Source organism: Triturus cristatus, chromosome 6 (assembly GCF_964204655.1).
Source record: "Triturus cristatus chromosome 6, aTriCri1.1, whole genome shotgun sequence".
In the NCBI taxonomy this organism is placed as follows: Eukaryota; Metazoa; Chordata; class Amphibia; order Caudata; family Salamandridae; genus Triturus; species Triturus cristatus.
In genome coordinates, this window is record NC_140589.1 from 1877798069 (window position 1) to 1878086426 (window position 288358).

Here is a 288358-nt window from a genome sequence, read left to right on the forward strand (position 1 = left end):
TTGCTAAAGCTGTCGCTGCCACTGATTTCAGGCATGCAGGCAAAGCCTGAGCTACGGGATCTAATGTACTGGAAAAGTAAGCACATGGCTTGCATGATCCTGCTTGATCCTGAGTGAGTACTGACAAGGCAGTACCTTCGCGTTCTGTAACAAAGAGTGTAAAAGGTTTGCTATAACATGGTGTTGCTAAAACAGGTGCTTGACATAAAGCTTCCTTTAGGCTTTCAAAAGCTTGTGTATGTTCCTGAGTCCAAGGGAGAACAGTCGATGTGGCTGCCTCCTGTGTGGTTAACTGAATGAGTGGTTTTGCTAAAAATGCGTACTGAGGGATCCACTGCCTACAATATGAAGTGAGGCCTATGAAAGCCCGCACCTCCTTTTGTGTCTGGGGTATTGACATGTTAGCAATTAACTGGATGCGATCTGGTGTAAGCTGCCTTCCCTCCTTGGACAGCGAGTGACCAAGATAAATAACTCGCTGAACACAGAATTGCAGCTTAGAAGGGGACACCTTGTGCCCCTTGTCGGCTAGGAAATGTAAAACTGTCAGAGAAGCTTTTTCACATTCTGGCTCGCTTCTCGCGGTGATCAGCAGATCATCGACATATTGAAGCAGTGCTGTATTGACTGGCATGTGGATACTGTCAAGTTCTCGTTTCAGTGCTTGGCTGTAGATGCTGGGGCTTTCTGTAAATCCTTGAGGAGCGCGTGAGAATTTAAAGCTGCGCCCATTTAAACTGAATCCGAACAAGTATTGGCTTTCCGGATCTATTGGGACGCTGAAAAAGGCATTCTTGAGATCAATTACAGTAAAAAATGTTGCTTCGGAATCAATTGCTGTCAATAATGATGATATATCAGGGACCACAGGGAATTGTGGTACAATACACTTGTTTAGTTCACGCAAATCAATAACCAATCGGTATACTGGCGGAGCAGTAGGATCAGTTCGTTTAAGAATCGGAATTATCGGTGAATTACATACATTGGAGTCTGTTTCTACAACTACTCCCTGGGCAATTAGCTCATCAATGATTTTCAACAAAGCCACTACAGCATCATGCGGTAACTTGTATTGTCGCATTCGTGGTAGTACCACTCCTGTTTTCAATGTAACTCGATAGGGTGTAATGTTCATGCAGCCAACATCCGTAGGGCCTTGTGCCCATAGATGTACTGGTAAAGTCTGTAGTCGGGGATCCATGTCTCTAGACACATAGTGACCTTTAAAATCACGCAAAAACAACCTTACTCCTTCCGGAGAACAACATATTATGGCTCCTAGTGCTTTCAGAGTTTTAATTCCTAACAGATTTTCTGGGCATGATTTAGTAAGCAATAAATCTGTAGTTCGTGTCAAAGGTCCTATCGTAAGTGGTAGAGGCTGTGATACTTCATTAACAATAGGTTTTCCCGAAAAACCAAGGGAAACATTTTGAGAGCCTGAGAGGGGTGCCCCTGGAACTTCACTACGTTTTATGGTTGTTCGACTTGCCCCTGTATCGAGTAAGAATTTTCTATCTTGACCTAATAATTCACTATGTACATAAGGTCCTTCTTGATCTACCGGAATCTCGATAAGCGGTAAGTCAACTTCCCTCTCTAGGCTGGTTCATGCGTAACGCTGATACTCAGGGTATTCATACTGTGCAGTCTGATACATTTGTCGTGTTGTGGTTTGTGTGGCAGTAGCAGGCAACGGTGGTGCAGCTGGCACAAACTGTATGGGTTGCTGTGAGGCTGGCATAGACTGTTGCTGAACTGGCATGGACTGTCCATGCTGCATAGCTCCTTGTTCATTCTGATCTTGTCTAACTAATCGTGGTCTCTCTTTTGCAATACCTGTAGCTATATTACGTTTCAGGACTTGACAATCATGTACATAATGGCCTAGTTGTTTACAGTAATTGCAGGTTCCCTTTACAGGAACTGCAGAATCACCAGAATGTGTCACACCCTTTTTGTGACCATCTGCTGGTACTGTCTGAGAAACTAGCATTTTCATTTTTGTATCCTTCATGCGTTTATGCTCGTGTTCTTGTTCATCCCTAATTCTATTGTGATGATACTGTAACATTTGTAGCATTTGCGACGGAGTGTTACTTTGCCAGGTACTCTCGAATTTCAATATTCTATTCTTCACTGGAGGCAATGCATTTTCCACTAATTTTGTCACGAATAAATGTGGATATGAGTCACTACTTGCTTTTATACCACTATTTATACCAAAACATTTTTCAAATCGAGCATAATAATCGCTTGTGTCTTCATCTTGCTTTTGTTTACAGGCTGTGATTGCACCCCAATCTTCCTTTTTTGTAGTTAATAAACGTGGCAGTACCTGTACTAGTAAACCTGGTAATAGTTTAACTTTATCCCCGAGCCCTGAACCTGCAGCTCGGCCCCTTTCTTCCTCTGCTAATGCTGTCCAGTCTATCTTTTGGTCTCCCACTTCCCACTCTTTTTCTTTCAGTTTTTCATATATGCCAGCAGGCAAAAGCACCTTTAATATCGTCATAATATCAGGAAAGGTGTACTCTCCCATCAGTAACATGTCTTTAATTTCTCGGTGGAAACCCGCTGGGTCTTTGTCATGACTAAGTACTACTTTTTTCATTTCTAATAATTCCATTTTTGATATGGGTGTGTAAACAAATACACGGTGAAACTCATTGTCTTCGCCTTTTATTGGGTGCACTTCTCGTAGGGGGTTTTGTCTATCCATATAGTACGGCGCTCTTTCTCTGTGGGGCAGCGAGAGAGAATCCGGACTTACAAAAAGGACATACTGCTTACGTGACACTAATATCTCTTTAATTAGCTTGTTACTAGAACCTCTCCATCTGTTCGTGAGTAGTTCTGTTAATATATCAGGTAAAGGACCAGGGTCAGCATGTTGGCTCTTATATAATATGAGGAGTTGCTGAATCATATATATTCCAGCTAAACGTTGTTCATCTGTACTGAGGTTAAAAAACGTGTGTGCTACGGTCTCATCACCGTATTTTTCAGGACTGTCAATCCAGTGAACGGCTGATCTGGCTAATTCTTGCTCATCCATGGAATCGAGGAAGTGGTAACCTCTTCGTTCTCGTAGTATTTTATCTGCGGCTTGAAACAAATGTTCAGGAGACTTCAGATTTATTACAGGCGTCGGATACGTTCTGCTATTATTTGGACATACAGAGTGTATGGGATCAGAAAAACATCTAGTATTTTCACAGTATCTTCCTTTGCCTACATAGGCTATTGTCTCTGACTGTCTTGCGGAATTCCCTGATTCGGACACTTCATCTTGCTCAAACTCGTCTGTTCCCAATCTTTCTTCATGAATACGCTCTATTTCTTTACGGATTTTTCGGCACATGGCTATTATACAATTTTGCTTATCGTGTCTCCCTTCTGATATATTCTGACTCCATCTTGTAAGAATAAGCATTGCATTCGGGTCTACCCCCGGACGATCTTGATTTCTGATTACACAGTTTATGAGGAAACGTAACAGTTCCCCCTGTATCTCTACTTTCTGGAATTCCATAGCTCTGTTAATACATCCTGGATCTCGTCCTGTTTGAACAAAATGATATATGTTATCTAGATGCGTAGTCATCCCTGGTAACCTTGCTAAATACTCTGCGGCTCGCCTGATACGTAATGATGCCAGGACCATTTCGTCCTCTTTACCAACCACCGGGTCATATCTACAATTTACAAGGAGTTCCTTAAGCGTACGTTCATTTACGAACTTAGGTGTACGTGAATGTGCTGACTCTTGAAAAACAAGTTTATTTATTCTAGGTGGTGTGAAGGTACTGCTAGCACCTCCCGTGGCCCTATCTGGGGCGTCGGGTGTGAATGGGTTCGTCGAACGTGACACAGCAACTATGGGTGTTGATACCCCTGTAGAGTCGACTGCGGAGACAGATGCGGAAACAGATGTGCTTGCCGAAGCTTGCGTCGGGACTTGCTGTTGCACGGGGACAGATACCTGATCCTGACGTTGAACCCCTCCGCCAGACGGTCTATGTGGTGTGGCGTTAGCATACTCGGGAGCTGCGTCATCTAGATATGAGGAAAGAAAAACATCTTCTGCGGTTCTGGGATGTCCCTTTGGATGTACCTTAATTGGAAATAATGGGGGTGGCAAGTCTTTTGGCACCTCCGTAACAGCCTTAGGTAGTCCTTCGGCTAGAAGGGGATACATACCATTCATAAGAGCATTTCTTTGTCTATTCACTTGTTCTGATTTCACTCGGATACCTTCCTCAATTAATAGATTTTCTTGAACTTTATTTGAACTTTCTTTACTCCTCTCTTCTTGTCTACGTGCTTTTTCTGTTCGTCTATGAGATTCTTTACGCCATAACTCAACAGCGTCTTTCTGTGACTGTCTGACCTTTCTTTTCCATAACTCTTCCTCCACTTTCATGATGCACTCTGCATCCCAGGTTCCCGCTATGGGCCACCTTTGACTTTCCGGTAATCCTTTGGTATAATCTACCCATAGATCAAGAAACAATATGGCATCTAAGCCATGCTTATGGTACATGAAATGTCCTGGAGTGTCTCTAGGAGGAATAGGAACTGCTTCTTCAAGCACCCCTTTTCTGGTAGTAATCTGTCTTAACTTCGAGAAGAACGGCATATTGACAACTGATCTGATACTTACTCTTGAACTTGTTTAATACGAGAAACACAATAATGAACAGTGAACAATGAACAGTCATTCATACCACAATATGCAAGACATTTCTGAATACTTTAAACATTAAACATTAAACATTATAACAATGATCGACAATGATGACAGTCTGCCTAACTAATCACCACGCTGAATTCTTGACAATAACTGAATACTTCGGAATACTTGATATACTGCTAAACAGTACATATACACTGCTAAACAGTGCAGACCGGATTTGTGTACCCAAATCCGTCTTGACCGGCACAACCTATGTGCGCGTCAACACGCCTCCCCGGCGATGGTACTCACCGAGTAGCTCCTTGAAACGGAAGGCCTCAGAGAATGGACAGGACTCGATAACTGCGGACATCGGACCCTCTGGACGTCGGGATTTCGGAAAACCTGGTGGGCCTCTGTATACCTCGGATCTTGCTCTCTCAGCTAGGCTCTGGTCGGGATACTTCGCACTTCTCACCGCCTCGTCTGGGTTGATCGCAGCCTCAGTCGCCCCCGCTTGACCGGAGGGAGCTTACAGGAAATCCTGCTGGTACGCGTTTATGGTCCGTCCAGCTGTGGCAGGAGACCGGGCCTGCAACGCACCGCCGGCGCGTGAGATGAGAAAGTGTCCCTGTTCGGGCGCCATTATGTGGTAAATAAAATAAATATTACCGGACTGAATTTCATACGGAATCTTAAAATAAAGTAAATAGCTCAAAATAACAAGAGGCAGAATCCGTGGTATAAGAGGTTTTCTAATGGGCTTTATTCCATTCAAAATGGCCGACTCGAGTCGCGGCCCTCAGGTTCCGTCACCACGAGGGTTCAGGAAGTGAAGTACAATAATTTATTAACAGACATGTATTTTTATAATAAGTACATTACAATGAAACGAATGTAGAAGGCGTAACATTTGATAAGAAAAGTGACAAAACAGTGACATAATCGAAACTAGGCGTAATAAGGAATAAAAGAAACATGATTGGTTAGAATTATCAGACATAGGTGGATCTATAAGATAATACTTGGCATAGATGCGCGCGCGGCAGCATGACGTGTAATTGACGTGCAACTAGGGGGTGAAGGGGACTTGACATTTAGCTCTACATGTGGAGACGAGAAGTCTGGGGCCAAGTCAACCTAATCCCAAATCATATCTAACATCCTATGTTTAAAGAACTATGTTATCCACAAGGAAGGACTCTCGGACAGAATCTATTCTATACTGACTGTGTACGTGTACAAGCGTCTAAGTGTCTATATGAGATGCGAGGGGCAGAAAACTTTCCATGGCAACAGGGCTATGAATCACTTGCAGGAGGACGGAAAGGCTGAGTCCCTTGCTTGTGAGCTAAAGGAAATGTTTACCTAAATCACTGGACAGGAATGCATCGGCTGGAGAGCAAAATAGATAATTCGAAGGTGAAATACAACTTCTTGGCAGACAGGCGAAAACTGGCCGAGGCAGGCACCGTTAGCTGCACAGGGAGTAGGACAAAGTTCATGGATACAGATGCGAGCTCAAGCTGGAGCTGTCAGAGACAGAGAGCAGGAAAAAGGCTTGAGGACAGAATCGGGCCTACTTGCCTGAACTGTAAAAATGGAGTAACTTAGCCATATAAAGTCGGTGGCCTTTCATACTTAGGAATCGAATATCCAGCCCATTGATGGCGGATCTGACAGAGAACATGTTGACGGTAGACACACATATGTTTGCGTCTTAGAAACTGGAACTGGAGGGAACATACATGTACTTGTAACATGCATATAGAACCGTTGGGGTCCAAGATAGGGGACATAACTGATCAGGAAAATCCACATTTCCACAAATGCACCGCCTTTATGCCATCAGATGCGTCACGCATCTGTTTATCCTTGCGCCATGATGCTCTGCACTGTAAATGCGGTGCATATGTGGTGGCGCAAGGGTAAACTTGTGTGACGCATCTTCCTGGCGCATCCCTGCTGATTTGCAGGGATGCGCCAGGAAACATAAATCTGCCCCTATATTTCTGTCTAGTTTTGGATGACAATAGTGTCAACAATATTTTTTCTCCAATATTTTGTAGTTGCCATTATAACTATAGGAGAATTATATTATGGTAACTTTTTGTCAACAATATTGTGATTACCTTAATATTGTGCCAGTGATCCCTCTGCACACCACCAGTCCCTGAGATGCCAAATTATGATTACACCCATTTTTAGAAATAGGGTTGCTGGTTGAGTAGAGTGAAACCATACTCAAGTAGAAACCACAATACTTATCAGGGCGATTTTGCATGCATACCTCAAATTAACCTGTTCTCTACACTGACAACTTCTCAGGGACCATTCAGGCTTAACTTATAGAAAATGTGTAAATCAAACAGTAATAAAATGAAAACACCACACAAGAAAAATTCCACATCAAATTAGAAAATTAGAGCACATTTAAAAAAAAAAAAAATAGACCAAAACGACAAAAATGCAACCAATAGAACCGAACAAATGCAGATTTAAGGAATTAAGTGAAAATAGTGCCAAAAAGCACCAGCTGAGCATATCTGGTTGTGCCGGGCCATGACAAAGCTACAAGTTCAGGATGACTGCGATGGCACACAGGCTGCCTACAAGGAGCAAATTAGACCCACTGAACAAGCATACCTTAAATCTTGATTGCGGAGAATTGCGAGGTCCTGTGTCAAGGATGCCTTGTGCAGCAGAGGCAATGCAAGGTCTGGGTTGGAGATGTGGCTTGCAGCATTTGTTCTGGAGTATTGTAAGGCTGCAGTGCTAGGGCTTAGTTCATCATCAAGGAGGCTGTCTATGAGACAAGATTACAAAGACAAGAGCTGTATCAATGATGCATTGCAGAACAGCTGGTTCCAAAATAAGTGGGAGGTTTGCAATGCAAAGTCCTGCATTGTCATTGAGCCTGCCATCAACTAAAGGCTTGCAATGCCAAATCCTGCAGGAGCGGTTTAAATAAGATGGTGGGCTCCAATATCTATGTGGAGTCCTTGTGCAGAGTCCTCAACCAGTACCATAGGCTCCTGAGAACTGTGTAAACCCTTGGCAGGATTCTTTTATGACAAGATCTGACCCATATCAGAGAAATTCAAACTTCAACCCCCCACTTCCATCAGAATCAGGCTACGTACACCCACAAACACAAACCCCAAATACCTAGTCACCTGTTGGGACTGTCTCACAACTCAGAGCAAGATGATTGGTGACAAGCTCAAGAAAGCCCTGAACACCTCCATCATCACTGCCTCCTTCTATCAGGTCTTAAGTGAGGCCCACCTGAAAAGACCATCAGATGACCCAGCAGATCCAAAATAATTATTGGCCCATCTCCCTACCCCCCTTTCCGGCGAATGTTCTCAAAAAGGCAACCAACCAGCAACTCACTGAACAACTGGAACACTACAACCTCCTGGACCCCTCTCAACCTGGATTCTGAGCCAACGTCAGCACCAGGACAGCCCTCCTGGAATGTGGTAAAATATCACCCTCATCCACCTGGACCTGTCAGCTGCATTCAACAACATTTTCCAACACATCTTGATCAACAAACTTAACCAAATTGGATTCCCTGGAGACACCCTCAAATTAATAATTAAATTAATTCCTTGTATTAAGAATCTTCCTGATAATTTTCAGGGGTTTAAGATTAGAAGAGATAACTGAGCTAATATATTTATTAAATTTCAACTTATCAACTATAAGTATTCCTAGGTTTTTCACTTTTTTAACCGGAATAGGGAGTGTTCCTAGCTCAGATGGCCAACAAGGCGGGCTCCAGAAATGTGGTCTATTACTGACAAGAATGACCTCTGTTTTTCTCAGAGTTCAATTTAAGGCAGGGGTTGCCCATCCAGTTGCTAACAGCTGTCATGCAGTTATGAAGCTGGGAGATCGTGATATTTATTTTGTCGGAGGCCAACACCTCAATTTGCATATCATCTGCATAAGAAGTGGGGGAAAACCTAAAAGATCCAATCAGGGAAGCCTGCTTGGTGACATAAATATTGAAGAGTAACGGGCTCAATGTAGATCCCTGAGGGACCCCACGAGGACAAGAGAAAGACCTAGATGAAAAATTTAACAGCATGACTGAGTGTTCTTTGCCCATCAAAAAATACGGAAGCAAAGCGAGAGCTTTATTGATAATGCCAAGATTTTTGAGAAGAGCGATCAGAGTGGCAGGATAAACCTTCGGGAAGGCCGCCAACACTTGATTCAATATCCCATCTGGGGTGCACCCAGAAATGACACTTTAGGAAACAAAGGTAAATGATGCAGGTCTACACATACTGTGGTTCACTCAGATGCACACTTAGGGGTAAAATCAGGGATCAGAAGACTCCAATCTACACAATTGTGCATTGACATAGTGGTGTGTCCATCACAGTTTTAGGTCTGAACACTCCACCATTCACTCAGATGCCAACTCAGAGCTATACTTACAGATCAGAACATTCTTACAGATGCAATAGCATAATAATTCAGTGCAGCATCCAGCACACATTCAGGAGTGCACACACTAATACTCACTGAGATTCAAAAGATTTGCACACAGCTACGACAGCAACCATACAGATAAACTGGGCGGTTTTTAACACAGATCTAGGTCTGTGCATATTGCCCCTAAACCACGGATGAACTCAGGTTTTGTAACATGCCAAGAGAGACAAAGGGTCAGTGTGGCAGTGAAGTGTTCAGCACAAGTCTACGTCTCTACACACTACCACCCACTCAAAAATGCCCACTCTGGTCTTCAAATACAAAATAGAGAGAAACACTCAAGATTTAGCATAGTCCTTGGTTACTCCATCCAGATGCAATTCACTGCTCATGATTTGTTGGCAACATAATAATTCTTGTTCAGTCCATCAAATAAGTGACAGTCACCATCTGATGCTAAAAATAATCTGACTTTATTCTTAAATTATCGAATTATCTTGTTTCAATGAATGTGGTAGCCCAGCCAATGTGCTTCATTCTTTAGAAAAGAGGTCATACTGGCTGCAGAGAAACACAAATCAGTAGTGGTTAATAAAGGAACTAAAGTGTACTGTGATAATGCATATTTACACTGCCGTCAACATCTGTTTCAGGATATGCAATGTTACAACGCATGCGATACATCGCATTCCATTAAAACTAGGCCTGGGAGGTAAATTCAGTTCCACTCACGTAATTTGCGGAATTTGGGTAATTTAGTGTTCCGCAGAGAACGCGAAGATACCAAAAATTCCGCGATCCGCAGAATTTTTTATTGTTCGCACGTTTAAAAGGCTTGTTCGTAAGATATTTCTCTCCGAGCACACAAACAACGTTCGTGAACAGGAAAAAAGCATCGAGAACGGGCGGAACAAGCAATTCCAGGTGTTCGCTGAACTTTTGCAAGCTCGCGGAGATTTTTTACCACTTCACGGAGCTTTGCGTAATTCCGCCCTCCCATAATTAAAACATATGTACTTACAAAATATTAAGAGCCCAATTAAGATGTTGGTAGGTGAGCATCAGACCGCTTGTTGGAGGCTCATTGAATGACATCATAGGTTTAAAGTCCGACTGCCTAATTATTGTGTAGGTGGTCAGAGTTTAAACAGGCCGGTCAGACCGACTGGCTTCTAATTGGCTTAAGGAGCCTGTCCACCAGTCGTAGGACACACATAATCCCCTATGGACGGGGGCGGAGCTAGCCACGCCCGAAGATGGCCATGCTGTAAGTGAGCTCCTTTGGTTGTTTTCTATCCTTTCAATATCTTGCGAATATACCCTGCAAACTGCTGTAAAACACGTAAATACCTGTATCGGAAGAATGCAGCGTACTGCTGACCCAGTTACAGCTGCTGCACCTGCCCCCAAAGTGGAAAAATTGCCTGAGACTGCGGCAGTGGGATGCCGTGCTGGTGCGTGCACAGGCCCATTGATCTGCTTTGACTACACCGAGGGGGAAGGAGAAGCGGTGCCCGGCCTGCGGAAGACGACCAGGGACACCTCCAGAGTGCTGGGGACAACTGCTGTGATCCCTGCTTCGCCTGCCGTCGTCCGTCGTAGTGCTGAGTCTGTGAAGGTGCCGGGGGAGCAGCAGATAGGCCCCGACCCTGCTGCCTCAGTGAGTGGGTGGGCCTTGCCACGGGCCCACGGCGCCGTGGTTTGGCAGCGCAGGAGCACAGCTGGGAAGCCTGTGAATATTAGAGGACCCCCGCATTAAAAAGGTGCAGCTGAAATTGGCTCCAATTATGGTGAGGCAGAAATACTGAGGAAGCGTTGGCGCGCGGCAAGGGATCCGAGACTGACACTAACGCAATATCCAAGGCCTGGGGGCTGCTGGCGGGGGTTGGGCAGCCGGTAGGGGCATGGGCTGCAGGTTGACTCCGGACCCCTCTGAAGCCGGTAAGTGAAGGGCACAGTCAACCACCAAACCAATGTGGGAACACGGCGTGGGTGCCCCAGAATGCCAGACCAGACCGGATCCTTTGAATAGCGAGAGGAGGCCCCAGACGCTGCCTGTGACCCCGGTGCGGTTGTCCTCCCTACCTGCTATGCTTTGCCGAACCTCACGGCTGAGGCCTGCTATTGAGACGATTCCCTCGACTGTGTAATGGCATGATGCAGCACGTCACCTTGTTGGTGCCTAGTGGACTGCAGGGTGCAGTTTGGCGATCCTCTTCTCCGCAGAAGCGCCATTGGTGGTGCTGTAAGACCTGTGCACTGCGAACATTGGCAACCGTTGAAACTTGAAGATCTCCTTTGGCACACAGGCTGCAAGAATCGTCAACCTCCACACAGTGTGAACACAACACAGATCAAGAGACACCGGAGATTTCAATACACACATGGTGGAATTATAACGGTTCTACACACTGCGACTGACTTTTGCTGTATAGTGAGCCCTACAACCTCTCACTAATAAGTCCTGAAAGTGGTCAGTCTATAGTACTCAGCTGTGGAGATGGGTGGACTGGGGTTCAGGCCCACAAGCTGTGCCACCCTTCTTCATTGACGCCCAGGGCGCCGCTGGCACTGTGGTGTGAACTGGGCGGCGGTGCTGAACCGCTGTGCCTCTCGAGGATGGGGAAACCAGACAGAAATCAGCCTAAACTTCACCTTGAACAAAAGAAGGCAGCTGAACAGGGCGCGGATGGTCAGCCTCCCTTCCCAGGCACCGGTGGCGGTGACGCACTCAGAGACTCCAGTGGATTTTCAATCCATGTTCACGACAAACCAGTCCACCCTAACTAACATTGATGGGAAGATTGACATTTTAACCAACGAAGTAGATCGCATGTCTGAACGCCTAGATCGAAACACAGAAAGAATAGACATCGCATATCAAACGCGGAAGATACACACCATCAGTTCAAGACCAAACAAGAGAAAATCGACAAGACCTCAGCAACGCTCATAGCAAAGTCAGAAGATTTGGAAGCGAGATCTTGCCGAAAACATCTGCGCTTCATGGGGATTGCAGAATCCACAAACCTGGGAAACATGGAGCGCTACAGTGAAAACCTCCTGGTCACTGTCCTGGGAAGGGCAATGTTCTCAGAAGTGTTTATCGTTGAACGAGCGCACCGAACCCTGGCACCTCCACCTACTCCTGGGGCGCGACCACGCCCGATCATTGCGAAAATATTGAACTATAGGGACAGGGATGTGGTACTTCAGAAAGCCAGAGAACTGGGTAGCCTGAGACATGAAGGGATGGACATCTCCATCTGCCCGGACTTCACACCACAAGTACAAGAAGCACAAAAAGTTCTTGGCGGTGAAGAAAAAGCTGCGGGACCTCAACATTCCATACACAATGATTTATTAGGCCAGGCTGAAGGTACCAGAAGGCAGCAAGAGAACGGTCTACAATGAACCCAAAGAAGTGCTCAAATTTCTGCAACAAAAAGGCACACAAGCATCGCGCAGAAAATCACCCAGAGGCGAACAGGAGGGGAACGGAGGGGTGCTTCAGACATTGAATAAAAAACGGCCCTCCCTAGCCTAACCGCGATGTCAGAGCAGCACACAATGGTGCTTTGGGCGACACTCACTATGGACACAGATAAGTGGAACACATGGCTGGGTGGTTGAATGGTGGATGTGTAGAACAATGTGTAAAACATACAGGGTTGTGCTACAGGTGTATCAACTGGGGATTATGTTAAAAAATCCTGAATGCATGGTTCTTCGTACATAGCAGATTATGCCGATCATTTTAATTTTGCTCCTCTACAGGGGATCAGATAGGCGACCCCCCATGTGACTTCGTCACTGGGGAACCCGGCTGATGGCTCCTGCTGCCCTGTGTGCACCACACCATGTAGTGAAGACAGGGTTCTGCCTGCACACATTGCTATGTTAGAATAAGCGTTTTAGAAGTTAAACGCCATATTGCCACTTTGCCGCTTTTGCACATGTTACTACAGGTACCTGTTATTATAAGTGAAACTGCTTGCTTGCTTTTTCTTCTAATGAGAACGGTCTGTTTTTCACATCCCTAGGCTTACACTGCTACCTTAGTCTGAACACTGTGTGCAGAAGCCTTCAAGGTCAAATACCAAATGTATGCTGTTGAATTCAGGTTGATCTGCCCACGCTCTAGACACAACAAGCACACAGCTGCAAATATCTGAAACTCGGGTGCCTTTAGTATAACTGCATAATGTGGAATGTTAGAGGGCTCAAAACGGCGAAAAAAATTATGCAAGTGTTTGCCTATTTAGATCGCCACAATTTCCAGGTTGCTCTCCTCCAGGAGACGCATTTGACATCAATGTCCGAGACTAATGTCGCTCTTAAATGGGCCGGATACAAGCTAGCCTCATTGTATTCCTCCTACGCTAGGGGGGGTGCTCATCCTTTTTAAAAGAGGGCTTTCCTTCACACCTATAAAAACTAACATGGACAGGGAAGGACAGTGCGCAATGGTACATGGTAAACTAGGAGTCTCCGTGGTCACATTTCTTAATGTTTATGGGCCAGTAGTAGTTGAACCTGAATCCTTTACGCATCTATACACTATTAGGCATGACTGGCCAGAAACAGCTATCATGTGAGGTGGAGATTTCAACACATATTTAGATCCTCAAATGGATAAATCTAGCCCGCAGGACCTACAAACACTCAAAATTAAACACAGTATTAACGGTGCCATGATCGAGTTTGGTTTAGTGGATGTGCGGGGACGGTGCAACGTCACGGTGAGGGAGGGTACGCACGCTATGCCTGCACACAACAGTTGGTCCCGGTTGGACTACTGGCTCCTTAGTGAGGGGACCTACGACTGGGTTTTAGATGTTAGTGTGCTCCCACGTACACTGTCAGATCACAATCCTGTACTGCTTGCTCTTGAGATCCCGGCTAATATTCACTGCCTCTATTCATGGCAGTTTCGCTCAGAGGCCCTGCTGGATCCCGTGTACAATGCCACTATACGGACAGCCATAGAACAATTCTTTGACCTAAACACGAGCACAGTTGAGAATGCGTCTACTCTGTGGGAGGCCTTTAAAGTGACCATAAGGGGGGTGTGCATCAGCATGTCAGCTGGGATTTTAAAAGACATTCGTGCTCAACTTGCAAAGACCGAACGGAGCTAACGGCGCTAGATCGCAAATATACTACCGCACCCTGCCCACAAATTTTACATTGGATTCACAAGGCACTTCTGGAATATCACAATCTGGCAGAGTCCGAGAATCGGTATGGATCTCGCAGACATGTGGCGCAGGCATATGGGGAAGGGGGATGTCCGGGCCATCACCTAGCTGCCAAAATTAAATCCTGCACTGTCTTTCACCATGTCACCCAAATCACAGACAGCCTGGAAACGAACCACTATGCCCCCATGGACATAGTGGATCAATTCCGCAGATTCTACCCAGATCTATACATGTCGCGTTGATCTGCGGATGAACATGAGTTAAATGCCTATCTATCTGATATAGCATGTGCTTGGCTCGCTGATAGCCACCGAGAATATTTAGACCAGCCGATTGACAAAACGGACATTAGAGCGACAATACGTGAACTATGCAATCAGAAAGCACCGGGCTCAGATGGGCTTCCTGTCGAATTTTACAAATAATATATTGATTTACTTTTGCCCCCCTTGCCGAAGCGCACGAGTCAAGCATATCGCCACCATCCCTTCGTGAAGCGCTAATCATTGCATTAGACAGGGCCCGGACCTGTGCGAATCATACTGACCCCTATCGCTCATCAATCTAGACGCCAAGATTCTGGCAAAAGTACTGGCTACCAGATTGCAGCCATTGATGCCTAAATTGGTCCTGCCGGGCAAATCTGGCTTTATACCTGATCGCTCGACGTCTCCCAACCTTAGGACAATATTTGCCATGTTTCATGTATTGGACCTCGCATTACAAGCTGCCGTGGTCATGCTAGACATGGTAAAGGCATTCGACTCCATAGAGTGAAGCTACATGTTTAATGTATTGCGACAAATGGAATTTCCACCGCGGTTCCTCAGCTGGGTGCATCTATTATATAATGACCCGTCTGCATTGGTACGCATCGGGGGACTGAACTCACAACCTGTTCAGATACAGAGAGGCACCCGTCAGGGATGCCTATTCTCCCCATTACTGTTTGCACTGGTACTCAAGCCTCTGGCCTGTATTATTCGGCGGCGCCACAGGGAGACGGCCCTTAATTTTCTTCACCGTCCGGTCGGCATCTCACTGTACGTGAATGACATGCTGTTATTCATAATAGAACCAACACTACACCTGACGAGGGTTTTGAGGGAATATATTCGTTTTGGTCTATTCTCAAGACTACAAATCAACTGGGACAAGTCGATAATGATACCGCTGACACCCAAAACGACTGTACTGCATATGGAATATGCCCTGGTATGGACGACGGAACCTGTAAAATACCTGGGTATCTGGATGCATCGCGACCCCGACATTGTCATTAGAGACAATTATGGCAGAGCACACGACTCCATAGAACAACAGGTAGATAGATGGAATATGCTGCCCCTCTCCCTAGCGGATCGAATTGCGATCATTTTAAAATGGTCATACTTCTGCATTTATTATACCTCTTCTGCAACATCCCAATTAAGCTAACATAACACTACTTCAGCATGATAGTCTCTGGAGGGCGGCAGGCCAGGGTGAGCTGGGACACACTAACGCTGGACTACTGCAAGGGCAGATTTAGCACTCTGGACCTCTATATCTCAATATGCGCATAGGTTTGGCCACACGCATACACCCGGCATGTCGCAGTAGAACATGGTGATGCTCATCCGGTCCCACTGGCTGGCATTCTCACGCACACCCACAGAGGCACTCCCAATACTGAAATTAATACGTTGGACACGACCATCGCTGCATGGCAGGCTATAGGTGCTATCACAAACAAGCTCCACGTATAGGCGCCGGCACTCCCCATCGCGCATCACTTGGCATTGTCTGTGACACAGGAAGAAGGACTACTCAGGACGCTGAGGGAGGTGGGCATAGCAGCCATGCCAGATTTCCCGAGTGGCATTTCCTCACCATAGAAGACTTAGACTACATTACTAACCCTTCATTACTGTTCAACTTTATAATCCATAGATTGTGGCAGGCTATTAGAGCCCACTATCGCACCTACCCGGCAGAGCCTCCAATACTGCACACACTTCAAATGCTGCTAGTGCCACCATCAAGGCGTAAATTAGTGACAAAGCTATATAGAGAGATACGGAGTGAGAAAGTCCCTAAACCGGATAAAAGCCTAGCCCGCTGGAATGCCAGTCTAACCTCACCACTACTAGACACGAGTTGGGAACTCATTTGTAAACTGACCAGTACCCTTACACCCAACGGTAACCTGCGCATAATACATTTTAAGTATATACACCAGACTTACCACACCCCAATCAAGCTACATAAGTGTGGTCTCAGGGAAACAAGTAATTGCAAACAGTGTAATCAGACACATGCTGACTTCATGCATCTTGCGTGGGAATGTAGGTGGGTGCAGTTATTTTGGGGGGCGGTACTGGAGTGTATACAGGAAATGATGTGGACTCTTTTACAATGTACACCATCAATTTGTTTGCTATGTTATTTTGCTCTTTTAAAAGGCACAACGGGCAGGTTTGTGTGCATTGCACTGTTAATGGCTAAACGCCGAGTCGCTATACACTGGGAGAGCAAGGTGGCCCCAAAGACTGAGAGCTGGATCAAAGACTTGGTCTATTGCAGGGACAACCTGACGGTGTACGCGGAGGAACTGCCCTCCATATTCAGACCCAGGTACATATGGGAACCTCTACGCCAATATCGGCAAAAACAGTCCTCTACTGACTCACAAGACTAAAAAGAGATGTTATCACTGCCACAGGATCTCATATGTCGGCGATTATAAGTTGTAACTGATATGAACCTTATTAGACAACTGATTATGTAACGGATGATCACGGTATTGTTATAAGTTTTGTTATTGTTGCACTGCCTTGTAAGGCAGAAGAACTATAGTTATTTTTAAACTATTAATAAAACGATTTAACAACAAAATAAAAATAAAAATAATCCCCTATGGACGGTGTTCCGCCATGGGGATTATGATGTTGGTTTCTGACAGGCTTTTCATGTCAGGCTTTCTGACACTGAAAGCCTGTCGGAAAGTGACTTTGGGGGCCCCCATACCTCAGCAGGCTCCAGTTAATCCCTGTACCTTGAGGTGCCTGCCACGTGATGCAGGGATCAATAGACCCTCCCATTTCTCTATGGGAGCTTGTGCTGCAGCTGCTTTCCGACTACAGCATATTCTCCCATGGGAACTTGTGACCGCGCCATGTCTGGTCCCATTGGTAATTGTGGTGTCGGGACCGCCAACCGGAAATAGGTCAGTCCCAAGACCGTGGTGGTGTCTGTCGGAGGAACTTCTGACCGACATTGTAATGAGCCGCTTAGTCACTTGTTGGAAAACTAATAATAATATCCCTCTGGCTATTAATCATTCACAAGATCTGTTGAAACCAAGTCAAACATAATACATATCCGTTCAGTATCATTCACACCAAAACTTGTAAATTCATAATCATTTTCCATTTCTTAACTCCCCACTTACATCAATTATGAATAATATAATTTGAGAAACACCAGCAATATTAACCATCTTGGTGTCAAATGAGTTCAAGTTCAAATTTATTATTTCAGTTAGTTAAAACCTAACCATTTTAAAACTATAAAACATTACGATTTATCAAAAACAATACATCCTGAGCGAAAGTGTAATCTTTCATTCTAGCTTGAGAATTGCCTGCTTTCTTGTATGGTATATCTTACAACCAATGAATAGTTTAAAACTGATGCAATATTTGTGCAACTACTCAAGACCAAAACAAACTTTGATATGACGTAAAGTTTGGCCCCATAAGATTGGTGTAATTCGTGGCAGTCAACTGGCAGCAATAACAATTAATTTGATCGATTGAAATCATCCCTGTGTTGTCGTAAAATTGAATATCCTAAGAAAGGTGCTAACAATCTTTTTACCTGCGATTTACATGTTTACTCATACAGCATATCTTCAACCCATAGATTATTTAAAGCTGGTGCAATAGGTGCAAAGATGCAAAAGCAATGTAGATTCATGTCCACTGCATATTCAAGCCAAGCAAATTTTGTCCATTTTTAGATTTAAGTCAGTAAACTGGGCACAGTAATAATGAGATTGAGCAACTGTTTTCATCCCTGAACAGTCATTTTTTTTTAATGGCTGTTATCCCTTACCCCTTTTCTGATGCTGAGTTCTTACAGTGTTCAGCTTATTTTTTATGATGGGGGCCATTGTCAGACATTTAACAAATTTTCAGCTCAACCGCTGGTCTCCAGAATTGAAGCCTGCTATTATGTATGGATGACTCTGAAGTTGACGCTTTTCTTTAGAAATTATAAATGAGGTTTGAGCAGGTTGGGACAGATGCACATCAAATGATGAGGGCCATTTTACTCCCTTTTGCAAAGTCTGCATCATGCCAGACCTGTATGTTTCTAATATCATGAGTTTGTGCTTGATACATGCTGAAAATGGAATTGCCAAGTAGGGTGCTGGTGACAGAGTAGCATAATATTTTATTATAATCCATGCATGAAAGTGTAAATTAAATTTTATTTTGACTTCAGGGCAAGACTGTAACTTTGTAGCCCTGTTGGTTTCCTTTTTGAAGACATAATACTGCATGCATGTAGCCCATAGTTTGGTTAGACACAATTGTTTGAGAGAAATATTCAGATATTTACAGTATTCAGACTGCTGATCACTTTGAAGGGCTGACCATAATGCATTGTTTAGTGTGAAATCTTGATCTCAACAGATCTTGTCCACCTTTTTATTGTTGTGGTTTATCTTCTGGCCAGATCATGCTTTATGAGGCCAAATTTGATCTGGATATGTGCTTTCAATGAGCCTTGGAGCAGGTAGAAAGCTTGTCTGAAGATGTGAATCATCATTTCATCCACTATTATAGCATCCTGTCCTCTCATCGCCACACTGGCATATGTGATGGTTGGTAGTAACTTGATGGAGACAATTGCTAAGAGTAGTTGAAATGATGGGCCATCCCACTTTTTGTTAAGATGAAATTACAACCCCCTTCTTCTCTATGTATTGTTTCTTCTGGAAGAAGCTTCCTTTTTCATGGAGCTTTTTGCTGGCAGAAGTTTCCTTTTAAATTCAGGCCCAAGCATTTATAATTGGATACTATCCCTAGTTGTAAATCATTGAAGACCATCGAGAAAGCCTGTCCTGGTCAATTACTGATGGACATGGTTTGGGTGTTTTTTTATCACGTTTACCTCCAGATAGTTAGTTCTAGCACACAGTGTAAGTCAATTGACTGATCGTTGTAAGCCCACTTTAACTAAATTAAAAAGCTCCTGAAAAGTCCTCCTGTGCCCTGGGAATACCCATTTTTTTGCTGACTGGTAATGGTGGTAACTGACTCCGACTGTCCCTGGGATCCACCTAACCAGGGCCAGATCTATTGTGAAAACACACACATATATTAGGGTACACTATATATTATGATACACATATAATTGGCATGGCCTACCCAATAAGTCCCTAGTACATGAAATACTTTATTGTTTGATTAATAAAAATCATTACAATGGTGGACAAGCTACCATAATAAAAACGTGTATCAAAAATAGTTATTAAAATATTTACATTTGTGCCATCTAGTACATAATAGGGCAGGAGATTCAAAACTACCTAGAAGTCCTTATATATAATAGGGCAACGCAGTTTAGAGGCTAGCAACCCCTTTTGCACGTGCATGTGTGCACTGCTGACAACTTGATGTCATTTTAAAAGCAACCCTGGTTTAAAATGTAAATTGTGCTAAAACACTACTTTGGTGGTAAGGGCAGTTAGAAATTGATAAACTACAATATTGTGACATATTAAATAACCCTAAGGTCTCCCCTAGGTGTCCCAGGTGTGGGGAGTCACGTCATTATCAGGAGAACCCTTATGATATAGGTTGTATATGCCCTGGGGATAGGAGAATTGCACATTTCCCTCCCCCCATTGTAGTAAAGTGCTTCCCCAAATCAAATTTTGAGCTACAAGCACTGTTAAGTGAGGATCTACACTATTTTTGCCTATTCAGGACCCCTAAAGTATCCCCTAGGTGTCCCACAGGTGTGGGGTCATGTAGCTATAACCGGGTTCTTAAAACTGATGTTTTATATGCCCTAATGTTGGAGAAACCACACCTTTCATTTTCCCCATTGTAGATCCCCAGCTACATAGGTTAACATGGCAATAGTTTATTAATGAATTACTAGGAACTCACAAAAATATAATTCAATGACTTTTGAGAATGGTATTGATAAGTCTAACACTATGCTATTGTTGAAATTATCCTGAAATATACCGAAAACAAGCTATAATAATTTGCAAGCCAACATTCAGCCTCCCTATGGTTTGACAGGTAGCTCCCTGGAAAGCAAGCTGACAAAACCTCACAAAACCGGACTGGTGAAGAGCATCGAGTGATCCCGGCAGAAAAAGCTCCAGAACAGTTTCTAAGTCCAAACGTAAAATGTCTACTGAGGCCTACCGCGAAAGGCATCCGAGCAGGACTCCATCATGGTTGGCTTGAAACTTTGACGTTGTCCCGGTCAAGTGTAACCAGATGTCCCAATGAGGTGTTGTAAGTTTCTATGTGCTATATAATTATAAATATCTAAAACTCATGTCGCTGGTTCCCTAATTTGGATTTGTTTAATTTTGGTGGCATATTAAATAAACAAATATTACTAATTTGTATTTATTGTAGCTGGATTTGTATTGTGTATTGTCTTAATTAATCACTGAATTGATGTTTTTAAATGCTTTATATCTGTCTCCTAAGTCAAGCCTCCCTGCTCGCAGCCAAACTACCAAAGTTTGAAAATTGGAATAATTTTTTGAGACCTAATGTGAGCCCTAGACTGTGTTAATGGTCTTATTGCCAGTGGTAGATGCACATTTACCACTACTAATAGCCCACTTACCAACAAAAGCACAATGTCATGTGCTTGTGGTAGATGGGTGAGACTGAGGGTTCGCAGCTGGGAAGGGTGGTAATGTTCACGATCCAGCACTGGTGATGTGTCTACATTAACATTTAAAATAATGGGATGCTAACACGCATCCCTGTTTTAATCCTTAATAAATTGTAATCTTCTTGGATATTCTACTGCCATTTCCAATTTTTATTTGAATTTAGGTCTCAGAGTATAGCAGTTGGATTGCTCGAAGCAACTTATCATGAAAACACCAGATATTTAGCATATTCCACAATAAAGCCCTATTTACACAGTGAAATGCTGCTTTATAATCTATGAATCAGAAGTGTAACTCTCTCCTGGTCCACTTTCATTTTTCATTAGTTGATCAAGAAGGTGGTTGCTAATATGTTTATTGTAGTGCCTATACCTTTTCTAAACTGGTCTGGTTTAGTGGGATCATGTTGTTTTTGTTTGACCAATCAGTTAAGTCACCCATAGCAAGGATGCATATTGTTTAACCTCCCAGTAAAGGATGGCTATGAGCCTGTTGTTAGCTGGATTTGCCTTGTCACTTCCTTTGAATATTGGGTTTATAATGGAGTCATGCCAACTTTCTGGTCCAGTGCCACTAAGCTGAACGTATTTGTGTGGCAAGTACCCCTGACCAGAAATCTATGTATTCTTTAAAGATGGCATGCGGCATACTATTTGGCCCTGGTGCACCTTTACAACTCCCCTTGAGCAGGACTTTTTTGACTGGTGATGGTGAATATAAATCTTCATCAGATACTGTTTCCATTACTAGTATCCTTCCTAGTTGATTGAACTCAAGGTATTTGTCTCTAAAGAATTATTGATTTATTGCAAATGTGCTTACAAGATGAGTCACCCACGATTGCTCTGCAATATCTGAGTTCTTTATAATTGTTGCTTTTATATTAAGATTGTTTATGGTTTTCCAGAATTTTCTTGGATTGCTTTGCTTGACATCAAATATTAAGGTGGTCCAGAAAACTTCCTTTGCAGATGTCTTGTCATCCAAATAGTTTTTTAATACTCTTTCTTTAGATGTTTCAAACATTCCCACCATGGAGAGAGGACTTTAGAGGGGCTGCTTTCAGTAGCCTGTCAATTTTCTTATGTTCCCTTTTTGACTTGATACAATAGGATGAGAGTCATGATGTCATCCGTTCCATATATTAATGACCTGATTATATAGACCACGCTATACTTTCAATGTAAGAGGGGCAGTATTCATAACCAATCTCTGACACGGGCAACTCCACTAATTGAACAATTGTGCCCAACTCTAAGTGTTCTGTAAACTTTAAATATTTGTCAACAGACCATACAAAGCTTCACATCATAAACAGAGACAAAAAAAGGTGTGAAAGGTCAGAAAGTACCACGCATAAATATCACCCAAGGAGCTAATAATTGGTACTCACCAGTTTGCTCACGTTGTCATCATTGATAACTTTCATGACCAGAACAGAAAAGGGGAAAATTGAAAGTTATTATGACCAATTTTTGAAGTTGTGTGAGAAGAAGGTGAAGGAAAATAAAAGTGTGGTAACAATGCTTGTGTCATCCATCAACCATCTAGACCCCATTACATTCAAATGGGGAAATTGCTTTTACAAGCTAAAATGAGTTGTGGCTCACTTGCAGTTGTACATACTTTATTGTACACAGTGATCACACTCATATTAAAAACACAGCATGTTTAGACCATTATAATTGGAACGGCCGACATGTTTTGTTGCCTAGTAAGTTTTGGCAACTTTGTCAGGGATCCGGGGCATATCTCCACCTTGCTGATACTTTAGGGACCATCTGTGGTGGTTGACAAACAGAAGGATAGTGCCAAACCTTACCAAAACATTTTCTCAGCAAAATGTATGCAGGTTTTGAAATAATAACCCGGTGGTTGCCAACTGAACGCCTGCCGGCAACACACTCAGGTACGGGTAACAAACACATTTTAGCCATGCTTCCCCATCAAGTAAGTAGCAGCCACCAGTAGTCGACCTGTGAATTATATACATGCACTGTTCAGCCATCACAAGTTTTACATTGCACCAATATCTCAACAATTATCTTGTGTTCAGCTGCTTCATGTCTGTAAATGTAAGCAGTTCGAGAGATCTATACATTATGTAGCTCAATAGCTATTCCGTCAGTTTCCACACTCTCTAAAAATTGTTAGAACATGCTCAAACCTACAAGATTGCGAGTACCAATCTATGGGCGAAATCCATACCCACTCACCGCTATGCTGGTCGTCTGACTCCAATCTTTTCCTGGGAGCCGAGAGAACTCGTGCGCCCAGTGAAGTACGCATGCCATGACCCGGAAGTGATGCAGAAGACCCGCTTTCAGCTCAGCCAATCGCAGGAGCCTAGGAGACTATTCATTAATGTCCCCCTTTGAATGTAGAAGGCAGGATTATAATCAGACCCATCTTAAATATATTACTCCTGGATTACGGTATTATAAATTTTTTAAATGTGAACCATACTAGTGGATGTTCCCAATATTTTCAATAAGTCAGAAATCATAAAACCCTCTGTGTTCAAAAGCCACACAGCCATGAGCACTGAATTAATCAGGTTTATTGCTCCCAGTGTCATAGTGGTCGGTAAGCTAAGATGCTCATGTATAAATATCAAGATATGTACAAATATATGTTGGGGAATACTTAAATCACAAGTGCACACACGAGAGTGCTGCATAGGTCATGTTTATTAATTGCAACAACATAGTGTTTGACAAGTAAAAACATTTAAGCATATATATGCAGATGTATGTACATATATATATAGTCACTGAAAACGTTATAGTCAGAAATTAGCATTTACAAAACCTTAGAAATCCACCGAAAAAACCATAGGTTTTACAGAAAGGACATTTCACTCGTACAAAACCAGTGAAATTCCTCCGTTAGAGTTAGTTTAGCTAACTATAACTCGCACCCCCGCAATGCTCTGCTGATGACGTCACATATTACATCACTCATGACATGGTCAGTGACATCACTGATGACATCACTGATGACATCTCAAATGACATCACTGATGACATCATCCAGTGACTGTGTGTTTCTGTAAAGTTTATATGTTTAATATATATAGGGAAAGGCATATTAAAGAATGAGTGGGTGTATAAGTGTCTGAATGGATGTTTTAGGAGGTGCGTGACTGACTCTATAAGTGAGTGATTAAACATATCTTACTGAATGCATGGGTTAACTAAACTGTGTGAATGTCTATATCCGTCTGTCTGTTGGTGTGTAACCGGCTATATGGGTTTGTGAATAGCTACATGAGTGTCTATATGTGTTATTGATTGGTTGTCTGAGTATCTGTGGCCCCCCTCCTCAGGCCTATTGGCCTATTATGGCCCCAGTGACCCCATCCCCCAGGGCCGGCCTGCCTTTTTAAAAAAAAATATTTGTAGGGGAGGGGGCTGCGTGGCCCCCCTTCAGGGCCGCTTCTGGCTCCAGGGACCCCATTCACCGGGGCTGGCCCTATCCGTTGGGGACTGTGGGGGGTCCCCAATCCCCCCACGGTCCCGCTTTCTCCCCGCATCCTGCGGGAGCCGGCATTGCTTTTCCACAAGGAGAGCTGCTGACATACAGCTCCCCTTATGGAAAAGCAATTCTGCTTTGCTTCATTGAAGCGAGAACAGGTTTCCCTGGGGTTTCCCTGGGGACCCCCACCCCTGTGGGTGGGGGTCTCCAGGGCCATCAAGGGCTCCAGGAGGGGGACCGCGCGGCCCCCCTCCCACCATTTGCAATGACCCAGGGGGTGGTGGTCCCCGGGACTTGGGGGTTTTGGATGCCCCCATGTAAGAAATCAAAGCCCCGGGGGTGGCGGTCCCCAGGGCTGCGGGAGGGCGGTGTGCCCCTCTGCACATCTTTGTGCAAAGCCCCAGGGGGTGGCAGTCCCCGGGGCAGTGTGTGGGGGATTGGGCGACCTGGCCCACCCAGGGCCTAATTAAACAAAGAATGGGAGCCCGCGCTTCGGGTTTTTTTTGGGGTCGAAATTCGCGCTGGGTACACGAATCTCACCATTTTTTTTAAAGGAAATGTTTTTTTTGGCCCTGGGGGTCCTTCTGGGACCCCCTGAGCAGGGCTAGGGGGTCCGGGTGTTTCTACCCTGCCCCCTTTTCCTGTTTTTCACATTTCTTTTTCTGTTTTCTTGTGCCTCTTGTGCTCATTAGATCACTGTAGTAAAGCTACTGCTCACCAGGGAAGTCTGCTGCTGGTATTCAAAGTGCATGCTTCAGTCTGCATGTCAGAACTTTTTAATGAAATAGAAGAGGATTTGAGAAGTCAAAATGTGCCCTAATTTTTCTTTCTGCAGCACTAATCATAATTTCTATGGCAAAATGAACCCCCTCATTTTGTTCCTTTGCAAATTAAATGTTTTAAGTGTTGCCACTTTATTCCAATCAAGATGGCTTCAGGTGTGCCATACTTTTGTCATAAGTAAGACTGTTAGCGCTCTAGTTGTTCTTTAAAACACTCTGGGATTTCTGTCATTGGGCTATACTTGGGCTACATCTCAGTGATATTTGTGCTACATTTGGGCTCTTTTGTCTCTGGTGGCCATCTTGGGAGACTTGTTATAAAGTTTCCTAATTTCCTCATTTACTACAGTCTCCTCAGTAGGCATACTGTCAGATTTTTACTTTGATTCAATGAAGAAGGCATTCAGATGTGTCACACATTTGCCATAAATTCAGAATGTTAGCACTCTAGTTGATCATGTTTCAGTCTGCATGTCAGAATTCTTTAATGAAATAGAAGAGGATTTGGGAAGTCTCTCAAAATGTGCCCTAATTTTTCTTTCTGCAGCACTAATCATACATTCTATGGCAAAATGAACCCCCTCATTGTGTTCCTTTTTAAATTAAATGTTTTAAGAGTTACCACTTTATTCCAATCAAGATGGCTTCAGGTGTGCCATACGTTTATCATAAGTAGGAGTGTTAGCGCTCTAGTTGTTCTTTGGAACACTCTGGGAAGCTGCAGTAGAACACAAAGGAATCAACTGACAGTCTCTGCCCTTGTTGGATGTACATGTTTTACTGAGAATGTCAGACTTCATTCTCACATGACTAAGAAAGATAATTTGAATTTACAGAAAATATGCTCTAAGTTTAGCTTATAGATCACCTTCCAAACCTCTGTGGGAAAAGCATGTGAAGATAGTTTTCTCTCAAACATGATTCATGATATCCCAGCAGAAGGCTTTTTCACATGGTGAAATCACCTTAGAACATACCACAATTTCTAAAATGAGCATTATACCATCAACAAATGATTTATAAATGAACTACTGAACGGATTTACACCATTTAGGCAAAAGGCACGACTCTGAACCAAGGTCTACCTTTCTGCCAAATTTGGTGAAATTCCGTTCAGCAGTTCATGCTGTAGCTGCGTCAACAGGTCCTATGGGAAATTGCATGGGGAAAAAGCGTTTTGGGACCCCCCTTTTTTCTCAGCCCCCGCTTGAAGAATCACCACGAAACTTTCAGGATAGGAGCGGAGCGGGCCAAAGGTTTGAAAAATTTGGCAAAGATTCGTCAACCGGCGCCAGACTTATTGGGAATAGAATGTTGCGGATTTCCTATGGAAAATAGGTCCTAACTATAACTACCTACTGGCGACTGCCAGTAGGTAAGATATATATATATATCTATATATATTTGTTAAATGACAACCAAATTACATGGGCCTGTGTCTATCCTTTGTCACCCATATATTGAACATCTGTTTACGTGCAGTACTTTCTGACCTTTCACACCTTTTTTGCCTCTGTTTATGATGTGAGGATTTGTATGGTGGGTTGACAAACCTTTAAAGTTTACAGAATACTTAGAGTTGGGCACACTTGTTCAATTAGTGGAGCTTGCCCATAGCAGAGATTGGTTATGATTATTGCCTCGCTTACATTGAAAGTATAGAGTGTTCTATATAATCAGGACATTAATATATGGTTCAGTGAGTAGAGGGCAACCTGGATATTTCCTCTCTGTTGCTCCTCTTTTTTGATGATGATTTCATTCTTTGCCTGGCTGGTGGACCAGATGTTATTCCTTGCAAAGCTGCTGGCCACTGATGTCACTGAGGAAACTTGAATTATTAAGGCAGGACCAAAGCCTAACCAAACATCAATTTGATTATCCATGTTATTTGTACTCTGAATCATTAAGTCTTTATACAGAGATTTGAGATTGACAATTGATTTGTTGAACCATTGCAAACGTTGTAATTTACTTGTGATTTGAAGCCATCGCCACCTGGAAGAAAAACAGCTGCCTGAAACTCAAATAAAGACAAAAGTTATCCTCCTTGGCTCCACCTCTTCCACATGGAACAGCTCTTGGTGGCCCTCTGCCTCGGAAACCCCCCTATCCATGAAACCTCAGCATCATACTAGACTCATCACTCACAATGAACTACCAGATCAATGCTGTATCATCGACCTGCTTCAACACCCTCTGCATGCTTTGAAAGACATTCAGATGGATTACAACCGATTCCAGAAAAACTGTCACACACGCATTCATCAGCAGCAGACTGAACTACTGAATAGTTCTTTATGCTTCAATCAACAAGAAACTCCTTTGCAAACTCCGGACTGTCTAGAACACCACAACCAGACTGATCCTCAAAATCCCCTGTCACAGTCATATCTGCCAACACCTCTGCAATCTCCACTGACTTCCATTCAAAAGGATAGTAATCTTCATACTCCTCACCCACCCATTCAATGCCTTTAATAACACCGGACTTGCATACTTGAACAGCTACCTCTCTTTCCACGTACCCAAAAGACACCTCCGATCAACCCAGCTCTCTCTTGCCACTCTCACACGTTTCGACAAAACCAGAGTTGGAGGAAAGTAATTCTCCTACCTTGCAGTCAAACCCTGGAACACCCTCCCTACCCCGGCACTCAAACAGAGCTGCCTTTCCTACCCACAGCTCCTTGAGTCCCTCACAGGTGAGTAGTTGCGCCTTACCAACCCTGATTGATTGATCAATTGATTTGTCACACCTGCTTCTAATGGGGCCCTTGTGTGTGTACTTGGGATTAGTCCTAGTGATAGAAACTGACACGAATAGTCACTATCTGTGTGTATTTTATAAAAAAAATGCTTGATCAATAGAATCAATGGTTTTGAGGCTATTGTATGGCCAATGACTGATCGTGAATTGGGACCATAAAAGGTGTAGTTTGCCTTCTGAAAATATTCTTTTTTGGACCTTCATTCCAATAAATTACTGAGCAATGGTGAACTTTTCTACAGTTAGAGCTTGAAGTTTTGCTGTTGAATTTGCCTGGGTTGAAACAATCCAGAATGTGTTATCATTGTTGAGTATATAGTCATCCTCTATGATGAGGATGGCATTTGAATTAAAGTATCCCATCAGTATATTATCCCAGGATGGGTTTCCTAGCTTCTAATTAGTCATGGTGCATGTTATTTTCTATTTTAGGGCTATTTTTTTCTGAACAGAATTTGATGATTTGGAGGAGAGGGTAAACATGGGTTAGTTCTTTCGTGATGCGATTTAGAAAGAGCAATACACAGACTGCTAGGCCCTCTTTCGATCTTCCCTAATATTGAGATTTTGTCTCCATAGTTTGATGTTGTAAATAAACTCCACAGAGATCAAACTCCGTCCAGGTTTCTTGAAGTGCAAATATGTCTATATTTGCCAAATTGTGCATAGGAGAGCCATCTTGGAGCAGCGATTTTGCCCCAACTCTGATCCAAGATAAACCATGCAGAGCATGTGCTCAGGTGTAGATTCATTTGAATGCAGGAATCATGTGGGGAGTAAGGTGTTGCAGGGATCAAGTGCCATTTGTAGGCTGCTTCGTTAAAGGGCATTTTTTAGGCCTTAAATCATGTATTTGACATGGGGAATTGCTTCTTGTACCCCGCAGGACTGATTGAACTGTGGTTACTGTAGTTTTCTGCTTCCTGTTTCTTCATAGCAATGGAAATGGGTATCCAGGAGGCTGGTATCCTTTGAGCATTATACCCCAGCTTTGGAAAACCCTGACAAGGGTGAAAAGCTTTGTTGCTATAGCATTGTATTTCAAGGTTGTTAATGTATGTTCTGGTTGTGAAGGACTGTTGTTTGCACGGTTGAACGGTTCCATCCTCAGCGACAGTAGTCGTGCGCTGAGGATGGAACAGGTCCATCCTCTGCACACGACCAGTAAATCTTTCTCCTGTTTACAGCAGAGGTATTCTCTTTTCTTTTTTTTTTAGCCTCTGGAGCAGGGAAAGAGTTTCTTTATACTTTCTCCGCTTATGGTGTTTGTGGGGATATCTCAGCCCCGAGCACCAAAGTAAAGGGAAGAGGTATTTTTGGAGGGTGGTCTCCAAAATGGATTCATCCCACTAAAAAACAAAGATTCATTTTTGTGGCAAGGAGTGACACTTTAGACAAGAGACGCACCTCATAATGGTAAAACACATTTTCAAATTTATGTGCCTGAGTGAAAGGGAAGCCGGAAGGAGCAACCAAATGGTAAAGGTATTCAGGAGGAGAAAGGAAAAAGAAAATGAACAAATGTCTTTTCCTCCTTGCCCTTCATCCTACTACCCCTCTCCTTTGTGTTCCGCTTCCATCGTGATCCCCTTCTGTCTTCCCCCTAAAATATTCTGTAGTCGCCCACGCACCTGGAAGAGCCATGACCCTTCAGGGGCCATGGCGGGACGTGTCCGCTTTGCCTGGAGTTGGTGGGGCACCGTCATCTGGTTCGCCTCACGGAGCACCTGCTCTCTTCTCCTTCTCTGCGTTCTCCTTCCTCGAAACAGGAATAGCCTCCTCTGTCAAATACATTTGTCCTCCTTGTGGTCCAAGATTCGGCATCTTCCGTCTTTCTTCTTCCTCTCTCCCCGACCATGCAGCTCCTCTCCTTGTCTTCCTTCCGCCTGTATCATATGACTCCCGACGTGGATTGGCTCAGCGCTGTCCTTAAAGGGACCAGACACACTCCTCTTGTCTTGTGATGTGGACAAAGGAATTTCAGTCATCCGACTCCACGTAGGCTGTAAATAAAGATGGCGAGAGATATAAGACGGAATGGGGTCTTGGCAGTCCGTCTCATGTATACCCACATCTCTGACAGGGGTTTCTTGACATACCCGAACCACAGTCTTTTCCTGTTCAGGGAAACAAAGATTACGTGAAAGGAAGTCTGCATTCTCATTGTGAGATCCTTTACAGTGCTTCACGTCAAAGGAATAGGTTTATAGAGATAGGAACCACCGCAAGATGCGTGTATTATTGCCTTTATTACTACTCATCTACAGCATGGAGCATGGCTGGTGTACAGTGTAAAAATTGATCCTTCTAAATAATAATGCAACTTATCAACTGCCCATTTAATGGCCAGGCATTCCTTTTCAATGTTAGAGTACTTTTTCTCTCTTGGGAACAGCTTACGACTAATGAAAAGCACAGGCTGTTCCATATTGTCTTCTGTGCATTGGGAAAGGACAGCCCAAGACCTGTTTCTGATGCGTCTGTTTGAAGTATAAATGGTTTCCTAAAGTTAGGTGACACTAGGATGGGACTACTGGTTAATGCCTTTTTTGATGCACAGAAGGCCCTTTTTTGCAGTTTGGGGAGTGTGCATCAGTTCTTTGTTCTTTATCTCTTTCTTTAGCAAATCTGTTAATGGTGCTGCTATCTCAGAATATTTAGGCATAAACCGGCGATTGAAGCCTATTAAACCTAGAAAAGACCTAATACCCTTTTTGGTAGAGGGGAAGGGGACTTCCTGCACTGCTTTAACTTTTTCCAACTTTTTCCAACCTGCATGTCAGAATTCTTTAATGAAATAGAAGAGGATTTGGGAAGTCTCTCAAAATGTGCCCTAATTTTTCTTTCTGCAGCACTAATCATACATTCTATGGCAAAATGAACCCCCTCATTGTGTTCCTTTTTAAATTAAATGTTTTAAGAGTTACCACTTTATTCCAATCAAGATGGCTTCAGGTGTGCCATACGTTTATCATAAGTAGGAGTGTTAGCGCTCTAGTTGTTCTTTGGAACACTCTGGGAAGCTGCAGTAGAACACAAAGGAATCAACTGACAGTCTCTGCCCTTGTTGGATGTACATGTTTTACTGAGAATGTCAGACTTCATTCTCACATGACTAAGAAAGATAATTTGAATTTACAGAAAATATGCTCAAAGTTTAGCTTATAGATCACCTTCCAAACCTCTGTGGGAAAAGCATGTGAAGATAGTTTTCTCTCAAACATGATTCATGATATCCCAGCAGAAGGCTTTTTCACATGGTGAAATCACCTTAGAACATACCACAATTTCTAAAATGAGCATTATACCATCAACAAATGATTTATAAAGGAACTACTGAACGGATTTACACCATTTAGGCAAAAGGCACGACTCTGAACCAAGGTCTACCTTTCTGCCAAATTTGGTGAAATTCCGTTCAGCAGTTCATGCTGTAGCTGCGTCAACAGGTCCTATGGGAAATTGCATGGGGAAAAAGCGTTTTGGGACCCCCCTTTTTTCTCAGCCCCCGCTTGAAGAATCACCACGAAACTTTCAGGATAGGAGCGGAGCGGAGCTGGCCAAAGGTTTGAAAAAATTGGCAAAGATTCGTCAACCGGCGCCAGACTTATTGGGAATAGAATGTTGCGGATTTCCTATGGAAAATAGGTCCTAACTATAACTACCTACTGGCGACTGCCAGTAGGTAAGATATATATATATCTATATATATTTGTTAAATGACAACCAAATTACATGGGCCTGTGTCTATCCTTTGTCACCCATATATTGAACATCTGTTTACGTGCAGTACTTTCTGACCTTTCACACCTTTTTTGCCTCTGTTTATGATGTGAGGATTTGTATGGTGGGTTGACAAACCTTTAAAGTTTACAGAATACTTAGAGTTGGGCACACTTGTTCAATTAGTGGAGCTTGCCCATAGCAGAGATTGGTTATGATTATTGCCTCTCTTACATTGAAAGTATAGAGTGTTCTATATAATCAGGACATTAATATATGGTTCAGTGAGTAGAGGGCAACCTGGATATTTCCTCTCTGTTGCTCCTCTTTTTTGATGATGATTTCATTCTTTGCCTGGCTGGTGGACCAGATGTTATTCCTTGCAAAGCTGCTGGCCACTGATGTCACTGAGGAAACTTGAATTATTAAGGCAGGACCAAAGCCTAACCAAACATCAATTTGATTATCCATGTTATTTGTACTCTGAATCATTAAGTCTTTATACAGAGATTTGAGATTGACAATTGATTTGTTGAACCATTGCAAACGTTGTAATTTACTTGTGATTTGAAGCCATTGCCACCTGGAAGAAAAACGGCTGCCTGAAACTCAACTAAAGACAAAAGTTATCCTCCTTGGCTCCACCTCTTCCACATGAAACAGCTCTTGGTGGCCCTCTGCCTCGGAAACCCCCCTATCCATGAAACCTCAGCATCATACTAGACTCATCACTCACAATGAACTACCAGATCAATGCTGTATCATCGACCTGCTTCAACACCCTCTGCATGCTTTGAAAGACATTCAGATGGATTACAACCGATTCCAGAAAAACTGTCACACACGCATTCATCAGCAGCAGACTGAACTACTGAAAAGTTCTTTATGCTTCAATCAACAAGAAACTCCTTTGCAAACTCCGGACTGTCTAGAACACCACAACCAGACTGATCCTCAAAATCCCCTGTCACAGTCATATCTGCCAACACCTCTGCAATCTCCACTGACTTCCATTCAAAAGGATAGTAATCTTCATACTCCTCACCCACCCATTCAATGCCTTTAATAACACCGGACTTGCATACTTGAACAGCTACCTCTCTTTCCACGTACCCAAAAGACACCTCCGATCAACCCAGCTCTCTCTTGCCACTCTCACACGTTTCGACAAAACCAGAGTTGGAGGAAAGTAATTCTCCTACCTTGCAGTCAAACCCTGGAACACCCTCTCTACGCCGGCACTCAAACAGAGCTGCCTTTCCTACCCACAGCTCCTTGAGTCCCTCACAGGTGAGTAGTTGCGCCTTACCAACCCTGATTGATTGATCAATTGATTTGTCACACCTGCTTCTAATGGGGCCCTTGTGTGTGTACTTGGGATTAGTCCTAGTGATAGAAACTGACACGAATAGTCACTATCTGTGTGTATTTTATAAAAAAAATGCTTGATCAATAGAATCAATGGTTTTGAGGCTATTGTATGGCCAATGACTGATCGTGAATTGGGACCATAAAAGGTGTAGTTTGCCTTCTGAAAATATTCTTTTTTGGACCTTCATTCCAATAAATTACTGAGCCATGGTGAACTTTTCTACAGTTAGAGCTTGAAGTTTTGCTGTTGAATTTGCCTGGGTTGAAACAATCCAGAATGTGTTATCATTGTTGAGTATATAGTCATCCTCTATGATGAGGATGGCATTTGAATTAAAGTATCCCATCAGTATATTATCCCAGGATGGGTTTCCTAGCTTCTAATTAGTCATGGTGCATGTTATTTTCTATTTTAGGGCTATTTTTTTCTGAACAGAATTTGATGATTTGGAGGAGAGGGTAAACATGGGTTAGTTCTTTCGTGATGCGATTTAGAAAGAGCAATACACAGACTGCTAGGCCCTCTTTCGATCTTCCCTAATATTGAGATTTTGTCTCCATAGTTTGATGTTGTAAATAAACTCCACAGAGATCAAACTCCGTCCAGGTTTCTTGAAGTGCAAATATGTCTATATTTGCCAAATTGTGCATAGGAGAGCCATCTTGGAGCAGCGATTTTGCCCCAACTCTGATCCAAGATAAACCATGCAGAGCATGTGCTCAGGTGTAGATTCATTTGAATGCAGGAATCATGTGGGGAGTAAGGTGTTGCAGGGATCAAGTGCCATTTGTAGGCTGCTTCGTTAAAGGGCATTTTTTAGGCCTTAAATCATGTATTTGACATGGGGAATTGCTTCTTGTACCCCGCAGGACTGATTGAACTGTGGTTACTGTAGTATTCTGCTTCCTGTTTCTTCATAGCAATGGAAATGGGTATCCAGGAGGCTGGTATCCTTTGAGCATTATACCCCAGCTTTGGAAAACCCTGACAAGGGTGAAAAGCTTTGTTGCTATAGCATTGTATTTCCAGGTTGTTAATGTATGTTCTGGTTGTGAAGACTGTTGTTTGCACGGTTGAACGGTTCCATCCTCAGCGACAGTAGTCGTGCGCTGAGGATGGAACAGGTCCATCCTCTGCACACGACCAGTAAATCTTTCTCCTGTTTACAGCAGAGGTATTCTCTTTTCTTTTTTTTTTAGCCTCTGGAGCAGGGAAAGAGTTTCTTTATACTTTCTCCGCTTATGGTGTTTGTGGGCATATCTCAGCCCGAGCACCAAAGTAAAGGGAAGAGGTATTTTTGGAGGGTGGTCTCCAAAATGGATTCATCCCACTAAAAAACAAAGATTCATTTTTGTGGCAAGGAGTGACACTTTAGACAAGAGACGCACCTCATAATGGTAAAACACATTTTCAAATTTATGTGCCTGAGTGAAAGGGAAGCCGGAAGGAGCAACCAAACGGTAAAGGTATTCAGGAGGAGAAAGGAAAAAGAAAATGAACAAATGTCTTTTCCTCCTTGCCCTTCATCCTACTACCCCTCTCCTTTGTGTTCCGCTTCCATCGTGATCCCCTTCTGTCTTCCCCCTAAAATATTCTGTAGTCGCCCACGCACCTGGAAGAGCCACGACCCTTCAGGGGCCATGGCGGGACGTGTCCGCTTTGCCTGGAGTTGGTGGGGCACCGTCATCTGGTTCGCCTCACGGAGCACCTGCTCTCTTCTCCTTCTCTGCGTTCTCCTTCCTCGAAACAGGAATAGCCTCCTCTGTCAAATACATTTGTCCTCCTTGTGGTCCAAGATTCGGCATCTTCCGTCTTTCTTCTTCCTCTCTCCCCGACCATGCAGCTCCTCTCCTTGTCTTCCTTCCGCCTGTATCATATGACTCCCGACGTGGATTGGCTCAGCGCTGTCCTTAAAGGGACCAGACACACTCCTCTTGTCTTGTGATGTGGACAAAGGAATTTCAGTCATCCGACTCCACGTAGGCTGTAAGTAAAGATGGCGAGAGATATAAGACGGAATGGGGTCTTGGCAGTCCGTCTCATGTATACCCACATCTCTGACAGGGGTTTCTTGACATACCCGAACGACAGTCTTTTCCTGTTCAGGGAAACAAAGATTACGTGAAAGGAAGTCTGCATTCTCATTGTGAGATCCTTTACAGTGCTTCACGTCAAAGGAATAGGTTTATAGAGATAGGAACCACCGCAAGATGCGTGTATTATTGCCTTTATTACTACTCATCTACAGCATGGAGCATGGCTGGTGTACAGTGTAAAAGTTGATCCTTCTAAATAATAATGCAACTTATCAACTGCCCATTTAATGGCCAGGCATTCCTTTTCAATGTTAGAGTACTTTTTCTCTCTTGGGAACAGCTTACGACTAATGAAAAGCACAGGCTGTTCCATATTGTCTTCTGTGCATTGGGAAAGGACAGCCCAAGACCTGTTTCTGATGCGTCTGTTTGAAGTATAAATGGTTTCCTAAAGTTAGGTGACACTAGGATGGGACTACTGGTTAATGCCTTTTTTGATGCACAGAAGGCCCTTTTTTTGCAGTTTGGGGAGTGTGCATCAGTTCTTTGTTCTTTATCTCTTTCTTTAGCAAATCTGTTAATGGTGCTGCTATCTCAGAATATTTAGGCATAAACCGGCGATTGAAGTCTATTAAACCTAGAAAAGACCTAATACCCTTTTTGGTAGAGGGGAAGGGGACTTCCTGCACTGCTTTAACTTTTTCCTGTTGGGCTGCAATGACCCCGTCCCCTAAGAGGTAACCTAGGTACTTCACTTTGGTAAAGCCTACTCTGGACATCTTAGAGTTGACATGTAGGCCTGCCATTTTGAGTGCTTGGAATATCTCTCCACAGTGGAAAAGATGTTGTTCCCAAGTAGGACTGAATATGATGATGTCATCAATATAAACTGAGGAATAGGCTTGGTGTCTTTGGAGTACCCCATTCATCAGACGTTAAAAAGTTGCGGGGGCCTCGTGCAACCCAAAGGGCAGGACTGTGAACTCGTATAAGCCAGTAGGGGTACTAAAGGCAGTTTTCTCTTGGTCTTCCTGTCTCAACGGAACTTGCCAGTATCCCTTAGTAAGGTTGAGTGTGGTTATATGTTGGGCGTTGCCTAACTTCTCTATCAATTCATCAACTCTGGGTAAGGGATACGAGTCAAATTGTGAGATGGTATAGACCGCTCTGAAGTCTATACAGAAACGGATAGCTCCATCTGGTTTTGGGTATGATGATTGGAGAGGATCAATTGCTATGGGATGGCTTAATGAGTCCTACCTTTACCATGTTTTCTATTTCTGTGGTGACATCAGCTCTCCTGGCTGCTGGAAATCTTGTAGGGATGTTGCTTCACTATTTTTCCCGGTGGGTTGGTGATGGCATGCTCGACTAGTGATGTTCTACCAGGACAATCAGAGAAGATGGAAGAGAAGGAATCTAGGAGTTTGAGGAGGGATTCCTTTTGGTCTTGGGTCAAATTCTCGTTCATGTTTATTTGGCTCATGGAGGAGGTGGAGGGAGGCGTCTCTGAGGAAGCTACCTGGACGGTTTGGGGAGGAGGCCCTAACCATTTCTTCAGGCAGTTTATATGATATATTTGGAACCTTGTTGGTGTCTCTTGCAACCGGTAGGTAGTACGATCTATTTTGTCTACGACTTCATAAGGTCCTTTCCACTCCGTTTGTTTGTGGGCCAAAGAGAATGGTATGAGCATGAGTGCCCAATCATGGATGTTTAATTGTCTCCACTTCATTCCTTTATTATAGTGATATTGTTGGCTTCTTTGAACTTGTTTTAGGTTAGCAGAAGCAAAGTCTCGTAATTTCTGGAGACGTGATCTTAATGCCTGAGTATACTCGAGGAGATTCTGAGTGTCTTCCTGAGTCTCTTTCTCCCACGCCTCCTTCATCATCTCCAATAGTGTTCTAGGCTGTCTTCCATAAAGAAGTTCAAATGTAGAGCAGCCCAAACTACTCTGAGCCTGACTACGAATAACAAAGAGAGCAAGAGGCAAGTGCATATCCCACACCTTGCCATCAGTAGATAACATTATTTTAAGAGTAAGCTTCAGGGTAGCATATACCTTTCACACAGACTGTCTGTTTGAGGGTGATATGCAGATGTTCATATTTGAGAAATATTCAAAGTTTTACAGACCTGTTTCATAAGGCGAGACACAAAAGGAGTCCCTTGGTCTGTTAATATTTCTTTAGGAAACCCTACCCTAGAAAACTATTCCAAAAAAGTCTCACTGATGGTTTTAGTATTAGGCGTTCATAAGGGAAATGCTTCTGGATATCTGGTTGCGTAATCGATTAGGACCAATATATATATGTATATAAAACCTTTTTTTGCTTTAGGGAGGGGTCCCACCAAATCCATGCCGATTCTCTCAAATGGTTTCCCAATGATAGGCAGGGGTTGTAGTGGAACGGGTTGTGTGTATATGGGTTTCTTTTTTGGAATAATTCGCACCCCCTACAATACTGGTTTATATTGGCGTATATGCCCGGCCAATAGAAATATCTTAACACCATCTGAGTGGTTTTTGCGGTGCCACTATGACCGGATAAAATATGTGAATGAGCAAAAAACATAATTTGCTCATGAAATCTTTGAGGGACTACCAGTTGGGGAGACTCCTCCTGTTTCCCTACCCAATATAGCATTTTTAATTCTTGATCAATAAAAGAGGGTAAGAGGGTGGCGCCATGGTGTCCCTGGCTTGTTGCCAGGCATTCTGGAGAGTGGGGTCTTGGTTTTGTGCGTATTGAAAGAATCTGTCGGGCGAGAAGAATGGAAGTGTGATTTGGGAACTTCTTCAAGGAGTTTTTAAGTAAGGTGTGAAACACAGGATTGTCTGTTCCCAAGAGTAACTGTTCTGTAAGGGTGTCCATTACCCCCACCTTAGCCTGCATAGTACGTCCACTGGGTAATGTAATAGGGACTTGGGCTATGGGATAGATACGGACATCTCCGTGTATAAGTGAGTGTGCGGCAACTGTAACTAGAAACCACAGCCTGCTGTCAAGGCTCGGCTACTTTCTAGTCCCTCCCAGGCACTTGAAACGGCTGTGACTGGTTGGTGTGATTGGAGAGGAGGAGCCCTGCCTGCCTGTCTGCCCGAGTTTGCCCATGGCTCTGTGGAGAAGCTGTGTCCGACCGGTACCGGAGCCGTGAATTTTTGAGCCGGAGTTGCCGGAGTTGGAGCCTGGGAGTTGGAGCCTGGGTTGAGCCTGGGTTGAGCCGAGTTGAGCCCGGAGCCATGGGCTGAGTAGAGCTGAGTTGAGCCGGTGTGGCGGTGCAGCGGGGGTGGCCGCCTACTTCCCGCTCCCTGCACCTCGTTTACTGCTGCATACTGCTCCTTGCTCACCGTTCCACCGCTCCCCGCCCTAACGGCTCTCACCTTTGCCGTCCGCTTTTCATCAGATGACAAGCGGAGCTGAGCTGGTGACTGGAGAGCAGGAGCTGAGCTGAGCCGAGTCGTACTGAGCTGAGCGGCGGCTCCCCCGATCCCCCAGCTGTGGTATCTACACTTCTCCACATCACCACAGAGGCAAACCCAAGGCAAGGTAACCTCAAGGCAAACACTCCAGAAAGGAGCGGGAAGGAGTGACAGAGAGGAGAGGAGTTGCATTCAGTGGTGAATAGAAGGGCCAGAAGGTGTAGACTGGTGCAGCGTGAGATGCAGAGAGAGGTGTTGGAGTCAGGACACTGGGCTGCTCCGCACAGGTAAAGAGAGCAAGCCATTCCATTGCGAGATGCTTCCCGATCCCGCTCCCCCTGCCTCCTGCCCCCTGCCCCCTGCCTCCTGCCTCCTCACCCCCTCGCATACACCAAGGAGGAACCGTGCCATTGTAAACCGGCAAAAGCTGCAAAAGCGGCAATATTGACAGTGACAGTAAAAGCAGAAAAAAGCAGACCCCAGAAAGCCTCCAGTCTCCAGTCTTTTTGCCCAAGGACCGGGCATTATTCGAACAGAATCAGATAAACGTACCTGACCTAGCCACCAGGGCTAACACCAGCTACAATATCAGCTTCAGCTTCAAGCCTCAGGCCACCACCTGGCCATCAGGACCACCAGAACCATCAATATTGCCGAACAAGGGAGGGATACCTGGACCTACTTGATATTCTGGGACCCCAGACTCCAGACCTCAGATCTTAGAGCCTAGAGCACGGTGCACAGAACAATCATGCGGATAAGGAATGCGGGTCTGACCCAGCCCCAGGTCAACTAACGCCCTCACAAATCTGCAAGACACCAAAAATCTAAGATGTTGTACTACTCTGGCAAAGGAAGTGCAAGATGCGGCTCGACCCCCGGGGATGGGCAACAATTGGGAGAGCAGCAATCTAACTCTCCTCCATCTTCAAGCACAAAGATCAGGAATACAAATTTAACTCAACCCTAAACCTGAGTGAACACACCGCAATTGGCAACACCAACAGTAACAGTCCTAAAGGCATTAACGATATTATAAACTACTTTCAACAATCGACCAAACTGGGCTGCCCTGGCAATCCTGTAAAAAGTGTTGACACACCTCGCTAAGTAACTGGCATCAAAATCACCGAAACCATTGCGAACATATCAGCATGTGCTAAAATACACAAAACCTTGAATCAAAGATCCCCGTTGACTGAACCGCTTTCTCCTGAAATTATTATAGTCAAGACTAACAGCGCTCTAGCAAAAGAAAACGTAATCGATCACGGCCCGCTTTGCCCTAACAACTCAGGAACCTGCACATCAGTGCCCACAAACTCAGACAGTGGACCCATGGAAGCTCTCCCCGCCACCTCCTCAGAGGAAAGTGAGGCAAGCGAGGAGTTTCCTCCCTTAACACGATACATTACGGATATCACGAACAGCTGCATTCTTTTGAAGCCCCAGCTGGACCCCCTGGCTTCCTCTTTCAAACCCATTGAGCCCGTTGATCCCAGGGGTGAGAACTTTTTACCTAAAGGGTGTTCTGACTCAAACCAAAGCCTACTAAGTGCAAATGAACCATGGTCGACCGACTCGCCCAAAACGGAAATGGAAACTGCCTCGGTGCCACAAAATTTGAAAATCATCTTGCACTGATCAACGAAGCTCTGATTTCAATGGCAAATGCAGCCATAATGCACACAGACAAATTAGACACTCAAATAAACATACAGCAATCAGTTGCTAGTCTGATCTCAGGATTGGACTTAAAACTGGAACTTTTAAACTCCTTGATACGCAGAGCCCAGGCAAACACAGATGTAAAGGTAAAACAAGATGGCTGCGGATGCTCCTCAATACTGCAAAAGCTCCCAGAAATAATGAGCACTTTAGTTTCGGACCTCAAGTGTGAGGTCAATAGGTGGACGAGCAACACATCACACCTCCCCCACCATAATCCAATTCAGAGTCCAAGCAGGAAGGCCACACAAACAAATATGATAAAAGACATATATGGGTCATCAGGGCCTATGGGAGACCAAACAAACATAATAGGAACAGAAGACCCGCGGCCTACATTGGCCCCAAAGCTAAGGCTACAAGACAATCAGGTTAGGCCAGAAAAAATGCAGGAAATTTCCAGGCATGATAGCAACAACCTTAAAAGTCCTTCTAGCGACAATGTCTTGGCCTTGAAATTCAATCCGCAGTCCAAATCAAAATCCTGTTTCATCCCTGATAACGGCCCTGGAAAATCAGACGATCCAATATCACCAACTTTAGAAATTCAACACTTGTCCAGGAAAAACAAGAAAAAGTTAAACAAAACAAAAAATGGCCAAAGCTACTCTAAAGGGGCCATCAAGCATTGGCTTGTGCCAGAAAAACAGGAAAACAGAGAACATAGCAAGGTGAACCAGGATGACCTTGGCACCCCACAAAAAACAATTGCCACTGATAAAAATAGATGCAAAAAGAACTATTGATGGATACAATGCAGGACAATGACATACATTCACCCCAGTACAGAGATCTGGGCCTAAATCCATTGTTTTTTTGCTCACCATGCCATTCCAGTTTGGACCCAGCCATATGCAAATCAGTCTTGACCCTGTGCCCAATGGGAACAGTCCAGCCCGAACTGCCAGGCCAGGTCCTCCCTGAACTGGAAACAAGCATCCCAGGACCGGTTTCGGGGTTTCACCCCTCGTCAGCCAGGATAGTTTGATTCCAGTGGACTGGAGAGCACGGGACTCACGTCTGAGCACACCCGTCCCACTTGGGCTGACACATGCAAAAAGAACTATTGATGGACAGAATGCAGAACAATGTCAGACATTCACCCCAGTACAGAGATCTGGGCCTAAATCCATCGTTTTTTTGCTCACCATGCCATTCCAGTTTAGACCCAGCCATATGCAAATCAGTCTTGACTCTGTGCCAAATGGGAGCAGTCCAGCCCGAACTGCCAGGCCAGGTCCTCCCTGAACTGGAAACAAGCATCCTAGGACCGGTTTCGTGGTTTCACCCCTCTTCAGCCAGGATAGGTTGATTCCAGTGGTATGGAAAGCACGAGACTCACGTCTGAGCATACCCGTCCTACTCGGGGTGACAAATTGAAAAAGAACTATTGATGGACAGAATGCAGAACAATGTCATACATTCACCCCAGTACAGAGATCTGGGCCTAAATCCATCATTTTTTTGCTCACCATGCCATTCCATTTTGGACCCAGCCATATGCAAATCAGTCTTGACTCTGTGCCCAATGGCAACAGTCCAGCCCGAACTGCCAGGCCAGGTCCTCCCTGAACTGGAAACAAGCATCCTAGGACCGGTTTCGTGGTTTCACCCCTCTTCAGCCAGGATAGGTTGATTCCAGTGGCATGAAAAGCACGAGACTCACGTCTGAGCATACCCGTCCTACTCGGGGTGACAAATTGAAAAAGAACTATTGATGGACAGAATGCAGAACAATGTCATACATTCACCCCAGTACAGAGATCTGGGCCTAAATCCATCGTTTTTTTGCTCACCATAGCATTCCTGTTTGGACCCAGCCATATGCAAATCAGTCTTGACTCTGTGCCCAATGGGAACAGTCCAGCCCGAACTGCCAGGCCAGGTCCTCCCTGAACTGGAAACAAGCATCCTAGGACCGGTTTTGGGGTTTCACCCCTCTTCAGCCAGGATAGCTTGATTCCAGTGGCATGAAGATCACGGGACTCACGTCTGAGCATACCCGTCCCACTTGGGGTGACAAATGCAAAAAGAACTATTGATGGACAGAATGCAGAACAATGTCATACATTCACCCCAGTACAGAGATCTGGGCCTAAATCCATAGTTTTTTTGTTCACCATGCCATTCCAGTTTGGACCCAGCCATATGCAAATCAGTTTTGACCCTGTGCCCAATGGGAACAGTCCAGCCCGAACTGCCAGGCCAGGTCCTCCCTAAGCTGGAAACAAGCATCCTAGGACCGGTTTCGGGGTTTCACCCCTCTTTAGCCAGGATAGCTTGATTCCAGTGACATGGAGAGCACGGGACTCATGTCTGAGCATACCCGTCCCACTCGGGGTGACAAGTGCAAAAAGAATTAATGATGGACAGAATGCAGAACTATGTCATACATTCACCCCAGTACAGAGATCTGGGCCTAAATCAATCGTTTTTCTGCTCACCATGCCATTCCAGTTTGGACCCAGCCATATGCAAATCAGTCTTGACCCTGTGCCCAATAGAAACAGTCCAGCCCGAATTGCCAGGCCAGGTCCTCCCTGAACTGGAAACAAGCATCCTAGGACTGGTTTCAGGGTTTCACCCCTCTTCATCCAGGATAGCTTGATTCAAGTGGCATGGAGAGCACGGGACTCACATCTAAGCATACCAGTCCCACTCGGGGTGACAAATTCAAAAAGAACTATTAATGGACAGAATGCAGAACAATGTCATACATTCAACCCAGTACAGAGATTCTAAGTTGGCAGGGTATGCCCAGACGTGGGTCCCTTGCTCAATTTGCCACTGGATTTAAAATAGCCTGGCAGACGAGGGTTATGAACCCGAAACCGGTCCCAGGATGATTGTTTCCGGTCCAGAGAAGACATGGCTTGGCAGTTCGGGCTGGACTGTTCTCATGAGGCACAGCGTCAGACTGATTTGCATATGGCCATGTCTGAACTGGGGTGGTGGAGTGAGCTAAAGAATGATGATGGATTAAACCCAGATCAGTTGACTGTGGGTGAGTGTTTGATTTGCTCTAACGCTTCGTCCATCATTCCCTTTGGTATCGCTTTGATCGCCCTAAGTTGGCAGGGTATGCCCAGACGTGGGTCCCGTGCTCACTTTGCCACTGGATTCAAGATAGCCTGGTTGACGAGGGTTATGAACCCGAAACCGGTCCCAGGAAGCTTGTTTCCGGTCCAGGGAAGACATGGCTTGGCAGTTCGGGCTTGACTGTTCCCATGAGGCACAGCGTCAGACTGATTTGCATATGGCCATGTCTGAACTGTGGTGGTGGAGTGAACTAAAGAATGATGATGGAATAAACCCAGATCAGTTGACTGGGGCGAGTGTTTGATTTTCTCTAACGCTCCGTCCATCATCTCCTGATCAAAATAGAGGCACACAATCTTATGGCACAATTACTAATGACATACATGCTCAGAGTCTCCAAGGTAACTCAAGTGGGAAACCGATTAAAATCCTGAGCACAACAGTACCAGTGCACAGTGACCACTTGATCAACACACATGGCCCACAGATTGAAGACACACACCAAGATATCACAAATAAACTTGCCCCCGCACAGCCAATAGCTCATAAGGAGCCCCGATTTGTAAATACACCTAACTATCAATGGGAGATGAAAACTGCTCAAGCAAGCACTAAGGACCCTCCTTCCCTCCCGAATCGCATCCCTACCCTCAAGAGTGACTCACAAACTTGGGCCCCAAGTACAAACCGGACCGAGGATGGAGCTGTCTCCCGCAAATATTCAACTCAGTATTCTATAGAGCCCTTAGATGCTACTAAGGCGTTTTTAAACCAAATCCACCCTCTCAAGGACGATGACACAGACTGAGAAAATCTGAAAATATTGTTATATCCCGAAAATACCTCGCTGGGAAATTGGGACATCCTCATCAAAGGAAACAATCTGAAGCTTTGTGAAAACATTCCCAGTTTGTAAAACATAAAAACAACTGATCTTGAGACGATGGCTTTTTCCGGCCCAGGGCCAAGTGAAACAAATGAATCAACTAAGATAACTTTCTCCAACCTGATCATGGCAGACGCTCTGAGAGGATCAAAAACGCAACTGGACAATTGGGGTATAATAATCAAGCCCCCACTTGCCACTAAATATCCAGAGATCCTGAAAATTAATGTGCCATGCGCTCCACAGGGAGAACAAGATTTGAATGGTCAGAAATGGATGAACAGGAAACACTCAGCTACTGGATCCATCTTACATGGCTCTATATGTGGCCCAAAAACAATTCTGCACGTTGAAGGAGGCAACCGCTCCTGTTCGACTAAGGGGAACAATGCCAAAGATTGGTCCTGGCTCCCACTGGCATAAATCTCTTGCTCCTAATATCTGTCCCTTACCAGGCAATCAGTCGACACCGCCAAAGATCAGCTACACTTAAAACTACGGCCCTGTCTCTCATAGAAGCCCCTCTGATAACAATCAAACGATCAATATCATGACTTGGAATGTTGCAGGGATACACAAAGTTTTGCAAAGTCCAGCTGCAATTACATTCCTTGCAGGAGCAGACATAATCTGCACCCAAGTAACATGGGCTACTTCATCTACACCAATAGGGGGACTACGCGGAATATTTCAAACCCGCAATAAAAGACAATATTTTCGGGAGACCATCAGGGGGCATCTCAACATATGTCAAGCATGCGCTGAAAGTACATTTCTCAGTAATAAAGAACACCTCAGATATGTTTTTGGCTGGAACTCTGAAAGGCTTGAACACAACAGATTTCCCAATTTCAATACTCTTAATCAATGTCTACTTTAATCGCCATGGGCCGGGTTCGAAGGACAAACTTAATCGGTTATTAAAGGAGATTGAAACTCTGCTATTGCAGCATGCAAACATGGACTCCATCATTCTTGGTGACTTTAACATGCACGACATAGGACTGAACGCACCTGAAAGCCACACCAACGGGGACAGCAGAAGATTCAACGCCCAAATGCGGGCATACAACCTTTAACCAGAAAAGTCACCTCAGGAGCATCAATAGCACCCACTTACAACAACCGGACCACAATAGATTGTATCTTACTAAGTGAGAGACTACAAAAACATATGTTAAATTATGCAGTTCAACCCCGGAATGAAAGTGACCATGCTGACCTTACCTTACAGTTATCCCTCACTGCGAACATCCGTTACACTCTTTGCTGCATCGGGGTCACAAAGGGGAAAGAGCTGCACAGACTCCTTAGAAGAATCAAATGGGGGCTGCTCCCAAGTCATAAGTTCACCTCGTGGAAATCAATGTGGAAAGGCCGTCAGACCGGTCTCAACGATAAGGGCCATATAGGGGAATGGGGTACACTTGCCTACAATTTAGCATCTCTGCTTCAGGGGAGCATTACACACAGAACAAATACAAACCCCGCATATAAACTGGGACACCAACCAGCAGTCAAGGACTGCACCAAACAACTAAATTCCAAAGTCAGGGCCTATCGGGCAACTAGGTCCGAGTCTGCTAAAAAGGAACTAAAACTAGCGGCCAAGAGCCACTCATTATTGGTTTGGCAGGTAAAACGCGAACTTACAGAGGCAAAATGGCTGAAGATATTTGAGTTGCTTGCACCTAGTAAATCCCAGGAATTTTGGAAATATTTAAACAAGATAATCCACAGGACCTCTAATAAAGAAAATCCACTTGATGCAAGCACTTGGACAGCCCATGTGAAAACCCTCTACACCGATGACTCGAATGCAAATTCAACAGAAAGAACAACAGCTCTTGGGGGGCAATCAAGAAAAATACAACAAAACTTATGGAACCTCGGGCCATTCATACCCCCCAGAAAAACAGGCAATTCGAACCATCTTGGAAAAAATCCGTCATAATGGAGCTCCTGCAACTAATGGCCTGCCTGGCTTCCTCTTCAGGGAGGACATTGACTTCAGGGCTGACAATTTGGCACAGCTGTATGCCGAGTGTAGGCTTTTGAAGGATGTCCCAGACTCCTGGAGGGGGTCACTGCTACATCTAATATACAAAAAAGGGCCAAGTACGGACCCTAGGAACTATCGTATGATTGCCTTATTGGACAATGAGGGCAAGGCTTATACAAGCACTCTTCTGGCGAACTAGTCAATTGGGTCAGCAAGGAAGATATTCTCCCCTTCTACCAAACCGGGTTCCGCTTAGGAGGTTCCACCTTAGACAACATCCTTGCCCTATCATACCTAGTACACCAAATGATGGCCGAAGGCACTCAACACCTTTTTGCGTGTTTCATCGACTCAACAGCAGCATTCGATGGGGTAGACCGCAACATCCTATGGAAGAAATTGTCACATTGGAACATTTTCCTGAAATTGTTACAAGCCATTAGATCGCTGTATTCGCAAACTTGGGTAAGAGTTGAACTCTCATGTGAATCCGCCATGGAAAAAATCACCACGGATCACGGGTTAAAGCAGGGCTGTGTCCTTGCCACAATGCTTTTTAATTTATATACATCAGATTTGGGCAGCGCTCTGCACGAAGCCACTCAAGCGACTCCTAGGATTGGACAGATCAAGATCAAGCCTATGCAACATGGTGACGAACTGGTCGTTTTCGACCACACCAAAATTGGCCTTCAAAAAGCTTTAACAGCACTGTCAGAGTACAACATTAAAAACAAGCTGGTTGCCAACCGAACAAAATCCAAGGTAGTGATCTTTGGACGCCATCCAAAAATTAAAATTGACAAAATGGAGTCTGGGCCCATTAACATTGAATAGCACACAATCGTACAACTATCTTTGGGTCTGGATCATTGAAAGTGGCGGCTCATAGGTCCACCACCATAAGATCCAGCAGAAAGGGAAAATGGTTACCTACGCCATCTGCAAACTCCATGCCGTCTTAGAAAGTCCAAGAACAACGGCCATTCAATGAGCCCTGAGGGCATAACTATTACCTTCCCTCAATTATACGATACAGGCGTTTCCAGGCAAATTTGTGCAGGACCTTGAAAAGATCAACTGTGCAGCTTACAAAAATGTATTTTGTCTACCAGCATGCACTAGGAATACTTTAATTCACCTGGAATTCAATCTTAACCGACAATCTTTGGAAGAGTTGGCGACTCTAGCGAAATACTTTTACCTAACAACTGTGGCACCAGAGCATACGATGAAGACCGTTCTAAACAAAATCTTTCAACAACCTGGCAATCCATGGTCAACTGACCTTGCTTCCGCCAAAGAACTTTTGAAACTAGCCACAGAGAATTGGGACCCCCAAAATAATTAAGTATACCACCATTAAAACATCAATAAAAAAGCAAAAAAGCTCATGCTCTTGTATAATGGACATCAAAGCTCTGACAGCTAGAGGTTTTCAAGAGACCCAAAGTTCCCCCCCATACATCACATGGCCTTAAACTACATCTTACACAGCCGGTGGGGAGGCAAGCCCTACATAGGATTCTTGCAGCTAGACTACATCCGCTTCCCCTAAAAGATCTGTATCCTTCGGTGAAAGTAAGACCGGCCATCACTGAGTGTCGACCCTGCTATTATAAGTGAGAATCGCTGGCTCATATCCTACTATGCTGTTTTGCTTTGTTGTCCGCCCGTCGAATCCATCTAAGGCCCATTCTCCTTCAACTGGCCACACGGACGGCAAATGAGGCTGTTCAACAGTTATACTTGCTGGACACTGTGAAGCACAAGTTTATCTATCATGCCCGCACAGCTCTTATGGACAGGTCAACTTTAGCTGTGCATGGGAATTACCTGGATGAGGGACCCACCCAGTCTGGCCTCCATTGAAAATGTGTTATGTTGCATCTAAAGGACCGTTATTAAGTCCATTGTATAGAACAAAAACACTGAAGGAGATTTTAGGAACAAGATGTGTGTATATATATATATATCTATTTGAATTATTTAACATTTTTATATTGGTCGTTTTTTTGTATTGTTTTTTATTAATCACACAAAATAAAGAATCATTAATTAATTCATTCATTCATTCATTCACATCTCCTTGTACACAACGGATAGGTATTTGTTGTCGCTTTGTACAACAGACTGCCTACAACCAGAGTCCAAAAGAGCCTTAATGTTGTTTCCGTTTAGTACAAGACTTACATAAAAACAGGAACCACATTCCTCTGTGTACAGGATGCTTTTGGGAACACAGATAACACCCATTGGCTCATCAGTGGTCTTCTTTTGGGGGCAGAACCTGGCTATATGGCCCCACTCCCCGCACTCATAGCATTGTGGGCTTTTGAATGGCGTGGTGTCACTTTTGGCAGTACTTCTTTCGCGGGTTCCCCAAAAGGCTTGGGTTTTTTTCAATTCGTCCACGTCCTGTACCAAGGCGTGTGTTTCTCTCAGACTCATACGACAATCGTTTTGGTTGGGCTCTTGCAAAGGATGTTGCCATGTCTACCGCTTGCTCAATGGAAAGATGGGTCTGTTGTGGCAGCCATCTTTGAGTGGCAGCTGGTAAGGCCTCCAGGAATTGTTCCAAGTAAATCAACGCCATTATATCTTCCTTCCTATTCTCATGGGGACTGAGCCACTTATCAGCAGCTGCCTTTAACCTAAGAACAAGGTCTTAGGGGTGTCTCCAAGGTGACCTTGTTCTTTCCTGAACCGTACCCTAAATGCTTCGGGATCCATCCCTAGGTGATCCAATTAATTTTTTATAACTGGTATTTCCTGTGGGATTTGCCACTTGGTAGGCTGCCTGAGCCTCCCCAGTTAGTAATGGCGCCAAAAAGAAGGCCATTTTACTTCAGGCCATCTGGCCCAGATGGGGCAATTACCCCCATTTTCCATCCCCAGTGGGGGCTGCCCAGCATGGCATGGCATGCGCCTACCCCCACAAAAATGGTGAAACAGTCTTTCTGCTCTCCTGTGGGCTAAAACATTTCATCTCAATGGCAAGCAGGAGGATACTTAATTGTTTGGGTGTTGCTTTTACAAATTAGGCCAGTGGAGTTTGGCTAACTCCCACTATCATCCCACTTGCAATCGTGAACTGTTGCACATTTTGAGTTTGGGTCGGCTGCCACCTATAAAACTCTACCAGACCCAGACAGTTCTGAAAACTAGACAGCTGGGTGAGTCCAGGGTGGTGTTCTTCGCATCTATCCCACACTATTTTTTACCCACAATACCCGGCAACCCTCAAGTATTGACTACAAACACACAATTTTATCACATTTCTGTGATGGAAACTTCCAGAATCCAAAGGAATCCACAAACTACTGACAACCAATATTGCCCTATTTCTGCAAAAAAAAATGTTTTGCCATTGAGTGGTTAGAGCTAGTGCCAGCGATTGGCTAATTTCTTAGTCCCCTCCCGAAGAATCCACAAACACTGGGTACCCTTAGAATCCCAAGGATGTTGGAAAAAAAGCACGTACATTCGTCAGGGATACCTTATGTGGTCAAAATGTTATGGAGGCCTAAGCGCAAACTACCCCAATAGCAAAAAAAGGCTTAACAAGGGGAAGTCCTAGCAGTTTCCTGCAGACAAAAGTATTTTGCTGTGTCTCTTGTTGGTGTTATCGTTAATCTGTCAGCATCAGAATTTTTTTATGGGCCGTTTTCTTTTCCTGCGATAGCATCCTTGCTCCCCTTTTTTGGTGGGCCTGTTGCTATTCTGATGCGGTGGGAGCTTTTTGAGGTACTTAATTTGCCCCATTTGCTGTACTAGGGATTTAATGAGATGATTCGATCACAGCCATTGGTTGCGGTGCATGTTAAATATGATTTCTCCCTATGCAAGTCTATATTTTCTTTTTCCTCAATGAGCAGATTGCCTTTTGCTTGAGGGAGGGCTGTGACAGAGTCAGTCAATTAAATGGGACGGTTATCTAACCTTGAGTCCGTATTAAATGAACTGTCTCCTACTCTGACACCCTGATCTGTGTGAACTCCAGGTGATTTTTCTCCACAGACCAAAAGAACATTTGTTGGGGTGTAAGTGACACATGTTTCTGGGCCCTTTGATTGTATTGATGCATAACTGTAATTACATGTGCTTGCTAATAAAATGTGCACCTTTCTATTCATTTGGCTTTTAGTGTTTTCATTTCACAGGGGCATTGTGTCAGAAGAGTCTCATTAAGCAGTGTCTGAGTTACTTGTGTCATCCAGGTGACCGACTGATACAATGGGATAAACACTGCCTGCAACTTCATTTTTGTTTTGCCCTAATATGGGGTAGATTCTTATGTGGCTGCTTCCCTAGTGTGTTGATTTTTGTATCTCACTTCCTAGCTCATTTCTGCTGCCATTTTGTTGGTTTAAGGGATAGGAATCCCTGCTCAATCATTGTTTGAACTTGCCCGAGCTTTGGTGGAGGTGGCTTGGTTCCCTTCTCATCTTCTATGCTTGTGGTTTTTAACTGTTCATGATTTGCTTCCGGTGATTCCTTATTGTTTTCTAATATGGTTTGACTGGCATTGACTGGGTTACTTCAGCAAGCTGTTGCTTCTGCTGTCAGAATAGTTGATAAAAATTCTGGGAAGGAGGACAATGGCCCACGTGTGCACTTTCTCAGCAAAGGGAAGTAAACTGCTTGTTACCGCAAACTTAAAGATGTTAGAGATTCCAATTTTAGATTTATGCCAGAGATGTGAGAGCCCATTAGGTTAATTAGAACAATCTGCACAACAGTTTCTTCAGACTGTAAATCTAGAACTTCAATTGACATTTGTAGCGTTGTTAATAGAGATTCCCATCAGCACGGGCGTAGTGTGTTTGTTTGCCTGTAGATATTGTGGGTGTGTTCCCTATTGTCGATGCAATCCCATGAGGGATAACTTGGGGGATCAGGGTGCTTTGCTGTTTTTTTGAGAATGTACTTTCCTTACCCTTGTCAATTTCTTGGAATGTTCTTTTATTTGTGTGAGCTTTTGGCAGACTTTCCTGAGGTAGACTTAGACTATATTTTTTATCATGTTTTTTGTTGCGTTGGCATTGTTTTGTAGCAATAATAAATGTTGCATTGTGAGCTCCCTTTTCTTGTTTGGTATTTGTTCTTTCTTTACCCAAGGTGTCTTGATTGAATTTGTACCTGGGGGAACCACTGAGCTCTGGTTGTCATCCAGGCTTAGCGTTTGAACTTCCAGAGCCTGCATGTGATACATAATATTTAAGATTGAAATTGAACAAGACAATGAAGCGGCCAGCCCAGTGTTGTCAAAGTGAGGACCACGATCTGTGCTACATTTCCCTCCTTGAATTGAGCAATCAACGCAGATTTCACGGGGGTAGATTGGGGTCTTTTCAAGGCATGGACCTGCACTACTATCTGAATAGTTTTTAAGTTGGATTAAACCATGGCGAAGCGGTCATTCCCATGGTTCCTGCTCTGTGACCCATTAACTGTTGTGGTGATTTTGCATTGGATACCATCATTATGCTTGGTTGTTCTGAGTTGCAGAATGAGTGAGTTTCAATTGTTTTATCTGATTTTTGTAGCGTTATGGGGATTGGCATCCCCGTTATTTCTTCAAGGTTAGCATAGGTTACTGCCATGACATCTTTCATCAAGGAGAACTGATTTTATTTTCCCAAATTAGCTCATTATTGAAGCTGGAGGAGGGGGGGCTCGCTAACCAAACTTTCATCTAATGATTTGATTTGCTTAGTACCTTTGTTCATTGTCCTCAGTGTGGAGCACTTCAGAGATTTATTTATTGATGGTCGATGGGATTTTTCTTACCTCCTGTTTGTAAGTTGTCCTTGTCATTTTTCCATTCTTTACTGTACATTGTTAGGCTTAGATCTCATTGCCTCATAATTGAACTTCTACTGCTGCATTCTCACCATCCCACCGCATACTGTTAGTCTGCTTGAGTTATAGCTGGGCGGGCATGAGCATTATCGTTTCCTGGATAGCTATGCTTCTGCAGGGCATGATAGTTCATGAATTCGCAATTGCAGCTCTGCATACAGTTAGTTTTGTTGCTATTATTACCAAATTTGCTTTATTTGTTTGAGCTGTTTGCTGGTGAGAAGTTTCTTAGTAAGCCTTGAGGCAGAATTGAACATGAACAAGGCACTAGTTGGTCAGACTTCTTCTGTAAAGCACAGGATGCGTTGATATGTAAAATCTACTCACCCCAGTAGAGATCAGGAAGCTGTAGAGCACCGAGCGAGTAGCAGGCAATCTAGTAGCTGAGAGGTAATGGTGTGTAGTGCTGCAAGGATGAGCTTACCCAACCTCAAGCCACACCATGACCTAGCCAGGCCACTTCCGCCGATTCAGGGCTCAACCAGCACAGCGGTGCCTAAACCACCCACAGTTTGGGTGGGCTTGGGTGCCTCGGACACCCCTCAGCTTAGCTTGGGCAGTATTTGAAACCTATGGTTTTTTAGTGAATATCAAATGTTTTTTAAATGCTAATTCCTAACTATAACGTCTGTAAAACCTATGGTTTTTTCAGTGAATTTCAAAGGTTTTTTAAATGTTAATTTCATATTTTAATAATTATAAAACGGATATTTTTTCTGTAATATTTTGGAACTCTATTATCCTTTTTTTGCAATTTTAAAAATTATGTAAAGTTTTCTATCTTCAAAAAAAATATTTATATATATTTTTTGGGGAGAAAACTGGAGTCCTGTACCGGAAGTGTACCAATCTCCATCAGCACGCGAATCCTATCCGCCATAGTGCTAAACTCATAAATGATGCGCATTTCGTATCTGACGGGTTTGTAGCACCGCGTCCCGCATAACATCATATACGTATGAGGTCGCATCAGCGGCTACTTTGGTATGCGACAGGTACGCAGTACCAAGCCGCACGTTATGTCATGTATGTATGGGGTCGCGCCCGCTGCGCGCTGCGTATGCGACGAGTGCACGCTGCCAGGCCCTGTGTTACGTAATAGACGTATGGCATCGCGCCAGGTATGCCATTCCCTCATTTTCTTTTATGTCTCAAAACTATATCTAAATATGTTTAAAGTGTATATGAGAGCAAGCGATAATCTAAAATATTCTAAACATTTATATATTTCTAATTGAAATAAACTTATATTATGGTAGATATATTTTCTCAAAATCGTGTCAAGTGCTGCCTCCTTGTGCGCTCAGTGCGCGATTGCCATGTGACCTTAAACAAAAGCATTTGATTGGTTCATAACATTTCCCATTGTAACAGTAGGAGGATCTCACACATTTTAGTAATTCTCTCTACAGCCTTTGATGAGAGACACCTCTTTTGCTTAGAGAGCTTTTTTGAAAAGTTTTTTGCTGTGTACACATATCTTATACTACACACAACATGCAAATAGTGGTATAAGAACCACAACTTAACTAGACACAAGGCCTAGAGCCTGTAGAATCACTGGGACCCCAAGGAACCACCCAAGGTAGTGACACAGGAGATCCACGGGGCCGTGTGCAGTGTATTAACACAGCCGCGTGCTTCAATGGGGAAAGTAGCGGTTTGATTTTTAAAGATTAGGGACACTTAGAAACGAGTCAGGACCAAACCCTTTTGGACTTAGGAAGTTCTAGGGCCAACACCCATGGGAGATCTGCAGTACTCGTGTTACCTCACCCAGGGAAGCTGGGTGCATAGGTGTCAAATGGTGTAGGGTTGCGCCGTTGATTTCAATGGGAGCTGGCAAAGAAGTGCTGCTGCCGGGAAGAATCAAAGTGTCCGAAGAGATCCAAGCATGGATCAAAGTTGAGAAGAACCTGAAAGAAGAGGGGACAGAGTCTGGGTCACTTGCGAGTGACCAGGAAGGCGATAGGCGGATGCCCACCGATGCTGGGTGATTTCAGATGAAGAATATGAAGCTTGACTCTTCAGCCACAAGGACGAGAAGGTGTTCAGGACAACCAGGAGCTGGATTTGAGGTGTCCCATGAAGGATGTCGAGTGTTGCAGCATCGGTAACCGGATTGGACACAATAACCCTTGGCAACATCAACCCATGCAGAAAGGAGAAAGATGCTTTGGTGCAGACCAGCAAGGTCTGAGGGACTCACCACTTGGTAGGGAGTCGGAGCAAGTCTGGAGCAACCAGGGAAGTCCAATGAAAATCAAAGTTACCCCCTCAGGAACCCACCAGTCAACGGACCAGGGATCGCAAAGGGACCTCAAGATGAAACACAAAATGGTGGCCCACGGGTCACTCAGGGTGACTAGGATGACAATCTTTGGGGGATTCTGTGCCTGCGGTAGGGGCTACAAGTGAGCCTAAGCACAAATTCATGAGACGTCGAGAAGTCAATGCATTTGCAAAAGTGCACGGAGCCCAAGAGTTCCAGTTCCACGCTACTCACAAGGGCTGTCAGTCTCAGCCTGCTGAGGACTCAAGTCGGCCTCTGAGATGTCTGGCAATCCTCTTCCTGGGCTGCAAATACTTCAGAGTCTGGCGGGAGCTTTGGAGATGCAGACCGGCAAAATGCTTCATTGGTGCCTGCCAAGCAGGTTGTAGAAATAAAACACTTTTTAGCGGTTCACTGATACACCTGGTCCTTTAAACCAACAAAGAAGAGATTGGCATGGAAGCTGTAATATCAAAGAGAAATATTTATTAACCTCACATGAGGGAGACTGCGTCATTCAGCACCCTCAGGCCACTGTAGGAGACAGTCTTAGGAGTACAGAGAACAGGGGCCTTATATATGCATCTGTTACATAGTCAGCATAAAACCAAGGAGAGGTCCTGGCACATACAAGAATACTATTAGACTAATATGGGTATACACCATTTTGCTTGCTCAACAAAGTGGGAGGGGAGACTAAACTGCATACATCAGTAAGAATAGCCTGACAGTTCTACACTAGGAGCAGGTGCATTCTGGCAGGTACAGGTCTTTCTGAGCATGTGCAAGGCTCTGGAAGAGGGAGAAAGCACATGGTGAGCACATGGCTAACTAAAATGGCTGCCAGGAAGAAAATGTCTTTTAGCTCATGCTAACAGCAATTCCCACAATCTTTAACAAGGTGAGTCACTCCTTGACCCCAAGGGAGATTTCTTCAGTCCTCTAGTCGTTAGTAGAGCGTCGAAGCTCCAGGATTCAGCTTCAGAGTTTAGTCGAGGAATATCTAAAGTTCTGGTGACAGAGGTTCCTAACTTATACCTAAGGAAGGCGTTGGACTAGCTCTGGGGACCCACCTATGGGAGGGTTTGGAAAGAGGGGTGGCTACACCCATTTCCTTTGTCCAGTTTCATGCCAGAGCAGGGGCTGGAAGCCTCTGAACCGGTTTGACCTGGACTATGCACAGGGACATCAAGTGTGCCCCCAGTGCAGGACCTCAAAGCACTCTGAGAGTGCTCCCACCCAGCCCCAACACACATAAGCCTGTCTGTGACAGGAAAACCTGTTGTCCAGGCCTTCCCTGTGGGAGTTTTGGTCAGCAGCAGGAGGCCAGGCCCGTGTCTGTGGCTACAGCATTCATTTTGTGATGCCAGGGCTCTATTAGATTTCTACTGGGTATACCAGTACTGCCATGTCTCTCCCTCTAGAAGGGTGGTATCATATCCTCACATTAAGAACGGATGTGGGGGTATGATTCCAAGGTGTTTGACACCAAACACAACATGTTTCCGTGCAGCCAGTCCAAAGTTAGCATTAACCGTTTTAGATATAATGCACTTAAGAAAATATGGTCAGGCTGCACCAGTGACAACCCCGGAGAAGAGATTCTGAAGGTTGCAGAGGGGCTCAGCTCATGCCTGGGCACCCTCTCACATATAACCAAGCACTCTGCCTTCAGGATTGATGAGGCCTGCCATAGGGGTGACTGATAGGTTATCATGTGCAGTGATAGGTGAGGTATAGTGAACCTATACCTCAGTAAGGGGCGCATACACCACCTTACCCAGGCTGCAGGGGTGGCACAATACATACTTCAGCCCCTGGTAGGCCTCTGGTGTACCTATGCCCTGGGTACATAGTATATCATATACTAGGGACTCACAATGGTACCCCAGAATCCAATCTGGAGTGTACCTACGGTACTTGCAATCAAATTAGAGAGGAAGCAGCTAGGCTGGGGCCCTGAATAGCAGGGTCCCAGCCAGACTAAAGTAAAAAAACAGTGAAACACTAGCAAAAAGTTGGGGTGAACATGTGAAGCAGATCTTACTCTCCTACACAACCCGCCCAAATGCAGGTACATTAAACTAACCTTGATCAGTTGAGTCTTCATGTTCTAAGTGGAAATATCTGGAGAGTCCATCTGCATTGGCATGGTTACTCCCAGGTCTATGTTCCACTGTATAGTCCGCCCCCTGTAGGGAAATGGACCACCTGAGAAGTTTGGGGTTTTCATCCTTCATCTGTTTTAGCCTTAAGAGGGGCTTATGATCTGTTTGAACAATGAAGTGAGTACCAAACATGTATGGCATCAAGTTCTTCAGAGCCCAAAGCACAGCAAAGCCTCCCTCTCAATGGCTGACCAACGTTTCTCTCTGGGGGTCAACATTGTGCTTATGAAAACTACTGGTTGATCCTGACTTTCATCATTCAACTGTGACAGTACAGCCCCTACCCCCAAGTCAGAAGCATCTGTTTGGACAATTAACTTTTTGGAGTAGTCAGGACTTTGCAGAATGGGAGCAGTGCACATGGCCTGCTTTAGGTCATCAAATGCCTTTTGACAGCTAACTGTCCACTGAACCTTTTTGAGCATTTTCTTAGAGGTTAAGTCATTCAGGGGTGTCACTATTGATCCATACCCCGTGATAAATCTTCTGTAATATCCAGTCAGGCCTAAGAAGGCTCTCACCTGAGGCTGGGTAGTGGGAGCAACCCAGTCCATTATGGTCTGGATTTTGCTTTGCAATGGTTGACCCTGGCCTCCACCTACAAGGTGGCCCAGGTATACAACCTGACTCTGCCCTATCTGGCACTTAGTAGACTTGATAGTTAAGCCTGCCTTTTGCAGGGCCTCCAAAGCATTCCTCAAGTGGACCAGGTGATCCTCCCAGGTGGAGCTAAAGACAGCAATATCATCTAGATATGATGAACTATAGTCTTCCAGCCCTGTAAGGGCTTGATTCACCAACCTTTGGAAAGAGGCAGGTGCATTCTTCAAACCAAAGGGCATTACCACAAATTGATAATGCCCACTAGGGGTAGAAAATGCTGTATTTGGCTTTGCATCATCAGCTAGTCTGATCTGCCAGGAGCCAGCTGTCAAGTCAAATGTGCTTAGAAACTTGGCTGAGGCCAAAGTATCTATCAGCTCAACTGCCCTGGGGATGGGATGGGTATCAGTCCTAGTGACTGCATTGAGACCCCTGTACTCCACACAAAACCTCATTTCTCTCTTGCCATCTTTGGTGTGAGGGTTAGGTACCAGGACTACTGGTCTAGCCCAAGGGCTATCTGAGGGTTAATTGATTCCCAAATCCAACATCGTTTGGACTTCTGTCCTTATACAGTCCCTGACATGGTCAGGTTGCCTGTAGATCTTATTCTTCACAGGCAGACTGTCCCCAGTGTCCACTTCATGAGTGCACCAGGTGGTCTGACTTCGAGTCGGAAAAAACATATATCTCTACTGGTTAAGAAGCTTTCTGCAGTCAGTTTGCTGCTGGACAGTGAGGCTGCCTGCCAAGTCTACACCATCTACTGATCCATCATCCAGGTTCTGAGAAAGAAGGTCAGGGAGGTGGTCACTCTCTTCTTCCTGTCCTTCATCAGTAGCCATGAGCAAACCCATGTCTGCCCTGTCAACATATGGTTTAAGTCTGTTCACATGAAGTACCCTGTGGGGACTCCTAAGGGTTCCAAGGTCTACCTAGTAGGTGACCTCCCCTTTCTGTTCAACAATGGTATGGGGGTCACTCCATTTGTCCTGGAGGGCTGCTGGCACCACAGGCTCCAACACACACACTTTCTGTCCTGGCGGATAAACAGTCAGTACAGCCTTTTGGTCATGCCAGGCCTTTTGTAATTCCTGGCTAGCCTCAAGGTTTTTAGTTGCCTTTTTCATATAGTCAGCCATCCTGGAGCGGAGACCAATTACATAGTCCACTATGTCCTGTTTAGGGGGTTTGAGAGGTAACTCCCATCCCTTCTTCACCAGACACAAAGGTCGCCTAACAGGATGGCCAAACAAAAGTTCAAAAAAGCTGTAACCAACCCCCTTTTGTGGCACCTTCCTGTAGGCAAACAAAAGGCAGGGCAAAAGGATGTCCCATCTGCGCCTAAGCTTTTCTGGGAGACCATTGATCATGCCCTTTAAGGTTTTGTTGAATTTTTCAATTAAACCATTGCATTTTGGGTGATAGGGTGTGGTGAATTTGTAATTCACTCCACACTCCTTCCACATAGCAGTTAAGTAACTTGACATTAAGTCTGCTTCTCTGTCAGATACTACCTCCTTAGGAAAGCCCACTCTTGAGAATACACACAAGAGAGCTCTTGCCACCACAGGTGCTGTAGTGGTCCGAAGTGGGATTGCCTCTGGGTACCTAGTGGCATGGCCTACCACCACCAGGATAAATCTGTGCCCAGATGCAGTTTGAGGATCCATGGGACCATAAATGTCAATCCCTACCCTCTCAAAGGGAACCCCCACCACAGGTAGTGGTATAAGGGGGGCCTTTGTGGTTCCACCTGCCTTGCCACTGGCTTGGCAGGTCACACAGGAGTGACAAAACTCCTTAGTGTCTTCAGACATGTGGGGCCAGTGAAAGTGATGGACAATTCTGTCCCAAGTCTTGTTCTGGCCCAGGTGTCCTGCTAGAGAAAAATCATGGGCTAGTGTCAAAAGAAAGCCCCTAAACTTCAGAGGTATAACCAACCTCATGGATGCACCAGGCTTGGGGTCTATACTCTCTGAGTAAAGGAGTCCATCATCCCAATACATTTTATGGGTGCCACTAGCATTCCCAGCAGCCTCATCAGCAGCTTGCTTTCTGAGAGGTTCAAGGGAGGGGCAGGTTTTCTGCTCCTGGCTCAGATCAGACCTGGAAGGGCCCCCTATCCCCAAGAGCTCAACCTGGTCAGGTTCAAGCTCCTCTGGGACAGTTCCTTCTTCAGGCTCTAGATCATCTCCCTCAGGAGGCTGATCTGTATTCTGAGTCAGGGGAGAAGGCACTGCCTTAACCCTACTGCTCCTCCTCTTGGGAGGCACCTGGTCCATTATTCCAGAATCCAGGGCCTGTCCAGTGTTAGACATTGTGGAGTGTGACCTAGTCACAACAAAGACACGAGCAGGGGTCCCTAACATTTCTGCATGTGTCCTGAGCTTCACTTCAGCCCAAGCTGAAGTTTCTAGATCATTGCCAAGCAAGCATTGGACTGGTAGGTCTGCACTTACCACAATCTTCTTAGGGCCAGTTACCCCTCCCCAGGAGAAGTTAACAACTGCCAGAGAATGGTCTGTTCTGACATTGCTAGCATTGGTCACTGGGTACATTTCACCAAGTATAATCTCCCCATGATCCACAAGATCTTTTGTCACCATTGTGACACTTGCTCCTGTGTCCCTGAATGCCAAAGCCTCTTTTCCATTTATCAAAGGCTGCTGTCTGTATTTGCCATAAGTTATTGGGACTCACAAAGGAGGACATATCCATTCCCCCATCACAGATCAGGACAACCTGAGTTGGAACTCTGACTAGGCCAGAGTCCATCTCAGAACTCAGGGTCAACCCAACTACACCCTTATTCTGAACATTACCACCACCACCAATTGTAGCAGTACTAGGAGGAACATTTGCCTTAGGGGCAATGGTGGCTGGAGTTGATTCTTTGGACTTGGTGCAGTCCAAAGTTAGCATTAACCATTTTAGATATAATGCACTTAAGAGTATATGGTCAGGCTGCACCACTGACAACCCCGGAGAAGAGATTCCGAAGAATGCAGAGGGGCTCAGCTCATTCCTGGACACCCTCTCACATATAACCAAGCACCCTGCCTTCAGGATTGATAAGGCCTGCCATAGGGGTGACTGATAGGTTATCATGTGCAGTGATAGGTGAGGTATAGTGAACCTATACCTCAGTAAGGGGTGCATGCACCACCTTACCCAGGCTGCAGTAGCAGACCTGTGGTGTCATTTTGAAGGGCTTTCCTGAGGTGGCACAATACATGATTCATCCCCTGGCAGGCCTCTGGGGTACCTATGCCTTGGGTACATAGTATACCATATACTGGGGACTCACAAGGGTACCCCAGAATCCAATCTGGGGTGTACCTAAAGTACTTGCAATCAAATTAGAGAGGCAGCAGCTAGGCTGGGGCCTTGAATAGCAGGGTCCCAGCCAGACTAAAGTAAAAAAACAGTGAAACACGAGCAAAATGTGGGGATAAACATGTGAAGCAGATCCTACTCTCCTACAGCCCCTCAAATGTACTATTGAATACACATGTGCCCTGCATTATGAGCAGAAAGAAATGCATACACTTTCTTGTACACAAATTTACAGCATATGCTGTTTGAAACATGGATATTCAAGTATTTGTATTTTTATTTTTGGGAAACATGTCACTAGGTAAAAGCAGTAACATACCTTCAGAAACTTGGTCAGACTTAGAGCAGTGGTATGGTTAGGATTGCTGTTTTATATTTAGTTGGCCTAACATTCTGAACAGTCGATGGATAGTGAACCTTTAAGAGAAAAGTGATGTTTAAGACATCTTGGGAGAAGAATTTTCGATTTGGCTACTTTGTATACATACGTGGAAAGGTACAGTCGAATTAGGACTTTTTCTCAACTTCTGTTGCTTCTTTCTGCACTACCCTTGCTTCTTGCTGCACCTTTCTTCCTCTATCTGGATGTCTCTTGACTCTTTCTTCATTTTTCGTGCTTCTTTCTTCACCTTTCTTCCTCTTTTTGCACCTCACTTCCCTCTTTCTGCACTTCTCTTGCTTCTTTCTGCACCTTTCTTTCTCTTTCTGTACATGCTTTACCTATGTAGGCACAGTTACAAATCAGCATTTTGAAAACCTTAGAAATTCACTGAAAAAGCCACAGGTTTTAGGGACATTATATTTAGGGATTAGCATTTAAAAAACCTTAGAAATTAAAATAAAAAATAAAAAAAGGTTGCAGGGACGTTATAGTTAAGGATATGCATTTTAAAAACCTTAGAAATTCATTGAAAAAACCACAGGTTTCAGGGACGTTATAGTCAGGCTGACATTTCACTCATAGAAAACCATAGAAATTTGGCCATAATAGTTAGCTGAGCTAACTATAACTTGAGCTCCCGCAATGCACTGCTGTTGACTTCATATATTGCATCACTCATGACATGGTCAGTGACATCACTGATGAAATCACAAATGACATCACTGATGACAATCCAGAACTTAATTGTGGACCAGCAGAGTAGCGTAATTGCTGCTTTTTATGAGTTGGAGGCCCACTAAGGCTAATGTACTATTGCTATTCCATGATGTTGTGCAGACTTTAATATAGAACTACTTGCTGAGCCCCTGCACTCCCGTAGTGCTGGTGTTCAAGACCCTCCTTTGTCTGCTTTCTGCCCCCTTCAGCCTCTCCTTCTGCTCCGTGTCACCCTCTTGTGTCTTTCTCTTTACCCTTGAGGCTTTTCTTTACTTTTTCTCTGCTTTCTGCTCCGTTTCACCTTTTATTCTCTTTGCTTTTCTTCAATTTTCCCTGCTTTCTGCTCTGTTTCACCCTTTATTGTTTTTGCACCCTTTCTCTTTATTTCAGTTTTCCTTGCTCTTTTGCTCTCCTTTCCCATGTTTTTCCTGCCGCTGCTGCCCCCGTGGACCCTCCACCCAGCGCTGCCCACAAGTTCTAGTTCCCCTCTCCATCCCTCCTCCCAGCTGTCCAGCCCTGTTCGACCCATACTTAATGGCAGCTGCTGTGGAGACAGGCGAGCAAGACCAATGACTCACTGTCAGTAAAACTACTTTCCCAACCTCGCAGCTCCACCATTAAGAGATGCCTTCTGTGAGCCCCTGCACTCCCTTAGTGCTGGTGTTCGAGGCCCTCCATTGTCTGCTTTCTGCCCCCTTCAGCCTCTCCTTCTGCTCCGTGTCATCCTCTAGCTTCTTCACCCTTTAGGCTTTTCTTTACTTTTTTCCTCTGCTTTCTGCTCTGTTTCACCCTTTATTCCCTTTGCTTTTCTTCACTTTTCTCTTCTTTCTGCTTCATTTAACCCTTTATTCTTCTTGCACTCTTTCTCTTTATTTCACTTTTCCTGGCTCTTTTGGCCTCTTTTCCCCCATTTTTACTGCTGCTGCTGCCCCCGCAGCCCCTCCCCTCCAGCGCAACCAGCCCGTTCCATTTCCCCTCCCCTCTCCCACCTTCCAGCTGTCCAGCCCTCCCTGACCCCTACTTAATGGCGGCCGCTGTGCAGCCAAGCCAAAGGCAAGCCGGTCTGCACCCGTCCGTGACTCAACCATGACCAGCGCCAGGAACCCTGGATCTCCGAACTGCCAATGTTACGACCCAGGGGCATTCCACTCACTCAACCCAGGCCACAACAAGAACTGCAAGCTAGCATCACCAGCCGACACACACGGACCCTTCACCTGTCACCGCTGCTGACACACTTGGAGCACCGCCAGGAACACTGACCCAGCACAAACCACCTGCAAGAACACACCCAAACTGAGGACCCTGCAATGCATCCTCCTCAACATCCTATCACTCCACAAACATGCCACCAAAATCTGAGACCTCCTCAACAGCACCACCCCAGACTTAGATTTCTTCACCAAAACCTGGACCAACACCACCTCAGGAGCAGATATCACCATCGCCTTTCCCTAGGATACAAGATCTCCAGGAAGGACCACCGAACCTGACCGGGAGGGGGAATTGCCATCGTCCACAAATCCACCGTCCACATGAGCATGCCCCCCAACGAGCCTACAGACCTGATGGAACAACTTCACTTCAAGATACTGGGCAGCCCTACCACCACCCTCCGGGGAACCCTCATCTATCGAACCCCTGGACCGGAAGGACCATTCGCCAACTCCATCATAGACATCATCTCCCCGCATGCCAACGCATCCACCAACAACCCCCTGCTGGGAGGCCTCAACTTCCACCTCGACAACCATCTGGACCCCAACACCACATCACTCCTGGACAACCTCCACAACATTGAACTCCGCCAGATCATGACTGAACCCACGCACACAGCAGAACACACCCTCAACCCCTCTCTTAACAACAGGAAACTCCATCACTTTCAGCCACACCATGAACTCCAATGGACAGACCACCGACAACCAGCTCACCTCCTCACTCAGCAGCTCCACCCCAACCATCGCAGAAGACGACGACCCCAACACCGCAGCCCGAACCCTGCACAGATGGATCTTTGACAGCGCCAAAACCATAGCCCCCCCTCAAGAAAAACAACACTCATGCCACGAAAGCCAGATGGTTTGCCACCGAACTTCAAGAGTCCGGATGCACGTGCCACTGCTTCAAAAAGGCCTAGAGGAACTCCTAATCCACAGAGGCCCACAATGACTTCAGAGCTGCCACCAACGCTCACCACCAACTCATCAGAAAAATGAGAAAAAAGTGATTGAAGACAGAATCTCCACACACACGCACATCAGCAAAGAACTCTTCAGCATCATCAAGGAGTTTGCCCAATTCACCAGCGAGTCTACTGACATCCCTCCTTCACAAGACCTCTGCAACAAACTGAGCACCTTCTTCCACCACAAAATCAAAGACATCTATGACAACTTCGACAGAGACAACCAACAATAAGAACCCTTACCAGCCACCTATGACACCCTGAAGCCAACGATTGACAAATGGATAGCCCTCACCACCGAAGACACACTGAAGACAATGAAGTCAATCCACTCTGTGGCCCTCTCGTACCCCTGCCCCACCACATCTTCAACAGCTCCACCACACCATCAACTGCTCCCTGACGAATGCCTTGTTCCTCGACAACTGGAAACACGCCGAGATCAACCCCCTCCTGAAGAAGTCCCTGGCAGACCTCTCCGACCTCAAGAACTACAGACCCATCTCCCTCCTCCTGTTCCCAGCAAAAATCATTGAGAAAGCCATTAACATCCAACTTGACACCTTCATTGAAGAGCACATCCTCGACTTCTCTCAATCCGGCTTTAGAAAAAAACACAGCACAGAAACCGCCCTCCTTGCCACAACAGACAAAATCCTCTCCCTACTGGACAGTAGCCCTCATCCTCCTCAACCTCCCAGCGGCGTTCGACACAGTCTCTCACCGCACCCTAATATGCAGACTCCACAACGCATGAATCCGGGACAAGGCCCTTGACTGGATCCACTGCTTCCTTTATGGCAGAACACGAGGGGTCAGACTCCCCCCTTTCTTCTGGGGTCCCACACTAACCACCTGCGGAGTGCCCCAGGGGTCCTCCCTCAGCCCCACACTCTTCAACGTCTACATGGCTCCGCTCGCCCCATCGTCAGAACCTATGGACTCAACATTGTGTCATACACAGACGACACCCAACTAGTCCTCTCCTTATCCAATGAACCCAACACCGCCAGACACAGCTTTCAAGAAGGCATGGAAGCCATCGCCAAATGGATGAAGAACAGCTGCCTACAACTCAACACAGACAGAACAGTAGTACTCATTGTGGCCCCAAACCCCGATGCCTGGAACGACACATGGTGGCCCCCTGCCCTCAGAAGCCCAGGCACCCCTACAGACCACGCACGCAACCTTGGAATCATCCTGGACTCTGAGCTCAAAATGGACTGCCAGATCAACTCCGTCGCATCCTCCTGCTTCCACACCCTCTGCCTCCTACGTAAGACCTTCAAATGGATCCCCCTCAAGCACAAAAAGACCATCACTAACGCCCTCGTCACCAGCAGGCTCAACTACGCCAACGCACTCTATGCCAGAATAAACAAAAACCTCACCTGCAAGTTACAAAATATCCAAAACGCCACCGCAAGACTGGTCCTCAACCTGCCAAGACACTGCCACATCTCCCAGCACCTGCACACAATCCACTGGTTCCCCTTCGAGGCTAGAATTACCTTCAAGATTCTCACCCAAGCACACAAGGCCCTCCACGACACCGGACCAGCATACGTGAACAACTGACTCAAATTCCACACACCCCAAATGACCCTACAATCAGCCCAGCTCTCCTACGCCATGGTCCCCCACACCAGAACGACCAGATCGGGAGTCCGCTCTTTCTCCTTTTTCATGGCCAGGGTCTGGAACTCCCTTCCGCCCCACTTCAGACAGACAACATCCCTCTCTATCTTTGCGAGAAACCTGAAGACCTGGCTCTTCGCAAGACCCCTCCTTGATGGACTGGAACCTGCACCCCCCCTCCAGTACCTTGAGACCCTTACGGGTGAGTAGTCGTGCTTAACAAACACCTAATTGATTGATTGATTGATTGATTTAGTGATTGTTCATTATCATGAGAAAACCTGACATAGAGCCGTACAATCTATAAACAATCAATTTTGGTCTTTTGTGTCATCTGAATAAAGTACCCAGTCTTACAATGATCACAATTTGTATGATGCATATAATCATAGTGTACTGTCATGGCACTGGTGCTCCTCCTTCATCAGGAGACAGATTCTCCAAACTTCCATTATGATCATGTGGTGGTAAAGTTACCTGATTGTCCAAGTTAAATATCCAGTGGAGAACACTAACTGGTCTATACTTTCTATAAAGAAGAGGCGGCTGTTGTATAAACTAGTCCGGATCTCCATGCTTTTAACTTCCTGCATGTGGCTACACTTCATTGATGGTTGCTCTCTGGGTACCATTCTGTGAGAGAGTAAACCAAAAAGGGTTAGAATTCGGTATGGTTGTGTCATCTTGTATATCAAACCATGGGTGACATTCTCAGCAACAGTGATAAAAAAAGTAAACAGAAGAACAAGGGATACGAAAATTAGTAAAGTTAAAAAGTTTGGTCCTATTACAGACAGAATTACGGAAACTCCTTGAAGGGAGTAAGGTTAAAAAGAATTCTCAGCGAGCTATAAATGTACATGTAATTCCTCATCGTTATTCATGCCAAGATGAATCTCGACTCTAGTCTGCGTAGTGCTTGTGTACAGTTTCCACCTCTAGGATTCTTGGGGGACACAATCAAGGCCAAAGTATTTTTTGTCAAAATTAATTTTTATTCAGCATCAAAAGCAGATACAACCACATGAATGCAGCAGGATGCACAGGACCCAGGGTCAAAACATTCAGCCAATTGTAGTCCAGTTCAAAATGTCTCTGATTCTACAACACCCGCCCTGCAACCAAAAGAGCAGATGTCTTTTGAAACTCTAGGAATAACCCCTAAAATGGGAAAGAAAATAAATATAAAAAGAGAACCCCTTCCCCATCCCTCCCTCCTCCCCATCCCTGGTGGTGGTGAAGCCGGAATATATCTGCAAGGTGTTCCATAGAGAGGATTCTCCATAGGCGGGCATGCCATACGGATATCGCTGCCTCAGTCGTCTTTTTCCCGGCCGCTGCAATCGCAAGCTTTGCAGCCCTCAGACAGGCCCACATAATGTCCTTGTCGCCTTTCATTTGGTGTTCCAGAGCAGGTTCCCTAATACCTAGTGGTGCCTCCTCTATGGTTGTCGGGATGGGATACCCCAACAGGTCTTTGACATGAGAGATGATTTCTTCCCAAAATGGAGGGATCCCAGGGCAGTTCCACGAGATGTGACAGAAATTCCCCAGCAACCCACAACCCTGCCAGCAGAGATCTGAGGTGTCAGGGAAGATCCGTTTGAGTTTAGTGGGGTAAAGTTACCAGTCCAGGAGGGTCTTGTAGTGTGCTTTCCTCAAGTGGTTGTGCTTAGGGATGTCTTCCCAGATGTGTTTCCATTCCTCTTCCAAAATCTGCCTTCCCAGCACTTGTTCCCAGAAGGACATGTAGCGTGCCCGGGGTGCGTTTAATGTGTCAAGTAGCATAGTGTAGAGCGAGGAGATTACCCCCTTCATGGATCCCACTTAGAGTACTAGTGTTTCCATAGCAGTGAGTTACCTGGTAGCAGCTTTGCTCACGTGTGGGAGAGTGACCCACTGTTTAACCTGGAGGTAGTGGTATTGCTCACTGTGGGCAACCTGGAAGTCTCTTTTGCAAATTTCAAATGTTAAAATGTCAAAGTTATGGAATAAGTCTATTAATTTTAAACAATCCCCTCCCTCTACCAGTCAAAGGGCCCCCTTGCACATTGCTTGTGGGAAGTCTGGATTAAAGTGGATTGGAGTGTATGGGGAAGGAAAAGAGGTTATCCCTCTCTCTTCATGATTTGATCCTATATTGTAAATGTGGTATGTGTTGGGGTGCTGAGGTATGCGTTCGCTGGCCTGGCTGACTTTGGTTTTCACAGGACATCCCAGATTGTGCGCCGCACAATTGCCCTGCCCATATGGAGACAATGCTTGTCGGACTCTCTGGTTGACCATTCTGTCACCACCTGCAGTTGTGCCGCCTGTTAGTATAGGTGGAAATCAGGTAGCGCCACCCCCCATCTTTCTTTGGGTGCCACAGGACATTTAAGAGTAGGCGCGCTCTCCCCCGCCAAAGGAATTTGTAGACAGACAAGCGCAAGTGGTCTAGAAGGTCGTGGTCGAGTGCAAATCTTGTTTCAGCTGCGCTTCTAAAGGAGGGTAATTGGCCTTGTAAAGGTCCCCAATTTTGGGTGTGAGATGAACGCTCAGGTATTGAAGGGAATGTTTGGTCCAGTGGAAAGACTTTTGACTCCCTAATCTTGTTGCTTCAGCATCAGAGAGGGTAGGATTCAGTATGGAGGATTTTCATAAATTAACTTTGAAGCCGGAGACCAGCTCCAAATTCCATAGTTCCTCCTGCACTGCTCGGAGCAAAGTGGCCAGCTCCAAGAGTGTGAGCAGGATATCATCCGCAAAGAGGGATGCTTTATAGTCTGTGCCTCCAAAGCGTATACCCCGGGTTCCCTCGTTGGCTCGGAATCATGCTGCTAGGGGTTCGATACTGAGTTCAAATAAAAGGGGTGAAAGCGGGCAGCCCCGCCGCATACCCCTGCTCAGGGAAAAGGGGAGGGATTTGTAACCGTTGACCAATACCCTTGATTGTGGAAGAGGAAAGTTGGCTCTGACCATGTTGATAAATCTCTCCCCGAAGCCAAACTTCCGCATATTTAGAAAAATAAATGACCAATCCACTCTGTCAAAGCCCTTTTCGGCATCAAGGCCCACTATGATTGCGGGTTATTTAAATTTAGACACTTTCTCTATAAGATGTATAGTGAGCCGAATGTTATCGTGGGTTTGCCAACCTTTTATAAAACCTGACTGATCAGGGTGGATTAGCGTGGGCATTAAGTCATCAAGTCTAGCAGCTAGAATCGTGGAGAAGAGATTTGCATCAAGGTTAAGGAGGGCTATGGGCCTATAAAACGCACAGACCTGAGTGTCCTTCCCAGGCTTCGGGATGACAAAGGTCACTGCCTCGGCCATGGAAGCTGAAACTCTAGTGTCCATCGCAATAAAGTTGAAGAGCTCGGTGAGATGTGGGGTTAGCTCGGATGCATATCATTTAGAAAACTGTGCCGTCATGCTGTCAGACCCCAGAGCTTTATGTAATTTAAGCTTAGCAATGGCCAGCCCAACCTCCTCTGATGTAATGGGAGCCTCCAATGGCTCCGCAGTCACCGGGGAGATGTGAGGAAGGTCCAAAGAGTCGAGGTATTGCTGTTAAAGAAGGGCATCGTGGTGAGTGCCTCGATAAAGTTGTCAATAGAATGCGCCGAAGATATTCGCTCTAATGTCGCCTGCGTGTGTAAGGAGACCCGCCGCATCCTTGATATCTCCAATAAACTCACGTTCCCTCTTCTCCCTTAACTGACGCGCTAACTTTGATCCCACTTTGTCGCCCTAGGAGTATGCTGTCTGACGCAATTCAAGCGGTGTGTATTCGGCTCTATTGTTGTAAATGGCCCGCAATTTACCCATTACTGCAATGAGTTGTCTCTGTAATGTCCTGGTAGGTGTTGCCTTTTCTTCTTCTAAAGCAGGGCGCGCCTTCACCCGTTGTTTATTTAGGACTGCATTAATCTGAATGCATTTACCCCATAAGACCGCTTTGAACGTGTCCCAGTTGTTTTGTGGAGTGGTGGCCGTCAGGGTATTGAGTGTTATGAATTCAGTGATAGCGGACCTCAATTCATCTCAAAGGGATTTATGTTGATGAACCAGAACCTTTTGGGCCTGGCGGCGCAGGGTACGCCTTAATCTTCTGGGTTCTCCTGCTCAGCTACACAGAGACACGGGACACTCTGTTAGGCGTTAGAAGATCAGGTTTATTAGCTGCAGCTAGTACAGTTATCCCAGAAGTACACAAGGTAGGTTCTCAGGAGACTGCCACTTCACTCTGTGGCGCACAATCTTATATACTATATAGGTAACATATATATTAACCAAATATACATCCAGAACACACAAGAAAGAGCCAATAAGGAAAGTTGGAAAACAGGACAGAACCAATAGGAGAGATTTGAAAACAAAAGTGTCAGATGACTCGAAGAAACCTCTCCTTCAACTATGTTTGTCACCCCTCCCTCAAACTAATTCATTAACGGATTCGTAACTAACTTGCAGGCAGCGAGATACGTTTGTGTGTGTTGGAGGACAGTTGTGAAACGAGAGAATGCTAGCAGGGGACAGTGAAGGCCAGACGATAAGATAAAGTCAGAGAAGAATAGTGTGAACCAACAGATAGTTGAGACGGGGATTAGGAAAATCAGACAGGGATTAGTGTACTCGGCCAAACCTAACACCAGCTTTGCAAAAAGAGGCAGAAGGCTAATTTTGACACGAAGCCTGCAGAAAGAGCAGAAAAAGACTTTGACCGTCGTGCTGCCTGAGTGAGGGCAACACAAGATGGCGGCGGAGCACAAAATGGTGGGTCGATACGATCACAATCGAAAATCGAAGTTCCTCAGACCCTCCTTTTGCCAGAACTCAGGCAAGATACTCAGGCTCATTTTAATCTGAGTCAATATCGATGGCCATAAGGTCATCGAGCTGTTGCTGTAGCATCATTCTGATATTCTCTGTTCTTTGTGACTTGGGTTTAGGGATGCACATAGTGGCACAGAGGTCGCAGATGGCGGGGCCACAGTGCATACAAAGGCAACAAGAGAATATGATGGCTAAAATTACTCCAAGAAACGTCAATATTTTCCAACCCCATCTGGACAGTAGTCCCCAAAACCACTCCAATAATGACCAATCTCCTTCGTCCTGATGAATCGACTCAGAGATCATGTGTAACTTAGAGATAGCTTGGTATACTGCCGGAGCGTCATTTGGTATGAAAATACAGCAACTTGACCCGATCAATTTGCCTACTCCACCACGATCTGCAAGAACAAAGTCTAAGGCAACTCGGTTTTGTAAAGTCATGAGACGATCGGCCTGTAGTTCTGCCGTGATATTGCTTAAGGCTCCTACAGTGATGTCTATGGTGGTTTCTATGGCACAAACCAATTGCCTTATATTTCTGCTGTTGGCCATCGGACCCCAAAAAGGAAGAAATCCTTTGAGGAAATCTCCTCCATCTTGTCCTGCTGTGTCCTTCGAATCAATAATCCCTCTGCCATATCTGTTTCGATGATGATTTGCGGAGGCGGTGTAGGTAGGGGGAAGAAGGAAAGCTATATAGCAAGTACCGGAGAACCCCGTTGGCAACCACGTATAAGCCCTATTATAACAAATTAAATATGTGCCTTGAGACGGCACTAGAGGAGGCGAGTTTTGAGAAGAGTAGACATATGTGTGAGAACAGCTATTTCTTTGTATAGTGTCAGCAGACTGACCATTTATCTTTAAACAGAAATTGCCATGATGTGGTATAGTCCAAATCGGTGAAGATTTTCCTTTTTTAACTTTATCACTAAGGCTAGAGACATATTGGGTGACGTTCCAGTTAGTGTACGCCTTTCTTTCGTCAATGGAGATCTTACTATTTTCCATGATGTTAGCCATAGCTACCATTCCCTTTATCAATGAACTATGACTAAAATCCGGATCACTAACACGTGAACTAACGGATCGTCTGAATTTGCTTTGATAAGCATAGGAGAAGATGACAAAATAAGCCCAAGCAGAACCTTCATAGGAGAACGGAAGGACTAAATACGGCATTCCTTTTTCTACGGTATGTGGCATGAGTCCACACACCCAACAGTCAGTTGTATTGATCACTAATTGATGTTGATGTAACAACTGGACAAAGGAATTGTTGTAATATTCAATTCTTCTAATGAGTTCATGTTGAGGAAGGGTATGAAATAGATGTGGAGAGACAGTAGAAGAAGACGAAGAGGTAGAAGGAGAGACAACTTTTTGCTGCAGGGTAATAGCAATCCAATTTATACATGCCAAAAGAATACATAATAATATAATAATACATAAAGCAATACCACAAAGACTATATATTTCTTTGCAATAACTCTTTTTATCTTTACCTTCTCTTTTGCCTAATGTAGTCTCCATGTTTCTAAGTTGATGCTCATGGCAATCTTCCTCAATCACTCAATTATGATTATCTGCCGTCCTATGACACTGCAAGTCCTGCAGGCCTATTGCCACTACTCAGGTCACAATCAAGACTCCTACCGTGACCCTGCAACCGGGACAGAGTACAACACAAGAGAGAAAGATTTTAAGTGTTCTTTGGTCTAGGTCTCAAATTATAGTGTTTTTTTCCAGGGGTGGTTTGGTCTTGGAACAATGTTCGTGGATTGGTCGTATTCAAGCGACGATGTGATGGTATTGCTTCCTGAAGAATGTCATCGTCCTCTTTCTCAGACAATGTTCCATTCAAGTGTGCATCACTAAAGGGTACAAATCGTGGAACTTTTTCACTTTCTGAGTCGCCAACATCTCTACGAACCCACTGATCAAAGTGTAGAGGCAAAGGCACTTTCTTACAATGCACACCGTGAATCCAATTTTTCTTTCCTTCGACTTTGACTGCTGTTCTCGTGGTTAAAAGTACTAAGCGAGGCTCCTTCCATCTGGGCTCCAAATTTTTCGTCCTTTGGAAATTCTTGGTACAGACCCAATCACCTGGTCGGATGGAATGACCGGGGTCTGTGGAAGCCTCCGGTAAAGCACTCTGAACCTGTTGATGGAGAACACGCAATTTAGTCGTAAGAACATGCAAGTAGTCAATCAACATTGGATATGGCAAGTCTGAGTATTTCTTAGGGCGCGGGACTCCCCATACATTAGCCGGGTGTCCAAAAACCACTTCGTAAGGACTACGTCCTAAACGAGAGTGTACTGCAGTTCTGGTGGCAGTAGAGCCAATGGTAAAGCATCGGGCCAATTGAGTCCTGTACTAGCCTGAACTTTCGCTAGTTTTAACTTTAAGGTTCCGTTGTAGCATTCTACTAAACCCGCTGACTGTGGATGATTTGCCGCATGGAACTTTTGCTTGATACCAAGACCTGCACAAACTTTTTGCATGACCTGGCCAACAAATTCGCTCCCATTGTCACTTCAGACAATGCGCGGCAAACCAAACCTGGGGAAGAATTCTTTTAGTAAAGCTTTAGCTGTGGATAAGGCTGTGTTGTCTTTTAAAGGGTATGCTTCTATCCATCTTGAAAAGGCGCATACTACCACCAGAACGTATTTAAGGTTGTTCCATCGCGCCATATGAATATAATCGATCTGCAACACCTCAAATGGATATGTTGGAGGAGCAAAGTGACCCGCTGGAGTTGGGGTTCCCTTTCCCAGGTTGTACACCAAACAAATAATGCAATGTTTCACTACATTGTCTGTGCATTTCAGGATCTCTTAATTTTGCCACACTGGAGCTAGAAGCGTGCATATACCTTTTGCACTTAAGTGGGCTGGACCATGCGCCATAGTAACCACTGGGAGTACATAGGCATCTGGTAACAGCCAACGTTGATGTTCTGATAATTCCACCCAACAACCCATTTCATCCAACATTCCTGTACTTTCTTGCCACTTGCTCAACTCTTTCTCTGTAGCCTCTTTCTGAATCGCTCTTACACTTTCCACTGTATCCTCATACATTCCTCTCTCTCTAACCCAATTTGGACCCGCCACAAACATTCGACTTGTTGCATCTCTCGCTGTCTTTTTCGCTACTTAATCTGCAAATGCATTTCCTCGACCAACATCATCTGTAATCTTTTTGTGCGCACTACACTTCACAATTGCTATTTGGGTGGGTAAGGCAAGTGATTCAAGAAGATCAGTCACTAACTGACCATGTTGTATTTTGGTGCCATGTGAAGTGAGGAAACCCCTTTCCTTCCAAAGACGCCCAAAATTAAACGCTACACCAAAGGCATACTTACTGTCGGTATACACGTTTACTCTTTTTCCTTTTGACAATACACATGCTCTTGTTAAAGCTATCAATTCTGCTACTTGAGCTGAATTGTGTCTGATACGTGCAGTTTCCACAACTGTATGCAAAGTAGTTACAGCATAGGCTGAAACTGTATCTCCATTGGGCATTTTAAAACAAGATCCATCTACCCATAGAGTTCCATCCGGATTCTCTAGCGGCGTATCTTTCAGATCAATTCTTCCTTTTGTCTCTTCCTCAGTACAAAAGAAGCAATCATGTTGCTCCTCAACCCTTTTCTCATCTGGAAGGGGCAACAGAGTGGATGGATTTAGGGTATTACATCGTTTGATGTGTACGTGACTAGACAAAAGCATCAGCTCGTATCCAGTTATATGAGCACTCGTTAAATGCTGCGTTTTCGTTCTGTTTAGTAAAGTATCCACTGCATGTGGTACCATGACAATGAGAGTATTATCTAGCACCACTCCAGCGGACTGTCGAATAGAAATTGCTGCTGCTGCTGCTGCTGCTGCTTTGAGGCAACTAGGTAATGCTTTAGCTACCGGATCTAACATAGCCGAAAAATAGGCACATGGCCGTTGTTTGTCTCCAAATTGCTGTGTTAAAACAGACAACGCACAACCCTCTCTCTCATGAACATAGAGTGTAAAAGGCTTACTGTAATCAGGGGTGCCTAGTACAGGAGCAGAACACAGAGCAGTACGTAAGTCAGTGAAACTCCTTTGACATTCGTCAGTCCAAGGAAGAGGCTGAGGCGTATCTTTCAAAGTGAGTGCCAACAAAGGCTTGGCCAACAGAGAGAAGTTAGGGATCCACTGCCTACAGTAGGAAGTAATACCTAGAAAGGCACGTACCTCCCTTTGTGTGGATGGCACAGACATTTGCGTAATCATCTGAATTCGTTCTGGTGTTAATCGTCGTCCCTCCTTTGATAGGAGATGACCCAAGTAGGTAACCTCTCGACGGACATATTGTAATTTGGAAGGTGAAACCTTATGATTCAGATTAAACAAATGGCGTAACAATGCAACAGTGACATTTTTGCAAATATCTTCTGAATCAGCAGCGATCAATAAGTCATCCATGTATTGCATAAGAGCAGCACCAGACGGAAAATGAAAAGTATCAAGATGACATTTTAAAGCTTGGCTGTAAATGGAAGGACTTTCACAATAGCCCTGAGGTGCGCGCTTAAACTGGAAGCTTCGGCCTCCAAGAGAGAAGCCAAAAATGTCCCTACTCTCTTCGGCAATGGGAATACTAAAGAAGGCCTTCTTTAGATCGATAACAGTGAACCAAGTCGCTGTGGAAGGTATCATTGTCAACAGAGCAGTGATATCTGGGACTGTTGCAGGGATTCTGCTTATGCACAGAACTATGCGAAGAACCCCAGGACCTCAGTGAATTGTGGTGTACCAGAAACTCACCTCAGAACCCAGAACCCAGTATCCGGCTAGCATAAGTGTCTCATTCGTTATCCGAGATTTGGCTCAGAGATCCCAATGAAAAGACAACCCAGAACAAGCTACTCAGTGTACTCTCAGGAATGGTGGGAATCGGAAATACCTGTTCGAATATTATTCGCACATCAGTCCACAACAAGAATCAACGGAGACACGGTGAAAATAAAAAGAGTTTATTTTTATAGACCACGTGTCCTAAGATGCAGTACTTTGGCTAATACAAGCAGACAAATGATTAAAATCAAAACCATCAGCATCGTTACAATACCATAGAATATAAAAGGGGTGATCATGTTATAATGACAGTGGATACTACCACCTTCCCTTTATTAAGAAGCTAATATTATTAATAGGCTAATAGAAGGTCTCTTAGGCTTGAATAGGGGACCCCATACCTCAAAGATCAGCTTAGTGAAATCACATCACAGGAGCATCAGGAGTCTTCTCGCAGGAAGGCTCGTCTTCGGTCTGAATATTAATTATGATGTCTGCAATATTAAAAGCACCAACTTTCAGGTATTTGCAACTGCTCGTGTGTTATGGCTAAATAGTGGGTCGATCAACCTAGAGTGGAAAACATGCATTGTGTAATAACCCAGACTGTTTGTCACACCATGTACAGACCAAGGTCGCTGCGCAGAGCTCGGGATGGTAACAACAGATTGCTCTCGTGTGAGGCAAGGCTCGAGTCAGCAGTTTGTTTTAAGGAATAACATGTAAACGCAGTGTCGTGCGCAAAAGCAGCAAGATGGCTTTCTAACATCTAACGTGGTTATGCTAACTTAACAATGTATGTACGTATTAAGGGAGTCCTCACTACATGCCCCCTTGATCGAAGCACTATTTAATAGGCTCGAAAAATAAAGAGCGCAGAGTTCAGTTTCGACAGAGCAGAACAAGGCGTATCCAATTTAAGCTTTCAGATCGTACAAAGTCTGAACAAAGGAGAAACGAAAAATGGGAAAAAAATCAAAAAACTCAAACGAATAACGGGAAGAGAAAAAATAAAAATAAATGCTGCGCCTGGTGTCCGTCCAAAGGCACAGTCAACATGGACGACACGACACTCAATCCATGAACGTATATGCAGCATACGTGGCAACTGCTTCCAACAAGAAATCGTTTGCAGAGCCAGTAAAAGTCTCAGCCATCCAATTAAGTAAAGAAAAGGAACATACGTGTTCTTCAATAAGCGGAGCCTCTAGCACAATCAGAGGGCAACCGAACTGTTCCTCCAGATAGCTCATAGCTAAGAAGTCGTAGGCAGCCCCTGCGATGTCCCAATTACCCAGGATACCATGCGCCGCACCACAGGCCATAATCCGGACACCAGAACAGGCAAACTCGTGAGACACTAAGGGCCTCATCAGTCGATCGAAATCCGGCACCGGAGACACCGTGTTGGTCAAGCACAAATCCAGAGGCCATTCAAAGGGACAATCTAGGCAGTGAAAGACAGGTTGCACGCAGGTGAAGTAGGAATACCTTAAGGATAATCCATATGCCAGGCTCAAAGTCGCCAACGGCAGAGTACCATAATAGTCAAGCATCCTGTCACGAAGAAGATGCAGACGGGACAGGCGCTCGTGTGGCACAGAAAGAGCAGCCATTCCGTAGTATGAAGAGTAAAAGCAGCACACCTGCCACCAGCGCCAGAATCAGCGGAACACCTCCAAAGATGCTCGAGAAAATAGAATGAAAAAATGCCGGTATCACACCAAAAATAGTTTGGAAAGAGGTCACGAGGCCTGAGCCCACAAGTTTAAAAAAATGAGCCAGGCCGGTCGTGGACGAGGCATTGAAAATTGTTTGGATCAAAGCTCCAAAATGCAGGGGGAGGTCAGTATTCAAAAGCGCCTGCACCTCAGTGCGCGTATTCGCCACGTGAAGGACAAATGTTTCACGAGAGGAAGTCAATGGCACCTCTTTTTGGGACAATAGAGCTCTTATTCTGCTCATCTTGTTGAACTCTGCTTTCAAGGTCCGAATCGAAGGCCAGATGGAAACATCCAGCCGCCCATGTGGGGGTGGAAAGAGAACATTATTGCAGCAGACAACCCTCTGCGATACAGTTACTATATATGGGATTCCCACTAACATCCCGCAGCAAGCTTCATTATTCAAAATTAAATAACTACCGTTTGCAAGCAGCGTGAAAGAAGGTGTAATCACAGGCACTGGGACACCTCATAGGACGCAGGCCAAATTCTGGGCTTGTACATTGCATGCACCGTGTAACTGAATGTGCCTACATACCAAGGAATGATCTGGTGTCGCGGTACATTCCTCACCCTTAGGATAAACCTCAGTATCGTCTCTAGTACATCTATACGTAAAGGGGAGGGACCAAACCTCATGTATGAAAGCGGTGCCCAGCTGTTCATTCCTACCCAGAGCATAATGTTTCATACAGGACGTAAACTTAAAAAGCGCGAACGGGAGAGTGATCAACCCGTGGATTAACCACGTGGCCGAATTTAGTTCCGCCACAGAGAAAGGTAACGGCTCCAATTTTTCAACATGTAACAATGAATATGTAGCATCCTTCATGGCATGAACCGCTGCTTCTCAGTAAGGTTAAAGGGAAGGAATAAAGATGTAGTATTCAAATAGTCCCAAGGGACCCTCCCTGCCTTTAACGTCTGCAATATCCATGCAAACTGCATAACAGAACGCAACTGGTTTTGACCATGATATAACACAGACATATCATCATGCACAATATCAACAACTGAAGAAACAATATTGTCTAAAGTATAAATTCGTGAAGGGAGAGTGTTAATGCTGTTATCTATAACGGCTAATACCTTTTCCATGTTTGCTTGGTCAATAGCTCTCAATCTGGAAGCCGCTTCAATTTGCGACAATTTCCACACTTCGTTGTAAATAGCATACGCCCACCTTTTGGTTCTGCCACCCACAGGACCTTTAACAAAATCATTCAAATCTATTTTGTCATGTAACTTTGATAAATGAACTTTGACAGATGCCAAGGTGGAATGTCGCAGCCAGGACTGACATAATTTCCCTACAGAATATGTAGTTAATGTGTGTGACGACTCAAACCTAGGGTCTACGCGTTCCTGGGTATACCCTGGTGTCAGTCCTAGAAAACGACGTTGACAGGTATCAGAACTGCTTTGCCAGATTAACCATCCCTCACTACTAAATTTCGAAATATTGAAAGATGTATTGGAAACCCATGACTGCAAAGCAGGAAGGGACAGATCTGTGTGGTTAGCCCAATTGGGGTAAGCGCCCAGATCCGGCACAGAAGGTGAATTTAGTTTTTTAGAAGTAGCCAATCCGAAACAGGTGGTTTGGAAGATGGTTGAATTCAAAAACAACATATGATTTGGTACTAGACAGGCACGGTGTAAAGCTTCAGTTCCCTGAACCTGCCACGGTTTGGAACCCCAAACCGACTTAAGATCAATAGTAGCCTTTTATAGATCATAACCCTTGATTGACAACTCATCCATAAAAGACTTAGAATAAAGTAATTTGGTGTGTGTTAGTCTTACCTTTGAGGCAGACTCAGGCATAACCTTAAAATAGAAGGACGCCGGGTCGGAAACACTGAAATCAGTAAAATAAGTATACTTCTCAACTAATGTAGGTGAACTGCCAAAAGAGGGTGTAGGACAGTGTTCCCATTGGGTAAAATTTACAAAATTCCGAAATGTATTTGCTTTGTGCAGGAAGTGATTTCCATAATGCTGAAAACAATACTGTTCCGCATAGTTAGCCGCATTTTCATATAAATCTTCAGCATCAAAAGCGGCATAATATTTCAAATCTGAAAACAGTGCTTCAATGGCGTGAACATCCCAATCATCAGAACGTATGTTCTGCTTAACTACATCACCCATAGAAACATGAAATACATTAGGTACATTAATGACCTCGGTAGGCCCATGAATTTTAAATTTAACAGCATCCCACGCGATTCCATCCAAGACGGGCCAGGCAGTAATATTCACAAAAGTCTGGTCCCTTTTCATGATGTGGGACGAGGAGTGGGGGGCCAAAGTTCCATTGATAAGTCTAATTGTAGATCTCTCCTTGAGATAGTGGCCATCCACGAGACGGAAAAACACTATTACGAATCCAATGGACATAAACAAAAAAACACTGAAAAGCAACAGCCAGATGTATGTCCAAGGGGCAACCAAAAAATGTCTTTTAAACCAACTAGCAAAAACAGCAATGCTCGAAGGGGGAGTGAGGGGCAATGAGTTAGTGTCAAAGGAGAAACTGGACTGGTCAAGCGCCGTAGATTGTAAAACGGGCGAGTGACCATTTGTAGGATAAGCATACTCAGTCTCGTCTGGCAGACCACCAGCCGGTGGTAGTAACAGGGGATCAGTAACTGACTGCATCTCGATGGCAACATCAGACAAGGTGTTAGAAGCAGGAACCAACACTGAATTTCTTTGCATCGTCTGGCATGAAACTGCTGGAGTCAGACTAAGAAGTATCGGCCACTCGCTGAAGTTTGACATTGTCAATAGAGATGTACCTGTTGTCTTTGCGACCAGGAAGTGGAGGTAAAATGACTGTTCTTGTACCCTGCACTCCAAGCACTGGAACTGGTGCACGATAAGAGGGGCCGAACTCCTTCTTGTTCTCCACCTTCTCACGGACCAGATTTCCAATTCGGGGTAGCCAGCCGACTACCGGAATCTGAACCTCAGCTTCAGATGTGGAGGGCAAGTGTTCCTTCGAAAGAGTGTCTCTGGCTTCTTGTAGAGTCTGCAAAACAGCACAGTGATCATCTACGTCAAAGGGTGTGGTCGACGCCGCCATGTCTAGACCATCAAGGTCTGGAACAAACATCCTGATTCCGAAGAGCATCATGTATGGGGTCCGCCCACCCAGAGACCTTCTAGGGAGATTATTAAGTGCACGTTGGACGTTATACAAATGGGCTAGCCAGTTCCGGCCTGTGCCTAAAACACGTGCTGTCAATGATTGCTTTAAGTCACGGTTCATTCGCTCCACCACACTATTACCCTCAGGTCGGTAGGGGGACGAAAATTTGACTTGGACCCCCATATTTCTCATAGCCTCCTTGTAAGCCTTAGAGGCGAACGCAGGGCCCTGATCATAATGGAAGGTACCACACGCAAAAGTTCCCACAAAGACACGCAAATCCCTGATGACAGTCCGTGAGTCAGCACTCCTTTGTGGCCATACCCAGAGAAAACGTGTGCACGAATCCACTGCAACCAAGACATACTTGTACGCAGTATCAGAAGAAACAGGACCACAGTGATCTAAATAAACACAACCAAATGGTTTATTAGATATGTACAACTGTGTCTGTGGTGGGCGCGCAGCAGAGGAAGGTTTAATCTGCTGACAAATGTCACAATCAAGTACATAAGCGCGCGCTTGTTGATATAAACCAAACCACCAGTAACGTTGTTGTAACAGAGATATAGTAGCGGACACACCGGCGTGGGCTGACGCCAACCCCTCATGTGCTGCCAATATCAGAGATGGTCTGCAGTCCGCGTTGGGAATAATTCTGTCACCAACGTCGTTAATCCTCACTAACGGGACGTTATCAGGACTTAAATGATAAAAATAACGAGAAGGAAAACCCTTCGGGTAATCACTTCCTTTCTCTGTAGCAGCAATAGCTGCCAAGATGTCATCATCAATCTTACTTTTGGATCTTGTAACTGCTGCCACTAAGTATGTAGCCACTGCGGTTTTTGCTGCCTCGTCAGCCAAGCTGTTACCAACAGCATGGACACCAAGTCGTTGGTGACCAAGAGTGTGAATAACATTCACAAGAGGGAGACGTTCATTAAAGTCTGCCACTCGAACCCAAAGCGTTTTATGCTTAATTGTGCTACCTTTGGTATCTCGATAATCATTTTGAGACCAGAAGTGTAAATTGTCATTGTAGGACTGGACACAATAAAAAGAGTCACTCACTATGAGAGTCGTGACTCGGGGATCAGCAAACTCCAGTGCAAGCACCAGAGCCCGAAGCTCCGCCAATTGCGCGGTACAATCACCCAATGACTGCGTACGCACTGCATCAAATTGGAATTCACCATTTACGAATGTACCTACGACAACTGCGCAAGCCGCAGAATAAGCGTGCTTTGATCCAATCGCGGGCTGCGCCGAGCCGTCAGTGTATATGACACAATGGTATTCTTCGAGCGGGCGCAAAGACAGAGGAGCCGGATGAACGAATTCATACTGCAAGTACTCTTGAGTCTGTAATGAGGCATCAAAGATATAAGTGACATCTGGCGACGTCAGAGTTGTGGCCCATTGTATCCACCGTGGATGCAAAGCTTTAGAATTAGGTACACTTGCTTTAGTCACCGCCTCTAGGGCAGGATACGGTGTGACAACCAGAATCTGTTTCCCATGCGACAGTGCGCGTTCCTTAAGGATCGCCATCTGTACAGCAGTCAGGACTTTCTCGACTGTGGAAAAACGTAATTAAGCAGAGGTGTACAAGTGTGATTTATACGCAATGGGGACCGTATCGCCCTCATTAAACGTCAAATACGTGAAACCCACGGCGCCCGGTACTATTCTTATTACCAGGTTAGTGCGGTTATCACGCGTCAGCAAGTACTGTGAAGCAAGAAGATCAGCCTGTAAAGACTGTAAAATAGCAGAGTGTTCTAGCTGCTAGACTTCGAAAAAGAAGGTTGTACCAAGGCGTATAACGGCTTGATACGCTGGGCATAATCAGGAATATACGTACGTCCGAAATTCAGAAAGCCCAGCAGAGATTGCAATTTTTTCAGCGTTGTAGGAGCACGCAAGCATGCGCATTTCTCCAGAAAGTGGGGAGCAAGTCCTTTCCCCTCATTGTTGAGCTCGTAGCCCAAAAACAACACCCTATATTCCGCGATGTGTGACTTCGCAAAATTGAATTTGTAGCCATAGTCAGCAAAACTCACTATAATATTGTCGACTCGAGACAGATGTGGCATCAGCTCATCATCCGTGAGGTAGATATCGTCAACATAGGAGTATGTGTCGGGTCTATTCTTTCTAAGAGAGAAACCACTCGAGCCGAGAAGACGCCAGGGCTATTTTTGTAGCCCATGGCCAATCTCGTAAACTGTTTTTGTTTGCCGCCCGAAGTAAGCGCCGTCCACTGGCTACTCAGTGTGGACAGGTTGTGGCTAAAAAAGCCATTGGAAATGTCAAGTGTCGTTTTAAATCTTTTACGCACGAGACTGTCGACAAGAGCCGAGCTGTGTGTATTTTGTACCGCGCAGGTCTGGCAATGGGAGTTTAGGTGCCGGTAATCCAAAACTAAACGGTACGAGCCGTCAGGCTTCGTTACAGTGAATAAAGGGTTATTCATAGGGGACACACAAGTTTCAATAACACTCTGATATTCCAATTGTTCAAGGATCGCCGCAACGTGGGGTCTAGCTTCACGACGCATGGGATATTGGGGTTGAGGCTGGGGCTTAGACCGCAATGGAATCTCATGGCAGGGGGACAACCGGTCCCATCCCACCTGAGTACGATACACCGCCGGCGCAAACGCCAGCGCCCACTCCTCAGCGTACACTTCAGCCTGGTCCTTAGGCACTGTGTGCGCAAAGGACGGGAGGATTACTTCCTCCCCTCTAGGAGCTTCTAAAATGAAGGCTGGGGGCCAATCTGCCTCCGCTAGGAGGATATCACAGGTGGTAGTCAGATTATCCCAAAAAATCCCCTTTATTGTACGTTGTATGTCACCCTCAATTAATAAGACTATTTCATAAAGTCTGTCAGGGGGAGCCACTCTGGTGTCAGCTGTTTCAACAGTAACCATAATATCAGTTGCTGTCGCCGCCAGAAATGGACGCAGAGCTTGACGGACTATGGTAATTTCCGCCGCGCTGTCCAGTAGCGTCAGCGCCGATGTCCGGTTCCGAAGCTGTGTCCGCACTATCTGAGGCATACCTCGCCGTCAGAGCAGCCACTTTCTTCTTCTGAAACGGGGGTCTTTGTCGTGCAAATTCGTCCTGCTTGCCTTTTCCTTCAGTCTGTCGGGGCTGTTCACGTGTTTGTGGAGCACCCCGACCATTGCCACCGCCTCCGCCACCGGATAGTGAAGCCGATGTTTCCTGTGGAGAACATTGTTTAGAAACCTGAAATCTATCAGGAGACTTAATAGTAGCACGATCACGTAGATCATAAGTGCGTTCACTACTTGACTGAACGGGAGAGGCAGGCCGAGAGCCCTGTTTCTGCTGCTGCTTTCCCTGTTGTTTCGACCGCCAATTCTGTTTTTGAAAGATTGGACGGTCATCCTTACCAGAGGCTTCCGCCTTACCCATCTGCTTAATATCGGGAACTTTGACCACAGGTTTAACTCCTAAAGAGCTACGACCCAAATCTCTGTACGCACACAAGATGATTTTTGCAAATTCCCGCGGCTTATCCTCTTCTTCAACTTTCTTCAGTTCATTACGGACCTGGAACTGCAACGCATCACCCTTAAGGTTACCCATTATCATGGTAGCCACCAGGTCAAACTGTCCGAGGAGCCGCATTCCTAATTCTATCGCAGACTCTGCACCGTGGTTCTCTTGAACATGTTTAATAACGGAGGGCAGCATCATCATAGACGGAGTGCCAAAGCACTGCGCGTACGTCGCTGCAAAGACCTTGCCCCAGTTTACACAATCATCCACATCGGGGACCAAGTCTTTAGGCAAACTAATGGTAAGGATCCTGTGTTTCTCCACAGGAGATGTATTCGGGTATACCGCTTCTATTTGGTCAAATTTTCAGCAAGCCAAAAGGGGAAATCATCCCTAGTTTGGGGGCGCTTGCCCATAACAGAATTGACCATAACAGGACTAATGACCACCGCGTGGCAGTCAGTAGGTTGTCCCGCAACAGCAGGCGCCCCCGCCTGCATATTGCGCGACACGTACTGTACTAACGCCCTATAGAGCGTAATTAAGGCAGTGTGCAGTACACGCAACTCAGCCACCGTCACCGTGAGGTAACGGGGATGAGGCGTAAATCCGGCTAGTACCGGCCAAGTGGCCCCGGCAATTGATAAAGGGCCCATTCTCAGCGGTATAACCACATGGGGAAGGGCGCCATTAAACCAAATAAGATGCTGCCAAGCAGATATTGGTATTTCTTGTGTCCTATACGGTACATAGTTCGCTGGCGGGGCAGTGGCAGTGTACGAATGAAAGGTATTATCATCCTCACTCACCGCCGGAATCGTCACCCAAGAGTAGAACAACTCAAACGGATAAGCCGCATCGGCTCCCACCACGAAGATGACGTTCATGCCAGTGTCCAGCACCCCATACTGCGTCAAATGACGTTTCAGAGCTGCACGGCTATGCGCCGCAATATCTACCGCCATAAGGACAAGCCACACTTAAAATAATCAGTAGCACAAGGGTTCAATAACCTTTTTAATGTTCAAGCTTGAAGGAACCTATATCAAAAGAACTAGGTAGGTTTTAAATCCGTCAGACTTGTTATCCGGAAACAAGAATGAGGGTGTCGTGGACTAATATAAGCACTACTAAGGCGTTTCAACCCATAGACCAAACGTTAGGTGCGCCATGTTGCAGGGATTCTGCTTATACACAGAACTATGCGAAGAACCCCAGGACCTCAGTGAATTGTGGTGTACCAGAAACTCACCTCAGAACCCAGAACCCAGTATCCGGCTAGCATAAGTGTCCCATTCGTTATCCGAGATTTGGCTCAGAAATCCCAATGAAAAGACAACCCAGAACAAGCTACTCAGTGTACTCTCAGGAATGGTGGGAATCGGAAATACCTGTTCGAATATTATTCTCACATCAGTCCACAACAAGAATCAACGGAGACACGGTGAAAATAAAAAGAGTTTATTTTTATAGACCACGTGTCCTAAGATGCAGTACTTTGGCTAATACAAGCAGACAAATGATTAAAATCAAAACCATCAGCATCGTTACAATACCATAGAATATAAAAGGGGTGATCATGTTATAATGACAGTGGATACTACCACCTTCCCTTTATTAAGAAGCTAATATTATTAATAGGCTAATAGAAGGTCTCTTAGGCTTGAACAGGGGACCCCATACCTCAAAGATCAGCTTAGTGAAATCACATCACAGGAGCATCAGGAGTCTTCTCGCAGGAAGGCTCGTCTTCGGTCTGAATATTAATTATGATGTCTGCAATATTAAAAGCACCAACTTTCAGGTATTTGCAGCTGCTCGTGTGTTATGGCTAAATAGTGGGTCGATCAACCTAGAGTGGAAAACATGCATTGTGTAATAACCCAGACTGTTTGTCACACCATGTACAGACCAAGGTCGCTGCGCAGAGCTCGGGATGGTAACAACAGATTGCTCTCGTGTGAGGCAAGGCACGAGTCAGCAGTTTGTTTTAAGGAATAACATGTAAACGCAGTGTCGTGCGCAAAAGCAGCAATATGGCTTTCTAACATCTAACGTGGTTATGCTAACTTAACAATGTATGTACGTATTAAGGGAGTCCTCACTACAGGACGACAGGATATTGTGGTTACAACAATTTTGTTTACCTCCCGTAGATCAATCACGAAACGATATACAGGTGGCTGAGAAGGATCAGTGCGTTTAAGAACAGGAAGAATAGGACTATTGCCTGTGTTACCTCTCGTTTTTTCAACCACACCCTTCTGAATCAAATCATGAATGATTTCCAAAAGCGCTTTTTCACCTTCAGTGGAAATTCTATACTGCGGAATACGTGGTAATTCAACATTGGGCTTAAGAGTGACAACATAAGGTGGAATTTCGAGACAGCCCACATCATTCGGACCCGTGGCCCAAAGCGTTGCTGGAAGAGTAAGCAATTCAGGGGGAAACTGATCTTTGGACAAATACATTGGAGAAGTCAATTTCTGTCCTAAAGTAAGATGTACACCAGAAGGAGAACAATATATCGTAGCATGCATTCTTTTCAATAGGTCCAAACCCAACAGATTCTCATCGCAACCATTCGTCAACAGAAGTGGAGCTTCCAAATCATAAGGGCCAATTGAGATAGGCAGAGGGCAAGAAACCGGATTACGAACAGGGGCACCAGAAAATCCTACAGAAACATTTGTTAAGCCAGACAAAGGTGCCCCAGGGAGTTTGGAATGAATGATAGAACTTCTCATCTCCCCAGTATCTAGAAGAAATGGCTCTAAAACACCCATTTTAGTGACGTTAACATAAGGACCACTCCGGTCTACTGGAACCGATACAACTCCCTTACTTTGTCCAAGTTGGCATGAAGACTTTCATTTCCGCTTTCAATATAATGGTCTTCATTGTAATACTGAGTAGACCTAACATTCTGCTGATCGAAGTAGTTCATGGAATTGGGAGAAGGAAGGGCACGCTGTTCTTGAGTCAGCACACCGCGACCTCTACCTCTGTTTGCTGACTGGAGGCCAGCACGACCTCGTGGAGCAGATGGTGCTCCATTGCGCTGCAATAAAACCGGACAACTATTCTTAAAATGACCTTCTTCTCTACAATAGGCACATTGATTAGGTCCTAACAAAGGTCGCGGAATATATGGCTCAGGTTTTTGATACAACCTCTGAAACTGCGAAGGCTGTTGAAACTGAGCCTGAACATAGCGAGGAGGATAAGCTTGTTGCAAGAGAACCTTCGTTTTTAATTCTTTCGTCTTTTTCTCTTGCTTTTCTTTCTCTTCTTTATCCCTGTTTTCATAATATTGTGCAGTAGCCAATATCTGGACAGAAGAAGAAACAGCCCATGAACTTTCAGAATCTTTCAATTTGTGTGACACCTCAGGAAGAAAATTAAATACGAATTTGTCCACAAATAATCGCTGACCACCCTCTGTAGCCATATCTTTACCACTGTGGTCAATAAATGTCTCCTCGAAACGAGTGAAGAAATCAGAGACACTTTCATCTTTCTTTTGTTTGCATGCCGCTAATTTATCCCAATTGACTCTCAATGCAGGCATCATCGTTTTCATTAGTGTGATAATCCTACCAGGGAGTTCTGAAATCAAAGCGTCAGGCTTTGCACCACCCAGTTGGTCTCTGTCTGTGGCAGTTATAACGTCCCAAGTAGCACCTAATTCCTGTGCGTGGTTCTCCTTACGAATCTTAGCCCATATTGTCTGTGGGACTACATTTCCCATCAACATATCGATATCAGCTAGGTTCATGATGCAAGCATCAACTGTCTGTGTTAATTCTTTATAATAACCCGCAGGGTTTTTACGAGGATCTGGTAGAGTCTGTTTTAGGGCCAAAACTTCAGATCTCTTCCAGGGGACATGTACCCATATATGCTGAAAATGAGCAGGAATAGCTGGATTAGCACCTGCTCCTGCAACCTCTTCCTTCCATACTGGAGGAACCTCTCTCATGGGGTAATTTTTCAGTGTCAGTTTAACCGACGGATCAGAATCAACGAAAGCCTGAGAGAACAATAAGGATCTATAAGAAATAAGTGTCCTTACAGCTTTCTCAACCTTAGAACCCACAACAAGTCCTTTATCAAAATCAGTCTGAACATTTAACAGACCCGGAGGAACCGAATTTAAATTCACATCCTCCCATTCTTTAATGAGAGTGTTGCACAATGCATTAAAAACATATCTTTGCGTGGGTGCATTCCATTGTGAGAAGGTAGGCATAACATCGAGCACACTATATTGGGGACCCTTTTTGATCCATTTTTGTGCGCGAGATTCCAATCTCTCTTGTTCTTCAGAATCTGGGAACTGACTACGAGATTGTCTTCGAGCAAAAGCCGGAGACACATTTAAAGCTTCAAAGAAAGGAGATAGAATACCAGTGACGGTATCCGTAAGACGCTTACGCACAGACGGAGAATTAGACATAAGAATAGGGGACAAGGTATTAAGCGAACTAATGGAAGGAGAACCGATAATTGCAGGAGGAGCAGAAGGCAAAGGAGATCGAAGATCAGGAGGTGAGGGCAAAGAAGTTGAAGTTAAAGGAAAAACTGGCAGAGGCGGTAAATACTGGAGGAGGCAAATGCGGAAGAGCCGGAACAGGCGGAGGTACTACTGGCAATTGAACAGACTGTAACAACTGGGGTGCATTAGTACCTTGTACATAGGGCGGAGGCAACCTCAATAAATGGGACATTAGGGGATCTTCTTCTATATCTTTCTTATTATCGGAAGGGGAAACAGGCAATACCGGATAGCATTTATCTATCGCCATGCGATGCTGTCTCTCTGAAATTTCAGTTGCATTATCAATTTCATCGTCCTTAAATTGTTGGGCAGCCTGTATAATTGTCATACCCTGTGCTTTTCTATCTCGTTTTGCTTGCTTAATTTCTTTCTGTTTGGCTTCCTTACGCCAAAGGCGGAAAGAGTCAAACATTGCCGGCCGGGCTTTTCTTTTAAATAGAACTGCTTCTAAATTATCTAGCACATCAGGCTCAAAGCTACCATTTTCTGGCCATTTTAGAACACCATCTTTCCTTGTGTATCGGGTCCATGCCTCGTTAAAGGCAATGGGGCCTATTCCATGTTTTGAATAGAGCTCATATGTGGGAGTTCCAACCGAAGAAATCGGACAAGAGTCCTCAAGCCGGGAATTCCTATTACAACCAACGCAACAAAGTTTTCCAAACTTAGTCAGACCAGGCATCTCGTGATTTCACCTGACTGTTCACAAACTTCAAGGGGGTAAAACTCAGTTTACGCAGCACAAATGCACTTACCCTCGGCTTCGGCTATTGCAATAGTCGAATCTAAGGACCAGAGGTACTAAGGAACAAAGGACAAAAATTGTGGGCGCGACCCACGAAAATATTTAACTAAGGACGTCTTCTTACACCAACAGAGGCCCGTCTATTGTCTCGCCTTACCATACATCACCAAATAAAGGGCCAAGGCAGGGCGGCAGTCAGGGCAGCAGTCGTCAGTAGCCGTCAGGAAGGAGTAACCACGCTGAAAAAGACCTTCGGACCACTTTCGACATACAGGGGTCGCTTAATGTGGCTCGCGAACCCTCCGGAATTTTCTTGCGAGGTTCCTCACGACCTTCGGGCAGAACCGGTACCACTGAAACCGCCCCACGTTGGGTGCCTGTTGAAGAACCAGAACCTTTTGGGCCTGGCGGCGCAGGGTACGCCTTAATCTTCTGGGTTCTCCTGCTCAGCTACACAGAGACCAGGGACACTCTGTTAGGCGTTAGAAGATCAGGTTTATTAGCTGCAGCTAGTACAGTTATCCCAGAAGTACACAAGGTAGGTTCTCAGGAGACTGCCACTTCACTCTGTGGTGCACAATCTTATATACTATATAGGTAACATATATATTAACCAAATATGCATCCAGAACACACAAGAAAGAACCAATAAGGAAAGTTGGAAAACAGGACAGAACCAATAGGAGAGATTTGAAAACAAAAGTGTCAGATGACTCGAAGAATCCTCTCCTCCAACTATGTTTGTCACCCCTCCCTCAAACTAATTCATTAACGGATTCGTAACTAACTTGTCGGTGGCGAGATACGTTTGTGTGTGTTGGAGCCAGGACAGTTGTGAAACAAGAGAATGCTAGCAGGGGACAGTGAAGGCCAGACAATAAGATAAAGTCAGAGAAGAATAGTGTGAACCAACAGATAGTTGAGACGGGGATTAGGAAAACCAGACAGGGATTAGTGTACTCGGCCAAACCGAACACCAGCTTTGCAAATAGAGGCAGAAGGCTAATTTTGACACGAAGCCTGCAGAAAGAGCAGTAAAAGACTTCGACCGTCGTGCTGCCTGAGTGAGGGCAACACAAGATGGCAGCGGAGCACAAAATGGTAGTCGATACGATCACAATAAAAAATCGAAGTTCCTCAATCTTGGAAAACTGAGGCCGGGAAGTACCACCTAGATGTGCCTGGCTTATTCCCTCCCCAAGCTAGGCTGATAGACACAAGACTATGATCTGAAATCGAAATCGGCAGGATCTGAGCAGCTTGGAGGGACCCTATATGCGCCTGGCTAAGAAAAACATACTCGTTCCTAGAGTAGGATTGGTGGACATGGGAAAAATAGGTGCAATCTTTGATGGTAGGATGTAATGTCCGCCATGCATCGCACAGGCCCAATGTGGGCAGTTTCAGTTTAACTCCTTTGAGAAAGCAGGTAAGGGACGCCCTGTGGGAGCGCAAACTATCTAAAGTGTCCTGCCATATCAGAATAAAGTCCACTAGAAGAATAACGGGGCCCTCCGTGAAGCTACCTAATAAGTCGAGGGTATTTGAGAGGATCGTCGTCTGCCCAGAAATGGGTGCATAGAGGGAGATAAAAGTGCAAAGAGTCCCCCTTATCCTCCCCTTCACCATTTTGACTCTCCCCTCCTGGTCGTTCTTAAAGGCCTAAGTATTTTTCCCTTCATCCAGTCACATCATGTGCCTCGTGAAAGTGTTTGGAAGTGCTGTAAGTGAAATCTTTGTTTGTAATTACCCTCCAGTGTTCCAAGATGTGTTTCTTAACTTGGAAGATTGTTGATCCAATGTACCACTTGCCACAAGGACAAGTGATAACATAGACCACAAATGTGGTGAGATAGTTTATGTTTTTAGAGATCTTCCATTGTCCATTGGTTCTTACCAGTTTGGCCTCTTTGACATTTTCACTGTGGCTGCATGCTTTGCACTTTCCCCATTTGTGGAAGCCTCCCCCTCTGTCTAACCAATTAGATTTTTGTGGTGTCAAATGGCTTTTGACAAGTTTATCTTTCAGGGATGCAGGTCTCCTATAGGTGATGGAAGGTACCTGATCTAATTTCATCTTCAAGATGGGATCTTGGGTTAAGATGTCCCACCGATTCTGTATGATCTTTCTTAGGTCAGTCAACTGGGTGCCAAAGTTTGTTATGAATCTTATAGGCCCGTCATGGTCCTGACAATCTCTTTTGGGTTTGGGTGGTTAGAAAAGTGTCTAATTTCTATCAATGGCATCTGCTTTAATAGCTCCCTGTTGTAATGTCTTATGTGTTTATCCTCTTGCCTGAATTCTTTGTATCATCTCATTCTTGTTTTTCTCATAACCCTCACAGGAGCTGCAATTTCTTTTTGCTCGGAAAGTTCACTGAACAGTATACTCCACCTAAAACTCAGGGAATGACAACTAGTTGCATGTAGAACTGAGTTCCCTGCGGTTGCTTTCTGGTATAAATTAGTGGACAGTGCTCCTTTCTATACACTCAATCTCAAATCAAGAAAGTTGACTGTTTCCTGACTGTGTTGCTTCGAAAACTTTAACTGTACATTATTAGTATTCAGTTCAGTTCAGTTCAAAATCGCACCACTGTAGTCTCCAAATATACCACCATGAACAGAGAATATAAAATATCATCAGACAACACTGGCCTATACTGAAATTAGAACTAGATTTCAATTACATATTTAACCATGAATCCATCTTTGCCTACACCCGTGGACGCAACCTTGGTGAAATCATCAAACAACCCAAGACAGATAATGTTCCCAAGAACTATAAAGGGACTGTTCAATGCTGGAATTGCAACAATTGTCACAATGTACTTACTGGAGCAAATATCACACATCCCATGAAAGGATTTAAAATCAATCTTAAAGTTAATGCCACATGTGATTCTTCAAACATTGTTTATCTTCTGAAATGCCCTTGTTACAAAGTATACGTGGGTCAAAATGAAAGGAAACTGAAAGTTAAAGTTAAAGAACATAAAAGCAATATAAGAATGAAAAAAAACAAGTCTACAGTTGTGGCTCACTTCATCGAAGCTGGGCACAACATCAGCCAGCTTAGATTTTATGTTCTTGAAATTATAGAGAGATGTGAAGGGAGAATTAATCATAACTACATCAGGCAAGGAGAAAATTATTGGATTCGTCATTTGAACTCTTTAAAACCCGATGGCATGAATGATCGGATGGAATTTCTATGTTACCTTTAATTGAATTCCATGTGATATAATAATTGATGTCATATATTCTGCTTTAAATGCTTACTGTCATTTTATTATTATTATTTTTGTTAAATGCTCAATTTTATGAACGTTTATATTTCTTAGTAATGGAATTTTTTTCCTCTCACACCACCAAGCCTTTAGACCAGACATATCTATTAATAAAGTTTTCACATTGAATGCCATTCTTTAACATCCACACTTCCGGTTAGTTCGCTTAGTCTGTTCTTTTTGACACTGATCACGTTACCAACGCCTTGGTTAAATCTAGAGTTAACTTCCACACGTAGTATCGTGAGATTTAATGATCAGATTACACGTCGTTTTGAAGCACCTACGCTGCAGGCCCCAGTAAGCTCTAATTGTTTGGTTTCTTTCTTTCTCTCTTTTTCACCCCGTTTTTCACCTCGCTTTCACTTAGCCTTTTACGTTTTACCTAGAATAATATGCACGATAAGATTTCTAATTCTCTTCTAAGAGCACGAGCACTGTTTAAATGTCTTTACGTTCTCATACCTGCATACTGAGTAGCGCATATTCCTATTGTTTTTAGGTATTGCCCTTACGAAGGCCACCACTCGCCAAAATGCATCAGGATAATGAAATGATCTAACAACCTACATGCTGGGAATTGTAGTTGACTAGACTACGCAAGCTATGTTGTGAAATTAAACAATATAGCGAACCCACTACAACTGTTTGAGTTAGAACTTTATTCAACTCTCTTATTGTCAAACAATATAAACCTCTGGAGAGGACTTTATTAATCAGCACCCTGGGGACATATCCCAAGAGTTTGGGAATGCAGCCAGACATCTCAAATAACATCACTGATGACATCACTAATGACATCATCAAGTGACTGAAAGTGTTTTTACAATTTTATGAGTGTAAAATATATATACCCAGGAGTATTAGTGAATCCATCGGTGTATGAGTGCCTGCATGGATGATTCAACTGGACTGGATAAGTGAGCGTTTCAGTGGCTCAGTAAATGTTTGGGTGAGTGAATGGTTATATGAATGTCTGTAACAGTCTGTCAGTTGGTGTCTAAGTGGCTTTATGGGTGCTTGACTGGGTATGTGACTAGCTGTATGGGTGAGTGATGGTTGTCTGAGTACCTGTATGGTTTTCTGAGTGTTTATGCGGGTGGGTGAGGGGGTGTCCGACTGCCTGTATTGATGAGTAAGTGGATACGCCAGTGGTTTTATAGGTCACTGAGTGCAGGGGCTATATGGGTGAGTAAATGAGTGTATGGCTGTGTGGTTGATGTGTCATTGGTATATTGGTGAGTAGCTGGGTATGTGAAAGGCAGTACATGAATTTGAGAGTCGCTGAATGGGTTAGTGTGTGTTTGTTCAGTAACACTATAGGTGAGTGAGTATGTGTTAGTATCTATATGAGTAAGTGAGTGGGTGTGTATCCATATAGGCGAGTACGTGGATGTGTGATTGACGTTATGGGTGAGTAACTAGGTGTGTGATTAGTTCTATGGGTGACTGACTCAATATGTGAGTAGCTATATAGGTGTATGAGTAGATGTATCAGTAGCTGTATTAGTGAGTGATTGAGTAGGTGTATGAGTGGCTGTATGAGTGAGTGAGTTTATATGTATGTAGATCTATGAATCAGTGTGTGTGTAAGTACTGGTATGGGTATGTGAATGGTTGTGTGGTAGTGGGAGTGGGTATATGAAAGGTACTATGGAGATGTGAGTGGGTGTATCAGTGATTATGTAGATGAATTCACTGACCATGTTATAAGTAATATATTTTGTGAAGTCATAAGCAGTGCATTGCTGGTGCATAAATTATAGATATAGGTAAGTATAACTTCTGAATGTCACTGGTTTTGTACGAGTGAAACCTGAGCCTAACTATAACATCCCTGTAACCTTTGTTTTTTTCAGTGAATTTCTAAAGATTGTTATTCCATTTTCTGAATATAATGGCCCTGTAACCAAAGGTTTTTTTTAGGTGCATGTCGAAGGTTTTTCAAATTCTATTTCGTATCTTTAACCTCCTTGTAACCTTAGGCTATTAATTGAATTTCTCTGTTCTTGTAAATCTTATCAATATGGCCGCTGGTTGGAGAGGAGCTCGAGGAAGCAGCTTCATGGCTGGGGATAGTTTTCTTGGCGCAATCCCCTCTAAACTCGCTCACACACTCATGCCATCAAGCATTTTACAACAACATGAAGAGGAGGCACTGACTTTCTGAATACGTAACTCACCGCAATAGGCCCCTCTGCATTGCTTGGGTCAGACATGGTTGCCGCCACTTATTCCAGGGTACAGTTGAGGTAGAAGGTGAGTCAAGATATGGTCATTGTGAGGGTTCCCGGGGAGGGCTGCAAAGGTCGATGGGCTTGAATCCAGATAGAGCCCGGTATGATCGGTACGACTCCCTGATCTCAATCCGGGTGGGAGGAGGCTGAGGTGCCATTTGACCTCCCTTTGAGGCACCGTTTGACACCCCTTCTCCCCACCCGCCTGCACACACCAGCACTCGGAAAGATACTGAGGTGCCGATCGACCCCCCTCCTTGCTCTATCCTGAAGCAGGATTATAGGAGAAGAAGGCTTAACTTCCAGCATCTTAACACCGGTGCAGTGTCAGTCGCTTATGGGGTTATCGAGGAAGTCAGACCGGAGCTCTTCGAGGCTTCTGGTTGGCTGAGAAGTGTGGGGGCCGTAACATAGAGTAGGAGATGCAGGGCACTGCGAGAGAGCTGGAGTCAATGAGAAAGGGCACTGTCGGAAATTCCTACCCTATAAAAGGGGTGATAATGGGACTTAGAGGTCCTACTAAAGCAAGACACCAGGAAGCCGGTAGCTAGTGATGGGGCACTTGGTTAAGCCTCACAGACTTTATGTGTGCAGGTTTAAGATAAGTCGGTACAAAAGAGGGTGGTGATGGACGGAGCATCAGAACCAATCAAACACTCACACCCAGTCAACAGATCTGGGTTTGATCCATCACCGTTCTTTAGCCCACTCTTCCACCCCAGTTCAGACATGGCCATATGCAAATCAGTCTGACCCTGTGCCTCATGGGAACAGTCCAGCCCGAACTGCCAAGCCATGCCTTCCCTGGACCGGAAACAAGCTTCCTAGGACCGGTTTCTGGCATTTCAGCCATCTTCAGCCAGGCTTGCTTGAATCCAGTGGCAAAGTGAGCAAGGGACTCACGTCTGAGCATACCCTGCCAACTTATGGCGAACAAAGCGGTACAAAAGAGGGTGGTGATGGACGGAGCATCAGAACCAATCAAACACTCACACCCAGTCAACAGATCTGGGTTTGATCCATCACCGTTCTTTAGCCCACTCTGCCACCCCAGTTCAGACATGGCCATATGCAAATCAGTCTGACCCTGTGCCTCATGGGAACAGTCCAGCCCGAACTGCCAAGCCATGCCTTCCCTGGACCGGAAACAAGCTTCCCAGGACCGGTTTCTGGCATTTCAGCCATCTTCAGCCAGGCTTGCTTGAATCCAGTGGCAAAGTGAGCAAGGGACTCACGTCTGAGCATACCCTGCCAACTTATGGCGAACAAAGCGGTACAAAAGAGGGTGGTGATGGACGGAGCATCAGAACCAATCAAACACTCACACCCAGTCAACAGATCTGGGTTTGATCCATCACCGTTCTTTAGCCCACTCTGCCACCCCAGTTCAGACATGGCCATATGCAAATCAGTCTGACCCTGTGCCTCATGGGAACAGTCCAGCCCGAACTGCCAAGCCATGCCTTCCCTGGACCGGAAACAAGCTTCCTAGGACCGGTTTCTGGCATTTCAGCCATCTTCAGCCAGGCTTGCTTGAATCCAGTGGCAAAGTGAGCAAGGGACTCACGTCTGAGCATACCCTGCCAACTTATGGCGAACAAAGCGGTACAAAAGAGGGTGGTGATGGACGGAGCATCAGAACCAATCAAACACTCACACCCAGTCAACAGATCTGGGTTTGATCCATCACCGTTCTTTAGCCCACTCTGCCACCCCAGTTCAGACATGGCCATATGCAAATCAGTCTGACCCTGTGCCTCATGGGAACAGTCCAGCCCGAACTGCCAAGCCATGCCTTCCCTGGACCGGAAACAAGCTTCCTAGGACCGGTTTCTGGCATTTCAGCCATCTTCAGCCAGGCTTGCTTGAATCCAGTGGCAAAGTGAGCAAGGGACTCACGTCTGAGCATACCCTGCCAACTTATGGCGAACAAAGCGGTACAAAAGAGGGTGGTGATGGACGGAGCATCAGAACCAATCAAACACTCACACCCAGTCAACAGATCTGGGTTTGATCCATCACCGTTCTTTAGCCCACTCTGCCACCCTAGTTCAGACATGGCCATATGCAAATCAGTCTGACCCTGTGCCTCATGGGAACAGTCCAGCCCGAACTGCCAAGCCATGCCTTCCCTGGACCGGAAACAAGCTTCCTAGGACCGGTTTCTGGCATTTCAGCCATCTTCAGCCAGGCTTGCTTGAATCCAGTGGCAAAGTGAGCAAGGGACTCACGTCTGAGCATACCCTGCCAACTTATGGCGAACAAAGCGGTACAAAAGAGGGTGGTGATGGACGGAGCATCAGAACCAATCAAACACTCACAGCCAGTCAACAGATCTGGGTTTGATCCATCACCGTTCTTTAGCCCACTCTGCCACCCCAGTTCAGACATGGCCATATGCAAATCAGTCTGACCCTGTGCCTCATGGGAACAGTCCAGCCCGAACTGCCAAGCCATGCCTTCCCTGGACCGGAAACAAGCTTCCTAGGACCGGTTTCTGGCATTTCAGCCATCTTCAGCCAGGCTTGCTTGAATCCAGTGGCAAAGTGAGCAAGGGACTCACGTCTGAGCATACCCTGCCAACTTATGGCGAACAAAGCGGTACAAAAGAGGGTGGTGATGGACGGAGCATCAGAACCAATCAAACACTCACACCCAGTCAACAGATCTGGGTTTGATCCATCACCGTTCTTTAGCCCACTCTGCCACCCCAGTTCAGACATGGCCATATGCAAATCAGTCTGACCCTGTGCCTCATGGGAACAGTCCAGCCCGAACTGCCAAGCCATGCCTTCCCTGGACCGGAAACAAGCTTCCTAGGACCGGTTTCTGGCATTTCAGCCATCTTCAGCCAGGCTTGCTTGAATCCAGTGGCAAAGTGAGCAAGGGACTCACGTCTGAGCATACCCTGCCAACTTATGGCGAACAAAGCGGTACAAAAGAGGGTGGTGATGGACGGAGCATCAGAACCAATCAAACACTCACACCCAGTCAACAGATCTAGGTTTGATCCATCACCGTTCTTTAGCCCACTCTGCCACCCTAGTTCAGACATGGCCATATGCAAATCAGTCTGACCCTGTGCCTCATGGGAACAGTCCAGCCCGAACTGCCAAGCCATGCCTTCCCTGGACCGGAAACAAGCTTCCTAGGACCGGTTTCTGGCATTTCAGCCATCTTCAGCCAGGCTTGCTTGAATCCAGTGGCAAAGTGAGCAAGGGACTCACGTCTGAGCATACCCTGCCAACTTATGGCGAACAAAGCGGTACAAAAGAGGGTGGTGATGGACGGAGCATCAGAACCAATCAAACACTCACACCCAGTCAACAGATCTGGGTTTGATCCATCACCGTTCTTTAGCCCACTCTGCCACCCCAGTTCAGACATGGCCATATGCAAATCAGTCTGACCCTGTGCCTCATGGGAACAGTCCAGCCCGAACTGCCAAGCCATGCCTTCCCTGGACCGGAAACAAGCTTCCCAGGACCGGTTTCTGGCATTTCAGCCATCTTCAGCCAGGCTTGCTTGAATCCAGTGGCAAAGTGAGCAAGGGACTCACGTCTGAGCATACCCTGCCAACTTATGGCGAACAAAGCGGTACAAAAGAGGGTGGTGATGGACGGAGCATCAGAACCAATCAAACACTCACACCCAGTCAACAGATCTGGGTTTGATCCATCACCGTTCTTTAGCCCACTCTGCCACCCCAGTTCAGACATGGCCATATGCAAATCAGTCTGACCCTGTGCCTCATGGGAACAGTCCAGCCCGAACTGCCAAGCCATGCCTTCCCTGGACCGGAAACAAGCTTCCTAGGACCGGTTTCTGGCATTTCAGCCATCTTCAGCCAGGCTTGCTTGAATCCAGTGGCAAAGTGAGCAAGGGACTCACGTCTGAGCATACCCTGCCAACTTATGGCGAACAAAGCGGTACAAAAGAGGGTGGTGATGGACGGAGCATCAGAACCAATCAAACACTCACACCCAGTCAACAGATCTGGGTTTGATCCATCACCGTTCTTTAGCCCACTCTGCCACCCCAGTTCAGACATGGCCATATGCAAATCAGTCTGACCCTGTGCCTCATGGGAACAGTCCAGCCCGAACTGCCAAGCCATGCCTTCCCTGGACCGGAAACAAGCTTCCTAGGACCGGTTTCTGGCATTTCAGCCATCTTCAGCCAGGCTTGCTTGAATCCAGTGGCAAAGTGAGCAAGGGACTCACGTCTGAGCATACCCTGCCAACTTATGGCGAACAAAGCGGTACAAAAGAGGGTGGTGATGGACGGAGCATCAGAACCAATCAAACACTCACACCCAGTCAACAGATCTGGGTTTGATCCATCACCGTTCTTTAGCCCACTCTGCCACCCTAGTTCAGACATGGCCATATGCAAATCAGTCTGACCCTGTGCCTCATGGGAACAGTCCAGCCCGAACTGCCAAGCCATGCCTTCCCTGGACCGGAAACAAGCTTCCTAGGACCGGTTTCTGGCATTTCAGCCATCTTCAGCCAGGCTTGCTTGAATCCAGTGGCAAAGTGAGCAAGGGACTCACGTCTGAGCATACCCTGCCAACTTATGGCGAACAAAGCGGTACAAAAGAGGGTGGTGATGGACGGAGCATCAGAACCAATCAAACACTCACAGCCAGTCAACAGATCTGGGTTTGATCCATCACCGTTCTTTAGCCCACTCTGCCACCCCAGTTCAGACATGGCCATATGCAAATCAGTCTGACCCTGTGCCTCATGGGAACAGTCCAGCCCGAACTGCCAAGCCATGCCTTCCCTGGACCGGAAACAAGCTTCCTAGGACCGGTTTCTGGCATTTCAGCCATCTTCAGCCAGGCTTGCTTGAATCCAGTGGCAAAGTGAGCAAGGGACTCACGTCTGAGCATACCCTGCCAACTTATGGCGAACAAAGCGGTACAAAAGAGGGTGGTGATGGACGGAGCATCAGAACCAATCAAACACTCACACCCAGTCAACAGATCTGGGTTTGATCCATCACCGTTCTTTAGCCCACTCTGCCACCCCAGTTCAGACATGGCCATATGCAAATCAGTCTGACCCTGTGCCTCATGGGAACAGTCCAGCCCGAACTGCCAAGCCATGCCTTCCCTGGACCGGAAACAAGCTTCCTAGGACCGGTTTCTGGCATTTCAGCCATCTTCAGCCAGGCTTGCTTGAATCCAGTGGCAAAGTGAGCAAGGGACTCACGTCTGAGCATACCCTGCCAACTTATGGCGAACAAAGCGGTACAAAAGAGGGTGGTGATGGACGGAGCATCAGAACCAATCAAACACTCACACCCAGTCAACAGATCTGGGTTTGATCCATCACCGTTCTTTAGCCCACTCTGCCACCCTAGTTCAGACATGGCCATATGCAAATCAGTCTGACCCTGTGCCTCATGGGAACAGTCCAGCCCGAACTGCCAAGCCATGCCTTCCCTGGACCGGAAACAAGCTTCCTAGGACCGGTTTCTGGCATTTCAGCCATCTTCAGCCAGGCTTGCTTGAATCCAGTGGCAAAGTGAGCAAGGGACTCACGTCTGAGCATACCCTGCCAACTTATGGCGAACAAAGCGGTACAAAAGAGGGTGGTGATGGACGGAGCATCAGAACCAATCAAACACTCACACCCAGTCAACAGATCTGGGTTTGATCCATCACCGTTCTTTAGCCCACTCTGCCACCCCAGTTCAGACATGGCCATATGCAAATCAGTCTGACCCTGTGCCTCATGGGAACAGTCCAGCCCGAACTGCCAAGCCATGCCTTCCCTGGACCGGAAACAAGCTTCCTAGGACCGGTTTCTGGCATTTCAGCCATCTTCAGCCAGGCTTGCTTGAATCCAGTGGCAAAGTGAGCAAGGGACTCATGTCTGAGCATACCCTGCCAACTTATGGCGAACAAAGCGGTACAAAAGAGGGTGGTGATGGACGGAGCATCAGAACCAATCAAACACTCACACCCAGTCAACAGATCTGGGTTTGATCCATCACCGTTCTTTAGCCCACTCTGCCACCCCAGTTCAGACATGGCCATATGCAAATCAGTCTGACCCTGTGCCTCATGGGAACAGTCCAGCCCGAACTGCCAAGCCATGCCTTCCCTGGACCGGAAACAAGCTTCCTAGGACCGGTTTCTGGCATTTCAGCCATCTTCAGCCAGGCTTGCTTGAATCCAGTGGCAAAGTGAGCAAGGGACTCACGTCTGAGCATACCCTGCCAACTTATGGCGAACAAAGCGGTACAAAAGAGGGTGGTGATGGACGGAGCATCAGAACCAATCAAACACTCACACCCAGTCAACAGATCTGGGTTTGATCCATCACCGTTCTTTAGCCCACTCTGCCACCCCAGTTCAGACATGGCCATATGCAAATCAGTCTGACCCTGTGCCTCATGGGAACAGTCCAGCCCGAACTGCCAAGCCATGCCTTCCCTGGACCGGAAACAAGCTTCCCAGGACCGGTTTCTGGCATTTCAGCCATCTTCAGCCAGGCTTGCTTGAATCCAGTGGCAAAGTGAGCAAGGGACTCACGTCTGAGCATACCCTGCCAACTTATGGCGAACAAAGCGGTACAAAAGAGGGTGGTGATGGACGGAGCATCAGAACCAATCAAACACTCACACCCAGTCAACAGATCTGGGTTTGATCCATCACCGTTCTTTAGCCCACTCTGCCACCCCAGTTCAGACATGGCCATATGCAAATCAGTCTGACCCTGTGCCTCATGGGAACAGTCCAGCCCGAACTGCCAAGCCATGCCTTCCCTGGACCGGAAACAAGCTTCCCAGGACCGGTTTCTGGCATTTCAGCCATCTTCAGCCAGGCTTGCTTGAATCCAGTGGCAAAGTGAGCAAGGGACTCACGTCTGAGCATACCCTTCCAACTTATGGCGAACAAAGCGGTACAAAAGAGGGTGGTGATGGACGGAGCATCAGAACCAATCAAACACTCACACCCAGTCAACAGATCTGGGTTTGATCCATCACCGTTCTTTAGCCCACTCTGCCACCCCAGTTCAGACATGGCCATATGCAAATCAGTCTGACCCTGTGCCTCATGGGAACAGTCCAGTCCGAACTGCCAAGCCATGCCTTCCCTGGACCGGAAACAAGCTTCCTAGGACCGGTTTCTGGCATTTCAGCCATCTTCAGCCAGGCTTGCTTGAATCCAGTGGCAAAGTGAGCAAGGGACTCACGTCTGAGCATACCCTGCCAACTTATGGCGAACAAAGCGGTACAAAAGAGGGTGGTGATGGACGGAGCATCAGAACCAATCAAACACTCACACCCAGTCAACAGATCTGGGTTTGATCCATCACCGTTCTTTAGCCCACTCTGCCACCCCAGTTCAGACATGGCCATATGCAAATCAGTCTGACCCTGTGCCTCATGGGAACAGTCCAGCCCGAACTGCCAAGCCATGCCTTCCCTGGACCGGAAACAAGCTTCCTAGGACCGGTTTCTGGCATTTCAGCCATCTTCAGCCAGGCTTGCTTGAATCCAGTGGCAAAGTGAGCAAGGGACTCACGTCTGAGCATACCCTGCCAACTTATGGCGAACAAAGCGGTACAAAAGAGGGTGGTGATGGACGGAGCATCAGAACCAATCAAACACTCACACCCAGTCAACAGATCTGGGTTTGATCCATCACCGTTCTTTAGCCCACTCTGCCACCCCAGTTCAGACATGGCCATATGCAAATCAGTCTGACCCTGTGCCTCATGGGAACAGTCCAGCCCGAACTGGCAAGCCATGCCTTCCCTGGACCGGAAACAAGCTTCCTAGGACCGTGTCTTTGCCACTGGATTCAAGCAAGCCTGGCTGAAGATGGCTGAAATGCCAGAAACCGGTCCTAGGAAGCTTGTTTCCGGTCCAGGGAAGGCATGGCTTGGCAGTTCGGGCTGGACTGTTCCCATGAGGCAAAGGGTCAGACTGATTTGCATATGGCCATGTCTGAACTGGGGTGGCAGAGTGGGCTAAAGAACGGTGATGGATCAAACCCAGATCTGTTGACTGGGTGTGAGTGTTTGATTGGTTCTGATGCTCCGTCCATCACCACCCTCTTTTGTACCGCTTTGTTCGCCATAAGTTGGCAGGGTATGCTCAGACATGAGTCCCTTGCTCACTTTGCCACTGGATTCAAGCAACCCTGGCTGAAGATGGCTGAAATGCCAGAAACCGGTCCTAGGAAGCTTGTTTCCGGTCCAGGGAATGCATGGCTTGGCAGTTTGGGCTGGACTATTCCCATGAGGCACAGGGTCAGACTGATTTGCATATGGCCATGTCTGAACTGGGGTGGCAGAGTGGGCTAAAGAACGGTGATGGATCAAACCCAGATCTGTTGACTGGGTGTGAGTGTTTGATTGGTTCTGATGCTCCGTCCCCTTTTGTACCGGTTTAAGATAAGTAACAGTCCAGATTTCTCAAAACCAAAGGGGGGTAATTTGCATAAGTGCCTCCGGGTCCAGTTCCTGCTGGGTGAAAACAAGGGGATAAACAATAATGTCTCTGGTTCCCAGCTCCTGCTGGGTGAAAATAAGGGGAGAAACACAAATTTCACTGGTGCCCAGCTCCTGCTGGGCGGGACGGAGGAACACAAAGTCTCTGGGGTTCCTGCTCCTGCTGGATGAAAGTAAGGTCCCCTTCAGAAATTCTCTCAGGAATCGTCCGTTCTCATATGACAATTGTGTTGCCCAGATTAGGGAAACCCAAAAGAAAACTAGAATAAAGAATGGGTCAGTCTCAAGTTTAGGGGTTGAATGGTACACTACCCTTTGCCTGTGCTGCACTGTCACCAGTGTGTGAAGGAAAAAGGGTGAGGAATTAAACAATGACCATACTCCCAGCCATGCCGTATTCCCCTTCACCCCCCTACCTGTTAGCTTCTTCAAATATTGTAGGAAATGCAATTGTCTGGGGCCATGGTCCTCCGGGACCGCAGCAAGGAGTACCACAGCATTGTGGCACTCTCTGTGATGTCCTTGGGAATCCTCGAACTCCTGCATTGCTCCTCCTCCATCCTATTTCCTTGGTTGGTTCTCCTGTGTTTCGTCTTCGGTCGGGTCTCCCCTCTGCTGGGCTTCTTCCTTGCCGGACTGTCTTCCTACTTGCAAGTCTTCACCTCCACATCCGTGGTTTCTGCTCTTCTCCACTTCACTATCTTCCATCATCCTTTTATCCTGGACTGCCATCTCCGCGTGTGATATCATTGCTTGGCGTTCTCGTGCTTCTCGATCGCCGACTTTCTCACTTGGCGCTCGAGAACTGTTTGGGGGACATCTTGAAGTTCTCGGCTGTTGGGGACTCCAAATTACAGGTGCCTCCCACTCCCACTTTGTGAAGAGGGAAGCAACAGAGGGAGAAACCAGCTCAGGAGGCTTCTGGGATCTCAGAGATAACCTGTGGTGGTACATGACGGCATTATAGACAGAGGTTTATCGGGGGCATCAGAACAGTAGAATTATGGTGGGATAGACCCGAACAGCCCGATAGACCCGAAAGTTATTCCCTTGGCAGCTTTGCTTTTGTTTTTGCCTTTCTACACTGTTGAAACTGCAAAATGTCCAAGTTTGTGACCTAGCCCCATCTCACAATAGTATTAAAAGAAGACAAACAAGGGTTTGATAACTATATAAACCAAAAGTGGACTTGTACATGAGAAATGGAAAAAAATCTTTTAACAATTGAGGGTTGAGCTAGCTCCACCCCACATCAGTCATTGAAAGAGGACAAAGGATAAGGGATCAATAGCAACTGAAAGAGGACTTGTATAGCAAAACTGAAAAAGGACAATTCTCAACTGAACTATACGTATAATAGGTCTCCCTATTCATGAGGATCACTCAGAGGAACCAGAATAAACAATCAAGTAATCAAATAAATAAATAAAAAGAAGAGAAGCTCTTCACCAAAAAAAATAATAAATAAATACATTTTGGTAACTAAATCAGGACAAACACTATGTGAATTAGGAAAGAAAGGCTATAGGAAATAGGTTAGTCACGGTAATGTCACCACAACTCTCTCGGACCTACATCATAGACACTCAGAATCAGCTAAGGATGCTCATAGTTCATTACTCTGATATTAACTGCCTAAGACCAAAACTCAGTCAAGGTAGCAGGGAAAGTCTAAAACAGAAATTGTACACAAGTCCTACAAGATGAAAGGGCCGAATCTGATACCAGCAGAAAATAATTCCCAATCTATAGTCTAACCTCCTAATCTTTTCAGAAATGCAACCAAAACGTTTACACACAAGTTACATAACCTGCTCAGAAAAAAAACCCTTAAACACTTATCTCAGATCCCTCCTTCAACTCACAGAAAGGCATAGATATGAATGACTTAATTTTCTTTAATCGATCCCTGGCTAAATGGTGCACTACTGTGGCTAAATTGCTTAACATCCAGGAGTTAAGAAACATCCATTACGGATCTTAGATGCTGATAACACCCTCAAAATTTTCAAGGGCCACACTGAATATAACATATTACAAAAATTGCACGATAGTCATCCAGGCAGGCAACAAAGATCTGGAACTATTTGATGACTGCTTTGTCAAGTTAAAAAATCACGTTCATAATTCCTCTCACACCAGAAATTCATCACTGAAAATACTATCACCTATACACAATGGAGTGCACTGGCTGAGATTGAAAGCGGGACTGATAAGGAGAGCCAGCAGCCAAAAACTATGCTTAGCAACAATGAAACTAAGGACAATAGTGTACAGCACAGTGAGGCAGTATCGCTACTTTGCTTCAATAGCCCCCATACTTCAATCCTCAGCGCAAGGTTCAGTGCAATGACATGCAGGATAGCCTTAATTCGGATTTTGGACACACACAAAGCAGTTAGCAATAGCCCCATTGATGCAAACCAGTTAAAATCTAGCCTACCGTCCATTCCTCACGCGTCTCGGGCTAATACCTCTAAAAACTTTCAAAGCGCTGGTCTCTTGTATACGGAACCCATTGATCGGAACTTCAAAAGGTTGAATCACAATACTGTTAACAGTTCCGGACTATCCCTGCAGTTTAAAGAAAAAACTTCATAAGGAACCAAACGTATCCACGAGCACTCTGAATTTGATCCATCTAGCTTACAGATCACCCTGTCAGCAGAGACGCTGCACTATCCACTTCTCCCTTCTCCCCCATGAATTGAGCTGGAAACACTCAATGCCGACCTATTCCTGAACCAGTAAATTGACGTGTCTATTCTAACTGAATCGTGACTCAAAAATTAATCTTCCTAATGCCTAGACCTACTGGTTCCACCAAACTGCAACATTGTGAGACTAGAAGGGCTAAATAAAATGGGTGGAGGTGTGACCTAAATCCACAGATCAGACATCTCCACTTCTAAAGCTCACTCTGACCCTCTGCAGTCATGTGAATACCTTGGGCTCTCATGACGACTCTCAGATAATCAACAGTATAAATTACACATGTTCTACCATCCCCCAGGTAAAAACATAATGGTCATAGACCAACTAATGGAAATTATTACAGAAAACTATGATCCTCACTCCAATGAGATTTTCTATGGGGACTTCAATCTACATTGGAACAACCTCAAGGATAATCAGGTCAATATTTTTAAAAACTTTTTAGCAGACAAATCACTAGTGCAAGCTGGTACTCTTCCAACCCATTCAAAAGGTACTACATTAGGTTGGATCATCTCCAAAGAAACCACAGTGGAATCAATCACAATTGTCCCTTGTGACAGATCACCATATCATCACCTTCCAATTACCATCCATAAAGAAGAAAACAGCCTCACAATACGTCAAACCTAAGCAATGGGTTAGAGATACTAAAGGCCTGAACGTGGAGAGGCTAACAGCACTTTTCGAGAACAAACTTCAGCCTCCTTCTAAATTGTTGATGTCAGAGAGCTTATGGATCATTACAACCTCACAATGTCTAAAATAATCAATAACATAGCCCTCTTAAAAAAACAGAATACAGGATAAATATAAAAACCCATGGTTCAACAGTTCTCTTAAGGAAGAAAGACAGAAACTCAGACTAACAGAACCAAAATGGAGATAATACCCATCATCCCCCATCTAAAACAGGTAAGAAAGACCAGGAAAGCCTTCAATAAAAGCGTACTAAAATCAAAAAAATACTTTTTTAGAAATTAACTTGATAACGCAAAGAACAGACCGAGAAAAACCTTCGATCTCCTAAAGGATCAATCTAACAAATTGGCCAAATCCTCCCATTTAACAGCTCAATCGGTCTTGAGCTGTGAAGTCTTTTCATCATTCTTTACAGCTAATGCTTATTCACTGAAGAGGGAAATCAAGGATTCCGCTGATAAATGCTTGATTCGAAAGAGTACACAAGCAGGCCATCTAGCCCAACAGTGCCCAAAAATAATACCTGTTGGTCAACATTCAAACTATATGATCGGGAAGATATTGCCAAAACCTTATTGACTTTAAAACCAAACAACAACTACAATGATCTTCTTCCTGCAAAATGTTGGCCTACAATAAACCACATGGTCATCCCCATTTGGACTAAAATAATTAACGTCTCGCTAGCCCAAGGATCCTTTCCTGACTGCCTAAATATGGACCAGGCCATCCCTCTATTGAAAAAACCTACCTAGAACCCCTCAGACCCAAACAATTTTAGCCCGGTAAAAAACATTTCCTTATTGCCCAAGGTTATGGAAAAATGTGCTCAACAACAACTGAACCAAGACATCACAGAATTTAAGCTAATAAACGACTGCCAGTCAGGGTTTAGACCTGCTCGCAGCACGGAAACAGCAATGATGCACATAGTAGATGAAGCTGTACTTGGTCTAGACCACAACAAAACCTGTCTCCTAGTCCTCCTTGACCTATCGTCAGCATTTAACACTGTAAACCATGGCAAATTATTAGTCCGACTGGAGAATAAGATGGGTTTATCGGGAACAGTCCTAAAGTGGTTTAATTCCTTCTTGGAGAACAGATTTAAAAGATTCCTGGTGAACCATAACTTCTCCCTTCTATCCTGAGTGAAACTGGAGTTCCACAAGGATCAACTCTATCTCCATCCACTTTCAATCTGTAAATCGAGCCACTTACAGAAGTACTACCGCAGGCTAACATTTCCTTCTACATGTATGCAGATGTCACTCAGCTGTATATGAAGATTACGTCTCTGGAAGAGATCAACAAAAAGAACCAATCACTACGTATGATCATTCAATGGCTATCTAGCAATCATCCTAGGCTTAACTCGCAGAAAAAAAAATACTTTCTGATCTCTCCCCCTAAATCCTCCACTATGATCAAGAAATGGACCAAGATGATCAACGCGCTAAACTGTTTTCTGATTCTAGTGGATCTGACCAAGGCTCTTGGAATCACGCTGGATAAGGAATTAATCATGCAAACCCACATCAACACTAAGGCAAAAAATGCCGGATTCCATCTGAGCTATCTCAGAAAAGCTGTTCATCGACACAGCTGACCTTAAAACGGCAGTCCAAGCATTGGTCATCTCAAGGATTCAGTATGGCTGCACTGGTCTTTCAGTGCTTTCTAAGATTTCAACAGCTCCGCTAAAAGATGTCCTCAATGCTGCAGCTAAACTCATAACAGGTGCAAGAAAATTTGACTAGATCACTCCACATTTGAAAGCCCTCAAATGGCTACCGTACGAGGCAAGAATATAACTAAAGATTGCATGTATTACTCACAAAGCTCTATCCTACAAAACACCCCTTGACCTTGCACAGATAATTACGATTTCTGCAGGCAGTAGATCTTTGAGGGAGTCCGCAATTCTCTGGAGCTACACTAAAAATTTGGAATTTGCTCCCAGCAAATATTAGAGGAATCACCTGTGTCTGACAATTCAAAAAGGAGGCTACGTTCTTTCTCATGAGTAAACTCCTCCCATAACTAACAGTGGACAATACTTCTGTGACCTACAGACAATCCTTGATATCCTACATTCAGCTGTTCTAGTAGGCAACAGGTAAACAGGAGGATAGTCCTGCTAATCTCAGAGCAATGAAACTGGGGATAGCACAAACCTTCATCGATTCAGCTGTAGTCTTTTGGCTACAATCAGATCTGTTGCATACTTTAAGTTGCTGCGCAAGATTACATAGATGAGGGCTAATGAAAAGTACCTCTATCAAGCTGCATGTGTATTTTACTGGACCTGTAACACTATAATCAGCGAGGACTTCTAGTTTTCTTTAGAGTGGTTGTGAGAAGTTGCCCTGATATATGCTGTCCACTAGTTATAGTGGCAAAAACAACAAATGATGGACAGAATGCAGAACAATGTCATACATTCACCCCAGTACAGAGATCTGGGCCTAAATCCATCGTTTTTTTGCTCACCATGCCATTCCATTTTGAACCCAGCCATATGCAAATCAGTCTTGACCCTGTGCCTCATGGGTACAGTCCAGCCCGAACTGCCAAGCCAGGTTCTCCCTGGACTGGAAACAAGCATCCTAGGACCGGTTTCGGGCTTTCAGCCCTCGTCAGCCAGGATAGCTTGATTCCAGTGGCATGGAGAGCACGGGACTCACGTCTGAGCATACCCTTCCCACTCGGGGTGACAATTGCAAAAACAACAAATGATCGACAGAATGCAGAACAATGTCATACATTCACCCCAGTACAGAGATCTGGGCCTAAATCCATCGTTTTTTTGCTCACCATGCCATTCCAGTTTGAACCCAGCCATATATAAATCAGTCTTGACCCTGTGCCTCATGGGTACAGTCCAGCCCGAACTGCCAAGCCAGGTTCTTCCTGGACTGGAAACAAGCATCCTAGGACCGGTTTCGGGCTTTCAGCCCTCGTCAGCCAGGATAGGTTGATTCCAGTGGCATGGAGAGCACGGGACTCACGTCTGAGCATACCCTTCCCACTCAGGGTGACAATTGCAAAAACAACAAATGATGGACAAAATGCAGAACAATGTCATACATTCACCCCAGTACAGAGATCTGGGCCTAAATCCATCGTTTTTTTGCTCACCATGCCATTCCAGTTTGAACCCAGCCATATGCAAATCAGTCTTGACCCTGTGCCTCATGGGTACAGTCCAGCCCGAACTGCCAAGCCAGGTTCTCCCTGGACTGGAAACAAGCATCCTAGGACCGGTTTCGGGCTTTCAGCCCTCGTCAGCCAAGATAGCTTGATTCCAGTGGCATGAAGAGCACGGGACTCACGTCTGAGCATACCCTTCCCACTCGGGGTGACAACTGCAAAAACAACAAATGATGGACAGAATGCAGAACAATGTCATACATTCACCCCAGTACAGAGATCTGGGCCTAAATCCATCGTTTTTTTGCTCACCATGCCATTCCAGTTTGAACCCAGCCATATGCAAATCAGTCTTGACCCTGTGCCTCATGGGTACAGTCCAGCCCGAACTGCCAAGCCAGGTTCTCCCTGGACTGGAAACAAGCATCCTAGGACCGGTTTCGGGCTTTCAGCCCTCGTCAGCCAGGATAGCTTGATTCCAGTGGCATGGAGAGCACGGGACTCACGTCTGAGCATACCCTTCCCACTCGGGGTGACAATTGCAACAACAAAAAATGATCGACAGAATGCAGAACAATGTCATACATTCACCCCAGTACAGAGATCTGGGCCTAAATCCATCGTTTTTTTGCTCACCATGCCATTCCAGTTTGAACCCAGCCATATGCACATCAGTCTTGACCCTGTGCCTCATGGGTACAGTCCAGCCCGAACTGCCAAGCCAGGTTCTCCCTGGACTGGAAACAAGCATCCTAGGACCGGTTTCGGGCTTTCAGCCCTCGTCAGCTTTGTTTGCCATAAGTTTGCAGGGTATGCTCAGACGTGAGTCCCTTGCTCACTTTGCCACTGGATTCAAGCAAGCCTGGCTGAAGACGGCTGAAATGCCAGAAACCGGTCCTAGGAAGCTTGTTTCCAGTCCAGGGAAGGCATGGCTTGGCAGTTCGGGCTGGACTGTTCCCATGAGGCACAGGGTCAGACTGATTTGCATATGGCCATGTCTGAACTGGGGTGGCAGAGTGGGCTAAAGAACGGTGATGGATCAAACCCAGATCTGTTGACCGGGTGTGAGTGTTTGATTGGTTCTGATGCTCCGTCCATCACCACCCCCTTTTGTACCGCTTTGTTCGCCATAAGTTGGCCGGATATGCTCAGACGTGAGTCCCTTGCTCACTTTGCCACTGGATTCAAGCAAGCCTGGCTGAAGACGGCTGAAATGCCAGAAACGGGTCCTAGGAAGCTTGTTTCCAGTGCAGGGAAGGCATGGCTTGGCAGTTCGGGCCGGACTGTTCCCATGAGGCACAGGGTCAGACTGATTTGCATATGGCCATGTCTGAACTGGGGTGGCCGAGTGGGCTAAAGAACGGTGATGGATCAAACCCAGATCTGTTGACTGGGTGTGAGTGTTTGATTGGTTCTGATGCTCCGTCCATCACCACCCCCTTTTGTACCGCTTTGTTCGCCATAAGTTGGCAGGGTATGCTCAGACGTGAGTCCCTTGCTCACTTTGCCACTGGATTCAAGCAAGCCTGGCTGAAGACGGCTGAAATGCCAGAAACCGGTCCTAGGAAGCCTGTTTCCGGTCCAGGGAAGGCATGGCTTGGCAGTTCGGGCTGGACTGTTCCCATGAGGCACAGGGTCAGACTGATTTGCATATGGCCATGTCTGAACTTGGGTGGCAGAGTGGGCTAAAGAACGGTGATGGATCAACCCAGATCTGTTGACTGGGTGTGAGTGTTTCATTGGTTCTGATGCTCCGTCCATCACCACCCCCTTTTGTACCGCTTTGTTCGCCATAAGTTGGCAGGGTATGCTCAGACGTGAGTCCCTTGCTCACTTTGCCACTGGATTCAAGCAAGCCTGGCTGAAGACGGCTGAAATGCCAGAAACCGGTCCTAGGAAGCTTGTTTCCGGTCCAGGGAAGGCATGGCTTGGCAGTTCGGGCTGGTCTGTTCCCATGAGGCACAGGGTCAGACTGATTTGCATATGGCCATGTCTGAACTGGGGTGGCAGAGTGGGCTAAAGAACGGTGATGGATCAAACCCAGATCTGTTGACTGGGTGTGAGTGTTTGATTGGTTCTGATGCTCCGTCCATCACCACCCCCTTTTGTACCACTAGTTATAGTGGGCACCTTGTATCTGTCCAAACAACCCCTATTGGTTATAGGTTAAAGACAACGTTTATTGAAAGCTATCCTAGTGGTAGCTATGGAGAGCAGGCTTCAGGCTAAGCCTTGAAGGAATGTAAAGTAGCTTGATTTACCAGTCTATAATCTCTTGAGTCACTAAATGAAAGAGATCCACACCAGGTATATATATAAAATCTAGGTATTTATTACTAAAGACACCCTCCTAGTCTCTTTATGAGACTAGAGGTGAAAACACATAAGTTACACTTCAATAATCACAGTAAAATAGCACAAATACACGTCAGGCCCTAGGGGCGAGCCAAACCATACACTAAAATAGTGGTATAAGAACCACGACATAACTAGACACAAGGCCTAGAGCCTGTAGAATTGCTGGGACCCCAAGGAACCACCCAAAGTAGGGACACAGGGGACCCACGGGCCGTGTGCAGTGTGTGAACACAGCGACGATCTCCCGTTTGCTTCTATGGGGAAAGTCGCGGTTAGATTTTTAAAGATTAGGGACACTTAGAAATGAGTCAGAACCAAACCATTTAGGACTTAGGAAGTTCTAGGGCTGACACCCACTGAAGCCCCAGAGCACTCGTGTTACCTCACCCAGGGAAGCCGGGTGCATAGGTGTCTATTGGTGTCAGGGCGCGTCGTCGATTTCAATGGAAGCTGGCGAAGAAGTGCTGCTGCCGTGAAGATGCGAAGTGTCGGAAGAGATCCAAGCCTAGATTGAAGATGAGAAGAACCTGAAAGCAGAGGGGACAGAGTCTGGGTCACTTGCCAGTGACCAGGAAGGTGATGAGCAGATGCCCACCGATGTCGGGTGATTTCAGGTAAAAGAGGTGAAACTTGACTCTTCAGCCACGAGGTCCAGGAGGTGTCGAGGACACCCAGGAATTGGATTTGAGCTTTCCCACAAAGGATGTCAAGTGCTGCAGCGTTGGTGCCTGGATTGGACACAACAAGCCTTGGCAACAGCAACCCACGCAGAAACAAGAAAGATGCTTCGGTGGAGACCAGCAAGGTCTGTGGGACTCACCACTTAGAGGGGAGTCAGTGCACATCTGGAGCAACCAGGAAAGCCCAAGGAAATGCAAAGTTACCCCCTCAGGGACTCACCAATCAACAGACCAGGGATCGCGAAGGGACCTCAAGACAAAACACAAAATGGCAGCCCATGGGTCACTCGGAATGACCAGGCCAACAATCTTCGGTGGACTCAGTGCTCGAGGTAGGGGCTACAAGTCAGCCCAAACACGACTTCAAGAGATATCGGGAAGTTAATGCACTTGCAGAAATACATGGTGATCAGGAGTTCTGGTTCCACGCTACTCACAAGGGCTGCGGGTCTCAGCTTTGCTCTCTGAGATGTCTGGAAATCCTCTTCCTGGGCTGCAAATACTTCAGAGTCCAGCGGGAGCTTCAATGATGCAGACTGGCAAACTGCTTTGTTGGTGCCTGCCAAGCAGGGGAGTCACTCCTTGACCCCAAGGGAGATTTCTTCAGTCCTCTGGTCTTGAGCAGTGCGTCGAAGGTCCAGGATTCAGCTTCAGAGTTTCGTCCAGGGTAATCTAAAGTCCTAAGGACAGGAGCCCCATACTTATACAAAGTTAGGGGGTTGGACATACTCTGGGGACCCACCTATGGGAGGGTTTGGAAAGAAGGGTGGCTACACCCATTTCCTTTGTCCAGTTTCGTGTCAGAACAGGAGCTAGAAGCCCCTGAACCAGTTTGAGCTGGACTATGCACAGGGACACCAAATGTGCCCCAGTGCAGGACTTCAAAGCACTCAGAGAGTGCTCCCACCCAGCCCCAATACACATAAGCCTGTCTGGGAGGTGGTTACACCTCCCTGTGACAGGAAACCTATTGTCCAGAGCTCCCCTGCTGGAGTTTTGGTCAGCAGCAGGAGGCCAGACCCGTGTCTGTGGCTGAAGCATCCATTTTGTGATTCCAGGGCTCTATTAAGTTTCTACCGGGTATACCAGTGCTGTCATGTCTCTCCCTCTAGAAGGGTGGGATCATGCTCCCACACCAGTTACTGGTGTCGGGGTATGATTCCAAGGTGTTTGACACCAAACACAACATGGTTCCGTGCAGCCAGTCAAATGTTAGCATTTACCATTTGGTTATAATGCCCTTAAGAGTATATGGTCAGGCTGCACTACAAACAGCATCAGAGAAGGGTCTCCGAATGCTGCAGAGGGGCTCTCCTCATACAGGGGCACCCTCTCACATAAGAACCAAGCACTCTGCCTTCAGCATTGATAAGGCCTGCCTTAGGAGTGGCTTATAGGTTTATATGTGTGTGTATATATAGTGATATAGGTAACCTATATCCCAGTAAGGGGGTGCATGAACCACCTTACCCAGGCTGCAGTAGCAGACCTGTGGTGTCATTTTGGGTGGCTTTCCAGGGGTGGCATAATACATGCTTCAGCCCCTGGTAGGCCTCTGGAGTACCTATGCCCTGGGTGCATAGTAGATCCAATCTGAACTGTACCTAAAGTACATGGCATCATTTTAGAGAGGAAGCCGCTAGGCTGGGGCCCTGATTAGCAGGGTCTCAGACAGATTAAAGTCGAAAAACAGTGAAACACCAGCAAAAAGTGGGGGTAAACATGTGAAGCAGATCCTACTCTCCTACAGTGGTATCAGTTTTAAATGTAAGTATGACATGACATGTACTACTGTAACCCGAGTTGAGGCCCGGTAAGACTCAATATGTATATTATTTGTCAATTTTAAGCTTAAGCCAGTATTAGATGAATACTGATCCCTTGCTGCAGTTTTCAAGGACTCGTATATAGACGGAAACTGTTTTTTGTTAAATTGTAAAGCGCTCTGACTTCCAAGATTGGGTCATGTTTGCGCCATAGAAAACATGGATTAAATAAATAAATAAAAAACTGGTAGTCACATTTGCAGAGCGGTGCGTAAAGGGGGCGGGCCCTCCGACCACCCCTCAGGAATCCTGCCATGTCAGACTAACTGGAAATAAGAGGAGTGCCTCAGGACCCCCTCGAACCCTCATCATCAAAGGGAACTACATCCCCCAACCAGCAATGCGCCAAGAAGCACCATTGCTGAGTGGTGGAGAAAGAGGGTGTAGCCTCCGAACAGCTCTCAGCAACTCTGTTGAGTTGGACTTACTGCAGGTACCAAGAGGGCCAGTTGGATCCAAAGGACCCTTTGGAGCCAAGGGGAGTTCATCCCCCTACCAACAGTGCAATCGGATGTGCATTTGCACTGATGTGGAAAAAGGGGGCATGGCCTCTGAAGACCTCTCACCAATTTTACTGTGTGGCACTTACTTTAGGTAATAGGAGGGCTTGTTGGCCCCCAAGGATGTCCTTGTGGGCCAACTACCCCTCCTGTTACTTTCAGTAAGCCTCACAATGCTGAATTGGTGAGAGGTCTTCATGGCCCGGACCCTTTTTCCACCACTCTTTAAACACACATTCCGTTGCATTACTAGTTGGGGGATGAAGTCCCCTTGGCTGCTGAGGGTCCTTGGGAGAGAACAACCCCTCCTGTTACCGCGAGTCAGTCCTTTACAGAGGGATAGCTAAGAGGTCTTCGGAGGACTCCCGCCCCCTTTCTTACCCACTCTGCAAACACTATTCCTGCTTAAAAAGACATGGCAATTCACTGAAAAAAAACAAAGGTTACAGGGACAGTATAGCTAGGAATTCGCAATTTAAAAAACGTAGGAATTCACTGAAAAAGCATAGGTTACAGGGACATTATAGTTAGGAAATGGAATTATAAAATCTTCAAAAATTCACTTAGAAAATAAAGAGTACACGGACGTTGTAGTTATGCTCAGGTTTGACTAGTACAAAACCAGTGATATTCATCAGTAGCTGCGCAAACTATAACTTGCTCCCCAGCAATGCACTGCTTATAACCTTGCATATTACATCACGCATGACATGGTCAGTGACATCAGCGACGATATCTGAAATTACACCACTGATGACATCATCCAGTGACTGTGAGTGTTTTAAATATTTTTTGAGAGTGTTAAATATATATTCCAAGGTGTATAGGTGAATCAGTGTGTGTATGAGTGCCTTGTTACAGTGACATTGTTAGGCTCAGATTTCACTCATAATTAACCAGTGAAATTCAGCACTTATAGTTAGCTTGGCTAAGTACAGCTTGCACCCCCACAATGGACTGCTTACAGCCTCACATATTACACTTTGTATTTAATAGATAAAGGCTGGACTGTGGATTTTTCAATTGCCAGTTTGAGAGGCACATAGGGCTGCTTTCCTAGTTAACTTACTAGTTAATCTATTGTATATAATGGTACCCTTCTAATTATTAAAATGTTTTGTAATCCCCTGTGAATTGAAGCTTTTGATACTGTATATGTTTTTGTTAATTGTAATGGTTTTAATGAAGCACAAAATAAAATTCTTCTTCTATATCAAGTCATTAATTTCAACCAACATATTTGAGTGATCATTGAAAGTTATACTTCTAGAAGACAAAAAGTGTTTCATAGCCTTTGGTCCTAATTCCTTTTGAATGTGGGTATTCAAAACTACAACATCCAAGTACAGAAAGAGCATAGATTGATCCCAAACAACATTCTCTAATTTATTTAGCATGTCCATAGTGTCTCTCACATATCAGGGTACATTTATTCCACAAGGCTTCTGAAACTGGTCGACATATTCAGAGAAATGTTCAGTAATCCCCCATCCCTGAAATATTTGGTCCCTCACAAGGAAATTCCCCAGGATTTTGTACATTGAGTATTATCAATTCAATTAAATTCAAATCTTTATTCGGATAAAGAATATCCATACAAACACCAATCGTATAATAATAAAAGGGGTGTATCACAATCCATTAACATAAACACAATAAAGCAAAATCATACATAATAGTCAATTTAGCATAAAAATATTTACAGAGGAGACCCCATAGATCAATTATAGTATTGTAAGCCAATTAGCACTGTGTAAAAACAGATTCCATCAAATTCACATTGAGCATAACCACAACATATACCAAATGATTCAATAACTGAATTTCAAACGGTTACTGACATTTTTAAAAAGGTACCTACACGAGCAGTTAGATCATCATCTTTTAACTTACACATTTTAAGTAAGCTTCCTCTAAGTGTCTAGGTAGAGTACTTTTAAAAAATGGAATCAAAAACTGGTTTGTGTATAGGCTATACAATTTACAAAAAAACAAAAAGTGGAGTGTTGTCTGGCCACTCCTATCATCACATGGGCAAGGTAATTGATCCAGATTAGCAGTATACACCAAAGGGACACATAGTACACATGTAACTGTGCCAACCCTTAAATGGAACAATAATCTTCTCTTGCAACATCCAATTGATTTTAAGAAGTAGCTTGATGGGGTATTTGATTAATCCGCAATGGTCAAGTAACTTTCTACTGACTTTTTCTGGACCTCCCTTTCAAATCTTAGAGTTCTGTAGTGATCATATATAGCCACCCAAATTACCTTTTTATTTGTACCAACAATTTCATTGGGATTTGTAAAAATCAATGCATGGGTGATACTACTCAAACTATCCCTCACTGCATCAAGCCATGGTATTTATCTTCCCTTATTACACTTAAGGAAGTCTCCAATAATCTCTCTAGCGAGTGACGCTGAAGGATTCTTCCAAATTGCAAGCCAAAAAACAGGCAGGTCATGCCTTTATATAGTCTTCAACATAGTGTAATTTTAATTCAGCATGGCAAATATACTGTGGGTGGAAATCGGGGCTCCCAATATTTTTCAGCAAAATCTGTTCTCTTCAAGCTGAATACTGTTACACTTTGTGTATCCCCATATTTCTGCGCCATATGTCACAGACGGGACGCACTGTGTTTTGTAAATGTTTAAGAGTGCTAATATTATCCCTGTCTTTTTAGGCTGCGGTAGACCAATTATTAAGTTAATAACTTTTGAAAACTTGTTCCTGCTATATGTCACATGGTCTACCCAAGAACCATTGGCAGAAAAAACAAGCCAGAAATAGGGAAAAGTGCTAGTGCAATAACGTTTTTGATTATCTACAATAATAGAGTTTAAAAGATACTTTTTTGGCCCACAAGACATAATAAATAATTTTTTTAAATTGGTACACAGATCTAAACTTCCCATAAAAGCCACAAAACCCCGCTCTAAAATTCATAAGGCATTCGGTGTTCGTCCCACTAAAACAGCATCATCAGCATACAATAAGAAGGGGACTAAGTTGCCATTCATTTTAGGGACATCATTAGTAAGTACGATCAGAGATTTATGCAAATTGTTAATATATAAAATAAAAAGCAGGGGGGCCAAAACACACACCGGACTTACACCTCAGTCGACTCTGATGTCCCCGGAAACTTCCCTGCTCTTATTGATCCTCACGCAAGCTTGCAGGTCCCTATGCAAAAATAATATTTTTTTAAAATGCACTAAAACCTCATCTAAACCGTATTCTAAAAGGATAGACTATAGACAGGACCTAATAACAAAGTCAAAAGCCCAGTTAAGATCCATAAAAGCCAAATACACAGGGGTTTGCTGGGCAACAGTATATTTCCCAATAATTAGATTGAGATTCAAACATTGTTCGATAGTGCCCACTTCACTTCGAAATCTCAATTGGCACGATTGTAAAATCCTGTCATCCTCGGCCCATGTCCTTATTCTGTTATACAAAATCCTCCCGAAGATTTGCATGGTATTGTCTATTAGGGAGATTGGCCTATAACAATTAGGTTGAGATCGATCGCCCTTTTTAAAAACGGGTACAATAATACTTGTAGACCAGGTACTTGTGAGTGGGGCATTAGTTAGGTTATTAAAAACATTTAAAAAAGGGGTTGCCCAGAACTCAGGTTCAAGCTTAATTAAATCAATAGGCAGCCCATCAGGACCTGAAGCTTTATGACTCAAACTTTGCTTAACAGAATCTTCAACTTCCTGCAAGGATATTACAATCCCAGGAGGATCTTCGAACTCTAAGAGCGCTTTGCTCTGTGATGGCAGTGAATAAATCATAGAGGTGTGGGATTCCCATGCCCCACTAGTTATATTACAACTTATAGAAGATAGTTGTTGTGCAAGATATCTCATATTTTTCACTGCAGCCCAGAAAGGCACCCGGGATTTGTGGATTCCCCAAGAGGGAACTCAGAAATTAGCCAAAATACAGCTAAATTTTGTTTATATTGGGATAAATGCGAAAAAAGGGCTATAGATTAAAGCGTCTTGGTTTTTCCCTGCAAATGGTATCAAAAAAGGGGTTGTGGTGCTGAAATCACCATCTTCCCAGCTTTCAGGGACAGAGACTTTTGTCAGAAAACCAAATATGTTTACACAGTTTTGGCATTTTTCTGGGACATTGCCTATTTTTGCAATTTTTTGTGCTTTCAACCTCCTTCCAGTTAATGGTAGAAATTGCTATAAAAGCAATTATGGATCCAGGAAAGCTATACATTTCGGAAAAGTAGACAACATTTTGAATTCATCAAGGGGTCATTTGTGTAGATCCTTCAAGGTTTCTTTATAGAAACTAACAGTTAAATATAGGAAACATTGACATTTAGTTGAAAAAAACAGACTTTTGTGTCAACGTTTTCGCATGTAACTTCTTCTAATTATGACACCTCTTTAAAAGAAATATACTGTTACATCCGCTGGACCTTCCTGGTTGTGGGGATATATAGGACTTGTAGGTTCACCAAGAACCCGATGAACCCAGAGCCAAAAACTGAGCAGCGACTTGCAATGGTTTTTTATTATGTACTGGGTATATAGCAATTATTCTGGGAAAATGTGTACATGGAAAAATCGATATGAAAGACACCTATGTATTTATGAAATGGGAACAAAATATAGAGTTTTGAAACAGTAGATATGTGCACATTTCCAAAATTGGGAATACTCATACCAGAATGAGAATTATCGATCATTTTTCAAAATTACTAAATTTTTAAATATTGTCTTTCATTTGGAAGGCAGAAATTTATTGAAAGTCAATAGGTATTAACAGTTGCTTTACAAATTACCCTAAGTCTCCCGATAAAAATTGTGCCTCACTTGTGTGGGAAGGATTAGTGCCCACGACAGGAAAAGGCTCACAACGTTACGTGAAAACACCACATTTTTCACAATGAAAAATTACCCTTTATTTGCAAAGTGCCTAGCTGTAGTTTTTGAACCCTAGTTCTACCGGCACCCAGGGAAACCTAGCAAACCTATACATTTTTTTAAACTAGACACCCAGGGGAATCCAGGATGGGGTGACTTCACTGGCTCACACCAGGTTCTGTTACCCAGAATCCCTTGCAAACCTAAAAAGTTGTAAAAAAAACACATTTTTCTCACATTTCTGTGGTGGAAAGTTCTGGAATCTGTGTGGATCCACAAATTTCTTCCCAGCCCGCATTCACCAAAGTCTTCCGAGAAAAATTGTACCTCACTAGTGTGGGTAGGCATAGTGGCCACGACAGGAAATGGTGCAAAACGCAACATGGACACACCACAATTTCACAGTGAAAATAGACCCTTTTTTGGCAAAGTACCTAGATGTAGTTTTTGGACACTAGCTCTGCCGGCACGTAGGGAAACCTAGCACACCTATACATTTTTTAAAACTAGACAAAAAGGGGAATTTCGGATGGGGTGACTTGACTGCCTCTCACCAGGTTCTGTTACCCAGAATTACTTGCAAACCTAAAAAATTGTCCAAAAAAAAAACGAATTTCCTCACATTTCTGTGGTGGAAAGTTCTGGAATCTGCGTGGATCCACAAATTTTCCCCCACCCCGCGTTCCCCAAAGTCTTCAGTGAAAAACTGTACCTCACTTGTTTGGGTAGGCCTTGTACCCGCCACAGGAAACAGCACAAAACGCAACGTGGACACACCTCAATTTCATGATCAAAAATGACCCTTTTTTGGCAAAGTGCCTAGCTGTCGTTTTTGAACCCTAGCTCCGCCGGCACTTAAGGAAACCTAGCAAACCTATAATCTTTTGAAAACTAAACACCCAGGAGAATCCAGGATGGGGTGACTTGACTGCCTCTCACCAGGTTCTGTTACCCAGAATCCCTTGCAAACCTAACAATTTGTCAAAAAAAGCAAATTTTCCTCACATTTGTGTGGTGGAAAGTTCTGGAATCTGCGTGGGTCAACAAAATTCCATGCACCCCGTGTTCCTCAAAGTCGTCCAAGAAAAATAGTACATCACTTGAGTGGGTAGGCCGAGTGTCCGCGACAGGCAAGGGCCCAAAACCTATTGAGGTGACATCAAAATTACCTATCACAAAACAACCTGGTTTTGCAAGGGGGGTCCCATGAGTTTTTGGCCCCGGGCTCAGCGGTCATCTAGGGAAACCTACCAAACCCACACATTTCTGAAAACTAGACACCCGGGGGAGTCCAGCGAGGTATGGCTTGCGTGGGTCCCCTAACGTTTTCCTACCCAGAATCCCCTGCAAACCTCAAATTTAGCTGAAAAAACCCCACTTTTTTCTCTAATTTCTGTGTGGGAAAATTCTGGAATCCACGTGGATTCACGAATTTCCTCCTACCCAGCATTCCCCCAGGTCTCCTGATAAAAATTATACCTCACTCGTGTGGGTGGGTCAAGTACCCGTGACAGGCAAGGGCCCAAAACCTATTGAGGCAACATCAAGATTGCCTATCACAAAACAACCTGGTTTCGCCTTGTAAAAAAAGGGTCAGTTTTCACTTTGAAAACGTGGTGTGTCCACGTTGCGTTTTTGGCCGTTTCCTATCGCGGGCACTAGGCCTACCCACACAAGTGAGGTACCATTTTTCTCGGAAGACTTTGAAGAATGCGGGGTTTGTAGAATCTTGTGGATCCACGCAGATTCCAGAACTTTCCACCACAGAAATGTGAGGAAAATGTGTTTTTCTGGACACATTTTTAGGTTTGAAAGGGATTCTGGGTAACAGAACCTGGTGAGGGCCAGTCAAGTCATCCCATCCTGGATTCCCCTGGGTGTCTAGTTTTCAAAAATGTACAGGTTTGCTAGGTTTCCCTACGTGCCAGCTGCGCTAGGGCCCAGAATCCACAGGTAGGCACATTGCTAAAAAAAAGTCTGAGCCTAGTGGGCTTTCTGCCACCCTGGGGAGGAATTGGGGGAGGGAGGTTCATCCCGATATGCCCCCAAGGGGGGCAGAAATACTGTGGCTATTTTTTGTTGGGGTGGGGGCATTGGTATGACCATTTGGGCAGCCCTCACCCCCACGCATTAAAAAAGCCTGCATAATCGCTGAAGCCTAGTGGGATTTCTGTCCCCCAGGGGGCAGATCAGGGGCCACTGCGCCCATATGCCCTCCCAGGGGGCAGAAATACTGGGATTTCTCTGGGGGTGGGGTGGGGGTATTGTCATGCCCATTTTGGGCAGCCCTTACCCCTATAAAAATAAAATGAAAAAATCTGTAGTTTCTAGTGGGCTTTCTGCCCTCCCAGGGGCCAGATTGAGGGCTACAGCTCCCATCTGTCTCCTGGGGGGGCAGAAAGACTGTCATTTTTGAGGGGGGATGGGGCATTGGCGTGCCCGTTTCGGGCACCCCACCCCTAAAATAAATTGCCCACAACAAATCCCTGGTGTTTAGTGGCCTTTCTGCCCTTCTGGGGGGCAGATTGGGGGCTACTGGCCCCATCTGGACCCCAGGGTTGGCAGAAAGGCTGTAATGGTGGCAGGGGAGTGGGGGAATTGGTATGCCTGCTTTTGGCAGCCCCCACTCTAAAACAAATTGTGCAAAATAAAATCCCTTGCATTTAGTGGGTTTTCTGCCCCCCTGGGGCTCAGATTGGGGGCTACTGCCCCATCTGCCCCCCAGGGGGGGGCAGAAAGGCTGTAATGGTGGTGGGGGTGTGGGCATTGGCATGCCCATTTCGGGCAGCCCCCACCCTAAATAAAACTGCGCAAAAAAAAAATAGGGGAAATAAAAACATAATCTATAGTGGTAGCACTACCTTTTCCTCTAATTGTCGGTTCGGGGAAGTCGCCCTTATAATTTACCTCAACAATTTCTATCACATTTATCGAATTATGTGTGTACAAGTGAGCACGTAGTTCACTACCCCATTACATCAATATCCATTATTGCTAGTACCTGTGGGTAAAGTAAAACCAAATGGGATGGAGTGTTGAACATTGCAAGCACTCACCCCCAGTCAACTGATCTGGGTTTAATCCATCATCATTCTTAAGCTCACTCCACCACCCCAGTTCAGACATGGCCATGTGCAAATCAGTCTTGACCCTGTGCCTCATGGGAACAGTCCAGCCCAAACTGCCAAGTCATGGCCTCCCTGGACCGGAATCAAGCATCCTGGGACCGGTTTCTGGCTAATCATCCGTCATCAGCCAGGCTAGCTTGAATCCAGTGGCAAAGTGAGCAAGGGACCCACATCTGGGCATATCCTGCCAACGTAGGGCAAACAAAGCAACTGGGGTGGTAGAGTGAGCTAAAGAATGATGATGGATTAAACCCAAATCAGTTGACTGGGGGTGAGTGCTTGCAATGTTGAACACTGTCCGTCATCCCCTTTGGTTTTTCCTAGTACCCGTGGGCAACATAAGATCACTGGGGATTTTGGCATTAAAATCACCCCCCAGACAAATGTCCACCGTATTACAAAGCTGTACAGATTTGTATAAAATTAAACAGCTTTATAAAATGTATATTAGTTCCAGAATAAAAATCATGGTTATACAAATTGAATTAATATGGATATACCCTTTTTATATATTACTGCTTGAAATTTATCATCTTTGGTATCTAACACCTTTATAGTACCTCCATCTGCAGAATTAACCCTAGTTTAAAGGCTGCCAGATGGGCGACCAAGCTTAGGAATGAGGGCAAGGGTGTTATGGCATTCAAAGCCATCAATATATAGGTCTTGTGTGGCCCATGTCTCCTGAAACATAAGGATGTCCTGCTCCTGTACTATTTCTAACCACTCTGGTTAAAGTACTTCAGACTCTAAACCTGCAATGTTCCAACGCTTTACTATCAAATTACAATGATTAATTACCTTATTAGACAGGGCATAATCTGTGTGCTCAGCGGAGTTCACATCTATATTCATTAGGGGACCAGCTTTATTAGACAAAGCATGATCTATTGGCTCCGGAGAGCACACATTTATATTCATTTGGGGATCAACTTTATCAGACAGAGCATGATCTATTGGCTCTGGAGAGCACACATCTATTTCATTTGGGGATCAACTTTATCAGACAGAGCATGATCCATTGGCTCAGGGTAATACACGTATGTGTTCATTAGGGGACCAGCTTCAATAATTGTCAAATGCAACATTAGTCAATACTGGCTATCTAAGTCAGACAAAGGTAAGAACCTGTTGTGCAGGGATGGGTGAGGAGCATTATCAAGGACCCGGGAACTGACTTATAGAAATAGCCCAATGGTAGTGTACAGATAGGTGTAGAGTTTAAGGTCAAAATCTTCCCGTGCCCTCAGAAGTGATCTAACCATGGGCGGGCTGCGAAATTTAATCACTATGCAGATCCCCTCAATATTCTTGGGTAACATTCCCACCCACCCAACTCTTCTAACCAGAGTGCCAGAGCCTGGAACGACCTTCCACTCTACCTCGGAAAGTCAACATCACTCCCCATCTTCACAAGAAAACTCAAAACCTGGTTCTTCTACAGACCCCCACCTTGATGGACTGGAACCTGTGACCCCCACACCCCCCAGCGCCTTGAGACCCTTACGGGTGAGTAGTCACACTTAACAAACTCCTGATTGATTGATGATGATGCTATACATGTCTGACACCTTAAACCTCCTGCCTTTAGATAGCAAATCCACATATTTATTTCATAGTTAAAGTCAAGTTTTCCCCTGTTTTTTCTTGAGGGTTGGTACCCCTGCCAAAACTAGGACATATGTGTAGGAGAGTAGGATCTGCTTCACATGTTTACCCCCACGTTTTGCTGATGTTTCACTGTTTTTCGACTTTAGTCTGGCTGGGACCCTGCTATTCAGGGCCCCAGCCTAGCTGCTTCCTCTCTAAATTGACTGCATGTACTTTAGGTACACCACAGATTGGATCCTGAGGTACCCTTGTGAGTCCTTAGTATATGGGACACTATGTACCCAGGGTATAGGTACCCCTGAGGCCCACCAGGAACTGAAGCATGTATGATGCCACCCCTGGAAAGCCACCCAAAATGACACCACAGGTCTGAAACATGTCGTGTTTGGTGTCAAACACCTTGGAATCATACTCCCACACCAGTAACTGGTGTGGGAGTATGATCCCACCCTTCTAGAGGGAGAGACATGGCAGTACTGGTATACCCGGTAGAAACTTAACAGAGCCCTGGCATCACAAAATGGATGCTGCAGCCACAGACACTGGCCTGGCCTCCTGCTGCTGACCGAAACTCCGGCAGGGGAGGCCTGGACTATAGGTTTCCTGTCACAGGGAGGTGTAACCACCGCCCAGACAGGATTATGTGTATTCGGGCTGGGTGGGAGCACTCTCAGAGTGCTTTGAAGTCCTGCACTGGGGGCAATTATGGTGTCCCTGTGCATAGTTTAGCTCAAACTGGTTCAGGGGCTTCCAGCCCCTGCTCTGGCACAAAACTGGACAAAGGAAATGGGTGTAGCCACCCCTCTTTCCAAACCCTCCCATAGGTGGGTCCCCAGATCTAGTCCAATCCCTTCCTTAGGCACAAGTAAGTAACCTCTGTAACCAGAACTTTAGATATCCCTGGATGAATCTCTGAAGCTGAATCCTGGAACTTCAACGCTCTACTCAAGACTAGAGGACTTAAGAAATCTCCCTTGGGGTCAAGGAGTGACTCCCCTGCTTGGCCGGTCTGCATCTCTGAAGCTCCCGCCGGACTCCAAAGTAATTGCAGCCAAGGAAGAGGATTTCCAGACATCTCAGAGGCCGTCCCGAGTCCTCCGGAAAAGCTGAGATCTGCAGCCCTCGTGAGTAGTGTGGAACTGGAACTCCTGGTCACTGTGCAGTGTTGTAAGTGCATTGACTTCTTGATGTCTCCTGAAGTCGTGCTTGGACTGACTTGTAGCCCCCACCTCGAGTACAGAATCCACCGAAGATTGTCAGCCTAGTCACCCCGAGTGACCTGTGGGCCGCCATTTTGTGTTTCATCTCGAGGTCCCTTTGCGATCCCTGGCCCGTTGACTGGTGGGTACCTGAGGGGGTAACTTTGAATTTCCTTGGGCTTCCCTTGTTGCTCCAGACGACCTTGCTGGTCTGCACCGAAGTATCTTTCTCGTTTCTGCATGGGTTGCTGTTGCCACGGCTTGTTGTGTCCAATCCAGGCACCGACGCTGCAGCTCTCAACATCTTTTGTGGGACAGCTCGAATCCAGCTCCTGGTCATCCTCGACGTCTCCTGGTCCTCGTGGCTGAAGAGTCAAGCTTCACCCTCTTCACCTGAAATCACCCGACATTGGTGGGCATCTGCCTATCGCCTTCCTGGTCACTGGCTAGTGACCCAGACTCTGTCCCCTCTGCTTTCAGGTTCTTCTCATCTTCGATCCAGGCTTGGATCTCTTTGGACACTTCGCATCTTCCCAGCAGCAGCACTTCTTCGCCAGCACCCATTGAAATCGACGACACATCCCAGCACCAATTGACACCTATGAACCCGGCTTCCCTGGGTGAGGTAACACGAGTACTCCAGTGCTCCTGTGGGTGTTGACCCTAGAAGTTCCTAAGTCCCAAAGGGTTTGGTCCTGACTCAGTTCTAAGTGTCCCTCATCTTTAAAAATCTAACCGCGACGTTCCCCATAGAAGCTAACGGGAGCTCGCGGCTGTCTTCTCACACTGCACACGGCCCCTGTGTCACTACCTTGGGTGGTTCCTTGGGGTCCCAGCGATTCTACAGGCTCTAGGCCTTGTGTCTAGTTAAGTTATGGTTCTTATACCACTATTTTAGTATATGGTTTGGCTCGCTTCTAGGGCCTGATGTGTATTTGTGCTTATTACTGTCCTATTTGAAGTGTAACTTATGTGTTTTGACCTCTAGCCTCATAAAGAGTCTAGGAGGGTGTGTTTAGAAATAAATACATATATTTTTTATATATACCTAGTGTGGTTGTCTTTCATTTAGGCACTCAAGAGATTATAGACTGGTAAAACAAGCTGCTTTACATTCCTTCAAGACTTAGCTTGAAGGCTGCTCTCCATAGCTACCACTAGGATAGCTTTCACTAAAGGTTGTGTTTAACCTATAACCAATAAGGGGTTGTTTGAACTGGTACAGGGTGCCCACTATAACTAGTGGACAGCATATACCAGGGCAACTTCTCACAGTATGGACAAGCCTCTGGCGGTAATCCTAAGACCTCCACAATGAAATCATAATGACCCTTTCTCATGAAATTCGATAAGTCATTGCCTGACTTGGAATTCTCTCTTGATAAACTGATAACACGGTCAGGCAGGCTAATAGAGGGTAGATTTTGAGGAGTCCTGAATATGTTACATGTGTTAGTAACAAGGCGCTAATTTTCCTGCACTTCGTTACGCTTGGGTACTAGACGATTTTTAACTTTGCTACATGTTTTCAGGTCTGGAACCAATATCTGGTAAGATAGGCAACACCCCCCCTGCAATGGCAATATTCTGAGTGGACTCCTTTTGACCACTGATATTATTCAACACAGTTTCCAAATGATTTAAACATTCCCAAAAGTATCCACAACAGTATCAAGAGTATCAAGAGCAGCATCTCCGAGGGCACTCTGTATTGGTATCGGGAAGATAATATCAGTCTGCGTACCAATAGAACTGGTTTGTACCACCTCAGGCTTAGCAACTCGGGACTCTTTTTGGTGTTTTTGTTTCTGAGTACCCACACCCCTCTTTCTCTTCTCTAATATTATTCTCTTGTTTTCCTCACAATGAGGTTTAGAAGTCCTTGCCCTTGTGGCTGTACTTTGCCCGTTTAGAGTAATCATGGAAGTAACCGTGGAAGGTACATCCAAATCGGGTGTAGAGGGGAGCTGAGACAAACTGTGTGAGGTCGCAGTCAAGCAGGTTTGCGAAGCACCACCCGAGGTAAAGTACCTAGTGATGAGCAGGATCAGAAGATCGAATGATAGTTTCTTTTCCGTCAACTCAATCTCATGACTGAGCATTGATTCAGCCCTGATAATAAAGGCATCCAAGGTCCCCTACTACTCCCTTGTGTGTTCTCATTCTGAAATCCAAATTACAAGCGCTTAAAAAAACCTACCCAATACGAATAAAATTAGTCAATAAAGGTTTAAAACTCTAAGACGCCACAATACATGCGGTCTTAGAAGCCTATTTCTGCTGTCCCACTGTTCGAGTGATGGATTTAGGTGCCTACTGGTGCTGGAAAGTCTAGTAGGTGCCTCCTGTTGTGTAGACTGCTGGAAGGTGTAGTCCCCCCGGGCTGCAATGTGGCATGGTGGCACGGTCGCACAGTGCGGCATGCTAGGAAAGTGCTTTGTGCTTCTAGCTTCAGGCTTTATCGGGCTCCCTTCAGTAATATGTACATAAAGGAGAATCAAGGATTATCTACTTTCAAAAGAGTCACTGATCACGTATATTTCTTACCGTACATATAGTTTCTTAAATATACACAATTTAACAGGACTCATCAGATTTCTTTTCACTTTCTTACAAAATTGGATTTTACTCAATTGTCTCCTGATCTCATTTTTGTAATATGTTCTTTGCAGATGCCTTATCTGCTTCATTTTTGACAACAGAAGAGTTCCAAGCCTAGATCATACAGTGTCTTACTCTCTTCGGGGTCAAATTTACTTTACCCGTTTGTTGATTTATGCACTTGACCATCAGGCATTTACCTTTGAGTTTGGCAATTCTTCTGCAACCTTTTTGAAAGCACATCAATACCAGAAAATAGAGTACCATGTGGGATGGGTTCAGAGGAGGGAGCTGAAGACACTTTCACTAATGTAGTCCCTTTCTTCATTAGGATAAAAAGATAACCAAATCAATTTTTAGTCATGTGGAAGCATAAGGATCAGTAAGACAAAGACCCAGACTATTTTGTAACACATTGCTTACTGTCCTATTGAAGTGGTTATTCATCTAAAGGGCATTGGAACCTATCTTCTAAGATTCTGCCTCACTATCTATGGTGTACCCACTCAAGTCTAACCCTGGGCGTAGTATGCGTAGTCGCGCAACGCGTAGCTACGTGAAGCTGCACATGCACTTCGCGTAGCTACACAAGAGCGCGTAGTTGCTTGTCCCGTCCATTTGTGATGCTTTTTCCTTGCTCGTGAATGCGTATTGCGTGTTCGGGAGTCTGTTTGCGTGCTTGGGGTATAGTATCTCGCAAACGTACCCATGCGGTCGCCTATGGGCGCGGCCACCTTGTTTTTGACTTGTCCCGCCCGTTCGCGATGCCTTATTTCCTGTTCCTTGTCGCGTATAGCATGTTCGCAATACGCATGTCATGTCCCGGAATACAATTAATATGTTCGCGATGTTTTAAGCGTGCTCGCAGGGAAATAGCGCGCAAACTTACTCACGTGTTCGCGATGGGCGCAGCCATCTTGTTTTTTTACTCTATGCTATGGTTCTGGGGCCTGCTTTTCTATCATCCCTCAATCTTTGCCATCCTTAGCTTGTTACACTGTTTTTCAGATTTTTATTTATTATCTATCACTCTTTGTCCCTAAGTCTATATTTTGCATTTTATTTCTACTTTTACTGTGTTTTTTCTCACTTTTCTACTGTTTTATATTACTTTATTTTAATCCTTTCCCTTATTTTCTTTTGTGCCTCCTGCTCACCCCCAGAACCATGCCTAAGGGTACCAACGGCTGCTCCAAGGGCAAGTCGCCTGTGCCCAAGAGCCGCCTGCCTTGTGGCAGACTGTGCTGTCCAGCGGTGCAGGCCCGGGAGCTTTTTGGAGAGGTGGCGGTGGCCGCTCTTGTTTTTTTTGTTCAACTCCACCTCCCCTTGAACTTGGCAGCAGGTGGCAGGCCTGGCTCTGGGTACCAGACCCAGGAGCGTCACTGCCAGTGGGCGAAGGTGCGTTGGACTGTGTTCCGTGAATCAGGGGTCCAGCGCACCCATCACCAGCTTTCCCACCGGTGGCCCGACATCTTGGACCGGGAGCAGGACCTGGTTTCGAGGTAGTGGGGCTTGGTGAGTAGCTAATATACTAGTAGTATAAGTATTGTGTATAATTTGTTTCCGAATGGCAAGAACACTGCTCCTTACATTGCAGGTAAATTACATTTCAAAATCTTCTGTGATAGTAGGACACAGGTGCTCAGCGCTGCTCTTACTTGATTGCAACTTTGCGCTCGCTTGGGCTGATTGATTATGTAAGAGTTTACTTAGAGAACTTAAGTTAGCTAATGCGATTGCTAGAGAGACTCCAGTCCTTCCTTTGTCCTCCTGTCACTAAAAAGAGATAGTGGTGGATGGATTGATAGGTTTAGTTAGTATTAGTTGGTAATCTTTTAGAGGTTTGCATGATGCATCCTCTCTGTCACTGAGTGCTGCTTAGTGCTTACCCCAGTCCTTAGTAGAACATTTTGTAGTTTGTTTAGTGAGTGGTAAGGCTAGAAGTATCACTAGCATGATAACATCAGACTCAACCAACCAACAATTTGGTGTATGACTATGAACAAATTTATGCATGTGTCCTACACCTATGCATTATTGAGGGCTAAAATTAAAATGCAGGCTTATTGAACAATTGGCCCGACCGGAATATGTGGGCTAGGTCCGGTGGTACATAGGCTTAGTTTAGTTAGTATGTTCTGGAATCAGAATGTAATACTGGATTAGTGTTCATAAATAATAAGTAGACAGTCTGTGAGTCCCGCAATAATACTGCTAGTTGATCAGATGACATAGGTCAATTTTAGTGCAATTGTTTACTAAAATGTTTGTGGAGCGTTTTTTAAAATATTTTATTTGTTTCATAGTACACCAACCATTACTGTTTGTCTCTTTCTTTGTTATATCTTACATGATCAGCCCCCAGGGGCAAGACAACAGGGTCAAAGGCGGCGGCGGGACAGTCACAACTTCAAGAACATCAAGCCTCACCGGGCCAGGACCAGTCATCCTCTACCGAGGCCTCTGCTGCTGGCCCCAGTAAGTCCTCCAGTGGTTATATTAATAATTATATTTCCCTAACTTTTACTGCACCTTTTTTTTACTGAACTATTATTTCTGTTTTCTAATTCTATTTTTTTCCAAATCTTTTTTGATCTAGAATGTTTCTAAATTCTTGTCGTCGTTATCCTTGCCTCCAACTGCCTGTGCTATGAGCCGGCTATGACTCTCTGTACTACTACTATTAGTCTGTCTGTAGCTAAGCTTGCCCAGTTGGCCACTCTTTATTTAAAAGGTTTTAAATAAACTCAGATTCACCAATAGCTCTGGCAACGGAGTCCATTCCTTTGGGTTGTCCTCTTCTGGTCTTCTTAATCTTTCTTGAGGCTTTTCAACAATTCCCACCAACAAAATGCCCAATCAGATATTTGACTATTTTTGATAGGATATACTACTACTGTTGTGGGGATTTTACACAGCCACGTAGGGTGTTGGTGATGGGAGGTTGGACCTTCCTCACACCTCAGTCAGAAGTTAACCGACCACAATCCAGTGACCGACTAGCTATACTCGCTCATTAGGACCCCTAACCCCCCTCAAAGATACCCAATGACAGACACAACCCAGAACATAATAACACCCTTTTGCTCATCCACTCGTGTAAGCCCACCACACCAAATACCACAGAGTCTTTGAGTAAGTTGAAGCTCAAAAGGTTTATTTTCAACTGACAAGCTCTGCACGTTGTTCTACAATTCAAATCATTATACTATACGAGACAGCTACAAAAGCAAAATGCATAAGATTAAAACAATGAACATTGTGACAACAAGTCCACCGAAGAGTCAGACAAACGATCTCTGTGCGAATTCTGGGGTACCCCTCACCTTAGAACATAGAAGTACTGGTTGCATGCATCATAAGCCTTGCAAAGATCTGGTTCGTTCGTAGAAGGGAATCTTCCGCCTGTTATGAGAAAAATTGTGTGCGTTAGATAGTATAATGCAAGCATTTCTCATTCATGCCAAAAAGTGTAGCATGTTATGTTATGGCTAAGCAATACAGATTGACCAGAACTCCTTAACAAAGTGGCTTGTTTTTCGACCTCTTGTATGCAATGCTCAGACAGTAGCTGTATGAGCTCATGTGGGCTCAAAGGCATTTACAACAAGCTGCGAGGTAACGTCCGTGCGCAAAAGACATGAAGCTAAAATGGTGCATGGCTCAGGCTAACTTTGCAAAGATTAGAGTAGACTAGAATGACCCTAGGGACCATAACACTACTAGTCTACTCTACTGCAGTACCCGATTTGGACTAGTGGTGTATGTTGTATATGTATGTATTAACTTTTTTTCAATCTTGCTAGTGAAAAAGAATGAATAGGGGGAGGTTTATATGGCATCTAAAAATGTGTAATGTTTTTTCTAGACATACTACCGACCACCACCAGTGCCGGGGCCAGCGGCGATGCGGTTATTCCAGAGGGAGCCGGAGATGCAGCTGTGGAACCTGCAGGAGCTACAGGGGGTAAGACTGCAGCAGCGGTTGGCAGTGGTAAGTTATGTTCCTTACTTATTGACATTACACTAGCGGGAAGGGTGTACTAGTGTTCACTCACTCACTGTACTGTTGAGACTTAGTAAGTATGAAGTTGCAGTGAACATTAGACAACGGTTGAAGAGAAGACATAAGCAGCAATAGCATTATCAGCGTGAATTGAGTAACCAATGGCTTCTTCCATCTGACTCCAACTCAGCTGTGAGTTTATGGAGAAGACTAACAGTCAAATCAGATCAGATGACCTTGATGGATGTGTTAAACAAAAAGGGAATGAAGGGTGGAACTGAAGGAGGAAGGACGGGTGAGATGTAATATGACTGGCAGAGAAGAATCTGTTAGAAGCATCCATAGGTGGCTGATAGGAATCAGATGCATGGGTTGTTGAAGGATGGAAAATCAAAGAAAAGATGCCTGCGTGGGTACCCACACCGTATGGGTGTATAGGATTGCAAGAATTGTCAGCGGTGTTTTGGTCGCACCCAAAGACAAGGCAAGCAAGGAAGGACGCATGGGTGGTTGTTGGTGGATCAAACTGAGGTTTGTTGAGAGATTAAGAAGAATGTTAGATGCTTACTTTGAATGGATGAATGCCTGGATGTATTTTAGCATAGGTTGCGAGTGCGATTGTCACTGGATGCAGAGTTGCAGAGTTGCATGCAGACCAGAGTCTTTGAAGAGAATGTAAAAGAAACCGCACCACAGTAGCAAAGCCAACTACTGAGTGTAATATATAAGTTATATTTTCAGAATACTCCCTTGACTCACAGTAGTTTGCAAGCACTTCATATATATATATATTGTGTATGATGTGTGTAGTTATCAGCGCCTTCCTCCGACTCAAAGGACCACTCCCTACCTGCCTATTTTAATGTTACTGTCAGCCAGCCTGCTATTGGGGGTGGCCTATCTGTTGGTTACACAATCAATCAAAATAAAGTACCTCATGTCGTCCCATATATAAGCAATGGTCATTAGATCAGATATATAATCTTCCTTTTTGTAGTAATCAGGGAAGGGTGAAAGTGAAATTTTGCAATTTCCCTTGATGTCACAGAGAGACTATGTCCAGTGCCACCCGTAATAGAAAATTACGAGCTTCCCCACCTGCAGATAGTAGTAAATACTAAATAGAACTAACGTGAGTCTGCGTCATCATCATGAGTCAGACTCGTGTATGTTTGTCTTCGGCGCAAGCTGACTGAGCTGGCATGTGTCGGCTACAACAAGGTTATGTCATTTCGCTAAACTAAAGAGAAAAAGAAGACTGGTGTACTGTGCCACCATAGTCCTAGTATAATGCCTGAAAAACTCCTACAAATGTTGGAGGCTGAGGAAGTGGGAGGACAGATACATACCACAAATGTTATGTACTGTGCTTGGTAGTGCTACAGCTACTATGCGTTGAATTCATTTTGTGTTACTGTTTTGCTAAGAGTATTGGTAAAATATTATTTTTTTCTTTCTTGATATAGCTCCTCCTAAGCCAACAAGGAAGGAGTTGGCAGTTCTGGCCCGGTGCCGGAAGCTGGAGGCCATCTGTGCCGAGTACAGACGGCTGGTGGCTCTGGCGGAGGAGGAGACAGCAGCAGCTTCAGCCTCCTCCAATGCCCTGGGCCCCAGCCAGGCACCTCCAGTTGTTCTATGCTGCAGTCACCAGCAACAACATCCAGCACTACTGCTGCCCCCCCATGGATGCTACTGCAGGGCATATGCGCGCCGCATGCTCCTCCGGAATTCGTGGCTGGAGGAGGAGCTAGAGGAGTTGAAGAAGCGTCTGAAGGTCCTGGAGAGAAGAACCCGCCACTAGGAAAAAGACCTGGTTCAATTGCCCCTTTTTTATCGGTTCTTTTGGTGGGTGGGAATCGGGCGTTGGGGTTATGAACAATTGGACTTTTTCATTTTGGACATTGGTTGGGGTTAGGGAGAGGGGTGGGTCAGGTGTAGTGGGATTTTTTATATAGTTTATTTTTGTTAGGGGATTAAATTATATATATTTTACTTTACATACGATGTGGTTAATGTTTTGTGGGTGGGGTTACTGTTTTATGTCACACTGTTTCCTTGCTGCTGCAGGGTCACAGCCAGTGTTTGATTTAAATAATTGGCTGACTTTGTAAGACACAAACAGATGGATGCGGTACCCCTCACTGATTGACTTGTCCTAGTAGTACGGTCACTCTCTGCTCCTCCTGTCCTAGTTCATTGTTATACCTCCCCTAAACATCTTTTCTTTTCTTACCAGTGATTGATGTTTAAGTTAGGCACAGCAATGCCTGCGTGACGTTGACGATGCAGGTTGGGTTTCCAAAGTAAATGCAGAATCAGATGCCATGGTTATGGTGGTAGTAGTAGTAGACACTGGCAGTAGCTTTTACAAAAAAAGAAAATGAGACAGTCAGTCGCCTGAGAGAGACTCTGGGAGGAGTAGTAGAGTGAAGTAATTAAAACATAATGATGTAGGGGATAGCCTAGTAAAACAAGTTACAAACTGTAGTTGTTTTCAAGTCACTCAACTAGGCCTACACTAGACACAAGCGTAACCTTTAGTTCTGTGTGTAATAGGCAGGATGACAATCGATGCCGGCAATTAATGATGATGTATCACTTTCCTTTGTTAAAATAGCTAACTCGCAATACGCAATTCACAAATATATGTATCATCATGGGTGGGTAAGCAGAAAAAGATCCTCCACCTGCCTTGAAATTGAATTAGTGTTGCTGTTGCCACGTCCGCCCCAGCAAGCGTGTGATCAATTATTGGTGTACATTAATGTAGTCACACCTCAATAAATCACACAGCCCAAGGGAAGAGGGTTAGGGTTTGATGAATGGTTGGGAAGGGTGGTTTGGGAAAAGGTTTGACAAAGAAAAACAGTGCGCATGGACAAACAACAAAAGAAAAAACACAATCTTTGTAGACTAACATATCCATAAATGTGTTAAGGGGAAATGCATGCATGATGATGATGATAACTTGATTGCAAACATGATTAATAATAACAACACACAGCATTAATGAGTTAAGACCAAAAATGAATCAACTTGTTTAAAAGATGACGAAAGTTGATACTGTTACCGTGTTATGATAGTTATCCTGGTCAAATGGGAGTTGCATCTCGGCATTCCTCTTGGTCCTCAGTTCCTTCCATTGATGCTCCGTCCATCAATTTTGGGTGTCGCCACTGCCTGCCTGGCATATGTAGATTCATTGGGAAGGTAAGTGTGCATTGTTTTTCCAAGTATAGCACAGGGTAGAAGCCGGCCTGTAAGTGTAAATGGAAAAACAAATGGGATACTCAGAAATCAATGAATAAAAAAAAATGCATCAATTACGGTGGAGAGCAACAAGAGTCAGACAGAGAAGAGAACACTTCTAGACTGAGGCGGCATGGCTAGATACATCATGTCTGTCTACTCTGTTTACAGCATTTTTTAAGCTACACCAACAAGGACAGAGCATGCCACGCCACAGCACCGGGCCGTGACCAAACCTCCATTTAGCTGAAAGTTTGACAGAGCCAGACAAAGCACATATACAGCAACCTAGCATTTTCAAAATTAAGTGAATAAATCAAATCAATGGCAATGCACCACTGTCAGTCATACCACTGCACTACTCAACTCCACCACTACAAGGACATGTAGGTCTGCTGTTGTTGTTGAGTTATTTACCGTTTTATGCCACTTGATTTGAAATGCCCAAAGTTATTCCATCAATCATCTCCGATCCAACTGGCTGACTGCGAAAGTGCGAAGATAGTATGGTCATGACTCATCATCATGGTGTTTTTTTCCTTTTTGGCCAACTCCAACTCAGTATCTAGTATACCGAGTACGACTCCGACTAAGTCCATATTCCATGTTAAAAATTGCAACGGATATTGGCCCGCAGTAGTAGCAGGAGTACAATTTGGTTATTAAACAACAAGAAGGGAAACATTGACTGTCACATGAGTCGCTTTTGGTTGGTGGATTATTACTAGTACAGTTCGACTTCATGCACAACGTCATCAACATCAACATAAAAAACAGCAATCACTTTGAGTCTGCATACAACACATGCATTGCCAACATTAGTACATTGCCTGTCTTGCTCTTTTCTTATGCTATCAGATGCCTAGTTTTTTCTGACAGGTGTGTGTACCGAGCCATTGGCCTCATTATTACTCCACATTCATTTTGAGTGTTAGTCGCTGTTTCGGTTTTCTTACTCATTTTTGGCACTTCTTTGTTTTAGTTGAAGTTGGTTCACATCATCATGGTCAGTGCTGTGAGATGGGCCGCGGTCTGGGTAGCGGTCATTGTTCAATTGAATTGAGTTTGCAGAAATGTGACATGTCAGCAAGTTTCTTCATAAAGTCTCTTGTCTTTCTCTGCCAAGTACCTTCTGTTCTGACATTGATGAGCTTTTATGCCTGCCGAGGCGGTAGCCTATTTCTGACAGGGACAAGTTTCGGCTCGGAAACAAAAGGAGGATACCCATAGTCACGTTCCACTTCTTCTGGAAGGACTGTTAGAGGCAACAATTTTTCCTGTACTATTCTCCATCCAATTTCTGGCTTGAGGGAAATGTATTTAGGGCGAGTCAGGAAGATGGAGCAGGATTCTGTGGAGTTGGCAGTAAAATGCACAGAGGTGCAACTCCAATTGAAGACGGTGGTGATGGATTCATTTTTTGTGATTTGATTTGAAGCAGAAAAAGACAGATACACAAACAAATAAAGGAAGGTAGAAAGTAACAATTTGAAAGCCTAGTTTTCAGGGAAGAGGAGCTTGTCCTCAAACTCTGGTGGTTCAGACAGAAGTTGGTCATGTAACCCACTACTTATGTTATCAAAGTCGCTCTCCTCTTCCTTCTGTGATTCACGTATTTTGTAGTCCGGTGGTATAAAGTGCTGATTCATTTTGATCATGGTTAACCTCTCCACGCGTATGGGAGAGTGGCTGGTCCTTTTCTCCATTACAATGGCACCAGCAACATTGAAAACACGTTCAGAAGAGACACTTGCGACAGGGGAAGCCAGATACTTTATCGCCAGCCTGCTGAGCACTGTCCATTGGCTTCTTTTCCAATACCATTACACCAATGGATTTCCATCCATGAAGACCTTTGTTGGGTCATCCAGATACACCTGGACCGTCCACTCAATTCTCAGGGGTGTTCTGATGTGCTTGGGCTCTTTTGCCTTTGCATCAGCTCTGGACTTACCATACCCGTGCCGTTGAAACCAATCAGTTGCCAATTGTAGTGTGGATGATCCTGTTCTTGCTGTTGATGTTATTGCTAGTGTTGGTGTCGGTGACTGCTGGGAGGCAAACACACTGCCCTCAGGCTCTAAAGTAGAACTTGACTCTGGACTCTGCCCTGGAGTACTTGCTCTGGGTTGGGGCGGTGGGCCTCTAATTACCAGCCGTTCGTTTTCAAAGTCAATGGCTTGCTCATCTATCAAAGTTTTGTACTTGTCATCATCCACTTCTGAAAAAGGAATTACTGCCTTACTGTTCAGAAATGCTTTGTACCCTGGGTCCAAAATTGCGGCAGTAATGTAATTTGGATGTGACACAATGTTATTTTGAATCCTTGTATTTTCAGATAAGCGAACGGCTAAGGATTCTACCAAATAATGTGCATCGTGTTTGTCATCCACACCTGCGTACGTTTCAAACACCTCCTTCAGCTGTTGCTCTAGCATGTGCAAGAATGGGATAGCTTGGCCCACAGTACAGTCCTCCCTGGTGACTTCACATGCGAAGACCTCAAAAGGAAGTAGCATCTCTGTCAGGCATTTAACGAGGTCCCATTGACCCATCTCAACAGTCATGCCTCTCACAGTAGGATCCCCTAATCTTTGCAAGACATAAGCATTGAGTGGTATGTACTGCTCAAACAGACGATCAAGCATGTTATATGTTGAATTCCAACGTGTTGGCACAACCTGGATGAGTGCTTTGACTGGCATTTTATGCTCTCGTTGAATGACCCTCAGCTGCTTCCGGGCTTTAAAAGAATGGCTGAAATGTGTGCATATTCTTCTGAAGGAGACCAGTAAGTTGCTGACTTTGTATTCATTTTTCAGAAAGTCTTGAACAACAATATTAATGCAGTGTGCCAAACACGGGACCCTGAAATAGCCATCTTCTTTCATGGCCCTAACTACATTACTGCCATTGTCCGTGGCAACAAAACCAACGTTAAGCCCTCTTGGGCGCAGCCACTCAAAGACCTTGCTGTTAAACTCATCCAAAATGTTTGCAGCAGTATGAGATTTCTCCATGGCAGACATGGCTACAGTTGCATGTTTGCGAGTGGCATCAAAATTCTCAGCAGCATCAACACCAGCAGATAGCTGTTCTGTAACCCCCACGAAAGAGATCCAGTGTGCAGTTATGCACATGTAATCAGTGGCTTGGCAACTGGTCCACATGTCTCTTGTCAGGTGGATACTATGAACAGCACTCTGCTTCAAGGCTTTTCCAAGCAATTCCAGCAACTGTGGCAAAATATTAGCGGCTGGGAACCTGCCATTTTGGGCAGATGGCTGTCACAAATTCCAGAAAACCTACCCCTTCAACAAAAGAAAAAGGGAGAAGGTCTAGTGCTAACATTTTAGCCAGCTTCGCATTGTACAAACGTGCTATTGGGTGGTTGCGTTCGTACTGCCCCTCCACCGGCCTAAACATGCTGATAATGGTGGCTGCATGGTTTTCCTTCCTCTTAGGCTCAGTGTCACCCTTTTTTTCATTGCGGTACTCATTGCTGTCTCAGGCTGACTTACTCTTGTGCCACTGAGATGTTACTGAAGATGTAGTCGATGATAACAATGCACTGCTGGGGACAGGGCTACTTTGTGTACCACTACCAGAGAGAATGTCTCCCTGTCCTTCCACTCCCACCGTGATCGGATCTTCTTCTTCTACTCGTTTATCCTCACCAACACCAATGGTTGCGGTTTTTATGCCGTGAAGGTGGTCCTCCCAGTTGATCAAGTGGTGTTTTTTCAGATGGGCTATTTGGCCTCCGGTACCATAGTTTGTACCAAGCTTACCCCGACTAACAGAGGTATTACAAATGGAGCATATAGCAATGCTCTCCTCCTTTTCCCTGACCGTAAAGAAGTCCCAAACTGGGGAGCTTAACTTTTGCCTCCTGCTGGATGTGCCACTTCCAATGCCGGATGAACTGGAGGGTGTGCATTGAATTTACTCCGTGCTGTGCCACTACATAATTCTACTGAGGTGGTGATTGTGCTGGATGTAGGTCGCTGACGGGCCTTTGCTAATGCAAATATGGAAGCTGTAGGTTGTGTTGGTGTTACCTGTGATGGAGGTATGCGGGCTACATCCCTCGCAGTGATTTTAGATAGGGTAATAAGGTTGGTCTCCATCTCCTCGTGGCCGGGAGTGATGTTCGTGATGACTGGCTCATCATCATCATCATCATCATCCTGCTGTTCTACATCAACCTCCATAAGTGTCTTGCTTTCTGGAACCTTCCTTTTCCCTAGCCTGTTCTTGGGACGTGTCTCCCTCTCAGACTCAGTTGGTGGCTTCCAAGTGGCATCTAGATCATCAGAAGGGGGGCTAGGCGAAGAACTTGGACTAACCCTCCTTTTCCTTGGTGGGGATTTGGAAGACAAAGGAACTTCCGAATGAGCGGCTTCCTCTTCTTCCCCTGCATGAGGCTCAATTTTCTGAACTTTCCCTACTTCGGGAGGAACAACAACTACTATTGTGGGCGGTGGTTGTGGCTGTTGTTGTTGAGCACTTATCTTCTGAGTTTCCTCCTGCTTTGAATGGGTACTACTTTGAGATAGAGGTAAGTTTAGCTCAGGCTCAGCATCACTGCTTTCCACCATTAGGCTGGCTACCTCTTCCATACTCATGTGTTTGGGCCTGGGTTGGCGGGTTGGGGCCACTGATGCGGAGGTGCTGGCCCCAGCTTGCCCCCCGGACACCGATGCAGCAGGCGTCGTTTTCAGTTTCCCAAAAAATATTTTGGGCGGCACACCAGACTTAAGTGTCACTTCCTTCTTCGTTTCCTTCTTCTCAACAGCAACATTCTTGGTACTGGAGGACCTGCTACCTGCTTTCTTTGGGCCCATCTTATTCAGATGTCATCAGCACTCAGTTACACAAGTTGCAGAGATGTCTGGTCATTTCACTCACATGTCACGTCGTGTACAGCAGCAGGATGTCTGTCTGGCAGCACAACGGGCAATGATGACACACCTCCTCCTCAGTCTTCTGTGCACCTAAATGCAAAAAAGCCAGAAGAACATCAGTCAAAAGAAGAAGAAGTACACTCAAACTAATATAATATATAACTTCTTAGTGTGTATTAATTATTACATTTTAGTAACTCAGTGAACAACAGTGTAGCCATTTATAAGACTTTGACAACAAGGCCAGGGCTTTCCTGGTGTACTGTACTGTGTACACTCAGGAAGAATAAGAATAGAAAAGAACAAAAACAAAAATGTAGTGGAGTCGGTGTTTGGCCTACATTTGTGTATCACGTGGGATGGATGCAGCATCAGGGAGCTGCAGCTGGCAATGGGGATGGATTTGGAAGCAGACAAGAGGAACAATGGAAAGACACGCAGGCCTATGTGGCAAAAACAGCACACTACTAACTACCACCACAAAATGGCCCCAAGCCAAATGGTCAGGTCAGCCACAATAACAAGAAAGTGAAGACAAAGGACAAGACTAGGAAGTTGGAGACTCTGGAGAACTTCCTTCCTCTTCTAAAAAAAATTGGAAGAAAAAAGAAAAATTACTCCTTGCTCCAAAAACTACAGCCAAATGACAACCTGAGGATTTCTTTTTAGCAAAATGAACAAAATCATTGTTTTGGAGAAGGTTTTATGCTGCTCTCGAGATATTCTTTGCCAGATTGCAAATTCTGCGTGTTCGGCATAGCGATCTTTGCAAAAAGTTGTTATGGCGTACGCGAACACGCATATTGAGCGCGCAAAGAAGACAAAAAGTGTAAGTCTGCATTGTCGCGCATTGCGGAGTTGACAAAACGGCTCGAGCTGAACACCTAGGGTTACCTACTGGCTGAAAAGGCCTATTTATTTAACAGAGACAAACAGAAAAGAACAGTTCCTCCTCAAGGCTAGGGTAGTTAGAGTCGCTACCTGCCTGCTGTTATTTGGTCACAGGAGGGAAATCTAAATTTCAGATCTTGTTTCCCTCACACACCTGGTAGGGTGTCATGCTTCATCATCGGGCGCTCCTCGTCGGACCGGCGCTGCAATGTCCGACGGGCCTGGTGGCATCTTTGGCGGAGATCTTCTGATCTGAGAATGCCGTATTGTGATGAATGTGAGTGCAAATGTGGTAGTCAGTGATTTCTGATTGGTGTGGGGACTAGAAAAACTAAAATAGGCCCTGGCCCCTGAATAGTTTTAATTGGTTTCGTGTGGGGCTGGGACTAAATAAAACCAGGGAGGCTACTATGGAGATTCTAGGTATCAGGGTAGCCTTTAGTTGACAAAGGTCAACATGTTTCGTGTCTTCTATGCTCTAAGTCGAGCGACACTCATCAGGACCATGGATAGAACTAAAATTGAATATACCTCAGGTACGTTAAACGGGTAAAAAGATCTATCACAACTAGTAAAGTATCCCTAATTCAGGGTCTTTAAATATCGACTCCGCCTAAATAGATGGAGACAAAAAAGAGGACAAATACCAAACGTACCATTAACAGCTCATTGAAGGAATCAATATCCACGAGTAAAGTACAATATAGGGGTCAGAAAGTTATTTAACACACACCAAAAAACTTAAATTCCACCCCAAAAACCACATTTTGCAATTCAATCCAATGCCATAAATGGTGTTATAATTCAACTGACAACACAGAAACAGTTTTTAGGCACGCATGATGAGATGACTACCTCTGGGCCTACTGGCAGACTAGGCCATAGGGTTGGGACTGAAGCCTATGGCAAAAGCAAGCACACTGTCTAACTCCACGAAATGGCGGCCACCCACATGGCCAGGCCACCCACAGAAAGTGAAGACACTAGACAATGAATGCAGGCCTATGGCAAAAGCAGTGCACACAGCCTGGATGGCTCCACAAAATGGCCACTAGCCACCCAAAACAAAAAGAAATGGAAGACAGAAAATGCAATCCTATGGCAAAAGCACACTGCCTGCCTTCACAAATTGGCCGCGACCCACATGGCCAGGCCACAACAACAACAAGCATAAGCCAAGGGGAACAAAGAAAAGACATGCAGGCCTATATGGAAAAAGCAGCACACTACTAAACTACCACCACAAAATGGCCCCAAGCCACATGAATGGTCAGTTACAACAGGCCATGGCAAACAATGAACTCAAGCAGGCTTATATATCCAGACAAAGGAGGCCTGCTAAACAACACAGCTTTAATACAAAAATGCAAAAACGAAAATCAACAGGGCTACGAAAGGTTGGAAAGTTACACAGCAAGCACAAACACACATCCAACAAAGGTATTTATTTATTAACAACACACACACACAAAAGTGAAATACACCCCAACCACATTTAGCAATTCAATGCAATGCCATTCATGCCCTACATGATGTTTAAAATAAATCTCAACAGACACCACAGAAACATGCACCCATGGGTACCTCTGGGCCTACAGGCTGAAACTTCAAAGAAAAACAACTAGGCCCCTACTGAAACTACAGGCCACACACAACAACAAGAAATTTTTAAAACAATGAAAATGCCAAAATAAGTAGGTACAAGCCCCAATCAAACAAACAAGTACACCAATTCCCCAACTTACTTGTAAAATCTCAATTCCCAAAGTCCTCAAATCCAATCCAATGATACTTGATGCAGCAGACAGCCATAATCCAAATGAAAGTGAACAGTACATGGACAAAGCACCGGGAGGAGCCTGCTGGACAGGAAAAGGAAGTTGGAGACTCAGGGGCACTTCCTTCCTCTTGAAAAAAAAAGTAAAAAAAGAAAAAGGACTCATTGCACAAAAAACTACAGCCAAATCACAACCTGAGGAGTTTGTTTGAGCAAAATGATAATTTTTTAGAAGGTTTTGTAAAGCTCGAGAGATATTCTTCGCCAGATTGTAGTTTCTGCGTGTTCGGGATCGCGATCACACCAAGTCTGCCGCCGGAAGTCAGCTTGCGCGTCCGAATGACTTGTTCGCATTCGCACACTCTCGCTGGATCGTGCCGCCATATTACAACGGATAGGAAATCGAGTCGGCAAACGCAGAATCGCGGTAAGTCATTAACGAGCACGCGAGAATGCATATCTGGAAGAACAGAACAGTGGGGAACTAATTCGAGAGGTACCTGACAATTCTAAACTTCTTCAAGGTCTGCTACACTCTTTTCTAATTAATCCTTAAAAGGAGGAATATCAAGGAATATCATCAAATCTCTTGGCAAATGTGTGTTGTAGTCCCTCTCATCCCATATGATCTTTCTTAGCTTCCTTTCTTTTAGACCTAGCTGATGCTTCTTGATTACCCCATTAAAAATCTTATAGAAGTACATATTTGAACATGCTTACCATTGTGAATGTAGAGTGATTCACTGGGGCATCTTTGAGAAATTGGGTTATTGTTTTGAGTGGGGTGGTAGCCCCAGTCAGACCACATCAACAATTCTTAGCGTGAACCACTAAAATGTTATGTTATGTTAGCCGGATTTATAGAGCGCACAGATGCCCCAGCAAAGGGGCGTCCCGGCGCTATGGAGGACAAAATACCGGACACAGGCAGTACCAAAGACATGAACATAACACTAAGAGTCCAGAGGAAAGAGGAAGGTTTTAACGGCCTTCCTAAAGGCCAAAAGTTCGTTAATTGCGCGGATATGAACAGGAAGAGAGTTCCAGAGCCTAGCAGCAAGCACTCTAAAGGAACGGCCACCGGCCCTAGCCCTCTTAAAGCGCGGGACTGTAACCAGGTGAAGTCCTGAGGATCTTAGAGAGCGTGAGGGTACATAGGGCAGAATAAGATGCTCCAAAATCTGAGGGGAAGAGTGCTTCAAAATTTTAAACAAAAGGCAGAGAGACTTAAACTTAATCCTCTGAGCAACAGGGAGCCAATGGAGTTTGCCGATGTTTTTTTTGGCCGAACAAAATCTCGGTAAGCCAACCAGAGCCCTGGCGGCAGCGTTTTGAACGCGTTGAAGTCTAGAGAGTTCGGCCAAATTAGCTCCCAGCAAAAGAGATCTCGCATAGTCCAACCTAGACAGAATCGTAGCTTGTACAATAAGCTGTCTGGTTGGGGCATCAAAGAATTTAAAAATAGGTCTGAGCCTACGAAGAATCCCGAAGCACGTGGCAGCGGTTTTCTTTGTGTGGGGAACAAAACTGAGTCTGGAATCCAGCCAAATACCAAGGTTTTTGACCTCGGTGGCAGAGAGAGGAGTTGGACCAAGCTCAGATGGCCACCAATGATCACCCCATAGATGACTCTGCTTGCCAACAATGAGCACCTCTGTCTTTTTGGCGTTCAATTGCAGGCAATTATCTGTCATCCAGCGGGCTACTGAGCTAATTCCCTCACGGAACCTAGCAGCCTCGAGGTCAGAGGCCCCACTTAATGCAACCGCCAGCTGCATGTCGTCAGCATAGGACACCATAGTCAGGTTCCAACGCTTGGCGACAGCAGCCAGCTGCTGCACATAAAGATTGAAAAGTGTGGGGCTAAGAGCCGACCCTTGCGGCACACCCTGGGCAATAGGGTAGGGTTTAGATTGAAAGGGAGGAGTAACAACCCTAAACGTGCGACCAGATAAAAACGATCGAAACCATTCAAGTGCCATGTTATCGACACCTGCCTCACCCAAACGCTGTATTAAAATAGCGTGGGAGACAGTGTCAAACGTGGCACTGAGATCAAGGAGCACCAGTGCTGCCGTTTGACCACAATCGACCAAGGTTCGCATGTGATCGACCATAAAGAGCAACGCAGTCTCAGTGCTATGGCCGGGTCGAAAGCCATTCTGTGAGGGATTTAAAATATTATCACAATGAAGATGGTTGGATAAAATGGCGTTGACATGGGCCTCAGTCAGTTTTGTGACCCACGGAAGAAGAGATATGGGGCGATAATTCTCCAATTTTGAAGGATCCAGGGCAGGTTTTTTTAAAATAGGCATCACCTGGGCTTGTTTCCAACTAGCAGGGACCGAGCCAGACGTCAAAGATAGATTAACAAGATCACGTAGAGGAGGAAGACAAAGTGACTCAGATTCTCTAAATTGAGCAGGTCTAAGAGGATCCCTTGGTGAACCTGATTTAACTTTCGCCACAATTTTATTAAACTACTCCATCAAAAGCTCTGGGAAAGAGCACAAAGACATAGTTGTCATTGAGCCAGGTTCCAGCTTCTCCGAAGAGGCGGATGGATCGGGAAAGGAACGATAGATGGCCTCCACCTTTTCCACAAAGAAGGCGGCCAGGTCCTCACAGTGCGAGGCAGAGCAGATCTCAGCAATTGGGGCTCTACTGGCTGTGAGATCCTTGAGCACCTTAAACATTAATTTAGTAGGATATCGCAGTTTTCCCGCCAACTTCATTGCCCTCTCCCTGACTGGGACATGTCCACCTCGAGGTAACGTCTCTCGCCTTGCTCCCTCACTACAAATATGTGCATGTTCCCGAAGCGCAGCGGACGAGCGCAGCGGGCGCGACGAATCGCATAAGGCAAGCTCGTCTGTGCTCGTCCGTGCCGAGACCGGGCCAGGGGTCAGAACCTCTGATCAATCCCCACGACAGGCTCCCAACATCTACCCCAAATCCACATTGATGGCACTGCGCACGCCTAACACCGACTGCACTCAATATAATCCACACCTATGGTCAGATACCACACAATTTATATGTCCCCACTGTAACGTGAAGTTACAGATAATGAATGATAAAATCAAAACGCATGCTGTCATTCCATCTATGTCTTCCGACATCACCGCTGCACTAATCAATGCACGATCTCTTGTCAAGCACCGGCAAGAAATACACGATCTTATTATCAACAGTAACCTTGATTGTCTCTTTCTTACAGAGACATGGACGGATGGAGCATCCGATCCTGACATGGCAGTTGCTACCCCCCCCGCCTATAACGCCTATCGCCTAGATAGAGTGGGGCAGCGCGGAGGAGGACTATCCATCATCGCCCACGACCACATAACGGTCAGAATATCTCACATTCACTCCACCTCTTGCGAAGCCCTTCTTTTCGATCTCAAACTCACCCCATCGTTTCATTTGAAAGGCATCCTACTATATCGACCACCAGGCTCTCGCACCAACTTTCTAGCAAATCTGGGTGCAATACTAGAAGCTCCAGCGCTGGAAGACTCATTTTCATTATTGGGCGACTTGAACTTTCATCTTGAGAATGCATCTGACAAAGATACCCAGTCCTTGATGTCAGATATGCATACCATGAGATGGGCAACTAGTAACCACCCCCACCCATACAGCCGGTCACACGTTAGACGGCATTTTCACTAATATGCAAGGCGTTAATGTAATAGATACCTTACCAATGCCATGGACCGGCCATTTTAAAAAAAATATCAGTCACATTAATTAGACTCAAACCCCACTCTGTATCGAAACCACAAACCATCAAAGTTTGGAAGGACATCGATCACGCTGAGCTAACGAGCCTACTTGAAAAAACTCGTCCTGACTCAAAATTTGATCCAAACTTGGCCACACGACAATTTCAGGAGTGGATAGGTACCGCCACCCACTCCTTAGCCCCAACTAAAAAACTCTCTAGAAATAGAGCAACGCCATCAGCCCCATGGTTTACAGAGGAACTCCGTATTAAGAGGCAATTCTGTAGAAACAGGGAGAGACACTGGCGCAGATCCTACAGCGCTGAAAGCAAGACCAGCTATAAGGAAGCACTCGGACAATATAAAGTTCTTATCGTCGAGACAAAAAAATCCTATTTCACTGAACAAATCAATTCTGCTAAAAACTCAAGTAAAAAACTTTTTGAGATAACTAAGGTCTTAGCGGGAAACGCACCAGACCTGAATCCTCCACAATCCCAAGTCTTTTGCGATTCTCTGGCTGATTTCTTTTTCACAATGGTAAATGATATATGTCAAGCATTCTCCACAAAAACAGTAATCAGCCCCCCCATATCTAACAACGGGACCAATAATATCGAACTTTCTCAGTTGTTAGACCTTGGAGAAACACAAATCAAGGAAATAACGGCCACAATCACATCAGGCTCAGCATTAGATCCTTGTCCTCTAAAAGTCATTTGTCCGATCATGGACTATCTCTCCCCTGACATTGTATCTATCTGTAACACAATGTTCAGAACTGGGATATACCCAGACTCCCTTAAAAATACCTTGGTCAAACCCCTACTTAAGAAAGTTAATTTGGACAAGGACCAACCAAAAAACTACCGCCCCATAGCCAGTCTCCCCTTTTTAGCAAAGGTAGTGGAAAAGGCTATAAACTCACAACTCTCAGAGTTCATAGAAAAACATCAACTATTGGACAACACCCAATTTGGTTTCCGCAAGTTCCACGGAACCGAAACTGCCTTAATAAAAGCTACAGAGGACATAAGAGTGATCCGGGACCAGGGAGGTACAGCAATACTCGTACTGCTCGATCTGTCGGCAGCTTTCGACACGGTCGACCACAAGATCTTGGTCGACCGTGCCGAAAACTTGGGCATTCGCCACATGGCTAGAAATCTGCTCTCCTCCTTCTTGGCTGGTAGATCACAGGTGGTCACACTGGGGCCTTTCCAATCGCACAAGCTGTCACTACCGTGTGGGGTTCCCCAAGGCTCTTCCCTTAGTCCGACACTATTCAATATCTACGTGTCGGACCTGGCCTCTGTCATCAAGGCCTATAGGATGAGCCTTACTTCGTACGCGGATGACACCCAGCTTGTGTTGGCCATTAATGGAAATGGAGATAAGGTAGCTGAAAGCTTCCAAGAGGGCATGCGGGCGATCGGTGAGTGGATGGCCTCTAACTGTCTAAAGTTAAATGCCGAAAAAATGGATGTCGTCATATTTGGACATCTCTCCCCAGGATGGTCAAACACCTGGTGGCCCCCTACGCACGGAACACCACCTACACCAGCCATCACCGTCAGAAATCTGGGGGTGATTTTTGACGATAAATTAAATTTTATCGCCCACTCAAATAATGTAGCAGCAACAGCCCATCACAAACTTAGCTTGATCAAGAAAATCATGCAGTTTTTACCAACCTCAGCAGGTAAGACGCTGGTAAGCGCCCTCGTGCTGTCATCTCTTGACTATTGTAACGGCTTATTCATCAACGCCCAAGCAAGAGTGACCAACAAAATGCAGACCATCCAGAATGCTGCAGCCCGCCTCCTGTGTGGAATCCCTAAGTTCTCACCAATCTCTGAGACTATAAGGGACTTGCATTGGCTCAAGATTCGAAACAGGATCAAGTTTAAAGCTTTGTGCATACTCTATAAAGCATTGCACAACTGTGGTCCACATTTCCTGAAATCTCATCTCAGATACCAGTCCTCCATAAGATCGCTCCGATCTAACAACCTTAAAATCCTTCAAATACCACGAACAAAAACAGTTAACTGGGGCGATAGACGCTTCCTTGTGGCAGCTCCCAGGTTCTGGAACTCCCTGCCAGCATCCATCAAAGACAGCCCATCCCTGATGCATTTCCGTAGAAAGATAAAGACCTGGCTGTTTGATCAAGAATAGTTACTGGTTTAACCTCGGGAATACATTCAAAGTTTCTAGTGCCGAGACGCCTACGGGCAATTGTACGCGCTGTGTAAATTTTAAAAATAAATAAATAAATAGGATTGGTGCTGATGTTAAATTCGCGGGAAAAGTAAGCAGCCCGAGCTTTACAAACTGCTCTATGATATTTCTTAGTCATGACACGATACGCCGTTTTCCTATCAGGCATTATATTAACATGTGCTTATCCCTCTGGCAGCTTAGCAATCAGGCTCACCTTAGAGGAAATAAGGAAAGTATTTATGCAATACTCAAACAGTAATACATTGATAAAACAATAGAAGAAACATCCCAAAAACTATTTTGAATAATTGAGTAAATTGTGTTAAACTCTCAGAGTTTCAGGTAGCTATAACTCCCAAAAGCACATAGTGCCACTCATGGTCATCTGGTCATCTCCATACTGATTACGACAGAGTGAGGGCCTGATACAATGATCAGGATAGTCCTGCTGGAAAAGTTACCTTCTCAAAATCCGGCTAAAAAAAATCCAGTTAGTGGTGGAGGAAACCACAGGAAGAAGGGAAGTCATCGTTGATGGTCATTGCTGTATTGCAAAGAACACATTATGCAGCATGAGCTGTTGTCTCCATGGTGCAAAGAGCCAATCAAATGTTTTGGATCATTGTTGATGGAGCTTTGTGCTGGCGGTCATTGCAGACTTTTTAGTGCAAAATGCATGTATCATATTGCTGTTCGTCACTGCCTGTCACTGCAGCGGGAACAATTGGGTTTACCAGAGATCACGTTGGCAGTCATTGCAGCCAGTATAGTCTTGGCATGCACACGCCGGCTCATGGTCACAAAGAGCCAACAAATTTGGGATTTCTCCTGTTCTTGAACATAAGTGAACACTGATGCCAGCCTAGTTTCCAGGATCTGAAGTGGCACCTCATGAGGACAAAGGGCTCATTTTAGCATAGGGTAGTGGTGCTCAGGCTGGTCCACTTGCAGGCTTGGGCGTGTCCAGTTACAGCTGGTTAGCTGGATAGTTCCAGGGAGGCCCCCGGAGCTTAATGTGTCCATGTAGCTCAAAACATTTAGTCAGCCAACTAACCTTTGGAATCACTCAGTTTATCCTGCGATGAAGGGAACAGGTCCAGTGTTCCTTCTCACAGAACATGGCAGTCCTCAAGCTACAAGGAGGTCTTCTGGGAAACAAGGTAGGCCTTAAGCAGCAGGGAAGTCCTCTGGTAGCAGCAGGGCTGTCCTCAGCGGAAGAAGGTAGTCCTTATTCTGTAATGTTCTCAGGTCCAGACTGTACTGAGGGGGGGCTCTGGAGGTCCAATATTTATACCTGCTGTCAGGTTGTGTGTGGGATATTCCCTAACTAACCTCTATATTTGGTTCAGAGATGTTCTTTCCCTTCCCTTGTCAAAGCTACTTACTGTATGGGGGTAACAAATGATTGGGCAGGCGTGGTTTCAGAATCCTTTGTGTCGGTAGGAGGCAAAGCCCTGTGAAATACAAGTGGGGCAGAACACATCTCTGCCACCAGCCGTTCTGGTAGGATAGGCCCATCCTGCCCACTCCTAGACCCTGGGTGCCCCTGTCTGGGAGGAATACACAAACCCCAACAGCAGAGCCGTTTGCAAATGATTAGAACAATAAAATATACCACAGCAGAGAGAGCTCAGGTTTCTTTGTCTTTCATTTCAATATCACCCTAGGTTGTTTCTGGTTTGTTAAAAGGACTCTCATCTACTGGAATTTCCAGTGTCATGATTCATTACCGGATTCAAATACTGACTATATTTGGGTGGGTTCAACCTTTTAACCACAAGGGAGCTCTTTCGTGCGGGGGAAAGAATAATGTTTGATGATATTGCTTCTACGGATCCCCAAAGTATTTTTTTTGGGTGGTGTCTCGTGGCATCTTACCAGAACAATTGACATAGGCTTACTTACCATGTGTAACATCAGAAGACAAACTTATTTTAATTTTAAACACCGTAGCAGGATCTATGTTGTTACAACGCACACTTTTGCAACGCATGCACTTACAACGCATTTTTAACAACGCAACATCCACTACAACGCATTCCCCTACATCGCATGACACTACAACGCATTTTTAAAAACTACCTTTACAACGCATTCCCTTACATCGCATACTACCTTTACAACGCATACCATTACAACGCATAATATTACATTGCATTTAAGGTAAGTATTGGATAGTATAGGGGTAAAAATTACTATTCTTACTCCAGGGGGTGCAACAGTAGGGTAAGTGTTGGATAGTATAGGGGTAAAAATTACTATTCTTACTCCAGGGGGTGCAACAGTAGGGTAAGTGTTGGATAGTATAGGGGTAAAAATTACTATTCTTACTCCAGGGGGTGCAACAGTAGGGTAAGTGTTGGATAGTATAGGGGTAAAAATTACTATTCTGACTCCAGGGGGTGCAACAGTAGGGTAAGTGTTGGATAGTGTAGGGGTTTTAATGTAATATTATGCGTTGTAATGGTATGCGTTGTAAAGGTAGTATGCGATGTAATGGAATGCGTTGTAAAGGTAGTTTTTAAAAATGCGTTGTAGTGTCATGCGATGTAATGGAATGCGTTGTAGTGGATGTTGCGTTGTAAAAATTGCGTTGTAAGTGTAGTGCGTTGTAATAGTTGTGTTGTAAAGGTTGTTCCCCCCGTAGCAATGTATAATGCAGGAAAATAAAAACAAACATTGTTGAACATTTTATAACTAATAAAATGACTTAAAATGGGCCGTAATTGAACGGTTGGGTAGTAACACTAACAATCCTGAAAGGACACTGCTTGAGAAAGAGCAACGTTTGATTTATAGGTTATCAACTGAGAAGGAAGGCCTGAACGTCAATATTACAGTGTTTTATGACTTGAGTAAGGTCTTCTATCAAATGCCACATGACGATATTACCCAGTCTGTGAATTTGACACTTCTACTGGTAAACACTGCCTAGCGTGGTATGAGTAATAACAACATCCATGAATAACACTGGAATCACTTATTTACTGGGTATTGACCTAAGGGAAGGGATAGGATACTGATAATTTGGGGCGGTTTCTGAAATAATTAGAAAACTAATGCATGTTATTATATCCTCATATGATGATGTATATTGTTGATTATATTGTCTATGATATTTAATGTCTATTTGGCCATATTGCCAATAAAATATATTTTAAAAATAGACTGAAGATGTCTATGAAACACGGGAACACTGGTAAGCCACTGGGGTCTGCATGACAGGTCCAGGTGTACTCACAACGCAACCCACTCAAATTCCCACACAGGGGTACACTTAGGGATTGGAAGATGCCTACTGGAGGAGGCGGTATAGTGACACAATAGGATGGCCAACATAGGACCAGATTTCTGCAGACTGCCCCCACTAATATAAGCAATAATGGCTAGACTCAGCGTCAGAAGATGACTGAAGAGGCAAAGGTAAAGTGATACAATGGGGCATATAAATAAGGTATAGGTTTGCACACATGTCACTTAATCAGATGCACTCCAAGGGCTATGCTTAAGCGACACAAAGGAAGGCAAAAGTACAGGGAAGAATTTGGGAATTCACAACACGTCTGTACATACTCTTACCCATTTGGCCAACCACTCACGCTTACCAATAGAAGCCACTTATAGGGGCACAGTTACAGTTACTGAACAGGAAATCAAACACAGAACTCAAGTGTGCACATAACAACATCCATTTAGATATTCTCTTAGAGCTCTACTCAGTCATTTGAAGATGCTGGCGAAGCATAATGTACAGTGCTGGAGCAGGGTGTCCTGCACAGGTCATTATCACCACCCACTAAGATGCCATTTTCACGGCTGGATTACTGCAATGGGCTCTACTTGAATATCCAAGAGTGGCACCTAAATAAATTGCATATCCGGCAAAACACAGCAGCAAGGATTATGACAGGTACTCCCAAATTTGTATCTGTTGCCAAGGAAATTAAAAGACTACACTGGCTGCCTATCAGGAAACGTGTGCACTTCAAGTCTCTATGTATTATCTTCAGGGTCATGAATTCTTGATTCAACGGTTTCAATGGTACACTCCTAAAATAAATCTGCCCTCGCTAGGAGCCAAACTAGTGAGCGTACCACCAATGAAGAAAGCTACTTGGGGGGGGGAGAAGTTTCATTACAGGTGCAGCCAAAGCTTGGAATGGAATGCCTTCCGTTGGAATCTGAGGAACTCCACTGACCTCATCGCATTCAGGAAAGAACTTAAAACATGGCTGTTTAACCTATAGAATATCCCATCTATACCTTCCCTGCAATCTTAATCACCATAGAGTTAGCTACCAGCACCAGGACAACCTTGGGTAACCATTGCGCTTTAAAAATATAATTAACATAACATACCATAACAATGCTCAAGGATCTGAACATGCAAATACTGGCAGTGGTGTAGTGCTATAGTAGGGCATCCTACAAAGGTCCTAGTCTTCAAATACTGGTACTCATTTAGATGCCCACTCAGGGCTTGATTCGTGTATTGGTACATGCCCACTGAGGCAAAAGAGCAGTGACACAGAGGGTGATTAAACACTCATACAGGTCTGTGTACCTTCCATCCAATCATATGCAGATGCCAGGGTCAGAAGTTGTCAGTAGAGGCAAAGGAACAAAAATGCCGTGGGGTGCCCAACACCAGTCCAGGTCTGTGAACACTACCACTCACTTAGATGCCTACTCAATGCTACACCAGGAATTGGAACGGGTGAAATTAAGACAAGGTATAGTGATGAGTGGGGTGTTTAGCCCAGGCCCAGGTCTGCACGCAATGATACTCACTGAGATGGTCACACATTAAGAGATGGGAAAACAGCGAAGAAGGTAAAGATATAGTAGACAGTGAACAATCCACCACAGGTCTATGTATATGCATATAGACTCAGATGGCCACCAAGGGCTACACAGCAGGATCGAAAGAAGCCTAGGAAGGCAAATGAATAGTGACACAAAGGGACAACCAACACAGATCTGCACATACTGACACAAATGGATATTCCACTGAGGGTTATACTCAGGGATCAGAAGATACATATTAAGCAAAGGAACTGTGAGATAGAAGGGTGTCCAACACAGGTTGAGGTCTGTGCAAACCATCACCCACTCACATGAAGTTTGTAGTCCTTTTTGTAGTTCTACAAAAGTTACTACAAAGTGCTAGTCACAAATTGGACTTGTGTAGTGACTTACACTTTTGTAGTAAGTTATACCTTTGTAGTGATTCCTTATCTTCAGGATTTTCTGTGGGAGGGTGCTGTAGTACCATTGGCTGGCCATGTGCAGTGCTGGATGTATTACAAAAGTGTAAGCTACTACAAAAGTGAAGTTTGGGAATCCTGAAAAGTTTTAAACTCACTCAAAAGTTATCCAGACCAAAAGTTTAGAAGTCTCTGAGAGTTATCCTCAGGATCTGCTCACACCTTAGTAGAAAGCATACTGAGGTGCAGTGGGTCATACAATACAGATCCAGGTGTGCCGTATTTTAAATATAAAAAAAAAAAAAAGGAAATTATGGACGGAGTGTTGAACATTGCAAGCACTCACCCCCAGTCAACTGATCTGGGTTTAATCCATCACCGTTCTTTAGCCCACTCTGCCACCCCAGTTCAGACATGGCCATATGCAAATCAGTCTGACCCTGTGCCTCATGGGAACAGTCCAGCCCAGAGTGGGCTAAAGAACGGTGATGGATTAAACCCAGATCAGTTGACTCGGGGTGAGTGCTTGCAATGTTCAACACTCCGTCCATCATTTCCTTTGGTTTTTGCTTTGTACGCCATAAGTTGGCAGAGTATGCTCAGACGTGAGTTCCTTTCTCACTTTGCCACTGGATTCAAACAAGCTTGGCTGAAGACGGCTGAAATGCCAGAAACCGGTCCTAGGAAGCTTGTTTCCGGTCCAGGGAAAACATGGCTTGGCAGTTCGGGCTGGTAAATCTGCCCATCTGTGCTTCACTCAGACCTCACAAGAATTCTTATATAGTCAAAGGTATAATCAGGGGGGCGTGGTCTTGCCGGGCATGGAGTGAGACGCGCGCCGTTTCTGCTCCGGGCTGCCGCAGCAATCTTATGCCTCAAACAGCGGTGTAGCGGCAGTAGCTGAGCCCGGACTGACGCTCACGACGAGCGGAATACTGTGGGCTACTAACTGAGGGCTCGGTGATAGCCCGGGGTGGCTGCAGATGCCATCTCATATCAAGCAGAACAGAGGGCCTGGTGATTGCCGCACTGCCCGCCATCTTGTCTGCCTCCCTCTTGCACTTCTGGCATCTGGCGACATTCGGGCGGGGGAGAGTCCGCGCTTATGACCGACGAGGAGGTATCGCCTGGAGGGCCCCCTGCTGCTGCGGACCACGGGCTGCCTGAACTGCGGGACCCTGGGGCTCCGGGAGTGGAGCGGCGGCCACCATTTCCCCTCGCTCAGACCTGGTGGGCCGGGAGCCCCTGGGGGCGCTGAGACGCTGGCTGGAGAGGCAGCGCTGGCTGGTAAGAGGCAGCGGACGACACTGGGTGGAGGAGGCTGCCACGCAGAGAGAGACCTAAGCTGTGGTCCCCGGGCATACGGGAGCGTCTGGGGCCTGGTGGAGTGGACGGACCCTGCAGCGGATCTGGGGGTGAGGCGAATAGAGAAGAGCATCGCTCCAGAGGTGTCTGGATCCCGGCGGACTGTGACCTGGACACCGCATGCCTCACACCCTGTGCAAGCGGCGAGATCTGATCTGTGGCCCCCTGCCTATGCCCCTCTGCCGCGGGGTGCTGAGCTGCTCTTGGACTGGCTGGGGGACTCTACAGGCCTGTACATTCCCGGTGGGGGCGACTGGGGTGAGCGGACACTGACGGTCTGCGGGAGCTCTGGGGGCCTGGGTCCCGGATGGCTGCAGCTGCTCCTCCCGAACCTGGTGCTCGGTGCTCTGGGAAGGAGCTCCCCACATTCCTGTTGTGGGCCGCCTTAAAGATTTGTTGGAGCCTTGCGAGCGCCCACGGAGGGCCAGGAGCAACGATTGACGCGGAAGCCATTTTCAGTGCAGCAGGCCACCCCCGGGAGTAGTTTGAGGGCCCCTGAGTCGACAGCCGCGTTGCCTGGTTGGAAGCCTACCTTGCGGTGCAGTGGGATTAAGCGCGAGGGCGCCTGGTTCTGTAGAGCTCTTGGCCTGGCCTGCTCGTGATCGGAAGAGACTGCGCAGGCCTTGGAGAGCTGAGAGATACCCTATACTGTGCGGTGTGGGGACTTTGCCGGTTGGGGAGAGCAGGCCAGAGGTTGGCAGCGAGGCCCACGAGGGAGTGTACTTGCATGAACTGAACTACTGGTTCCCCGCCAGGGCCTTACATGACCCGTTGTAGCTGTCCAGAGGCAGAACTGCCCCCGAGGGGTGACTGGGCTTGCGGGAGGGGAGCGACATTGGAAACACTGCCACGCTCTATCTGAGCCCTTGGTTGCATCTGTCCCCCCGGGGGTGTGGTGCCTTTCTCGGGGGTGGGGTTCCTCTGCTTTACGGGGGTGAGGGTGCGCCCTGGACTTTTGCCCTGCTGTACACCTTGCCGCCGCCCCCCCAGAAGTCCGTACATGAAGTAGAGACCTGCAGCGCACCATTGCGCCTCCCCTACATCTTTCCCAATGGACAAAGCTTGAGGGGCTGGTGGTGTATGTCCAAGGGCGCTGGAAGCACTCCTGGAGGGCAGGTTGAGCGCTGGGCGGCTCTGAGCTGCACTGGGGCCTGGAGACTTGCTATGCTTTCCCTAGCCGGGGGGAGCTCGACTGCTTGGTCTCGTCTCTGTGGAACTGTTCTTGAGGGCCCTCCGGAGCACGGCGATCTAGTCCTCTTGGCGACCGGCTGTGACCCCACTGTCATTCCAGGGGCCCATGGCTGAGAGGCCCGAGCGTTGCACTGAGCGGGCGGCTGGGGGAGACTGGGTCAGCACCCCCTCACACCGAGAGACTGACCTCTGGCACTTTTGAAGCATGACTCGCACAAAGCCAGGGAAGGAGCCACCAGCGATCCCCAAGGATGCTTCAGTTATCAACTTATGGAGCAAGCCGGGCGCAGCGCCCGCGGGTGCTGCATCATCGGGAGCTGGAACCTCCGCCGAACCGGTTACACAGTCCTTCATAGAGCTCAAGACAGAAATCGGGTCACTTCGTACTGAAGTTCAAGCATGTGTCAAGGAACTCTGGAGAGACGTGGGGGAGCTGGGAGGTCGAGTGGATGACCTGGAGAAGACCCTAGATGCTCGCACGGAGGACCAGGAACACCTATGGCAACGGCTTGCGACTTTGGAGGAACAACATGTTGAGCTTCAGATTAAACAGGAGGACTTGGAAAATAGGGGGCGCCGGAACAACATACGCATAAGGGGTGTTCCAATTGGGGCAGAAGGCACGGACATAATGTCGTTTGTGGCGGACCTGCTTCATGACATCCGAGGGGATGACGATGCTTCACCGCCGACTCTGGACCGAGCGCACAGGGTCTCGGGGCCATCTGGGAGGCCTGGACTCATCCCCGACATCCTGACACGGGTCCATTTCTTTGTCGAAAAAGAAGCCATCCTCAAAGCGGCTAGAGATAAACCCGAAATACTCTGCGGAGGCAGGCCTGTTCAGCTGTTCCAAGACTTGGCCCCCACGACTCTCTGGCGCCAGAGGGACTTTCGACCCGTCACTGACAAGCTGCGAGACCTCAACATCCATTACCAATGGGGTCACCCCTTTGCCCTCATGTTTCAGTGGGAATCCAAGCGCCGAGTGCTACGCTCCTACCGAGAGGCGGCTCAGCTGCTTCAAGTTCAGGACACCCCACCGGCCAGCCCCTCGCGGCGGCCTGCTGCCCTCAGGGTCCCGCTGAAATTGCAGTGGTCCACGGTGCACCGCTCTCGACACCCTTCCTCACCCGATGGAAGCAGAGCATCGCGAGACAAGCAGGATATCATACAACACATAAAATCCCTGGAGGGTGGCCCGTCGCCGTCTGGATCACAGGCGTCTGTCCTCAAATGAGCCCGTCCTACATGAAGATAGTCTCGGAGATGTGAGGGCTGTTGGCTTGGATCGCCTGTGGCCGCCTCTGCTCCACCTTCAATGCCCTCGGCGCCTAACCTGGGGGTGCACTTCTGCCCATTCTTTGGCGCAACACCTGGACTGCTGAGGCGGTGGCCCGGAGTGGGCACTTGGCGATCTAGGCTCATAGATAGGTGATGACGGACCCCCACACCTATTTCTGGGAGAGTGACATCTCCGGGACAGCTTGTGCCGTTGTGCCTGGCTACTCCCTAGACTGGAATAGGCTTTGTTGGCCATGTTGGCCGTTTCAGTGTCTTTGTTGTTTCCCCTGCTCTTACCCACCCCCCCTCCTTCCCCATCCTTCGGTACCCTCTTGGCGGGGGGAACATGTTAGCGCATGGAAGAGTCGCAGGGGGACAGCCCCACTAGTGGTCCCGGGAATATGAGCACTACACCCTTTTGGAAGATTATTTCCCTTAATGTGAAAGGGCTCAACTCGCCCAACAAGCGCCGCCAAATATGGTGGTATTTACTACTCCAGAACCCTGATATAATCTTTCTCAGGAGACCCATCTCCTCAAGTCTGATGTGGCCTGTATGGCCCACCCCCGCTTTCCCCATCAGTTCTGGTCCTCGGCGGCCACGAAGACAGCGGGGGTAGCTATTCTCTGCAGGGCGGGGCTACCTCAAGGGCCCACTAAAGTACTTAGAGATGCTGAGGGCCAGTTCTTGCGGGTGGAAGTCAAGAGAGGACACCGCACACTCACCCTGTGTAATATATATGCCCCCAATCAGGGTCAGGATGCCTTCTTGCGCAGGCTGATTAGGGAACACCTTGAGCCGGTGAATACAGACCCCATAGTCGGAGGCGACTTGAACTTGGTGTGGGATGCGGAGCTAGATCGCTGTGGGGGTGCCTTCCATGGGGTAGGGGCCATGTCCGCAGCAGTGAAGAATTCCCTAGCTGCTTTAAACCTGGTTGATATCTGGCGCTATCACTCTCCGGGACTGCGAGACTATACCTACTACTCACATGTGCACCGCTCATACTCACGCATAGACCTTCTGCTTGTGTCACACTCTCTGCTCAAGGATACCATATCGGTGGCCTACTCTAACATTTCAATCTCTGATCACACTCACGTGGAGCTGTGTCTACGCGACCATCTCACCCACTCGCCGCGGTCGAGTTAATGGCGATTTCCGGACCACGTCCTTCGAGATCCGGTGGATAGGGAGGAACTTCAGACAGCTATTTTGGCATACTTTGACGCTAATGACTTACCGGGGACCCCCCTCCCTCTTTTGTGGGACGCTTTCAAAGCCACAATACGAGGTACTCTCACAGCTATGGCTGTTGCTAGAGCGTGTGAGGCGCAGCTTTACGAGAACAAGCTTACGCGAGAAATCAAGACGCTTGAGAAGATGGACCAGGAACGTCCACTGGCGACACACAAACAACACCTGGCCGTCCTTAGAGGCCAGCTCCGGGCACATAGAACAAATAAGGCGGAGCATGCTCTGCTTGCGCTCAAGCAGCGTTATTATGAAGGTGGCGATAAGGTAGGCACTCTCCTGGCACGGCGCCTGCGAACACGGGCAGCCAAGGCCCACATTGCAAAGCTGCAGGAGGCAGATGGGTCATGGGCTACTACGGAATCGGCGAAGCTCCAAAGATTTCGGGACTACTACGCGACTGTATATGCTGATGACCCACCCGCGGCAGATCTGATATCAGCTACCATGGGCGCCTGCGACTGGGAACCACTAAGTGAGCGCCAATCTGGGCTTCTGAAGGCCTCCATCACCTCGGCAGAAATAGCGGGCGCCCTGCAAGACCTTCCGTTAGGTAAAACGCCAGGCCCGAATGGGCTTCCGGTATCATTCTATTGCGCCTTCTTGCCGGAATTACAACCATATCTCCTCCGTCTTTTCAATTCGTTCGCAGAGTCGGTTGGGCCCTCGCCGGTCATGGCAATGGCCGAAATAGCCCTCATCCCGAAGCCCGGGAAGGACCATACCCTTTGCTCCTCTTATCGGCCCATCGCCCTGTTAAATACGGATCTTAAGCTGTACACTAAAATTCTTCCTAAACGGCTTAGTGTTCACTTGCCCAACCTCATTGAGCCGGACCAGGTGGGGTTTATCCATCATCGCCAAGGTGCAGACAATGTGCGCCGAGCGGCGCACATAGTCGGGAAGGCTAAGCATTGGGGAATACCAGCCTGCCTGCTATCGCTCGACGCCGAAAAAGCATTCTATCGGGTGGACTGGTCGTTCCTCCGTGCGGTTATACGGAAAGTGGGTCTGGACCCTAAGATGGTGGCCCGTATTATGGCTCCCTATATCTCACCGGTGGCCAGGGTGGACGTAAATGGCCAGCTCACGCTGCCTTTTCCCATCTGCAGGGGCACCCGGCAGGGTTGCCTCCTGTCACCCCTGCTGCTCGCCCTTGTGGTGGAACCTCTTGCCATTATGATACGTCGGTCCCCCGACGTCTGCGGTATCTCTCTTCGGGGTGTGGAGCATAAGATCGCCCTCTTCGCGGACGATCTCCTACTCACTCTATCCGATCCTTTACGCTCACTGCCGGCAGTGCACTCATTGCTCCAAACCTATGAATGCGCCTCTGGGCTTAAAATCATCCACGCAAAGTCCTGGGCCCTTAATATTACGATCCCGAACGAGGAACTTCTGATGCTCCAGGCTTGCGTTCCGTAGCAATGGGTAAGCTGGTCGGTGCGATATCTGGGCCTTAACTTGACTCCAGATCTGGCCACCTGGACACAGGCCAACTGGCAGGACTATAAACTTTCCGTCCTGACCGACCTGTGCACGTGGAAAGCTTTGCCACTCTCTTGGCTCGGTCGTCTTAACACGGTGAAAATGTCTATACTGCCGAAGATCCTCTATCTCTTTCAAACCCTGCCGACGCCTATTCCCGAGAACCAAATCCAGGAGCTCCAACGCGAACTTGTCGCCTTTATATGGGGTGGAAAGAAACCACTCTTCTCTAATAAAATCTTAAAACTCCCCCGGGATAGGGGCGGACTTGCCTGCCCTAATCTACTCGACTACTACTGGGCGTCGCATCTCCGCTTTATACTGGAATGGGGGTGTGGGAGAGTGAAAAGGTGTGGTTTCACATGGATAGGGCAGTCACGTGTCTCCCGCTATGGGACCATGCCTGGCGGCCTTGGGAGGCACGTCTTTGCAGTGCCTTTATGGCTGTCCCCACCAAAACAGTTCTTGAGATTTGGGACAAGGTGGCAGTCCGCAGGGGTCTTACTACCTTCCCGTCCCCTCACACTCCAATTGCGCGCAATCCGCAGTTCCCTCCAGCGTGTCGACCACCCTATTTTGCGAACTGGACGGAAACCGGTTGCAGAACGATACGGGACTTATTCCTAGGAGAGAATCTTAAATCCTTTGCTCAATGCAAACAAGAATTTGGGCTAGCGGAGAAGGACAAATTGTAGTATATACAGCTTCGCCATTGGATACAGGGCTTCTCCCTGATGCAGGCAGCCATACGACCCTACACTCCGTTCGAACGGTTAGCACGCACCTTCGGCACATATAAGGGGCTGATTTCTCGTATATATAAGGTACTTCAGCATGCACAGCGTCTGGACCCTCACCCATACCAACTGCGATGGCAAAGCATCTCCGGCTCAGGTGTTACCCCTTCTCAATGGGCAAGGCTCTGGGGAGACATCCCCAAAACTTTACGTAGCATCCCCCAACAGGAGTCAGCTTACAAGGTAATGACCCAATGGTACTACACCCCCGCTAAACTTCAAAAAATGTTTCCCAAGACATTCCCCCTATGCTGGCGTTGTACTCAGGCGCTGGGAGACTTTATCCACATTTGGTGGACATGCCCCCTCCTGGCTACCTATTGGAAAGAGGTCCTTAGCCATATCAAAAAGGTTCTAGGGTACCCTCTGCCCGAGGACCCGCTCGTGGTCATTTTGGGCCTTAGACCAGCAACTATACGAGCCATGACGGGTCGCGATCGGCACCTTAGCCTCCACATGCTGAATGCGGCAAAACAGACGGTGGCACTCTACTGGAAGAAAACAGAAACGCCTTCCGTAAATGTGTGGTTTGCCCGCTTGTGGCATGCGGTGGCGATGGAGTTGCTCACGGCACGTCTTCAATTCCGAGATACCCAGTTCAGGAAGCTCTGGAAGCCTTTGGTAGATCATCTGGGGCGACTGGAGCATGTTAGATTGCAACCACCACGACTCCGGGTCCTGAAGCTATTCGACGATGTAGTGTGCCCTACGGATCCAGGGGGCTTCTGGAGATCTGCGGACAGTATGTAGTGTGTGCCACTTGCAGCTGCCCTTCCTGAGGTGGGAACCCCGATTCTGGAAGGTTGAGTCCACGGCCATTAATAGATAGTGATAGTGTGACCCGCAACCCTTCCCCCCGCCATGCCTGTTTCCTCTACCCCAGTACTTCCCCCTTTCTCATGTTTTGCCCTGACCTCTTCCCAGTTGGTTGGCTACTCGGTATACAACCTTTACAACGCAACTTTTACAACGCACTACACTTACAACACATTTTTTACAACGCAACATCCACTACAACGCATTCCATTACATCGCAGGACACTACAACGCATTTTTAAAAACTACCTTTACAACGCATTCCATTACATCGCATACTACCTTTACAACGCATACCATTACAACGCATAATATTACATTAAAACCCCTACACTATCTAACACTTACCCTACTGTTGCACCCCCTGGAGTTAGAATAGTAATTTTTACCCCTATACTATCCAACACTTACCCTACTGTTGCACCCCCTGGAGTTAGAATAGTAATTTTTACCCCTATACTATCCAACACTTACCCTACTGTTGCACCCCCTGGAGTTAGAATAGTAATTTTTACCCCTATACTATCCAACACTTACCCTACTGTTGCACCCCCTGGAGTTAGAATAGTAATTTTTACCCCTATACTATCCAACACTTACCCTACTGTTGCACCCCCTGGAGTTAGAATAGTAATTTTTACCCCTATACTATCCAACACTTACCCTACTGTTGCACCCCCTGGATTTAGAATAGTAATTTTTACCCCTATAGTATCCAACACTTACCCTACTGTTGCACCCCCTGGAGTTAGAATAGTAATTTTTTCCCCTATACTATCCAACACTTACCCTACTGTTGCACCCCCTGGAGTTAGAATAGTAATTTTTACCCCTATACTATCCAACACTTGCCCTACTGTTGCACCCCCTGGAGTTAGAATAGTAATTTTTACCCCTATACTATCCAACACTTACCCTACTGTTGCACCCCCTGGAGTAAGAATAGTAATTTTTACCCCTATACTATCCAACACTTACCCTACTGTTGCACCCCCTGGAGTAAGAATAGTAATTTTTACCCCTATATTATCCAACAATTACTCTACTGTTGCACCCCCTGGAGTAAGATTAGTAATTTTTACCCCTATACTATCCAATACTTACCTTAAATGCAATGTAATATTATGCGTTGTAATGGGATGCGTTGTAAAGGTAGTATGCGATGTAATGGAATGCGTTGTAAAGGTAGTTTTTAAAAATGCGTTGTAGTGTCCTGCGATGTAATGGAATGCGTTGTAGTGGATGTTGCGTTGTAAAAAATGCGTTGTAAGTGCATGCGTTGTAAAAGTGTGCGTTGTAACGACATACATCCGGCTACTCTCTTGACAACCCTTGATACAGGAAATGTAGCAGATGGTTCCCACGTCTCCTTACCAAGGTAAAGCCGGCATGCCCAACTACCTATTTTCATATTGATATGTCTTGCCTGCTAGCTGTTGAGTCATTTAATGCCCTGTACATCTCTGACAAACACTACTGTGCCTGCACGGAACACTACTCTCGCTAATACGAACCACCCAAGGGTGCATCTGTTGAAGAACACGATAGGGGCATGGTAAAAGGGTCCTCTTGGCACTGTCCAACTGGGCAGGCGCTGAAAGTGGGGACGCATTGCTCGATATGGCTGTACGAATCCTCACCCAGGGCTGCATGAACTCAGGGACAGCTAAAGTCATAGTGAGAAAGGTATGGAAATCAAGATGACATTCTAGAGTTATGCAAAATAAAGGGACCTTGGCCTTTTGAGGGTACAATCGGTGCTTTTAAATATGTTATTGCTCACTTGTCAACGTTACAACGGTCTGAACTCATCCGTAAGACATTTAGTTTATGCAGGGCATGCAGTATTTAGGGCGGGAGAATCTGTTAATTTGGAAATTGTACTTGGACCTGTACCTGGGTTTTAGAAGGACCTCATTGTCTTTTAAGCTTGTGCCTTTCGCTGTCTGAGATTTTTGGGTGCCGGCCTTTAAGGTTGAAGGCGAACAAGCTGTGTAATGGTAATGGAGGGACCTTTGAGCCATGTCTTCTTCCTGTACTCACCCTTATTTCGTAGAAATATTACCCCTTCTACTTCTCTGTGTTCACTTTTATATTCGTCTCTCTTCACAGCATCTGCACTTAGCTTTTGATTCTTGCTTGCCAAATTGCATTATCTTTCTCTTTTTTATTTTTTATAACCTTTCACTTTTTTAAATCCTAGTCTGCTTCTGGCCCCACAATTATATCTACCCTGCCACTCTTTATTCTACCTCTCTCCCATAGCACCACCATATTTTCCTCCCCTCTTCCTTTCTATCCTGACCAAAGATTGTGATTTTGATGACTACCTCCATGAGGATTGCACAATGAATGAATTGTGCAACCACTATTTGGCAGATTAGGAAGGAAAGAGACATTCTTAACATACTTAGATTTTTGGTATTGTTCTGCATGAGATCCAGACTATGCACAAGCATAATATGGGTACAATACAGAACATATTTTCATCATTATGGATAGCCTAGAACCCATCATAGTGATTCACTGCCATCCCACTCCCTGAAAATGCTAGAAGTGCTGGAATCAGGCACCAGATATCAGACAGTAGATTTGATGCATGACAATTCTCAATCAACCTTTAGCAAAATACTTTGCAGAGAGTGATTGGGCAGCATATGCAGTTCACCTTGCTAATACCAGCAAGGTAAATATCTATGCTACAGCAGGATTTCCTGACATCCTAGGATTATTTGACTGCAGTCATTTACAATCTAATGGCCTCATCTAGGCAGCAGCCAGTGTGCTAAAAGCAGAAAATGAAGTACACTATATGCAAATGCTGTGTGATGTGGATCTGTGTATACTGAACTGCTGTGTTAGATGTTCTGGATGAAACCTTAGTCAGACTGTGTTAGCACATCACTCTTTAGGCACTGGGCAGACAAAGCAAACCTTCATCATCAAGATTACAACATATTTGTTGAAGACCAATATATGTCTGCATCAACATTATGTCAGCAGTACCATTACAAAGGTCTTATCCCTTATGACATCACATACGTGGATCAATGTGAATATGTGAAACAAATTACATTGTTCACTCTTCACGGTGATTATGATTCTCAGCAGAGTCAACTTTTTAATAACCTCTTGTACTTCCAATAAAACTCTTATATCTCTACCTTGAATTACTCGGACTTCAAGACTTTCAATCATGCTTTCCATTCTAGACATGTTTAAGATGCATATTTTATTCTTCCAACAATTTAAGGTGGAATTGAAGCCGAGAACTACCATCCGGTGCCATGCAATAATGCTTGTGCTGGGCAACTTGCCTAAAATCTCAATGTCAGTAACCTGTTTTTAATGTTCTCAATATCACGTGGTAATGTTTATTCAGTATTGATTTTGTGCATATCTCATTCCACCGGCATTGTTTATGTTTGCTGTCATCTTCCACATGAGATGGCACATTAAATGACCATGGTGTGCTATCATCTCCTTGTCCATGACTTCCAGCTCAAGATCCATAAACATGTATTTCCTTTCCCTATGTGGGTCCATGATGGAAGAGTCTGCTTGTGATGGCTGAGTGATATCAGAGGATGACAGTGGAATATGTTTGCCTTGTTTCAAGTTCCTTTGTGCATACCAAATAAAAGCTTTCATATTCGCACAGTACTTTCAGGATGAACTAACATCCTTTTGTGTGTATTTTGGGTTGTTTTTCTTCTGTATGTATTCATTTCATCACCCCAGGAACTTCTAATGCCTGAAAACAGACATTCACAAATGTTTCTGCATGCTGTATTTATCAGTTGCACTATTTCATTTGTGCTAAATAACACACATTTGGTACTTAACACATGGGCTAAATAATTATTACACTGTAAAAATGCATATTTAGTGTTATTTAAAATGTGTTATTTATCAAACCATGTAGATTTGGTATTCAACCTATGTGAAAGTTTGGTGGTTTTTAACACCAAACAAATAATTGAAGCTTTTATCTGCAAACTACTTCTATGTCATTGATGGTTTCCCACAACAGTGCTAGAGTTGTATTCAACTACTTGTGGACAAAGATAGCTTTATGTCTAAAAAACATTGAAAGTCACTGAAAAGACACAGTCAAATAGTAATATAATAAAAAGCTCTGACTCAAAAAAATAAAACCATTATACTTCACCAATTACGGTTCATTGCACAAATCATAAATCCCCCCCTTATATTGCACAACAAAGGCTCTTATATCCTCTCACTTTTAAATGTGATACTTCAAAGGTCAAGGGGGAGTTGTTTGGAAAAAGCAAGTTTTATTGGGAAACTGCCTTCCAGTGGAATACTCTGCTGGAACACATTCAATGTCAGATTAATTTAGTAAATGACTGAAAACTCATTGGTTTCAAAGGTACAGATAGATACAGGTGGTTTCCTGGTGAGAGACTGTATTTGAAGGGGAAGATTGTGAGGCCTGGGACAGCATTTACCTAGCTTAAAAACATTATTACCATACGGTACTTGCCAATAAAGAAGCAACTCTGAACTTACCTTGCAGGTGTTTACTTAAGAGAGTACATGGTAATGTGTGGAGGCAAGCAGTAAAGGAGAGTTGTTGTTAAAGTCTGCCCCCTTTTGGAACTCACAAGACTTGTGTTTATTACAGGAAGGGTACTTCTGCCATTGGGAATTATGTGTGAGGTGCAAGGGAACATCAGGAAAGGCAACCATGGAAACAGAAGTCTGAAGAGAGGCAGATCACATAGCCTGGATGATTCAATAATCCTCCTGCCTTGTGCTTTTTAGAGGTTGTCACTAAATGAGCACCGATTTAAGAAACTGACAAAAGAAAACAACTTGATTCTGACATTCAGCAAGTCTTTCAAAAGAAGGCAGCTGATGAGTGCCCAATCATATGAATCCCCGCCGTCTCACTGAACTTGTGAGCTCTGGTGTGGGCTGTTAAAGAGTCTTTTTATTACCATGTGTGCTCTCCACTGTCATTTTAAAGTTCTCCTGAGGGATCAAAGTTCTCTGGAGGGATAAAAGCCTGCCGAGGGAGACAAGCCTCTTAATGACTCTAGAGTTTCACAACTAAAGCAAGAAACAACAACACCATGAATCTATTGTCTGTTTATTGTCTCCTAGTGTGCGCCTCAGATGGGATCAAACAAAACCATCATCATACAGGTAAAAGGAAATGTGGAGTGTTTTCATTGAAACAGAACCTAGTATACATGTCTGTATTGTGTTGACGATTTGCACCAATAAATAAAAGGGCTGATGCATAGCATCTGGACCATGTGAGTCCCAAAGGATAGGGGCACTAAAAAAAGTAAAAGAAACATGTGCTGGACAATATTCAAAGTCCAAAGGTTTATTCAAGATTTAGAATCATTACAGAAGGGAGCAAGTAATTATCTGCTCAGATTCAAATCAGCATCAATAAGAAACAAGCATAAAGCCAATTGCAAGAGTTCATAACATAAGGGAACAAGATAAATCAGTAGACAGTCTAAAGTGGAAACTGTCAGTTTGAAGCAAAAGTCCAATTATAATGTCAGATAAAAGTCCGATATGGGGACTTCTCAGTGCGTAAATAAGAAAAACTCTTTAACCATACATTAAATAACAGACTATCATAGAGTCTGCACTTGTAGAAAAAAGCTCATATCCTCTAGCAAGTCTATAAAAAGTCAAAGGGCTTTATTACGAGAACGGCGGTCTTAAGACTGCTATACTCTCATTGGCCGTCCAACCGACACCACCTCCGGTGGGTCTGACCACAGCATTATGATGGTGGTGGTGGGACCTCCACAAGACTACCGCCTTTGCCGGTATCAAGGATTCCACAGCTGTGGTGGTGTGGAAAGGGGCTGAAGATGCTGGTGGTGCAGATGGCGGCAACACCGAGCATATTACATCGTGCTTTTTTACTGCCCATTTCATGGCAGGGACCACCATGAAAAAAGGGTGACAAAATCTGCCCATGAAGGTGCATGTTGTGGCTCCCCCTACAATTGTACCTTCATGCATGCACAGTGTGGCATGCAAGACATGGTGCATGCCACACCATGTGCGTACATGCTGGAGGCTCTCTTACAGCAGCAGTATGCTGTTTAGACTCTCCTATGAGTCTGAGAAACCCGCCACCATGACACTGCCGCACTGCCTACCCAAAATGGATTTTAATAATCTGACAGGTGGGATTACCATGGGTTTAGCAGTCTTTCTGGGACCGCCGCTGTGGTGGTCCTGTAGGAGGACCACCTAACGCATAATTAGGCCCTAAAAAAGGGCACAGTTTATAGTTTCCGAGAAATGGGAAAAAAATCTATTTCCCATAACTTGAAGTGATTTCATAGGTGTGTGCTATCAAATCCCTATTAAATAAATAGAAATATATTTGTGGCAGCAACAGCCTTGATTATTGCAACATACTAGCACATCTAGACTTCTCATCCTCCTAGGCATACTGATTTATACTTTACAAAAAAAAACACTATGAAATGAATACTGGTTTGACTATTTCATGATGAGAAAATCCACAGAAGAGAAGGTGGTATTACTGGGAGCCCAACCAATGTCAGAGCTTTGCTTTAACCATGGTCCCTGTCTAGAGGAAGAGATGGCTGATTGAGGTAAATTGTACCTCATCCTGCAAAAAAACTATCCTTTCAAAAATATTTTTGATCTAATTCGCTTCTAGAGATAAATGCTATTAAGAGGTGTCCTTGACATCCACATTCACTTCTACTAGATGTGTCCTAACCAGGTCACTCTTTTGCCCAGTCCCTTGCCTGTATAGTTAGCTTAATCACCTGACTTTTGTTGGGGGTTATTCACCCTCCATTTCCAATACCTATAGTCCATAGGCCTCTTGCTTTCCTACTAGGGCAAGTCTCTCTATCCATCACAGATCTTATCCAGCAAATCCAACCATTAGTAAATGGTTAGACCATAGCCATTTAAGACAGATGTTCCTCTGTGTGATAAGCATAGGTCAAATAATAACCTTTTTAGATTTGCTCAAATGTACCTATTTAGTTGTAGTCACTGCCAAAGGTAACCATTCAAAAGCTTACCTTCACTCTCGGTGCCAATATTTCGGATATTATAACACTTAGGGCCTCATGTAGGTAGCCAAATACCGGTCGGTAACGGCCGATTTTCGGTAATTATACCGTTACCGACCGGTATTTTGGCTATTGGTATGTAGGGGGACAAGTTTTGGCTTCGGAATTTACCGAATCGGTAAAATTACCGATTCGGTAATAATACCGAATCGGTAATGTTACCGAATCGGTAACTATTCCGAATCGGTAATTTTACCGATTCGGTAAATTCCGAAGCCAAAATCGAGATGTAGGGGGAGTGTGTGGGTGTGTTTTAGAGTCGGTATTTACCACCAACTTATAGTTGGTGGTAAATAATTAATGTATGTGTTTAAGCATTTTTACGCGCGTAGCAGTGTGCAATGTGGCATACATACATGCCCTTAGGGCATGTATGTGTGCCACATGTGCACACATGGCCGAATCAGGGGTGCAACAGGGTGTCAATGTGACACCCTGCCACCCTTTCATGTGTTCCCCCCATTACCGAATCGGTATTTACCGATTCGGTAATGAGGCATACCTTCCCATCAATGGGAAGGTATGCCTCATTACCGAATCGGTAAATACCGATTCGGTAATTACCGACTTGTAACGAATCGGTAAAAAATACCGACTCATTACCTACATACGAGTTACCACTTCTAAAATACCGATTCGGTATCGTTCGGTATTTTAGAAGTGGTAACTGGAATGCTACCTACATGAGGCCCTCACTGTTTTCCAGAAGTGGGTGTAAGCTTGGCAGCTTACACCCATGTGGATATTTTTAGAGCTATCTTCTCCATACCTTCAACATCTGGGAGCTTTCTCTTTGGCAGTTCATGACAACTTATCCAATACATCCTGTCTAAAATGTAGAAATGATTTTTCTTTAACGTTGCAGATTTTAAATTGACAAAAGAAGATTCAAAGACACGTATGCCATAGGTTTTGTTGCTCAGGTGTTGACAAGTTTCCTTCCTAGACATGTTCCAGAATCATCTTGTTCATGTCATTTGCATTTACAAGCTCCCAGTACAAAGTTGATGACTCCTTTGCAAAAGGATTAGAATCCTGTACTATTTCCTCTAACTCCCAAGGTTCCTTTCCAAGTCCAAGATTGAGCATCCCACCATGATTTTAAGTGCCATTACTTAAATATCAACATCTCTTTATTGGTCAACACTCAGATAGCAACTCAATAGATACAATCTGGACATTTGTGTAACAATCCCCACTGCTTTATCCATTCCATTAACAATGATAGACTGAGTTTATCTTCAAGGAAGGTTGGAGTCCCTCTGGCTACCAGACTAGGGCAAACACTTGATAGTAATCTAACATCGTCCTTATATTGTACAATGCTGCTAGACAGGTTCTAAGAACCTCCAGGCATAATTTTTGGGAGAATTTCAGGTTTGCTAAATTATGTATGCAGCTGCCTTGCCCCACATTGCCTAACATATATGTATATAATCTCGCTCTTCAGGTATCATCGAGAGCCAACAGTAATAATGTACCTGTTCTTAAAAGGAAAAGCATGACAATACATCAGATAAAAAAGACCATGTTGTATATCATGTGTATCTCCTAATGTTTCAATCACCCCTATAGCCTGCCATACCAAGCTCTACAGGTGATTAAAGTCCCACTCTATTGTTAGAGGTTTAACCTAAAAGTGGTGGCCTTTAACAATGGAGTGGAAATTCAAATGGCTGCAATATCCTGCTAAAGCAGGTTATAATGCTATTTAGACATCCTGATGTATTAGGACAAAATATCCTAATATAGATTTATAGCCAGTTCTACCAGCCATTGAAGGCTTACTTCAAGTGATTTACCTGTACCAAAAGTGAAGGTCTATCACAAGTGAATCTGACTTTCATGCATTTGATACGCACCTTAGGCCTGGGCGGTAAATTTCATTCAGCTCACGGAATTTGCGATATTTTGACATTTTCACGTTCTGCGGAGAGCGTGAAAATGTCAAAACTTTCGCAACCTGCCGCGAAACGGAAATATTTTTCTTGTTCGCTCTTTAAAAATGCATTCTCGTGCACGTGGTCGCGACTTACCGGGTCCCTGTGTTCGCCGACGAGTTTTCCTATCCGTTCGCGCGCGCCACAAGATATTGGATTGTTGGTAGCCGGTCGCGCTATCCAGCGAGAGTTTGCGGTTGCGAACACGTCATTGCGATCGCGAACAGGAAATAAGCATCGCGAGCAAGATGGCCGCACCCATTAGCGACCGCATGGGCAAGTTGGAGATATATTTCCCTGCGAGGGCGCAAAAACACATCGCGAACAGGCGGGAAAAGCAATCTCCGCATCTTCGCGAAAGTTTTGCATGCTCGCTGAGATTTCGCGCAATTTCGCCATAATTTGTGAAAGTCAATTTCGCAAATCCCGCCCACCCCTGACGCAGCTACAGCAGGGTAGAATGCTATTAGAACATTCTGCCGCATGAGGGCAGCGTGACTTGATACTCCCTAATAGCCTGCTATAACAGACTATGTCAGCCTTTAAAAGTCAAAAAAAGTGAAGGAAGATAACATTGGAATAGAACTTTAATGACCAGTATAACCTACTATGGTGAACTATAAGGCATTACAAGATTTTGCCCCATAATGACAGATCTTCATTAAGTACAAAAGGGGTGATTTTAACCCCTTGCGTGCGCATGACGGAACCACGCCGTCATGAGCCACGGGCGGCGTGTGCTCATGACAGCGTGGTTCCGTCATGCTGTGGCCGCTCCGCCCACGTGTCGCTGATTCCCCGCCTGTGCGGGCGAAATAAAGAGTGGGTGGAGTCGTGACGGAACCACGCCGTCATGAGCATAGCTCGCCCGTGACTCATGACGGCATGGTTCCGTCACGGGCATGGCGGCGCCGCGCTCACCCCGCACCCCCCCAGCGCCACAGCGGAATTTGCGCCGCGGCGAAGGGGTTAAGTTTGCCAGACAGGTTACTCTATTCCAAACGTGATAACGAGCCTTCTCTGACAAACCATCAATGTGCCCAACTTATTTAACCCCTTGCGTGCGGGTTTATTTCTCCCGAGAAATAAACTGGGCTTGCGGGAGGGGAGCGACATTGGAAACACTGCCACGCTCTATCTGAGCCCTTGGTTGCATCTGTCCCCCCGGGGGTGTGGTGCCTTTCTCGGGGGTGGGGTTCCTCTGCTTTACGGGGGTGAGGGTGCGCCCTGGACTTTTGCCCTGCTGTACACCTTGCCGCCGCCCCCCCAGAAGTCCGTACATGAAGTAGAGACCTGCAGCGCACCATTGCGCCTCCCCTACATCTTTCCCAATGGACAAAGCTTGAGGGGCTGGTGGTGTATGTCCAAGGGCGCTGGAAGCACTCCTGGAGGGCAGGTTGAGCGCTGGGCGGCTCTGAGCTGCACTGGGGCCTGGAGACTTGCTATGCTTTCCCTAGCCGGGGGGAGCTCGACTGCTTGGTCTCGTCTCTGTGGAACTGTTCTTGAGGGCCCTCCGGAGCACGGCGATCTAGTCCTCTTGGCGACCGGCTGTGACCCCACTGTCATTCCAGGGGCCCATGGCTGAGAGGCCCGAGCGTTGCACTGAGCGGGCGGCTGGGGGAGACTGGGTCAGCACCCCCTCACACCGAGAGACTGACCTCTGGCACTTTTGAAGCATGACTCGCACAAAGCCAGGGAAGGAGCCACCAGCGATCCCCAAGGATGCTTCAGTTATCAACTTATGGAGAGAGCCGGGCGCAGCGCCCGCGGGTGCTGCATCATCGGGAGCTGGAACCTCCGCCGAACCGGTTACACAGTCCTTCATAGAGCTCAAGACAGAAATCGGGTCACTTCGTACTGAAGTTCAAGCATGTGTCAAGGAACTCTGGAGAGACGTGGGGGAGCTGGGAGGTCGAGTGGATGACCTGGAGAAGACCCTAGATGCTCGCACGGAGGACCAGGAACACCTATGGCAACGGCTTGCGACTTTGGAGGAACAACATGTTGAGCTTCAGATTAAACAGGAGGACTTGGAAAATAGGGGGCGCCGGAACAACATACGCATAAGGGGTGTTCCAATTGGGGCAGAAGGCACGGACATAATGTCGTTTGTGGCGGACCTGCTTCATGACATCCGAGGGGATGACGATGCTTCACCGCCGACTCTGGACCGAGCGCACAGGGTCTCGGGGCCATCTGGGAGGCCTGGACTCATCCCCGACATCCTGACACGGGTCCATTTCTTTGTCGAAAAAGAAGCCATCCTCAAAGCGGCTAGAGATAAACCCGAAATACTCTGCGGAGGCAGGCCTGTTCAGCTGTTCCAAGACTTGGCCCCCACGACTCTCTGGCGCCAGAGGGACTTTCGACCCGTCACTGACAAGCTGCGAGACCTCAACATCCATTACCAATGGGGTCACCCCTTTGCCCTCATGTTTCAGTGGGAATCCAAGCGCCGAGTGCTACGCTCCTACCGAGAGGCGGCTCAGCTGCTTCAAGTTCAGGACACCCCACCGGCCAGCCCCTCGCGGCGGCCTGCTGCCCTCAGGGTCCCGCTGAAATTGCAGTGGTCCACGGTGCACCGCTCTCGACACCCTTCCTCACCCGATGGAAGCAGAGCATCGCGAGACAAGCAGGATATCATACAACACATAAAATCCCTGGAGGGTGGCCCGTCGCCGTCTGGATCACAGGCGTCTGTCCTCAAATGAGCCCGTCCTACATGAAGATAGTCTCGGAGATGTGAGGGCTGTTGGCTTGGATCGCCTGTGGCCGCCTCTGCTCCACCTTCAATGCCCTCGGCGCCTAACCTGGGGGTGCACTTCTGCCCATTCTTTGGCGCAACACCTGGACTGCTGAGGCGGTGGCCCGGAGTGGGCACTTGGCGATCTAGGCTCATAGATAGGTGATGACGGACCCCCACACCTATTTCTGGGAGAGTGACATCTCCGGGACAGCTTGTGCCGTTGTGCCTGGCTACTCCCTAGACTGGAATAGGCTTTGTTGGCCATGTTGGCCGTTTCAGTGTCTTTGTTGTTTCCCCTGCTCTTACCCACCCCCCCTCCTTCCCCATCCTTCGGTACCCTCTTGGCGGGGGGAACATGTTAGCGCATGGAAGAGTCGCAGGGGGACAGCCCCACTAGTGGTCCCGGGAATATGAGCACTACACCCTTTTGGAAGATTATTTCCCTTAATGTGAAAGGGCTCAACTCGCCCAACAAGCGCCGCCAAATATGGTGGTATTTACTACTCCAGAACCCTGATATAATCTTTCTCAGGAGACCCATCTCCTCAAGTCTGATGTGGCCTGTATGGCCCACCCCCGCTTTCCCCATCAGTTCTGGTCCTCGGCGGCCACGAAGACAGCGGGGGTAGCTATTCTCTGCAGGGCGGGGCTACCTCAAGGGCCCACTAAAGTACTTAGAGATGCTGAGGGCCAGTTCTTGCGGGTGGAAGTCAAGAGAGGACACCGCACACTCACCCTGTGTAATATATATGCCCCCAATCAGGGTCAGGATGCCTTCTTGCGCAGGCTGATTAGGGAACACCTTGAGCCGGTGAATACAGACCCCATAGTCGGAGGCGACTTGAACTTGGTGTGGGATGCGGAGCTAGATCGCTGTGGGGGTGCCTTCCATGGGGTAGGGGCCATGTCCGCAGCAGTGAAGAATTCCCTAGCTGCTTTAAACCTGGTTGATATCTGGCGCTATCACTCTCCGGGACTGCGAGACTATACCTACTACTCACATGTGCACCGCTCATACTCACGCATAGACCTTCTGCTTGTGTCACACTCTCTGCTCAAGGATACCATATCGGTGGCCTACTCTAACATTTCAATCTCTGATCACACTCACGTGGAGCTGTGTCTACGCGACCATCTCACCCACTCGCCGCGGTCGAGTTAATGGCGATTTCCGGACCACGTCCTTCGAGATCCGGTGGATAGGGAGGAACTTCAGACAGCTATTTTGGCATACTTTGACGCTAATGACTTACCGGGGACCCCCCTCCCTCTTTTGTGGGACGCTTTCAAAGCCACAATACGAGGTACTCTCACAGCTATGGCTGTTGCTAGAGCGTGTGAGGCGCAGCTTTACGAGAACAAGCTTACGCGAGAAATCAAGACGCTTGAGAAGATGGACCAGGAACGTCCACTGGCGACACACAAACAACACCTGGCCGTCCTTAGAGGCCAGCTCCGGGCACATAGAACAAATAAGGCGGAGCATGCTCTGCTTGCGCTCAAGCAGCGTTATTATGAAGGTGGCGATAAGGTAGGCACTCTCCTGGCACGGCGCCTGCGAACACGGGCAGCCAAGGCCCACATTGCAAAGCTGCAGGAGGCAGATGGGTCATGGGCTACTACGGAATCGGCGAAGCTCCAAAGATTTCGGGACTACTACGCGACTGTATATGCTGATGACCCACCCGCGGCAGATCTGATATCAGCTACCATGGGCGCCTGCGACTGGGAACCACTAAGTGAGCGCCAATCTGGGCTTCTGAAGGCCTCCATCACCTCGGCAGAAATAGCGGGCGCCCTGCAAGACCTTCCGTTAGGTAAAACGCCAGGCCCGAATGGGCTTCCGGTATCATTCTATTGCGCCTTCTTGCCGGAATTACAACCATATCTCCTCCGTCTTTTCAATTCGTTCGCAGAGTCGGTTGGGCCCTCGCCGGTCATGGCAATGGCCGAAATAGCCCTCATCCCGAAGCCCGGGAAGGACCATACCCTTTGCTCCTCTTATCGGCCCATCGCCCTGTTAAATACGGATCTTAAGCTGTACACTAAAATTCTTCCTAAACGGCTTAGTGTTCACTTGCCCAACCTCATTGAGCCGGACCAGGTGGGGTTTATCCATCATCGCCAAGGTGCAGACAATGTGCGCCGAGCGGCGCACATAGTCGGGAAGGCTAAGCATTGGGGAATACCAGCCTGCCTGCTATCGCTCGACGCCGAAAAAGCATTCTATCGGGTGGACTGGTCGTTCCTCCGTGCGGTTATACGGAAAGTGGGTCTGGACCCTAAGATGGTGGCCCGTATTATGGCTCCCTATATCTCACCGGTGGCCAGGGTGGACGTAAATGGCCAGCTCACGCTGCCTTTTCCCATCTGCAGGGGCACCCGGCAGGGTTGCCTCCTGTCACCCCTGCTGCTCGCCCTTGTGGTGGAACCTCTTGCCATTATGATACGTCGGTCCCCCGACGTCTGCGGTATCTCTCTTCGGGGTGTGGAGCATAAGATCGCCCTCTTCGCGGACGATCTCCTACTCACTCTATCCGATCCTTTACGCTCACTGCCGGCAGTGCACTCATTGCTCCAAACCTATGAATGCGCCTCTGGGCTTAAAATCATCCACGCAAAGTCCTGGGCCCTTAATATTACGATCCCGAACGAGGAACTTCTGATGCTCCAGGCTTGCGTTCCGTAGCAATGGGTAAGCTGGTCGGTGCGATATCTGGGCCTTAACTTGACTCCAGATCTGGCCACCTGGACACAGGCCAACTGGCAGGACTATAAACTTTCCGTCCTGACCGACCTGTGCACGTGGAAAGCTTTGCCACTCTCTTGGCTCGGTCGTCTTAACACGGTGAAAATGTCTATACTGCCGAAGATCCTCTATCTCTTTCAAACCCTGCCGACGCCTATTCCCGAGAACCAAATCCAGGAGCTCCAACGCGAACTTGTCGCCTTTATATGGGGTGGAAAGAAACCACTCTTCTCTAATAAAATCTTGAAACTCCCCCGGGATAGGGGCGGACTTGCCTGCCCTAATCTACTCGACTACTACTGGGCGTCGCATCTCCGCTTTATACTGGAATGGGGGTGTGGGAGAGTGAAAAGGTGTGGTTTCACATGGATAGGGCAGTCACGTGTCTCCCGCTATGGGACCATGCCTGGCGGCCTTGGGAGGCACGTCTTTGCAGTGCCTTTATGGCTGTCCCCACCAAAACAGTTCTTGAGATTTGGGACAAGGTGGCAGTCCGCAGGGGTCTTACTACCTTCCCGTCCCCTCACACTCCAATTGCGCGCAATCCGCAGTTCCCTCCAGCGTGTCGACCACCCTATTTTGCGAACTGGACGGAAACCGGTTGCAGAACGATACGGGACTTATTCCTAGGAGAGAATCTTAAATCCTTTGCTCAATGCAAACAAGAATTTGGGCTAGCGGAGAAGGACAAATTGTAGTATATACAGCTTCGCCATTGGATACAGGGCTTCTCCCTGATGCAGGCAGCCATACGACCCTACACTCCGTTCGAACGGTTAGCACGCACCTTCGGCACATATAAGGGGCTGATTTCTCGTATATATAAGGTACTTCAGCATGCACAGCGTCTGGACCCTCACCCATACCAACTGCGATGGCAAAGCATCTCCGGCTCAGGTGTTACCCCTTCTCAATGGGCAAGGCTCTGGGGAGACATCCCCAAAACTTTACGTAGCATCCCCCAACAGGAGTCAGCTTACAAGGTAATGACCCAATGGTACTACACCCCCGCTAAACTTCAAAAAATGTTTCCCAAGACATTCCCCCTATGCTGGCGTTGTACTCAGGCGCTGGGAGACTTTATCCACATTTGGTGGACATGCCCCCTCCTGGCTACCTATTGGAAAGAGGTCCTTAGCCATATCAAAAAGGTTCTAGGGTACCCTCTGCCCGAGGACCCGCTCGTGGTCATTTTGGGCCTTAGACCAGCAACTATACGAGCCATGACGGGTCGCGATCGGCACCTTAGCCTCCACATGCTGAATGCGGCAAAACAGACGGTGGCACTCTACTGGAAGAAAACAGAAACGCCTTCCGTAAATGTGTGGTTTGCCCGCTTGTGGCATGCGGTGGCGATGGAGTTGCTCACGGCACGTCTTCAATTCCGAGATACCCAGTTCAGGAAGCTCTGGAAGCCTTTGGTAGATCATCTGGGGCGACTGGAGCATGTTAGATTGCAACCACCACGACTCCGGGTCCTGAAGCTATTCGACGATGTAGTGTGCCCTACGGATCCAGGGGGCTTCTGGAGATCTGCGGACAGTATGTAGTGTGTGCCACTTGCAGCTGCCCTTCCTGAGGTGGGAACCCCGATTCTGGAAGGTTGAGTCCACGGCCATTAATAGATAGTGATAGTGTGACCCGCAACCCTTCCCCCCGCCATGCCTGTTTCCTCTACCCCAGTACTTCCCCCTTCCTCATGTTTTGCCCTGACCTCTTCCCAGTTGGTTGGCTACTCGGTATACAACCTTTACAACGCAACTTTTACAACGCACTACACTTACAACACATTTTTTACAACGCAACATCCACTACAACGCATTCCATTACATCGCAGGACACTACAACGCATTTTTAAAAACTACCTTTACAACGCATTCCATTACATCGCATACTACCTTTACAACGCATACCATTACAACGCATAATATTACATTAAAACCCATACACTATCTAACACTTACCCTACTGTTGCACCCCCTGGAGTTAGAATAGTAATTTTTACCCCTATACTATCCAACACTTACCCTACTGTTGCACCCCCTGGAGTTAGAATAGTAATTTTTACCCCTATACTATCCAACACTTACCCTACTGTTGCACCCCCTGGAGTTAGAATAGTAATTTTTACCCCTATACTATCCAACACTTACCCTACTGTTGCACCCCCTGGAGTTAGAATAGTAATTTTTACCCCTATACTATCCAACACTTACCCTACTGTTGCACCCCCTGGAGTTAGAATAGTAATTTTTACCCCTATACTATCCAACACTTACCCTACTGTTGCACCCCCTGGATTTAGAATAGTAATTTTTACCCCTATAGTATCCAACACTTACCCTACTGTTGCACCCCCTGGAGTTAGAATAGTAATTTTTTCCCCTATACTATCCAACACTTACCCTACTGTTGCACCCCCTGGAGTTAGAATAGTAATTTTTACCCCTATACTATCCAACACTTGCCCTACTGTTGCACCCCCTGGAGTTAGAATAGTAATTTTTACCCCTATACTATCCAACACTTACCCTACTGTTGCACCCCCTGGAGTAAGAATAGTAATATTTCCCCCTATACTATCCAACACTTACCCTACTGTTGCACCCCCTGGAGTAAGAATAGTAATTTTTACCCCTATATTATCCAACAATTACTCTACTGTTGCACCCCCTGGAGTAAGATTAGTAATTTTTACCCCTATACTATCCAATACTTACCTTAAATGCAATGTAATATTATGCGTTGTAATGGGATGCGTTGTAAAGGTAGTATGCGATGTAATGGAATGCGTTGTAAAGGTAGTTTTTAAAAATGCGTTGTAGTGTCCTGCGATGTAATGGAATGCGTTGTAGTGGATGTTGCGTTGTAAAAAATGCGTTGTAAGTGCATGCGTTGTAAAAGTGTGCGTTGTAACGACATACATCCGGCTACTCTCTTGACAACCCTTGATACAGGAAATGTAGCAGATGGTTCCCACGTCTCCTTACCAAGGTAAAGCCGGCATGCCCAACTACCTATTTTCATATTGATATGTCTTGCCTGCTAGCTGTTGAGTCATTTAATGCCCTGTACATCTCTGACAAACACTACTGTGCCTGCACGGAACACTACTCTCGCTAATACGAACCACCCAAGGGTGCATCTGTTGAAGAACACGATAGGGGCATGGTAAAAGGGTCCTCTTGGCACTGTCCAACTGGGCAGGCGCTGAAAGTGGGGACGCATTGCTCGATATGGCTGTACGAATCCTCACCCAGGGCTGCATGAACTCAGGGACAGCTAAAGTCATAGTGAGAAAGGTATGGAAATCAAGATGACATTCTAGAGTTATGCAAAATAAAGGGACCTTGGCCTTTTGAGGGTACAATCGGTGCTTTTAAATATGTTATTGCTCACTTGTCAACGTTACAACGGTCTGAACTCATCCGTAAGACATTTAGTTTATGCAGGGCATGCAGTATTTAGGGCGGGAGAATCTGTTAATTTGGAAATTGTACTTGGACCTGTACCTGGGTTTTAGAAGGACCTCATTGTCTTTTAAGCTTGTGCCTTTCGCTGTCTGAGATTTTTGGGTGCCGGCCTTTAAGGTTGAAGGCGAACAAGCTGTGTAATGGTAATGGAGGGACCTTTGAGCCATGTCTTCTTCCTGTACTCACCCTTATTTCGTAGAAATATTACCCCTTCTACTTCTCTGTGTTCACTTTTATATTCGTCTCTCTTCACAGCATCTGCACTTAGCTTTTGATTCTTGCTTGCCAAATTGCATTATCTTTCTCTTTTTTATTTTTTATAACCTTTCACTTTTTTAAATCCTAGTCTGCTTCTGGCCCCACAATTATATCTACCCTGCCACTCTTTATTCTACCTCTCTCCCATAGCACCACCATATTTTCCTCCCCTCTTCCTTTCTATCCTGACCAAAGATTGTGATTTTGATGACTACCTCCATGAGGATTGCACAATGAATGAATTGTGCAACCACTATTTGGCAGATTAGGAAGGAAAGAGACATTCTTAACATACTTAGATTTTTGGTATTGTTCTGCATGAGATCCAGACTATGCACAAGCATAATATGGGTACAATACAGAACATATTTTCATCATTATGGATAGCCTAGAACCCATCATAGTGATTCACTGCCATCCCACTCCCTGAAAATGCTAGAAGTGCTGGAATCAGGCACCAGATATCAGACAGTAGATTTGATGCATGACAATTCTCAATCAACCTTTAGCAAAATACTTTGCAGAGAGTGATTGGGCAGCATATGCAGTTCACCTTGCTAATACCAGCAAGGTAAATATCTATGCTACAGCAGGATTTCCTGACATCCTAGGATTATTTGACTGCAGTCATTTACAATCTAATGGCCTCATCTAGGCAGCAGCCAGTGTGCTAAAAGCAGAAAATGAAGTACACTATATGCAAATGCTGTGTGATGTGGATCTGTGTATACTGAACTGCTGTGTTAGATGTTCTGGATGAAACCTTAGTCAGACTGTGTTAGCACATCACTCTTTAGGCACTGGGCAGACAAAGCAAACCTTCATCATCAAGATTACAACATATTTGTTGAAGACCAATATATGTCTGCATCAACATTATGTCAGCAGTACCATTACAAAGGTCTTTTCCCTTATGACATCACATACGTGGATCAATGTGAATATGTGAAACAAATTACATTGTTCACTCTTCACGGTGATTATGATTCTCAGCAGAGTCAACTTTTTAATAACCTCTTGTACTTCCAATAAAACTCTTATATCTCTACCTTGAATTACTCGGACTTCAAGACTTTCAATCATGCTTTCCATTCTAGACATGTTTAAGATGCATATTTTATTCTTCCAACAATTTAAGGTGGAATTGAAGCCGAGAACTACCATCCGGTGCCATGCAATAATGCTTGTGCTGGGCAACTTGCCTAAAATCTCAATGTCAGTAACCTGTTTTTAATGTTCTCAATATCACGTGGTAATGTTTATTCAGTATTGATTTTGTGCATATCTCATTCCACCGGCATTGTTTATGTTTGCTGTCATCTTCCACATGAGATGGCACATTAAATGACCATGGTGTGCTATCATCTCCTTGTCCATGACTTCCAGCTCAAGATCCATAAACATGTATTTCCTTTCCCTATGTGGGTCCATGATGGAAGAGTCTGCTTGTGATGGCTGAGTGATATCAGAGGATGACAGTGGAATATGTTTGCCTTGTTTCAAGTTCCTTTGTGCATACCAAATAAAAGCTTTCATATTCGCACAGTACTTTCAGGATGAACTAACATCCTTTTGTGTGTATTTTGGGTTGTTTTTCTTCTGTATGTATTCATTTCATCACCCCAGGAACTTCTAATGCCTGAAAACAGACATTCACAAATGTTTCTGCATGCTGTATTTATCAGTTGCACTATTTCATTTGTGCTAAATAACACACATTTGGTACTTAACACATGGGCTAAATAATTATTACACTGTAAAAATGCATATTTAGTGTTATTTAAAATGTGTTATTTATCAAACCATGTAGATTTGGTATTCAACCTATGTGAAAGTTTGGTGGTTTTTAACACCAAACAAATAATTGAAGCTTTTATCTGCAAACTACTTCTATGTCATTGATGGTTTCCCACAACAGTGCTAGAGTTGTATTCAACTACTTGTGGACAAAGATAGCTTTATGTCTAAAAAACATTGAAAGTCACTGAAAAGACACAGTCAAATAGTAATATAATAAAAAGCTCTGACTCAAAAAAATAAAACCATTATACTTCACCAATTACGGTTCATTGCACAAATCATAAATCCCCCCCTTATATTGCACAACAAAGGCTCTTATATCCTCTCACTTTTAAATGTGATACTTCAAAGGTCAAGGGGGAGTTGTTTGGAAAAAGCAAGTTTTATTGGGAAACTGCCTTCCAGTGGAATACTCTGCTGGAACACATTCAATGTCAGATTAATTTAGTAAATGACTGAAAACTCATTGGTTTCAAAGGTACAGATAGATACAGGTGGTTTCCTGGTGAGAGACTGTATTTGAAGGGGAAGATTGTGAGGCCTGGGACAGCATTTACCTAGCTTAAAAACATTATTACCATACGGTACTTGCCAATAAAGAAGCAACTCTGAACTTACCTTGCAGGTGTTTACTTAAGAGAGTACATGGTAATGTGTGGAGGCAAGCAGTAAAGGAGAGTTGTTGTTAAAGTCTGCCCCCTTTTGGAACTCACAAGACTTGTGTTTATTACAGGAAGGGTACTTCTGCCATTGGGAATTATGTGTGAGGTGCAAGGGAACATCAGGAAAGGCAACCATGGAAACAGAAGTCTGAAGAGAGGCAGATCACATAGCCTGGATGATTCAATAATCCTCCTGCCTTGTGCTTTTTAGAGGTTGTCACTAAATGAGCACCGATTTAAGAAACTGACAAAAGAAAACAACTTGATTCTGACATTCAGCAAGTCTTTCAAAAGAAGGCAGCTGATGAGTGCCCAATCATATGAATCCCCGCCGTCTCACTGAACTTGTGAGCTCTGGTGTGGGCTGTTAAAGAGTCTTTTTATTACCATGTGTGCTCTCCACTGTCATTTTAAAGTTCTCCTGAGGGATCAAAGTTCTCTGGAGGGATAAAAGCCTGCCGAGGGAGACAAGCCTCTTAATGACTCTAGAGTTTCACAACTAAAGCAAGAAACAACAACACCATGAATCTATTGTCTGTTTATTGTCTCCTAGTGTGCGCCTCAGATGGGATCAAACAAAACCATCATCATACAGGTAAAAGGAAATGTGGAGTGTTTTCATTGAAACAGAACCTAGTATACATGTCTGTATTGTGTTGACGATTTGCACCAATAAATAAAAGGGCTGATGCATAGCATCTGGACCATGTGAGTCCCAAAGGATAGGGGCACTAAAAAAAGTAAAAGAAACATGTGCTGGACAATATTCAAAGTCCAAAGGTTTATTCAAGATTTAGAATCATTACAGAAGGGAGCAAGTAATTATCTGCTCAGATTCAAATCAGCATCAATAAGAAACAAGCATAAAGCCAATTGCAAGAGTTCATAACATAAGGGAACAAGATAAATCAGTAGACAGTCTAAAGTGGAAACTGTCAGTTTGAAGCAAAAGTCCAATTATAATGTCAGATAAAAGTCCGATATGGGGACTTCTCAGTGCGTAAATAAGAAAAACTCTTTAACCATACATTAAATAACAGACTATCATAGAGTCTGCACTTGTAGAAAAAAGCTCATATCCTCTAGCAAGTCTATAAAAAGTCAAAGGGCTTTATTACGAGAACGGCGGTCTTAAGACTGCTATACTCTCATTGGCCGTCCAACCGACACCACCTCCGGTGGGTCTGACCACAGCATTATGATGGTGGTGGTGGGACCTCCACAAGACTACCGCCTTTGCCGGTATCAAGGATTCCACTGCTGTGGTGGTGTGGAAAGGGGCTGAAGATGCTGGTGGTGCAGATGGCGGCAACACCGAGCATATTACATCGTGCTTTTTTACTGCCCATTTCATGGCAGGGACCACCATGAAAAAAGGGTGACAAAATCTGCCCATGAAGGTGCATGTTGTGGCTCCCCCTACAATTGTACCTTCATGCATGCACAGTGTGGCATGCAAGACATGGTGCATGCCACACCATGTGCGTACATGCTGGAGGCTCTCTTACAGCAGCAGTATGCTGTTTAGACTCTCCTATGAGTCTGAGAAACCCGCCACCATGACACTGCCGCACTGCCTACCCAAAATGGATTTTAATAATCTGACAGGTGGGATTACCATGGGTTTAGCAGTCTTTCTGGGACCGCCGCTGTGGTGGTCCTGTAGGAGGACCACCTAACGCATAATTAGGCCCTAAAAAAGGGCACAGTTTATAGTTTCCGAGAAATGGGAAAAAAATCTATTTCCCATAACTTGAAGTGATTTCATAGGTGTGTGCTATCAAATCCCTATTAAATAAATAGAAATATATTTGTGGCAGCAACAGCCTTGATTATTGCAACATACTAGCACATCTAGACTTCTCATCCTCCTAGGCATACTGATTTATACTTTACAAAAAAAAACACTATGAAATGAATACTGGTTTGACTATTTCATGATGAGAAAATCCACAGAAGAGAAGGTGGTATTACTGGGAGCCCAACCAATGTCAGAGCTTTGCTTTAACCATGGTCCCTGTCTAGAGGAAGAGATGGCTGATTGAGGTAAATTGTACCTCATCCTGCAAAAAAACTATCCTTTCAAAAATATTTTTGATCTAATTCGCTTCTAGAGATAAATGCTATTAAGAGGTGTCCTTGACATCCACATTCACTTCTACTAGATGTGTCCTAACCAGGTCACTCTTTTGCCCAGTCCCTTGCCTGTATAGTTAGCTTAATCACCTGACTTTTGTTGGGGGTTATTCACCCTCCATTTCCAATACCTATAGTCCATAGGCCTCTTGCTTTCCTACTAGGGCAAGTCTCTCTATCCATCACAGATCTTATCCAGCAAATCCAACCATTAGTAAATGGTTAGACCATAGCCATTTAAGACAGATGTTCCTCTGTGTGATAAGCATAGGTCAAATAATAACCTTTTTAGATTTGCTCAAATGTACCTATTTAGTTGTAGTCACTGCCAAAGGTAACCATTCAAAAGCTTACCTTCACTCTCGGTGCCAATATTTCGGATATTATAACACTTAGGGCCTCATGTAGGTAGCCAAATACCGGTCGGTAACGGCCGATTTTCGGTAATTATACCGTTACCGACCGGTATTTTGGCTATTGGTATGTAGGGGGACAAGTTTTGGCTTCGGAATTTACCGAATCGGTAAAATTACCGATTCGGTAATAATACCGAATCGGTAATGTTACCGAATCGGTAACTATTCCGAATCGGTAATTTTACCGATTCGGTAAATTCCGAAGCCAAAATCGAGATGTAGGGGGAGTGTGTGGGTGTGTTTTAGAGTCGGTATTTACCACCAACTTATAGTTGGTGGTAAATAATTAATGTATGTGTTTAAGCATTTTTACGCGCATAGCAGTGTGCAATGTGGCATACATACATGCCCTTAGGGCATGTATGTGTGCCACATGTGCACACATGGCCGAATCAGGGGTGCAACAGGGTGTCAATGTGACACCCTGCCACCCTTTCATGTGTTCCCCCCATTACCGAATCGGTATTTACCGATTCGGTAATGAGGCATACCTTCCCATCAATGGGAAGGTATGCCTCATTACCGAATCGGTAAATACCGATTCGGTAATTACCGACTTGTAACGAATCGGTAAAAAATACCGACTCATTACCTACATACGAGTTACCACTTCTAAAATACCGATTCGGTATCGTTCGGTATTTTAGAAGTGGTAACTGGAATGCTACCTACATGAGGCCCTCACTGTTTTCCAGAAGTGGGTGTAAGCTTGGCAGCTTACACCCATGTGGATATTTTTAGAGCTATCTTCTCCATACCTTCAACATCTGGGAGCTTTCTCTTTGGCAGTTCATGACAACTTATCCAATACATCCTGTCTAAAATGTAGAAATGATTTTTCTTTAACGTTGCAGATTTTAAATTGACAAAAGAAGATTCAAAGACACGTATGCCATAGGTTTTGTTGCTCAGGTGTTGACAAGTTTCCTTCCTAGACATGTTCCAGAATCATCTTGTTCATGTCATTTGCATTTACAAGCTCCCAGTACAAAGTTGATGACTCCTTTGCAAAAGGATTAGAATCCTGTACTATTTCCTCTAACTCCCAAGGTTCCTTTCCAAGTCCAAGATTGAGCATCCCACCATGATTTTAAGTGCCATTACTTAAATATCAACATCTCTTTATTGGTCAACACTCAGATAGCAACTCAATAGATACAATCTGGACATTTGTGTAACAATCCCCACTGCTTTATCCATTCCATTAACAATGATAGACTGAGTTTATCTTCAAGGAAGGTTGGAGTCCCTCTGGCTACCAGACTAGGGCAAACACTTGATAGTAATCTAACATCGTCCTTATATTGTACAATGCTGCTAGACAGGTTCTAAGAACCTCCAGGCATAATTTTTGGGAGAATTTCAGGTTTGCTAAATTATGTATGCAGCTGCCTTGCCCCACATTGCCTAACATATATGTATATAATCTCGCTCTTCAGGTATCATCGAGAGCCAACAGTAATAATGTACCTGTTCTTAAAAGGAAAAGCATGACAATACATCAGATAAAAAAGACCATGTTGTATATCATGTGTATCTCCTAATGTTTCAATCACCCCTATAGCCTGCCATACCAAGCTCTACAGGTGATTAAAGTCCCACTCTATTGTTAGAGGTTTAACCTAAAAGTGGTGGCCTTTAACAATGGAGTGGAAATTCAAATGGCTGCAATATCCTGCTAAAGCAGGTTATAATGCTATTTAGACATCCTGATGTATTAGGACAAAATATCCTAATATAGATTTATAGCCAGTTCTACCAGCCATTGAAGGCTTACTTCAAGTGATTTACCTGTACCAAAAGTGAAGGTCTATCACAAGTGAATCTGACTTTCATGCATTTGATACGCACCTTAGGCCTGGGCGGTAAATTTCATTCAGCTCACGGAATTTGCGATATTTTGACATTTTCACGTTCCGCGGAGAGCGTGAAAATGTCAAAACTTTCGCAACCTGCCGCGAAACGGAAATATTTTTCTTGTTCGCTCTTTAAAAATGCATTCTCGTGCACGTGGTCGCGACTTACCGGGTCCCTGTGTTCGCCGACGAGTTTTCCTATCCGTTCGCGCGCGCCACAAGATATTGGATTGTTGGTAGCCGGTCGCGCTATCCAGCGAGAGTTTGCGGTTGCGAACACGTCATTGCGATCGCGAACAGGAAATAAGCATCGCGAGCAAGATGGCCGCACCCATTAGCGACCGCATGGGCAAGTTGGAGATATATTTCCCTGCGAGGGCGCAAAAACACATCGCGAACAGGCGGGAAAAGCAATCTCCGCATCTTCGCGAAAGTTTTGCATGCTCGCTGAGATTTCGCGCAATTTCGCCATAATTTGTGAAAGTCAATTTCGCAAATCCCGCCCACCCCTGACGCAGCTACAGCAGGGTAGAATGCTATTAGAACATTCTGCCGCATGAGGGCAGCGTGACTTGATACTCCCTAATAGCCTGCTATAACAGACTATGTCAGCCTTTAAAAGTCAAAAAAAGTGAAGGAAGATAACATTGGAATAGAACTTTAATGACCAGTATAACCTACTATGGTGAACTATAAGGCATTACAAGATTTTGCCCCATAATGACAGATCTTCATTAAGTACAAAAGGGGTGATTTTAACCCCTTGCGTGCGCATGACGGAACCACGCCGTCATGAGCCACGGGCGGCGTGTGCTCATGACAGCGTGGTTCCGTCATGCTGTGGCCGCTCCGCCCACGTGTCGCTGATTCCCCGCCTGTGCGGGCGAAATAAAGAGTGGGTGGAGTCGTGACGGAACCACGCCGTCATGAGCATAGCTCGCCCGTGACTCATGACGGCATGGTTCCGTCACGGGCATGGCGGCGCCGCGCTCACCCCGCACCCCCCCAGCGCCACAGCGGAATTTGCGCCGCGGCGAAGGGGTTAAGTTTGCCAGACAGGTTACTCTATTCCAAACGTGATAACGAGCCTTCTCTGACAAACCATCAATGTGCCCAACTTATTTAACCCCTTGCGTGCGGGTTTATTTCTCCCGAGAAATAAACGTCGTTCGCGAACACGACGTATCCCGGCCGTCGTGCGCACATGCCCACCGTAATGCACGACGGCTGGGCGACGTTGTGCGCACACAAGGGGTTAAAATTGTAAGAAATGTTTGCATTTCATCAACAGAACTCTCATCAGTTCCATTGAAAGAATACCTCCTCTAACAACCCAATGAAAGAAATAAAAGTAGAGAAAATGTATCACACCATTCACTTGATTAAGGAGGGGCATTGTTATATGTTTCTTTCTTTCAAGGGACAATGAAAAGAAAAATATTAATCTTATATCCTGTGCATTCTGCTGCACACATACAAAAGGGAAAAATGGCCTCCAAGGATAGTTTTTGTGCAGGAAGGCTCGCCCTCAAAACCTTTCCTCACTATTATGCAATCACTCTTGCACTATGGTATAAGGGTGCCTGCATTGGTGCTAAGTAACAGATTGCATGTAGCGCAGTACAGCAAATTCCTAGCTGTGCTGCATTGTGTAAATATTCCACCAAACAATTTTATAAACAAGTGTTCCAAACCATGTGATAGCTATTATCAAGCAAACTGTGAACATGAGTATTATTTTTACAATTGTTTCAAACTACTATTGAATTGTAAAATAACATTTGTTAGTTGTTTATTAACACTCCTCAAAAGTTAACATTTTAACATAATAAGAAAATTGTTGCTGTTACATCGCCTGGCCCTTTCACTACTTGTGAGTACCCATACATTTTCAGCAATTCAAACACTACAGAGAACAGTTTGCTTTCAAGGAAATAAAAGGACAAATCTGTAAGATTATTAAAGAAAACAAATGTAAGGAACATATACTATAGTTTGCTCCATGGCACACATCACTTGCTCACAACCCTACTCCATGAGTACTTAGTGAAAGGAGAAGATATCTGAAGGAAAGACACTGCCCTTAACTACTAGTAAATAGTAATTTACCTTTTTGTAAAACAAATATTTAAAAAAAAAAACTAGAAGCCAATATTATTTTTCACACATCTTGGGATGATGGCCGGATCCATTCACATTATTATCAAAATATATATCTCTGAACTAGCTCTTGTAAAATAGGTGGCTGATTCATAAATGTAATGTACATTTTTCAGTCATTTGAAATTTAGAGTAATTTATATATTAGCTATTCAAAAAGTGTAACTAACTAACATGTATCCAACCCCAGAAAAAGAGGGTGGAGTCAAATGTATAATTGCAGTTACTAGTGACAAAAAGCTTTAACACCAGCGCCACATACGGATAACCATTGGTATTTCAACACCATTCCATAGAAAATAATAAAGGTAGGTCATTAAAATAAACCACAACCAAATTGCGAATCAGTGAGCACCTGGTTATCATCTGCCTCGTTCTGAAGCCTTTCAAGAAGCATTCTACCCAGAAATTTGGCAGACAAATCTAGAAGGGAGATCGGGCTATAGAATTTCCCTTCTTAAGGATCAGGGCAATTATGCTTTCACCCCTAAGTTATGGAAGCAGACTTTTACTGGGGTATTGCATTTCTGTGTCAGAATGTGTGCCCAAAGTGTGAGGAGTGATTTGTAGGTGTCTATAGGATCCCCATCAGGGCCTGGTACCTACCAGATGGCACACTTTTCCAAGGCAGTGTTAACTTCATCTATATTAATAGTTCTTCAAAATCAAATTCAAATTTGTAACTTTATTCGATTGTGAATGAATACAATCATAAAAGTGTAAAATAACAACAATACAGTTCATTATCAAAAGGAGATTATTAAAAAGACACATCATATGGAAAATACATTAACAAGAGAGAGAATAGGTAGAGAAACCATTTACACGATAATCCTATTTCTAATAAAAATCACTTTCTTTAAGTACAATGAGATAGTTGCAACACAAAGGCAATTGTCCAACCTTTGAATTTCATACATGGCTGGGCGACATTGCCGATGACCCATCTCTCTTAAAAAAGGTAACAAATGGGCACTCCTTATTTGATGGTAAAATTTACAAAATAAAACAACATGCATTGTGCTTTGGGGAGAACTTCCATCACAGGGACAAGGAGATAATATATGGGACCAGTTATTAACTGATGAGAAGCTTACCAATCTGTGAAATAGGCCCAGCCTAAAACGGGTTAATAAAAATCTGTCATAGTTACTTGTAACATGGATCAAATAGGGCAGAATATTAAAAGAAGTTAAGATTAGGTGATGATTTAAAACAGTGGGTTTTGTAATCTCAGCAGTAATTCTTAGGGATTCTAGAAAGAGCAACCCCACTTTTTTGAGCTCTTTCCGTGAGATATCTGACATGGTATGGGGTTTTAAAAAATAGTCCAATTTGCCAATGTCACTTAAGAATTTTTGAACATAATTCAACCACGGTATCCTCGAGTATCCATCTAATTTTAAAACATCTGCCAGTATGACTCTGTTGAGTTTGAGTTCTTCTTTTGTCCAGACCCTATGCCAAAGTAGCACCGGTTCCAACTTGATAAGGTCAGATATAAAAGAAAGACCCAGTTCCGAGTGGCAAATAAAGTTAGAGGAACTCCTAGGAACAGCGAGGATACATCTTAAGAAGGAATTTTCAAGAACCTGAAGCTGAGAAACATCAGCAAAGCCCCAGATCCCACTACCATACATTGCGGCCGAAACACTTTTGGCTTTATAGATCTTAATTAATTCAAGAGGTGGTCTGGTGCCTAATTTTCTCGAGAAGGATCTAAGGGCGGCAATTGCACGACTCATTGCCAATTTTTTAGCTATTATAGCCTCGCTCCAAGCATCCTTCGCGGTAAATAAAGAACCCAGGTAGGAGAATTGCTTTGTACAAGATAACTGATGAAGGTTTTTGATATATTGACTCGTAAGCCCAAATCTTTCATTAAAAGGGCAAAATTCTCAACCATGCGTTGTAGACCCACTTGGGTGCGAGAAATTAGTGCGGCATCGTCCGCATACATTAATAACGGAATAGGACGACCAGCTGCATGTGGAGGATCAAAGCTTGTATTACACAGGGCGTTCTCTAATCCATTAATATACAAGTTAAAAAGGAGTGGTGCCAGGACACAACCCTGCCTAACACCACACCTAATGGGGATTTTGCCCGTGCGCTCTCCCGTTCGTCCAAAACGGACCCGAGCAGATGCCTCACTATAAAAGCATTTAAGAAAATAAATAATATTTTCCTCAACCCCAATTTGATCCAAGAGTGTCCATAGTTTAGAATGGACCACACAGTCAAAAGCGGCTGAGAGGTCAACAAAAGCCACAAACAGGTTCTCCCTCTTAGCCCTGGTGTACTTCCCGGTGAGCATTAAAAAGTTAAGGCCCTGTTCCACTGTATCCAGGCCGGGACGAAATCCGTATTGTAAATCTGATAAAATAGCATTAGTCTCAACCCATGAAAGTAAACGGTCCAGGATAACACGTCCAGCTATTTTAGTATAGGAATCTAAAAGGGAAATAGGTCTATAGCAACCCGGGTAAAGTCTATACCCCTTTTTGTAAATTGGGACTATAATCGACTCCACCCAGGTAGGCAATAAGTCCGTCCTACAGCTTGCGTTAAGCACCTGAACCAAAAGAGGGGCCCACAGAGATGGAAGAGACTTAAACACGTCTATAGGCACGCCATCAGGACCGGGGGCCTTCCCACCTTTACTCATTAATATGGCCTTTTCAAACTCTTCTAAGCAAAACTGCATATTGCCAAAAAGCGGGTAATCCAAGGGTTTGCAAGGGGGATGAAACAAGCCATCACCCTTGTATACATTAGAGAAGTGGTCAATCCATTTATCCTCTGGGATGGCTATCTCTATAGAGGGGCAGACCGCTTCTGTAAGAAAGGGGTTTCTAATGATTTTCCAAAACCTTGCGCAGTCATTGGTGACCGAAGCCTGATGGAGCGCATCCCAAGATTCTTTCCTTAACTCGTCTTTTCTCTCCTTTAAAGCTAATTTATAGGCTTTCCTAGCTTCACAAATATCTTCCATAGACCGAGGATGGATAGATAACATTTTCTTTAGATTTGAATATGCTCTTGTGCAACTAGAGTTAAACCAACCATCCCTTTGTTCGGAATTACTTTTACATTTCCTCGTTAAGGAAGATTTAATTTTGTCACAGATTGTCGAAAAGGAAGCAAGGATATTAACTAGTAGAGCATCCTCTGAAAGGCAAGTCTGGAATTCCGGGACACGTTTACTTAATACAGAAGTTAGTACTTGAGATTGATCGACCATGTCCCATTTAAGTGTGTAACCATTGGTACAACCAATGGTCAGATTTTTCCACAATATATCCCTGGGGCTATTCTCAGAAACAGATCCCTTGGGAATAGAGATGGTTAAACATAATGGAAAATGATCACTCAACGCCATATCAGAAACGTTAAAGTTAACAATCCTACCCGCATGGCGAATTGTGGTTAATGCAAAGTCTATGGTTGAAAAGCAACCACGACCGTTAAAAGTTGGTGGAAGGGGGAAGGGATTTGTACAAATGTCATTTAAAAAGCCCAGGTCAAATTGACCCAAAAATTCATTATAATGTTCTCCCAAATGAGAGTGATTAAAATGTAAGGAGCTCGCGCCGTCTTCTCTCCCTATATTACATCTCTTATTGGTAACCATATTGCACAAGGTACAATTAAAATCACCCAAAAGGAGGATCATCAAATTGTGACCAAAAGATTTTTCTTGATGAGACACTAGGTTGGCCAGTTTGTTGATTATAATAGGAGCCTCCTCTAGAGGAAAATTATTGTAAAAATTAATTAAAACAATCGGAGAGGTTGTAGTAAAAACCAATATCAGGAGTTGAAAGTGAGGATCTTTGACTGGCTCAAGAACCTTTGATATGAGCAGTTTATTGGATACATAAATTAGCAGACCTCCTTTTGCTCTGCCATGTGCAGAGTTCACTGCTGGAGTATGATACGTTATAAACCCGTTAATATGAACTGGGTCCCCTGTCCATGTCTCTTGGAAACATAGAAGTTCTTGCTGGTAAATAAAATTCTGCCATAGGGGGTTGCCAATTTTGGATTTAATTCCAGCAATATTCCAGGAGCAGATGTTACAAATTAAAGTATCAGTCAAAGGACAAGTGATAGGAGCCTGGGATGTATCTATCCTCAGTGGAGATAAACTACTCGCTCTTGGATCTTCAATAGGCTCTGCGGTCCTCACAACCCCTCCCAAGAAACCATCAATTCCGAAACACAAACTGTCCATAGTAAGTACATCATTTGTAATAATCAGTGAGTCAGAAGGCAGCACAACTGGCATAACAGGTAGGCAGGAGTTAGGTAGGGCGTTAATTTGCTGTCAATCATTATTGTCCAATCCACTGAGGATATCAAAATGGTTGTAAATTGGGATAGCATAACTCCCGCCCTCTAAGTGCCCCCGAGTAGGGGGTAGAGGGCGAAAACCTCGCGTTCTTTCCTGCCGAGAGGACGGATAAAAATAGGCAAGTGGGACAATACTAACATAATCGGTGAGAAGTTGACCTAAAAAACATGTCTCTAGGATATCATTAACCAGAAGAGGTGACCGTAATGAAAGTATCACGCAGTCACCTCTTAATGATTTGGGAGTTGGACCAACCCATGCAACTCTTGTGGCCATCTTAAAATTAGAGAACAGAGCGGTATTTAACCCAGATTTGACTGATAAGAAATGTAAAGATTTGTTTCTCAAGGTGGACCAATGTTCACGTACATTAGGAAGAAGGGGAGGGACGTTAGTTAATACCACAGTGTAAGGTAAAGCCTCCGGGGGCAGATTGATAATGGGTAACCTAGGAGTGGGAATGGCTTCCCGAACATCAACGGCTGCCCCTATAGCAGATGGAAGAATGTTTGGAAGAGTTGAGGGAGGCCCTGGTAATGCTAGCCCTGTCGAATCGATATTTTCCAATCTGGCAGATGTCTGCTGAGCGGAAGGTTCAACCAACTGAGGTTGTATATTAGGGTTACAATTCGTCGTGGGCAACAAATTGTGTGGTACATGGGCATTCACCCGTATTGGATGTAATTCCGCCTTTATCACATCTTCCAAGTGGTCAACCCTGGCTTCCATATTTAATAATTTCACCATAATGGGTTCCATAAAAGTCGTTAATAATTTCTCCATTTTCCCCCAAAATCCCTCCCCCAATAACGAGTCGCTAGTATTGGAAATAGGGGGAATAGCTGGGGTACTATTAGTGGCCTTTTTCCCTTTTTCAGTTGGTTTATTGGTAATGGTACGTGGTTTGTGGGGTCCCTTTCCCTTTAAGTTATCGAGGGTGTCCCCTCCTTAAGGCAATGATTATGTTTCCTTTTTGCCTTTTGCCCTCTAGTTGTCATACGTAATGGATAGTTATTAGTAAACTGTTCGGAACCAGAAATTTCAATAGTGTTTGGCGGTAGTATTACTCCCTCCCCAACTGTGGAATTCTCATATAAAGAAACTTCAAGAAGAGGGTCACTAGGAAAAATAACAGGGGACAAAGATAACCTAGGTTCCGCAGGAATAGGATCTGATTGTACCAGCGGAAGAGGAATTAAATTATCCCCGGGTATTTGCGTGGAACGAACTTCCGGAAGTCCAATAAAGGATGGAGCTAATAGTGACTCCTGTAAATTAGAAATAAAAGTGGATTCATTGTTAGCAGGAAGGGGGGGAAGCATACCCGCTGGGAGAGAGAGACGCCTCTCAGTACTTTCAATGGCTGAAGAAACCACCCCGATGGTCTTTTGCAACATCCGATCGATGGCAATCAGACTGGGGAGGGGGGTGTTAAGAGGATTTGGAGGTTGCGGGCCATTATGTACAAACCCGGACCTGGGCTTGCCCATAGTTAGAAAGAACAGTGCAAATAGTGACACAAGTAATTATACAACAACACCAAATAGGACGCGGCAACAAGTCACTTACTATAGGGATCAAGCTTACGTAATGCAATATATACAGCCCAGAAGTATGGCCCAGCCCTGCCTCGTCCTGCCCCAGACGGCCACAGGCGGCCCGCCCTTTGCCCAGGCTTAGCCCGGCGCCACCCGCGCGCGGTCCCGCGATGCGGGGGGTGGAGTTGTTTTTGTAGCGCCTTCGGGCGCGAAATGCCGGGTGCCCGCTTCCACTTCCGGTGAGCTGCCACTAGGAAGCCTGGGAGTTGTGGTTTTGAGCTCCCACCACACAGCGGTCGCCAAGGTTACCAATGCGACGGCGGGAGGGAGCATCCAGTGCAGCAACGAAGGGAGAAGAACCACCAAACACAGCCAAACAGGTAGGCACAACACCAGTAATGATGCGGGGAACGTGAGTCAGACCAGCGGTTCAAGCAGCCCCCCGCTCTGCCGGGGGTGGAGTTGTTTTTGTAGTGCCTTCGGGCGCGAAATGCCGGGTGCCCGCTTCCACTTCCGGTGAGCTGCCACTAGGAAGCCTGGGAGTTGTGGTTTTGAGCTCCCACCACACAGCGGTCGCCAAGGTTACCAATGCGACGGCGGGAGGGAGCATCCAGTGCAGCAACGAAGGGAGAAGAACCACCAAACACAGCCAAACAGGTAGGCACAACGCCAGCAATGATGCGGGGAATGTGAGTCAGACCAGCGGTTCAAGCAGTATGCTGGGTCTATAGTGTGTATGTGGAGGGCGTTATAAGACTTTCTTGTTGCGAAAAATCCTGCCATAATGATTTAGTCAATCCGCATGTAAAACATGTGCTTCAACCTTTGGATTCCTTAAGGAACGGCTGATTAATTCTTCTTCAGAACAAAGTTGTGTCTCTTGTTTCAGCCTCCTGCTCTAAGTTAACCATGACCTTTCATGTAATTCTCTAGCGCTAGCTGGTAAGTGAGCCTTGAAGTTTTAACTTCATCCCTATTTGTGGGTGTGGCTTTTAAAGCTTTTGAAAGGTTCTGGTTCACACATGAACAGTGGCGATCACACCATCCTATCTTCCTTAGTTTGGGGGCTTTAGTGGAGGTTTTTAGATTACCAGGAATTACAGTAGTTATTTTACCAAAAGCTGCAAGGGATTTGCATGAGCTAATATCCCATTCAGTACAAAATAATTTAAATTGTCTGTATTATTTTTATGGTCTTTTCTAAAAAGATGTTTCATTGATCCCTGCCCCTAAGGCGTATCCCATTATTACCCTTAATTTAGTGTAGCTAATTTTAATCCAACCTTGTGGTAGGATGTTGATGTTCCAGTTAGTGGTCACCTAAGGAGCTGTGTTTAACCCTAAATGATTCCATCAATTTCAGGCCATTTCCAGATAATAAGATGAGATGGATCATTGTCAGGCCTTTGTACCAGCAACAAAAGATTTTATGTAGATAGCATTTTATTTATCATCTATCCATATGGGTCATGTAAAAAGTGTGGTTGAACATTCCTGTGTTCCTCTGTGTGCCTACAGAGCTCATCTGCTGCTACGTGGTATTTACTTGTGGTGAAATCCCCTACCCAGATGTAAACACAGTTGGCTTGTATGCCACTCATGAATTTTTCAAGTTCATTCCCCAAGCTGACAATTACCCCTCATTTTGTAATAGTTTATCAACACAATGCTCAGGGTCTAATCAGCCTGTAGATGTAAGATCCTGAAATAAGGTGATATAGTGTATAATTTCTTTAGCGTTAGTGGGGCTAGCGTGGAAATGAATACAGCAAGTCCTCCCTCTGCCGTTCTGTAACACAAGGATGTAGCTGGTGAAATTATAGAAGTGTATCCTTCAATGTGGTAGCTCCCTTTATTCCAGGTTTCTTGAAGGCATACCAGGCGAGAGGTTTATATAAAGTTTTGCCATTTTGTATTCCCCAATGTGATTTTCATGCCAGCTATATTCCATGTCTTAATTGCTATTTTCCTATTCATAGCACTTGATGTGGGGGACTCAATTCTTGCTGCCTACTGCATATTTATTTTTTCTATGGTACAGTGCGGTCTCATTGGTGCTCCTCCTGGGTTCACCTACAAGGGGTTTGCTTATGAGATGCTTGGTTGGACCCCCCCAGTGAGTAAAATTGCCTCCAGGGGGTTTGCTAAAGAACACTAGTGGTACAGCCATTATATTCTCTTCCCTATTAGCCTTATAATACAAAGGTCAGAGAGCAGGAGTTTGACCAAAGACGATCAATGGAAATTTACTACAATGCAGTCTCCCGGACCTAGTTACCTCGTGCAAACAACCCAAGTTACTCTTTTCACCATAAATATTGTATAGCATAGATCATTAGGTTCACATATTTTGTCTGACATACAACATTCAACTTTATTATGTAAGTCTGCGGGGAGGATGTGGCCTAGCGTCTAAGGCAGTTGACCTCAAATCTAGGGAACCGGGTTCGAGTCTCGGCAACAATGCTCAAAATCCTGTGTTTCTGGACAAATAACTCAATCTCCTTGTGCCTAACCAAAAAACTAAAAATGAGTGTGTCCTTGAGTAACACAACTGGTGCTCATGTAAAGCGGTCTGATACCTTAGGGTCAAGTTTGCACTATATAAAAGTCTGGGGAAAAAAGTCTCTCCAGGTCTCAATTGTACAAGGTTCTAATTTGGGGACATCTTTCAGGATGATCACATATGGAGTGGCATCCGGGATAGGTGCAAAATGTCTGGAATAGACTCTGTATTGCTTATATTCACTTCCCCCTGCTGGCATGTCAATGTCTCTTCCTGGATTATAGGAGGAACTTGGGTATTTCCATTGGGTTGTGGCTCGAAGATATGGGGTGGTACCTTATTACCTAAACCTTGTGCTGCTACAAACATCTGTTCCAATGTGGTTCCATTTTGCATAACATTTGGATCATTTGAACATTGTCTGCCTTATATGTTCCGAAGAAATCTTTAAAAGTCCGCTCAAGTATGGTCCTTGAACCTTTATTTCCCTTGTTTCTGATAATAATTTCCCTTCACTGATGTCCAACTTGGCATGGACCCTTTTTAACACTGATTTGAAGCCTTTGGTGATAGATGACTCTTCCTCTGTGTCAGTACCAAGTACGTTGTGGCAGCTGTAGTAGTTTAGTAGGTGTTAACACTTGATTTGGGACCCATGACTTCTGTGGGCTGTCTGTATTTTTTATTGGTGGGGAAATTAGCTCATTACTGAGGAATGCCCCATTATCTCCAGGGATGTAGTCAAAACACAGGGCAGTGACATTGGGTTTGGTGTGTTTGTTGCTGTTTGTGATGTATCTGGTAAACTATGGAGCCGCAAAGCTGGGGTGTGAGCTCAACAGTAACTTCCCCAAACACAATACATAAGGCATTGTTAGTGACAGACAGTCTTATTTTCATGCTAACAACTTAGGAGACCCATGGCATCAGTGAGATAACTAGTTATGGTTTTCGTAGGTTTGATGCATTTGTCAGAGGGGCCTTGGGGTAATTTCCACTTTCCGATGATTAAGGGCTCCCATATTAGACAGCCCCAATTGCCACTGCAGTAAATACAGGGATAAATGTTCTTACCAGGTGTGCTTTAGAGCCCGGGCCAAGAAAGAGTGCCCGGCTCAGCCTTAAACAGCCTTGGCCCCCCTCTTAGCCCAGGCATGTGCCCAGTTACGTCCTGCACTGTGGGATGCCTCTGGTGCTTTTGAAGCTTTTGGGCACTAAGATCCACCCCTGGTAGCCACAAGAAAAGCTGAAGGATGAGGTCCCACCTCAACGGAGTAGCAAAATTCTGTGTAGCAAAATGGGGACAGGGAAACTGCCTGACAAGGTACAGTTAAATAATGGTGATATATATCAAAAACAACCTCCAATGAGAGCTTGATTAAAAAGGTCTACAATTATTATAAACAAGGTGGACAATGACATGGTAGAATTTTCTTTTTACAGAAGCAGGGCATGCATTTTAAAGTTGCCCATGCTGAATCCTAAATTGTAGCAGCAACTTTTCCAGAATAGATTTGATGTGATAATCAATGTTCTAGTCACAGCGTCTGTCCCTTTTGTTTCATGCCCAGTTCAGGAATCTTGAAATTGCAAATATTATCGGTTCACAAGTGTCAAATCCAAGGATAAACCGTGCCCAGATAACAGAAAATTTGGGTAATTCATTTACTGCATATCCGGCTTTTCATGGTATGAAAAAATAAATAAATGGGCCTCGGTATCTCTAAACCAGATGTAAAAGGTTTTAGCTGTATGGGGAGTAATCCTGTCCAAGAATATTTCATATTTTGGCACACACTAATGAGACACAAACGTATCAATCATGGCCTCTCTGTACTGGGGTGAATGAATGACATTGTTCTACATTCTGTCCATCAACTGTTGTTTTTGCATTCGTCACCCCGAGTGGGACGGGTATGCTCAGACGTGAGTCCCGTGCTCTCCATGCCACCGGAATCAAGCTATCCTGGCTGAAGAGGGGTGAATCCCCGAAACCGGTCCTAGGATGCTTGTTTCCAGTCAAGGGAGGACCTGGCTTGGCAGTTCGGGCTTGACTGTTCCCATGAGGCACAGGGTCGGACAAGACTGATTTGCATATGGCTGGGTTCAAACTGGAATGGCATGGTGAGCAAAAAAAATGATGGATTTAGGCCCAGATCTCTGTACTGGGGTTGAATGTATGACATTGTTCTGCATTCTGTCCATCAACTGCTGTTTTTGCATTTGTCATACCGATTGAGACGGGTATGCTCAGATGTGAGTCCCGTGCTCTCCATGCCACTGGAATCAAGCTATCCTGGCTGAAGAGGGGTGAAACCCAGAAACCGGTCCTAGGATGCTTGTTTCCAGTCCAGGGAGGACCTGGCTTGGCAGTTCGGGCTGGAGTGTTCCCATAAGGCACAGGGTCAAGACTGATTTGCATATGGCTGGGTTCAAACTGGAATGGCATGGTGAGCAAAAATATGATGGATTTATGCCCAGATCTCTGTACTGGGGTGAATGTATGACATTGTTCTGCATTCTGTCCATCAACTGTTATTTTTGCATCTGGGCATGATTCATGGCATACTTGTGACAGGATATGATCCCAATATAAGCTCTTAATCGGAGAGCCAGTATTTCCTTTCATTTTTTATGTGATCACCACAAAATTGTCAACCCTGCAGCCTTAAAAGATTATCAAAAGGAGCTTAGGCTCAAAAAATCATGCAATCAAAAACCCATCCAACTCATCCAAGGAGCTCTTCCAGATTATTACATTTTTATCCTCTTTAGAGCGAATAGCAGAGTCTATTCCAGCATCAATTGATCACTTCAATCAGATTTCACAATCCTTTTCTGATAACCACCACCATCTACTTTCCCGATCCCGGATAGCACTAGGACTAGTCATGCCTGTCCTCCGTAGATGCTCCAGACATGCTTCTCTATCTGAGACTGGAGTATGAAACCAACAGCCTTATGCTGAAAATCACATCAGGATCCCCGCAAGATCTAGTTCCCCCATCTATCTTAATGCAGGGTAGAAAAGTCATTGTACCAGTACTTACAGACTTACTAAACTTATGTTTATGCACAGGGTTAGTTCCTAAACATGCTATGGTGACGCCATTATTAAAAAAGCCTACTCTAAATCCATCACTGCCGGAAAATCTCAGACCCATTTCACGACTGCCTTTCTTTGCAAAAATTGCCAAGAATCAAAAACTTATACAGTTCATGGAGGAGAAGAATCTCCTTCCCGAGACACAGTCTGGTTTTAGACCCTCCTTTAAAACAGTGTTAGTGCTGTTTTTCACAACTGAGCATATCCGCAAAACAGAAGACAAAGGCCACACTGCTCCTCTAATTCTGCTTAACCTGAGTGGTGCCTTCGACCTGGTTTCTCATGGCCTACTACTAGATAGGTTATACCTTTCAGGGGTAGGAGGTTCCGCTCTGGGCTGGCTAGCCAACTTCTTGGAGGACCCTACTTTTCAAATTACTCTTCACTTATTTGTTTCTTCCACTCATCAGTTGAAACAGGACGTACCTCAAGGTTCAGCTTACAGCCCGACCCTAATCACCTTGTGGTAAAGCAGACCGTGTCATACGCAGATGACACGCAGCTGATCATTACCTTGGCCCAGGACAATGGCCAAGCAGCAGAGGACTTCAGGCTATGCCTGACAGACCTGGCTAACTGGATGACAAATAGCTGCCTTAGATTAGATGCCAGCCAAACATTTTAGTTGTAGGCAAACAATCACCCATCTGGTTCTCGAGCTGGTGGCCCATTGAACTGGGACCTCCCCCAACTCCAAGCTGCAAAGTTAAAAACCTGGGAATCTGGCTAGACTCTACTTTATCTCTCACTGAGCAAATCTCCTCCCTCACGTGTCAATGCTTCGGGACCCTAAAAATGATCAGAAAAATCCTCGGTCCTATTACAGATTGTGCAAAAAACAAACAACAGTACAGTCCCTTGTGACTTCTAGAATATATTATTGCAATGTTCTGTACCTGGGGGCTTACGGGAAGAGTATGCACAGTTTACAGCATGTACAAAATGCAGCAGCTCATATGCTGCTGAATATTCCCAAATTTGCTCCCACAGGACGGGCCTTGGATTCTCTTCATTGCTTACCTGTGAAGGAAACATATCCTTTAAAGCCCTATGTTATGCCCATACAATACTGCTTGGCAAAGACCAGCAATACCTGCTCCCGATGATCCAACCTTACCTTCCTGGGCGCTGCTTGAGATTAGCTGGCACTGGATTTGTGAAGGTTCCCTCATACAACAGAGAATGCTTTGGCGGTGCTGTCTCCTGCTTTTTGGCAGCAAAACAATGGAATTCACTCCCATTAGATCTCAGATTAGAACCTTCTGAACTGGCCTTCCATAAACGCCTCAAAACCTGGACTATTTCAGAAATAACTTAACCAACAGTAGGCTCTGCCCAGTTGCCCTGTCCCTCTTACTTTAGCTCTATCGGTTTCTAGCATGGGAACACTCCAAACTGGAGTAACCAGGCACTTTATAAGCTGTAAAAAAATAAAATAAAATGGGTCTTTCCAGACATTAACCAGACCTAAGTGAAGGCATACGTCTTTGACCACCATGAGCCAGGGAGTGTCACAGTTCTTGTCAAGAGCAATCACCTCCTTGAGAACCATTTTATATGATGCCACCTCAGGAGTGGCACATAATCTAATCCAGTACTTTAGGACCCTTAGATTAACCACATGTTCAGTTTTCTGGAGGTTAAAATCCCACCTCAAAGATAGCATAGGGGTACTGTTAGAGAGATGACGTGATGACCCTAAGAATCGCTTTCCGTTTGCAACAGATGACAGCTTTGATTAATTTTCCACTCAGATTCTGTGATTAACCAAAGTAATATAGAAAGTCAAAAGTGTAAAAGTAATTTACATTTGTAATTACTTACAAGTTACCTTTATGAATGCTCCCTGAAGTCTAATTGACTGAAATTCGGAAGCAGGGATCTGTAGTCAACTTAACAACCTCAATCTCCTGTAGGAAAGATCATGCTTCTAAACTCTTTCTCAACACACTACTTATCTCACCTATGTCTTGCACCATTTGATACCATTCCAATGCATCACCCATGACATCTCTCTAGAATAGTGTGTTTTACTCAATTGCTCATAGATATTTTCTGCTTTTGCAGATTCTACCTTTTGAAACTAACCTCTGTCTCTAGACTTTGAAGGCTGTGTGCCAAGTAATGACAACAGTTGATCTATATCTATATCTTTCTAGTACTTGAAATACACTTTCAAGTAAAGTACAGCTTTCTCCAGCTCATCTGGGATAACAAGTACTTGCCAAATTGTTCTATCTTTAGTTGCTATACTATTCAAATAAAACAGTAGTGGCCCTTCAGTTTCTCTAATGTACCAATACTTCTGATGTTCTCATTCAAGTCTAGTGGAAGATATACCACTCTCTCTTTTAGGTCTTTCAAGATGGAGATAACTGCAAAATATTTGACTGAAAACTATAGCTTGAAAATGGGGCAATGTTTGTATGGAAATACTATCATAAAACATCAGCTGCTGCAGATCAGCAGAAATTGGAGTGATTTTCAAATTATTACTACTGACTCTTGTAGTAAATGTCCTATCATCAAGTTGGCTACTCATTACTTACATCCAACTTTGTTGATACATGGAGCAAACAGTTCCTTAGATATAAAGTATAGAGCAATATTAAACCACTGTGCCTAATTTCTGTCTTCAGTTTTTGCATTAATATGTATATTTTATGTGTGTGGTTTATAGTTTGTATGATATCAATAAACATGCTTTATTTAGAATCCTGCTGATGTTATTGTAAATGCAGGAATTTTTGTCCAAAATTAACACATTCCCTCCAGTAATTTTGTCCTTGCTAAACTCCTTTTCTAGCCTTAAGTATTTAATTTGTATTTCTTCTGACATTCTTGTTACATCAGAGTGTGTCTCATGGAGCAGTGCACTATTACTTCTAGATGAGTGCCAAGCCTTTCAACAAGTACAACTTATTAATTAGATTTCACTTCTTAGTATGATGATGATCTTACAGCATCTGAATATGACGGAACTTACATATTTTGAGAAGCAAGTCAAAACAGTGTCTTTACAAATTTCAATGTTTCCTAACTCTGTGAGAATCAAAACTTTATAGAAGTATCTCTTTGAGAGTTCCCTCTACTATACTGCACATCATGAACACATATTTTAACAAGTTTTTGTGATCATTCCCATGTGTATGATATCATAATACTCCTTTACACACACACTTGTCAGTTTCTTTGCACACTCTCCGAGATAAAATTTTGTGTGAATGCAGAAGAAGTAGTCAGAAAATATTAGACGTTAGACAGAAGCCCATCCAGAAACATACACCACAAATTTTGATGAGGGATTCTCCGCGTTTTATTGTTTTTTTTTATAGAAGTTTCCTCCTTGCATGTTTGGACACATTCTTGAATTTTCCTAATCTACCTGGAACCATTCTGGTTTTGGCACTACTTGTGCCTCATTAACACCTTCATTCCTAACTTGTGTTGTTCTACTACTTCTTTAATAAGTAGTCAACCTATTTTACACACATTGCTCTTCCTTTCCTCACTTCTACCTGAATATATATCTACTCTGGATTGGCTAATACCTTCATGACCTTCTTCATAGTGTCCTTTTCTTTTCTGTACTTTTAATGGCATATTGTCTATTAAACATGTACACCTATGGCACCAAGGATGGTAGAGTAAAAAGAAATATGTTTTAGATGTATAAATAATATGTAGTTTTTGAAACAAAATAATTCACATGAAAGCAGAAAACAAAAATAATACTGTGAACAACCATAATGGAGAAAATGTATATTAAATGGCAAGAAAGTGGAGGTTTGATTGGAAGATTAAGAATGTTGAGAGGTCAATTGAAGACAATAGAGCAGCAGAACACTATACATGTTGATATAGGCACACTGATTTCAACATTAGAATGTTCTAATCCACAGTATCTTTCTATTTCTTTCCTAAACTCTCTAGGATATGTGGACTGGACAGGGGAAAGCTAAAGGAAAATACTGTGATGCCAAACATACAAGTGAACTCTAGTCCAAAGACGGTAGCTAAAATTCCTGAATGTGTAGAAAATTAAAGAAAAGTTCTAAACCAATACAAAAAACTATGACCAACATTAAAATTCGAAAACCACACTATGAACACACATGGCCAGGCATAAAGAAGGAGCCAGGGACAAGTGAAGCTATCAGAGGATGAATGCATTGGCTCAAACTTCTGTTCGGGAGGACCCCACACTGGATGCCACCCTGCGTGGCCACTGCATCATGCTATGCCAGATCCATGCTCTGCTATGATAAACAATGCAACATGAGAATGGAAACCATTCCACCGATCAATAACCTTAAATGGTGCAGCAACGCAGGATGACTCCAGGATTGGCGGAGTGAGGCTGGAAGCCCTAAAAAGGGTTCGTTTGATGGACTGCATTGTTGTATTCTGCTTTAGGTGTCCGTATATAGGTTTTCCCAAAACATGTCCTTATATAGGTACAATTCGCATTGCCCTTTTATAGGCATAAGATCCCAGTCCTTATTTAGCCATTATCCATGCTATCCAAATACAGGCATGGTCACCTACATCCGTCCACCCCAACATCACAACGAGTTCTTAGAAACCAGACCCTTAAGCTATTGGGAGTTTCCCCTAGCACAGGATTATTGATTTTTCCAAGGACTAATTTATTATGCATGAACCGATATTCCTTAAGAGTTCATTCCTGACGCCTTCCTCTGCCCGACTTTACGTCAATGCTAACATTCCAAGGCACCTACCAGGTATAAATACACCTTCCCATGCCCAAGCAAGAAGGAGGAGACCTCTACTTTAGAGGAGCCCGTGTCCTGGCCTGACACACTGACAAGAGACGCTGTCATCCCTGCTCGCAGAGAATCCAGCTTCCAGTGTTCTGACTCCCTTCGCAGGGTGTTAGAGTTCGAGACCCACATTCCCACCTCTTTTATTCTCAAGGTATGGAGCTGACTAGAACCTAGAGGAACTCTTGGCATACCAGACTTGACATACTAGACTATAGCATACCATACTATACTGAACTATAGAATAACATCCTATAGAATACAGCACCTACTTCTTACCTCTTACTACACTTAGGTTAGGTACACTGAGGTAGAACTAGTTAGAGAAGCATCTTATAAGTACTCGCATTTTTAGCTTATGTTATTTATGTATATGAATACATGTGTCACATCTAAAAGATAATGCTAGTGCAGTATTATTTCTTTCTACTGCTCACGCTGTACATAATATATCTTGCATACTGTTTTAAGATTGTAACAGGTCATATCTCTTACAAGACTGTTCAATAAATCCTTTTATTGAAACGCCCGTCTATTCTTTCTGTGTAACTCTGACAAAATTAAGCATGCACGATTACTGAGGGAAACTGTTATCTATTGTTTCCACGATTCTGAGTGTTCCGATTCTAAAGGGAAACAAAGTTGTCATGTTTATGCAGTTGCCAGGAACAGATCCCTTCTTGTTTACAAGGAGATTCTAGTGGCCTCTGATTTAGCTGGCACAAAGTAATTAAGTTTAATGTACTCGATAGGGGCATAAAGACCTCAGTCCTATGCCAAATCTATAGGGTATATTATTCCAATGAGCAGAGCCTATTAGGGATATAGGAACTGCTCTTCAGCATATGGGCATAATATAAAACACATGTTCATCATTATGGATACTCTGGAGCCAGCGTAGTGATCCACCACCACTATCCTTTCCTTACGTTGCCAGCAGTAGTAGAATTATTCACAACAGGAATCACACAGCAGAGAGTAGCATTGGTGTATGGCACAGCTCAGTCAACGTTCAGAATAATACTTTGTCAATTGCTAAATATATATAGCAAATTCATTTGTGACTACGGTCACCTTAGTTTTTGTGCACTACATTGTAAAAGGGCAGCAAGCTGTTAGTCAGACTGAAGCCAGCCAATGGCTGAAGTGGGCTGACACATAACCTGTTCATACATTCTTGAGTGGAGAAAGAAAGAAAGAAGGAAAGAAAGAAGGAAAGAAAGAAAGAAAGAAAGAAAGAAAGAAAGAAAGAAAGAAAGAAAGAAAGAAAGAAAGATAGAAAGAAAGAAAGAAAGAAAGAAAGAAAGAAAGAAAGAAAGAAAGAAAGAAAGAAAGAAAGAAAGGATGACAGGCAGAGAGACTTGCAAAAAAACAGCCTCACAAGTTTATTCTAGAGTTCATGCAAGCTGTGTGTAATGAAAAAGCAGCCTTCCTATAATAAAGGCCTCTTCAAAAGTAATTTATAGCAGTTTTAGCAGGAGACAGGAAAGGATAAAGCCATAATATTCCCCATGCTCTCATCTGGTAGAAAGTGACCTGCTATCACATCAGCCTCTACAAACAAAAATTACACTAAAGCTAAAACAAACACACTGGCAGTTAATGGATGAGGATGTGCCACTTGTGAAAGGGCTACATTCAGTCTCACAAAGAGAAGGTAGTGATGGGCTGAAGTAGGCTAACCCACAGCCCCATTCTGTAGGCTGTGGTAGGCAGAGGAAAATGTGAATGACACAAAAACAGACCAATGGATGAAGAAGGGTGGCTGAAATCCCCTTCATGGAAGTTTATTAAACATATAGGTGCCAATTCCGATCCGGTAAAAAAATTCCCCGTCCGACTCGTATCCGGATTTTTTTCCGTCCGAATCGTCAAAGTAGCGTACAAACTGCCAAGTACGATTCGAACGGAAAAAAGTCCATACGGATCGCATTGGGAAGATTTCCCCACACGTCCTCGGGTCGGGAAAAGTCACCGACACGTCCCCGGGCGAGAAACCCACCGTGCGGAAAAATAAAGTCCGACTGCGCAAGTACGATCCCTCCCGTCCTCCCCATTTCACAACCGTACGCAAAAAACACCGTCCGAACCGAACTCCCATAGCAACCATGGAGACATGTGCCCGCATACGCGCCGAACACCCCACCACCCCCCGCCCGCGTATGTACGCCCCGAACCCCCACCCGTGTATGTACGGACCGAACCCCCACCCCAGCAGAGTATGTACGCCCCGAACCCCCACCCGTGTATGTACGCACCAAACACCCACCCGTGTATGTACGCCCCCGAACCCCCCCCCAGCCGTGTATGTACGCACCGAACCACCAGCCGTGTATGTACGCCCCCGAACCCCCCCAGCCGTGTATGTACGCACCGAACCACCAGCCGTGTATGTACGCACCAAACCCCCCCCAGCCGTGTATGTACGCACCGAACCACCAGCCGTGTATGTACGCCCCCGAACCCCCCCCCAGCCATGTATGTACGCACCGAACCACCAGCCGTGTATGTACGCACCAAACACCCACCCGTGTATGTACGCCCCCGAACCCCCCCCAGCCGTGTATGTACGCACCGAACCACCACCCGTGTATGTACGCACCAAACACCCACCCCGTGTATGTACGCACCAAACCCCCACCCCAGCCGTGTATGTACGCACCAAACCCCCACCCCAGCCGTGTATGTACGCACCTAACCACCAGCCGTGTATGTACGCCCCCGAACCCCCCCCCCAGCCGTGTATGTACGCACCTAACCACCAGCCGTGTATGTACGCCCCCGAACCCCCCCCAGCCGTGTATGTACGCACCGAACCACCAGCCGTGTATGTACGCCCCCGAACCCCCCCCAGCCGTGTATGTACGCACCGAACCACCACCCGTGTATGTACGCCCCCGAACCCCCCCCAGCCGTGTATGTACGCACCGAACCACCAGCCGTGTATGTACGCACCAAACACCCACCCGTGTATGTACGCCCCCGAACCCCCCCCCAGCCGTGTATGTACGCACCGAACCACCAGCCGTGTATGTACGCCCCCGAACCCCCCCAGCCGTGTATGTACGCACCGAACCACCAGCCGTGTATGTACGCACCAAACCCCCCCCAGCCGTGTATGTACGCACCGAACCACCAGCCGTGTATGTACGCCCCTGAACCCCCCCCCAGCCGTGTATGTACGCACCGAACCACCAGCCGTGTATGTACGCACCAAACACCCACCCGTGTATGTACGCCCCCGAACCCCCCCCAGCCGTGTATGTACGCACCGAACCACCACCCGTGTATGTACGCACCAAACACCCACCCCAGCCGTGTATGTACGCACCAAACCCCCACCCCAGCCGTGTATGTACGCACCAAACCCCCACCCCAGCCGTGTATGTACGCACCTAACCACCAGCCGTGTATGTACGCCCCCGAACCCCCCCCCCAGCCGTGTATGTACGCACCTAACCACCAGCCGTGTATGTACGCCCCCGAACCCCCCCCAGCCGTGTATGTACGCACCGAACCACCAGCCGTGTATGTACGCCCCCGAACCCCCCCCAGCCGTGTATGTACGCACCGAACCACCACCCGTGTATGTACGCCCCCGAACCCCCCCCAGCCGTGTATGTACGCACCGAACCACCAGCCGTGTATGTACGCACCAAACACCCACCCGTGTATGTACGCCCCCGAACCCCCCCCCAGCCGTGTATGTACGCACCGAACCACCACCCGTGTATGTACGCACCAAACACCCACCCCAGCCGTGTATGTACGCACCAAACCCCCACCCCAGCCGTGTATGTACGCACCGAACCACCAGCCGTGTATGTACGCCCCCGAACCCCCCCCAGCCGTGTATGTACGCACCGAACCACCAGCCGTGTATGTACGCACCAAACACCCACCCGTGTATGTACGCCCCCGAACCCCCCCCCAGCCGTGTATGTACGCACCGAACCACCACCCGTGTATGTACGCCCCCGAACCCCCCCCAGCCGTGTATGTACGCACCGAACCACCAGCCGTGTATGTACGCACCAAACCCCCACCCCAGCCGTGTATGTACGCACCGAACCACCACCCGTGTATGTACGCCCCCGAACCCCCCCCAGCCGTGTATGTACGCACCGAACCACCACCCGTGTATGTACGCACCAAACACCCACCCCAGCCGTGTATGTACGCACCAAACCCCCACCCCAGCCGTGTATGTACGCACCAAACCCCCACCCCAGCCGTGTATGTACGCACCTAACCACCAGCCGTGTATGTACGCCCCCGAACCCCCCCCAGCCGTGTATGTACGCACCGAACCACCACCCGTGTATGTACGCACCAAACACCCACCCCAGCCGTGTATGTACGCACCGAACCACCACCCCACCAGGGAATGTACGGACCGCACCCCCACCAGTGCATGTACGGACCGTACTGACGCCAAAAAAACACGTACTGAACCCGGACAAACCATATTTACACAAGGAGAGTCAAGTAGAGTTTCCCCACACCACCAAACAGGCCCAACAACCCCACAAACATCACATACACTCACCTGCAACTGCCAAACTGCCAAACAGAGGCCCAAAACTCAATCACTCCTCATAACACACCCACACAAATTTCAAACACAGCCACACCCACAAATGGACCAATAAAAATGGACCACACACACAAACCATGAGCCTTTGCAACAGACCCACTGCTGCCAGAGCCCACAGACGACCCACACCACCATACTTGAACCTCACACTTGCATACCTTCACACAACCACCTACACAAACACCCCCTCATCACATTCACACACACACCTCCACTACCACACCCACACACCCACAGCCATCCACACCCACACCCCCACAACCACACCCCACGCCATGTCCACCACCAAGAATCCAAAGTTCACAAAGGAGGAGCTGGAGATCCTTGTCGACGAAATCCTCAGAGTCGAGCCACAGCTCTTTGGGACATTGGTCAGACAGACCAGCATATCCGAAAAAACCGCCATGTGGCAGAGGATCGTCGATTCTGTGAATGCTGTTGGGACAACCAGAAGGACCAGGCACGAGTGCCAATCCAGGTGGTACGATCTGCGGAGGACGGTCAAGAGGAAGATGACTGACAATCACAACCAGGGGAACATCACTGGAGGAGGGCCGCCCCCCAGACCGGTACAATACCATCCCTGGGAGGAGAAGGTGATGTCCACGCTGGCGGTGGAGGGACTACACGGACTGCCAGGACTCCCAGACCCTGGTGAGTACACAAACAACTCACCTCACATGGGGGGGATGCCATACACAATCAATCATGCATGCCACCCCCCCCCAAGCCACCACCGGACACAACAACACTCCACAAACACACACATGCCACTGGCGCCTCCATGCCCCATGCATCAATCAGGGCCATGCCAAGTCACAGGCCACACAAAACACCAACACAACACAGGATGTGGTCGATGCTGGGAGTGGGGGCAGCAAAACTAACATTGAGCAACTCACAAGCACACAACAATGCCCTCAGCCCATATGGCCCAGGGCACAGCCATACAAACTGTGTGTACCCACACAGTACTGTCTTGCCTGCAAATGATGGCTGCCATGCAGGATGCAATGGGTCTGAAGGCACAATTTGCACATAACAGCAGACAATGAAGATGCATCGCTCTGATAGAGTCTCAGCACACACCGCCACAGCAGCAGCCTACACTCAGACACACTGCCCAATGGGTGCCCGGAGAACAGGGACTAACTCACATGAACAAGCCAATGGCCATTCAAAGACCGGCTAACTGTGTGTGCCCAGGAAGCTGGCCTGAGGTGACAGAGAGTGACAAAGAGAGGGAGGGAGAGGGGGAATGAGAGGGAAGGAGACAGAGGGGGGACACAGGGAGACAGACAGAGGGAGGGAGTAGGGTGACAGAGGGAGACCGACAGAGGGAGGGAGGAGGGTGACAGAGGGAGGGAGGAAGGGAGACACAGGGAGACTAAATCACCCTTGGGTGGTGTGGCCATGTCCACTCGTCAGCCGGTGGACTGTGTGCATGCAGACCAGGTCTGGCAGTGCCTCAACCCCCCCTTCCGTAGATGAAGACCGGTCCATGTGTCAATCTGTGCACGAGTCCATCCGTGCTGCAGGCACAGACCTAACCACACACCCAGTATACCCACCCACCGTGTCGGTAAGAACCCTGTCACAAATGCTTCAGTCCCCTACCTGCAACATCAAATTGCCTTGCCAAAACACCATTTGGCCACGTACAGTGCAACACGTAAGGCGCCTCTGCATGGCTCGCTACGCCCGCACACCACACTGCTGACTGTGTACCCAAATAGATGCATCAACTAAGATAGTGTCTCACACATGCGTAAAGCCCTGACAGCTGTGGCCAAGGGACATAGCCATGCACAAGTGCACTGTGAGAGGAATGCAGGACAGATCCAACTACCCAGAGGAAGAGTGCCAAATCAGAAATGCATGCAACATGGATGCCACATGTGACACTGTTAACATTGTCTCTCTCACACACAGGTCAACGTCGACGAACACCCCCCAACACTGGGGGGGAAGTCACACAGGACCAGGCTCCGCGGGATGATGACCCCACCGCCAGCGATGACTCTCACCACTCCGTGGATGACCCAGACCAACCTGGCCCCTCTGGTGTCCAACCACCTGCAGCACCTGCGTCAGGTACAACTGTGCCAACCACCACCCCCATTCCTGCCACATCCCAGGAGACGTCCAGGAGCCCTGCCCGCACACGACCACCCAGCCAGTCTGCCCAGGAGGGACACGGTCCTCCGGGCACCCAGGAGGAGGCAGGCGGCAACGCAGATGCCATCCCTCAGGGGTCCCGGAGACCCGATGCACCCACAACGGCAGGCCAGGTGCACGTGGGCAGGGGTGGCGGGAGTGGAGGACGGCGGAGGCGCGAACCTGACCAGGCAGCTCAGGACCCGGTAGTGTCCCAGGTCAGCAACATCCTGGATACATACCGGCGTGACACCAGGGGCATGGACCAGATTGCGTCCACCCTCAATGACATCAAGGGGACCCTCCAGGAGATGAAGACCCTGCAGTCCCAGCAACATGCCTGTCAACTGCAACACCAAGGAAGGATGGAGGATAGACAGGCTGAGCTCGTGGCGGTGCAAACCCAAATGACCGGTGTACTCCGTCGGATTGCCGACAACATGGGCAACCCTCCCTGTGGCACCAGGCGAAGGCCATTACCAGACACAGGGAGGGATCAGGAGGAGGAGGATTCATCCGACGGAGCGTCACAGACATCGTCACGGACTGCTTCCGAGGGTCCCCGCAGGAAGGTGGGTCGTCCACGAAAAAGACTGTGAGAGTCAGCAGAACATCACCATCTCCCAGGTCACCTGGCCTGGCACCTGGCCCTCTGGCCCAATAGCAGCACATGACATTCTCTGCCACATGGACTTGCTGGTCACTGTCTGACCTATGTTGACGAAGACTGTGGCATGGACTCTGACATTTTGCTACGACAAGGATACCAACTCCCCCAGTGAACTTTGGATTCTACACTCCCGCTGTGCACCTCTTGTCATCCCCACAAACCCGTACCCCACCACAAATAAATTAATCACACTTACAAGATGATGCCGTGATTCTACATTATTACAATACATGTGTGTGTCGTACAGTCAAAGCATGCCTGATCTCAGAATTAACTCCAACCATCCAAACCGTGGGGTCGCAGTCTTGCCCAGGACACACATGGGTCCCAATGTCTCATCTGATACAGACATGGAGTACCAAACTCACCTGTGCTGGGCCCAACCAGCTGAGTGGTTCCCGCACAACTGTGGCTACAGACACATTCAGGGGAGCAACAGTCATGCGCAGAGGTCAGGGATCATGTTGAGTGACCTGGCTTGCCGCTCCCAGGTATGTCTAGACATGTGTCCCTACAATGTGCAGCATGCTTGCGTCAGGCGGATGTTGAGAATGGTGGCTAGGCCAAGGTTGGATGCATGGAGATGCCAGAATGCAGTTTAGGATCACTGTGCCACATGGTTGTGTTGGGGTTGTGGGCTGCATCATGAGTGTGGGCGTGGATCTAGAAGGTCATCCTGCAGCTGGCTGTGAAACATTCCCCCCATCCCGTTAGGACGTTGATGTGGCCTGGTTGCCCGACGCAGTAGCAGAGCTGTGCAGATGCACTCCGGATATGGACAGGTACCATGGGAGTCGTGAGGCACATGTCCGTAGACTGCAGGGTAGGATTCGACACGGATGTTGTAGTTGCCCTGGGGGATGGTCTCTCTTGCCTTGAGGTGGATGGAACTGTGCATCTTGTGCATAATACAGTTCCCACTCCCTGACAAACCCCTAGCATCTTGTCACTCTACACATAGACACATATGCACCACCTATGAAAACTATGCCAGACCTGCGGCACGCACAGTGGCAACAGGGCACCATTGACAGGGAAGAGGCACCTTGGAGACAGAGGGACAAATTTATTAGTCATGTGTGTTGGAATGACAATGATACTCTGTCAACACATACACAGGTCATGTGGATGTACATGTGGGAGCAACACTGGCACCCCCCATTGCAACACAGATGCTGGCATCCCATTGACCTGGCACACAAGTGACGGATAACAGCTAAACACCCCCTGCTGCCACGGAGAGGCCGCTATACACCATTGAGGCCCTGATGGGGCAATCACACACCATGTCAACCCGGTGCAACCTGTATGTTTCCGAGGCCAGTGTTACACACAATGATGGCCTCATCACAATCCCCAATCCCCTGCCACATGACAGTCACCAAGTCTGAGCATGGCTCCAGGTGAAGCCTGCCCCATGTCATGTTCCCCATGTAGGATCACCATGTATGCAAATGGAACACACATGAACCGGAGAAGTGCACACAGACTACAAACAATTCACACACCCAAAACGACGTGAGGCATCCCTTACCCTGAGGAGATTTCAACACTTGCCCGTGCATGTGACGCTGAATCAGCACATGTCGCTGTGTTCATGAGGAGTAGCAGGAGCACAACAATGCCACCAGCAGACAGCATGCACATGGACCTGTGGAAGAGAGACACACAAGGATTCAGCACAAAGGAGCACATCCGCAAGCATGTACTTAACACGTATCATGTTGTTAACATGACAGGTGACAATGATGACCCTCAGACAACATCCTTCCATTGCGCCATCACTTGAGTGACACTTCAATACACACCACTGACTCACTTGGCAGACATGCAGATGGACACACACATTGCAACACATGCCACACACGGCCCAATGCGTGCACACTCAGACACTGGAACTCACCACTAAGCAAAGAAGTTGCGTATGAGCCGACTCCGCATGTCCTCCACAGCCTCCTCCTCCTCCACATCACTTGCCCCGTCACCAAGCCCTTCATCCTCCACGGGTGGATGGTCCTGGTCATCTTGATCCAGTATGAGTGGAACAGCCTCCTCCACTGCCATGTTGTGCAGCATGCAGCAGACGATGATGATCTTGCACACCTTCACCGGGGCATATGGGAGTGCTCCGCCGGTCTTGTGGAGGCACCGGAATCGGCTCTTCAGAAGTCCAAACGTCCTCTCAATGACTCTCCTGGTCCGCCCATGTGCGTTGTTGTAGCGGTGCTCGGCAGCCGTGCTGGGGTTGCGGACAGGCGTCATCAGCCATGGCATGTTGGGATAGCCAGCGTCCCCTACAAGGAAACATCATGGACAGAAGTGTGTCAGCACAGGCAGTGAGATTGGAAGATGACGCCAAACACTGAACTGCCAGAGTCTACCCACCAACAATACATGCTCGCTCGTTCCGCAGCTGCAGCATCATTTCTGGCACCCTGCTACGCCTCATGATGAAGGCATCGTGTGCTGATCCTGGAAAGCGAACACAGACATGTGAAATCACCATGTTGGACAGACACACCACAAGGGCATTAATGGAGTGATAATGTTTGCGATTCCTATACACCACCTCCTGTGCCTGTGGTGGTACCAACGCAACATGTGTCCCATCTATGGACCCAATGACATGGGGCATCCCTCCCAGGGCATAGAACTCACGCTTGACATCTGTCAACTGCTCACGATTTGGGAATTTAATGTACTCATCCAGGTGAACCAACATGGCCTCTAAGAAATCATGCAGAACACGGCTGAACATCGTCTGGGACATGCCCCCGACATCAGCAATGGTATGTTGGAACGTACCCGTGGCAAGGAAATGTAGGGCTGCCATCACCTTCAACTTGGGTGTCAGTGCACTTGGATACCTGTGGCGCGGGAGGAGTTGTGCTTCCAGCCGGCCAGTCAACTCATCAATCAACCGTTGGCTGAATCTGTAGCGGCGTATACAGTCCCGTTCATGCAGGGCAGCAATGTCTGGCATACGTCGAGGGAGAGGCGGAGCCCTGCAGTGAAATGGAAGGAACACCTAAGAGTGAGCACTGTACAACAACATCGTCAATGCACTGAGCACATGTTACACAGCCAATACACATATGCCACGTTGTGAGTCAGGTCTGTGCCCCAGTTCCTGGACACGTACGCCAGTCAGGTTACACTCCTACCAAGGGACAGCCACTAACGGAGGGGGGCAAGATCACGATGACATGGCATGAGACTAGCTGTGGGCCAGTGTAAGTGAACATGCACACGCATCACAGGATTCACAGACATCCACACATGTGCAGAAGTAGTATGCGTATGGTACAGACAGGTAGTTGGATGCGATATGCACTGGTCACATGTCATAGGAATAGGACAGGCCACACACATTGCCTTTGAGGAGTACATGTCGAGACAGAACATACATAGGGAGCATGTGGATATGTACTTGTGTTGATACTCCGTGTAGTTGGATACATACACACCTCATGGCAAATCACATATGTGGGCTGGTGTGCGGAACAGTGTGCCATGCCCATCGACACACAGACACATGTTGGCAGCAGCAACTGCTGACGCATTGAACCACACACCTACAGCAAAATCATGGAAAGACATGCCACACACATGACATGGTTGCAGCATGCAACGCAGCCATACACGTGTCATATGTAATATTCCGTGTACCTGGCATCAGGGGACAGGTGCGGGTGTCCGTGACTGGGACATGCAAGTGACTCATGGCTCCACTAGTGTGTACGACATGCACACATGTCAAAGGAGTGCAGGGGATGTGTGGTACAATGCGCACCATCACACACGACATGTGTACACAGCTCATCGTACATGTGCTTTGCCCACACCTCAGGGGTAAAGTGCCACATCACATCCTGACACACCTGTGTCACACACAGGTGGTATTGCACAGACAATGCATTTGTGTCCACCCTTGGCAATACCTGTCCGCTCCATTCCTGTCTGTGTGCCGCCTGTCACCACTGACAGTTGTTATACGCACCGTACATACGCTCGGAGCGCGTGTATAGGGTCCCTGGGCCAATATTGCCGCTGGCGTATGCGTACGCCACAGTAGTACGGACTGTACACGCGCTTGTGCGGTCCGGATCACAATATGGGCGCTGGCGTATGCGTACGCCACAGTAGTACGGACTGTACACGCGCTTGTGCGGTCCGGATCACAATATGGGCGCTGGCGTATGCGTACGCCACAGTAGTACGGACTGTACACGCGCTTGTGCGGTCCGGATCACAATATGGGCGCTGGCGTATGCGTACGCCACAGTAGTACGGACTGTACACGCGCTTGTGCGGTCCGGATCACAATATGGGCGCTGGCGTATGCGTACGCCACAGTAGTACGGACTGTACACGCGCTTGTGCGGTCCGGATCACAATATGGGCGCTGGCGTATGCGTACGCCACAGTAGTACGGACCGTACAAGCGCGTGTACAGTCCGTACTACTGTGGCGTACGCATACGCCAGCGCCCTTATTGTGATCCGGACCGCACAAGCGCGTGTACAGTCCGTACTACTGTGGCGTACGCATACGCCAGCGCCCATATTGTGATCCGGACCGCACAAGCGCGTGTACAGTCCGTACTACTGTGGCGTACGCATACGCCAGCGCCCATATTGTGATCCGGACCGTACAAGCGCATGTACGGTCGGTATCACTGCTTGTGGGGTGCCTAGGGCGTGGAACGCACCGTACCTGTGTGTAAATGTATGAAAACACATAGTGGACACATGAGGGACAAGTATAAGGGCCTAAATGCCTGATGGTTGCCATGGAGACTGAGTTAAATTTTTGAATTTGAGCACCAGGTGCACAGCAGAAGTCAGTTTGAAAGCATCTACATTGTTGCAATGTGGATGTTGACTTGACATCATTATCAAAACTGAAACCATGCAAAGCCACACACTGGGGTAGGTTTGAAGGGATTGGATGAAACGTAGGATGCTAATGTGACTGACCAATCAATCTGTACTCCTATACATGAACAGGCCAGCCAGGCATATATAAGGCAGCCAGGTCCCATGAGAGAGCACTTGCCTGCACATCCATTCATCCATGACCACTGCTGCTGATAGTGATTCCTCTGGCACCATGTCCAGGACTGTGGAGAGGTCACAGCCATTCACCCAGGAGGAGAACCTTGCCCTGATAGATGTGATCCTCCCACAGTTCCAGAGCCTGTATGGTCGACCAGGGGTTCAGGTGAGTGCAGACTCCACTAGCTTAGACTGTGCCCCTTTTGTGTGACAGTGACTTCTGGCATTGTGTCCATGTGTGACAGACATGCACTGTTGTTTGGAGTGGGTCCCAGGGTGTGGAAGGCCTCATGTCACCCATGCAGAGCATGCTGTGTTTCCTGTGTGCACTCCTCACTTGCATAGTGCCTACTGTGACAATGAATGCAAGGTGCATGCCACATTCTGCCTGCATACTCCTCCTGGGGATGTTGTTTCCACAGTCCTGATGTGATCCTGTGTTCCCCCCAGTGTGACAGGTGTCAGTACCCATGGATGTGTGTTTGTTCAGTGTACCTGTGCTGTGAGTGTCCAAAGGCCGTGTTCGTCCCCTGCACATTGGTGTGTGTGTTAGTCCCCTGTCATGTGGGTGAGTGCATATGGGGAGTGTTGCACACAAGCAGCATGAGGGATGGATATGGCCTGGCCATCGGATGTGAGCATGGAGCAGTGCTGTGTGCATGCCGTGCTGAGCCAGCCCCACACCTGTGACACCCCCGTCTACTGGCACATGGGCAGAGTGAGGTGTGTACCCGCAGTTGGCAATGCCATGTGATTGTCCTGTACCTGTGTGTGTCTGTGTACTCTGCTGAGGTAGCATCAGTGTGCTGGGGCAGGTGACTGCTGTGAGGTGCTGTACATAATCCTGGTGTAGCCTGTGAGGCACAGTGTGATCCCTGGTCAGTGAGTGTGTGGTACCCCTCATGCCACCCGTGTGCTTCCACTGGCACGTAGTGCATTTGGCCTTCCACAGTGGATAATGTCCCTATGACAAAGGTGCAATTAGTTGCATGCATACCATGGCCTGTTCATAATGAGGATTGTTCTATATGTGTGTCTCTGTGTCTTTGCTCATGTGGATTAATGTATTCTCTCTTTTGCATCCTCACAGGTAGGCGCCATTGCCAAGGGGGAGATCTGGAGGGAAGCCGTCAGTGCCGTGAGGGGTACAGAGGGTCGGAGGCGGAGCCTGTCTCAGGTGAGGAAACGCTGGCAGGACATCCGGTGCTGGACGAGGAGGATTGCACGGCTCCTGCTGGGGGACTCACCTGAGAGCCGTAAGAACCGTGGCCGCCGTCGTCTGACCCACATCCAGAAGCGTGTGCTGGCGGTGGTCTTCCCCGATATGGACAGGCGCCAACAGGAGAGGCAGCAGCAGGAAGGGGGTAGGTACATGTGTGTCAGGTGTGTGTCCCCAGCCAATGTAAGTGTGCAGTTGCATGGATACACTGCCAGGGTTAGATTGTGCAGTGCGTCAACTTCTCCACAAAGTAGCACAGTGCTGTTCTCACTCCCTCCCTTCCCCTCCTTGCAATGTGTTCCCTGGTCTGTCGCCACTCTTGCACACGGTTATTTAGGCAGGCAGTTCATGCAGGTGCCCTATGCTATCAGCATCATGTGTGGGGGTGATGTGCCACAGGTATGGGGACCTTGCGTGTGCCATGGCCAATTTCAGTCATTGTGGTGTCCATGTCACTTGGCACTGATTGTGAATCACGACATAGGGGTGTGTCTCCAAAATGTACAGCCTTCCAGCATGCATGTCCAATTGTGTGCCCTCTGACATGATGTGCCTGAGTGGGAGGCCTGCTAAGTGCAGGGACGGTTGCTTAATTTGCAGTCATGTCCATCCTGGACCATGGAGGAGTGTGGGCACTACTGTGCCCTGGGGCACCTCTTCCTAGGTATCATGTGCGTCATCCAACAATATGGCCATTCACTGTGTCTTTGCCATGGGTTGCGTAGGGTGGCATTGTACCCTGGGCTCAACTGTTAGGACCTACAGGTTGCTACATGTGTCCACTGTACAGGGGGACCCATTTTGCTTGTGCATACTCATAGTGGGCATTACCTGTGTGTGTTGTTGAGACAATCTGATGATGTTTGCCTGTCAATGATGTGTGGACATGGCCACCAGGGGCTGTGTGTGTACAGTCATGAATTAGTGGAGGCCATGTGTTTCCATCCCAGAGTAAGAGGTGTACATACTTCCTCCGTCTCAATGAGATTGTCTCAGGTGTGGGTGGTTTGTGCGTACAAGGCCTACATGTCAGAAGCTTCATCCTCCTTGCTGGGTTTAGCCTGTGTGTGATGTTTGACTGGACATACGCTCAAGGTGCAGTGACCCTGTCATGTGTGGCCTGGTTTCATGTATTGCCTTTGCAGCATGCGGCAAGAGTAAATGGATATGATTCATGCTCATCCCTTTTTGACGACGCAGTGTGGTGCAGGTGCTGTGCACATTTGTCCCCAGAGGCTGACTCCTCTCTAAAATTTCAGGTGCAGTGATTTGCTGTTGTGTCATGATCTCCATTGTGTCTCAGTGGCATGGTGGGTAGAAAAACTGTGTGTTCCATGGCCTACATGTGTACATTGTTTTGTAGGTGTTACTCCTGTTGCTTTTCAGGCTATGCAATGTGACCTATGTATATTTGACTCATGTGACATAAGTGTACAGGTGTCTGATTTTCTCCTGTCTCTTCACCTTGCCCACAGCATCGCCGGGGGACACGGAAGGAGACACTAGCACGGACCGGGAGGAGAGATTGAGCACCAGTACCAGCAGTGCTGTCCTGTCTGGCACATGGAGTGGCACGGAGGCCGAAGGGAGTGAGGCGGAGGACCTGTTGACTGCCAACACAGACTATGACGCAGACGGGTCCGAGGCTGAGCTCCCAGAGGTGGCGGAGTCTGCCCCCCCAGCTGATGGCAGCCCTCCACATCCCCCCGCCACCTCAGGTTCCATCACCGGCCTCCCACATGCTCGTGGCCCTTCCCTCCGTGCTCGGTCCCCACATGTCTCCTTCCTGCCAGGCACCGCACCCCCTGCCCCTGTCACCACTGCTGCGGTGAGTGCGGAGTCTGTGGACATCCTGAGGCAGTTGCAGGTTGGTCAGACTGCGATGCTAAATGTCCTCCATGCCCACACCCAGGTGCTGACCCAGATGGAGGCATACATGGAGGGCATGTCGGCTGCGCAGTCTGACCAACGGCAGTTGCTGAGGTCCATAGACTCCACACTGACTGCAGCACTGGATCTCCTGCAGCGCTGCGTAACACCCCCTACCCCTGCCCCATCCACAATTCCCACTCCCGTGCCTGTCCCACGCACATCCAGACGTCAGCGTGCACGCACCCCAACAGACACAGGCACCACACCACCAGGGAAGGCGAAGCGCACACCTCCTGTCACGCACACACAGGGTGAGGAAGGCACACCCACTGGGTCGGGGGAGAAACGTAGAACACGCAGCCACAGTGGGAGTCCGCATTCCACACAACCCACTCCCTCCAAATCCACTCCCCTTAGCTCTCCTGGCCAACAGTCAGTGACAGCATCATCCACTGCGAGTGTGCCCCCCAGCCCCAGGATGACACCACCCCGCAAGCGGTGGAGGCGGGACCCGGCCAGGGGAGTTGAGTCCCCCACCCTGTCCACACCCTCCCCCAGTGGCGCTGCGACCCATCCCTTTGCCCCCCCCCCCCTCCTTGGGGCCTGTGGTTGGTTTGGGTACGGGGGAGTCGCTGGGGGAACTTGCCGACGTGTGCAGCGCCATTCTGTCCTCCACCTTTGGCGCTGGCACCCCCCCTGTGGCAGATTCATCCCTCCCTGCACCCACAACACCTACCCTTTCCCCTCCTGTCCCTGCGGTGCCTGTTTCCACCCTCCCCCCTGATGCCCCCTCTTCTGTGGATGAAATGGACTTGTGAACTGTGCAGGCAAGCTAGGGGACACACGTCCCGATGTGTACCCCCCCCCCCGGACATTGCTGCTGGGCTGGCCCATGGCCCTTGTACATAGTGGACATTTTCTCTGATATATTTTCCTGCTGAATAAAGCCTTTTCTTTTTGTTTTGCACACTGATGCTTTCCTGGACTTGCTGTTGGTGCTGGTGCTCCCTGCGTTGGGGTGGTGATAATGTGTTAGGGGTCTGTGAAATGTTGGAGTGTGCTGCTCATGGGGTGTACCCTGCCATCTGCGTGCCATCACAAAGGTCTCTGCAAATGGTATTTGGTCATGTTTGCTCTCACTGTATGGTGACATTGTCCCAAGGTGTGTTCCATCCTCTGTGGCCCAGGCCATTTTTCCTGCAGGGTGTCTCCCAAATGCTGTGCTGTGCTGTGTCTACATTTCCTGGATGTGTGAGGGTTGCCTTTCAATATAGCCATGCTGGCTCAGCGATGGCTCCGCCTGCATCTGGGGTATCACCCTTGTAGGTCACTGAACTTGTTGATGGGGTATATTGTCCGATGTCTGGGCACTGCTGGGAGTGATAGGTACACACCCCTCCTGTGTCTGGGCACTGCTGGGAGTGATAGGCACACACCCCTCCTGTGTCTGGGCACTGCTGGGAGGAGCCTGCACCCACCCCTCCTGTGTCTGGGCACTGCTGGGGGTGTTTTGCACACCCCATTCTTATAGCAGGTTCGGTGCGTACATGCACGGGTGGGGGTTGGGTGCGTACATACACGGGTGGGGGTTCGGTCCGTACATACACGGGTGGGGGTTCGGGGCGTACATACTCTGCTGGGGTGGGGGTTCGGTCCGTACATACACGGCTGGTGGTTCGGTGCGTACATACTCTGCTGGGGTGGGTGTTAGGTGCGTACATACACGGGTGGGGGTTTGGTGCGTACATACACGGGTGGTGGTTCGGTGCGTACATACACGGCTGGGGGGGGTTCGGGGGCGTACATACACGGGTGGGGGGGGTTCGGGGGCGTACATACACGGGTGGTGGTTTGGTGCGTACATACACGGCTGGGGTGGGGGTTCGGTCCGTACATACACGGGTGGGGGTTCGGGGCGTACATACTCTGCTGGGGTGGGGGTTCGGTCCGTACATACACGGGTGGTGGTTCGGTGCGTACATACACGGCTGGGGGGGGTTCGGGGGCGTACATACACGGGTGGGGGGGGTTCGGGGGCGTACATACACGGGTGGTGGTTTGGTGCGTACATACACGGCTGGGGTGGGGGTTCGGTCCGTACATACACGGGTGGTGGTTCGGTGCGTACATACACGGCTGGGGTGGGTGTTAGGTGCGTACATACACGGGTGGGAGTTTGGTGCGTACATACACGGCTGGTGGTTCGGTGCGTACATACTCTGCTGGGGTGGGTGTTAGGTGCGTACATACACGGGTGGGGGTTTGGTGCGTACATACACGGCTGGTGGTTCGGTGCGTACATACACGGCTGGGGGGGGTTCGGGGGCGTACATACACGGGTGGTGGTTTGGTGCGTACATACACGGCTGGGGTGGGGGTTCGGTCCGTACATACACGGGTGGGGGTTCGGGCGTACATACTCTGCTGGGGTGGGGGTTCGGTGCGTACATACACGGGTGGTGGTTCGGTGCGTACATACACGGCTGGGGTGGGGGTTTGGTGCGTACATACACGGCTGGTGTGGTGGTTTGGTGCGTACATACACGGGTGGGGGTTTGGTGCGTACATACACGGCTGGGGTGGGGGTTTGGTGCGTACATACACGGCTGGTGTGGTGGTTTGGTGCGTACATACACGGGTGGGGGTTCGGGGCGTACATACTCTGCTGGGGTGGGGGTTCGGTCCGTACATACACGGGTGGTGGTTCGGTGCGTACATACACGGCTGGGGGGGGTTCGGGGGCGTACATACACGGGTGGGGGGGGTTCGGGGGCGTACATACACGGGTGGTGGTTTGGTGCGTACATACACGGCTGGGGTGGGGGTTCGGTCCGTACATACACGGGTGGGGGTTCGGGGCGTACATACTCTGCTGGGGTGGGGGTTCGGTCCGTACATACACGGGTGGTGGTTCGGTGCGTACATACACGGCTGGGGTGGGTGTTAGGTGCGTACATACACGGGTGGGAGTTTGGTGCGTACATACACGGCTGGTGGTTCGGTGCGTACATACTCTGCTGGGGTGGGTGTTAGGTGCGTACATACACGGGTGGGGGTTTGGTGCGTACATACACGGCTGGTGGTTCGGTGCGTACATACACGGCTGGGGGGGGTTCGGGGGCGTACATACACGGGTGGTGGTTTGGTGCGTACATACACGGCTGGGGTGGGGGTTCGGTCCGTACATACACGGGTGGGGGTTCGGGCGTACATACTCTGCTGGGGTGGGGGTTCGGTGCGTACATACACGGGTGGTGGTTCGGTGCGTACATACACGGCTGGGGTGGGGGTTTGGTGCGTACATACACGGCTGGTGTGGTGGTTTGGTGCGTACATACACGGGTGGGGGTTTGGTGCGTACATACACGGCTGGGGTGGGGGTTTGGTGCGTACATACACGGCTGGTGTGGTGGTTTGGTGCGTACATACACGGGTGGGGGTTTGGTGCGTACATACACGGCTGGGGGTTCGGGGCGTACATACCAAGGTGGGGTGGGGGTTCGGGGCGTACATACACGGGTGGCGCTTGGGTGCGTACATACACGGGTGGCGGTTCGGGGCGTACATACACGGGTGGGGGTTCGGGGCGTACATACACGAGTGGGGGTTCGGGGCGTACATGCACGGGTGGGGGTACGGGCCGTACTTCCACGGGTGGGGGTACGGTCCGTACATACCCCTGCCCACGCTCTGCGTGCCTGGGTACGGGCCGTACCCATGCCTTTGGTGGGTGGGTACGGTGCGTCCCACCATTGTTGCGGGGCCGTGGGGTCCGCACCGTACACAGGCCTTGGGGGCGTGGCTACGGGTCGTACCACGCGTACCCCTACATGACCCCAGCAATGCTGGTACGAGCTGTACCAAGGCCTTTCTGACGTGGGTACGGGCCGTACCGCTATTGTTGGAGTGACGTAGGGGGACGCGTGGTACGTTCCGTACCCACGCTCTTGCGGCCTGGGTAGGGTACGTACCGGTTCGCGTGACCATCCACTTCCGTTGTGGCGGACGCTTGCGTTGCTGGCCTCGCCCCCACCCCCTGGAAGTGACCAGGCCCTGATGGTCAGGTATGTCCAGGCCATGTGTGATTTGGTACCATGTGTTGGTGTTGTGTGTCCTGCCCCTGCCCCCCCCTTTGCCCCTGGTTGTTGTGCTGACCTTCTGCGGCGTCTGCGTCGGTTCCTGTACGCCAGGTGGACTGCTAGGAGGGCAGGGATGGCACGTAGGTTCGGGTCCATGTCTGTTCGTCGCGTCCAGCTGCTCCTTGCGTGTGTCGTCCTGATTTCCCGGCAGTTTTTGGCAGCCGGTAAATATTTTCCGTGCGGGATGACGTCGGTTCGAATCGTACTTCCTGGTTCGTGAAACGTAGGCTGGATGCGTACCGACGTCACGTCGGCTCCTTTCAGGATCGGAATTGTGTTTAGTTTCTGTTCGGTCGGTGTTTTGTTCGAATCGTACGGAAATGGTGTTTCCGTATGATTCGTACTTGCATTTTCGGATGGATTTCGCACCGGGTACGAGTCGGACGGAGAAAAGGCTCCGTCCGACGGTTCGTACCCGGTTTTTACCGGATCGGAATTGGCACCTAAGTCAGGAAAGGTGCTGGACAGTAACCCTATATAATTTACTATTCCCACTCCAGTTAACATAAACTCAAGAAAGGTGCTGGACAGTAACCCTATATAATTTACTATTCCCACTCCAGTTAACATAAACTCAAGAAAGGTGCTGGACAGTAACCCTATATAATTTACTATTCCCACTCCACTTAACATAAAGTCAGGAAAGGTGCTGGACACTAACCCTAAATAATTTACTATTCCCACTCCAGTTATCATAAACTCAGGGAAGATGCTGGACACTAACTGTATATAATTTACTATTCCCACTCCAGTTAAGATAAAGTCATGGAAGGTGGTGGACAGTAACCCTATATAATTTACTATTCCCACTCCAATTAACATAAATTCAGAGAAGGTGCTGGACAGTAACCCTATATAATTTACTATTCCCACTCCAGTTAAGATAAAGTCATGGAAGGTGGTGGACAGTAACCCTATATAATTTACTATTCCCACTCCAATTAACATACATTCAGAGAAGGTGCTGGACAGTAACCCTATATAATTTACTATTCCCACTCCAGTTAACATAAATTCAGTGAAAATTCTGGACAGTAACCCTATATAATTTACTATTCCCACTCCAGTTAACATAAATTCTGAGAAGGTGGTGGACAGTAACCCTATATAATTTACTATTCCCACTCCAGTTAACATAAAGTCAGAGAAGATGCTGGACACTAACCCTATATAATTTACTATTCCCACTCCAGTTAACATAAACTCAGGAAAGGTGCTGGCCAGTAACCCTATATAATTTACAATTCCCACTCCAGTTAACATAAAGTCAAGGAAGGTGCTGGACAGTAAACCTATATAATTTACTATTCCCACTCCAGTTAACATAAACTCAGGAAAGGTGCTGGCCAGTAACCCTATATAATTTACTATTCTCACTCCAGTTAACATAAAGTCAAGGAAGGTGCTATATAGTAACCCTATATAATTTAATATTCCCACTCCAATTAACATTAAGTCAGGAAAGGTGCTGGACAGTAACCCTATATAATTTACTATTCCCACTCCAGTTAACATAAACTCAAGAAAGGTGCTGGACAGTAACCCTATATAATTTACTATTCCCACTCCAGTTAACATAAAGTCAGGAAAGGTGCTGGACACTAACCCTAAATAATTTACTATTCCCACTCCAGTTATCATAAACTCAGGGAAGATGCTGGACACTAACTGTATATAATTTACTATTCCCACTCCAGTTAAGATAAAGTCATGGAAGGTGGTGGACAGTAACCCTATATAATTTACTATTCCCACTCCAGTTAACATAAATTCAGAGAAGGTGCTGGACAGTAACCCTATATAATTTACTATTCCCACTCCAGTTAACATAAACTCAGGGAAGGTGCTGGACACTAACCCAATTAAATTTAATATTCCCGCTCCAGAAAGATCAAACTGAGACAAGGTGCTGGTTATAACATCACTTAAAATATTAATAATCTACATTTATTAACTATGAGATATCATTTAAAAACTATTACATTTAACAATACTATAGTTACAATACCCACCCCTATCCCATATTAACCCTAATTCCCCAAAAAATATGTACAATATGTTTTCCATATAAATAGCAAATATACAATTATTTAATTATAATTTTTTTTTAAAATTTTAGATTTCACAATATTTACTAATAAATTGAATTGTTTTATGATCTATGTTTACACTATTAATTTTAAAAATTACTCCCCACCCTTCTCCCCTAATATACCCACATCCCACCCATAAAAACAACATAAATATTGAAATTATAATTTCCAATTTAAATTATATAATTACATTTTGACATAAAATGTTCACAAATTTAAATTATTCCCAATTAAAAATTTATTTATTAATCTATAATTTTGTAATAATTATTAAAATACAATCCACACCCTTACACCCTAATAACCCAAATTCCCAACCATGAAACAAAAAATAATTTCGAAATTAATTTGAAATTTTGTTTAAAACATTGTCAAAATTACATTAAAATTTTAACATTTCTAATTCTTTAGTATTAATATTTATAACTTATTATCAAATTTTACAGTAATCTTTTTAATACACTCCCCACCCTTATACACTAATAACACTACATCCCACTCATAAAACAAAATTAAAATTTCATTATAATTTCAAATTATATAATTTCGAATTTTTTTTGAAATTTTGAAATTTCGAAATCTTGAATATTAAATATTTTTACATTATTATCTGATTTTACAATAACATTTTTAAAACACTCCCCACCCTTCTCCCCTAATAACCCAACATCCCGCACCTAAAAAATATATATCATTTCTTTTTTATTTTCTAAATTATAAATATTTAATTTAGAAATGTCATTACAATTTACTATTCATAATTATTTATTATTTAATATTTTTAAATTATTATCTGATTTTACACTAATATTTTTAAAACACTCCCCACCCTTATCCCCTAATAACCCAACATCCCGCTCCTAAAAAATATATATAATTTGTTTATTATTTTCTAAATTATAAATATTTAATTTAGAAATTTCATTACAATTTACTATTCATAATTATTTATTATTTAATATTTTTAAATTATTATCTGATTTTACACTAATATTTTTAAAACACTCCCCACCCTTATCCCCTAATAACCCAACATCCCGCTCCTAAAACATATCATACAATAAATTACTTAACACTATTAATTATATTTTAAACATTAATAAAGTATTTATACATATAATTAAACAATTTAATTATTCAATATACACTAAATACACATTTTAAACAATATATATATTATATTTCGATATTTCTCACAAAACTATTCAATCGATATTATCTTCAAACGATATTACTACATCGATATTTCATACTTCGATATTTTACTAAACACAAAAAAAACGATATTACTTACCTCGATATTCTACACTTCGATATTAATGTTGTCTCGATATTTTAACTTCAATATTCTTGTTGTTCGATATTATTTTTTCGATATTATGTCTATTTACCATATAAGGTATAGGGCACCCCTGAGCAGTGCTAGAGTTGCGTAAGTCACCCTTACAGCGACATTGTAAATGCGGCGCATCCATGGTGGTGCAAGGGGTTTTCTGAGTCACGCAAAATAACTGGCGCATCCCTGCTAATATGCAGGGATGCACCAGTTATTGTAAATCTGACCCAGAGTTTATATCTCAGTGAACGGTGAACACAACACAGACAGTGAAGCCGATAACCTGGTCGTGAAAGCCACAATCAAGACAGATGACACAGTTGCACACTTAGTTGCACACCATCTTGTGAAACCTTGTGCATGACCCAGGTACGCACAGGCAGTAGAAGAATGTCATACCCTACGAGTAAGCAGTTCATCAGCATACCTCCCCCCACTGCAACACTTTAGGACTTCATCGGTGTCAGCACCGCGCTCGAGTAAGCCAGGCGCGTGAACTGCACGTATGTGCCTTTCACATTGCTCTCATCATTCACGAAGCATAGGTCGCATCTGGCTAGTTCGCCAAGCCACTATGGGCACATCCTAAAACCGCGACTCCACTTCGCTGCATAGAAACAAAACAAAAGCGTGAAATTCTCGAGGGCATTACATAAATCGAGGGTTTGTGTAGCACAGGCATGGGGATTAATAACGTCGCTAAGGACTTTAAACTGTGTCTCTGGAGCATTTCCATCCTGTTCAATGGATTTTACGTGCTGATTTAAGGTTGTACTTTTCTTTGTCTTTTTGCTTTTTTGTATGTCGCCACTGTTTTTACAGATTTTTCTAGCTTTAGTTCCCTAGTATACCAAGCAGTATACCAGGGTCTTTGTTTGGTAGTGGTGCTGATTTTGAGCGGAGCAATGCTATCACAGCAGTGCTTAAGGACCGGTTCATGCCTGTTTGAGCCAAGTTAACATCTGCCATCTTCAAGCCTGTTCCAAGATCAAATTCTCCCAAAAAGGAATTTAGAGATCCCAGACACCATCCTCTGGTTGCTATCTTGTCTAGTATCTTTTCTTCCCCTGTGGCATTGATTTTAGGGATAGGATAATAGATCATACAGTGGTCCAACCAGAGTTTGTGAAAATGAAATCCAAAGTATGGCCAGCTGTATGAGTTGGGCCATTAATGTTTTGATACAATCCCAGCATAAACAAGTCTGAGATAAGCTGACTAACCTATACATTACTCATGCCTTCACCATGATAGTTGAGATCGCCCAGCAAGAGAAAATATCGGGCTGCCAAAACATGGGTCGCTATAGTTTAAACAAGACGTTGGCTGAATCTTTTCTGGGGCCTGGAGGTCGGTATGGTAGAGCATCCTTCCATCAGTCCTTCAGAGATAATTCTACTTTAAAAATGCATAGTTCAATCCAGCCTGTGACTAAGGTATCCACCGTAGTGACTTTAATGGAGTTATGATGAACAATGGCGATAATACTGCCTGTTTTTGAGCCCCCGTCCAACCCTAGTATCTGATAATTCTCTGGAATTGCCAGCGTAATCGCAGGCAGGGTTGTAAGGTTCAACACATTTCTATTGAATGTTAGGATAAATAAAAAACATTACAGAGAAAACCATTTAAATAATGGGATTCCTGATATGTTGATGGCTGTGGCCTCAGGGTGGATGAGGCAAATGGGTCAACCTCAGGCAAGACTGGAGAGTCAGCTGAATGTGAAATCTCAGCAGTATTCATAGTGTTGATTGCATCCTTTTCACTTTGGCAATGGTGCAGTGATACTGTGAGTGGGTCCAACACTGAAGTCTCTAAGACAGCGTCAGGTGTACACACACCTTCACCCATTCAAATTCAAACTCTGAGCTACACTCAGGGAATTGAAGATGCCAACGGGGAGGAGCTACAGCAACACAATAGAATGGTCAACACATGTCCAGGTTTCTGTAAACTACATACACTAAGATACCCTCCCATAGATAGCGTCAGTGTCAGAAGATGACTGCAGAGACAAAGGTACAGTGATACAGTTGGACAGCCAAATCAGGTCCAGGTCTGCACAAATGCAACTGAATTAGAGGCTCATCAAAGGCTGCGCTTAAACTTTGGAAGGCACAAAGAAAAGCAAAAGAGCAGTGAATGACTGGGGAATTTGCAAAACGTGGTTGCACATAGTGCCACCCATTCAGGTATCCACTCCTAGCTCCTCTCAGGATTCAAAGATACAAATGGGGCACAGTTACAGTTGCAGAAAGGGACATCCAAAGCAGGATTTTGCTGTGTGCATATCACCAACCATTAGATGTCCTCTGAAGGCTGCACTCAGGGATTTGAAGATGTCTATGCAGTCTATGGCACTGTGATGCAGTAGGATGTCCTACACGATTAATGGTCTGTGCACTCCACCAACCACTCAAATGCCCTCTCAGGGATATACTGAGGGCTCAGAGTATGCCAATGCTGACAATGCTGGCAGTGACACAGTGGGACATCCTTCAAAGTTCCAAGTCTTAAAAACCCTGACACTCATTTTGATGCCAACTCAGTACTCAACTCAGGGATTGGCCCACACCTAATGAGGCAGTGGCACAGTGACACAAAGGTATATCCAACAATTGTACAGGTCTGTTTACAACTTGCCCAACCATATGCAGACTCAGGGGGAAAGAAGATGTAAGCAGAGGCAGAGTTACATTAACCCAGTGATGAGTCTGACGCAGGTCAGGTATGTGAATACTGTTTGCGCTCATGGCTATACTCAGGGATTGGAAAAGACACAATTAAGATAAGGTACAGTGATGAGTGGGGAATTCAGCACAGGTCTAGGTCAGCACACAAAGCTACCTACTCAGATTCCATTGAAGAGCCTGTGTGCAGTCTGGGACTGCCACATTGACTTGGCCAGTGTACCCACTTGTCAGGCCCTATCCTTCCCTTTTCTTACATGTCAGTCACCCCTACGGTAGGCCCATTTTACCCCTGTGGGCAGTGTGCAGTGTATGTGAAAGGTAGGACATGCCTTGGTGTATGTGGCATGGCCTGATAGTGAATTACTACCAATTTCTTTTTTCACTATTGCAAGGCTACCTGTTCCCATAGGACAGAATGGGGAGTCTGTTTATAACATCTTATAAACATAACTGGCCCTGGGAACAAGGATAGAAATACAGTTTAAAATGCCTGAACTCAGAATCTAAAGATTCATCTTTTAGTAAAGGTGATTTTTACATTCTGGTGCCGATCACGATCCGGTAAAAAATTCCCCCGTGCGACTCGTATCGGGTCTTATTACCGTACGAATCGTACAAGTGCCGTACGAACTGGCAATCACGATTCGCATGGTAAAAAGTCCATACGAACCGCACTGGGAATCATTCCCCACACGTCCTCGGGTCGGAAAATGTGTCCGACACGTCCTCGGACGATTTACCTTACAAACGTAAAAATCCAAGTCCGACTGAGGAATCAAGATCCATCCCGTGCGTCCGAGCATACAACCGTATGGAAAAAACACCGTCCGCACCGAACACCCATAGCAACCATGGAGACATGTGCCCGCATACGCGCCCAACACTCCCCCCAGCCCCCGTACGTCCGACACGTACCCCCCGTATATGTATACCCCCACCCATCTAGGTACACCCCAGTATGTTCCAGTCGTACCCCCACACCAGTACGTGTCGTACCACCGTCAATGTACACCCCCCCACCCCTGTACGTGTCGTACCACCGTCTATGTACACCCCAGTACGTTCCAGTCGCACCCCCACCCCAGTACGTGTCGTACCCCCCGTGTACCTACACCCCAGTACGTTCGAGCCACACCCCCACCCCAGTACGTGTCATAGCCCCGTCTACCCACACCCCAGTACGTTCCAGTCATACCCCCACCCCAGTACGTGTCATACCACCGTCAATGTACACCCCCCCACCCCTGTACGTGTCGTACCACCGTCAATGTACACCCCCCCACCCCTGTACGTGTCGTACCACCGTCAATGTATACCCCCCCACCCCTGTACGTGTCGTACCACCGTCTATGTACACCCCAGTACGTTCCAGTCGTACCCCCACCCCAGTACGTGTCGTACCACCGTCAATGTACACCCCCCCACCCCAGTACGTGTCGTACCACCGTCAATGTACACCCCCCCACCCCTGTACGTGTCGTACCACCGTCAATGTACACCCCCCCACCCCTGTACGTGTCGTACCACTGTCAATGTACACCCCCCCACCCCTGTACGTGTCGTACCACCGTCTATGTACACCCCAGTACGTTCCAGTCATACCCCCACCCCAGTACGTGTCGTACCACCGTCAATGTACACCCCCCCACCCCAGTACGTGTCGTACCACCGTCAATGTACACCCCCCCACCCCTGTACGTGTCGTACCACCGTCAATGTACACCCCAGTACGTTCCAGTCGCACCCCCACCCCAGTACGTGTCGTACCCCCCGTGTACCTACACCCCAGTACGTTCGAGCCACACCCCCACCCCAGTACGTGTCGTACCACCGTCAATGTACACCCCCCCACCCCTGTACGTGTCGTACCACCGTCAATGTACACCCCCCCACCCCTGTACGTGTCGTACCACCGTCAATGTACACCCCCCCACCCCTGTACGTGTCGTACCACCGTCTATGTACACCCCAGTACGTTCCAGTCGTACCCCCACCCCAGTACGTGTCGTACCACCGTCAATGTACACCCCCCCACCCCTGTACGTGTCGTACCACCGTCTATGTACACCCCAGTACGTTCCAGTCGTACCCCCACCCCAGTACGTGTCGTACCACCGTCAATGTACACCCCCCCACCCCTGTACGTGTCGTACCACCGTCTATGTACACCCCAGTACGTTCCAGTCGCACCCCCACCCCAGTACGTGTCGTACCCCCCGTGTACCTACACCCCAGTACGTTCGAGCCACACCCCCACCTCAGTACGTGTCGTACCACCGTCAATGTACACCCCCCCACCCCTGTACGTGTCGTACCACCGTCAATGTACACCCCCCCACCCCTGTACGTGTCGTACCACCGTCAATGTACACCCCCCCACCCCTGTACGTGTCGTACCACCGTCTATGTACACCCCAGTACGTTCCAGTCGCACCCCCACCCCAGTACGTGTCGTACCACCGTCAATGTACACCCCCCCAACCTGTACGTGTCGTACCACCGTCTATGTACACCCCAGTACGTTCCAGTCGCACCCCCACCCCAGTACGTGTCGTACCCCCCGTGTACCTACACCCCAGTACGTTCGAGCCACACCCCCACCCCAGTACGTGTCATAGCCCCATCTACCCACACCCCAGTACGTTCCAGTCGTACCCCCACCCCAGTACGTGTCGTACCACCGTCAATGTACACCCCCCCACCCCTGTACGTGTCGTACCACCGTCAATGTACACCCCCCCACCCCTGTACGTGTTGTACCACCGTCAATTTTCACCCCCCCACCCCTGTACGTGTCGTACCACCGTCTATGTACACCCCAGTACGTTCCAGTCGTACCCCCACCCCAGTACGTGTCGTACCACCGTCAATGTACACCCCCCCACCCCAGTACGTGTCGTACCACCGTCAATGTACACCCCCCCACCCCTGTACGTGTCGTACCACCGTCAATGTACACCCCCCCACCCCTGTACGTGTCGTACCACCGTCAATGTACACCCCCCCACCCCTGTACGTGTCGTACCACCGTCTATGTACACCCCAGTATGTTCCAGTCGTACCCCCACCCCAGTACGTGTCGTACCACCGTCAATGTACACCCCCCCACCCCTGTACATGTCGTACCACCGTCTATGTACACCCCAGTACGTTCCAGTCGTACCCCCACCCCAGTACGTGTCGTACCACCGTCAATGTACACCCCCCCACCCCTGTACGTGTCGTACCACCGTCTATGTACACCCCAGTACGTTCCAGTCGCACCCCCACCCCAGTACGTGTCGTACCCCCCGTGTACCTACACCCCAGTACGTTCGAGCCACACCCCCACCCCATTACGTGTCGTACCACCGTCAATGTACACCCCCCCACCCCTGTACGTGTCGTACCACCGTCAATGTACACCCCCCCACCCCTGTATGTGTCGTACCACCGTCAATGTACACCCCCCCACCCCTGTACGTGTCGTACCACCGTCTATGTACACCCCAGTACGTTCCAGTCGCACCCCCACCCCAGTACGTGTCGTACCACCGTCAATGTACACCCCCCCACCCCTGTACGTGTCGTACCACCGTCTATGTACACCCCAGTACGTTCCAGTCGCACCCCCACCCCAGTACGTGTCGTACCCCCCGTGTACCTACACCCCAGTACGTTCGAGCCACACCCCCACCCCAGTACGTGTCATAGCCCCGTCTACCCACACCCCAGTACGTTCCAGTCGTACCCCCACCCCAGTACGTGTCGTACCACCGTCAATGTACACCCCCCCACCCCTGTACGTGTCGTACCACCGTCAATGTACACCCCCCCACCCCTGTACGTGTCGTACCACCGTCAATGTACACCCCCCCACCCCTGTACGTGTCGTACCACCGTCTATGTACACCCCAGTACGTTCCAGTCGTACCCCCACCCCAGTACGTGTCGTACCACCGTCAATGTACACCCCCCCACCCCTGTACGTGTCGTACCACCGTCAATGTACACCCCCCCACCCCTGTACGTGTCGTACCACCGTCAATGTACACCCCCCCACCCCTGTACGTGTCGTACCACCGTCTATGTACACCCCAGTACGTTCCAGTCGTACCCCCACCCCAGTACGTGTCGTACCACCGTCAATGTACACCCCCCCACCCCTGTACGTGTCGTACCACCGTCAATGTACACCCCCCCACCCCTGTACGTGTCGTACCACCGTCAATGTACACCCCCCCACCCATGTACGTGTCGTACCACCGTCTATGTACACCCCAGTACGTTCCAGTCGCACCCCCACCCCAGTACGTGTCATACCCCCCGTGTACCTACACCCCAGTACGTTCGAGCCACACCCCCACCCCAGTACGTGTCGTACCACCGTCAATGTACACCCCCCCACCCCTGTACGTGTCGTACCACCGTCAATGTACACCCCCCCACCCCTGTACGTGTCGTACCACCGTCAATGTACACCCCCCCACCCCTGTACGTGTCGTACCACCGTCTATGTACACCCCAGTACGTTCCAGTCGCACCCCCACCCCAGTACGTGTCGTACCCCCCGTGTACCTACACCCCAGTACGTTCGAGCCACACCCCCACCCCAGTACGTGTCGTACCACCGTCAATGTACACCCCCCCACCCCTGTACGTGTCGTACCACCGTCTATGTACACCCCAGTACGTTCGAGCCCCACCCCCACCCCAGTACGTGTCATACCCCCGTGTACCTACACCCCAGTACGTTCCTGGCGCACCCCCAACACAACCTCCTAAGTACGGAGCGCACCCCATGCCCCAACATCACAACCGCATGTACGAGTCGTACAAAGCCACACACAAGGACATAATCGTACAACCAAATGGCCCATGTACACACCGTACACACGCTCAAAACGCACGTACACAACAAGGACAAAACAAAACAACACAAGAATACACCATTCGAAAGGCACACAGCCACTAAACATGGCCAACAACCACTAAAATAACACAATCACTGACCTGCAACTGTCAAAAACAAACAGAGGCCCAATACACCACCACTCCTTATAACACACCCACCCAAAATTCAAACACTGCCACACCCACCCATGGACCAATGAAAAGGGCCCACACACACAAACCATGAGCCTTTGCAACAGACTCACTGCTGCCAGACACCACAGAACCAGACTACAAGCAACACCACATCTTACACTTGCACACCTTCACACGACCACCCTCACAAACACCCTCTCATCACATTCACACACACACACAACCATCCACACCCCCCCCCAACATCTACACACCCCCCACACCCACACCATCCCCACCCACATCCCTCACCATGCCCACTACCAAGAATCCAAAGTTCAGTCACCGAGAGTTGGAGGTCCTTGTTGATCAAATCCTCAGAGTCGAGCCACAGATCTTTGGAACATTGGTCAGAAGCACCAGCCAGGCAGCCAAAACAGCCATGTGGCAGACCATCGTCGATGCTGTGAATGCTGTTGCGGACACCAGGAGGACCAAGCAGGATTGCCAGAACAGGTGGTACGATCTGCGGAGGAGGGTCAGAGCCAAGAGGCAGGAGGAACACGACCAGGCCAACGCCACCGGAGGAGGGCCCTCCCGCAGAGCCGTACAGTACCATCCCTGGGAGGAGAGGGTGATGGCCATACTGCCGGTGGAGGCAGTTGAAGGAGTAGAAGGACTCCGAGACCCGGGTGAGTACACAAACAACGCACCTCACATGGGGGGAACTGCAACCACAACCAAAATTAATAACAGGCACGCAACCACCACAAGCCATCGCATGACTCAACCACACTCCATGAGCAGGCACATGCCACTGCTGCCACCATGCCCCATGCACCCAGCTGGACAATGTCAAGTCACAGGCCACAGAAGACAACAACACATGACACGGTAACCCGGATGGCGGGAGGCTGGGCACCAAGAATCACATAGTGCGACTCCAAAGCAGACAACAATGCCCTCTGCCCATATGGCCTAGGTCACAGCTAGACAAACACTGTGTCCCAACACAGGAATGACTTGCCAGCAAATGGCGGACGCCTTGCATCAACACATGGGGGTGAAGGCACTGTTTTGCACATGACAGCAGCTAATGAACAGCCAACATTGTGAAAGAGTGGCAGCACACACCACCACAGCAGCAGCGCACAGACACACAGCAGACAAAATGGGTGCCTGGAGATCAGAAACAAACTCACATCAACAGGCCAAGGGCCACTCAAAGATCTGCTAACAGTGTGTGCCCAGGAATCTGGGCCAAGGTGACAGAGGGTGACACACGGATGGAGGGAGAGGGGGACACAGAGGGAGGGAGAGGGGGACTGAGAGGGAGGGAGACGGACAGAGGGAGGAGGCTGACACACAGAGGGAGGGAGAGGGGGACAGAGAGGGAGGGAGAGGGGGACAGAGAGGGAGGGAGACACAGGAAGATGGACAGAGGGAGGAGGCTGACACACAGAGGGAGGGAGAGGGGGACAGAGAGGGAGGGAGAGGGGGACAGAGAAGGAGGGAGACACAGGGAGAGCAAATCAGTCCTTTGGTGTGTGGGAATGTCTGCTCGTCAGCAGGTGGACTGCGTGCATGTAGACAAGGGTGGCCAGTGCCAGAACCCCCCCTCTTCATCATGGCAAAACGCAGGGCCATGTCACAACCTGTACACGAGCACAAGGACAGCCACCTGCATCATATAAGTGTGTGGATCCACTCCATGTGCACATGTACAGTGCTACAAGGAAGGCGCAAATGCATGGCTCGCCACACATGCACACTCCACTGCTGACTGCAGTCACACTTGACGCAGCAAGTAAGACTGTGCCACACATAGTTAAAGGGGCCAAATTGGTGGCCAAGGGACACACCCATGCACAAGTGCACTGTGAGTGGAATGCAAGACAGATCCTAATTCCAAGAGGAAATGTGCCAACTTTGTAACGGATGAAACATGGATGTTGCATGGATCAAAATTAACATTTTCTCTCTCACACACAGGTCAACGTCGTGCTGCACCCCCCAACACTGGGGGGGAACACTCACAGGACCCGGATCTGCAGGAGACCGATCCCACCGGCAGCGACCACTCTCACCACTCTGCGGACGACCCCGACCGACCTGGCCCCTCTGGTGTCCAACCACCTGCAGCACCTGCGTCAGGTACAACCGTGCCAACCACCACCCCCACTCCTGCCACATCCCAGGAGACACCCAGGATCCCTGCCCCAACACCACAATGCAGCCAGGCTCGCCAGGAGGGACACGGTGTCCCGGGCACCCAGGAGGAGGCAGGCGACGACGCCAATGCCACCCCTCAGGGGTCCCGGAGACCCGATGTTCCCACAAGTGCAGGCCAGACGCAAGTGGGCAGGGGTGGTGGGAGTGGAGGACGGCGGAGGCGCGAGCCTGACCAGTTGGCTGGGGATCCGGTATTTTCCCATGTCCGTAACATCCTGGACTCATACCGGCAGGACACCACGGGCATGGCCCAGGTTGTGTCCGTCCTCGAGGGGATCAAGGTCCAGCAGGCCCAGCAACATGCGGAGCTAATAGCCTGTCTACAGCTACACCAACGGAGGATGGAGGACAGACAGGCTGAGCAAGTGACGGCGTCCCAGGGGATTCACGCTGAACTCCGTCGGATGGCCGACACCATGGCCGACCGTCCCTGTGCCAGAAGGCGGAGAACATCACCACCCACAGGGAGGGATCATGAGGAGCAGGAGGAAACATCCGACGGAGCATCCCAGACGTCGTCACGGCGTGCTGCTGAGGTTCCCCGCAGGAAGCCGGGTCGTCCACGGAAAGGACTGTGAGGGTGGCTGCTACATCACCATCTCCCAGGACACCTGGCCTGGCACCTGGCCCACTGGAGCAATAGCATCACAGCATCAAGAGACATTCTCTGCCACATGGCCCTGCTGGTCACTGGCTGACCAATGTTGACAAAGACTGTGGCATGGACTCTGAGGATTTCCAATGGCAAGGACACCAACTCCCCTACTGAACTTTGGATTCCCTAATCCCGGAAAGCCCCTCACTTTGTCCCCCCCCCCCCAATAATAAATCACACTATTAAGAGTAGATGCCTGCTGGTAGCATTATTACCTAACATGTGTCTTGTACAGTCTAAACATGCCTGAGTCATCTGTTCACTTCAACCATCCACACCCTGGGGCCTGAGTCTGGCACAGGACACATGGGTCACAGTTTATTAGGCAAGACAGACATGGAGCACCATACACACCCGTGATGGTCAGAACCAGCTGAGGGGGGGGGCCGAACAACCGTGCTGACAGACACATTGAGTACAGCAACAGTAATGCGCAGAGGTCAGGGATCCTGGCCCGTGTCCTGGGGGGCACCCAGGTATGTGTAGACAGGTGGCAGAACCATGTCCTGCAAGCTTGAGTCCGGTGGATGCAGAGAATGGGGTCATGGACAACGTTGGATGCATGGGGATGGCACATGTCACAATACCCACACAGTCATGGACAATACACAGTCTCAGCACACACACACAGCTTGCATCTTGCCACTCGACACATTGACACATAGCCACAATCAGGGAATACCATGGCAGACATGCAGGATGCACCGTGCCAACACACCAGCACTGACTGAGAAGAGGCACCTTGGAGGCATAGGGACACCTTTATTAGTCATGTTATTGGTATTGCAGAGGCAACTTGAAGTACACATGAACACATCATGTGGAGTAACATGTGGCTCCAACACTGGCACCCCCCTTCTGCAGCACAAATGCGTGATAGCCAGGGAACTGGCACACAAGCGTCGGCTAACAGCTAAACACCCACAGCTGCTCACGGAGAGCCTGCCATACACCATACATCCGCTGATGTGGAAGTCCCACGCCATGTCAAGACAATGTTAACCGTATGTGTCCGAGGGCAGTGTCACACACATTGATGCCATCATCACAATCCACTATCCCATCACTGATGACTGACAACCAGGCAGCCCATCTATTCAGGTGTACCCAGCTGCATGTCGTGTCCCATGGGGATGCCACATGTCTGCAGAGGAACCAAACCCCGACCGGGGCAGTGTGCACACATCATGAACAACTGCCACACCCAATACACCCCAGATGCATCCCTTACCCCATGGAGACTTCCAAATGTGTCCGTGCCTGTAACGCTGAGTCAGCCCACGATGTCATGTCCATGAGGAATAGCAGTGCCACAACAATGCAACCAGCAAACGGCATGCGCAGGTACCTGGGGAAGAGAGACACACAAGAAGTCAGCCACAAAAAGCACAGCCACTTGCATGTGCAGTTAATCGACACATGTATGGATGACAACATGCTAGGTCACAATTGTGACTGGGGAAATACTACCATCACTGCCACCATCACTCCAGTGACACACCCACACACACCTCTGACCCACGTGCCATACATGCAGGTGGAGACACACATCACAACGCATGCCACACGGGCACCAATGCGTGCACACTCAGACCCTGGTACTCACCACTAAGCAAAGAAGTCGCGTATGAGCCGAGTCCGGATGTCCTCTTGCGGCTCCACATCCTCCACATCACTAGCCCCATTGCCAAGCCCTTCGTCCTCCACGGGTGGATGGTCCTCGTCATGTTGATTCAGGATGAGTGGCACAGCTCTTTCAACTGCCATGTTGTGCAGCATGCAGCAGACCATGAAGATCTTGCAGACCTTCGCCGGGGCATAAGGGAGTGCACCGCCGGTCTTGTGGAGGCACCGGAATCGGCTCTTCAGCATACCAAACGTCCTCTCTATCACTCGCCTTGTCCGGCCATGGGCGGTGTTGTAGCGGAGCTGGGCCGGCGTGATGGGGTTGCGGAGAGGTGTCAGCAGCCAAGGCATGTTGGGATAGCCAGCGTCCCCTACATGGGAAGCACATGGACATCGTTAGAACTGGTGTAGCGGTCGTGCTGGTCGGCTATACAGAATACAGGACAGACAGACTGTACCCACCAACAACACATGCCCGTTCGTTGCGCAGCTGCATCATCATATCAGGCATCCCGCTACGCCTCATGATGTAGGCATCGTGTGCTGATCCTGGGAAATGAGCACAGACATGTGAAATCACCATGTTGGACAGACACACCACAAGGGCATTGATGGAGTGGTAGTGCTTCCGATTGCGGTACGCCACCTCCCGTGCGTGTGGTGGTACCAAACCTACATGTGTCCCATCTATGGACCCAATGACATGGGGCATCCCTCCCAGGGCATAGAATCCACGCTTGACCTCAGTCATCTGTTCAGGGGTTGGGAACTTGATGAAGTCATCCAGGTGAATCGACATGGCCTCCAAGAAATCATGCAGCACACCGCTGAACATGCTCTGGGACATGCCACCAACATGAGCTATGGTATTTTGGAAGGTACCCGTGGCCAGAAAATGTAGGGCAGCCATTACCTTCAGCTGGGGTGTCAGTGCCGTCGGATACCTGTGCTGCGGTTGCAGGTGTGGTGCCAGTCTCGCCGTCAGCTCCAGAATCAACGGTTGGGTGAAGCGGTAGAGCCGGATCCTGTCATTCTCCTGCATGGTAGCCAAGTCTGGAATTCTTCGGGCAACAGGAGGCGCTCTGCAGTAATTTGGAAGTGACAAGGAAGAGTGAGTGCACTACGAGAACAACTCATGTCTACTGAGCACATGTAAATCTGGCAATACACACATGCCACATAGGGAGTCAGGCATGTGCTACATGCCCAGGACACGTATGGATGCAAGGTGACACTACTTCCAAGACCCAGCTACACACGGTGATTGAGAACCTCCCCATGCCACGCCATGGAAATAGCTGTGTCCCAGTGCAAGTGCACTGCCCGACGCAAGACAGGAGTGACATACACCCACACATCAGCAGAAGTGTGATGCCGATTGCAGAGACTGGTAGCGGAACACTGGAGCCACAGGTCACATGACATTACACTAGTCCAGACCATATCGGGGTGACTTCCCACCCCGTATCCAGTGGCACTGCCAGTACTGCGTTAAGCAATATCTTGTATATTAGTTCAAACTTTACTCCTGTTTACTCCAAAAACACTCTTCATTCTTTGACTCTTGGAACTCGTCGAAACCTTCATGCAAGGAAAGCATTTTCCTTAAGTTTCTCATGTTCAAAATGGGCCATCCGAACCTCTAATTCAGAACACGTACAAGCGCTGTATTTCATCAGAAGCAGTTTATTAACCCAATGCATTTCGGGCCTCGATGGGCCCTTCGTCAGGGGAAACTGAAATTAACAATAAGACAGACATTACAAGTTTATCCTGCAAAATGTATTGGAGTTATCTCATTTAAAAACTATCTTAGTCTTATAAAATGTCAATCATTTCTCCATAATTGCCACATGCAATGATAACGAAAACCTCTTTCACAGTGTCATAATGCCCTGTAATACCGGGAAACGCTCTTACTCCTTTCACCCATTTAAAATCACATGCATTAAACTGTTGAGATTGCAGCACCCACCGCAGGACTTCTTACTTTCCCTTGATTTTGTGACCCTTGTGCCTCGTATTCACATTACTGCTCTCTATTCTTTTTCCTCCCCTGCGTGAAAAAACATACTTTCATGTTCAAGGCTCTGAATCCCAAACCACCCCTCTGCGCGAGATCGTATCTATGCTTCATTAATCATCCTGTTCCGATTCATTCCCCGTGCATACCTGCTAAGCGTCACCCGTCCTTTTCTCTCCATCTACAAACGAGTAATTCACTGTCTGCAGCCACTGCCTTAATTTGAACCTGGTGTGCCGACCACGTGACCCTTAGCTAAAACCATGTGCTTTCCTTCCTAGATGCCTGTGACTTTCCTAAAACTCCCGAAAACACTGCATCTCCCACAATGCCCTTAAACGTATTGTAAAAATTCCGTTTTTCAACTCTGATTATGCATGTGACTATAAACGACATTTAAAGTACATTAAAATCTTAATGAACCACTTGTAATTTTGCAATGTATAATCTGTCCAATGCTTGTGACTGCTAATTCAATCTTGAACTGACACCTTTTCAAAACGATGCTTCGTGAATACCGATGTTCCGCCTTGCATGAAAGTCACGTGATATTTTCCAACAGTTTGTCACATTGACATTTTTCGTAGTGGGTGCTAATCCAAAAGGGCATATTTTGATAGACATCACATTTGGGAATGGATTGCACACCTTAGATTATGTGTAACTTCCTCCTTATTTATCATAGAAATCACTGTGGCGTGCATTTTCACTGGTGACGTGCTTAGCCCAAACTGCACGTTGTAACATAACCACACCATATCGGGGCGACTTCCCACCCCGTATCCAGTGGCACTGGCAGTGCCACTGGATACGGGGTGGGAAGTCGCCCCGATATGGTGTGGTTATGTTACAACGTGCAGTTTGGGCTAAGCACGTCACCAGTGAAAATGCACGCCACAGTGATTTCTATGATAAATAAGGAGGAAGTTACACATAATCTAAGGTGTGCAATCCATTCCCAAATGTGATTACACTAGTCCAGCCCACACACCTTGCCATGAAGGTGCACATGTCATGACTCACCACACATTCCTTGTGAGTTTGCTGACATGGCCTTGTCACGCTACTCCGTGTCCCATGCATACATGTGCACCTCACATCCGATAACACATGTGGCATGGTGTTGGGAACAGTGTGCAATGACAATCTACACACAGCCACATGTTGGTTGCTGCAACGGCTGCAGCTTTTGAGGGTGCTACAACATCAACCTGATGTAAATCCCGGACACATATATGACATAGTCACATTGTGCACTGTGGGTAGTGACAAGTCATGTGTCATGACCCCTGTACCGGGCATCATGGGACACTTCCGTGTGTTGGTGTCCGTGCCATGCCAGTGACGCTCACCCCAAGTGCGCAGTCCCACATGCACACATGTCAAAGGAGTCAAGGGCATGCCTGGCACACATTGCACCCTCACACAGTACACATGTACACATCTCATCATACATCTGGTGCCTTCTCCACTCAGGAGGCATGTTCCACATCACAGCCTGTGACACCTGTGCCCCACACATGTAGTAATGCACAGACGATGCCTTGATGTCCATTCCTGGACAAGTATGTCCATCCATGGACAAGTATGTCCGCCCTATTCCTACATGTGTGTCGCCTATCACCACAGTGATGTGTAAAAACCGCCGTACTGCTGCTGAGAGGGCCTGTGCATGTTTCCAAATCACTGTGGGAGTGCTGCCGTATGTGTACCCATCGTGATGGCGAGCGTACAGGCATTTGTACGGTCCGTACCACTACGGGTACGCATACGCGTGCAGACCCATAGTGATAGTGAGCGTACATGCGTGTGTACGGTCCGTACCACTACGGGTACGCATACGCGTGCAGACCCATAGTGATTGAGAGCGTACATGCGTGTGTACGGTCGGTAACACTACGGGTACGCATACGCGTGCAGACCCATAGTGATAGAGAGCGTACATGCGTGTGTACGGTCCGTAACACTACGGGTACGCATACGCGTGCAGACCCATAGTGATAGTGAGCGTACATGCGTGTGTACGGTCCGTACCACTACGGGTACGCATACGAATGCAGACCCATAGTGATTGAGAGCGTACATGCGTGTGTACGGTCCGTACCACTACGGGTACGCATACGCGTGCAGACCCATAGTGATAGTGAGCGTAGATGCGTGTGTACGGCCCTTTCACTATGGGTCTGCACGCGTATGCGTACCCGTAGTGGTACGGACCGTACACACGCATGTACGCTCTCTATCACTATGGGTCTGCATGCGTATGCGTACCCGTAGTGGTACGGACCGTACACTCGCATGTACGCTCACTATCACTAGGAGTACGCATACGCATGCAGACCCATAGTGATAGAGAGCGTACATGCGTGTGTACGGTCCGTAACACTACGGGTACGCATACGCGTGCAGACCCATAGTGATAGAGAGCGTACATGCGTGTGTACGGTCCGTAACACTACGGGTACGCATATGCGTGCAGACCCATAGTGATAGAGAGCGTAGATGCGTGTGTACGGTCCGTAACACTACGGGTACGCATACGCGTGCAGACCCATAGTGATAGAGAGCGTACATGCGTGTGTACGGTCCGTAACACTACGGGTACGCATACGCGTGCAGACCCATAGTGATGGAGAGCGTACATGCGTGTGTACGGTCCGTAACACTACGAGTACGCATACGCGTGCAGACCCATAGTGATGGAGAGCGTAGGCATGCATGTACGGGCCGTTGCCATGCATTTGGGGTGCCCTAGGGCCCCGAAACGCATCGTACCTGTGTGTGATGCTCCAAATTACATAGGGGACAAGTATTAAGGCCTACATGCATGCTGGTTGTCATGGAGACCAAGTTCAAAATTCGAAATTGTTCTGGAAGGTGCACAGCAGAAGTCAGTTGGAATTCTTCTACTTTGTTGCAATGTGTTTGTGGGGCTGACATCATGCAGGAGAATGAAACCGATAGAGAACCCACAGACTGCTAGGTTTGAAGTGATTGGTGGAAACATAGGATGCAAATGTGAGTGACCAATCACTCTGTACTCCTGTGCATGAGACTGGGCAGAAGGGCACATATAAGGCAGCCAGGTCCCATGAGGGAGCACTTGCCTGCACATCTTTGCATTCGTCGACCCAGCTGCTGCGACTGATTCCCTGGAACCATGTCAAGGGCTGTGGAGAGGACACAGCCATTCACCCTGGAGGAGAACATGGCTCTGCTGGATGTGATCCTCCCACAGTACTCCATGCTGTATGGGCGACCAGGGTATCAGGTGAGTGCATAGGCCACTGCCACAGACTGTCCCTATGTTGTGACTGTGACTTCTGCCATTGCGTCCAGGTGTACACACATGCCATGTACTGTCGGGGGGGTCCCAGGGGGGGGGTGCCTGATGTCTCCCAGCAGTGCCCTGAGACAGGAGGGGTGGGGGCCTATCACTCCCAGCAGTGCCCTGAGACAGGAGGGGTGGGGGCCTATCACTCACAGCAGTGCCCTGAGACAGGAGGGGTGGGGGCCTATCACTCCCAGCAGTGCCCTGAGACAGGAGGGGTGGGGGCCTATCACTCACAGCAGTGCCCTGAGACAGGAGGGGTGGGGGCCTATCACTCACAGCAGTGCCCTGAGACAGGAGGGGTGGGGGCCTATCACTCCCAGCAGTGCCCTGAGACAGGAGGGGTGGGGGCCTATCACTCACAGCAGTGCCCTGAGACAGGAGGGGTGGGTGTGATGCACAGTGTGAGCCTTGATCATTGATTGTGACATTGCCATCATTCCACCTGTGTACCCACTGTGGCACGTACTGCTTTTTCCCTCACCAGGGGATGATGTCCCTATGACAAAGGTGCAATGCGTTGGCTGCATGACATGCCTTGTTGTAACCAGCTAATTTGTACCCATATGTCTCTCTGTGACATGTGGCTGGTGTATTGATGTGGTGTCACTTGTTCCTCCTCACAGGTAGGCGCCTCTGCCAAGGAGCAGATCTGGCTGACCGCCGTCAGTGCCGTGAGGGGTGTGGATGGTCGGAGGCGGAGCCTGCCCCAGGTGAGGAAACGCTGGCAGGATATCCGGTGCTGGACGCGGAGGATTGCACGGCTCCTGCTGGGGGACTCACCTGAGAGCCACAAGAACCGCGGCCGCCGCCATCTGAGCCACCTCCACAGGCGTGTGCTGCCGGTGGTCTTTCCAGACCTGGAGAGGCGCTTACAGGCGATGCAGCAGCCGGAAGGGGGTAGGTACATGTGTGTTTGTTGTGTGTCACCGGCATTTGTAAGGGCACAGTAGCATGAATTCACTGGCAGGGTTTAAGGGTGCTGTGCAGATCCTGTTTGCCCCAGTATAGCGCTGTGCCCCTGCCACCCTTCCCCTCCTTGCAATGTGCTCCCTGGTCTGTGTGTAGTCACTCCTTCACAAGGTAATGTAGGGTGGCGCTTTGTCCACGAGAACAATGACTGTAGCATCATGTGTGGGGGTGGTGTGTAACAGGTTGTGGGACCTTGCCTGTGCACTGTCAAGTTCACTGCATGTGGGTTCCATGTCAGTTGGCACTGATGCTGACTCCAGACATGGGAGTTGGTCTCTCATGTGTCATGCCTTACAGCGCGCATGTCCTATGTAGTGGCCTGTGACATGATGTGCATGAGTGTGCGATACACATAGTGCAGGGATGGTGACGTGTGTTGCAGTCATTACCATTCAGTAGCATGTAGTTGCGTGCCCACTACTGTCCCCTGGGGCACCTTTTCCTCAGTGGTGTATGTGTCATCATAAACGTGGCCAATCTCAGTGTCTACAGCGTAGGTTGTGCTCTGTGCCATTGTCCCCTGTCACCATGTATATAGACGTGCTATTTTGTACAGGTGTCCACTGTGCAGCCTGACCTGATTGTCCTTCTTCATACTCACAGTTGCCAGTGCCTGTGTGTCTTGTTATACTCATCTGAGGATGGGCACTGGTACCTCATTATTTGTACAGGCGCACCTTGGCTGTTTGGCGTCCAATCTTGCTTTTTGCCTGCCCCTGTGTGTATCACCCAGACTATGAGATGTTGGTGCCACCTGTGTCTCAACAATTTGCCTCGTGTAGGGTCTTGTTGGGGCGGGCAATGCCTATGTGTCAAATCCTGATTTCCACTTGCCGGGTCTGGGCAGTGTGTGATGTGTCTGGACACACACGCAATGTGCAGTGACCGAGTCATGTTGGGCATGTTTTCAGCATTACCTATGCAGCATGTGTCTCAAGTTCATGGATATGGTCCCTGGTCATCGGTATTTTCGCCAACGCTGTGTGGTGCAGATACAGTGCTGGATTGTCCCCAGGGCCTGGGTGCTATGTCAGACTCCGTTTCCTGTCTTTAGCTATTGTCTCATGCTCTCCATGGTATTTCAGTGGCATGGTGGCTCAACCAACTGTGTGTTTCATGCCCTACATCGGTACCCTGTTCAGTAGATGTTAGGGATCATCCTTTTCAGGCTATGCAATGTTACCTATGTAGATTGGACTCATGTGACAGATGTGTACAGGTGTCTGATTAATTTCTGTCTCTCCACCCTGCCCACAGCATCGTCGGGGGACACAGAGGGAGACATGGACACAGACCAGGCGGAGGGACCGAGCACCAGTGCCAGCCGTGACATCGGGTCTGGCACATCGAGTGGGACAGAGGCGGAGGAGAGTGTGGCCGAGGACCTGTCGACTGGCACATCAGACTACGAAGCTGACAGGTCCGAGGACGATGTCTCCGAGTGGGCGGAGGCTGCACCAGCAGCTGACAGCGGAACAACACCTCGCACCGCCCCCTCAGTTTCCATCAGCCGCCTCCCACTTGCTCGTGTCCCTTCCCAGCGTGCCCGGTCACAGCATGTCTCCTTCCTGCCAGGCACCGCACCCCCTGCCCCTGTCTCCACTGCTGCCGCCAATGCAGAGTCTGTGGACATCCAGCGGCAACTGCAGGTTGGTCAGGCTGCGATCCTTAATGTCCTCCATGCCCACGGCAAAACCCTCACCAACATCGAGGCTTTCTTGGAGGGCATTCATTCATCGCAGGCTGACCAACGCAACTTGCTGAGGTCCATCGACTCCACACTGACTGCAGCAGTGGGTCTCCTGCAGCGCGACCTCCCCCCACCTACCCCTGCCCCATCCACACTTCCCACTCCCATGCCTGTCCCACGTACACCCAGACGTCGGCATGCACCCACATCAATGGACACGGGCACCACACCAGCAGGGAAGGTCCACCGCACTCCTCCTGACACGCACACACAGGGTGAGGTAGGCACACCCACTGGGTCGGGGGCCAAACGTGTGACACGCAGCCATAGTGGGAGTCCGCATTCCACCCAGTCCACTCCCTCCAAATCCCCTCCCCTCAGCTCTCCTGGCCACATCTCCCCCAAGGACTCCTTCATGGCCGCTCTGTCCCTGAGCCCCACGGTTACACCACCACGCAAGCGGTCAAGGAGGTCCCCGGTCAGGGTGGTTGAGTCTCCCCCCCTGTCTCCACCCTCCCCCAGTGGCGCTGCGACCCATCCCTCTGACCCCCCCCCCTCCTTGGGGCCTGAGGTCCCTTCGGGTGCAGGGGACTCCCTGGAGGACCTTGCAAAGGTGTGTAGTGCCATCCTGGCCTCCGCCTTTGGCCCTGCCCCACCCCCTGTGGTGGAGTCCTCCATCCCTGCACCCACAACGCCGCCCCTTTGCCCTGATGTCCCTGCGGTGCCTGTTGCTTCCCCCCCCCCTGATGCCCTCACCAGTGTGGAAGACGATGCCATTTGACTGTGCAGGCAAGGTAGGGGACACGCATCCCACTGTGTCCCCCATCCAGCTGAGAATCATTGACTGCCCTATGGGCTTTGTGAAGATTGAACTGCCTGCGATCCATGGACATTGTGCTCATGCTGAATAAAGCTTAATTTTATTTTCATTATCACACTACTGCTATGCTGGTATTGGTGTTGGTGGGGCTGCTACATGGTTTTGGGTGGTGTGTAAGGGTTTGGGTGTGTGGGATGTGTAGTAGTGTACTGCTCATTGGTGGGACCCTGGGATCTGTGTGCCATCACAAGGTGTTGGCTAACTTTCTTTGTTCATGTAAGCAGTTACTGCATGGTGCACTTGTCCCAGGGTGTATTCCTTCCTCTGTGTACCCAGCTTTCTTCCCTGCAGGGTGTTCCCAATGTTTAGCGCAGAGCTGTGTCTACATGAGCTGTGTGTGTGACGGAGCCCTTCTACTTTGGCCATGCATGCAGGGCCATGTGTCCACCTGCAACAATCGTGGCATCCTTGGTGATCACTGTACTTGTGTGTGGAGTCTGTTGACATGAGTTCATGGGGACATGTTCCCTTGTAGCCAGTATGCATGTGGATAATTCTGGCCTCACACACATGTGTTACACCCCTCCTGTCTCAGGGCACTGCTGGGAGGACTCCACACCCACCCCTCCTGTCTCAGGGCACTGCTGGGAGTGATAGGCACCCACCCCTCCTGTCTCAGGGCACTGCTGGGAGGACTCTGCACACACCCCTCCTGTCTCAGGGCACTGCTGGGAGTGATAGGCACCCACCCCTCCTGTCTCAGGGCACTGCTGGGAGGACTCTGCACACACCCCTCCTGTCTCAGGGCACTGCTGGGAGGACTCCACACCCACCCCTCCTGTCTCAGGGCACTGCTGGGAGTGATAGGCACCCACCCCTCCTGTCTCAGGGCACTGCTGGGAGGACTCTGCACACACCCCTCCTGTCTCAGGGCACTGCTGGGAGTGATAGGCACCCACCCCTCCTGTCTCAGGGCACTGCTGGGAGGACTCTGCACACACCCCTCCTGTCTCAGGGCACTGCTGGGTGGACTCTGCACACACACACCTCCGATTTCAGGATATGTACGCTTGGAACATACACGGTGGGGGTACGCTCAATGCATTTGAGGTGAGGGTACGAGTCTACTTACACTGGTGTGGTGGGGGTACGCTCCATGCATACGCGGGTGGGGGTACGGGTCGTACTTACACTGTTGGGCTGGGGGGTACACTCCTTGCATACGCGGGTGAGGGTTCGAGTCGTACTTACACTGTTGGCATGGGGGGTACGCTCCATGCATACGCGGGTGGGGGTACGGGTCGTACTTACACTGTTGGGCTGGGGGTACGCTCCTTGCATACGCGGGTGGGGGTACGGGTCGTACTTACACTGTTGGGCTGGGGGGTACGCTCCTTGCATACGCGGGTGGGGGTACGGGTCGTACTTACACTGTTGGCATGGGGGGTACGCTCCATGCATACGCGGGTGGGGGTACGGGTCGTACTTACACTGTTGGGCTGGGGGGTACGCTCCTTGCATACGCGGGTGGGGGTACGGGTCGTACTTACACTGTTGGCATGGGGGTACGCTCCATGCATACGCGGGTGGGGGTACGGGTCGTACTTACACTGTTGGGCTGGGGGGTACGCTCCTTGCATACGCGGGTGGGGGTACGGGTCGTACTTACACTGTTGGGCTGGGGGGTACGCTCCTTGCATACGCGGGTGGGGGTACGGGTCGTACTTACACTGTTGGCATGGGGGGTACGCTCCATGCATACGCGGGTGGGGGTACGGGTCGTACTTACACTGTTGGGCTGGGGGGTACGCTCCTTGCATACGCGGGTGGGGGTACGGGTCGTACTTACACTGTTGGCATGGGGGGTACGCTCCATGCATACGCGGGTGGGGGTACGGGTCGTACTTACACTGTTGGGCTGGGGGGTACGCTCCATGCATACGCGGGTGGGGGTACGGGTCGTACTTACACTGTTGGGCTGGGGGGTACGCTCCTTGCATACGCGGGTGAGGGTTCTAGTCGTACTTACACTGTTGGCATGGGGGGTACGCTCCATGCACACGCGGGTGGGGGTACGGGTCGTACTTACACTGTTGGGCTGGGGGGTACGCTCCATGCATACGCGGGTGGGGGTACGGGTCGTACTTACACTGTTGGGCTGGGGGGTACGCTCCTTGCATACGCGGGTGAGGGTTCGAGTCATACTTACACTGTTGGGCTGGGGGGTACGCTCCATGCATACGCGCGTGGGGGTACGGGTCGTACTTACACTGTTGGGCTGGGGGGTACGCTCCTTGCATACGGGTTGGGGGTAGGGTCCGTACATATCCGTCCCCACGCTATGTGATGTTTGTGCGGCCCGTACCCAGGCCTTTGCCACGTGGGTGCGATCCGTCCCGCCATTGTTGGGGTGACGTGTGTGGGCGTGGTCCGACTCGTACCCACGCTCTTCAGGCGTGGGTACGGGACGTACCTGTCTGGTTGTGTTGCCGGTTCGCGTGGTGACGGACTTCCGTTGTGGCGGTCGCTGGCTTATCAGGACACGCCCCCACCCCCTCGTGGTGACCAGGGCATGGGAGTCAGGTATGTCCAGGCCATGTGTGGTGTGTGACTTATGTGGTTGTTTTGTGGCCTGCCCTGGTCGTGCCACCCCCACCCCACCCCACTTTCCCCCCTCCCTTAGTTATTCTGACCTTCTGCGGCGTCTGCGTCGTAACCTGTAGAGGAGGTGTACTGCTATGAGGGCAGGGATGACTCGTAGGTTCGGGTCCATGTCTGTCCGTCGCGTACTGGTACTCCTTGCTCGCGTCGTCCTGTCGCGTACGGGTCCTCCTTGATCGCGTCGTCCTGTCGCGTACGGGTCCTCCTTGGTGGCGTCGTCCTGTGTGTCCGTCACGTACTGGTCCTCCTTGTTCGCGTCGTCCTGTCTGTCCGTCGCGTACTGGTGGTCCTTGTTCGCGTCGTCCTGATTTCCCGGCAGTTTTTGGCTGCCGCAAAATATTCACCGTGCGGGGTGACGTCGGTGCGAATCGTGATTCCTGGGTCGTGAATGGCTGGCTGCGAGCGTCCCGACGTCAGGTCGGCGCTTTCCCGGATCGCATTGGTAGGTGTTTTTTGGTTCGGTCGGGCTTTTTTACGATACGTACGGTGATGGTGTACCCGTGCGAATCGTAATTCCTTGTTTGTGAAAATTGACGACCGGGTACGCGTCGGGCGGAGATTGTGCTCCGTCCGACGGTTCGTACCCGGTTTTTGCAGGATCGTGATCGGCAACTCTGTGTCTGAAAATACCACAAGACGGTATTTTCTTGCTTAGCCATCCTGTGGACCTCTGCTAGGATGTGTATTAACTGTCTGGCTTTGGAGTGACATGGGCTGTGGAGGAGCAGTGGTTCCAGAGAGTCTAGATGGGTCAGAGATGGGTTAGATAAACCTGGGCTGCATTCAGAGTAGATAGAAGAGTTGTCACTAGCACCTGAATAGGCCTGGTCTGCATTTAGAGTTGTGGAAGGAGATTTCACTTGCACCTGAATAGGCCCTGTCTGCTTTGGACAATGCTGTCTCCGTCACCTGCTGGGAAGCTGGCCCCGAGAGGACCAAACTGGTTTGGAATAAGCACAGACACTCTCTGCCTGAGAGGACAAAGGAATTTAGAGTATAAATATTCGGGCCTAGACCCCAGAACCTTAGAACTCTTTTGAACCAAGAAGACTGCCAAGAAGAAGAGCTGCAGAAGCTGTGAGGAGGAACTACCACTTTTCTGCATGCTTTGCTGTGTTGGCCTGCAGTTGCTGCTTCTGTTTTGGGCAGTGAAAGGACTGGACTTGAACTTTCTGCAATCTCTTTTTGTGAGTTTCTCCAAGGGCTTGAGGTAGAGCCTGCCCCCTGTTCAAGAAGTCTCAGGAACAACAAAGACTTCAAGTTCTTCTGCCCTCAGCACTGGGGACTGTGTGTTTTGTGCTGTAACAGAAGAAAAAGCAACCCAATGCCGTCTACGACGCCGCTGCCAACTCCGTGTCCTGAAGGCATCGCAGAGGGCACGGCCTCAACACCGCACAGCGACCCAGGTCTCATTGACAATGCCATCTGATGCCATCACCACACAACAAGTATGTCCTACTTGAACAAACAAGGAGGAATGAGGTCCGCCCTGCTGTCTCAACAAGCCCAGCAAATTTGGGATAGGCCGATCCGATACCAGATCAGCCTATCAGCGATCCATGTTCCGGGAGTTTAAAGAAAAAATGGGGAAAAATAGAAATGGGGTTTCTAGTTGGCAATGGTTTGCACCTGTGGGCACCACACTTCGCACTGCCTCACTTCACGACACTGCCTTGGTATCCCGATGACGTCGCCCCATACCAAAATCGATGCCGCTACTTGCACCATGGTTCGAGGCCAACGCTTGTAAGTTACAGGAAGCACCATCCTCATCCTGCAACGCAGCCTTGGTCTACCAATACAGGTGCCATTGACTCCTGTTCAGCAGCGGACAACAGCGCTTTAGCAAAGACTACAACGCTGCCTGCACCGTGGCCTGATAGAACCGTACGAGCACTGCTTCACTTTGCACTACGATCCTGGTCTCACCGACATTGCCATCTGATGCTGCCGCCGAGTGGATGCTCGAACCACGACCTGAGGGCATCACACACTGCACTGCTGCACTTCGTACTGCAGCACTCGATGCCTGCCAATGCCAGCACTCCTGACTTCAACTGCAAGGCGTTCAATCTGCAACAAGTGTGACTTTAAGGGCCCGATGACTCCTGCACCAACCTCCGAAACCAACACCTAAGGACAGAGTGCTTTTGGAGCTCAACAAGAGGACGCCGACGCCCTGCATTTCTGAGGTATTGTTTTGTGGGTCTTCCCGACACCGCAGTTGGACCGCGATGTCACGGTCAGCCAAAACTATTTGGATTTGTTTGTTCACTACGCCGTGATAGCCCTGGACCAAGCTATCAACTTCAAGAATTGTATTTCAAGGTTATTTTGATAACTGAAGATTTCTAAGTACTGTATTGTGGATTTTTTTTTGTTTTTAGTCTTGTCCTAAGTATATTAAAATGTTTGATATTTTTCTAAACTGGTGCGGGGTGCTGTTGGAGTGCTTACACTGTATTACTGTTGGTTATGTGCAAATGCTTTATACACTGCCTCTAAGATAAGCCTGATTGCTCGTGCCAAGCTACCAAAGGAGTGAGCAGGGGTTATTTTAAGAGTGTAACTCCCTTCTCCCCTATCCTTACTAGAAGGAAGGGCCCCTACTTGGACAAGGTGCAAACCATTGCCAACTTGAAACCCATTTCTTTCAGAGTAACAGGGATTTCAAGCCTTCAATGGTGGCAAGTTATTGTGCTGTACTGTGACATCCTTCACAGGCAACTGGCAACTCTGTCAACCACTCAGATGCCCTCTGTAGGCTACACTCCGGAGATGGACATGTCTTGATAGGCAAATGTACTGTGACACAGTGGGGCATAGAATACAGGTCCAGACACACACTATCACCAACTCAAATGCCCATTTAGCGCTACATTTAGGAGGCCTATTGAAGTAAAGGTACAGTTGGGCAGTGGGGCTTCATATACAGGTCTGCGTCGGCATGCACTGTCCCACTAGTATGCCAATTAACAGATACGCTCACCACTCAGAAGACTAATTTGAAGGTCAAGGTACATTAATGTAGTGGGGCATCCAAAACTGGTCTGAGTCTGCACACGTCCACACCCACTCAGATGTTCTTTCTAATCTACACTCAGGAATTAGAGTTTGTCTACTGATGAAAATATACTATAAAGCTGTGGATTGACTAACATATGTCCATGTCTGTGAATATAGGAGCAAATCGAATGTCAACTCAGTGCTGCACTTAGGAATCAGGGGACACCTATGATGACAGAGGTACTGTTGAGTGACAAGGCATCCAGCACATGTCCAGGTCTGCACACACCACTAACCACTCAGATTCCGACTAAGGTCTACTTTCAGGCACTATAATATGCCTATGAAGACAAAGGTAAATATTTTAGCCCCTTCACCTTTCTGTGCCTTCACACTTGTGATCTTAATTCTTGCTTGTCCCATCTGGTTTGTCATTCTCTTTTTAATTTTTAGGTTGAGCCTAAACAGCACTTGCGCTGTTTGGCGATCTATTATCTTTACTTTGTGGGGTCTGACTCTTCCCACGCTTTGGATAGGCTGTTGTCTGAGTCATTCAAAAAGGATGGCCTGCAAATGGTTAATTGTTAATGCATGTCCCACCTTTTTTCACAAGGTAACTCCCATGCAGTATTGCCTAGTGAACGAGCAACCATGCCCATGCTGCTTGATATCTTTAATTTAATTTAAATTAGCTTGTCCCCGTGTGCCATCTTTTTTTGTTTGTTTAATTAAAATTAGTAGACCTTAGCTGGGCAGTAACTGATTTGTCCAGATTCACAGAATATTGATCCAAGGCTGAGAATCGCACACAGATCCTCCCCCAGAGCCCCCCCTAGCTGATCCCCTAGCTGCCCTCCTTGACATTCATTCTGATTTCAGTGCCACCCACTAGTTTTGTTTTCAATTACGGTTTCAAAACAAATGTCTTTTTTTGTTTGGAGCCACGCTTTTAGTTTCGTAGCGAGCGCACAGCTTTCTATATATGCTTTTTTTATTAAGCACCCCATGTTGAGCTTTCACTTATATATGCTCCCCTTCCCCCCCTGCATGGATGACTTGCAAAGCGGGCGCCATGGTCATTCAAGAAATCTGGGGGCACCATTGTTGTTGTTATTGTCCCTGGATCTGTGTCCAAAGGACAGAGCAGCCTGTGTGTGTTCGGTGGGGGGAAGCGTGCTCTGACAGCATGTCACGTTTAGGTGAGGACTTTTCTCAAAGCTGGCAAGCATATGAAGACATTCTTTCACATGAAAAGTCAAATCATGTAGTCTGTCTGTCTTATGGAAGGATTTGAACTCTCGGACATTGAAGTTAGATATCACTTTCCCAAGTACAAGAAGCCTGTTTCAGGTTTCAAGCAAATTCTCTACAAATGCATCAGAAAAATATTGACATTCTTTATTTAGTTCCTATTTGCAGCGTTGTTAACTCTGTACTGTAGTGTCTAGTGTTTGTGTTCTGTATTACACTCACACTAACACCCACCCATCACAGGCATCACAAGTCTAGTGACCCTGCTAATGCTAAAAGAAAAAGGGGCCGTGTGCACATGCCCTGGGCCAGTTCCAGTATCGCACTACAGTGTCTGTGTGGTTCTTCTGCCCAGCATGTGGGCCTACGGCTGAGGAAACAACAATTGCAATGAGGAGGGTCTGACCCCACGTGCTTGCAGAGGGGAGACCCTAACGATCATTAAAGAGAATGATTAGCCTGTTTATACCCTACCCCACACACCGTGCCATCGGCGATATCAGTCATGGAATAATGGGCGGATAGCTCTGCTGGAAAACACGGCTGTTTTGGCCTGCCTGGAGGAGGGGATTGGGGTCTTGGATGTCGATGCACCCTGCCCTGTGGAAGCGGGCCCCATGTAGGTGACTCCTGCCACCCCTACTACTGCCCGCTTGATGACAGTTTTGGGTGAAAAAGGCAGCATAGAGAAGAGAATGTGATGTGAAGCAGTGCCATCGACAGGGAGAGCACGCTCTACCAATCAGGTATGACCAGGCGCCAACTGCGCCATGCCCCCACCGATGAGGCATCCATAAGCAATCCTCGCCTGACACCAGTTTGCCCCGGCATTAGGAGCACCTCTCAGTGAGGGACAGCGAGGTGGTAACAAATGGTGGCAGGGCCATACCGCAACATCTGTGGACTGCAAATGAAGGTGGCATCCTGCTAACACAGGAGAGAAGAATAAGCCTGCACTACAAGATACTGCCCTCTCAAAAAAAGAAGGAATACCTACCAGGGCAAGGTGGATGCAGCGGCTCTTATCAGTGTCTAAGCAATGAAGACAAGCTACCTGACCGCGTGGCATGAAGCGGCGCCCAGCGCCTGCTGTGTGCATGGCAGTAAGACGGCTGCCAGCCACCAGCTTTGTGCACACCCTGTCAGCGAGGAAGAGGACTGCAGCTGCAGAGAGCAGAGCCCTGCACAAACAGCCCCAATGCTGGTGGCATCGCTGTAGGGCTTCTCACAACAACATTACTGGAGCCCACTGTGGGTGTGAAGATTCCTATGACAAGAGTCCTGCCCCAGTGTGTTCATCCACCCCAAGGTCTGCAGCTGCAAGTACCACTGCCGTGACCTCTGGGGAGACGACTGCAGCGCCACCAGTAGAAGAGGTGTGGCGCAGCGGCCAGGGTGCCTGACTCCAGACTACTGGGTTCACAGTTCGATCCCCGGCTCCGGCGCCAGGCTAGCCCAGCACCATGTGACTCTGGGCAATAGCTCGCTTATTCTTCCTGATGGCCCCCAGCTCCGGGACACCATTTCGGAGGTAGCTGTGCTCTTTCCAAATACTAGTATTTCATATTTATTTCACCTAGCTGCTGATCCACTGCACCGGCACAAAAGGAGAAAATATATAAAATATAAGTGCTCAGGGCACTTGCAAATCTAACTCACAGGCACAGTGTTTTCCTGGCCATTCAGCAACTCTCTACACCGCATGTGTGTCTGAGCCGCAAGACCCTACAGTGTGAGGGAAAGCTGCTGTGGCCCGATAGAACCGAGCAGGCCCTCAGCATTTTGAATGCTGCCGGGCCTCCTAGAAACTGCCTGTAGTGGCATCTAGTGGCAACTCGTGACACTGCAGCCATCAAAGAACAGCTATTGGAAGCAGCCCTGAAAAATACACAAGTCCTGCAAGCTACATACCGTCCATAGGAGGGAGATCCAGCCGAGCCCCTCACACTTTAGCCTTGTATCTCGGAGTTTAGTGGGTAGTATTCCCACACAGTAAGTGGAAGCTGCACAACACAGACCCTGCTAAAGCCGGAAGAAAGGTAGCTGTGGCACCACCTAGAGGACATATGCTGTCAAGACACGATAAAGGTGCAAAGGCAGTACTGTCAGCTGCACACTGACCTGCCTGACAAAGATGTCAGCTACACGAGCCCCGCAGCTACACTAAGTCTGAGGAAGACACAAAGGGAACGACTTTAGCAAGCACACACAGCCTTGTAGCCTCCTGTCATGGCAGCGAGGACAGCAGAAATGCTAAACCCCAGTAGAGAGCATCAAGTACTGCAAAGATGCCTCAGCCACAAAGCGTCAAGAAGCAGAAAGTTCCATGACGAGCATGAGAACGTGCGCTGCATGTCACCCCCCAGTGGCTGTCTGACACTACCGCAAGTCAGAAAGAAGAGAAGCGCACCAGAAAAGGGTGCCCAAGAAGAGGACGGAGCTCACAAAGCCTGAGGTGCACAGAAGGCCGCACCCGTGAACCTGACATCACAGGCAGGCTCCCAGGAGAGGGAGACCTCTTAACAGAAAGAAAGCAACACTGTAGTCAGCAGGGTGATCCTCTACATCTCCACCACACTGGCAAAGACCTGCAGTGGGCTAAGTAAAAACAGCACAGTGTCCTCCCTCACACTGCCTCAAGACGGAGTTGCCAGAGGCCCAAGACAGGCAAGAGGAGAGTCGCACACTCCAAGTGGCAAGCTGCCAAAACAACATGTGCTCCGATGACAGGCGACACATGGCCGGACGCCACATTTCCACCACAAGCATGGAGCATGTTACCCAAAGTGACCAACCCTGCCAAGCATGCCTGCACAGAGGCAGGATAAAGCACCACAATGACGCAGCCTCGAGGCGCAAGCATGACGCCCTCGAGATAAGAGAAGAGGAGTATTGCAGAAATCCCTGAGGCGGGGAGGGTGCCCATGAAAGGTCCTCATGAGGAAGAAGCAAGTCCTACTGACAAGACAGACCTGCGACAGGCCCAAAGAAAAGGAAAGACCGTCCCAAGAACCGGACAACACCATGGGAAATGTCCATGTGGCGCAAACATGAGACATGTGGCAGGCTGTCACATCGAAGTGATGAACCTGGTCCGAACCTGGTCAGAGGAAGACAAAGAGTGTGGCATGACGCCACTCTGTGAATAAAGGAAGGAGAGTGGCACAATGCCACAGGGAAAACATACAATATAGGCACACAAAAAGGAAAGGAGAAGAGCGACAGGACAGAGGACACAAGCCAGCACTGGAGAAGGTGATCATCAGCACAAGCCAGCCACCGGGGTGCTGAAACATCACTGGAGACAGCTTTGCAGGAGGACTAACCGTAAGCCGCTAGCAAGGGCGATCTGCGTCCAGGCCCAATGCTTTGCAGTTCAACCATCCTCTCACCTGTTACCGGCTGCTTGGCATTGATAGCACCATGCCTAGCAAGTGCACCAGCTGAAAGACAACTGCAAGTGGCCACTAAGTCCCTCCAGTCCTCCTCATTTCATGAGGTCACCAAAAGGAAGAGATCGCGGCCTGTTTGCCCAACTGAAGGAAAGTTACCATGATCCTCATCCAAAGTGCACCATCACCAAGAACATCAAAGGTGCATCGCACCACCAAAGTGGATCCAACCACTCGAGACAGCCGGAGCTCAACGAGCTATTCCTGGCACTGTGGGACGCTTGCCATCCAAGAACCTTCTGTGTCTCCCTGAACCGGAAGCCTGCCAAAGAAGAGCATTCCTGACCATTAGACCATCCACCCTTGGGCTTACACGAGGCTCGGCTGTGGTCCTGTTGGGAGATCTGCAGAGACCCCTCGGTGCGGCCTACAAAAGGCCTGCACAGCCCACACGGTTATGTGGAAATCCAGGGACAAGGGCCTCAACAGAATTCCTGTGAGAGGGGAATCCGGATCGGAGAGATGCGTTTGCAGCAACTCCACAACAGGTCCCGGGAAGCATGGAGGTCACCGACGAAGACTGGTCACTCATAGGCCACCTGAGGAAGGCAAAGAACATGATCCCTGATGGCAAGAACACCCAGACTGAGACACCACCTTCTGCAGCTACATCAGGGACTTGGCTGTGACCCTGTTGACAGTCCCTCAGCGATGCCTTCACACGGCCTACACGAAGCCCACACAGTTCACACGGTCCCATGGCAGCACGGCAGGAAGGCTCTCCAGGAAACTCCTGTGAGAGGGGAGTCCAGGCAGGAGAGGCAAGTCTGAAGCTGCTCAGCTATCGGGTCCTGGAAAGATCATCACGTACGTCGCCTTCAAGGAAGGGCCTCATCCACCCAGTGTAATCCTTAATAGCTGTAGGTTTGTCGTCCACGAGAACCTGAGCGCCATGCAAGGTCTCTAAAGTGGACTCCACCACCGCTCCAGATGCAATGCTATTAGAATTATGTAAATAGACTTCCCCACCGCGAGACCAGGCCGGTCTGAGCTACATCACTGAGCTGCACTAAAGCATCCTGGCCATGCGGTCCAAAGCTCCAGCACTGCCTAGCATATGGCCTGAACAGACTCATTTGGTGCTGTGGATTGTTTATTTGTTTACCTTGTAGGTTGGAATGTTGTTTGCTTTTTTTCATTAAACTTTGGGAGGGCTGTAGTGTCCTGCTTGACACGTTCTAGTGTTTCTCTGTGTTACACTCACATTAACACCCACCCATCACAGGCGTCACCAGTCAGGTGACCCTGCTAATAAAAGGGTCTGGGCCAGTTCCAGTATCACACTATCATGTCTGTGTGGTTCTTTTACCCAGCACGTGGGCCTAGGGCCCAAGACACCACAAACTCGTCCATGCCCTAAGCCTTATGCACATGCATTGATTCTTTTTGTGTGTGTTTGTAGGATTCCCTGTGTGTTTTTTGCAATGTGATTTAATGCCTGTCTTCCATCAGCCCAGAGCGCTGATTCATTCCTCCAGCTCACTCTGCAACAAATCTCAGGGTGCGGCAATTCAAAAATACCCAAATAAGGGTTGCTACTGTATTTATTTAAAAAAATTCACATTGTCAAGCACATAATATTATAGATTGGCTGTCCGGTTTTAGGTTTAAACCTATAATAACTGATAAAACCCCACTGAAAGAGAAATAGCCCTCACCAGTGAAAACATATAAACACTGAAAAAACACCTGCACCACCACAAACTAAATGCCATTCAAAGAAAGGAAGAAGAGAGTTGGTTAGGGATGCCACTAAAATATTATTTCTTCTCCCTTTGTTTTTTTCAGTTTTGTGGTCTTTGGTCTAAAGATACAGGGTTTAGAAGCATGTTTTAGGACTTGTTTAATTATTTTATAAACTGTAGAGAATCAGGAAATATCAAAATCATATTTGATTTTTTGGCTGTGTTTGATTCTTTCACTGATAGGCAAAATGGCTGGTTTCATAAGAATCTTTCCTAATGTGTCATAACATTTACCCACAGAGAATGGGTAAAAACCCTTAAAACATCAGCCCCTAATTACTAGTGAGTCAGTATTGATAGTAAGCAAATTGCCAACACCTCAGGCTTTAAATATTCAATGCAAGGTATAGTGACAAGTATATGTGAAAAGAGCGCTATCGCCAAGCATCTGGGATAGTGGTTAAAACATGACACCAGACTTTTGGAAAACACGGAACGCAGTGTCACTTGGAATGCTCTGCAAAAAAGGTTCTATCCAAGTTCAACAAAGATTGGAGTGATATTGTTTGTATTTGCAGTGATTCAGCTACGTATATGAAAAAGTTGTGTGATGACCTGTCAAAATTGACCCCTGAGCTTAAGTGCTTTCCTGTAAGAGATCCTTGCCACTTGATAGATGGTATGCTGAAAGCATCTTTACAATCTTCAGAGTTAATGAGGAATGCCATTGACTTTTTTAGTGCATTCTGGTGCACTCTTTTCATATGCACAGGAACTAAAATGCAAATATTTATCATTTTGTGCTTTGTGTGGCATCAAAGAAAGAGTCATCCCAACTGTGTCACTTAGCTTATGGTTCTCAGTCCAAGAGTGATGATGCCAAAGGCAAGAAATGTGAGGATCTTTGGTTACATATTGATAGTGATGTGAACAAAAGTACACTCTACTGCATTCTTAGATTTTTACAGGAAAACATGACTGCTGTAGTGGACATAATAAAAAACTAGAGTCTGAAAACATCCTTGTCTGCCAAGTATTCAGCATAATTGGTGTAGATGTAAAACATTTCCTTGAGAGTAGGCTGGGTGACACCTTTAGTGACTTTGGCACTGCAACATGTTCCATGTTAGAGTGCTTGCCACTTGGTAAGCAAAGCAATGGTGAAGAGCAATTCAGGAACTTTTATTTTACAATGTATGAGAAACGGCTTGCAATGATGCTTAGAAAAGTCCCTTCACCGCCAATGGCATTTGAAGTCAATGAAACCTCACTGTGGTACTCTGTTCTAGATCCCTTTCCTTTGTAGTTTCAAAAGTGCCTCTTCATTTTTGACTGCTTCAATAACTCTGAGGGCATAAGCGCCGGGCCAGATCAGCCCAAATGTTGCAGAACCTGCCCTGAGAATCCCAATCTTCAAGTGAACCAGTATTGGCATGGAAAGCTATGTCAGTGGCCAGAGTTAACAAATTGTGTACTGGCTGTTTTTGAGTTGCCCATCTCAAGTGCGAATGTTGGGAGGGGCTTTTCACAGAAGTTTACATGGGTAGGAAAGAGCGAGCGCACATGACCAAAGAATCACTGAAGAAGTATTGTATGGTGTAACTACAATAAGTTTAATATATGTCTATATACTATGCGCAGAAAGCAAGCAATAATAAAAGCGAAACGTTCCATAAACACCGGTGAAACACTGTTTGTGTAGTTTTTAATGGGGCGAAAATGTGTAACCACTGATAACCACTGTTTTTTTAAGGTATTGAAATCACTGGAAAACACTGAAAATAGAAACTGAAAACAGGAAAGCCTAATTATAGATAAATAGAGCTCCATGCTAACACAGCATCAAAATTAACCCTGGGCATAGTTCGCGTAGTCACGCTATGCGAAGCTACGTGAAGATGTTCTTGCACTACGCGAGCTACGCTTAGCTTCGCGAGCGTGCGTAGTTGCTTGGGGAGCCCGTTCGCGATGCATTTTTCTTGTTCGGGAGTGCGTTGTGCATGTTCGGGGTGCTGTTTACAAGCTCAGGGGCTAATATCTCGCGAACTTACCCATGCAGTCACCAATGGGCGCGGCCATCTTGTTTTTCAATTGTCCCGCCCGCTCGCGATGCCTTATTTCCTGTTCCGGGTCACGTATAGCGTGTTCGCTATGCGCATGTCATGTTCGGGAGCGCATTTTACTTGTTTGCGACGATTATTGAGTGTTCGCGAGAAATATTGCGCAAACTTACCAACGCAGTCGCAAATGGGTGCGGCCATCTTGTTTTTCACTCCATGCTATGGGTCTGGGCCTACTTTTCTATCCTCCCATAATCTTTGGAATCCTTATTTTTTTTAAACAGTTTTTCTAGCTTTTTTTATTTATCATCTATCTCTCTCTGCCCCTAAGTTTATATTTTGCATTTTATTTCTACTTTTACTGTGTTTTTTTTCTACTTTTATTACTTCTTTCTTTAAGCTACTACTTCTTCCCCCTAACTTTCTTTTTTCCCTTCTAATTTTTCTTTTCCGTTTCCCACCCACCCCAGAACCATGGCCAAGTGAAATGCCACTAACGGCTCAAAGGGCAAGGCGCCTGCACCCAAGAGCCGCCTGCCTTGCGGCAGAATGCGCCCTGCAGGGTGCAGGCCCGGCAGCTTTTTGGTGAGGCAGAGGTGGCTGCCCTTGTTTTTTTTATCCAGCGCCACCTCCCCTTCACCTTGGCAGCAGGCGGCAGGCCCGGCTCCAGGTACTCTACCCAGGACCGTCACCGTCGGTGGGCGGAGGTGCGCCGGGCAGTGTTTCGGTGCTCAGGGGTCTGGCGCACCCATGACCAGCTGGCCCACCGGTGGTCTGACATCCTGGACCGGGAGCAGGACCTGTTGGACCTGCTAGGTTTCGAGGTCGTTGGGCTTGGTGAGTAACTTAGTATAAGTATTCTTGTGTTTATATTTTTGACGAATAACAAGATTACTGCTGGTAACATTGCTGGTAAATTACGTTTCAAAATCTTGTGTGATTATAGGACCCTGGTCACAGTGCTCGGCGCTACTCTTACTTGTTTGCAACTTTGCGCTAGCTTGGGCTGATTAATGTAAGAGTTTATTTTAGAGAACTGAAGTTAGGTAATGCTATTGCTAGAGAGACTCTAGTCCTTCCATTGTCCTCCTGTGAAATAGAGGTGGATGGATAACAGGTTTAGTTAGTATTAGTTAATACTTTTTTTACGGTCTGCATGACGCCTCCTCTGTCACTGAGTGCTGCTTACCACAGTCCTCCGTAGAACCTTTTGTAGTTTGTTTAGTGAGTGGTAGGCTTAGCAGGGTCAGTCAGTAGCAGAACAAGATCAGATGCAGCCAACCCACAATTTGGTGTATGCACAAATTTATGCATGTGTCCTCCATCTCATCTATGCATTTTTGATGGCTAAAAAAAATGGAAATGCAGACTTAGTGAACAATTGGCCAATCTGGAATAGGTGGTCTAAGTCAGGTGGTACTTTGGCTTCGTTAGTATTTAGAATCAGAATAATTATGGAACATTGGAGTGTTCATAAAGAAGTAGATGATCCGTGAATCTGGCAAGCAACCCAGTAGTCGATCCATCTGATTAGATAGGTCAATTTTATTGCAATTGTTGTTTCCTAAAATGTTTTTTGACTTTTTTTTCAAATGATTTATTTGTTTCACAGCACTCCTTAATGTTTGTCTCTTTCTTTATTATATCTTACATGAACATCAGCACCACCCAGGGACAAGAAGACAGGGTCCGAGTCGGTGGGACAACAATCAGGAGAGGACCGCTCCTCTACCGAGGCTATTGCTGCTGGCCCCAGTAAGTCCTCCAGTGGTTAATATTAACAATTATATTTCCCTAACTTTTACTGCATCTTTTTTTTCCGAACTATTAATTATGGTTCCACTTTCTAATTCTATTTTTTACAAAAGCTTCTTTGACCTTGACTATCTGTTTCCAAATGCTGGTTATCCCTGCCTCTAAGTTCCTTCTAACTTCCTCTGCTATGACTGTCTGTACTACTACTACTATTAGTCTGTCTGTAGCTAAGCTTGCCCAGTTGGCCACTCTTTATTGAAGGTTTTCTTTGGAATAAAACTCAGATTGACCAATAGCTCTAGCCACTGTGTCCTGTCCTTTGGGTTGTCCTCTTCTAGTCTTCTTAATCTTGAGGCTTTGACAATTCCCACCAACAAAATGCCCAACTAGATATTTGGCTAGTATTTTGGATTGGATAGTGCATACTACAACTGTTGTAGGGATTCTGCAGAGCCACATACAGAACTATGCACAAGAAAATAGGATGTTGGTGATGGGAGGTTGGACCTTACTCACACCTCAGTCAGAAGAACCCACAATCACCTGACCGACTAGCTATAGTGTCTCATTAGGTCCCACTCCCAACCCCCACATGAGATACACAATGATGATGAGACAGACAACCCAGAACATAATAACACCCTTTATCTCACTCACTTGTGTAAGTCCACCCCACCACACCAAATACCACAGAGTCTATGTGTAAGTTCAAAATGTTTATTTTCAAATAAGTAACAAGCTCTGTACGTGTTTCTATTAAATTATTACTACAGCCAGCTTCAACAGCAAAAAGGATAAGATTAAAGCAGTAAACATTTACAAGTGCATGACAAGACAAAAGATCTGTGTGAATTCTGGAAGACCCCTCACCGTAGAACGTAGAAATACTGGTTACATCATGCATCATAAGCTCTGCAAATCTCTGGTTTGTATAGGGGAATCCTCCGCCTATTATGAGAAAAATGGTGCACGTTAGATAGTATTCTGTAATAATGCAAGCATTTTGCAGTCATGGCAAATTGTGTAACATGTACATGTGATGGCTAAGCAATACAGACTAACCGAACTCCATAACAAAGTGGCTTGTTTTTCGACCTCTTCACTTGTACGCAACCGTCAGGTGGCCTCAAAGGCGTCTACTGCACAACAAGCTGCAAGGTATAATATGCACAAAAAGAGTAGTAGACATGATGAATCTAAAAGGTTTACATGGCTCAGGCTAACTTTCCAAAGAATAGAGTAGGACTAGGTGACCCTAGGGACCATATAACACTACTAGTGTCTGTCTACTGACTCTACTGCTCTAGTACCCGATTTGGACTAGTGATGATGTATGTTATTCCTAGTGAAAACTAATAAAATAGGGGGAGGTGTACAGGCATCTAAAAATGAGTATTTTTTTTCTACGCATACTACCAACCACCAGTGCTGGCGGGGCCAACGGCGATGGCGATGCGGCCATTCTGGAGGGGGCAGGAGACCAGGCGGCACCTGCAGGAACTACAGGGGGGGAGCCAGCAGCAGTGGCGGGCGGTGGTATGTTATATTCATCACTTCTTGAAATTACTACTAGATGGAAGTGTGCTCAATTCACTCACTGTACTGTGAGACTTATTAAGTTGTAGTGAACATTATACAACAGTTGAAGAAGACACCCTTTACTTAGCATTAGCAGCCTGAGTTGAGTAACCAATGGCCTCTTCTATCTGACTCAGCTGTGAAGGTTTAATGGAGAAGACTAAAACTCAGATCAGATGACCTTGATGGATGTGTTGAACAAAGAGGGAAAGAAGGGTGGAAGGAGGAAGGACGGGCGAGATGTAATATGACTGGCAGAGAAGGATATGTTGGAAGCATGCATAGGTGGCTGATAGGAATCAGATCAGATGCATGGGTTGTTGAAGGATGGGTGGAAGGTGAAAGAGGATGCCTGCCTGGGTGGGCGACGCAGTATGGGTGGAAACTAGATAGCAAGAATCATCAGCGGTGTTTGGTCCAAACTCAAAGCCAAGGCAAGCAAGGAAGAAGCGGACGCATGGGTGGTTGTTGGTGAAACCAACTAAGGTTTGTTAAGAGATATATAAAAAAAGAATGATAAACATTTACTTAATGGATGTATACCTGGATGTGCTATCATCAATAGACAGCATAGGTGGAGACTGTCACTGGGGAGTCTTACTTTCAAGAGAATGTTAAAGAAACTGCGCCAGTAGCAAAGCGGAGGGGAATATAAGTAGTATTTTCAGAGTACAGTTGACTCACAGTAGTTTGCAAGCGCATCTTATATATATATATTATCAAGCGCCTTCCTCCAACTCCGAGGACCACACCTTACCTATGTTAATGTATTTTCAATTGTGTCAGCCAGCCTGCAAAGGGTGCCCTATCTGTTGGTTACACAATGAATGAAAACAAAGTACCCTATGCAGTAGCGGTCGGTGGTGGAGTGCTGGCAGCCGGTGACATGGGGAGGGGCAGGGTGGGGAGGAAGTAAACTATGTATTACGGCCAAATACAGTTAAGTAAACATAAAAATAAATAAAACAATTTTGATTGTGTGCACTGCACCGCCAAATGCGATACAATGCGTGCAAAAAAATGTGTTTTATTTATTTATTTGTATTGTTTACTCACCTGCGATTGTCCGTAATCCATAGTTTACTACCCCCACCCTGCCCCTCTCCACGTCACCACCCGGCAGCACTCCCACCACCGACCGCTACTGACCTGAAGTTGTGTTACCATCTATAATATAAGTAATGATCATTGGATCCGATAAATAATCTGCCGTTTTGTAGTACCCAGGGCAGGGTGAAAGTGAAATTGAGCAATTGCCCTCATGTAACAGAGAGGATATGGCCAGTGCCACCCGTAATACAAAAATATGAGCTTTCTCACCTGCAGACAGTAGTAGTAAATAAAACTAACGTGAGTCTGCATCATGTGACTCGTATCTGTTTCTCTTGGGTGTAAGCTTAGCTGACGGAGCTGGCATGCCGGCTACAACAAGGCTATGTAATTTCTCTAAACTAGAGATAAGAACAAGACGACTGGTGTGTACTGGAGTAAATAGTGCTAGTATAATGCCTGAAACTCCCTCAAATGTAAGAGTCCGAGGAAGTAGGAGGATAAATACTTACCACAAATGTTATGTACTGTGCTTGCTAGTGATACTGTGCCACTATGTGTTGAATTAATTTTGTGTTACTGTTTTGCTAAGAGTATTGGTTACAACAATGTTCTTTTTCTTTCTTGATATAGATCCTCCTTCCCAACCAAAACCTACACGATAGGAGTTGGCAGCCAGGGTCCGGCGCCGCAACTGGAGGCCATTTGTGAGGAATACCGGTGGCTGGTGGCTCAGGCAGAGGAGGAGGAGGAGGCAGCTGCAGCCTCCTCCAATGCCCTGGGCCTCAGTCAGGCCCTGCCTCTAGTTTTACGGCGCCGTGGTCAGACACCTGCCCGCCGCCGTGCCTCAATATCAAGCACAGCTGCCTCCCACCCTGGATGTAACTGCAGGGCATTTCACCCTAAGATGCTCCTCCGGATGGCACGCTTGGAGGAGCACCTAGAGGAGCGGGTGAAGATCCTGGTTGACAACCACCTGAAAGCCCGCCGAATTTAGGACCTTGTTGATTTGCCCCTTTTTTAATTCCTTTTATTGGTGGCTGGGTTTTGGGCGTTGGGGTTTTTTCTGGACATTTGCGACTTTTGGACATTGGTTGTGGTTAGGGAGGGGGGTGGGTCAGGTCAGAGTGGGATAGTTTATTTTTGTTAGGGTATTGAATTATATTATTATTTACTTAAACATACGATGTTAATGTTTTTTGGGTGGGTTACTGCTTTACGAATTTACGTCACATGGTTGGTTTCCTTGCTGCTGCAGGCCCGCAGCCAGTGTTTTATTTAAAAGATCTGCCGATTTTGTAACACACAAACAGATAGATGCGGTACCCCTCACTGAGTTCTTTTAGTGGTCCTACTAGTACTGTCAGTCTCTCCTCCTAGTTCATTATACCTCTCACCAAACGTATCTTACCTGTGATTGATGATGATGAAGTTCGGCACAGTGATGGCTGCATGGTTGGTTTCCCAAGTGAATGGAGAAGATGCCATGGTTGTGGTGGTAGTAGTAGATACTGGCACTAGCATTTGAAAAACAAAAAGAGACAGTCACTTGCCTGAGAGAGACTGCGGGAGGAGTAGTAGAACGAAGTAAAGTACAGCATGGGTGGGCAAGCAGAAGAAGATCATTGCGCTGCCTTGAAATTCAATTAGTGTTGCTTTCACCATATCTGCCCCAGCAAGTGTGTGATCAATTGTTGGTGTACATTTAACGTAGTCACATCACACCTCAATATAAATCACACAGCCCAGGGGAAGAGGGTTAGGGATTGATGAATGGATGGGAAGGGGGGTTTGGGGAAAGGTTTGACAAAGAAAAACAGACTATATGCATAGACACAACAAAAGTAAAACACAGTCTTAGAAGACGACCATGACACAATGTTATTTTGAATCCTTGTATTTCCAGATAAGCGAATGACTAAGGTGTCCGCCAAATAATATGTGTCTACTTTGTCATCCACACCTGCGTACGTTTCATATACCTCCTTCAGCTCTTGCTCTAGCATGTACAACAATGGGATAGCTTGGCCCATAGTACAGTCCTCCCTGCTGACTTCACGTGAGAAGACCTCAAAAGGAAGTAGCATCTCTGTCAGGCATTTAACGAGGTCCCATTGGGCCATCTCAATGGTCATGCCTTTCACAGTAGGATCTCCTGACCTTTTCATGACATAAGCATTGAGTGGTATGTACTGCTCAAACAGACGCTCAAGCACATAATAAGTTGAGTTCCAACGTGTTGGCACCTCCTGGATGAGTGCTTTGACTGGCATTTTATGCTCACGCTGAATGACCCTCAGCTGCTTCCGGGCTTTAAAAGAATGGTTGAAATGTGTGCATATTCTTCTGCAGGTGGTCACTAAGTTGCTGACTTTGCTTTCATTTTTCAGAAAGTCTTGAACAACAATGTTAATGCAGTGTGCCAATCACGGGACCCTGAAATAGCCACCATCTTTCATGGCCCTAACTACATTACTGCCATTATCCGTGGCAACAAAACCAATGTTAAGCCCTCTTGGGCGTAGCCACTCAAACACCTTGCTGTTAAACTCATCCAACATGTTTGCAGCAGTATGAGATTTCTCCATAGCAAACATGGCTAAAGTTGCATGTTTGCGAGTGTCATTAAAAATCTCAGCAGTGTCAACAACACCTGCAGATATCTAATCTTTAACACCCGAAAAAGAGACCCAGTGTGCAGTGATGCACATGTAATCAGTGGCTTGGCAACTGGTCCACATGTATGTTGTCAGGTGGAAACTCTGAACAGCACTCTGTTTTAAGGCTTTTCCAAGCAATTCCAGCACGTCGTGTTGTAGCGCTGGAACAGCAACTCTGGCAAAATAGTAGCGGCTGGGAACCTTCTATTTTGGGCAGATGGTTGTCACAAATTCCAGAAAACCCACCCCTTCAACAAAAGAAAAAGGGAGAAGGTCAAGTGCTAAAATCTTAGCCAGCTTTGCATTGTACAAACGTGCTATTGGGTGGTTGCATTCGTACTGCCCCTCCGGCCTAGTAAACATGCTAAGAATGGTAGGCTGTGTGGTATTCCTTCCTGTTATGCTTAACGTCACACTTTTTTAAAAGCAGTACTCCTTGGTGTCTCAGGCTGACTCTTACTCTTGTGCCACTGAGATGTTGTTGAGGATGTGGGCGTTACCACTGCAGTGCTGTGGACAGGGCTACTTTGTGTACCACTACCACAGAGAATGTCTCCCTCTTCTTCTTCTTCCTGTTCCACCGTGAGCGGACCTTCTACTCGTTTATCCCCGCCAACAGCAATGGTTCCAGTTATGCGACGAAGGTGCTTCTCCCACTGGATTGCATAGTGTTTTTTCAGATAGGTCAATTGGCCTCTGGTATCATAGTTTGTACCAAGCTTACCACGACTAACAGAGGTATGACAAATGGAGCATATAGCAATGTTCTCCTCCTTTTCACTAACCGTAAAGAAGTCCCACACTGGGGAGCTTAACTTTTGTCTCACTTCCAATGCCGGATGAACTGGAGGGTGTGCGTAGAATTTGACTGTGCAGTACCACTACCTACTTCTGCTGAGGTGGTACTTGTGCTGGATGTAGGATGCTGCCGGCCCTTTGCTAATGTAAATATGGAAGCTGGAGGTCGTGTTGGTGTTACCTGTGTTGGAAGTATGCATTCTACATCCTTCGAAGCCATTTTGGATAGGGTAAAAATGTTGGTCTCCATCTGTGGAGAAGTGTGGCTCAATGATTAGAGCGGCAGACCCTGATGCAGAGGTCTAGCCCGGGACCACGGCTCAATTCCCCGCCTCGGCGGGTCTATTCCAATCATGGAGTTCCACTCTGCAACTCTGGGCAATAGCTTGCTTAATCTCCACAACGGCCCCCACAACGCTAAGGATGCCTGGCTTCCACCTTGGGGGTGCCCAGGAGTGGACGCCTCACAGGGAAAGCCAGGATGGATTCCACAGCGGTATTCGTACAAGCGCCTTGAGACCCTTGCGGGTGAGTAGTGCGCTATACAAGTATAAAATTTACATTTACATTTACATCTCCTCTGGGCTGGGAGTGATGTTCGTGATGACTGGCTCATCATCATCAGCACCATCCTGCTCTTCTACATCAACCTCCATAAGTGTAAGGCTTTCTGGAACCTTCCTTTTCCCATGCCTGATCTTGGGACGTGTCTCCCTCTCAGACTCAGTTTGTGGCTTCCAAGTGGCATCTAGATCATCAGAAGGGGGGCCTGGCGAAGAACTTGATGGACTAACTCTCCTTTTCCTTGCTGGGGATTTGGAAGACAATGGAACTTCTGAAGGAGTGGCTTCCTCTTCTCCCTCTGCATGATGCTCAATTTCCTGAACTACCCCTACTTAGGGAGGAACAACAACCACTATTGTGGGCGGTGGTTGCGGCTGTTGTTGTTGACCACTTATCTGCTGTGTTCCGTCCTGAGTTGATTGTGTACTACTTTGAGATAGCGATAAGTTTAGTTCAGGCTCAGCATCACTGCTTTCCACCATTAGGCTGGCTACCTCTTCCACACTCATCTGCTTGGGCCTGGGTTGGTGGGTTGGGCCCACTGATGCGGAGGTGCGGCCCCCAGCTTGGCCTCCTGACACAGCTGCTGCAGGCGTCATTTTTGGTGTCCCAAAAAAGGTTTTGGGTGGCACACCAGACTTAAGTGACACTTCCTTCTTCTTCTGTTCCTTCTTCTCAATGGCAACTTTCTTGGTACTGGAGGACCTGCTACCTGCTTTCTTTGGGGGCATCTTCTTCAGATGTCAACAGCACTCAGTTGCACAAGTTGCAGAGATGGCTGGTCAGGTCACTCACACGTCACTTCGTGTACAGCAGCAGGACGTCGGTCAGGCACCACAACAGTGGATGATGACACACCTCCAACTCAGTCTTTTATACACCTAAAAGTAAAGAAGCCAGAAGAACATCAGTCAAAAGATAGAACCATCAAACTAATATAATATATAACTTCTTAGTGTGTGGTGAGTAGTCACAATTATTAGATTTTATTAAGTCAGTGAACAACAACAGTGTAGCCATTTATGAGACTTTGACAACAAGGCCAGGGCTCCTGATGTACTACTGTACTGTGTACACTCAGTATGAATAAGAATAGCAAAGAACAAAAACATAAATGTAGTGTAGCCTGTTTGCCCTAAATAAAAATGTGTGCTTCACATGGGATGGATGCAGAATCAAGGAGCAACAACAACGAACACATACACATAAAAAGGCATTTATTTACAACACCCAAAAGGTGAAATATACCCCCCCAAAAAAGTAAAACCCACATTTTTCAATTCAATACAAAACAATACATGATGTTGAAATTCAACACACAACACAAAAACAGTTGTTTAACTTCCATGCACCCGTGATGATTGATGAGTAGTACCACTGAGCCTACTGGCAGACTAGACCACAAGCGTGGAGGCCTATGGAAAAAGCACAGGGGCTGGTCCCACAAAATGGCCTCCACCACATGGCCAGGCCACTCACAAAAACAAGAAAAGGTCAGGAATACAAGACAGAAAATGCAGGCCTATGGCAAAAGCACAATGCCTGGCTACACAAAATGGCTGCCACCCACATGGTCAGGCCACCCACCACAATAATAACAAAAAAGTGAATACAAAGGACAGGAACAGGAAGTTGGAGTCTCTGTGGAACTTACTTCCTCTTTTAAAAAAATGAACAAAAAAATAAAAGTGACTCCGTGCTCCAAACTACAGCAAAATGACAACCCAAGGAGTTTTTTTAGCAAAATGCACAAAATCCTCGTTTTCAAGAAGGTTTTATGTTGCTCGCGAGATATTGTTTGCCAGATTGCAAATTCTGCGTGTTCGGCATCGCTAACAGTACAAAAAGTCGTTATCGCGTGCGCGAACAAGCATATTGAGAGCACGAAATTGACAAAAACTGTAAGTCCGCGTTGTCGCGCTGTGCAGAGTTGCCAAAAGTATGCAAGCTGAATTCCTAGGGTTACCTACTGGCTGAAAAGCCCTATTTAGTTATCACACACCCACAAACTGAAATTTCACTTCAAAAACCACATTTTGCAATTCAATCCAATGGCATCCACGGTGTTAAAATTCAACAGACAACACAAACAGTGTTTATGCACCCATGATTTGATGATGACTACCTCTGGGCCTACTGGCAGACTAGGCCACAAGCTTGGAACAGAATGGCAAAAGCAAGCACACTGCCTGGATGGCTCCACAAAATGGCCGCTTGCCACCCACAACAAGAAGAAATGGAAGACAGACAATGGAAGCCTATGCCAAAAACACACTGCCTGTCTTCACAAAATGGCCACCACACACATGGCCAGGACACAACAACAAGCATAAGCCAAGGGGAACAAAGAAAAGACATGCAGGCCTATAAGGAAAAAGAAGCACACTACTAAACTACCACCACAAAATTGCCGCAAGCCACATGGGCACTCACAGTCACAACAGACCATGGAAAACAATGAACTGAAGCAGGCCTATATATGACCGGAAAAAGGAGACCTGCTAAACAACACAGCTGTAATACAAAAATGAAAATCAACAGGGCTACAAAAGGATTGGAAAGAAGTTACACATCAAGCACACACACACATCCAACAAAGGTATTTAACACACATACCCAAACAGTGAAATACACCACAACCACTTTTAGCAATTCAATCCTATGCCATCCATGCCCTACATGATGTTTAAATTCAACAGACACCACAGAAACATGGACCCATGGGTACCCTACTGGCTGAAATTGCAAAGAAAAACAACTAGGCCCCTATTGAAAGTACAGGCCACTCACAACAATAATTTTTAAAAACTATGGAAATCCCCCAAAAATGTAGGTACACTACAAATAAGCCCCAATGAAACAAACATGTACACCAATTCTCCAACTTACTGGTAAAATTAAATCTCAAATCAAAAAGTCCTCAAATAAATCCAATCCAATGATATGATGCAGCAGACAGACACAAAAAGTGATCCTTCCAGCTCCAAATCCAAATGAAAGTGAACAGCACATGGACAAAGCACTGGGAGGAGCCTGCTGGACAGGAACAGGAAGTTGGAGACTCAGGGGCACTTCCTTCCTCTTGAAAAAAAGAGCAAACAAAAAAAGGACTCCTTGCATAAAAGACTACAGCCAAATCACAATCTGAGGAGTTTTTCTGAGCAAAATGATCATTTCTGAGAAGGTTTTATGATGCTCGAGAGATATTCTTTGCCAGATTGTAGTTTTTGCATGTTCGGGATCGCAATCTTACCGAGACAGCCGCCGGAAGTCAGCTCGCGCGTCCAAATGACGCGTTCGGTTTCGCACACTTTGCGGGATCGGGGGACCATATTACAAATCTCGTGGCGCACGCGAACGGAAAGAAAATCGAGTTGGCGAATGCAGAATCACGGTAAGACGTTACCGAGTGTGCGATAATGAATATTGAGCATGCGAGGAAGCAAAACAGCTACGCTATGATGTAGATTGCGTAGCAATCTGCAACTTCGAGCTCTACGCGAATCGCGAAGTTACCTAAACTACGCAAACTACGCGAGCTGAGTGTAGTTCACCACCCAGGCTTAATCAAAATACGTCAGTGGCAAAGCAGTATGCTTCTCTGCAGGTGTTCCGAGGGATGTTTGAAAATGTCAGCTGAATTTCCAAAAAGGTGAATTTCGTTGTGTACTTTTATATCTGCCAAGCGGAAGTAGAGTTAATCGGTGGGCAAAAAATAAACGAAACCCAAGATTGTTACTTTTAAAAGCAAAGTGATGAGGCAGTGGATGCTCTAATTACCTTAATGGCAATTCCATTAAAGTAACAACATTGCCTGGGCACTGATGCTGACAGTGCACTTGAAAACTACTTTCCAAGCAAGGTAGCCTGTGTGTAGTGCCTCGCTGCGATGTCCTCCTGGCACTTCAGTTTAGCTGGCAGCTGCCCCATACTCGTTCTCCTGCTGAAGAACTTGCTTTCATGCATTGTCAGGAGCCTGCCACTATACTCAACCTATTGCAATTGCCACTAAGGTCACATGTTGTTAGGCTCCTGAAGGACTGGGTTATTCTAAGACCCAGCGGTGCCAGGGGACAACACCTGAAACCTTCGTGGGTTACTTGTTCTGGCGTACAAAATACAGAGACACGGGACACTTCCAGCGACTTCAAAGATCGGTATTTCTTAACTGCAGGGATACAGAAATCGCAAGAAGTACACAACGTGTAGGTTCTAGGAGACTGCTTCGAATTGCAAAAGTGGATCGCTCCTTTTATACATATTTTTGCCATTGCACAACATGGCAAACAAAGGTTACAACTCAGTTCCCACAATAAACTTCAAAAGAGTCGCGTTCATGTTTCAGGAGGCCGGAACATAATTACAGCAGCATTGCCGGTTCCCAACTGTAAAAGCATATCATCCCCACAGTTAAACACATTCCATTCTGACTGTAAACACATTAGGAGAAGGGACAGAAACAGATGCAAAGAAAGAAAAAGGATGCACGACAGATTGGAAAAGAGTGTTGGGAGTAATAACGGAAACTTGATTACAGGATCAAAGACCTCGTGCCCAATGCATGCACGACTGAAACAATAGACTAGCACGGTAAGATGAGCCTCGAGCGGGGCCATCTGCCTTTGCCGTGTCATTCCCCCTATCATAAAAGTCACCCTCAAAGAAACACGTGTCCTTAGTGTAAGCTTGGGAATCCCAGGGTCACAGAGCGGACAAAGTCCGTTCGCTGGCTACTTGAGGGCAAGAGACAAGATGGATGCCGCATCTAAAATGGAACCCGAGGGTTCGGATGGACAAACCCAAAAATAAGACGAACCATGCGTGGTTGCGTAGCGAAACCGCGTACACCCACTAAACTCGTCATTTGCGGTTCGTAGATACCAAACTCATCCATATTCGACAACACCCAAAAAGTGTCGTTCCGTCTCGCACTGCACCTCAGACGCTCCTTTTGCCCTCATGTAGGCAAGCACTAGTCAAGATCGGAATCAATTTCAATATTCATCAAATCGTTCAGCTGCTGCTGGAACATCATTCTATCCATCAATGTCTCCTTGGTAACAGATGGCCGTCTTATACACGTTGTAGCACAAAGGCCACATAAGGCAGGACCGCACTGCACGCAAAGACAACACGTGAATAGAAATGTTACAACAACCCCTACGATCATCAGAATCTTCCAACCCTAAGTGGATATCAGACCCCATAACCATCCTAGAAGTGTTCAATTACCTTTGTCCACGTGTATGGACTCGGAGATCTTGTACAAATTCGAGATGGCTTGGTAAACAGTTGGAGCATTGTCAGGAATGAAAATGCAACAGCTCGAATGGATAACTTTACACACACCACCTCTATCTGCAAGAACAACGTCTAGAACCATACGGTTCTGCAACTTCATGAGTCTATCTGCCTGAAGTTCGGCTGTTAAATTACCAAGAGCACTCGCAGTTATGTTAGCAGTCGACTCAACTACACGGGTCAACTGTCTTAGGTTCCTACTATTAACCATAGGTCCCCAAAACGGCAAGAAACCCTTAAAGAAGTCTCCTGCTTCTTGACCGGCAGTGTCCTCTTTGCTAATAACGCCTCTCACAATTCTAGTCTTGTGATAGTCTGAGGCAACTGTAAAGGCGGTGGTAAAAGATTCGCAATATAACAGGTACCCGAGAAATCACGGGGTAACCATGTATATGCACGTTCATAACATACGAAATAAGTGCCCTTAGCAGTCAGAAAAACAGGGGAAGAGAGCATCGGTAGGACATACGTGTCAGTACAAGCACTGTTCCCAAGTTGTGCTCTCGGATTTCGACCCAAACCTTTCAAGCAGAAATTACCGAGGTGGGGTACGATCCATATTGGGGACGAACTCTTGAGCTGTCTATCACCCACTGACGTACTATACTCAGCCTCACTCAGATCCTTATAGGCTTGCACCTCTTCATCTGGAATAAGCGATGCATCAAAGACATCTCTATCTAGATCAGCAATCGCTATCGCCAAAGGCTTGTGGTACGGACCAGGACCGAAGTTCGCAGAGTGTGGCTCTCGACTGGGGTAGGAATCTAGTGCACTGCGGAACATCGTTTGGAATGCTCTAGCTGACCCTTGGGAGCTATAAGGAAGAACCAGATACGGAATACCCCTATCCATGGTATGTGGCATTAACCCACACACCCAACAGTTGGTAGTATTCATCACCAACTGATGTTGATGTAGGAGTTGAACGAAGGAGTTATTCATGAATTCCGCACGTCTAACCTGTTCGTGTTGAGGCAGGGGATGAAAAGAATGTGGAGAAACAGTGGTAATGGAGCTTAGGTTAGGAGAAAGAGTAGGTGAAACAGAAGGTAATAACGACTGTATTCCAAAATACACTCCGCCCACCAATAGCATAGACACCGTCAGAAACAGTAGGAATACCTGAAACAGAAAACATTTTGTTCGTACAATCTTATGCAATTTTGATCTTTGCGCCGACATCCTTTCTACTTCCAACAGCTTAGAGAATGCCATCCTCTACAAACCGTCCGTGACGTACTTGACGCACTTCGTTCCGAGTAGCGATTATCAATTCCCAGGAGTTCCCAGGAGTCGACAAAAGTAACCGACCTAGTGTCAGAAACCTGCTAAACAGAAAGGAGTACCCGCACGGCCCTACGGTTAACCCGGATGATAGGTTTTGTTAAACGCTCAGCTTTAATACAAATCTCTTAGCAGTTAAAAGCACATAAAAAGAAACTCAAAAAGAAAGGATGTAATTGTTCGTAATGTTAGTAGCACCAGTAAAGGAAAATATAAAACAAAATTGTATTAGCCCTTGCTACGTGGACGAAGAAAGTATCGATTTCTTCCAGGTTGATTCTGCTCTACAAACAATTGTTCAGCTGGTAAAACAGTGTTCGGTGGAGTGGACGACCATTCAGACCTTGAGTTCTCTATGACTGATGACTTCACAGGTGTGTCTGGCAGCGACAAATTGTCTCCTACAGGTTGAGCATCACTAAACGGCACAAAGCATAAAGGGGTCTCAGTTTCCGTTGCCGCAATCCCAGTTCTCACCCAACCATCTGTTGGTGAGGGGATTGGTACTTTTTTCGTGTGGCCAGCGTGTACCCAGTTCTTTCTGCCTTCCAACCGAACTGCAGTCCTCGTTGTTAATAACACTTGGAAGGGTCCCACAAATCTCGGCTCCAAGTTACGTTTTCGGCCAAAATTTCGGGTAACGACCCAATCACCTGGCCGGAGCCGATGTCCAGGACCCTCTGTCTGTGCCGGTAGAGCTTCAAAGACCTGTTGGTGAATTAACCTTAATTTAGTAGTCAGATCATGAAGATAATCAATTAGCATTGGATACTCAAGACTATCAAAGGCCTTAGGTCTCGGGACTCCCCAAATGTTCGCAGGGCGGCCGAACACAATCTCATATGGGCTAAGCCCTACTCGAGAGTGTACAGTCGCTCTGGTTGATAGGAGAGCCAGAGGCAAGGCATCAGGCCATGATAGACCAGTCGTAGCTTGTATCTTTGCAAGTTTCAGCTTCAGGGTACCATTGTACCCTTCAACTAAACCCGCTGCCTGAGGATGATTAGCGCTATGGAATTTCTGCCGAATTCCAAGGCCCTTACATACACTCTGCATCACACTCCCCACAAACTCACTTCCATTATCTGACCACACGATCCGTGGCATTCCATACCGAGGAAAGTATTCCTTCAGTAGGACTTTCGCTGTGGACAGGGCAGTGTTATCCTTAAGAGGATAGGCCTCAATCCATCTGGAGAACGCACAAACCACAACCAAAACATATTTTAGATTATTGCATCTCTCCATATGGATGAAGTCCAGCTGGATAACCTCAAAGGGACAGGCAGGAGGAGCAAAATGACCAGGTGGAGTGGGGGTGCCCTTGCCAGGATTATGCATCAAACACACCATGCAATTCTTAACCACTCTCTCAGCACATTTAGCAATACCATCATTCTTCCATACAGGGGACAAAAACTTGCATATCCCTTTCGCACTAATGTGTGACAACCCATGAGCCATCGTCACGACAGCTAATACATACGCATCCGGTAACATCCACCTCTGACGTTCCGACAAGTCAACCCAACATCCATGCATATCCAACCTTCCCGTGCTTTCTTTTCACTTGGTCTTTTCAGCTCCAGTGGCCTCGTTCTGAATTGCTTTCACACTCTCAACAGTGTCTTCACACATACCAGTTCCCGTCGACCATCTCGCTGAACTTGTCACATACATTCGGGTTGCAAGATTCTTAGCCGTTCCTTAGCAATCTCGTCCGCAAATGCATTACCACAACCAACATCATCCGTCACTTTTCGATGCGCACTACATTTAACGATCGCCACCTGTTTAGGCAATGTAAGTGCATCCAAAAGATCATTCACGAGCTGCCCGTGCTGGATCTTCGTACCATGCGATATCATAAATCCTCTTTCTCTCCACAATCGACCAAAACTGTGCGCAACGCCGAATGCATACTGACTGTCGGTAAACACATTCACTCGCTTTCCCTTAGACAAAAAACATGCTCTTGTCAATGCAATCAACTCTGCCGCTTGCGCTGAATTCTGATTCAATCTCGCAGTTTCCACAACCGTGCTCAACGTCACTACAGCATACGCGGTCATCACATCGCCATTCGGCAATTTAAAACAGGAACCATCAACATACAAAGTACCATCTGGATCTGTCAATGGAGTGTTTTTCAGGTCCACACGACCCTTTGTTTCTTCCTCAGTTCGTAAATAACAATCATGTGGTGGTACATCATCTGATTCCATATTAGTCGGCAACAATGTCGCCGGATTCAGTACATTACAACGCTTGATCTGTATATGACTTGCCAAAAGGGTCAACTCATACCCAGACAACCTTGCACTCGTCAGATGTTGAGTTTTTGTCCGATTCAGGAGAGTGTCAACTGCATGCGGAACCATCACTATGAGCATATTATCCATGACCAGACCTGCGGATTGTCGAATAGACGCCGCAGCTGCCGCCGTCGCCCTCAAGCAACTCGGAAACGCTCTAGCTACCGGGTCTAAGGTCGAGGAAAAATATGCACACGGACGCTGCCTGCCACCAAATTGTTGCGTCAAAACACTCAACGCACAACCTTCCCTCTCGTGGACATATAATGTATATGGCTTACTGTAATCAGGAGTACCTAACACAGGAGCCGAACACAACGCATCACGCAGTTCAGAAAAACTTTTCTGACATTCTTCCGTCCATGGCAAAGGAGTCGAAACATCCTTGCACATGAGAGCTATCAATGGCTTCGCTAACAGTGAAAAATTTGGAATCCACTGTCTGCAGTATGACGTGATACCTAGAAAGGCACGCACATCTCTCTGAGTTGTTGGCACAGTCATTCGAGCAATTGCTGCAATTCTTTCGGGGGTCAACCTTCTTCCCGCCTTTGACAATAAGTGACCTAGATAGGTTACTTCTTGACAACAATATTGCAGTTTAGAAGGCGACACTTTGTGATGTAAGTCACAAAGATGCTGTAACAGTGACACTGTAGCAGTCTTGCAAATCTGTTCAGTGTCTGCAGCTACCAACAGATCGTCAACGTACTGAATCAAGGCCGCACCAGTTGGCAGCACGAACGCATCAAATTGACTCTTAAGAGCTTGGCTGTAGATCGATGGACTCTCACAGTAGCCCTGAGGTGCACGTTTGAACCTGAAGATACGACCACCTAATGAGAAACCAAATAAATCTCTGCTTTCCGCAGCAATCGGAATACTAAAGAATGCATTCTTCAGATCGATTACCGAGAACCAAGATGCAGAGGCTGGAATCAGAGTCAGCAAAGCTGTAATGTCAGGTACCACAGGAAACTGTGGAACAACAATTTTATTTACCTCCCTTAAATCAATAACTAGACGGTACACAGGAGGCTTGGAGGGATCAGTTCGCTTCAAAATAGGCAACACAGGACTATTACACACGTTACCTCGTGTTTCCTCAATGACAACTTTATCGATCAAATCGTAAATGATCGTTAATAGTGCTCGTTCACCATCAAGGGAGATACGATACTGGGGTATGCGCGGCAGTCACGCGTTGAATTTCAATTGAACAACATAAGGGGGTATATCCAGCAGGCCCACAGCATTGGGACCTGTCGCCCACAAAGAAGCCGGAAGAGAACTCAATTCCGGTGGGAGCTTATCAACCGACAAATACATAGGAGAGATCACACTCTGACCCAATGTAAGCTCCACTCCCGCGGGAGAGCAATACAAAGTCGCATGTAACCGTTTCAACAAATCCAAGCCCAAAAGATTCTCACCACAACCAGTAGTCAAAATCAACGGAGCTTCTAACTCAGAAGACCCAATTGTAAGGGGCAAAGGGCTAGAAACTGGATTGCTAACGGGGGCGCCAGAGAATCCAACGTAAACATTCGTTAAGCCAGACAAAGGCGCGCCAGGGAGTTTCGAATGCATGATGGAACTTTTCGCTGCACCAGTGTCCAACAGAAAAGGCTCGACTATGCCCAATGTGGCAACTGCGACATAAGGCCCTCTCTGATCAACCGGAACTGATACTTCTCCCTTTCTCTGTCTACGGCTGTCCTAGTAGATACCATCCGCATCAACATCATGCTCGACATAATAGTCATCCACATGATACTGTGCAGATCTACCAGACGAGAGATCGCGTCGATCGAAACAATTTTGCGAGTCTGAGGAAGTGGCAAGACGCTCGGTCTGATTCTGAGTAACACCGCGACCTCTACCACGTGAAGCTTGTTGAGGACCACTACGACCTCCTCGAGCCGAAACACCATTGTTCCTGTCACGTAAAACTGGACAATTAAACTTCAAATGGCCCTCACCCCGACAATACGCGCATTGATTATACCCCAACACAAAGCGAGGTGCAGAAGAGTCATTACGCAACTGTGATCTAGAAAACTGCGATTGCGATCGATTTGGCTGTTGCGAGTCATTGTAATTCGAGCGCGGAGGATACGCTTGCTGCAATAAGACCTTAGTTTTAAGATCCTTCGTTTTCTTCTCTGCGCGTTCGCTTTCTTCCTTCTCTCTGTTTTCGTAGTACTGGGCCGTGGCTAATATCTGAGCAGTGGTAGAAACAGCACACGAACTTTCAGAATTCTTCAGCTTGTTGCTGAGTTCAGGCAACAAATTCGATACGAATTTATCAACGAACAACCGCTGACCACCCTCAGAGCTCATGTCCTGACCACTATGATCAATAAATGCCTCCTCAAATCTCGTAAAGAAATCGGAGACACTCTCATCCCTCTTTTGTTTGCACGCAGACAACTTGTCCCAATTAACGCGTATTGCTGGCATAAGTGTCTTCATAAGGGTAATTATCCTCTGGGGCAAATCCGCAATAAGCTGTTCAGGTTTAGCCCCACCAACTTGCTGGGCGTCTGCCGCCGCAAGAGCAGCCCAGTCACCGCCTAACTCGGCCGCGTGATTCTCATGACGGATTTTCGCCCAAATCGGCTGAGGCACTACATTGCCAAACAACATGTCAATATCGGCAAGGTTCATAACGGTAGCATCCAATAGTTGGGACAACTCCTTATAATAACCTGCAGGATTTTTAAGGGGGTCGGGCAAGGTTTGCTTTACCTGCAAAACTTCCGATCGCTTCCAAGGGAGGTGTATCCAAACTCTCTGAAAACGTGCTGGAATAGCAGGATTAGAATTAGGATCACCTGGCATCCATACTGGGGGAACTTCCCGCATAGGATACTGACCAGGTTTTGCCATCCACTCTTCAGTCTCGTCCTTAAACAATGCTCGAGGTTGCACTGTACATCGAAAAGATAACAGACGCTCTAGAGCACATCGAACATTATCACCTACAATCACACCAGTCGAAAATTGATTCTGGAGCTCAGAGACCTCGGGCGGTACATTATCAACCGCATCATTATCCCACTCTTCTCTCAAAGATTTACACATTTCCTCGAACACGAATCGCTGTGTGGGCGCATTCAACTGGGAAAATGTCTCAAACACTATACGCGAAGTGTACTTCACAGGATGGCGAATCCATTTACGCGCCATTTTTACCAACGACTCACGTTCCCTACCATCAGGAATTTGACTGCACCTCTGAGCAACATCAGAAAGAGTTGATCCGAGTATTGGCCCAAAAAGCGGAGAATAGAGAGTAGCAACAGCATTAAAGAGACGGCTACGAACAGAAGGAGAAGAAGAAGGAGGTACAGAAGCAACAACAGTAGGAGTAGAGACAGTAGTAGTGGACGGGGTAACAGGAGCAGTGGTAACAATAGGCTGACGAGGGACTGGCAAAGGAGCAGTAGGAAGAAGAGCTGGTAAAGGAGGATGAACAATCTGCGGCACAAGAGGATTCGGGAGAGGAGGAGGAACGACGGGCTGACCAGCAGCCGCCAGAACAGCAGGTTGAGGAATAGGAAGAATCATAGGACCCACGGTATCTGGAGCATAGGGGGGTGGTGATTTCAATAGATAAGACAATAACGAATCTTCTATCACTTCTTCTCCCGTCTTATCAGAATTAGACGGTAACGCCGGATAACACTTATCCACCGCCATGTGATGAAGTCGAGCACTGACTTCCTGCTCCTTCTCATCTTTGTCTCGCTGATACTGTTCTGCATTTCGCATCACCGTAATAACACCTTCTCTCTTATTTTTCTTAATCTGTTTGATTTCTTTCTGCTTGGCCTCTTTGCGCCATAACCGGAAGGAATCAAACATGGCCGGCCTAGCCTTCCTTTTAAACAGTTTAGCTTCAAGATTATCTAAGACGGCAGTTTCGAAACTACCATGTGATGGCCAACTAAGAACACCATCATTTTTAGTGTAACGAACCCAATATTCATTATATACGATAGGACCTACGCCATGGCGACTATAGAGCTCATAAATTGGAGTTCCAACCGGAGGTATCGGACATGAATCCTCCAGCCGGGAATCCGTGCTGCAACATTGAAGGAAACCAAACAAAGTACTACGGCCAGGCATCGTGCACACTAACCGAGTTTACAAACTTCGAGGGCTATCGAATTATGATGTCCTCGCACGAAAAATGCAAGACCCTCGGTTTTTGGCAATTGCAATCGTCAAATAAAACCCAACAACTAAGAACCAACAACTAAGAACCACAAATGCAATGGAACCATGCAAACAACAAGGTAACTCTGGGAGTGACCCACAAATACTTAACTGAAAGAGCAATGGCGTCACCAGGAAGGCCCGTCTATCGTCTCGCCGTACAAAGGACTACGCCAGGTGCCAAAACAGGTCGACAGTCAGGGCATCAGTCCGTCGCAGCCATCTGGAAGCGGGAATCTTCGCGGGAAAAGACTTCGGGACACTTATTTCGACAACTGGATCGATGAAGCGGGGTGCACCTTCCCTCGGAGATTTCACACGAAGTTCCTCACGATCGTCGGGCTTTGGACCGGTACCGCTGATGTCGCCCCACGTTGGGCGCCAACTGAAGGACTGGGTTACTCTAAGACCCAGCGGTGCCAGGGGACAACACCTGAAACCTTCGTGGGTTACCTGTTCTGGCGTACAAAATACAGAGACACGGGACACTTCCAGCGACGTCAAAGATCGGTATTTATTTACTGCAGGGATACAGAAATCGCAAGAAGTACACAACGTGTAGGTTCTAGGAGACTGCTTCGAATTGCAAAAGTGGATCGCTCCTTTTATACATATTTTTGCCATTGCACAACATGGCAAACAAAGGTTACAACTCAGTTCCCACAATAAACTTCAAAAGAGTCGCGTTCATGTTTCAGGAGGCCGGAACATAATTACAGCAGCATTGCCGGTTCCCAACTGTAAAAGGATATCATCCCCACAGTTAAACACATTCCATTCTGACTGTAAACACATTAGGAGAAGGGACAGAAACAGATGCAAAGAAAGAACAAGGATGCACGACAGATTGGAAAAGAGTGTTGGGAGTAATAACGGAAACTTGATTACAGGATCAAAGACCTCGTGCCCAATGCATGCACGACTGAAACAATAGACTAGCACGGTAAGATGAGCCTCGAGCGGGGCCATCTGCCTTTGCCGTGTCATTCCCCCTATCATAAAAGTCACCCTCAAAGAAACACGTGTCCTTAGTGTAAGCTTGGGAATCCCAGGGTCACAGAGCGGACAAAGTCCGTTCGCTGGCTACTTGAGGGCAAGAGACAAGATGGATGCCGCATCTAAAATGGAACCCGAGGGTTCGGATGGACAAACCCAAAAATGAGATGAACCATGCGTGGTTGCGTAGCGAAACCGCGTACACCCACTAAACTCGTCATTTGCGGTTCGTAGATACCAAACTCATCCATATTCGACAACACCCAAAAAGTGTCGTTCCGTCTCGCACGGCACCTCACCGCTAGTGGTGCTGGATACAGCATGGATATTCCTTAATACTTGAATTCCTCACTGTGCAGAATGAGGAATGTGTTTCCTGCAGAGTATCTACCTGCACTCTTCCTGCGTTTTTCAATCCGCGGCAGGTCGATGAAAAGCCAAAGAAACAGGCAAGGCTGGGGAACATAAAACAGCCCTGGAAAAATCCCCTCCAATTCACTATGTTTGTTGATTCACATATATGCTAGGGGTAGCATATATGTGCTAGGGGTATGGAAAGTAACATCACATGTCCTTTTCACCTCTGCAGATGATATGACAGGAAGTGACATCAAATGTACTTTGCCCCTGTTGATATCACAGAAGGTTGATTTCCGTGATCTTTGACTCTTGGCATTACTGGAATGAAGGTAAATGATCTGAAATAAGTGAGCGTAAGACAAGGGATACTGAAGTAGATACACGTGTATTTTATTTTAGTAATCAGAGGCTGTTTTCATAATATGCCAGGGCACAATCAAACAAAGACAGGAAAAGTACCTTCATAGACAATAGGAACAGACACCATGGCACAACTAGGCCATCATATTCCTAAGTATTGCTTCAAACACTCTGGCACATCCTCTCGTGTACACCTATCCCCATCATTTGATAACCACAACAATGGTATGCCTGGCCACAATCATAATATGCGAAGCATGGCCTCAAATGCTGATACACAGCCCCAAAGGCCAAGGCAGAAACACTGCTTGGTAAGGCAAGGCAAAGAAAGCCAATATATGCCCGTGGCTAGCCCCGCATTCTCACTGTTGTCTTGTAAGAGCATCGTCACAATTCAACAGAGGCTCTCTATGGACAGTACACAAGTGCAGTCTCTCCCCATGGGCGGCAATCTGTACACAGACTGAACAAAACCTGGATCAAAAATGCAGACATTCCTTATATATATAAATTCCAATATTTTGCCCTTTTTCAGTCGCAATTGCC